Source organism: Dipodomys merriami, unplaced genomic scaffold (assembly GCF_024711535.1).
Source record: "Dipodomys merriami isolate MVZ:Mamm:240054 unplaced genomic scaffold, mDipMer1.0.p SCAF_69, whole genome shotgun sequence".
Classification (NCBI taxonomy): Eukaryota; Metazoa; Chordata; class Mammalia; order Rodentia; family Heteromyidae; genus Dipodomys; species Dipodomys merriami.
The window spans coordinates 3407192-3693522 of NW_027206279.1; the positions used below are offsets into that span (position 1 = coordinate 3407192).

At 47.3% G+C, this 286331-nt stretch overlaps 3 protein-coding genes, 1 long non-coding RNA gene and 1 pseudogene across 4 annotated transcripts; 2 read left to right on the top strand and 3 right to left on the bottom strand.

Moving 5' to 3' along the window:
• Nucleotides 1–33806: 33806 nt before the first annotated feature.
• LOC138816183 (uncharacterized) lies at nucleotides 33807–42027 on the bottom strand. Its single transcript, XR_011368587.1, has 4 exons — nucleotides 41880–42027; nucleotides 41193–41420; nucleotides 35556–35640; nucleotides 33807–35366 (listed from the first exon to the last, which is right to left on the bottom strand). It is a non-coding gene; the product is annotated as an uncharacterized lncRNA (long non-coding RNA).
• Nucleotides 42028–75503: 33476 nt separating this feature from the next.
• Spred1 (sprouty related EVH1 domain containing 1) lies at nucleotides 75504–119052 on the top strand. The gene is made up of 7 exons (XM_070005754.1): nucleotides 75504–75810; nucleotides 104592–104766; nucleotides 107031–107199; nucleotides 109513–109562; nucleotides 112410–112568; nucleotides 114117–114218; nucleotides 116001–119052. Exons 1-7 carry the CDS (start codon nucleotides 75779–75781, stop codon nucleotides 116649–116651), a joined length of 1338 nt encoding a protein of 445 aa, XP_069861855.1. The 5' UTR covers nucleotides 75504–75778; the 3' UTR covers nucleotides 116652–119052.
• Nucleotides 119053–124824: 5772 nt separating this feature from the next.
• Fam98b (family with sequence similarity 98 member B) lies at nucleotides 124825–142193 on the top strand. Its single transcript, XM_070005756.1, has 8 exons — nucleotides 124825–124937; nucleotides 129484–129629; nucleotides 131127–131261; nucleotides 132411–132586; nucleotides 133470–133550; nucleotides 135252–135368; nucleotides 137767–137934; nucleotides 139768–142193. Exons 1-8 carry the CDS (start codon nucleotides 124852–124854, stop codon nucleotides 140098–140100), a joined length of 1242 nt encoding a protein of 413 aa, XP_069861857.1. The 5' UTR covers nucleotides 124825–124851; the 3' UTR covers nucleotides 140101–142193.
• LOC138816184 (protein FAM135A pseudogene) lies at nucleotides 141602–145291 on the bottom strand (annotated as a pseudogene).
• A 2529-nt stretch (nucleotides 145292–147820) lies between these two features.
• Nucleotides 147821–189973, bottom strand: Rasgrp1 (RAS guanyl releasing protein 1). Its single transcript, XM_070005755.1, has 17 exons — nucleotides 189774–189973; nucleotides 186456–186634; nucleotides 169433–169538; nucleotides 167345–167407; nucleotides 165969–166100; nucleotides 164670–164823; nucleotides 162475–162648; nucleotides 161656–161772; nucleotides 161249–161524; nucleotides 160338–160418; nucleotides 158547–158651; nucleotides 158046–158155; nucleotides 157103–157247; nucleotides 156434–156470; nucleotides 155607–155759; nucleotides 151310–151671; nucleotides 147821–150173 (listed from the first exon to the last, which is right to left on the bottom strand). The coding sequence occupies exons 1-17, from the start codon at nucleotides 189806–189808 to the stop codon at nucleotides 150039–150041; spliced, it is 2364 nt and encodes a 787-aa protein (XP_069861856.1). The 5' UTR covers nucleotides 189809–189973; the 3' UTR covers nucleotides 147821–150038.
• Nucleotides 189974–286331: the final 96358 nt, after the last annotated feature.

Sequence of the window (286331 nt, forward strand, 5' to 3'; positions counted from 1 at the left end):
CCCTCAGCTCTTCAGCTCAAGGCAAGTGCTCTGCCTCTTGAGCCACAGCGCCACTTCCAGTTTTCTGAGTCATCGATTGGTGATAAGAATCTCATGGACTTTCCTGCCTGGGCTGGCTTTGAACCGTGATCCTCAGATCTCAGCCTCCTGAGTAGCCAGGATTATAGGCGTGAGCCACTGGCACCCAGGTGGTCTCATTTCTGACTTCTACTTATCTTTACACTCAAATCACCCTATCCTATTCTTGTCTATTTCCCTATGGCTGGCACTATGGTTCGGTTTCCCTAAAGATCCAGGGCTGACAGCTGAGTCCCCAGGTTAGCAGTGTTGAGGTGGTGGGCTTTGGGGGAGGTAATTAGGCCATTTGGGCTTCTCATGAAAGGATTCATGCTGGTCTGCAGAAGTGAAGAGAGAAAATTGCTAGAAAGCAAAGCCACCTCATATGCTTATATTTCAAAATTTCCCCACTAAGAAACTCATATGAAAGATGATTATTTTAAAATGATGAGTACTGGAGGTGTGGCTCAAGTGATACAAGTGTCCTTGCTAGGCAAGGACAGGGGTCTGGGTTCAAATCCAGACTGTCAAAATAAACAACTAGAAATACTGTTGTGGAAAAATAAGAAATACAATAAAGCGAGGATTATAGGCCCATACGGCAACCATTTTGATCTGATAAAATGTCAAAAGCTGATTCTGAAAGGAACTGCACCATTTCTTTTCCAGCCAGGCTAAGAAGACATGGACACCTTTTCAGGCTGTTCAGTCCAATAAAACCTGTTGGCCTGTGAGTTTCTTTCTGATCTTTTCTTTATTCTTACTCCTGGTATTCAAAATACTTTTACTATTTCCTTACAGACACTACAAGGACAACCACATTTGTGAAAAATGTTTTCAACACTGACTAGGCGGAACTCCCTTAGAAGAATAATGTGTGGAGCCACAGCCCCATGGCTCACACCTGTAATCCTAGATACTCGGGAGGCTGAGATCAAGCTTGAAGCCAAAGGCCAGCCAGGGCAGGGAAGTAGTGAGACACTTATCTCCAATTAATAACCAAAAATATGGAAGTGGCCCTGTGGCTCAAGTGGTAGAGTTCTAGCCTTAAGCAAAAAAAAAAAAAAATGCTTAGCAACAGTGCCCAGGCCCTAAGTTCAAGCCTCGGGATACTAAAATTGGGGTTGGACAATCTCTCAACATCTTAGAGCACATTTCTACTGGCTTGCACTAATCAATCTAAAGGCAGCACAGAGGCAGTGGCAAGGACACATCTGAGGAGCAGCTGCCCTGGCAGAAGGCTGGGCTACACTGCACTGGAGCCAGCCCAGCTGCCTGGATGTGGAGACCACATTCCAGCTCTCAGGGTTTTCTGTAGATGCTTCCTCTGCCTACAAAACAGGGAACCACCCAGGCAGCTAAGCAAACAATGCAATGTCTTCTACCACCACCAGACCTGCCTGGGAGGCCCCCTGAAGGTGGAGACCTCCTCCAGAGAGGGACAGAATTGGGGGGGGGGGGGGAGCGGCGCAGAACAAAATGACTTCAGAGCAAGAAACCATTGAAAAGAAATGGGAAATGAGTCCGTGGGAGCCAAACCATGTGGAAAGAAAGGCCGCATCATTTAAACAAAACAACAATAACACATTCTTGAAAATCACTGCAGTCCTATTTTTTTTTTAACAAGCGTTTCTTAAGAACCTATGTAGGTCAGACACTGAAGTCATCTTAAGGTTTCAAATTAAATATCATCTCAGCCTTTCTAGCATACAGGCATACAAATAATGAACCAAGTCTGACAATGCAATAAAGTTAATATAAAAGGCAGCACATGCCTCTATGGTAACAAAAGAGGAAACTAAAAGGATCCAGTAGATCTGGCCATTGAAGGGGAAAATCCCCAGGCTAGGAGGCAATGCACTGTGGAGATAAGGTCATAGATATAAAGCAAAGACATTCTCTCCAGAAGCTTAGGTAAGAGAAGAAAACACATGGATGAGAGGATACAGGATTAAGGAAGGAATCTTCCCAAGAGGGAGAGAACGGATACCAACCCTTTTATTTTACTTTTATTTTTGAGGCAGTTTGTTTGCTTTATCCCCTATATTGGTCTGGCCCACAAACTCGATCCTCTTGCTACTGCCTCCCAAGCAGCTGGCTTCCATCTGTCAGTTTGTAAAACAACAATAATCCTTTTAGGATTTATGGATGTTGTCAATTTATAGATTTTGTTAAAGTTATAGCTATTTCAGAGTTCCCTTTACTTTGCTTCCTTCCTCTGATGTGGTGACCACACTGGAACCTCAGCCCTGTGGAGGCTGAAGCGCTGGAGGCCAGCCTGGTCCACAGAGCCAGGCCCTGTCTCAAAATAAACAAACGGACATGAAAAATCTCAACAATATGATCGCAAAGGGGCAGGTTCCAGGAGAAAAAGACGGCCTGTAAGCCACTGTGTTCAGGGAAACCCAGTCAGTTAGCCATGAGTTAGAGGAAAGACAGAAGCAGGTACCTGGAAGAACACTGAACTTCTTTTTTCTTTCTGAAGTGGTTTAGTTTTCAGCTGGGTGCATGGTTCAAGTATTGAGTACCCGCCTAGCAAACTCAAGTCCCTAAGGTTGAACCCAGGTCCCACCCCAAAAGTCCATTTCAAGTGTTATAGTTTTTACTTACATTTCTTTTCCTTTTTTTTTTTTTGTCAGTTGTGGGGCTTGAACTCTGGGCTTGAGCGCTGTCCCTCAGCTCTTCAGTTCAAGGCTACCACTCTACCACTTGAGCCACTACGCCACTTCCGGTTTTCTGAGGTTGGAGATAAGAGTCTCAAGGACTTTCCTGCCCGAGCTGGCTTTGAAGGGTGATCCTCAGATCTCACCTCCTGAGCAGCTAGGATTACAGGCGTGAGCCACCGGCGCCTCACACTTACATTTCCTTTTAACCTACTTAAAATTTACTTTTTCAAAATTCATTGGTTTATCACTGAAACACACCTGCACAACAAACATGGATAAAAAGGGATAAAAGTATTTCTTAAAGGAAATAGTATTTTCTCCATTAATCATTTGTCTTTTTTATTCTTTCAGTTAGTGAAAACTAATGCTGATTTCTAAAAGTTAAGTATCTGAGTAGGAAAGAGAATAATGAAATAGTCCTTTGCAATCCTTCTACAGAATTCTAGCAGTCAAAGAAAATTACAGGATACAGGGTCTAATCAATTGGAATGGCAAATCAGATTTTGTACATCTTTTATAGATAATATTCAGGTCTTTTTTTTCCCCAAATGTTCGGGTCTTAGAAGGAATGTTCCTTGTTGCTGAATAGACTACCCAGCAGCACTCACACAGAAGTGTTTGTTTGCTTTCACACAAGACCCTCAGCCAAACTGTGCTAGATATTCTGGGTCATAGAAGCTGCACCAGAAACATGGAGCTGGAAACACCAGTCTTTGGTCACACCATCATTCTGTTCCTGCAAGGTACAAGGAAAGTATTTTTCCTTTTAATTGTCTTAATCCTTTCAGAGCACTTAGGTTCATTTTCAATTTTTCACATAATTTAACCAAATTTTCTCTACTCAGTGTCCATTTCCATCATTTAGTAAGAAACTCTAGATGTATGGCCCACACCTGAAACCCTAGCTACTCTGGAGGCAGAAATGGGGAGAATCCAAATTCAAGGCCAACCCAGCAAAAAGCTCATGAAACCCCCCATCTCAACCAATGAAAAGCTGGGTGAGGGGGTATGTGCCTGTCATCCCAGCTGCAGTAGGAACAATGTAAATAGGAGGATCACTATCTGGACCAGCTGAGGAAAAAGACCCTATTTAGAAAATAATAGAAGTTTATAACAAAAGGCTGTGCATCTCAAGAGGGAGAGCACCTACCTAGCAAACTTTGCAGCCTATTACTTAATGGCTCACACCTGTAATCCTAGCTACTCAGGAGGCTGAAATCTGAGAATTGCAGTTCAAAGCTAGCCCAGGCAGAAAAGTCCAAGACTCTTATCTCTAATTAACCACCTAAAAGCCAGTCGTAGCTGTGGCTAAAAGTGGTAGAGCAGTAGCCTTGAGCAAAAAAGCTCAGGAGTCCGGTACCAGTGACTGTGACTCACGCCTGTAATCCTAGCTACTCAGGAGGCTGAGATCTAAGGATCACTGTTCAAAGCCAGCCAGGCAGGAAAGTTCGTGAGACTCTTACCTCCAATTAACCTCCAGAAAAAGGAAGTAGCGCTGTAGCACAAGTGGTAGAGTACTAACCTTGAGCTGAAGGACAGCACCCAGGCCCTGATGTCAAGCCCCATAATTGACAAAAATTGACAAAAATAAATAAAAAGAATCCTGATACTTTCCTTCTCCTACCCCCGATAAAAAGCAAGAGTCATTCAAGACTTGGTTAAATAAACATTTATTTCTAGAGCTTTTAAACTGTCTGTGGCAGGTGTATAGAAGGAAATGTGATCTAAGATTTTTCTCCAAATCACTCTTTAAAAAGCATGTTAACCTTCCCATACCACTTAAGAATTCTAAGAGTTCAATTTACTACTACATGTACATATTTTGATCCAAGCTGTTTCTTTTCCTATTTAGTGTTCAATTGTATTTTTCAGCATTTCTCTTTCTATGTGCAGTTCTTCTCTGAACAAAAGATGATATCTCAGCCCACTTAGCTATTGTTTCTATCCTTGGGTTCCTTTTAGTATACCGGGGTTGGGGTTTTTCCTAGCACATCTTTAGAAATGTGCTCTTCTAAATTTGTGCTACACGTGACTAGTTCAGTGTGCTTCATTTTACTTCCTTCCTTAATAAACTATTTTGTTGGCAGTGTTTATTTTTTGCTCCCATCCCTTATCCTGTTGCAGTTATTTTTAAGGTGACACTGACTCCTTCACACCCAAAATGCAAGGCAGAACATGTCAGCTCTACTTCTCAGAGCATCGCATGAATCTCTGCTTCTTTGAAGATCATTCCCACAGCTGTCATTTTCCCTGATCAACCCGTCATCTTGTTAAAGGTCCTTTCTAACTGGACTCAATCCACAGATTTTCTTGAACATTTACTTAGATGCACAAGTATTATACATGTATTGCTAGAACAAAAGAAATTCCTAGGAATGAAAGAAAAGTCGAAGTCAACTTTACATTAACTCACTTAACAGATACCATCAATACAAAAATCAAAATAAAACCACCATCTTGTCTTTAAGATGGTAGGCTGGATAGTAGTCCTTTAAAGTACATTCACAAGAAGTAAACAATTATGCCACATGAATAATCATGTATTAGTTAATACTTACCTAAGGGTGTCATTGCTAATGATAGATTACAAGATTCTAAATTAAAGCTGCCCCTGACTTAATGAAAATATCAGAGACCAGCTAGGTATACTGGTGACAAACTAAAAAGCGTACCAAAACCACACTGAAATAAACAATGAGACATTAACAACAATCAGTTCAAAATTCTATTTTGAAGTTAAAAAAAAAGTTTGTATAACATATTAACCTAAATTTAACATGGTTTTAAAAGGTAAAGGAATCTGGGACTATGTTCATAATACTCAGATATTTATATTAAGATCAGATATAGTCTGTGATAGAGCTGGTCATCAACACCCTACCCACCAAACCGAAGATATGGTTTTCTACCCTGTTGATTTCGGTCTTGGACATATGATCTGACCTGGCACAGTAGACGTAAGCAGAAGTAAGGTGTGTCTCACTAATTCAAGGAGGACAAAGGCAGAAGATCTAGGATAGCTTTTTCATGTGTTTTTTCTTGCAGGAGTGGGGGCGGGGGGGAGGAGGGGAGAGCCTGGAGCTTGAACTCAGGGCCGGAGACATTGCTGAGCTTTTTTTTGCTCAAGGCTAGCACTCTACCACTTTAGTCACAGTCTTACTTCTGGCTTTTTTTTTTTTGGGGGGGGGGGAGGGTTCATTGGAGAGTCTCACAGACTTCCCTGCCTGGGCTATCTTCAAACCCCAATCCTCAGATCTCAGCCAACCAAGTATTTAGGGTTACAGACAGGTATGAGCCATCAGTACATGGCCTGTCTTTTTCTTCTGCCACTGCAACCAGCTTTGTGTGCACAGAGCTCTCCTATTCACTTGGGTGCCAAAGTGAAGACAACAGTGGCAACACAGAGTTCCTTGACACCCCACCATGACTAGATGGAATGACCCACTGAAATGCATTAGGTTTTGATACAAGAAATCCTAACCTTGCCTATTTTCAATAGGCACAGTTTAAACCATTTCTGTAATATTGACATTCTTCTAAGCTAGTACCTAAATAATTAGAAAAATCTTTCAAGTAAAAGGAAATTAGGCTCATTACAAAATATTCTGCATAGATGTGTTAGCACATGCCTATAATACTTGTGCTTAGCATTTAGGAGACTGAGCTTTGCAGGAGGATTCAGAGTTCAAGGACAACCTGAGCTACATTGCCAGTAAGAGGCCAGCCACGGCTATAAAAGGAGACCTTGTCTTAAATCCCTCCTCACACACACACACAAAAAAGAATACCAACAGCAGATATAAGGGCTTAAATTTATTAAACAAAGTAGATTTGCAACAACCAAGGCTCTCAGAAATATCCAGAATGAACTGTCTTATCAAGTGTTGACTTCCCTTTCAACGGAAGTGTTCAAAGAATAACTAGATGATCAGATATCTATGAAAGAAACTAAAGCCTGAGGAATGAGGGTTAGTGAGGTAACTTCCACTGTCCTTCCTGCTCCTAAGAGTGAAAGTGAAACAGACTCAGCCACACTCATGTCCCATGTCTCGCAGGTCCTCATTTTCAAGGCTCTGAAAAGTGATTCCCATTATAACATACCACAGAGGATGGGAAGAATATATGACCATCTCTTCTCAATAACCACTGCCAAAGCCAATATTGCTCTCCCAGTAGGTTTCAGAAACTTTCCTTTCCCACAGTTGGAAAAGACCCCAAATAATGGTTTTCAAGGACTAGACTGCTTCTATTGATCTACAAGTCCCTACAGAGGGATAGTTTTACACAGACTTCCATCATCTCCACAGCTTTAGAGCAATAATGACTTTGGTTTTATCTCCAGTAGCCTGTCATTTGAAATTAAATACTTCACTTATTTGCTAAAATCTCTTAGGTAATGAAGTTCATATTTCAAAGATTAATAATAATCTTAGAGAACAACTATGTGCCTGCCTGTAAGGAAGCCTATGAAATGTCCCACACAGCCCTTGAAACAACTTCTTGGTCTTCAAAATAAAAATTCTTGTACTGATAGACTATCAACCCACCCCCAACGCATTTCAGAAAGATAAACAATCCCAGCTTCTCTACTTCCTCTAAAAGGCTGATGATAGCAAATAATGTTGCAAGAATGCATGCACTTTTTAGACCATAATCTATGTTACAAAAAGGCATACTAGAAACAATGACAGAAATATTTAATATTTTGCTCAACTGTGAACTCTCATTTATAGTAGCATAATTCCATTGGCTTCCTAGTATTTCATTTGTCTATAGTATTTAAGATACTCTCTAATGACTAACAACAATTTAAAAAACTGCTAAAATAATAAAAGACTAAGCTCTTTATACCCTTTCTGACAGTATTCTACAATCCAAGTGCTTTAAGGAAGCATGAGACAAAGCAAACTCCAGATGTGGTCAGATGGCAAAGGTTATCACAAAGACAATATAGAACAATGGCTGAGAAGCAAAGTCTAGAATCGAACAGAGCTGGTTTGCATCCTTATTCAGCCATGACTGGCTTTGCCTGCTTCATCATGAGTTGGAACAGGTTATTTAATAATCTCAAGATAGAGATATGAGGAGTAGTCTATAGCCATACCATCCTGAATATGCCTAAACTTGTCTCATATCAGAAGCTAAACAGATAATACTTGATTGAGATATAATAGCATATACCTTACTGAGTTTCCCTTTAAATGAAGTAAACCAATACATTGATTATCTCAGTGCCTTATATTAACTGCACTATGGTAAGGTTCTCTAAATTAAAAGGTATGGAGCAACAACCATTCATTCATTGCTCACAGCTTCTGTTGATTGGCACTTTGGGTTTGGCTCATCTAGAAAGTATTTGTCTTTACATGGTAACAGCTAGATACAGTGACTGACAGGTTGGCTGGAGAAGGCCAGTCTTGGATGGTTTCATTCACACTTTTGGAGAATCAGGTGGTATAGCTGAAAAATCCCGAAGGGTGGGAATAACCTTCCATTTTCCAAGTGTACCCCTTCTTTCCACAGGGATCTCACTCTAGAGAAGATTAGCCTGGACTTGTTCACAACAAAGTTTCCAGAGGATAAGCTCAATGCACAAAGCAGTTTTTTGGTTTTTGGTCAGTCATGGGTCTTGAATTCAAGGCCTGGGTGCTGCCCCTGAGCTCTTCTGCTCAAGGCTAGCGCTCTACCACTTTGAACCACAGCCCCACTTCTGGTTTTCTGGTAGTTTATTGGAAGTAAGAGTCTCATGAAATTTCCTGCCCAGTCTGGCTTTGAACCCTGATTTTCATATCTCAGCTTCTTGAGTAGCTAGGACTACAGGTGTGAGGCACATCAATGCCCAGCTCACAAAGTGTTCATTTGAGCATCTATATTCATCATGTTTGCTGATGTCCTATTGAACAAAGCAAGTCACAGAGCCAAGCTGTGATGTATTGGAGGAGTATACTATACAAGGTCTAGATAGCAAGGCTCACAACTTATTAAGAATTACTCCTTTGGATCTGGAAAGGTGGCTTAGTGGTAGAGTACTTGCCTTGCATGCATGAGGCCCTGGGTTCAGTTCCTCAGCACCACATAAGCAGAAAAAGCCAGAAGTGGTACTGTGGCACAAGTGGTAGAGCACTAGCCTTGAGCTGAAATGCTGAGGGACAATGCCCAGGCCCAGAGTTCAGGACCCACGACCAAAAAAAAAAAAAAAAAAGGTTACTCCTTTTATGTCAGGTATCAGTGGTTCATGCCTGTAATCCTAGCTACTCAGGAGCCTGAGACCTGAGTATAGTTCAAAGCCAGCCTGGGCTGAAAAGTCGCTGTGAGACTCTTATCTCCAATTAACCACCCAAAAAACTGGAAGTAGTGCTGTGGTAAAGCACCAGCCTTGAGCAAAAGAGCTCAGAGACAGTACCCAAGCCCGGCATTCAAATCCTACAACTAACAACAACAACGAAAAAGAAAAGAAAAGAATTACTCCTTTTTAACTACTGCAATAACTTTGCAAACTACTTTAACTAAAGAAATGCTATCTTTATGGTTGTTATCACCATCATCATAATCAACTATGTAAGACACCTAAATTTGAATTAAGTTATCTTTGAAGCAACAAACAGTTTCAGATTTCCAGGTTCAGCAACTTGGCAGGCAAGTGCAGGTGTACTTGGGTGAATCCATTGCCTTCCAGACGTTGAACGTGATAGGTATATGTGAATAACACTCTGCTCTCAAGAAACTCACGTTCTAAAGAAGAGGGACAATAACTTCCAACAAAATGATAAATAGCTGGACCTTCTAGGAAGAACTGACAATCTTGGGAATTTTACAATTAACTTTCAGGCCTAATGAGAAAATTTTATCAAACATATCCTGGAAAAACTGGTCTTTATCAGTCAGGATTAAAAGGAATAAGATGAGAAAACAGCACACTGTATGATACATTATGTATATTCAGAAAATCCTGAATATACAAGAGGTTATTTGTTACTCATTTAAGAAGCTGTAGCCAGGCACTAGTGACTCATACCTATAATCCTTGTATTCAGTGTAAGGTCTGCTCCTGGATGGCCAGCAGACTCCACCCTCCTAGCAGCAAAGTCTCCACCCAGTACCTGCATTACCTAGGCAACTGGGACACCTGGAAGAGGTCACATCTGCATCCGCTGAGGTCACATCTGAATTTGATGTGGCCACACCTTTCTCGCCCCCTACCCTATATAGGGCCTAAGCCAGGGCCAGATGCTCTCTTTTGCCAGCAGCGTGGAGTGCCAACCTTGCCTGGTCCCAGCAGGTCTACTGAATAAACCTACCCCTTACCTGAATACCACGTGCATGGTGCAGTTCTTACTCGGCTACCTCTTTTAAAAACCTAACGTTCAGGAGGCTGTCATCTGAGGATTGTGGTTCAAAACAAGCCTGGCCAGGAAAGTTCAAGAGACATTTATCTCCAACTTAATCAACAAAAATCCGGAAGTGGAGCTGCAGTTCAAGTGGCAGAGCACTAGCCTTGAGCAAAGACAAACAGATGAGGGGCAGTACATGGGCCTAGTGCAAGCCCCAGGACCAGAAAAAAAAAGTAAAATAAAAAGCAAAAGTTGCATCCCTTTTACTCTGCCTGTGCCATTAACCCTAATATCAAGTACAGAGTCCCACTTAAGACTAAATTGAGGTACAGCAGGAGGGCTTCCTGCTTTTGTCTCAAGCTGTTTGAAGAGATTAGCTCTTAGAGTGATGTGATTGGTTTCAACATTCCTTAAAACTCCATCTCCACAATTTCTAACTGTATAGGATAACAAGTACAAGATCCTAAAGGTCCTAAAATATAGGGTTGTTTTTGTTTTGTATTAAACTATCCTGGTGAAGTAAATCAACAAATGATCTGACTCGCAAGTAGTCAATCTCAGAAGATGACAAGGACATTCTAAACTATTTTTTGGCATTTAAAGGGATAAACTCTCAAGCTCAGGGTAACGAAGAGGCTATAGTTCTGTGTTATTAGAAAAATAACAGGCTCTGGCACTCAGAGTCATTGGTTACATACAAGTCTGGCTAAATGTAGAGAGTCAATTTCCCCTCCCCAAAAAAAAAACCAAAACAAAACCATAAACCTAATTTACTAATTTTCAGGGGACTATGAAACTAAAGGAAATGATCAGAAGCAGAAGTTGGGTCCAGGAAGCAAATGCAGGAAGCTGGATGGTGTTGTACCACAAAGTATGATGTTTTAACATGGCATACAGTCAGTTCCCCTGGTCAAGCCTTTCTTGACCACAGGCAATTAGTCATTGCTTCTTCTATTTTTACATCTCTCTGCTCTTTCCTCTGCTGCAGAATCTAACCTCTTCACCTCTTTTTGTCTACTTTTCCCTAGATTGAATCCCTATTCCTTGGCACAAAGCCTGGAATATAGGTTGCACTTAATGAATGTGTCTTAATTACAAGTTTGAGTCAGATAGGGTAGCCCTTACCTTTAATATAATCACCCAGGAAATGGAAGCAGGAGGATCATGTTCAAGGCCAGTTTTGATAACATAAAAAGTTCCAAGCCAGGCTAGAACACACATAATACTCTCTTGCTCTCTCTTCTCTGTCTCTCAAATAGACACACACACACACACACACACACACACACACACACACACACACACACACACACACACACACAAAGATATCATCACAAAAGAATAGGAAAAAAAAAAAACCTGACTTGAATGCAAGAGTGAAGAAATCTGTCTTGTTTGAAGGTCTTTTTAGAGTCAAAAGCCTTGCTAACTCTTGTGATAGAAAAAGTACAGATCTGAGCTAGAATGAAACACACCCTACATTTGACTTAAAATTCCTCTCTCAAGCTCTTCAACAGGATGAATGAATAGTCTAATTTCATGATTTTTTTTTCTTTGTCAGTCCTGGGGCTTAAACTTGGGCACTGTCCCTCAGCTCTTCAGCTCAAGTCGAATGCTCTACCACTTTAGCCACAGTACCACTTGTGGTTTTCTAGTGGTTTATTGGAAATAGGAGTCTGGAGGACTTTCCTGCCTGTACTGATCCTCAGATCTCAGCCTCCTTAGTAGTTTGGATTACAAGCGTGAGCCACCAGCATCCAGCTCAATTTCATGATTTTAATGATCAAGGAAGCCTCATGAAATATGGCTTTCCACTGCTGTAACAATTTCTTTATTGCATGCTTCCTAAGGACACAAGTAAATCTTTATATTTAGCATAAAAGACATTTCTATATGTAGCACAAAATAAGACATTTTAGAAAAATTGATGCTCAGCAAACCCTTATGTGTGATAGGTTTTCATATCCACTCCTAAAATGGGAGTTAGTTCTCACTCATACTTTGCTATTGAAGGCCCAGTAACAGGTGCTGGGAATGACTTCCTTTTTCTAAAAATGAGATGTATTGACTCAGCAATTTAGCCAGGGGGAAATCTCTAAGCAATGGCTAGTAATAAGACTTACCAATGTTGGCAAAATCCATTTCCTCTTTAGAAGACAGAGCCAGTGAGCTACTGAAAGTTATCACTCATGAAGTCAAAGACATTTAAGAAAAACTGCTGCTAGGCATCCTGGTTTAGTTAACTTTTGGACCGATTATTGTGGGACATGTCCTGTTGTTCTTTTCTTTTTTTTTTTTCCAGAGGAAAACTTTAATGAGGCATATCTGACTCTTGCTTCTTAAAGGTCAAAGAAAGCCATGGTATCTGTAAGAAAGGAAGAATTCAAAGGAAATTGCCTTGAAATGTCCTCTCAAAGGCCACCTTGTGCATGTGTGTGTGTGTGTGTGTGTGTGTGTGTGTGTGTGTGTGTGTGTGTGTGTGTGTGTGTGTGTGTGTGTGTGTGTGTGTGTGTGTGTGTGTGCGCGCCCGCGCCTGCTCTCACAGCATACTGACTGGGGCTTGAACTCAGGACCTGGGCACAGTCCCTGAGCTTCTGTGCTCAAGGCCAGCGCTCTACCACAAGCCACAGCTCCATTTCCAGCCTCTTAGTGGTTAATTGGGGAGAAGTCTCACAGACTTTCCTGCCCTGTCTGGCTTCAAACCAGGCTTCTCAGCAATCCGCCTGCAGAGGAGCCCAGGTTACAGGTGCAGGCCGCTCCGGGCTCACAGCCTCGTCCTCAGAGGCCCCTGCACTGCCCAGGAGGGCGGAGGCCCATCCACACGGCTACACCGCTGTCCTCCAGCCTCCCTAACCAGTGTGGCACCACTGCGCCAAGACTCAACCTTCGGCTGCCTTCCTCCCTTCCTCCCCCAGCCCCTCTCCTGAGGCCTTCCACAGCGGGGAGGGGGGGGGAGGGGAGAAGGGGGGGGGAGAAGGGGGGGAGGCCTCGCTTCGGCCAGTCTCCCCTGAGGCGCCCGTCCCGAGGCCACCCTGTCTGAGGCACCCGTCTGCTGACCACCCCTTCTGGAGGCCTCACCCAAAGCCTCGCCTGAGGCGCCCGTCCTGAGGCCTCGCTCCAGGTGCCCGTCCGGAGGCCTCACCCCAGGTGCCCGTCCGGAGGCCTCACCCAAGGCACCCTCCAGAGGCCCCGCCTGAGGTGCCTGTCCGGAGGCCCCGCCCGAGGTGCCCGTCCAGAGGGCCGCCCGAGGTGCCCATCTGGAGGCCTCACCCCAGGTGCCTGTCCGGAGGCCCCGCCTGAGGTGCCCGTCCTGAGGCCTCACCCCAGGTGCCCGTCCGGAGGCCCCGCCTGAGGCACCCGTCCGGAGGCTGCCCCATCCCGAGGCCTCGGCTGGGAAACAACCGCTGCCCGGCGTCCACCGACGACGCCCGGTCACCTACGCTGGCCGGCTTGGCCGGGCCCCAGGGCCCCCGTGGGGTGGCTTCACATGGGGCCCTTGAGGGTCCCCTCGGCCTCGGGGAGCAGAGGCCGCCCGCACCCCTCAACAGACCGGCACCGCCTCAAAGTGGTCCCCAGCCGGACCTTGGCACCCACCTTGGCCCGGGGCGACCCCGCGGGTGCGGCCAGCAGGTGTGGCGGGAGAGCCCGCCCCGCCCGCCTTCTGCTTCCGCTTCCGCCCCGTGGGGGAGGCTCCGCCCCGCTAGGAGCGGCCTCGGGTCCTCTCCCCCAGCCCGGGACACGCGCCGCGAGGCCTGGAGCACGCACCCGGGCCGGCCCGAGGCCTGGAACCGGCGCTGGAGCAGGCCCGAGGCCTGGAGCCCACGCCGGGGCAGGCCCGAGGCCTGGAGAACGCGCTGGAGCAGGCCCGAGGTCTGGAGCACGCGCCCGTGGGCAGGCCCGAGGCCTGGAGCCCGTGCCGGGGCAGGCCCAAGGCCTGGGCTGTCTTCTCTGTGGGTGGCGTGGACCATGACGAGGGGTGAGTGTCGGACGACCTTGGGGGGGGGGAAGCAGCGAGGGGTGCGCCGCCCCAGAGCCGCAGCCCTGGGCCGGGGAGGGGTGCGGGGGCCAGGCCGGGGAGGGGTGCGGGGGCCAGGCCGGGGAGGGGGGCGGGGACCAGGCCAGGGAGGGGTCAGGCCTGGGAGGGGTGCGCACCGTGGGGTGTCAGGCCAGGGAGGGGTGCACACCGAGGGGGGGTCAGGCCAGGGAGGGGTGCTCACCGCGGGGGGGGTCAGGCCAGGGAGGGGTGCGCACCGTGGGGGGGGTCAGGCCAGGGAGGGGTGCGCACTGCGGGGGGGGGTCAGGCCAGGGAGGGGTGCTCACCGCGGGGGGGTCAGGCCAGGGAGGGGTGCGCACCGCGGGGGGGGTCAGGCCAGGGAGGGGTGCGCACCGCGGGGGGGGGGTCAGGCCAGGGAGGGGTGCGCACCGCGGGGGGGGGTCAGGCCAGGGAGGGGTGCGCACTGCGGGGAGTTCAGGCCAGGGAGGGGTGCGCACTGCGGGGGGTTCAGGCCAGGGGGGGTGCGCACCGCAGGGGCCACACGCACCCCAGAGCCACAGTCCTGGGCCTGACCAGGGCCTGGCCGTGGAGCAGCCCACAGGGGAGGATTGGCGGTTGGAGGGGTCTCCCAGGGAGAGGTGGGCTCAGTGGAGGGAGTCTTAAGTCAACCATGAACGGAAGTAGCGTTCTTTGTGAGTTAGAAACTAACTCGTGGAGAACACTTAACATCCCTATCCCCATCGTGTCTCTTGTCTTTGCTCCCAGCTATTTCTGTCACCTGGTAGCTAGCTACCTTGGAATCCCGGAAGGATAGGACTGACTGATAACATCTCTGAACACTCATCATGGTCACCAGAGAACTTTCTTATTGTGACCTGACCCTGTGGCTTTAAAATAACAATCAACCAGGCCCTACCTGAGGCCAGCAGACCTCCCTTTGTGACTGTTGCATTGGTGTGTGTTTCCTTTTCCCCTGCCCTGGGGGAAGGCTCCTGTCTGCACTTCAAAGCCAGTCTGAAATGCTTACTTTGCTGCTTCCACCAGCATCCCGGCTGCCAGTACATCTCCATTCTCTTGTCCTTTGCCACTTCTGCTCACCTGATGGCATACTGGGGAGACTGGCCAGCCCTGTCTACAGGAACCCCAGGGGCTGGGCCTCTGCCTAAGAACTCCACTTACCACTTTGTGCTCTCCTCTGTCAAGCAGTCTGGAATGAAAGCTGGAATTCAGGAAACATAGGTGAGTCATGGATGAAGTCTGTTTGGAAGATCCTTACTCCACAAAGTACTGGTTGCTGAGGAGGGGGATGAATCAGTTTCCCCACATGTGCCAGAAATAGATTTCAGGATTTAGGCCTGAATGGCAGACAACCTATTATGTGTTTCCTGTTTCTGCTTACATTATAAGGTTCATCTCTGAAAGACAAAGACATTTCAACTATTTTGCTGACAACTCATTCTGACCCAAACCATCACATTCACTTGAAAGAAGTATGTGCATACAAGGTGACCCAGTTCAGAGCAGTCCCATTTAAAGCTATTAAGTGTGGTTTCTTTCAGTGAGGTCATCATGTTTAATCCCTCTGGCCTGAAACAGCCTATAAAGCAGTCTCCTAATAGCTTCTCTCCGACCATTTCTTAGTGGACAGAAGGGCTCAACTTTTTAAGAAGGTCCTCTGACACTGAGGAGGAGGAGGAGGAGAGTGAAGAGGCCAACAGTGAAATACTAATCCCATGGAGATAAACTCAAGTGATTGCAAAACCACACAGAAAGAGGTTGGAAGCTCTGACCAGAAGGAAGTTGGGAGGATCCCCTACCCACTTCCTCCTCTCACAGTGGATCCTTTGTTGCCTGGAACTGACTATGGCAAAGAGAAAATGACAGAAGAAACCCATTTCAGAGAACATGGTCCTCTGTTCCACCATGAGGGATGACTGGCCATAATTGCCCAGAACAACCGCAACGTTTTATAGAGCATTGACAGTGACTGCTTTCTGGAAATGTCTAAAAAACAAGTGTGTATTTCTTATGAAAACTTAACATTGAAGTTTCTAAATCAGAAACTTTGTACTCAACAATTAAGTCCTCCAGGTAAAGTTAGAGAACCAGTAGCTCATTCACCTTTGTCTCTCCTAGCTTGATTACACAGTCATGGTCAGGAAACCTCCCTGATTCTGATTATGAGAGAAAATGGATATATGTTCTGATAAACTGAGTGAAAAATAAGATAGAGAATAGTATGAACAGCATAATATCATAAAAATACCTGTCTCTACTATGTATCAACAGGAAATTCCTAAATGAAAGGATAATAGTCACCTCTGTGGATCAAGATAATTGATAGAAGAGAGACTGACTTTTTATATTTATAGCCTTTAATACATCTATATGCATAAACCTTCATCTTTTTAAAGTTCCCCGATTGATTCTCATGATTAGCTACAAGTTGAAAACACTGGAGAGAACATTTCTATGGATTCCCTCTTGCAAACTGCTTTCCGTAGCCTGAAAACATCTATATTCAAGATGGTACCATACATGCAGTAATGCCAGCCTTCTAAGAGCAGTCATGGAGTCTTATGTCCCAGGAGCTTCTCAGATGGTTTTGCTAATCCGCCCAGATGTCCCCACACTCAGACTCCACAGCAGCTTGGAAGGATTCAGGAAGAAGATGCAGGGAAATACAATATGGTTTACATGACTAAATCCAATTACCAAATATCAAAACCAAAGATCAACATGTCCCTTCTTTTCCAGGAAGGAAAACCACCTCCAACACTCCAGCAGACAGAACCTTCCCATTCATCTAGAAGCAGGAGAACCCCCAGGCAAAGTTGTTATCTCCACATCTTTATAATCTTCACTTTCTAAGCCCCCTGGCTTCCACTGCTGAATGTTACAGCTGGGAATGGAACCCTCAACTCAGTTCCCGGGCCTCAGGACCGAGAATAATCAGCTCAGGAATTCTACTGCAGTGTCACTCATGCCTGCCTTTCGTGAAGCACCTTCAAAACTGTCCCTTCAAAATGGTTTTTCTGGGCATCCTTTCCCCATCCTTAATGTTCTTTCTTACTTAACTGTAACGGAAAGAATAATTCCAGGAAGTCATACTGTGGGTTAGTCTCTCTTAGAACCCCTTCCCCATATATGTGGAAAAGGAAATGCATGGAATAGTGGGGAAAGAGCAAGTGTGAGAGATACATCAGAATTTGCAAGGCAGAAGCAGCATGTGATTTGAAAAGTGGCTCCGATTCTAGTAGTGTTGGACTTCTTTTGAAAGTGGCTGTGTATGCGCACTCACGCGTATGTGTGCTAGTTGTTAATTTCATAGTTAACTCCCCAGGGCTATTTATGTGTTAAGGGAGCAATTCTTTAAACCAAAATTGAATCTCTAATTATGGAACTGCAGGTACATGGCTGATGGGGAGGATATTTTGGGAAAGGGAGTCTTCCTTGGGTTTCCCAAATATATTAAAGCAGCAAGTGACTAACTCATCTAAACCCTGAGTTTGCCCTCCTGCACAGGCTTTGCCGAGAATTTGCGGAAAAAGTTTGCAGCACCTCTGCAGTAGGTCACTTGGAATTCCACTAATTAGGCTGGTATTGCCAGAGGAGGGCAAGACAGGAAAAGTATGCATTCCCTCACCTCTTCATTCTTACAGGTATTCACTCTTGAATCCCAGAGGAATGCAAGCTTCCCTTCCTCTTTCTCCACAGACAGATATTTTAAGTTTGGAATGCCGAGAACTAACAACCTTCTTTTTGCCCTGTGGACAGGATATTTGTGGCTGGTTTACCTGACCTACAATGGGGAGCTCTGTTTTTCTCTTGGAAATTTTTAAAACTAATGTGGAAACTATAATGACAGTAGTCTCATGAAACAAAGAAATAGCCACACACATTTTACTTATTTATTTATTATATTAGCCCATAAGACAACAAATGCTGTGCCTTCATTTTGAATGATCACTTTAGCTTCACTAGCTAAAGTTCTCAATTTCTAGATCACCTCTAACTGAAAATCTACTTGATCCTGTTCCACTCCCCAATACCAGAGGCCACCTTCAAACATCTGGACCACCACAATTAAAACCACTCCTATAGATATTATAGCTGGGTGCAGTGGCCCACACATGTAATCCTAGCTACTCGAGAGGGTGAAATTTGCGGATCAAAGTACAAAGCCAGCCAGAGCACGAAAGTCCATGAGGCTCTTATCTCCAGTTAACCACCAAAAAAGCCAGAAGTGGATCTGTGGCTCAAGTGGTAAAGCACCAGACTTGAACAAAAAAGCTAAGGGACATTGCCTAGGCACTGTGGTCTGTGTCCTGGCACTGATTGGCTCAGTGACCGGAGCATCGATCTGTTTGCTCTCCGCACTGTGCCCATTCGTTCAGCATTTCTCCTTTTCCACTTCACAGGGACAACTGATTGCTGCATGTAGTGTTTCAAGCCCTACAATGCCACCCAAATGTTTTGTGCCTTCTAAGGCTTCTGGCAGCAAACCCAAGCACCAGAAGAAGATGCTCACCATCCAAGAAAAGTAGAACTTCTGGACATGTTAAAGGAAGCAAAAGCTACGCGGCTGTGTAGGCCATTATGGGATCAACAAACCTTCTGTTTGCTACATAAAGATGAGAAGGGGGCTGGGAAGAGAGTTCAGGCCCCACAACCGGACCCAAAAAAAAAAAGAAAGATGAGAAGAATATTGGGCAACAATGATTTTTAACAAGACTGTAAGAAGTATGGTCACTTCCAGAAAGAAGGCCATTGTGAGGATGGGGTCTGCATTGGCCCTGTGGGCAAATGATGTCAGGAAGAAGAAGATCTTGCTGGATACCAGCATGATCAGGACAAGGTCAAGAAACTTTGATAGTTTTGCGGAAAGCACATACGTTCATGATGGTAATGAAGATGAAGATAAAGACAGTGACACAGAAGCAGGACCAAGTGCTTCTCCCACCAGACCAACCCCATTCGGTGCCAGCAAGGGCTGGTTTGACAAATTTCAAAGACAGTTTAGACTCAAACATTTCCCTGTATAGAGAAGCTGCCTCTACAGATAAAGCCAGAGCCGAGGAATACATGAACAACATCTTCAAATCCGTCATCGAGGAAGGGGGCTATAAGCCTGAACAAGTTTTTAACACGGATGAGACAAAGGCAGCAAGTGAAGAAGAGGATGAGGAATAAAACAAACCACAGTTTGGAGGAGGAGGTTGGCCTAACCCCCCACTGTCTTGCAACCATGGTCAGAATGGCCAAAGAACTTCAGCAAGTTCTTTGGGAGAGAAATGGGAGCCCGGGTGCTTTGTTCATTGCACTTTGTAAATACAATTGAGAGTAGCATGTCCATGTAAGATCCACTCCTGGATGGCGAGCAGACCCCACCCACTACCTGCATTACCTAGGCAACTGGCACACCTGGAAGAGGTCTCAACCGCACCCGATGAGGTCACATCTGGATCTGATGTAGCCACATCTTTCTCCCACCTGGTCCCACCTCCCTTTACCTGGCCACACCTTTCCCCACCCCTACCTTAGATAAGGCCTAGCCCAGGGCCAGTCACCCTCTTTGCCAGCAGCGTGGAATGCCAGCTGGTCTACTGAATAAACCTACCCCTTCCCTGAATACCACGTGCATGGTGTGGTTCTTACTCAGCCACCTCTTCTTTATAAACCTAATTTAAAACTTCACTCAGAGGAAAAAGCAATGCCAGCAATTGCCCATAGCCATGTTTACCACTCAGGACGAAGAGATCAGTTACACCTATACCCTTAGCAGAAATGGAAGTTACAGCCCAGGGCGAAGATACTGCACCATCTGCTGAAGTGCCTGAGGAAGCAGTGCCTTCAGAAGCGCAGTGGGGCTTGGCTTGGCTGTGCCGTACATTCACCTCACCACCCTCATTGCCGTCAGCGCTGCACGGCTATGTAACTCATGACCTTCATCCTTCACCTTGTAGCAAACTGCACTGGTGAGGACCCATATAGAATGTCATGTGTTGTTACAATTAACATAGGTTTAAGGGTGTGAAAAGTGGGGCTGGGAAGGTGGCTCAGTGGTAGAGTGCTTGCCTTGCATGCATGAGGCCCTGGGTTCCATTCCTCAGCACCACATAAGCAGAAAAGGCCAGAAGTGGCGCTGTGGCTCAAGTTGTAGAGCACTCACCTTGAGCTGAAGAGCTGAGGGACAGCGCCCAGGCCCAGAGTTCAGGTCCCACAACCGACAAAAAAAAAAAAAAAGTGTGGAAAGTGTTTAAGAGCATATGAAATGTTTATACGAGTGTGGGAAAGGTTAATAAGAGAGTGGGAAAGGTTCCTAGGAGAGTAGGAGTGGTTTATAAAGCTTTAAATACACGTGTGTGTGTGTGTGTGTGTGTGTGTATGTAAATATATAAGCCTTAAATACACATATATGTATAAAATAAATATAACACTGCTATTTGACAGATTTTCGCTTGTCGCCAGGGTCTCTGAGAACATAGCTCTGGCGATAGGTGAATGATCACTGTATTTGTTTGTTTTATAATTTTACTATTACTTATTTGGTTTTGGTGCAGTAGCAGTAGCAGTTACCTGGGAAGGTAACTGAAGTCCAGGAAACTCAGGCTACACCACTGCCGCCATAGTAATTACCTGGCATGATTCTCCACTTTTCTTACTCTGAGTCAGTCTCAGGCCCCTTCCATGTCTCCTTCCAAGATTTTGACATCTGTTTTTAGAAGCACTTGAGCAGAAAGCCGGGCACCCTGATGTCACCCTGTGCCTTTGAAGGGGCACCCCCACAGAGCAGGAATCAGTCATGTCTGCATCTTGTTGCGGTTTGCAACTGTGGAACTGTGGAGATTCGGACTCATGGAGATAATTCCTTTTAGGTAGCTTTGCTCACTCTTAACTCTTTGGGTACCAATTATAGAAATCTCTGAAGGAGTTAGAATATCGAAGGGGAGTTCGTTTTCCTTATATCCCCAGCCCCCAACAAAGTTAGTATTCACGCACAGTCCTGATAAACTGAGCAATTCTAGTGTCCAACATGCATTGAAAATAATAACTTCAATGACAAGGTATTCCCTGCTCTGAGGATTCATGGGAGAGTCACAGTGAATGCTCATTAAGCACAGAGAGTACCTTGAAGCCTGCTAACCCATTTCCTCTGGTGGAAATCAATAAGCTTTGGACCACTGCCATCACTGTCAAATAGCAGACACTCAGCAGACCAGGCACACCTTAGACTTTACATACTAATCCATTAGAACTGCTTGAGTATGCCTTTTGAATCAGGCTGGATCAATCAGATATAAAAGAAGGTAACTCTTGTCTTCTCTAGCACAAGTTTCCACTGAGTTCCTATTCTGAAAGGCTGATAATAAATCAGGAAAGTATTACATCCACTATGCCAACCATACATTTCTTTTCTTGCAGAAATTCTACATTGCTATTGAAGACACTTAGAAGAAGCAAAGATTTTACCATTAGATAAGATGCTTTACAAATTGCCTCTCACCCCTCCCCAAAAAGTTAACTGGCAAGGAAAAGGAGTTTCAGTTCTATGTTCAGTTGTAATGTGTATAGCATACTGAGCACAAATACTCAGCAAAGAGAATACTCAGGCAAAGAGAATAATAGATACATATATATATATATATATATATATATATATATATTCCTTTAATTCCTCAGCTGAATCCATTGTGCAAGAAAACATTGATTTACATGTTCTTAGTTTTTGTTTTTATATTTCTCATTGTCAGACAACTTTCCTATCCTTTTCATGTCTCATAGTATAATTCCTTTTGTCATTTTTCTGAGGATACTCTTTCCCTAAAAATTTTGACTTAACCGTGTTGCTTATGTTTATTTTTCCTGTGTGTATTTAAGTAAGGAACCTACAAGCTGCTAGAAAGTATTTTAGAAAATTCACATATTTGGAAGGGTTTGATCCCTGGTGGGTCTACTCTATGATGAGGAATCTTTGCCAGTTGCCAAATAACAAAGCCTGTAGATCTTTTACCCTAGGCCATTCACACATTATTCAGGAAATAAGCCTTCCACTCCTGCGTGGAAGCAAGGTTTCTGTGTGTCACACAAGAGAAGGACACTGGTTCTCACCCCTCAGGATTCAAAGTTACTAATCCTCTGATTTTAGTGCTGCTCCTCACACAGCCCCGTATGTCCCACATGTGTCCAAATCTGAAGCTATGTCACTGTCCCCTTTAAAGGATATGCTTTATTGGAACCTTCTGCCAGAAGAGACTGAAGAGCCATGGCTGAACCGAGGTGGGAAGGAATCTAGGGATCCCATGCTTCTTTTATAAGACTCAACTCTAAGCTCCACTCAGCCCCTCCACAGCCACAGACCACCAATTCCTGAGCCTCTCTTAGGCTCACCAGCAAGGATCAGCTTCCTTTTAGCCCCCCTCCTATAGGTGAACTTTCATTCTTAGCATCTCTCCCTCTGACCAATCACAGCTTAAAAGTTTTGCTTTTCTCCTTCACGTCTCTTTTCTCTGTTGGTCAGACATGAACTTTTGTCATTTCTTTACCATCATTCTTATGGAGTTTGTTCATGCTTAATCCTGCTTCTTCCATGCTTCAGGAATTCATTCGAGCAATAGCCTCCCAGCATGTAACTGCATCTATACCTGTGAATAATAAGAGATACAGAATTGTGTAGATGTATGTGCATACACGTACACACACAATACACATGTACGCCCAAAGATATGTGTATGCATAACATGTGAATAAATGTATAACACCTATATGTGTATGCAGATGTATACATACATAAATGTATATGTCCATGTCTATTCTTAGGTCTGTTGAAGCTTATATACAAGTTGAGAACAAAGTACACATTTACATTACTTTAAAATACAATGAAGTTTTCTAAATACAAGACAGACTTAACTTGCTAATATGTGTGATTAAGGTAGTGGGTCCTACCAACAACCACAGTAGGCATCCAGAAGTGAGACTACCTCCTTGGCTTAGAGCCTGATGCTGTTTGCATTAAGGTAATAACACTTCAGAGATTTGGAAAGCCTTTCTTTTTTATTTTTTAGTTGGTCATGGGGCTGGAACTCTGGGCCTGGGTGCTGTTGCTCAGCTCTTCAGCTCAAGGTGAGTGCTCTACTATTTGAGCCACAGTGCCACTTCCGACTTTTTCTGCTTATGTGGTGCTGAGGAATCAAACCCAGGGCCTCATGTATGCAAGGCAAGTGCTCTACCACTGAGCCACCTTCCCAGCAAGCCTTTTTGTAGTGAAAAGAACAGTACAACATAGAGAAGGAATAAAGGAATGGGGAATTAAATCAAACAAATTAAAACCTTAATTGTCATCAGTCCCACCCTTTGATTGAGAGCTATGTTGGGTGAAATAGGGATAATTGTGCTACTCAGTTGATGAGCTGCTGGCTGTGGCTGCAGCTGTCTTTCAGACTTGACCTATGGTTAACACGCTAATGAACAGTCACCACCAAATTTCCATTTGTAGTCTGTGGATTATACCTAATACAACTGTCCTTTCCTCATTAGAGATTTCCCTGACATTATCGGCCTTTTCTGTAAGACTTAGCAGATAAGGAACACATTCTGAAATACTTGCTCTTCTGTATAGAAATCTTCTATACAGAAGATTTCTGGATCTACTGAGTTAAAAGATTTGTTTTTATGTTTGTATGGATAGGTGAAATACTTTAAAAAGGGGTGGTGGACTTCTGAAGAGAAGGTAAACAATCACCTGGGGTGACATCCTAGAATCATTTCTTTCTCTGTGTTCATCCTAGGGCTTGAACTCAGGGCCTGGGCACTGTCCCTAAGCTTTTCAGATCAACGCTAATGCTCTACCGCTTGAGCCACAGCTACACTTCTGGCTTACTGAAGAAAAGAGTCTCATAGACTTTTCTGATCGCGCTGGTTTTGAACTGTGATCCTCAGATCTCAGCTTCCTGAGTAGCTAGGATTATAGGCTTGAGCCACTAGTGCCCAGCTAAGAAATTACCTTTTTTTTTTTTTTCCCAGTCTGTGGTTTTGAACTCAGGGTCTGGGCACTGTCCTTGAGCTTTTTGCTCAAAGCTAGCATTCTACCACTTGAGCCACAGAGTTACTTCCTGCTTTTTCTGTTTATGTGGTACTGAGGAATTGAACCCAGGGCTTCATACATGCCAGGCAAGCACTTTACCACTGAGTCACATTCCCAGTCCCAAAATGACTATTCTCAATAAAAAAAAAAATCTGAATCTAAGATATTTATACTTATAAACAGGTAGAAGCCAGACGCTAGTGGCTCATGCCTATAATCATAGCTACTCAGGAAGTTGAGATCTGGGGATCACGGTTCAAAGCCAGCCTGGGCATAAAAGTCCATAAGATGCTTATCTCCAATAAACTACTTAGAAAAAAAGAGAAATGGTGCTATGGTTCAAGTGGTAGATCGCTAGCCTTGAGCACAGAGGCTCAGGGACAGCGCTCTGGCTCTCAGTTCAAGCCCCAGGACTGGAAAAAATAATAATAAAAACAGGTGAAAATAATGCCACAAGTGCAAACACTACAGTTTTGAAGTCAGAGGAGTTTCAGCAAGTTTTAGATCCTTCTGTCATAAAGTTTACTGATGAAGCCCTCAAACTTAGGGAACCTCTAGTTTTTTACATTAATGTGAAAGTTATGATGGTTTCTGCATCATAAGAATTGGTGTAGCAATTAAAAGAGAAAATTTTTGATGAGATTAAATGGATGAATAAAGCAAGGTCTCCATTCATAATAGCTAATAAGAGCAACAACAAGAACAATAATAATATAATGCCTTATTAGCTAATGACTTTTTTCCAGAAGAGTCTTCATCTAAAAGATGGAGTTGAATTATATCTTAAAGATTGGATAGCTGAAAAGAACATCAGGCTTAGAGGATATATTTCTTCATGCAGGACCTAAGAGTTACTGCTTTGGGTTTCCATCAGTACTCTATTCCAGATGTCTAAAACCTCAAAGTTTTGCCAAGTATCAGGATTAGAAGTTGTCAGATAGCTTTACTGCTTTGCCCAGGAATCCTCTCCAGGATGGCCATATACCAGTACTGTCACATAACTATTCAGCAGCAAAAACCAAGGCCTCCATTCTCCCAGCAGTGAATTCATCACTAGCTTTAATTAAGAATCACATTGCAAAGGTTTCTATAATTGGAGAATTAATTTAATGAGCTATTAACAAATTATGTAATTTCCACTTCCCAGAATTTTACTGCACTGAACTGAGTACTTTCAAGAAATCTCATTACCTGCCGTATCATCCCAAGCCGTCCAGGCTCTCTCCCTTTGATCGTGTTTGACTACAATCCAGGGAACAAAATCTTACGTGAGTTTGAAACCACAAAGAGGCTGACATTATGTCCCATGAAGCAGATGTACTTTCTTGGTTCAAAGTTAACATATGTTGATAGATTTAAATTGGTCTACAAACCAAGTCAATTGCGATCTCTTGATTATTTATATAAATTAAAGGATGGCCAAACTTAATTTCTACCATGTGTGCCCTCTGGCAACAAAGGTTGCTGAAGATTTCAGTTCTCTTTTCAGGAGACTGTGGAAGAAGGGCTGTGGCGTCCGGTCCTAGCTCTGTTTGATGAGGTGCCGTTTATCTTGGAGGCTATAATGATCTAATCCAGACAGCCATGACTCTGAAGTCACTTTCCTCCTCTTCAGCTTCAATACTTCCCCTAGAAAAGATAAACTACAAACAAAAGAAATAGAACTGTGTAGGATTTCACCAGCAGACAGTCCCAAACCAAGGATCCTGACATCGTGTTCAAAATAGACACAGTAGATGTGGTTTGGTGGACCATAAATTATTGGGATAAAATGGCAGCCCTGTCCATTAACCCCTGCAAGCAAAATCTAACAATTAAGTGTCTCTGAAGACAAGAAAGGGAAGTTCATGATTCTTTAAACAGAACATATTTGAAAATAAACATATTCACTGAACACTATAAAATCAATTTTCGCTGTCCCTCAGCTCTTCAGCCCAAGTCTAGCACTCTACCACTTGAGCCACAGCACCACTTGCGTCTTTTTCTGTTATGTGGTGCTGAGGAATTGAACCCAGAGCCACATGCATGCAAGGCAAGCGCTCTACCACTGAGCCACCTTCCCAGCCCAAAATCAATCTTTTCTAGTACCTTTTCGGTAAAGCATTTCCCATATGAGACCAAATAGAGAAAAAAAATAGAATTTTTTGGCAAATTTTTTTTTTAATTTGAACTCAGGGCCTTGTACTTTTTAGGCATGCCCAATACCTCTAAGACACCTCTCCACCAAGGAAAGCCTTTCATTAATCACAGATATTGCTCTATCAGGGCTGGATTTCTGTAGGAGTAAAGCCCTAATATTTGTTGCCTGTGTTTTCCAACTCAGACATATTCTAACTCTACTTAGTCTTTACCTCTCTTCTAAGAGAAAGGGGAGACTATTCATTGTGACTCCATTTCAATAGACAACTCACTTTATACCTTGGCCAAGTGTTAAGTCCCAGGAGATACTGCTTTTGTACATGAGTTTAAGAAATTTTAAAGTAGTCTACAAGTTAGAGTTGAATGATTAAAAATATAACCTCATCCCTTAGTTTTTTGTTCAAGGCTGGTGCTGTACCACTTGAGTCACAGCTCTACTTCTAGCTTTTTGGTGGTTAACTGGAGATAAGAGCCTCATAGACCTTCCTGGCTAGGGTGGCTTAGAACCTTGATCCTCAGATCTCAGCCTCCTGACTAGGATTACAGGCACACCTTGGGAAAAGGAAAAAATGTATTAGCCAATGTATGTGGGCTGGGGGTTCTGTTATTGCATGTTTACTGTATATTCCAGTCAGTTTCACCCTCTCTATCACTTTCTCAAAACAATTCCAATAGGTTTTGTTGCTGTTGTTTTCTTTTTTTCTTTTCTTTTTTTGGTCGGTTATGGGCCTTGAACTCTGGGCCTGGGCACTGTCCCTCAGCTCTTCAGCTCAAGGCTAGCTCTCTACCGCTTGAGCCACAGCGCCACTTCCGGTTTTCTGAGCGGTTTATTGGAGATAAGAGTTTCTCGGCCTTTTCTGCCCAGGCTGACTTTGAATCGCAATCCTCAGATCTCAGTCTCTTTGAGTAGCTAGGATGACCGGCGTGAGCCACCGGCGCCCGGCTTTGTTACTGTGTTTTCATAGTAGCAAACAATCCACTGCGACTGTATCCATCCCCTTTTACTGTATTCATCCCCTGATAGCTGAGTCCTTTGCTGCTCACAGGCTGTCTCTCTCTCCCTGCCCTCCCATTTCCCTATTGACAGGTACAGCATTGATGTCTAGCTGGTATTCTAGATGCCCATACTCCTCCCCCATATGAGAGTCTGAAGATAATTCTGATAAAAAGAGCAATGCTGCTTTGTGAGGGAGCCAGATGTCTCCCCCTCCTTCGTCAAGTCTGCTAGGTTCCACACTGCCTGGCTGGAAGCTTCTCCCCAGGCAAACACATGGACACCGGGCCTGTGATGGAGTTAGGAATCTGTTTTGAAACAAAGCCCATCCACACCAGCCCCCAGGGCTGCCTGGCGGGATTGCCCGCCTTGCTTTCTGTGGGATGTTTTTCCTCGGCAGATTGACTGCCCTTCTGGATATCTAAATATATCACTTACGGTCACAGAGGAAAACATTGAGGCTGCTTTGTGAAGGATTCAGACCGAAACTCAGTGCTTGCCCCAAGTCTCCGGATTTGTGCGGTGGAATGAGACTGGGTGTGTCGTGAGGGTTAGAGTATTCCTTGGTATTTGGAAATTTTCTGTTTCTCCTTGCATGTTTGTTTATGAAGCTGATCGTTCACACATGAGTAGAAGGAACACTGGACATAACACGCGAAGGGAGGTTTCCTGTTTTAGCAGGAAGCGGTGATTTCATACTCTATAATTCCACACAGTCCCACTTCCTGTAAGTAATTGTCACATCCCAAAGACACCTGGTAATTAAAGTCCAAGCTTGGAGCTGACACAGTTGGTCGTTCATTGCCTAAGAATGAACGTACCCCTCTCAAAAACAAAAGAAAAAGGTTAGCATCTCATCAAAGAGTAACTGACAATGGTTTGAGTTGAGGAGAACAGGAATCTGAGCAGACGCACGATTCTTTTTCATGGAGTCATGGTTGTAGAAAGTCCACAGGTGGACTTCAGAGTGAGCCTCTTAACACTTACATGGAAACACACTACAGTTTTCTGCACATGGATGTGTAGAGCGAGGGTTTATAGAGCTAGTTGGAAGGATCAAAGTTCAAGGCCAGTTGGAGTGGAAAAACTCTACCACACACCCTCTCTTCATGAAGGGACGCTGGACACAGTGATGCCAGCAATAAGAAGAGGCCTAAAGTAGGCAGCATGTGACTCAAACAACTGACATCCTGTTGCCAAAATAAAAGCAAAAAGCAGGGCTGGAGGCATGGCTCAAGTGCTAGTGCACCAGCCTCGAAAGCCTGAGACAGTGAGTTCAGGTTTCAAGGATCATTTTGTTTTCTAGCTTGCCATTTGTCTCAAGTGAAGGGGAAAACAAGCCACACTTATTTAAGAGTTTCATTGTATTTTTTCTGATCTATGTTGCTCATTAAAAATACATTTTTGATATTACAATATATTTTTAATTTCCTGGGGGCTCATTCTGGCCTTTTTTTTTTTTTAACTGGTCCTGGGGCTTGAACTCAGGGCCTGGGTGCTATTGCTAAGCTTCTTTGTGCTCAAGGTTAGCACTCTACCACTTAGCTACAGCACCATTCCAGCTTTTTCTGAGTACTTCATTGGTGATAAGAGTTTTATGGGCTTTCCTGCCTGGGCTGGCTTCATATTGTGATCCCCAGATCTCAGCCTCCTGAGTAGCTAGGATTACAGATGTGGGCCACTAGCGTCTGGCTACATTTGGGCCTTTTTATATAATGTGCTTCACCCTGGTTTGCAGACACATTAATAGACACAGCCAAGCCAGGAATATCTGCTTTGTTAAACAGCCAAAATAACTGTTCTTTAAAGAAAAGAAAAGAAGAGGAGGAGGAGGAAGAGGAGGAGGCGGAGGAAGGTGGTAAAAGGCTCCCACAGAGCATGTCTGAGGCAAAGTCCTCTTCCTCAGAAGCCCCATGGTTACCATGGGAAAGGGGAAATGCTGCCGTGTAGGCACGGTATAATTAGAAGCAAACGTGGGCTTCGTTGGACCTGTCGTGATGTTTCTAGGAAGGCTTTCTGCCTTGGCTTTGGAAAGCATCCTTTCCCTGCAATCATGACTGGCTCCTGTCCTCCCTCACCCCCACTTGCACTGGGGTGGAAGAGCACCCAAGGGCCCACAGACATACGAGTGGGCGAAGTCTAGTCCGCAAAGGAGAACACACTTCTAGGCATTGAGGAAGGACTCTTCCGGGCAGTCAGGGTGGACAGGGTTTGTGTGATCACACTTGGGAGACTCATTTCTTTGGCAACCAGCTCTCCAACCCACTCACTAATCCATCCAGCCCTCCCTCCCTTACACCCTCCTTTCCTCCCTCTTCCCTCCCTCCTCTTTTCTTCCTTTGAGGAAAGCATGTGCAAGTTCCCCCACAAACAATGAATCTCTGCTCCTCGGGGGAAATGTTCGAGTCAGAAAAGCTTTTAAAAAGAAAAGAGGAGCCAAAGACTTTGCAGAAGTAGGCCAGCTGCAGGGCCTCCAGAGAGGAGGGTGGGGGCTGATCTCCCAGCAGCCCACGGGCCGGCCCTGGAACCTTCCAGCCATTAGTTAGTTGTCTCTGCTCTTTCCACGCTCCAAAAAGGCCAGCCCACATGGCGGTGACAGCGCCCCTGTCATTTTCAGGAAGTGAGATTTTCAGCATCCATCCTGGCATTTCTGTGAAATTACACAAATCATTCACTGACTCATAGAATTGAAAGAGATGATCTAGTCACTTTTATTTTTAAATGATTTTTTTAATGCAATCAGTCAACTTTTGCTGACCTGTCTAGCTCACCCAGAGCTGGATACGTGAGCCGCAACTGGAATAGCACTTCTTCCATCCTGACTCCGCTCGTGTCCCCCAGAGTACAGAGGCAGAGCTTAAGGAGGTAGACAGAGACTTCCACCACTGTGGTTGTCATCAACATTCTTGTTCTGTGGGATGTCACAGCCCACGGGAAAGGTAGCCCAGGCAGGAAAGTCCATAAGATTCCCATCTCCAGTGAACCACCAAAAAACCAGAAGGAGAGCTCAAGTGGAGGAGCGCTGTCTTTGAGCAAAAAGGTTCAGACAGAGGCCCTGAGTTCAAGTCCCAGGACTCACACACAGAGACACAAACCAGAGACTGCAGTCAGAAGCACCAGCTCAAACTTACATGAGAGGCTGAGATTACAAGCAAAATGGCCAGCCTGGACAGAAAAGTTTGAGAGACTTCCGAACCCATAGCTGAATGTAGTGACCCGAGTCTGTTATCTCAAGGTGAGATTAGGGCTGAGATTAAGAGGATTGTGCTTCCAGGTCCCCCGGGTAGCTACCTTGGAGAGACTCCATCTAGGTCATCTAAAAGAAGCTGGGTGTGGTGGTGTGCACCTGTTATCCCAGCCACTATGGGAAGCCCACACAGGTGGATCACGGTCTCACATGTTGGGGGAATGATCACAGCTGAGAGAGCATTTGGTGGGTAACAGGACAAGGCAGGAAATACTTCTCTACCAGCGCCTGAGGCCCAGCTACTTGCATTGATAATTTTGTATGGTCTGTAATGACGTTACAAATATCCAAATGGCTCTCGGCAGGAAAAAAAAAAAAAAAAGATGCTTACTCCTGCACACTGAGCAGAACGAGAAATCCTATCTCAAAAGTAATCAGTGCAAAAAAGGGCTGAGGTCCTGTCAGCAGTGGAGCCTCTGCCTGCCTAGTAAATATGAGGCCCTGAGTTCAAACCCCAACACTTCCAAAAAAGGTAGACGGGCGGGGGGGGGGGGGCGGGGGGGGCGGGGGAGGGGATAGTCTCTGCTGCTAGGACTTTCCCCTGGAGATCAGTAGGTTGTTCCAACCAGGGGTAGACATGGAGAGGCCTAGGAATTTTGCCTTCGCCCTGCTTTTTTTCAGTGGGTTAACCACTAGCCCGCACTTCCTCTCTAGGAGCGGAGAGGAACGGCCAATCCAAGCTTTCCCACTGATTCACGCTGCTTGCTAAAGCTGCCTCTTGCAACACGCTGTGAGCTGCGGCTGGGTGACTGACTAGGAAACAGATGTGAGGGCTGGCGCAGCGGCCTGGAGTCCGGGGAGGCAGGGAGCCAGGGGAAGAGCTTCAGCTGCCACTGCTACATTTTAGACAGAACTGAAAATCAAGCTCAATTGTTACCATGCAGATCTTGAATCTTTTTTTTTTTTTAATGGCCTGCAACTCCAATACAAACTAAACACTTGGTAATGAACACTCCTGACCTGACGTTTGCCTTGGCCCGGTGATGAAGTTAGATGTTCAGCTTGACAATCACTTCATTAGGTAACAGAGTCTGGTTACCCAGCTGCCCCTGTTCCACCCTCTTCCATGCCCTTTGGAAAAGGAAATACAGAAACTTTAAGCAATTTGATCAGGGTTACACTGATTTTAATAGTGTCCTAATTTGATTATAAGTACAACCAAGTTATTTCAACTAAGCTGTCCAGGCTTCTATATACATTCTTATTTTTCTTTATGTTTTTCTTTTGGTGCTCATATCGGAGCTTAAACTCAGGGCCTGAGCACTGTCCCTTAGCTTTTTCCCTCAAGGTTGGCGTTCTACACCTTGAGCCACTGTTCCACATTTTGGTGGTTAATTGGAGATCAAAGACTCACAGACTTTCCTTCCCCAGGCTGGTTTTGAAGCACCATCTTCAGATTTTACCCTCCTGGGATCACATGCATAACAACCTGCACAGGGATTTTATTTTTTTTAATCATTAAGCAACTGAAAAACTTTTAGAATTACTTTTTTTTTCTTGTGTGACCAGTACTTGATGACTGCTTAGACAGTTAAGGGAGAAGGAGAAAGTGAGGGGCGAATGTAATCAAAGCACATTATATGTATGAAAATAGCCTAATGAAACTTAAAAATTGTTCAAAAGGGGGCTATTAGCTGGTTGCTGGTGGCTTATTTCTGTAATCCAGCTACTCAGGCGGCTGAGAAATGAAGGTTGGCATTTGAAGCTAGTCCAAGCAGAAAAGTCCATGAGACGCTTGTCTTCAACTAACTACCAAAAGCTGGAAGTAGAGCTATGGCTCAAGTGGTAGAGTGAAAAACCTCAAAGACAGGGCTGGGAAGGTGGCTCAGTGGTAGAGCGCTTGCCTTGCATGCCTGAGGCCCTGGGTTCGATTCCTCAGCACCACATATGCAAAAAGAAAAAAGCCGGAAGTGGTGCTGTGGCTCAAGTGGTAGAGCGCTAGCCTTGAGCTGAAGAGCTGAGGGACAGCACCCAGGCCCAGAGTTCAGGCCCCACGACTCTACCCAAAAAAAAAAAACCCTCAAAGACAGTGCCCAGGCCCTTAGTTCAAGCCTAGGATCAACACACACACACACACACACACACACACACGCGCGCGCACACACACACACATACACACACACACACACACACACACACACACGGGAGGGGGAGATGTTTGATGAAATTAAGACAGAAAATATAGTTGGGGTGAATTTGCTCAAAGAATATTATATGCATGGATTGTAAATATCACAATGAGACACCTTTGTGCTGATGCTAATAACAATTTTTTTTAAAGAAGTCAAGTTCAAAGACTTTCAAAAGTGATAACTTTCAGCTGGGCACTGGTGGCTCACACCTATAATCCTAGCTACTCAGGAGGCTGAGATCTGAGGATCGCAGTTCAAAGCCAGCCCGGGCGGGAAACTCCATGAAACACTTATCTCCAATTAACCACCAGAAAACTGGAAGTGGTGCTGTGGCTCAAGTGGTAGAGCTCTTGCCTTGAGCTGAAGAGCTGAGGGACAGCGCCCAGGCCCAGAGTTCAAGCCCCACAACTGACCAAAAAAAAAGTGATAACTTTCAAATGTAGCCCCTAAAATGAAAAAAAACTCAAAGAGGCACCCACAGATGAACTTCCTTGAGTTTAACAGCATATTCTGAGGATCTGCTTCTCACAGGTTTGTGTAGTACCTTGATCCAGAAAATTTACTTTGAAGAAATGGTTTTCATGGGTTTCAAAGGGAAATTTACAACTATTGGAGCAGATGACCCCTAAAATTTCCCTAGGAGCCAAACTGTATGGTCCTAATTAGTACAATGACATCTGCCAGGCATCCGTTCCTAGGTTCTCGGGAGAAAGCTCACGCTCGCAAAGATGCTTTCACAGAACACAGAGGAACACTTAAGAACAGCACAGTAGTTTCCCACCCAAGAATTTTTGGCATTTTATTTCTACATGAACAAAAAAGATGCTTTTGCCTGAGTGTCAAGAGTGTGTCCTCAGGCTAGGATGATGGCTCCGTGGTAGAGTGAGTGCTTCAGCACATTTGGGATCCTAGGTTCCGTCCCAGCACTACAGTGAGCTCCGGAGGGTCAGATGTCCACGCATGCACAGGACAGTCAGCTACAGGAAAGACATCACTCGCTGTGTGTCTGCATGTCTGTATGTCTGCAGAGCCCAGCTCCTGTCTGGCCGTGCCTCTGCAGCCACTCTGGCTCTTCCCCACTCTTTAAATTTTTTTTTTGTCAGTTGTGGGGCCTGAACTCTAGGTCTGGGCGCTGTCCCTCAGCTCTTCAGCTCAAGGCGAGCACTCTACCACTTGAGCCACAGCACCACTTCTGGTTTTCTGGTGGTTAATCAGAGATAAGACTCTCACAGACTTTCTTGCTTGGGCTGGCTTTGAACCATGATCCTCAGATCTCAGCCTCCTGAGTAGCTAGGATGACAGGCGTGAGCCAGTAGCATCCAGCTCCTCCCCGTTCTTAGGGGTGGCTTCCAAGGCCCCAGAATGACCAGTCCACCAACAAGTCTCAATAATTCAGAAAATCAGCCTCTTGATGTAGCCATGCGCCCAATTCTGCTGACTGGTCTGATGCTTTCCAGGAGACCCATCTGCCTTTCAGCCTTCACAGCTTCCTGCTCGTTTCTTTCTCCTCTAAGATCTTTGCACACTGTGCTGGCGTTCTTTTTAATTCCCCTAATTGCAGTGACTCAGTCTGTTTTTCTACTGCCCACATCCTTTCTCCACAAATTTAGTGTAGTGGGAGGAAAACCCAACTGATCTTAGCCTTGCATTTATTTCCAGGACAGCTGTGGAGGGAGGCACATTTCATTTTTCAGGACCTCTGTCTTCTCACATTCAGGTTAAAGGGTTAATTTCTAAGGTGTATAGACTTACCATCAGTAATAGAGAAAATGACTTTATATTGTACACAAGTATGTATTTTAACACATATGAGGAAAATATGATTGTTACAGACAACTGAAAATTAGTATTTGGAATTGTACTTTAGATTTAAAATGAAAAGATAAAGCAGACTTAAGGAATGATGGACAACTGACTAAAAAAGAAATATGGGAAAAGCTTGTGACTATGAACCCTCCTTCCAAGAAAACTACATTTCCCAGCGTCCTTGACATTGAGCTGGAGCTATGTTCTAGTTTCTGGCCAATAAAACCTGCACATAAGTCAGAGGGCCAGTCCTGGGGAAAGCCAGGACTAGTTGAGGTTTTCCATCTCTCCAGTCCTGTAGGATGTCAGAAAGCCTGGTGCTATTACCTGTGGAAAGAGGGTGATACCCTGAGTCATCTGCTGTCCACCAGCCCAACGTGGATGTGTGTCACGAAGTTGGGCATGCCTCTTATGCTAAGCCACAGAGACTTCTGTGTGAATTCTTGGGGTACAGCCTACTTTTCCCAATTCCCATCAGGCAGGAGGAGACAACATCCAGCTAGCTCTGAAATTCTATCTTTCTTTGGTCATTTTCCTCCTCATTCCATTTTCACTGGTACTTTTTTCCTGGCCCTTAACTTCAAAAGAGCCTCTTCTTCTGAACTAACTTGCTTATGTTTCTCTCCCAGCTCCTGTTTTTAGAAGTGGCATTTATTTTAATGATGGCTGTAGTTCTGAATAACAACATCTAAAGAGAACATGACAATTCATGTTTTTGCTGGCGGTGGTGCCTCTCTGCGTAGCTTTGGGTAACATCAGTTCCTCCAAGCATGAAGATGACACTTTCTTCCCAATCTTGTTCTCTAGTGATGTTGCCATTCCTGGTGGGTCTTGAGCCTGTAACTATAGTTTGAGAAGCCACTCCCCCTGCCCTGGGTCGGACCAGCGGCTTCCGTCTGTCTCTTCTCAGAGGCTACAATACAGACAACAGTGTTTGAAGTTGGACTCATCTATCAACCCCATTTGTATCAGAGACTAATTTTTAAGCCCCAAATCCATGCTCAGATCATTTTCTGATCCAACAAGGTAGGGTCTTCTCTATGAAGGGGCTCTGAGCCTATCAAGCACAATTAGCAGCATTACGGGATAAATATCGACTTACCAGCATTGAGAGCAAATTGGCTTCTCAACTCCGGCCCCAGACAGAGACACTGGAAGACTTGACGAAAGGAAAACTGCTGTCAGCACTGTCCATGAGAGAAGAGAATTTGCTCTCAGTACAGGCAGATTCACACTACTTACCTGCAGTGGATCCATAAATGAAGCTCCTACCAATTTCTTTCTTTTTATTTAACCAGTCCTGGAGCTTGAAAGTAGGGCCTGGGCACTGATCCTGAGCTTCCTTTGCTTAAGGCTAGCACTCTACCACTTGAGCCACAGCACCACTTCCAGCCTTTTCTGTGTATGTAGTGCTGAGGAATCGAACCCAGGACTTCATGCATGTGAGGTGAGCACTCTACCACTGAGCTACCTTCCCAGCCACTCCTACCAATTTCTTAAGAACCATGTTTGAAGAGCTAACTGGTAGAAAATGATTTAACTGGAAGACCTCTTCCATGGGCTCCAAAGTTGCTCATTGTAATTATGTTCTAGAGAAAAGTGGTGGCCAATGGAGGAAAGAAAAGAAAAGGTAAACCATGTATGAAGGCAATGAATGAGACCAGTTCCCCAGGGAGGCACATGGGTATCATAGAAGAGATCAAATGACAGTCCCATGCTGGCTTCATCTACCACTCAGTGGGTCATTTCAGTATTCCAGTTGGAGTCCTAGGGCTAGTATTCTACTAGAAACATCATGGGGAGAGCAAAACAATGTAAATGCTCCTGAATATGGTGAAGGAGAGCTTGCAGAAAGGAAAAGATCCTGTGTGGTCAGCTCTAAGGAAGGTAAAGCAGGATGTAATTGGACTTTGCCCACAGATATATAAAGAAGTAATTCTAAGTTAAACAACACAGATCCTTAATGTGGTTAAAGAGTGTGAAAACTACAGATCAGAATCAGGGGGAAAGAACACCTCTTAGCTGATCCTGGAAGGAGGGACTAAATGTAGATAAAGATGTACAGATATGCGAAGGCCCACAGAAACTGAGTCAAAATCATGTTTGAAAGAGAGACACAGCAGAGGGAGAGAGAGGTAAAAGATGAGACTATCAGCTGGTGGCCCACGCCTGTAATCCTAGCTACTCTGGAGGTTGAGATCTGAAGACTGAGTTTCAAAGCCAACTTTGGACAGGAAAGGTCGTGAGACTCTTCTCAAACTAACCACCAAAAAGCTGGAAGTAGAGGTGTGGCGTGAAGAGGTAGAGCACTAATCTTGAACATGAAAGCTCAGGGACAGCAGTCAGGCCCTGAGTTCAAGCCCCAGTACAAACAATAAGTAAATAAAAGGGTGTGTGTGTGTGTGTGTGCCCGCGTGCACACACACGTGCATGTGCTCAGCTGCATGAGATTGTCGGTGTTTTTCTTGGGAGCTTACAGAAAGGAAGCACTAGAAAGAGCCACTAGACCACAGAGGAACAAGTAGAAGAGAGGGTGTACAATGACCGAGAAGTAAAGATAAGTTCTTTCGTGGCCATTTGAGTGTAATTCTGAGTCTTTAGCATTTCATTGTAGTGAGAAGAAGCAGACAGAAGATTTGCCTCGGTCATCAGTGGGCTATTAACACACCCATAGAAGCCAAGAGAGCTGGAAAGATCACCCTCAAGTTGGTGAACATTTACTCCTTAGTGAGGATGGAGCCAGAGGCGCGATCAAGAATGACAGCTGTAACGTTCCATGAGCTGGTAAGAATCTTCGGGGAAGAGGACAGACTGATGGTCCTAGAGCAAGGGAAACGAAGCGGAGTCCCGCTAACTGCAAAGAAAGGTGGCAGTGGGGCCGATTTTATTGTCTATATCAGGGAATCTAGAAAACCTGAGCCACATCCAAGACAGCATCTTTGGAGGTAGAGGACCCCAGCAGGACTTGCTCAGCAGCCATGACATGGAGTTCAAGAGCTTGCACAGAGGCCCAAGTTGGTGAGAATAACATCGGAAGCCTGGTGGGCCCTAGGGCGGGGAGCTGTCCTTCTCTTCCATGTGCCATTTTACCGAACATTATACCAGTCAAGTTGAGATCACCAAGAACTGGACTGGGTCAGGGTGGACTACTGGTATCTATGATAAAGGAGAGAGACCAGAGAGGCACAGAACAACCCCCCAACCACAGAGAGATTCCCAGCCCCAAATAGGAATGGTTTTGGAAGCTGAGAAACTCTGTTCAGGAATGGGGTGGGCAAGGACAAGTGCCAACCACGGTCAACAGAGACGATGGCTGTGGTTTGATCAGGCGTGAGTTCGCGCACCCTTCCGCAAACACTGAGCATTGACTACGCGCCAGACGCCGCGCTGGGCACTGAGGCCCTGGTGAAGAGGGGGGTCTGAGACTCAGGGGATCACCAGGCCACCGTCCCGGGGGCTGTCCCTAGATCTCTGAGCTCTGCCCCTCTTTCCCACGCCGTCCGCCCCGCTGGGCTCTCTGCTCACAGTCATCCAGCTTGGCTGGAAACAAGTCACACTCCGCATCCAGCGCCACCTCCTGCCAGGCTGATGGCTTTTGTAGGACAGAGACTGGACAGCTGCTCATGAGCACATCTCCCAGCCTCCGGGACCGCGAGGTTTCTGGGAGTGAAAGGGACTTCATGGGTCAGGTGTGCTGACTGAAAGAGCAGAAGTGAGGAAGAAGCCATCCCAGCCCTTGGACGCCTTCCTCCCTGCACACGAAGCTGCTGGGCGCCTGGGATGCTCAGCGTTCGGGCTCACCCCTTCCAGCCGCCCGGGCCTTACATGTCGGCGCGCTGCAGGAGCAGAAGCCGAAGGCTTCGGTGCCTGGCTTCCTGACCTCACTGTCCTAGCACTGTTTGACATTAGTAGGCCCAGCAAAACTCTGAGCGTGACGGATGGGTAGTGTTCTGTGACTCGCTCCCGGGAGTTGGTGGCTGGGCCCCTAGCTTCCTAGTGATTGTACAGGCACATAAACCCCTAGAAAGAATCCTTTCCTGCTCGAAACACTCAGAATGTCCTCTTCTTATACAAAAGCCTCCTTGGTTCACCTGTCCGATGCCACAGCATGGCAAAGGCCTCTGTCATGGAATTATGTGTGTGTCTGTGTGCCCGCTTCGACAAGGGAGGTGTTGCTTACAGAACAGACAATAGCAAAATAAAAAAACAGCAGAAAAAAGACATAAGTGTATATGAGAATAGAGCTTACATCCAGAACAATCCCAGCAGCACTTTTGTTTGTGTTTCTCCAGCTAACCCTCAGCCACCAGCACAGAGGGTCAGAGAGTGGAACAGCACAGAACAAAAGGGGACCCGCAGAGGTGAAGCCGGTAGCAGCTCCCAGCACTGAGCTTCACTGGATGAGTGAAATCAGAACTGTGCAGAGACTAAAAGAAAGCAAGAGGTAGAGAACATGCTCACTTAAAATACCCCACAATGCCGTTGAAGAAAACAATCAGTACTCTGTGAAGAGATTTGTGTTCAAGGTTGCCTAGAACCATGTTTGATTGTCCAAAACCTACATGTGCAGTAATGCAAGAACTATTAAGTAAACTATAGTACATTCACACAATAGCCTAACATATTGGCCATATAAAAATATATATCAGGGCGGGGCGCTGGTGGCTCATGCCCGTAATCCTAGCTACTCAGGAGGCTGAGATCTGAAGATGACAGCACAAAGCCAGCCCAGGCAGGAAAGTCTGTGAGACTCTTATCTCCAATAAACCACTCAGAAAACCAGAAGTGGTGCAGTGGCTCAAGTGGTAGAGCGCTAGTCTTGAGCTGAAGAGCTGAGGGACAGCGCCCAGGCCCAGAGTTCAAGCCCTATGACCAACAAAAATAAATTTTATATATATATATAATATATACTTATCAGTCAGCATGCTGTCTCACATCTGTGATCCTACCTATTTCAGAGGCTGAGAATGGGAGGATTGTAATTTGAGGCCAGCCCAGGCAGAAAAGACCACAAGACCGCTTTTGAACCCGTATGGGCAGTGCTGCACACCTGTCATCCCAAGCTATGTGGAAGGCTGAGATGTGGCCAGTCTGAGCAGCCAAGTCCTCCAGACTATGTCCACACAATTCATGGATTTGGATGCAGTGTCTCACTCCTATAATCCCAGCAATGACAGGGATCCTCAAAATAGGCAGATTGTGTCTCAGGTATATGCCCAGATGGGATACAAGACCCTACCCTAGAAATAAACAGTGAAAACCCAGGACTGGAGACATGGCACGGCAGTATCGTGCCAGACTAGCAAATGCGAGGCCCTGAGTTCAAACCCCCATATGGCCCAAAACAAACAACAACAATAAAAACAGTTCTAGAAAGAAGTGTAATGGGAGCATCTCACCACCCAACATTAAGTTTAAAAAGGCATAAAAACAGTTTGACAGAAGTTTTCTAAAGATAGATAAGGATGAATTAGAACTGTGGACTAAAATTTGCTACCATCTTAATTATATTCATCTCTGAATGGTGAGATAACAGATAACTTTTTTTGCTAGCCTTTTGCATATTTTCCAGATTTTATTCAGTGACTAAGAGTTGCTTATATAATCAGCTGCTTAAAAAACAAAAGCAAAATAGTGAATAATGCAAAGCAGATCCACAAGTATAAAAAGAGTTTGACAGCTAGGTGCTGGTGGCTCATGCCTAGAATCTTAGCCTCTCAGGAGCCTGAGCTCTGAGGATCTCAGTTCAAAGCTAAACCAGGCAGGCAGAAAAGTCCATGAGACACTTATCTCCAAATAACTGCCCCTCCACCCCCCCCCAAAAAAAACTGGAGGTAGAGCTGTGGTTAGTGGTCGAGCCTTCAGGGCCTTGATCCTGCTTTCAAGCCCCAGGAGACACACACACACACACACACACACATACACACACACACACACACACACACACACACACACACACACGGTTTGCATTGCTAGGAAACTCAAGCAGCCACAAAGGAAACAAAAAAGACAGAGCAAGCCCACAATATGATGACATCGTTGACATTGGCACTGACTCTGGTTCTTGTTGCTTTGCAGTCAAAGACAATTGAGAAGAAAAAAAGTCATTGTTATTCCAAAAGCCATCACCGGTACTGCTAAGGCACAATAACTGGTTTCTATGGAGAAGATGCTGTTATGTTTAATGCATCTTTTGCCATGCTTGTGTATTTTGGAAAACTCTTGACATGACACATCCAGAACCCACGCTTACAGACAACTCAGCCACCCAGAATTCCTCTAGGATCCACCAGGATCTTTAAGATTCACTCTTTGACACTTATGGACACTGCTAACACAAAGTGCTCATGTGATTTTCGGGGTAGCTTTTTTTTAAATCTTCTAATTCTATTTAAACAATAGCTCATAGGTAAATAATGGTCTTAGTTCCCTAAAACATTCTATTAACCCACAGGTCACATTCTCCAACCATGTTAAAGGAAGTCGATTATACAAATGCATCCTTTCTTAGCTTTTCTTTACAATTTTTTCTTTCCTTTTTTTTTTTTTTTTTGAAATCAGGGCCTTGTGCTTATTCTATAGATATTCTACCACTTGAACCACACCTACATCCCTTTTTGCTATCCTTATTTTTCTAATAGTTTTTCTTTTTGCCTGGACTGTAATCCTCCTATTCAGGCTGGTTGGTTAGATGTAAGTATGTAGCCATATTATCCTCCCTTGCAGAAATATCACTCACTTAAAACCATGGAGCGGAACTGAGCAAGACAGGAATGTTCAGCTGTGCAGAGGGGCCGCAGTATTGGAAGTCAACTTCAGGCACTGAAGCCATCACACCTGGCTTCCCTCGTCTATTCCATGCTCAGCTCTCCTCAACAACGGTTGCCTACTTTCTCCCGTCTTCTAAAACTTCCAACGCCTCCTCCACCATCTTCACGCGCGGCTCTCAACCTCAATTGCTCGCTCCCTGAGAAAATAGAAACAATTAGAAGAGAGCTTCCACAAGTTCCCACCAGCCTCACCCACCGCCCACTGGCATCTGTGTCCAGCCCTGCAGCTTTCTCTCCTGTCACCAGGAATGAGTTCTCTGCCTTCCTAAGTCTAAATTGCACACGTGTTCACTGGCTCCCCCTTCTTCTTCTTTCCTCCTCCTCCTCCTCCTTGTCCTGGTCTTCTTCCTCCTCCTCCTCCTCTTCTTCCTCCTCCTCCTCCTCCTCCTCCTCCTCCTCCTCCTCCTCCTCCTCCTCCTCCTCCTCCTCCTCCTCCTCACTGGAATTTACAGTGCCAGAATTGCTCTTGCACAAACCCAGGATGCACTTCACAGCATCCCTGCTTGTGTGGTGCTGGCCTGCATGGATGTCTGCTCGCAGAACCTCTCTGGGCTGTTGCTGTAGGGCGCGCTGCCTTTCCCCTCATGGATGCCCACCAGGCCCATTCAGGGCTGTGGTCCCGGTGACTCTGCGAGGCCACGGCTGTCACATCTGCCGCCGGCTGGGTCTCAGGCCCGCTTCTTAGCCAGTGGACTTCCCATCATGACCTAGGACTTGTTCTCTCTTGCATTTTGTTCCTCTTGACCCACAGCCGGCAGGAGGATCTGAGGGACTGGGGTGTCCCCAGTGGGAATGGGGACCGGGAAAGGGAATTCTGGGAGTCTAGGCTGGGAAGGAGGCCAGGGTCCAGTTCCCATGGGCACTTGCTGGGCAGGAAGGAAATGCTCCACCTCTGACTCATGCAGCCCAGGGGAGCCCTTGCTGGAGCCCTTCCTTGCTCAGTCTCCCGCGTGGTCCACCGCCTCACAGAGGAAAGCACCACAAGCCAGGCACACGGCTGAGCCGTCTCGGTCCCCAGCACCGGCAAGGGCTAAGTCACTGATACTCCTTCTCTCCACCCAGGACACGGATGATCCATGTGCCTCTGAACCACCTGGCATCCTCCTGTGCACTGTCAAAGGAGGAGAATGGCCAGGACCAGGGCTGGAAATGCACAACATACTCTAACCCCTGCAGGTGGCTACCATGTGCAGCTTGGAAAACAATGGTCCCATTCAGGGTCAGGCATTGCACAGTTGAAAACATTCCTGCCACTTCCTGTGCTTTTGCTCATGCATGTCTGCCTCAGGCTCCTCTCTTTGAAATGTGTGGCATTTTCCTATGGAAACTACTAGAAACAACCTTCCTCAAGAGAACGGTGATGATGATTGCACATAGAGACCCACCTGGAAAGTCTGCCATCTTGGAGGCCTTCCATAAATCTCAAGCCTTGGCAACTTGAGAAATGTCACCATTTCTTTCACTCATGGCCTACGGTGTTGTCGCATTCCCCGAGACATACTGAAGCAGATTACATTACCCCTGCTTTGTAATTTGTGATGGTGTCTCTGGAGTGAAAGCCTGTGGAAGAATCATTCTGCACCCGGCTCAAGTTTGCCTGCATACATCTACTGCTCTTCCCCCCGCCCCTTTCTTTTTGGGTCAGGGGCTGGAACTTGGTATCTGACATTTTTACTCACTGGTTAGCACTCTACCAACTGAGTCAACCCCTCTGTGTGTGTGTGTGTGTGTGTGTGTGTGTGTGTGTGTGTGTGTGTGTGTGCATGTGTGCGTGTGTGTGTGTGTGTGTGTGTGTGTACTTGAACCCAGGACCTGGGTACAGTCCCTGAGCTTTCTTGCTCAAGGTTGGTGATCTACCACTTAATCCACTTCTGACTTTTTGGTGATTTATTGGAGATAAGAGTCTCACAGACGTTCCTGCCCAGTCTGGTATCAAACCTTGATTCTTAGATCTCAGCATCCTGAGTAGCTAGGATGACATGTGTAAGCCATTAAACCCAGCAGAACTTATTCTTAAAGCAATTCAGTCCACCAGAAACATCTCAAAAGCATAAAACAAAAAAAGGGCATGTGCTTAGGAGAGGAAACATAGAGCATCAACGTATAGGAATCCCTCAGTACCAGGAGCAGTTTAACATTGAAAGGCTTGCAGTGGTAGACACACGGACAGCAAGTCTCTGCACATTGTGGCTTTGAAAGCTGCTGCACTGCCAGACAAGATCGAGTGTGTGTTGGTGCCAAAGTAGCACGCTGCTCTTAGGAATGGCCCTTCATGCTCTGTGATAGTAAACAAGCAAACGTCTCTAGACACAAAATAGTTCTGAAACAGAATTTCCTATTCTGCATCATAGTCCTGAGTTTATAAAACATTTCATCTGAAAGGGACCTTGAGATCTTACAGCAACCCTGCATCTCACATGGGAGGGAAGTCAGACTGGCACTAGTTTAAGGCTAGCCGTATTCCCAGGCTGTGGCAAAACTATTGGGTAATTGGGTATAATGTCAGTAGTGCTTCACTGAGAGACACAGAGAGAACGAGAAAGAGAGAGACAATTTCACTTTCATTCTACCAACTAGAAATATATTAATTCATTTAGTCGGTCATGGGGCTTGAAATCAGGACCTGGATGCTATACCTGGACTCTTTTGCTCAAGGCTAGCATTCTACCACTTTGAGTCATCGCGTCACTTCCGGTTTTCTGGTTGGAGATCAGAGTCTCACAGACTTTCCTGCCCAGGCTGGCTTTGAACCACAATCCTCAGATCTCAGCCTCCTGCATAGCTAGGGCTGCAGGTATAAGCCAGCGGTGGCCAGCCAACTGAAAATTCTTTGAACTTAACTAAATTTGGGGGAAGGGGAGATATGCTAAACTCATAATTTCTCATATTAATGCCTCACTGCTTTAGACAGTTTCTGTGAAGGGGAGGTGTGTTTGGAACTATGTGGGGAAAGTGGGGAAACTCTACCTAGAGCCAGGCAAAAAACTTGCTGAACTGGATGCTGCATCACGAGCACGTCTGTCCCCCATTGTAACGGATGCTCTGTGCTCTGAAGCCAGCTTCCTGCTGTCTCCTCCATTTCATTATCGGTCTGACCAGGATATAGCCATTATCTCCAGGGTTGTTACAAAATTAAATGGCTGATCACTGAGTTTACTGTGGCAATCATCCAGCAAGATGCCTGACCTCCTGTCCCCAGGCTCAGTTCTCTTTCTTCTTTCATTTATTATACACAAACACACACATGCAAACATGCATGCATGCGCACGCACACACACAACCTAAAGCTTCCACCCACGTGGGCTCTAGATGACTAGGCCAAAACGGTCTTGTTCATGAATTAGAGTCAATGCAATGCACTTTATAGGGTTGCTGTGAAGGTGAAATGTGATGCTGTCTATGGAAGTTCTCTGTTTCTTCCTGTAGACAGGAACACCACTGTCTCCAGCCACACCCCACTATCCAGCAATAAGCTTTCCAGTCTGCTGGAAATCTCTTCACCTCGCCTCTCCAAGTACCTGCCACTACTTCAATCCTTACCTAGGATCCTCTTCCAGAAAAATTAATCCTTCCCAAATGTATGCTATGTGCTAGAGAGCTGGGTTGCCAGATAATAAAGCCCATTCTCAGGGGAGCATGGTAGCATAAGTCTGTAATCCCGGCGCTCCAGGCAGCTGTGCTAAGTGTGGCAGGAGAACCAGAGTTAGAGACGGGCCTGGGCTACGTCGGGAGAGCTTGTCGCATTTTGTTAAGTACAGGGGTTTAAACTTAGAGCCTGTTGCTGGCTTACCAGCAACTTTGCCGCTTGAACTACTCTACCAGCCCCTTCTGTGTTAGCTATTTTTGACTGGGGGTCTTACTTCATGCTTAGTTTGATCTGGACTGTGATTCTCCTGTCATCCCACTTCACTGGGATGACAAATGTGCACTACCCTGTCCACCCATTAGTCAAGATGGAGTGTCGTGAACATTTTTGGGGCCTGTGGTTGACCCTTGAACTGTGGCCCTGTACTCGATGACTACAGGAAGCCTAAAGTAGGTGGGTCGATATCCAGCTTCATCCCTCGATATGAAGTGAGACCCTATCCTAAAAATAACCAGCAAAAGATAGGGCTACAAATGTGGCTCAGCAAAAGAGCACCTGCTGGCAAATACCAAGCTCAAGAATTGCCAAAATGGAAAGGAGAAGAAGATGATGACACAACTGAATAACGTACTGGAAAACACTAGAAGCAAATCAAATTGAGATTTTTAACATTGTTTAAGCAATGTACAGGAAGAGAAGAGACATAGAGAAAGGACAAACAGAAAACCCATATAGCAAACCAACAAAAACCCTAGAGACAACTCCCGTGTCCCTGGCTGGGTGAGTGGCGGAGGGGTGGACAGACACCCAGCATGGAGGCCTCCCCAGAAGCACGAAGGAACAAACACGTTACGCACAACGTGGACAGGCCTCAAATTATGCTAAATGAGAAAAGGCAAGCTCAGATGGTTACATGCTATTGACTCCATGTCCATAATGGTATTGAAGTGGCAGTAGAGATGGAGAAGAAATGGATGGTTGCCACAGAACATGGCCTTGGACAGCAGGAAAGGGAGGGAGAGAGAGAGAGAGAGAGAGAGAGAGAGAGAGAGAGAGAGAGAGAGAGAGAGAGAGGAGAGAGCTATGAAAAGATAACAAGTGATTCTGAAGCGGGGTTTGCATCTTGTGTCTTCTGTAGATTGACTATGATGATGGCCATACCTATGCATGTGATATAACAGCATACACCTAAATACAAACATACCTATGAGGCTGGGAATCTGAAAAGGACTGTAGACTGGATCCTGGTCAACTTCCTGGTACTGGGCTGTAGTTGGGGAAGCTAAGGGAAAAAATGTAGGAAATCTCTCTGTCTCGTTCTCTTTCTCTCTGTCTTTCCTATTCCTTCTAACTACATATGGATCTACAATCATCTTAAAATATAAAACACACACACACTATTCCCAATGTGCCAGCATTGACTGAGATTGAGATGCTCATTGTAACGGCACCAACTGGAGACACTCTCTCTCCCGCAGTGCCTTCCTTCCTGTGTCTGCACGAGATGGAAGGGAGACCTATTTGGGGGCAGGCCCATGTCCTGCTAATGTTCCAATCTCAGGACATTGGCAGCTGCCTGTTCCACTTCCACCGCTTCCTCCCCTCCCACCCCCCAGTGGACTGGAAGTAAAAGTGTTCTTACTCATGAAGAGCTGCAGTTGGCTTTGTCTGACTTGGTGGTGTTACACGTTTACCTGTGTTTTGTTGTACTTGAAGAAAAGGTCTGTTTTTTGAAATGTATGTCGAGGGCCCAAAGCATGAGAAATTTAAAAAAAACCCACTGAAATGAAAGGAGTGTAAAAGCTTAGGACAAGCGTCTTTATCTCTTAACAATCCATCCGCAGCATTTGCTGCCTTTCCAGCCAGCGCTCTGCAGCATTACTCATCATTAGAGGGGACCTCAAAGTCCTGGGCCTTTGAAAGCCTTTCGGGGTTTAGCTGCAGAAAGCCGGAACCACGCACCGTTAAGAGAGCTCTACACGGCGCCCACATGTCAGCCGCAGGTAGCTTTTAAGAATCAATTTGTGGTTCTGGACACATGCTCTAGACTAGGCTGGGAATGCAGAAGAAAAGCAAGAAGAAAAGGAGTCGGGCAGAATGAAAACAGTCCCTATTGTTAGACCACTGCTCAATTACATGATACTTCTTTTGCAGGCAGCAATACCAGGCTTGGAATACAGGGTCATTTGCTTGTTGCTAGGCAGGCACTCTGCTCTTAAGCCATGCCTCCAGCCCTTTTTGCTTTAGTTATTTTTTTTTTTTCAGATTGGATCTTAGGCTTTGGTATGGACTGGCCTTGGACCATGATCCTCCTAATTATACCTACCTCATACCTAGGTTTACAGAATGAGCCATCATGCCCTGCCTGTTTGTTGAGATGGGGCTCCCACTAACTTTTTGCCTACGTTGGCCTTAAATTATGATCCTCCTGATCTCTGTTTCCCTCATAGCCTGAATGCCAGGCATGAGCCACTATATCCAGCCATATTAGGTCTCCCTCAAGCAAACAAACAAACAAAAAAAGAAGGGATGAACTACAAAATACAATAAAAATTCTCCAATATTTATGCTTAAAAATTCTCTGCAATTAGGACATTTATAACTAACTTTTATAGATATGACTTGTCGACCAAGATGACTTTTGTCCTCTCTGTTTCCCATCTAGTTAGGGTTACAGGTAGGAGCCACTGTCCCTAGAAGGCGTCTTGAGTTCTCAGCCAGAATACTGGGAATCTCAGAAGGTGGAGAAGAGAAGAGTATATAAGAACTTTCTGTACTGTCTGTCCGTGTGCCATAAACCTAAAACTATTCTCAACATAAAATCTGCTCTTTATAAATCATAAAAAAAGACCCCGTGGGGAGCCCAGCGTTGAAGCTGTGTAGAGATCTCTTTATTTTGTGGGTCATGCCCTGACTTCCTCTCCTTTCAAGCATGTCTCTCAAAAGCCCACCCCTCCTGTGCCTCCACTCTGTCCTCTCACAAAAGGTGGCTGGTTCTGTCTCAAAATAAATCTCATGATGGGAGAGAGAGGCCATGAGTAGAAGAGGAGACTATGAGACTGAAATGGCGGGAAATGGAAGAAAGGAGTAACCCAAGGTGGCCTTGAACAACGTGGCACCAGCTGACTCTGAATGATCCAGAAAGGAACCCCTGGATCCAGTCCCTTGGGTAGAGGGCCATCCGTCCTTGTGTCGTCTGGAGTGGAGAAATGGCATGTCCACTGGAAATGAGCAGAGAGAAACGTGTAGCATTGGCATAGAGACTAGCCTTGGAGAGAGGATGAACAAGATGGAGGATGGTTTTGTGGCCTGAGGTGGGGTGGGCAAACAGGGGTGCTGTGCGGGACCCAGAGGCAGGGGTGTGGGCAGGAGCAGCTCCTGAGGATTCCCTGCCTCGGAGCACAGGCGAGGCCTGCTGACAGAGCTGTTCCCATGGCCATGGCCAAGGAGAGCGGAACAATCCATTTGTTCCGGTAGACCATCCTGGCTCTACCTCCTGACTGGGATGGCCAGAGGGAATTCCCTGTAATGTCAGATCACGGCGACACTCGCCATGTCCTGTCCTGTTATTAAAATGCTGCTTCCTTTGTCATTAAAAAGAAAAAAAAAATCCCCGCTTTTTTTTTTTTTTTTTTTTTAAGAAAACTTACTTTCAGAAGGTCAGATGATGCAACTCAGTTTGGGGAGAATCAGTGCTGAGCTTACCATGTTCTAGGTTCCTTACTGGCCAGCTGGGAAAGACCAAACCAGCCAGACACGAAACCCTGAGGCTCCAGCCTCGACCCTCCTCCCGTCTCCTGGCGCTGGGTGACAGCCCCAAGGCCCCTTTTGGCTTTGTGCACCGTCCGTGTCTGGGCGGCCAGGGTGGAAATGCATGCAGAGAAGTCACGCTACAGCACGGGCAGCTTAGGCCACAGGACACCAGCCAACTCCGCAACCTCTCTCTGACTTCAAGACTGATTCACACAGACTTCTCAGAAGGCATTTCATTCCATTTCCCCAATCCGAAAAGCCCTCAGAAGGGCCTACCGTGGTCATTTTCTCTCCTCACTCAGCGTGGAGGAAGCAACATCCGGGGCTTTCCACGGCTTTTCCACAGCTCTGGGGCGTGGCCCGGCTCCACACCAACATTCTCAGTAGACTCCCCCAGCTCCCCTCGGTAGCAGCGTTCCCAGGACTCTATCTCACCCGTTACCAGACTGCCAATAAACCCTCAACCAGCACATCAAGCCATAGGGTGATTGCTGGTGTCTATGCGACTTCCATGAAATGCCAAAAACCGCAGGACAAACTCCAGCCTCGCTGGCTTCTAGGCTCCCTACTGCTCTCAAGAGCCAGGTTATAGCTTCCAGTCTTTCTCGAGTGGCCCTCTTTGAAGGCTGGTGCTCACCTATGCAAAGGCTGGAGCACAGGAAATGCCCACAAGCTGTGGGCACTGCCTCTGGAATCTGTCTAGACTGCTTCCCTTAGAGAGATTGAGAAATCTGCCCAACATCACGCAGCCAGAAACTGGCAAAACTGGGATTCAAATCTGAGTTTGCCTAACTGCACAGCCTGTGTGTGCATTGTAGAACTGTTCCTGGGGCTCAGCGGCTCCATTCATGGTGAAACAAAGCTGCCCAGGGTGTTTGACAGCTGGCCTCCATCCCAACTAAGACATCAGTGCTCAAGAGACTAGTGAGAAAATACACAAAAGCCAGGTGCTGGTGGCTCGCACCTGTAATCCTATTCAGGAGGCTGAGATCGGAGGATCGCAGTTCAATTGCCAGCCTTGGCAGAAACGTTTCACAAGACTCTTGTGTGCAATGAACCATCAAAGCCGGACGTGGAGTACCACCTTGAGCAGAACAAACGGAGAAACAGCACCCAGGCTCTGAGTTCAATCCCCGGGATCAGCACAAAAAACAAACAAATAATTTCATTTAATAATAAAATAGCAACACTCAGGTATTTATTTGGTCCTCTGGAAATTCAGGTCTGAGGTACTGGGGTAGACATACAGATATAGATACTAAAAGTAACAATACAAATACATGGCGCTTTTCCATCTAGGATAAGATAAACCTCATGAGAAGAACCCCAAGTTCAATGGGAAACAGGTCATCTCCCAACCCAGATGTCACCTCGTAACTCACAGGGGTGGCCTAGAAAAAGTCTCCACTTGCCAGTCCCCGAAACCTCTCTCTGCTATTTTTATTCCAAAAAGGCAAAATTCCCGCTCTCGGGCCCCCCCCCGCCTTTTTTTTGCTGATTTTTTTTTCTCCTCTGAGCATTCTTGACATGTTAAGACTTAGTTCAACTCTTTTGAGAGCAGCATAATTGGTAGGAATGTGATGAAGGGCCCTAGTCACTAGATTTGCACAGCCAGGCCGTGCTGGTTCAGTGGCTTTCCTCAAGTCACTGGAAGCACACAAAAAAATGGATTGTCTTTTAGCTTTTCCCTTTCTTCCCTCCTTCCTTCCTTCCTTCCTTCCTTCCTTCCTTCCTTCCTTCCTTCCTTCCTTCCTTCCTTTTTTTTTTGTTTCAGATCAGAACAGCAATAGAGGGAGACCTTTCTCTCTCCTGAGCATGTGTCAGTTCTTCTAACCTAACCCTCTTTTCTAAGGCTTTCAGACTCAGCTGTAAAATGGCCCTGTGGGTTTGCTGAACTCTTCTGATTCAATTTCCAGTGAATTTCCCTGTCTGTGAGCCATCTGCTCATTACCTGATACCCAAGGAAGGTTGTGCGATTCTCTTAACAGTTGTGTTTCTAAAAGGAAATGGAATTAGCTGCTTGTCAACCAAGACAGGATTTTTAGCATTGCTATTTAGGGATCAATTAAAAATCAGTTCGTTTGATGCTTTATAATTATATCTAAAGCTCTTGAGTTGCATAAAAACAGAAGGCATGAGACTTCAGCCTCCATTTTCATGAAATGGGAAGATGGTGTGTGTGTCTGTGTGTGTCTGTCTGTCTGTGTGTGTGTGTGTGTGTGTGTGCTGAAACTAGGGTGAACATAAGGCCTCACTCACTTTTTTCCATAAGACTGGCACTCTACCTTTTAAACCATTGTTCCACTTCTAGTTCAGGCTTTTTGCTGGTTAACTGGAGATTTGAAAAAAAATCTTGGCCAGGTGCTGGTGGCTCATACCTGTAATCCTAGCTACTCAGGAGGCTGAGATCTGAGGATCACGGTTCAAAGCCAGCCCAGGCAGGAAAGTCCATGAAACTCTTATCTCCAATAAACCACCAGAAAACCGGAAGTGGCACTATAGATCAAGTGGTAGAGCACTCACCTTGAGCTGAAGAGCTGAGGGACAGCACTCGGGCCCAGAGTTCAAAACCCACAACCAACAACAACAACAAAAAAAAAAACCTTGGATTTTTCTGCCTGGACTGGCTGATTTTATCCTTCCTGTGTGTTTCAGAGTCTTTAGTAGCTGGTTCCTTTCTGGGAGGCTGCACTTTTTCCTTTCAGCTTTCTGGAAGTTTCAATTACTTTCTAGAAATTATATTTCTAGAGAATGAGCTCCAACCACTCTATTGTGTTCTACCTAGGGAGGAATTTGGCTTGAAGTGTTTCAGGATTTGTTGTCTATATGAACACAATTCAGGAAAAAAAATATTGAAAAGTCTCCTGTATCATCTTTAACCTATGTCTTGATGCTCAACTTGTCATCAACGAGTAATAGGACTTTGCTCAATTCCGTTTGGATTGTATGTCGTGGTCTGAGGTCTAGTCCTCCGCCTCCACCCTACCGGATATGTCCTCATAAGTCTTGTTGACATTAATGAATTGTTTTGTATGCGCAGCACTGAGGAGAAGCGAGATGACTGCGAGGTCAGAGGAGTGAATTCTTTGCTGGAAGCAAGAGCAATAAACTTTGTCCAACAAGTGGACTCTGAAGTAGAAATGCACGTGATGCCTTTTATCCTTATTCTGTAGGGAGACACTGTAAGTTCTCTTAATTAACAGGTTCTTTGGTGTACCGTGTTCAGAAGAGTCTTTGCCTTTGAAGAAGGAATCTACCAGCCTAGCAAACACATGCATCTTGGGCTGGCTGTCAAGCCTTATTTATTAACAAAGTGCTGGGCTGGAGGATGGTTTGTCAGCGTCAGGATTCGTAGGATACATGCCTTGAAGGCGTACCAAGGAACAAACCACCTGCAGGTGAGCGGGACTAAAGCCATGCGGCCAGCTTCTCCGCTCCAGTCAGCACCACAGACAAACCAAACAACTTTGGGTATCTGAGATTAAACACGATATCCTGGTGTTGGGGGTGTGGGGCACCAGGGCCTATCTGCAGGGATGCAAAACACCATGTGGCCAGGTGGACATTGCTTCCAACTTCTCCCCGTCGCTATGGAGGAGAGAGGGCTCTTTCTGGAGCTGAACTTTCATATCCTGTCATCAGGGGTGGGGAGAAAAGAAAAAAGAAGGAAAATATCCTATTTGCCAGCAGACTGACTTTATTCCACACACCCTTTGCAAAACAACATTTTGGGAAGAAATCCAATGACCTATGAAAGCAGCCCTTCACAATCCTTCTAGAAGGAGCACAGACCACCGAGTCCACCAGCATTGCCCCCGTGCGGTGAGCGCGCCGCACAGAGCAAGCTCATTGTTTTGGCAGACTGGCAACATGGGAGCTGGGCCACGAGGCCCCCTTTTTCTCCCTCTGGTGATCCCCCCAACTATCTCCAAGCTTTTCTGGTTCTTTCTCTCACCTGGGATGGTATTCAGCCTCTCAGGGGGCAGAGGCTCCATGATGGATCCTAGGAGGGGGTGACCCTGCCACAGACGCCCTTCTCCCTCCCTGCCCTGCGACGCTCAGAGCCCAGGGCCCATCCTCCAGGAACCTTAGTCGGATGGGGCATTGGTGGCAAGGACCGGTGCTTATTTTCACGGTGATCTAGTGATGAGAGAGGTGGTATTTATTTACAGTAGATGCCAGGACAGGAAAGTAAGCAATTGGCCCAGGGTCACGGAACAAATTAAGGTGTTGAAATCCAAGGTGCGGAGCCTTTCTGCCTGTTCACCTTAGTCAACGGCGCGCATCACCGGCCAGGCACAGGTAGAAAGCATTCTTATCTCATCACTCTCAAAATTACATAATCCCTAACAAAAACAGCCAGAGGGCAGTGGACAGGAAAAAGCGAGGCTCCTTGTCCCGCGCAGCTGCTCCGGGGCCTGCTCACCGAGATCCTATACAATAATCGAGCGCGTGAGTCACACTTGGGCCACATTCAAGATTCATCTTATCCCCTTCACGAAATTGTGGATTGTTTTGACTTGCTCCTCTCGGTCTGTTCCAAGTTGCCTGGCGGTGTGTTACTGAGACAGTCTTGTGGGTCTGAGGCTCTACTCGCAAATGCTGAATTATGGAGTCCATTAAGAGGTTTAGAAGATCTGTTTGGAGAGGCAGGAATCCAATAAAGCTTCTAATTTTTCCACGATGACTGATGGATCTGGAAGACGCTGCAGGGGTGGCTGTATCATGCTAAGTGTTTAGCATGTGCCAGTGTTGTCACCTCACATGAACCCTTGAGTCCAACCTCATCATCCCACATGACCTGGGAGCGCCAGGAGGGAAGGCGGGGGGGATGCTGCCTCCCCTGGGAGATGGAGGGCTGTGACCTTGGGAGTGAAAGAGGTCAAGGGTGTGAGAGTTTGAGCAGGGTGCTGAGGTACACCAAAAAACAAAACAAAGCACACACACACACACACACACACGTACACCAAAAAACAAAACAAAGCACACACACACACACACACACACACACACACACACACACACACACACACACACACACACACACACACACACACACACACATACACACACAGAGCGCCTGTCTGAGTCTTCATTACCTGGGAAGGTGGCTCAGTAGTAGAGTGTTTGTCTAGCATGCATGAAGCCCTGGGTTCGATTCCTCAGTACCACATACACAGAAAAGGCCAGAATTGGTGCTGCAGCTCAAGTGGTAGAGCGCTAGCTTTGAGCAAAGGAAGCTCAGGGACAGTGCCCAGGCCCTGAGTTCAAGCCCCAGGACTGGCAAAAACAAACAAAAAACCCATACCCAGCCTTTTCCATGAGTCAAGCAATCATCAAGCTACGTCGTCACCTGGCCCACACTGCTGCCCAGCGGGAACACTCTGGAAGAGCTGGGGAACTGGACATGTGCCCTTAAGGGAGCTCAGTTACGGAGGAGGCCGAGGCCCCACCCCAGAGTGGAAGTCGCCTGGGAGGCTGAGGCCATCTGAGAACCCCCAGAACTTTCCCAGCCTTGGCTAGCTGCCACCCAGCAGCTGTGTGGATGCGCTGACACACCTCCCCAGCCGCACCCTGTCCCCTCTCATCCCCCCCCCCCCGCCCTGTGCGAGAGGATGGGGAGCTCAAGATGGGAGGGAGGCAAGGAAGAGGCCAGGATTCCTAGAATTGCACTTGATTCCCTAGTCGCCCTTCAGTGAGGTGGTGGAGAATCGAAGGCCATGCTGAGAGAAGAGAGCAGTTCTCTCCCAGCTCCTTCTCTGACGTGTTCTGGTTGGTATCTCGTGGTTTTTCTTTTCTTTTCTTTTTTTTTTTGTGCTGGTACTGGACTTGAACTCAGGGCCTCCCTATTTCCGGTTCCTCTTTCCATTGAGGGCCGGTGCTCTACCCCTCGAGCTGCATCTCCGCTGCTGTGTTTTGCTGGTTAGTTGGAGATAAGAGTCTCTTGGCTTTGTCTGCCTGGGCTGGCTTTGAACCTTGACTTTCAGACCTGAGCCTCCGGAGTAGCTAAGTCCTGTACAGTCCTATACATCATGACAGTCACTACACAGTCTACCTTCTTAGAGACACGCGTGACCGTGGTGCAGTCATTCTGGACCGCAGAGTCAGAGGCCTGGAGTGCAACTCACCCACTGGCTCTAAGGCCTCCTTCCCAGCCAATGGCTTGATGCCTTTGAGGTAGATTAGGCAAAAAGATGTCAGCCTGAACATGCAGGACTCTGCCCCCGCTTTATTTGTGTCATTATGACGCCTTCTCCCGAAGAAAGACATAGTCAGAGAGCTAGCTGCACAGCCAGGAGAAGGGGCCTAGGAGCGCTGTGCATCCGCTCCAGGGAACCCAGGAATTGTGGGAGCAGGGCGCCCGGCCCCGGGCTGCACGATGCCCTGGCTGGCTTCCGCCTACAGCGTTACCCATTTTTTACCCCAAACGGAGCCCTTTATTATGCTCAGAGTCATGGAACCAATATTATAAGACAAGAATAGGAAAGGGAGCTTTTATTCTTGCCAAGAATCGACATGGAGGACAGATTTTCAGATCAGCTTTTGGCCTGCTGGAAGTTAGGAGGTTAGAGATACATAGGGCAAATGAAATGAGGGCAGGGATAGGATAATGAAGAGAGAATTGAGGATTATTCATGTTTTTCTGAGAATGGGTGGTGTTTCTAGTTGTCATGGCAACAGTCGGTTCTCTGGGCACTGGAGGGAGTGTCATTCAGCAAGCGGATGGCATTCTAACGCAGTTACAGGCTGTCACCTGGTCACTGACATTTATCTGAAGTCCAGCCAGGATGGGGCTGGGGGAGGGGCATGGCTCAGAGCAGAAAAGCTCCTGAGATTCTTATCTCCAATTAACCACCCCAAAAGCCAGAAGAGTGTGGCTCAACTGGTGGAGAACCAACCTTGAGTGGGAAAAAAATCAAAGGACAGAGCCCAGGCCCTGAATTCAAGCCTGTCATTGGGTTACAGAACAAAAATCAAAGGACAGAGCCCAGGCCCTGAATTCAAGCCTGTCATTGGGTTACAGAACAAAAATCAAAGGACAGAGCCCAGGCCCTGAATTCAAGCCTGTCATTGGGTTACAGAACAAAAATCAAAGGACAGAGCCCAGGCCCTGAATTCAAGCCTGTCATTGGGTTACAGAACAAAAATCAAAGGACAGAGCCCAGGCCCTGAATTCAAGCCTGTCATTGGGTTACAGAACAAAACCCTGAATTCAAGCCTGTCTAGTGGGTTACAGAACAAAATCCCAGCAATACAGGACACCAAGGAGGAAAGGGCCAGACTAGGGCTGCCCAAAAAGAAAGAAGAAAGAGAGAGACAAAGACAGAGGAAGGAAGGAAAGAAGGCAGGCAGGCAGGCAGGCAGGCAAGATCTATTTCAGGCCTGCAAACTGGCTTGTGCTTTGGCTAGTGTCTTGGAATCTAAGGAACATGGTCTGTTCAGTTGTACCATTGAGTCCTCTATAGGTAGAGGAATGACTGGAAGGATCATTGATTGCATTTTGGAATACACCTGTGAAGCTAACAGTTGATCCTAACATATCGCTCTCTAGCCATTTCACATCTCAGAAGCCTGCCGGGAAAGACTGAAATGGAACAATTAATTAACAATGCAAAAGAACACACTGAAAGGTAGCGACAGGAAGAGCTCCATAATCCTATAAATTATTCCTACTTATTGAGTGCTAAAAGCACAAGTTCTAGACATATATAAATAATATATTCATATAAATAATTGAAAGCACAAGGAAAATTACGTAAGCAGGAATTAGATCTAAATTTAGCCAGGCCTCTGGCTTTCAGAACCCCTATACATTTGGCTCCTTGTGAAGGCCCAGCCCCTTATCTAAGAAAATAAAATCAAGATGAACTAGACATAGCATTTCCTTTCTCGGGTTTTCAATTCCACACTCAAAAAAAAAAAAAAAATTATAGACCATTCATTGTAATCCTGTTCTTCCTCCTATTCTTCACTGTAATGACTTGTTTCCGGGCTTGACTTTTCTTTCTTTTTATTCTGATAGTACAACTCTTTATGTAAATGTAAATGTGGGGGTCAAGAGCCCCATTTCACATCTGTCGTTTGCTGCTAAAGGAATCTTTTATTGTTGGTGGTGGGGCTTGAACTCTAGGTCTAGGTAGGCGCTGTCCCTGAGTCCTTCAGCTTAAGGCTAGCACTCTACTACTTCAGCCACAGCTACTTCTCGTTTTCTTTCTTTTTTTTTATTTGGGGGGGGGTCCGGTCGTGGGGCCTGAACTCTGGGCCTGGGCACTGTCCCTCAGCTCTTCAGCTCAAGTCTAGCGCTCTACCACTTGAGCCACAGCACCACTTCCAGTTTTTTTTTTTTTTTTGCTTATGTGGTGCTGAGGAATCGAACCCAGGGCCTCAGGCATGCAAGGCAAGCGCTCTACCACTGAGCCACCTTCCCAGCCCCTACTTCTGGTTTTCTAGTGGTTAATTGGAGGTAAGAGTCTCACAGTCTTTCCTGCCTGGGCTGGCTTTGAACCACGATCCTCAGATCTCAGCCTCCTGAGTAGCTAGGATTACAGACATGAGCCACCAACGCCCAGCCTGCTGAAGGCATCTTTAAGCTTCAATTTACCCTTCTGTGACTCGGGATCTGGTAGAGCTGGGCTAAGGGATGGCCATCTTGGACCAAAAGAGGATGCTGTGATCCAACCTTGGCTGATCATGAGTTAGCCAATTATCTCTCCCTCCTTGGGAAATTATCTTATTGTCTGTTTCCTTTCAGAGGAAGACTTCCTTTGGTGCCAAAAGCTCTGGTGTAAATGGGCTACTGGACTAAATGGGCTTCATTTTCCACATTGTGTGCAACACAGAAGACCATGGAGTCATGGTCTCTAGCACTGTTCAGTCCTGTCTAAAGGTACAAGTTCCCTGGCTGCCACCTATAACCCCAGTTAATGAGGAAAGGAAAGGTGGGATGGAGTCAGAGCTGGGTGAAGCTTTCTTTCTGTCTTTGAGACTCTGTTTAGACTCAGAGACAATGATTACATCGCAACAATTACCATATTGATCGAGTTTTGAGACGTTATCTCTGGTCTTGTGACCATCGGGCAAAGTACACACAACCAGAACACTGAGGCTCAAAGGTTAGATAAGCAGCCTATGACCACCTAAGAGACACAGATGAGAAGTAACCAGGGCCAGGTGCTGGTGGCTCATGCCTGTAACCCTGAGGCTGTGACCCAAGTGGTAGAGCGCTCGCCTAGAGCTGAAGGGCTGAGGGCCAGGGCCCAGGCCAAGTTCAAGCCCCACAACTGACCAAAAAAAAAAAAAAAGATGTAACCAGGGTTTCAGCTGACTCCAAATTCCATGCTCTCTCTGTATTCTCCCACTGACTCTATACAGAGCTACACCTCAGCCTTTGTTGGTTTTTTAAAATGTAATGTTCCCCCAGACACAGAATTAACTCAAATTCTGCAGTAGAATAAGAACGCTGGTCATAGTCTCCATGGCATCACAAAATGATCTATTAAAATGCTCTCTAATCACCTCCATGGCTTATATGGAATGGGTTTCCTGTCTGAGTGAAGGGTGTGTGCCTTTGACTCGGAAGCCATATTTACTAGATTGGAATTAGTGCCTCCACTGCTCTTCCGTGACGGGGCGGGGGTGGGGTGGTGCATATACTCAAATATAGATGTTCATGTGCCCACAATTTATCACCATTTATTCCTGTGAGTGCCGCCAAGCCACAGAGAGGTTTTATTCCAAAGTTTCTCATAGTATTTCTGCCTCTGAAATTGCATATTAAATATTTAGCATCAGTACAATGCATGTACTTGAAAGATTATCAGTCTATAGAGAAAATGAGTGTGCCTGTGTGTATTTATGTATCTCCTACCAATTAATTAATTAATCAGGCCATACTGGGCCTTGAATCCAGGGCATTATGCTTGCTTGGTAAGTGCTAATCACTTGAACTATACTCAACCCTCACTTACTTATTATGTGAATATACTATATACCATCAAGTTTAATACTTAAATTTCTGGAGAAGTCAGGTACAGTGGCTCAAGGCTATAATCCTAGCTACTTGGGAGGGTAGAAATCAGAGGACTGCAATTTGAGACCAGCTCAGGCAAAAAGAAGCTCACACCTATAAGCCTAGCTACTCAGGAAGCTGAGATCTGAAAATTGTGGTTCTGTGTCAGCCTGGGCAGGAAAGACTGTGAGACTCTTGTCTAATTAACCACCAAAGAAGTTGGAATTGAAGCTATGGTTCAAGTGGAAGAGCGATAACCTTGAGCAAAAAAGCTCAGAGATGTGCCCAGACCCTGAGTTCAAGCTGGGCGTGGTGGCACGCACCTGTCCTCCACAGCCACAGAAGAGGCACGAGTAAGAGGACAGCAGCCAGAGCAGGTCTGGCATAAATGGAGACCCTACCTCTAAAACAGCTACAGAGCTGGGCGCTGGTGGCTCATGCCTATAATCCTAGCTACTCAGGAGACTAAGATCTGAGGATCGGAGTTTGAAGCCAGCCCAGGAAGAAAAGTCTGTAAACTCTTTTTTTTTTTTTTTTTTTTTTTGGGTCCGGTCGTGGGGCCTGAACTCTGGGCCTGGGCACTGTCCCTCAGCTCTTCAGCTCAAGGCTAGTGCTCTACCACTTGAGCCACAGCGCCACTTCCGGCTTTTTTCTTTTTGCTTATGTGGTGCTGAGGAATCGAACCCAGGGCCTTGAGCATGCAAGGCAAGCGCTCTACCACTGAGCCACCTTCCCAGCCCAAGTCTGTAAACTCTTATCTCCAATAAACTACTCAGAAAAAGCCAGAACTGGTTCTGTGGCTCAAGTGGTGGATCACTAGCCTTGAGCACAAAAGGCTCAGGGACAGAGGCCAGGACCTGAGTTCAAGCCCCAGGACCAGAAAAAAAAAGGGGGGGGAGCTAGAAGCATGGCTCAAGTGACAGAGTACCTGCCCAGCAAGCATGACGTTTGTCTGTAGTCCAACACTTTCCTTCAGTAATGCCTCTTCTCTTCCCTTTGAGGTGATGTGATTTAATCCTTACACAATCTAAATTAATTGAATTATAACTATTAAAACTTCATTCTCCTACCTATAATCACTGAGATCTGAGGATCAGAATTTGTCTGCTCAGGATAGGCAGATAAATCAACAGACTCTTACCTCCAACTGATCAGCAAAAGGCAGGAAATGGAAATATCAATTGAGTGGTAGAGCCAAGCCTTGAGCAAAAAAAGCTAAGGGAGAACATGAGGCCCTGAAGTTCAAGCCTCAGGACCAGCACAAAATAAAACAAACTCACACACTTATTCATGTAACCTTTCCCAGGTATCTTTCTCAAGTTAAACCAGCACTACAGAGCAATATTATCATTTGTCACATAAAGTTATAACTATTGAAAACTAGACCGATAGATATGAAACCTAAGTATATGATTATTTTTCCACAAAATGTGCATGTGGACTTAAAAGCATCCATCTACTTTTGCTTTAAGATTTCTCTTGGAACTCAATTCTTTTTTTTTTTTTTGCCAGTCCTGGGGCTCCAACCTGGGGCCTGGGTACTGTCTGTCCCTAAGTTTCTTTTGCTCAAAGCAAGCACTCTACTACTTGAGCCACAGCACCACTTCTGGATTTTTCTGAGTAGTTTATTGGAGATAGGAATCTTGTGGATGTTCCTGCTTGGGCTGGTTTTGAACCGCAATCCTCAGATCTCAGCCTCCTGAGTAGCTAGGATGACAGGCATGAGCCACCGGCACCCAACTAGTCTGTTATCCTAAAAAGAACTTAATCTAGCTCCGGGCAGATGTTAAATCAAAGGGACTTCTAAAAGTGGAGCTAATTCAAACGAGAGTTTGAATCTATACCCATATGTCGTCCCAAGCATGGGTCTCTGGAAATATTGAATGCTTTTATCACATGTGGAATGCAATCTTAGTACAGAGTGACTTTGTAGTATTGAACAGAGTTATCTTGAGGACCAAAACGTGGTTTAAAATCTCATGCAAAAGTAACAGAACCAAGGGTGTTTTTGTTGAAACCTCTTTAAAGGAAAAAAAATCTTTAAAAACAAAAAGAAATGTCTCCTCGTATCAAACCCCCCACCCCAGCGGGCCGTCGTCACTGCATTTCCCTAATCTATGACCTCTTTGTCTTGAGTCCAGGCTCTGATGGCAACTGTCACTGAGTCGCACAGGCCTCTGGGGGCACAGAGCCAAGTTGATGACAACAACGGCTTGTGTGACAGAGAAAGTTAGCTTTCAGGGCCCCGGCAAATGGCTCACCCAAGCTCCTGTCTCTGGGGCAGAAATTTTGGCCGCATTCACAAGATGGAAAATAAATGTACACCTAAGCTAACAAACTAGGAGCCTGGGAAATAGATAGGAATATAGAATTCTATAAGCCAGACGACCCAGGGAGTGATCTAACTGCTCATATCCTCGACTTCTAATAAGCAGGGCATTCCTCAAAAGCACAGTTTCCACCTACTCAACACATTTGTGATCTTGGGTTTTATTTTCCAGGGTTACAATGTGACTTGCTCATTTCTGAATCCCAGACAGCTAGACTACCAGTCATGTATAAATGCTATTTATTTAACTGAAGTAGAATAAAAGTAACTAAGGCACCTAGAGACAGTTACCTGCTAAGAGGTTCTCATTTTCTCCAAAATTATGGACCAAGGGAATAGCAGAGGAGTTTGGAGATCTAAATACTTTTCCCCCTCTGTCCCTTCGTTCTTTCTTTCTTTGTACTGGGGATGGGACCCAGGGACTTGCACGGGCTATGCAGTCATTCTCCATCTTGAGCTACGCCCCAAGCATCTTTCACTACTTCAAATGGAATGGTATTGTTCAGTTTTTAACTAGTTTAGTTTCATGGAAACTGAGCTGGTTGCTTAAAGAAGTCTCATCAAATAACATTGTATTCTATGAACCTAGTGCCTTAACACTAAAAACAAGTATGTAAATAAATGTCAGATGCACTATAACTGCTCTGCAGTGCTTATTTTATGTCTATGACTTGACTTTTTGGGTTGGATCTAAAACATCACCTAAGACATTAAAACCTCTGGAAAGAAATAAACCTCTTGCTTCTGACTGATAGCATTTTTGCATCATTCATACAATGTTCCCAAACCATCCTTATTTCATTGTGTCAATATGAACTTATGGTTGAGCAAAAAGTGGACAAATAATAATATGTCAAGCTGCCTATATTTCTTTAACAAAAGGAATCTAGGTGTTGGTATTATTCTTCCTCCCAGTTCACAGGAGAGGGTTAAGTAATGTGGCCAAGGTTAGCAGTCTAATGAGTAGCAGAACTGACCAGGGCTCTTAGGCCTAAGGCACAAGTCTCTGTTATTCATGCACACAGACAGAACTGGAGACACGTGTCTTAATTCTAACCAGTAATTTGGGAGGTAACTGAGGCTCTCCCAGCTGAAGCAACTTGAACAATTTTAATGGAACACAGAAGCAAGTGTGATGCAAAGTAAAGAAGTATAAAGCAAAAAAAAAAAAAAAAAAGAAGAAGTATAAAGCCCCCTTTAAGAAGGAAATCAGCCAGGTGTCAGTAGCTCACGCCTGTAATCCTAGCTACTCAGGAGACTGAGATCTGAGGATCACAGTTCAAAGCCAGCCCGAGACTGCCATGATACTCTTATCTCCAATAAACCACCAGAAAACCGGAAGTGGCACTGTGGCTCAAGTGGTAGAGGGCTAGCCTTGAGCTGAAGAGCTGAGGCCCAGAGTTCAGGCTCCATGACTGACAAAAAAAATAAAAATAAAAATCAGAAATTGTTTATAAATATCACCTTTTTGGTAATACTGATTTTGAAGTCCATTTGCTAGACTGGTGGTGTGCCTACTACTTGGGCCATATCTCCAGTCTTGCTTTTTGCTAGTTATTTTGGAGATGGAGTCTAGCAAACCTTTCTGCCTAGGCTGGTCTCAAATCTGGATCCTCTATATCTCAGGCTCTTCAGTAATTAGGATTACAGGGGTGAGCCACCCAGCACTCTGGCCCCGTTTTGGGCTTACCTGATGATAGAAAGACACCGGGCCTGTGTTGTGTGGAGGCCACAGCTCTGCTTTGAGCTCAGGCAGCACCTTCCAGCAGTAGCTCATTCAAGAGACTTAGAAAAGGCACTGCACTGGGCCCTGCCTCCTCGTGCACCAGATCCGAGCTGCTTCTATGGCTAAAAGTAGCACTCCTGAGTGCTTGTTTCCAGGAACATCCACCCGGCCTCTGGCTGTGGAGACTGCAGACTGCTTCTCAGAAGCGCACATTTTCACATGCTCTGTCTTCCAGGTCCCATGTGGGCAGAGCCGACTCTGGTCGTCAAGGGAACTCAGGGCAGTGCAGACACGCTGGGCCCAGCATCCTTTCCATAAACCTAATATGAACATGTTCTGCTATCAGAAGAAAGTGTGCATTAAAGTATAATCCCAGGCAATAAAGACACTGAAGCAGGCCTAAAAAAATGAATCAAATAGGTATATTGGAATTATCTACTGGGGGCGGGGGAGGATGTGTCTTTTCTTCTCACCCCTCTGTTAGATTTTCATGAAATGAAGTAAGTGGAGACTGTGAATAATGTGCATCGAATGTAAACAACATACTTTAGCTTCTGCTATGAGGTCAGGAGAAGTTGTTTGAAAGGGTGGGGAGATAAACTGAAATAAAATCCAAGTGAGTATTTTCTTTAAGTCACAGTGATTACACAACAATAGCTAAAGCTCGAGCTAAGTAGCTGGGGTGGGATCTGCGGTGGCTCACATCTGTAATCCTAGTGACACGGGAGGCTGAGATCTGAGGGTCAGAGCTGAAAACCAGCCCAGGCAGAAGGAAGCCCAGGAGACCTTTTATATCCAATTAACTACCAAAAAGCTGGAAGTGGAGCTGTGGCTCAACTGGTAGAGTGCCAGGCTTGAGTGAAAAAGGCAAAGAGCATGAGGCTGTGAGTTCAAACCCCAGTACTGGTGCCAAAAAAGAAGAAAAAAACTGAGGCAAAGAAATTAGTGAGGAGGAGGTGAATAAAGGGATTCGTTAAGAAAGAAATATTAATGACATTAAAACTAGAAGTTAGGGAAGAGCAACATGAAACACTAAGATGTCAGTTTTGCAAGGTATCACATTAATAAGACAGCTAAAAAGATTACTAATATCTTTTCTGTAGAGCATAGAGCAAAGGGAAAGGACCACCATATACTACTGTGATAAAGAAACTGGGGTTTTCCTGTTTTTTTTTCCTGTCTTTCTTTCTTTCTTTCTTTTTTGCTTGCTTGCTTGCTTGCTTGCTTCCGTCGGTCATGGGTCTGAACTCTGGGCCTGGGTGCTGTCCCTCAGCTCTTCAGCTCAAGGCTAGCGCTAGCACTCTACCACTTGAGCCACAGCGTCACTTCCAGTTTTTTCTGCTTATGTTGTGCTGAGGAATCAAACCTCGGGCCTCATGCATACAAGGCAAGCGCTCTACCCCTGAGCCACCTTCCCAGCCCTTTTCCTTTTTCTTTTTCTTTAAAAAAAAAAGCTATGATTTTGGAGGCTTGTTGTGCATTATCTTTGATTATTCAAAATGCTCATTTTCTTTTATCTCATTATATCATTTATATAAGTCTCTCCATCTTTCTGAGAGACATCTTTGCTCTCAAAGACAAATGTACAAGGATCTTTATAGATGCATCATTTCTAACAGAAAAAATAAAACCTAGAAACAATCAATGACTCATGTCTCTCCACTTATAGACCGGCGCAGATAAATAGAACTAGCTAATATACCCACATCACAAAGTGTCATTTAATCACTTTAAAGAATGAACTCTAATATAAAAATTGACTACAGCATGTTAAAAAAATAGTGTCAGAGTATTATGCAAATTTTTCCTTATTATGTGTATATAAATATATAGAAAAGGGTATGAAATTGTGTGTGTGTGTGTGTGTGTGTGTGTATGTGTGTGTGTGTGTGTGCCTGTACTGAGGCTTAGCTCAAGGCTGATGCTCTACTACTTGAGCTATGCCTCTAATCTGGCATTTTGTTAGTTAATTGATGATAGGACTCTTCTTCCTGGACTGGCTTCAAACCTCAATCTTCCAGATCTCAGCATCCTGAGTAGGTATGATTACAAGCGTGAGCCACCAGCACCTAGCTGAATTCCAACTTTTGACAAGAATCATTTAATTTTTTTTTTTTTTTTTTTTTTTTTTTGCTGTCAGTTATGGGGCTGGAACTCAGGGCCAAGGCACTGTCCCTCAGTCTGTTTGTGCTCAAGGTTAGCACTCTACCACTTGAGCCACAGAGCCAATTCTGAGTTTTGAGTAGTTAATTGGAGATAAGAGTCTCAGAGGGACTTTTCCACCTGGGCTGGCTTTGAACCGCAATCTTCAGATTTCAGCTTCCTGAGTAGCTAGGATACAGGCGTGAGCCACTGGTGCCTGGCAAAGTATAGCCCAGGCCGGTCTTGAACTCGAGATCCTGTTTCATCCTCCTCATTGATTACCAGCATGCTTCACCACAGGCGGCCATTTAATTTTTTTAATGAACATTAAAACTACTTTTTATGTGTATATATGCAGGTATATGTGTATATATTATTTTTCGCTCAGGGATTTCTGAATGTATGCAAATATCATGTAAACTGTCAACTTTACTATATCTCCCACTTGATATTATTTTTGACTTTTAGATTTCTTGCTTTGAATTACACATAGTAACCTTCCTTCAAATTTCTGGGAAGCAAAAGGCAATTTCTGCTTTGACATTGTTCAGGGTTCTCCATTAGATGTCTTAGAAAGATAAAAAGATATCTTAGAAGGCAAGGCTCCTGGTTTCTTAATTCAATTTTCAGAACATATGCTAGGAGACAGGGTACTGTGGTACATATCTGTAAGCCCAGAGAGAAGGATTGTGACTCAAGGCCAACCCAGGCAAGTGGAAATCTTTACCTGGGAAGAAAAGAAGCCAAACGGAAAAGAATTGGCTGCAGCACCAGTGGCAGAGGGATTGGAAGGTCCTGAGTTCAAAAGAAAGAGCAGGGGGAGGAAGGGAGAGAAGAGGGAGGATGGGAGGGAGAGGAAGGGAGAGAGGGAGGGAGGAGGGGAGGGGGAGGAAGGGAGAGAGGAGGGAGGATGGGAGGGGGAGGAAGGGAGAGAGGGAGGGAGGATGGGAGGGAGAGGAAGGGAGAGAGGAGGGAGGATGGGAGGGGGAGGAAGGGAGAGAGGAGGGAGGATGGGAGGGAGGAAGGGGGAGAGAGGGAGGGAGGATGAGAGGGAGAGAAAGGGAGGGAGGAGGGAGGATGGGAGGGAGGAAGGGAGAGAGGAGGGAGGATGGGAGGGAGGAAGAAAGTTATCCAACACTTCTACTAAGAACTTTTTTAGAATAAAGACCCAAAAACATATACCCCGAGTAAAATTTTTATGTGTATTCAGAGAGAAAAGAGAGATGGAAGGCCCAGAGCAAAGGGCTGTGCAATGGATAGGCTGAGGGCCTTGGACACTTAGAGAGAACCCAAAAGACCATTGCTGTCGGTTCTGGAGCTGGGAATCAAACCAAAGTGCATCATGTACAAGGCTACTTTCTCAGAGCATTTTGGTACTAGATAAATAACTGCTAGAAAATATCACTGAAAACGTCCATGTGGACTACACCAGCATCTGCCCTCTACTCTGTAATAGCAAACAAACTCCGTCCCCCACCTGTGTTCTCTCCCTACATGCGGTGGCCGGGGGGGGGGGGTGCAGGCAGGGCCTCCGCTCTAAGGGCTTCTTTTTCCATTGCTTCCTTTTCCATTTTTCAGAATTTACTTTATTGACATCATAGAGGTGATGGACAGAGGGGTTACATGTCCATGCGTCGGGTTGCATCCTCAGTGATCTGACCCCATTGTTAGAGAAAAGGGTACAAGAGAAGCCATCACTTGCCCAACTGGCCCTTGGGAAGTTGAAGTTATGTACATAAGCCATCAGCATTTTTCTAGCACATTCTCCTTGATCAGTTTCAAGGATTTTTTTCACTCCCTGGCTCTTGTTTATTTTTCATAATAACTCTGTGCAATGACTTATCGCTCGTTCTTTGTTATACGTGAAGCGAAATCAGCCGTGGACGTGGTGTCCCAGCATTCACCCTGCTGTGGAAGTGACCAAGCTATGTCTTCCTGAGCCCACAGGCTTCCTGAAATCAACAGCTTCCAGTTCATCTCCACTGCTGAATCTGGAATTCAATGTAAAGAAGATCTCAATGAATTAATTCTCCTAATACAGACACCTTCTGCAAACTTATTGATCCTTTAAAACCAAATACTTGTCACTAGTAAAGTCTAGAATGATCCAAGTCCTTATGTCATGTACTGAGTACTTTGGTTTTTTTTTAAAATACTGGAAGTATAAAAACCAAATACATGAAAAAAAGATTTAATTATGTTGCATGTTTGGGGAGCAAGGAGCATTATTCTGGGAACTTTAAAAGGCTAAAATGGGAGGGATCCTAGCATATTTAAGATAATAAAGACAAAAATGTGGCTTATCAACTCCCTAAGATGTAGAGTGTGAACGATAGCTTCAGCTAATAGGAGATAAAGACTTGTAAATAAAATTATGCCAAAATAATATAGAGCTACAGAGAGGTTTCAAAAAGATTTATTCTTAGATGATAGGAATGATAATATTTATTAATAAATATATTCATTTTATAAGATAATATTTATAAATTAACATTTTCATCCCTATCAGCTAAGAATAATTATTCTAAGATCTTACTCTAGGCATGGCAATAGAATGCATTGTCACACCTAGAATGGTTAAAGGAGGACTGAATTGTAGGCGAGAATGAATTCCCCCTAACGTATTCTTGGGTATAATGAAAATATTAAAGCTAAACATTTGATAGACTTGAAGACAATAAAACTCTCTCCTCTCATATACTGTAAGGTGCTCAACCTACAACTAATTTTCTCCTCATTTCTGGCATGCCTTTTCTATTGTGTAAACGTCCAAGTTTATATTAGAAGTTCCAATTTCCATTTTTATTGGTTAAATTTTTGTGTTTTGTGTCCTAAATAATAATATTTGCCTACTTCACATTATTCTGCCATGTATTTTCCATAAAATTCAGTCTTCTGAAAAAAAAAAATAAATAAAATAAAATACTGGAAGTAAAGGTGAGGAACGTAAGAAAAGGCAAGCCCAAGAAATGATCATTGTTGGAAATAAATGAGGTACATTTCTCAGGATTGTCAAGGAAATTGAAAAGTAAAAGGAGAGCTAGAGTTGTTGTGCCTTTCAAGTGCAAGGTCCTGAGTTCAAACCCCAGGACTAGAAAGAAAGAAAGAAGGAAGGAAGGAAGGAGAAGAAAAGAAAAGAAAGGAAGAAAGAAAGTAGCTCTATTTCTAAAATGGAGACTGGCTTGGAGAATGGAAGATTGCAGAGAGCAGTTTGTTCTGAAAAGCTTCATAGAGACAATCAGGAGATGTGTTGAAAATAGGCAAGTTCAGTGAGAAGGGCAAAGAGCCTGTTCAAAAGGACGTGGCATTCCTTGGCAAAGGACCCAGAAGGAAGTCTGTGACATTCAATAGAGGAAGGAAACTTGAAATAAACAAAGATTGGCTCCAACCCAGGAGGCAGTCAGAGTGTGAAGTGTTTTCAGGCCTTTTGATAAGGAGCTTTCCAGCTGAAGGTGGCGTGACATTCTCTGGTGTGAAGGAAAGCCAGTGTCTGCTCAGAGTTTCAAACTTAAGAACACAGACCCCTCTTTCCGGTTTCAGGTTTCACCAGAAGTCAGAGGTCAGCCCAAGGGACATCTTAAGTTTGCAATCTTAAACATGGGATTTTTTTCCTTATTGGTGGGCATCCTAACTTTCTCACACAAATGCATATAATCATAATACTCCAGGATTCCAATACAGACCCGTTTGGAGATGCCAGTAAGATTGCTCCTTGCACCTAAGGTAGATGTTAAGCTGGGCACTGGTGGCTCATGACTGTAATCCTAGCCACTCAAGAGGATAAAATCTGAGGATTGCAGTTCAAAGCTAGCCCAGGCAGAAAAATGTGAGATTCTCATCTCTAGTTAACAACCAAAAGGCTAGAAATGGAGCTGTGGCTCAAATGGAGGCATTCCAGCCTTGAGTGAAAAAGCTTAGGGACAGTATCCAGGCCCTTAGTTCAAACCCCAGTACCATCATACACACACACACACACACACACACACACACACACACACACACACACACACACACACACACACACACACACACACACACACACGATGGATTCTACCATATACATGTATTTACAAGCATCTTCTCTCTAGCCTTATGAGTACTACTTCCATCATTTTCCCCCCTATCTAGACTATTGTAATAGTATGCTTTTGTTTTCTTAGTGATGCAGGAGTTGAACTCAGAGCTTGCTCAGCAGGCACTCTCCCACTTGGAGCCACATCCTGGGCCTGCAACAGCTTTTTCTTTAGTCTCCAATGTCTGATAGTGTAGCTACAGAGACACCAAAACCAAAAGGATAACATGTTTACCCAAAATAAATGATAAAACGAAATCCTCGTATCTCAAACACTGACATTCCTGCTGCAGTGCTCTATACTCTGACAATTCTTCCTCCCCCTCCCTTTCCCTATCTTTTGTTGGTATGGGGTTTGAACTCAGCACCTCACACTTGCACACCTCCAACTAAGAGCCTGCCTTGCCAACAGGTTTCTGGGGTGAGGCTTTGTCACTCTGAGAAGTGAGGAGTTACGATACTAAACAAGAGCACTTGCAGCCTTTTTAAAATAACACAAATCAATGAACTTGTGCTTCCCAAGCTAGGCATCTCCTGTGGGTTCATCAAAGACTTTAATTATGAAATTATCCTCTCTTTTACCTTTGGTGGATGGTGCTGAATAGATAATCAGAGAGCAGAAGAGGGAATCCCAGTGCTGTAGTTCAAGCCAATAATAACATATTTGAGAGTGTAACCATTGTCACATGGCCACATGACAAGATAGCTACCTGAATTATTCATAGCAGCACAAGTACACACTGCAGCATCTGGGAAGTGTTTCCTGTGACAGGAGAGATGTCCAAACGTGTCAGCCACCAGTTGTCTGCAGTTCCTGAGCACTTATGGCCAGCCACATCTGCTAGAAGCACCCGAAGACACCCACCTGCTGTTGCCTTCTGAGAGGAGTCCTGCCATCCAGACTCTAGATTTATCTTCTAACTTACGGAAGAGATCCAGACCCCACTGTGAGAACTGATAGCATAAAGGATGCTTGAGGCTCCTGGAAGGCAGCAGATAACAAACAAAAAATTTAACCTAGTCTTTATCTAAAAGTAGAATGCTCCTGCTCATCACCATCAGAAGGAATAATGACTCTTAAATAGCCAGCTACCTAGTGGCTCTCGCCTGTCATCCTAGCTAATCAGGAGGCTGAGACCTAAGGATCGTGGTTTGAAGCCAGCCCGGGCAGGAAGTCCATGAGATTCTTATCTCCAATTAATCATCAGAAAACCAGAAGTGGCACTCTGGCTCAAGTGGTGGAGTGCTAGCCTTAGTGTTTTAAAAAAGCTTAGGGACAGTACCCAGAACCTGAGTTCAAGCGCTGTGACTGACAAAATCAAAAGGAGAAGGAGGAGGAGGAGGAAGAGGAGGAAGAGGAGGAAGAAGAAGAGGAGGAGAAATATCCCATCTAGACAACTATGTTTGAAATATGATATAAAATACTGAAACACACACAGAGACACACACACACAGAGACACACACACAGAGACACACACACACACAGACACACACACACAGAGACACACACACAGAGGCTTTTGAAGATGCTGCTGCTTTGGGTTTCAGCTCTAGTTACTCTTTACTACTGTGGAACCCCCTAGAATCTAACTTCTCTGGTCTCCACTTCCCATGTTTATCAGTTGGGAATGGGTAATAATAATTACTGGGCAAGAGTGTTAGGAAAGAAGGTAAGCATCTGACTGCATTAAAGTCTTATACTTGGTTAATTATTACTCACTAAAAGGGAAGCAAAGCCATAAAGCAAAAATCCCAGAACTGTGGAATCTTTTGTTGTACTATATTTGTATTGCATGCCCCTCGCCTTAGAAATCTCGTGTGATGCATAGCTCAATCCTTCATGTTTGTTGTAGTGGGACATAATGTTTAAAGAGAGCATGGGAAAGGCACTTGGGAGCCTGCTGGCAAGGAAGGGGTGCTTTATTTAGTATCAGGGGCTTGATAAGCACTCTTCCAATGAAGATTACACTGAGTATAGAGGAAATCACAGACGCGTGGTAATCTTGTGGAAACTTCCTGTGGAAGGCAGTTATAGCCTTAAAAGTAAACGGATTTCACACTCACCGGATACTACCAGACCAACAATTGCAGTCCTTAGGGGGGAAAGGAAAATAGCATACTTATCCTTTATACTTTATATTAGTTTGGAAGAACATGGAAACTGGGGATGGAGAAACAGAGAGATGCCAGAGGCCAGGAAACTATTTAAAAGTATGGTTACCTTTTAGAAATTCCACTGAGAGGCAGGGCTCATTAGCCAAGAAAGTGGTTTTACACACACACACACACACAGAAAATGTATTAAACAAAAAGTACAGTATAGCATGAAGACGTTCGTTTTTTATTTTTTAGGGTCCGGTCATGGGGCCTGAACTCTGGGCCTGGGTGCTGTCCCTCAGCTCTTCAGCTTAAGGCTAGCGCTCTACTACTTGAGCCACAGCGCCACTTCCGGCTTTTTTCTTTTTGCTTATGTGGGGCTGGGGAATTGAACCCAGGGCCTCAGGCATGCAAGGCAAGCGCTCTACCACTGAGTCACCTTCCCAGCCCCAAGATGGTCCTTTAATAACTAATGTCGAGACACAAATTTCATAGCATCTGCTGAGGAATAATGTAAAGGGTAATTTTGAAAATGGAAATGCACACTTGTGTTTTATGTGTTACAAGAACCTTTGTGTGTTGGCCTGGCTGACTCCTGTCTGGCTTTCTAAGTGCACAAGTGTCTGCTGAGAGCTAGTGCAGGACACGATGTATGTGCAATGGGGGACCACACACGGCAGCTCGAGAGCCACAGTGACCCCCAGACTCCAGCAGCACTGCAGCAATGCAGCTGTTGGTTTTGTGCATAGGGAAGATGTTAACATAGTATCTCACCTAAACACTTTATTTAAAAGTACTGCTAAAGAGAACACCAAAAATATGACACCCAGCCTTTGCCCTTCAAGTCCCTTCAAGTTCAACTACGGGAACAAACAAACTCACAAAACATTAACTAGCAATCAAAAAAAAAAAAAAACTATGAAAGAAGTTGAGATCTGATCATACAAAGTATTGAAATGAGCTCCAGGAAATGAAAACAAGGTTTCTCTCTTCTTTTTTTTTTTTGTTGCTGTTTTTGTTTTCCTTTCTTTTTGTTCTGTGTTTATGTGTGTTGGGGAGTGAGTTGTACGAGAGGTGCAGAAATGAAGGGGTAAAGGCTGAAAAATGCAGCCATGGTGCTTACTGGACACTCCTGAAAATGAGCTATACAACTAGTAGTTAGGGACAGGAGGGAAAAACTGGGAGAGAGCAGGTAAAGAGGTGACACTGTCCAAAAATCAAATGTACTGTTTACCTGACTTTATGTAACTGTAACCCCTCTGTACATCACCTTTATCAAAACAAAAAATGAAGTTGAGAAGACAAATTCTGAGTTCCCAAGGAAGAGGATTACCAGAGAATGAGCAGTCTGGAGAGAGAAAGTGGTGCCTGGCAAAGCCCCGGCCAGCTGCCAGAGACTTGGGTGAGGACAGGGTACCTTTTGCTAGCCCTGTGAGCCCTGGAGACTCCTACCCGGGGCTGCAAAAGCACTGTCCTGACAGAGGGGGTACTTATGCCCACCCCCACTGCAGTCCTACTGAGCACGATCATTAGGCCAAAGCATAGGAACCTGCATGTCAAAAAAAAAAAACAAAAAAACTACTCCCAGACATGGAGGCTTGGCATGTTCTGAGTTCCATCCACAGTATGAAATACAAACAGAAAGATGGAAAGACGGAAGGAAGGAAGGAAGGAAGGAAGGAAGGAAGGAAGGAAGGAAGCAAGCAAGCAAGCAAGCAAGCAAGCAAGCAAGCAAGCAAGCAAAGAAGAATTCAAAGTATTGTTGAAGACTTAAAATGATAAAATACTGAAAAATGTGTGGCCATCATCTATCCACAGCCAGTCAGTCTCCCTCTCTTCATGCGCTCAGCCCACCACGTCACACTAGCTTGTTGGAAGAGGATCTCAGCTATCATGTGGGTGATATTGTTAATCTTTCAGTGTGCAGCTCTGAAGATAAAGATTTTTTTTAATGTCACAAACCAATATTTTAAAAAGTTCTTTATTTTCATCACATTTCCGGTGAAGAAGTAAAAATCCCCCAATTGTTTCCAGTTTTAAATACTTGCTCAAACAGGAGTCCCATAACGAACGTCTTCCACACTGCCTCTGTGTGTCACTCGCTTGTACCTTACCTTAGGTCAGGGAAGGCCCCTGCAGTTTGGAGCAGCTGCTGATTTAAAGGTAAACTACAAGATTTCTGCAAGGACCCTGATCCTATGCTATAGAATCATTTCTGATTCAGATCTCTATCCAGGTGAGGGCAATTAAAAACAAAGTTAGTAAGATCATACATGCCGGCTGTGGTGGTTCACACCAGCCATCTCAGGAGGCTGAGGCCTGAGGATGGAGGTTCAAAGCCAGCCTGGGCAGGAAAGTCCGTAAGCCTCTTAGCTCCAATAAATTACTCCATCAAAAGCCAGAAGTGGAGCTGTGGCTCAAGTGGTAGAGTGCTAGCCTTGAGCAAAAGGAGCTCAAGGATGGGACCCAGGCCCTGAGTTCAAGACCCAGGAGGAGAGGGGTGGTGGAGAGCAGAGATCATGTGTAACTGGGTAAGAAGTAAGAAGTACAAGCACACTTCAAATGGGCAAAGAAGTACCCTAAGAAACTACCAGAGAGACTGAGTGGTTTGGTGCTAAGTCTCAGCCAGGGGCTTTGCCATAACTTGTGAAACTTTCACCTGAGCTGTTGGGAAGCCCTGTGTGAGCGAGTGGCCAGGCCATTGCCGGGCACGGGACAGCTTTCCCATCTCCCGCCCTCGCCGTGTCCCTGCTCCTAAAGGCAAGCCTTGCTGCTGCTGGGGGGGGGGGGGGCGGGCAGAAGATGGGGGATGGCTATTTGTCAAGTAAGTTACTAGAGCTCAGGCTCTGGCCACCGTCCCGTGACTGGTGCTCTGCCGCCTGAACCACAGCTCCACTTTTGGCTTTGGGGCGGTCCAGTGAGCACGAGGGTCTCCCAGAGGCTGTCTTTTCCGGCCCGGGTTGGCTGAGAACCTGGATCCCCAGCGCTCGGCCCCCTGCGCTCCTCTCCTCACCCGTGCGGTGGCGGCTCCGAACTGAAGCCGCTCGCCCCGGACACGGGCTCCGCGGTTATCCCCAGTCCGGAAGAGGTGCGTGTGCGCGGGGTCGGGCGGCCCCGAAGCGCGCCGGGGGTCGGGGCGCGGGGCTGGCGCGGCCGGGGCAGCGGCCTGCGAACACCTGCGGGCCCGCGGGCGGCCGGGCCGGGCCGGGCGCGTGTGCGCAGAGCCCGCGGCCGAGTCCCCGGGCCAGGCGGGGCTCCCCGCCGGAGCGCTGGGCGCACACGCTGACCTCGAACCGTGCCAACGTGACAGCCGCGCGCCCCGCCGCCCGCCCGGCGTCCGCGGCGCGCGAGTTATGCAACCGCGCGGGCGGCGGGAGTGATTTCCTGTGCTCCGGCTGCGCCACATTCACGAAACACGCCCACCGGGCTTCAATGGAAGCCGCTCTCCATTAACAAGCAGCGCCGCTTTCCCGGGCGAGCGCCGAGCGGGGCGGCGAGGTGGGGAAAGTAACTGGTCGGCCGGCCCGGCCCACCCCCGCCGCGCGGCCGAGGGCCCGCAGGGGAGCTCCCGGTGCAACGCCGCCCCGCCGCCCCACTGAGCACGGCCGGAGCCGCGCCAGGCCCGGCCCGGCCCAGCCGAGCAGCGCACGCGCGCACACGCAGGACAGACTTTCCTCCGCGGCCTGCAGGTCCGGGCCGCCCGGACCTTCCACGCCGAGCCGCGCGCAGCAACAATGCGACCCCGCGCGGCGCCCGCGGGCCCGCCCCCGCCCCCGCCCCGCCCCCTGGCGGCCAGCCCAGCCGGCTGCGCGCGCACGCACTCACGCGCGAGCGCGCCGCGTATCCCTCCGCCCGGGCCGCCGGCGGCCTGGGAAGCGGAGGAGGAGGAGGGGACTACTTTCCCGAAACTTGCGGTGCAGCCCACGACTTGGCCCGGCCGGGACCCGCCGGGGGAAGGGGCGCCGCCGCTCCGAGCCCGCCCGCCCTCAGCCCTCGCAGCCGCCCCGTGCTGCCCCGTCCGTGCCCGCGCGCCCCCGGCCCAGGCCCGCGTCCCCGAGGCGGCGCGGGGACTACTTCGCGTCCCGCTCCCCGGCGCCCCCGGCTCGGGCGGCGGAAGGAGCGGGCGGCGCGAGCGCTTCCGCCGCCCCCCTCGCGGCTCCCCTCGGCGGCGACAGGCGCTGCCCTCGGAGCTGCGGCTGGGCTCGGCTGGCGGGGCCTGCGGCCGTTCCCGGCGCTGCGCTCCTCTCCGCGGCTCCCGGGACCCCCGGCGCCCCCCTCCCCGGCGCCCGTCCGCCGCCGAGTCCCGCCCGGCCCCGAGCGCGTCCGGAGGAATCCGCGGGGCCTCAGGGCCGAGCGACCGGGGATGGCGGGCTGCGCCCCCCGCCGCCCGCAGCCTGGGCTCGGCGCCCGCCCGGCGGCCCCCGCCGCGCGCAGCCCCGCCGCCCGCCCGCCGCGCCCCTGAGGCCGCGCCGCGCGCCGCCCTCCCCCCCGCCGGCCGTGCCAGCCCGGGACCCCGCGGCCGGGCGCTGCGCTGGGGCACAGGAGTGAGGCTCGCCGGGGTCGCCACGGCCGCGGTGGCCGCCGTCTCCCCCCTGCGGGGGTGGCCGGGGTCCCCGGCGCGGGGGGCGTCGCTACGGGCGAGGCGTCCAACATGGTGAAGCCGCTGGGCCGCTGCCCCTGCGCCCCCCCGGCCGCCGCCTGCCGCCCCCCGGTGCCGCTGCTGCCGCCGCCCCGCCTGCCGTCGCTCCTCCATCGCCAGACCGGATCGCGGTGAGGAAAGATGAGCGAGGAGACGGCGACTTCTGACAACGAGTAAGCGAGCGCCCGCGCCCGCGCCTTCCCCTCCGCGCCGCCGGGCCTGGCGCCCGGCCCCGGGCCGCGGGGCGCCCGGCGGGCTCCGGTGCCTGCTTTTGGGGGGGGGGACGTTTTACTCGGCGGCCGCGGGCCCGCTCCGCCCTTGCGCGTCGCCCCTTCCTGCCGGGGAGGGCATCGCCGCCGGCGGGGCTCCGGGACGGCGGCGAGGCGTCGGGGGGCAGCCGGCCGAGGCTGCCCGGGCCCCGCCCGCGAGCGCACCCTCCGCCCGCCGCACCTGGCGAGCCCCCCGCCCGGCGGCGGGCGCGGGCCGGGGCGCCCCTCCGTCCTCACCCCTGCGCTGGGCGACGCGGGGTCGGGGTTGCGCCTGCGTCCCCTCCCCCTCCAGCGTGGACCTCTGGGTGCGCGGGGGGCACGGCGTTCAGGAAACGCGCGGGTCAAGGCCACCCCGGAGGGCGGGGGGCCGAGCCGCCGTCCGGTCCGCGCGGCGCTCGCGGGGCTCCCGCCCCCCGCGGGCGCACAACTCGGGTTCCCCGCGCCGGCTCCGGAACGGAAACACCCTGTAGGCGGCTCTGGTCGGCTGGAGGTCGCCGAGCGCGTCGGTGACTCGGCCGCAGCTCGGGCGCTGGGGTCGGGGCCCGGCCTGCCCGCGGGCCCCTCCGGACGCGGGAACGGGGGAGTCGCGGCGCGGTGCCGACGGCTGGCGCCCTGGGGTTCGAGTCCGAGCAGCCCGGCGAGGCTGCGGCACGTTCCTCCGGACGGGCCGTCTTCGGGGACGGCCTCCGTCCAGGGAGGCCCGGGCGGGGCGGGCGAGCGGGCGAGGCGGCGCGGGACCGGGCAGCGCCGGTGGCCGCCATGTTCTCGCTTTTTGTGAATCGCCCTCATTTGCATAGTACACTCTTCATTCATAAAAACATAATTAAACATCCATCACCTCGGCCGGCCTGGGAGGATCTTGCGAGCGCGGCCTCCCGGGCCTGTCCGTCGGTCCGTCCATCCGTCCGTCCGCAGGCGGCCTTGGAGCCCGGGGAGCGAGGAGAACTCCCAGTTTGAGATGAAACCCGAACGCACAGCGCACGCACACAAACAACACCCGGTTCTCAGACTGTTGACACAGTTATGTGGGAAATATCAGTGCGGGGAGGTGCTGGGATCACGTGACCGCCTCCATTCATAAAATACCTGGCTGTCCATTCACAGTGCAGCTCGCCGCCTGCCGCCTTCCGCGGAGCCGACCTGCTGGCGGGCGGGCGGGCGGCGCGGGGCGCGGGCGGGCGGCGCGGGGCGGGGGAGGCTGCGGCCGCGGCTCAGCCTCCGGCCTCCCCGGCCCCCCTTGGCCGGCCGACTGCGATCGGAACGCGAAGATCTAGTTCGGGCGTGGGAAGGAGGGCCTGCCGGGCTCAGATCCGAAGCGGTGTCCTTCGCCCTCTGCTCGCTGTTGCTGCTCTGGAAACACGGACGCCGGAAGCAGGTTGTTTTCCGTGCTTGCGGTGAATGGTGAATGAGCTGAAATGCGGGTTCTGGGCGCGGGGATACCGGTGAGGTATCGCGGTTTCAGAACTGAGAGAGCTCCCGTGGCCGGACCGCCGCGGGGCGATCCCCAGGAGCCCTCAATACTCCGGGCTTTGGTAAGAACGATACCCGCAAACGCTTCCATTTTTATAAACCTGTTCCGTTCGAAGCTGATGTGTTTCTCTGGCAAGCAGGTTTCCTTCAGCCGACCTTGCTTGTGCATTAGCCGAGCCACCAAGAGTGAGTTCTTTGGAGAGCAGCTTTTAATCTGATAATTTATGTCTTATCTGTAATATAGGAAAAGGAAGTTTATTGTTTATAGCCATGTACTTTGAGAATGAAATTTATTATTTATAATCATATACAAGAAACAAGTGTTATAAGGCAAAAGCCCAAAGCTCTTGGAATAGTTTATACCAATGATAGGGATTCTATTTGAGTCTTAGACATATTTTCATTTTTATCTTTTTTTTTTAGCCACAGTTCATAAGGATCTGATTTCAGTAGACTTTCTACCATTGCATCGCTTCTTTTTCACTTACAAAAAAATTGCAAATCACTATAATAATCTATTGGGAAAAATGTTAATTTTTTTCTAGGTTGCTTTTGGAAAATCAGTAAGGCCTTTAGAAGCCTCGTTTGAATTTATTTGAATTTAAAGTTCTATGTTAGTCCTAGGTGGTTTTATTTTTTTAATGTTAGAGGATGTGTAAAGCTTTATCTCAAACAATGACAGACCAAATGAGATAAAAGGATTAGAATAGGATGAAATCCTTACTGTTTCCGCTCCTGCTTAAGGCTTGCTTTTCAAATAGCAGCCAAATAAATGCAGTCTATCTAGAAAAATTCTTTGTTTCATATGTACAGGAACTAAGCTACATGTGATTTTTTTATTTTACAGAAATAGTTTCATGCCTCAGAGGTTCTCATTAGATAAATCTACCATATTTATTAAGCGTGTTGGGTTAGCCTTTTAAGTAGGTTTTTTGAACTTTATTTTAAGTAGGTGCACAAAGATGTTTCACTTCCAGTCAGATTATGAGGACAATGTTAAATAGAATTTAAACTATTAAAGGCATATTACATAATGGGGAAATGTCTCTGTGCTTTGTTATTGAATGAATATAGCGGTACGTGTTCTCAGCCAGTTTGACCAAAGCTCTTGGAGAAAGGAAATAGCTGAAATATTAAGCATTTTACTTACTAGCTGACATTATCCAGAAACACTGTGTCAGTACTAGCCTTTCTGATAGCAAATTGGGATTATATTAAGTTTTAGAACTAGGTTAATTAGAGTTAGGTCAATTGTGATAAACTTGATATGGTGTAATCTGGGTTAGAACTATAAGTCAAAAGCAGATTTTTGTCATATCGTTCAGTGCCTCATTGAAAGTGTAACCTATGATGGGTTAGTCCAAGGATGTGTGCGACTATATATTTACATCTGTATACCATGAATGTATGTGTATAAATATTTGGTGAATGTGTTTATATATATTTGTGTGTATGTGTAGAGTTGGAAAGTATACTAGAAATGAATGGAAACTAGAAATCTGTGTAATATTAAATACTGTTTATATAGATGTAGGTGCATAAAAATTGTTTAGAATTCAATCAGTCTATGTAAATATGAGCTAAATGACTGCTCACCTGCTTTAGCTTCATTTCCATCTTCTTTCTGGCTTAAAACTTGACAGTCTTGAATTGTGTTTTTGAAACACTATTCTGGCCTGCCTGAAATGATCTCTCCCCAAACAACTTCCCTGCAAGTGATCATTTTTCCTCAGATCCCTTTCTTGTTTACACTAGACTGTCCATACTCCACCCTGTCCTTCCCTCCCTCCTGTATTGTATTATCTCTTTATTTAGACAGCTTATATTAGGATTTTTAAAGCCATACATTACTTTTCGTTTTCTTCCGGTTTTCTTGCTAAATCTACCCTATTTGACCTTTCACAGTGGTTGGTGATAGATGATTAGTAAATGTGGTTGAATTAATGGATTTATACTGCCTCATTTTTTAGGTTTGGGATGTGTGTGTGTGTGTGTGTGTGTATGTGTATGTGTGTGTGTGTGTGTGTGTGTGAATTTCTAAATGATTTTGGTGTGCATTTGCGAATGTTAGCTGTGCTAAAAAGTAGGTTGAGAAATTAAGGGAAAAGTAAATTACTATGCTTTGAAGAAGGTTTTTTTTTTTAAGGCCAAAATTAGCCTCATTTTTAAAATATTTTTCTTCTGCAAGTTTTAGAAATAACTTATTTCCAGCCTAAAACTGTCATGGGGGGGCGGTGGACACTGTTCAAACAGAAATGTACTCAGTACCTGACTTATGTAACTGTAACCCCACTGTGCATCACCTTGACAATAAAAATAAAACAACAACAACTATGCTAGACACAGATGAAATATTTGGCAGGGTTTGACCTCTGAGCTGTATGTACAGTAGAAGAACCATGTTATCAAGAAGTGTGTGTGTGTGTGTGTGTGTGTGTGTGTGTGTGTGTGTGTGTGTGTGTGTGTGTGTGTGTGTGTGTGTTGACATAGAAAGTTCAGGACTTAGCAGTTTGTATCTCTGGCTGTTTATTATTTTTAAGTTGTTTTGGTCTTCTACAGATTTTCTGTATGTAATGCCAGCTGTGAGGAACTGGGTAGGGATAAAGAAGAAGAGACTGATCAGGAAAGGGTCACAGGAAGAGAATCCATTATTTCCGGCTGTGGCTGGTGACTGAGAAATGCCTGACTGGAAAGGGTGAGGATCATTGGTGACTGGGAAGTCTTACCACATGTAGGGAAGGCTTTGTCAAAAAGTCTACTTTTCTTCTTCAGCCTTCAGGAGGAACTGGAACTACCGATCTAAAAGTATTTTATTTACCCTATGCAAGAGTAGTTTACTTTATATGTAAAACAATCTCTAAAGTGAATAAATAATAATTTGTCTGCATTGCTACTAGATTACAAGAAAATGACATTTTGGTATCTGGTCATACCTGTCTTTTTGATGTAGGTGATATAGCATGCTCATTTGTTTGATTTTTTACTTTGTGCCAAGCACCATGATACATGTTTTACTCAACTATTACATAGTTTCTATATGCATAAGCATTTTCAGTAGAATGGAATTGCAGTACTACAGTGATACATTGTGAGTATTACCATGGCATTAAATATTCTTCCAAAACTACATTATTTTTATTGTATGATAGACCTTAGCTTTTATCAGTATACTATTGTACTTCTATTTTTTAACATTGGATTCTGAGGTTTTGAACATTTGATCCTGCGGTTGCTTTAAAAAAAAATGAAACCTATTTTTCCTTGAGACAAGCTAGTAATGGCGTTTTTTAAAAAGATGAACGTATTTTTATTTGCCTTCCTCAAAAGAAAAATTCAGTATATGGTAGTGTTTGGGCTTTGAAATGCTTGGGCTTTTTTTATTTTTTGGTGCCAGCCCTGGTGCTTGAACTCAGGATCTGAGTGCTATCCCTGAGGGTTTTTGGTTGTTGTTTGTTTGTTTTTTGGTCAGTTTCGGGGCTTGAACTCTGGGCCTGGGCGTTGTCCCTCAGCTCAAGACTAGCACTCTACCACTTGAGTCAAGGCTCTACTGTCAGGTTTTTTTTTTTTTTTTGTAGTTTATTGGAGGTAAGGATGTTAGGAACTTTCCTGCCTGGGCTGGCTTCCTGTAGCAGTCCTCAGATCTCAGCCTCCTGGGTAGCTAGGATTATGGGCATGAGCCACTGATGTTCAGCTGTCCACACGATTTCATGGTCCCCACCCCCTTCTTAATTTTGAATATGAAAAATGAAATCTTGTTCCTGTGTTTAAAAGTGCTGGATGGCAAAATAATTTTGGGGGGTAGGACTTTTAAAAAACATTACAAATAGGATTAAAGTGAGCATTCCCAAACCGTTTGTGTATATTTATTTAATTCTTAGTTATCTTTTATACAGTATGGTATAGTCAAGGAGCATTAAATTTGGGATTTGAGACACATTTTCTTCTTAATTCTGGACAAATCCTGAACAAGTAAAGGCCTTTGTAGGCCTTGGTCTCTTAGCTTGCTTATTATCAGACCACTTGAACTAAGCATCATTATGGGTCCTTATCTCTTCTGAAGTAATACAAGTGGTTGACATTGTGCCAGTCAATACATTTTGTAAAATTTATTTATTTATTTTGTCAGTCATGGGGCTTGAACTCAAGGTGGCCTGGGTACTATCTGAACTTTTATAGCTAGGAGCTAATGCTCTACCACTTTGGGTCACAGCTTTCACCTCCAGTTTTCTTTCTAGTGGTTAATTGGAGACAGTAGTCTCAAGCTGAGATCTGGGTTCAATGTCAGCCTGGGCAGAAAAGTCTTGGTGAGACTCTTACCTCCAGTTAACCAGTCAAAACCCAGAAGTAGAGCTGTGGTTCAAAGTGGTAGAGTGCTAGCCTTGAACAAAAGAGCTCAGGGACAGGGCCCAGTCCGAGTTCAAGTCCTACGATTGACAAAAAAATAGTTTCATAGACTTAACTGTCCAGGCTGGCTTTGCACTGCGACCCTCAGATCTCAGCCTCCTGAGTAGCTGGGATTATAGGAGTTGAGCCACTGGCACCCAACCATTTTGTTAGGGTTTTTTTTTTGGGGGGGGGGTGGTGGTACGGTCATGGGGCCTGAACTCTGGGCCTGGGTGCTGTCCCTCAGCTCTTCAGCTCAAGGCTAGCACTCCACCACTTGAGCCACAGTGCCACTTCCGGCCTTTTCTGCTTATGTCGTGCTGAGGAATCGAACCCAGGGCCTCAGGCATGCAAGGCAAGCACTCTACCACTGAGCCACCTTCCCAGCCCCCATTTTGTTAGTTTTAAATATTGTTATTTTTTACATAATCAAGCAAATGAAAACCTTCCAATAGTGTTTCCTAGGATGATAAAGTTAAAACATGAATTTTGAATAACCAGAATATGTAATCCTATGGGTTTGTTTTTTTTTTAATGTTGGGGTTAGTAGCCCTTTCTCCTTTCTTGGTTGTTTGTTTTGAGATAGGATCCCAAATTCTACGGCAAGCTGGTCTCAAATCCAGGGCATTTATATGATCCTGCCTTAGCTTCCCAGGTAGCTGAGACAGTTGTATATTGCCATGCCTTTCTGCTTGTGGTGTGAGGGTCATTAAAAATGGACAACTTTTGAGTATGGCCTCTATCCATGGATTAGATGTCCATGAGCAAAAGGCCACCATTGGAGTAGTTCTTTAAGGACCATACTAACACTCTGCCAGACTTCATGCTTTACTTAATGAATGACCAAGAAATACCACAAGTAAATCTGAGTCGTTTGTCCAAATCACATTCATCTAACACATTTAATCCCTTTAAGAAGTTTACACAGTTTTATTATCCTTTGATATTTAGATTTAGTTCACTATTAATGACAAGTTTGTCACAGTTGCAGCTCAGCAGTATAGAACTAAAAGCCTTCACAAATCTGTGTGTTTCTGTTTTGGTAATACTTAGAATGAAAATGCAGTGAATTTTTCTTAAAATCTTAACAGGGTTGTCAGTCCAGGTGTTAAATGACTGTAGATAGAGTTTTTGTTGACTTGAGTGGGAAGAAAATGACATTTTATTTGTACTAATGTGTAAAATGTGTTAGTGTTTACGGTAGAAGGCAGTACTCACAAACCCTAGCTGTTTTAGGTATATCTGTGACAGCACCTGTGTTCATTCCTTGGTGCTGTAGCAGCTAGGTCCCACATTGGCATTTGATAACAGAAGTGCCTTGTCTCATCATTCTGGAGGCAAGTGCTGGGAGGACCAACTTGCTGGTAAGGTAACATTCTAAGTACATTCTAAGGTGCTAGGGGTTCGGCTTCAAAATGTATTTTTAAGGGGCACAGTTCATCCCATAATACCAATAGAAAAGTTCAAACCTTTTCTCTTGGCAGAGTTGATGCTCAGTAAAACAGTATTTATAGTTATCATACCTAGAAATTATAGCTATGAAACCCATTAGTAGATAGTATGTGTTAAGAAAGAACCACACTGCTGGGCATGGTGGAGCAGGGCTGGAATCCCAGCACTTGAGAGACAGAGGCAAGAAGGAAGATAATAAGTTCAAGGACAGCCTAGACTGTATAAGGAATTCCAGGACAGCCTGGGCTGCATAGCCGGTCTCAAGAAACAAAACCCACAAACACATACCAAAAGACTTGGACAGATTGCATAACCTGTCTTTGTATTTGATTCTCCATCTGTAAAGCTAGGATAATATGTCCCTGCTTCAGCGGGCTGTTAAGTAAATGTGACCTCCCTCCTTAACAGTTTTTGATTAGCGATAAGGGAATGTTAAAAAGAACTTCTGGTTCTTCAGAAGAACAGGGGTATGCTCATGAAATAATCAGTGCTCATTTTCATGTAGCCTAAGGGTGGGAATACTTTTTTCTTTTAAGGATTATTAACTTGCTAGAAAACATATATTTCAATTTAAACGTTATAAAGCTCATTTGTATTTTAACCCAGATTGGTCTCAGACTTGGTCTGAGAGACCAATTGTTCTCTCTCTCTCTCTCTCTCCCTCTCTCCCTCTCTCCCTCTCTCCCTCTCTCCCTCTCTCCCTCTCCCTCTCCCTCTCTACCTCTCTCCCTCTCTACCTCTCTCCCTCTCCCTCCCTCTCTCTCTCTCTCTCTCCCTCTCTCTCCCTCCCTCTCCCTCCCTCTCTCTCTCTCCCTCTCTCTCCCTCTCTCTCCCTACCTCTCTCTCCCTCTCTCTCCCTCTCTCTCTCTCTCCCTCTCCCTCTCCCTCTCTCTCTCCCTCTCTCTCTCTCTCTCCCTCTCCCTCACCCTCTCTCTCTCTCTCTCTCCCTCTCCCCCTCTCTCTCTCTCCCTCTCTCTCCCTCTCTCTCCCTCCCTCTCTCTCTCTCTCCCCCCCCTCTCTCTCTCCCTCCCTCTCTCTCCCTCTCTTTCCCTCTCTCTCCCTCTCTCTCCCTCTCTTTCCCTCTCTCTCCCTCTCCCGCTCTCTCTCTCTCCCCCCCCTCTCTCTCTCCCATTGTCCCTGAGCTTTTCTGCTCAAGGCTACCAGTCTACCACTTGAACCACAGATCTACTTCCTGCTTCATGGTGGTTAATTGGAGATAAGAGTCTCATGAACTTCACTGACCATGCCCAACTGGCTCATACATTTTAATCCTTATTCCTTCTCAGCATATCTGATTCATAAAACTTGGTGTTGTTTATTTTTAAATAATCTTATCTTGGAGTCATTTTATCTGTTTTTAATGAGACAGTCTTCTGTGAAGTCTTAGTGACCAGCATGTACAAATACAGAGAAGGACATGTTTTTGTGCTCCCAATACTAGGCTACTTCTTGTTGAGCACAGGTTTCTGTGATAGTTTGTATTCCATCACAGATAATACTGTTCACAAGGCTTATATTTATGCTTTTGCATTGAAGTTTTTATTTTGTTTTAAATGGTACTTGGGATTGAACCCAGGGCTCTTCACACATGTAGACAGGGGGTCTACCACTAAAGTGGTAGAGGGCTGGGGCATGTTTTCTATCTTGTGTTTGAGATGGAGTCTTGCTAACTTTAACTTTGTCTAGGCTGGCCCCAGATTCCCAGTCCTCCTGCCTTACCTTCTGAATAGATGGAATGGCAGCGTTGGTGTTGTTTTAAGGGAATATCAATGGCAAGAATACAGAACTCTGTCATAGCAAATGTAAAACTGAAAACCTGTATAAAATGGGATATGGTAGAACTGTGTAGTCATTAGTAGTAATGAAAGCAGATCTCAAGACAAAAATTAGAATGCTTAGAAATTAGAACTACTAGCCAGGTGCTGGTGGCTCACACCTGTAATCCTAGCTACTCAGGAGGCTGAGATCTGAGGATCGTGGTTCAAAGCCAGCCCAGGCAAGAAAGTCTGTGAGACTCTTATCTCCAATAAACCACTAGAAAACTGGAGTGGCGCTGTGGCTCAAGCAGTAGAGAGCTCACCTTGAGCTAAAGAGCACAGGGACAGCGCCCAAGCCCAGAGTTCAAGCCCCACGACTGACAAAAAAAAGAAGAAATTAGAACTACTTCCTGTGTCCATCAGCATTAGAGTGGCATGCAGTTGCATACAAAGTATGTTTGTTTTCTCTGTCTTGGATAGTTCTTTGAGTGTTGGTAAGTGAACAAGTATTCTACAAGAATTCTTGTACTTTAAATATACATCAAGTTTCCAGTGTGTGGCTGGAGGTCATGGCTGTGGCTCTGCAGTTCAGGTTGTTTACTAGAGTTCTGCTTTAGGAGTAGATGTAGGACAGACCATTTCTTGTTTTCTTAGTGTGATGTTAATCAGCTGTAAATTGACATCTCAGTCCAAAGAGGATATATGTGGTTTTGTGCTAGACCCCACCTTGCTACATATATATCTATATATAGATATATATGTATCTTATATATATATATGTATCTATCTATATCTATCTATAAAACCCATGCTGCCTTCAACCCCCCACCTCTGCCCTTCTGCTCGCCTTGCAGCCATGTGTTCATCACAGCCTATGAAATACTCTGCCCAAGGAATGTTGAGTTCCTTCTGCCTAGTGTCAAGTTCCAGGTAGGACCACCACCTACTTTTTTGTAATCCTTAGTTTCCTTGTCTGTAATAGGAAGATAATAGTAGTGCCTATTTTGGAAGGTTATTGTGATTATAGAGTATATTGATTATTAAGGATAATCTTTTTTTTGGGGGGGGGTCCGGTTGTGGGGCCTGACCTCTGGGCCTCGATGCTGTCCCTCAGCTCTTCAGCTCAAGGCTAGCGTTCTACCACTTGAGCCAGTGTCACTTCCGGCTTTTTTTCTTTTTCTTTTTGCTTATGTGGTGCTGAGGAATGGAACCCAGGGCCTCAGGCATGCAAGGCAAGCGCTCTACCACTGAGCCACCTTCCCAGCCCCTATTAAGGATAATCTTACATAAATCATTGAACTGTGTCTATACATACGAAGTACTAAAGGGTTCAATGGTTGATCTTATTAGTGGTAGGAATAGAACTAGTAATTCATTGAAAATGCTGTAGAATTAGCTCTAAGTAAGAGTAATAATACATGCCCTACAACTTTGGGAGACTACTTAGGGTAAATTACTTACCTCATGTGTTTCATAGAATTAAAGAAAATGTGGGTTTTAAATAGGATCTCTATTTTTATAGGTGAAAAATACACATTGGAATTATAAAATAATTTGCCCCAAACATTACAGTAGCATTGTGTCCAGAAGGGCTTTATGAATAGATTAATTTGTTTGTAGAAAATTTTAATAAGAGAAGATATGACAATAAGTGATTTGTGTCCTTATCCAAAATTAACCATTATTTTCCACTTTTGTCCCAAATAATCCTTAGCTATTTTAGGTGGCTGAGATTTGAGGATGGTGATCTGAAGCCAGCCCCAGTAGGAAAGTCCTTGAGACTCTTATCTTCAATTAGCCACTAAAAAGCCGGAAGTAGAGCTGTTGCTCAAGTGGTAGAATGCTATCTTCAACCAAAAAGTCCAGGAATGGTGCCCCCAGGCTCTGAGCTTGAGCCCCAGGATTGGCATGTATGCACACATGCGCGCGCGCACGTGCACACACACACACACACACACAAAATCTTTGGTCATTTTTGTAGGAGTTACACAATTGCTTTACACAATTGAGTTAGGCTGTCAGATCTAGATTATGAAAAATGATGTGATTTCAGCTTGGGGATAATTTAAGGCATTTGATTAAGCAGTGGACCCAAAGTTAATAAGAGTATATAAACCAACAAACTGCATTTTCTCTTATAATCAAAAACATGTGTTTGCAAAGCCAAATGATATAAAATGATTCCGTACTAATGAAGTATCTCACAAGGAAAAGAATTACTTAGACTGTGAACTTGTATCAGGAGTAATGGGCTCACCTCACCGCCAGGGTGCAGCTGGTAGGAGCCAGCCGCGGGTGGGGAGCAGGCGGGAGCCCCCAGGAACTGAAGGCGGAGGCTCTTATGGAGGAAGTCCACATTCACCTCATCACATGCATGCGTGTTTGTGGTAGTGCCTTTTGTTACATACCATGTTCTAGCGTGATGACATGTTCAGACATGGTGTGTGGGAATGCCGCTGGGCAGTGTAGTGGTACAATGACTAAGTTCACCTCTAGATCACCTAGGGGCAGGGCAAGATGGTTTGCAAGTTTGACTGGCACAAAACTCACTTTTAGGTCACTTTGACTTTCTCTGCCTGGGCCTTGTCTGAAATAAAAAGTATCTCCCCCTCATTTCCCCTCAAGCATTGGCAGTAATCTTTGAAGGTTTGGTCTAGTGGCTGAGACAGACAAACTCTGTTGACCTTCATTAAGGAGTAGGGGTAGTATGAGAATACAGCAGGGGGCTTATCACCCAGTGCACTCATCTGAGGGTGGTGGCTAATTCTTTCCCAACACACGGGTCATGGCAGTGGGAGGAGACAGTTAGAGACTCAGATAAGGACTTGCTGGAGGCACAGGTCAGAAGGAGCTCTCAGAAGATTCAAAGTGGAAATTATGCCCTCAAAGAATCAAAGCTATGTTTGTTTGTTTTTTTCATATGGTGGAAACAAGCTTAGACTCTAGTTCCTGTGAGTAATACTAGAAAAGTATATGGACATTAAGGGATCTCTGCAAGAGAACTTGCGAATTTTATCTTGATAGTAGACAAGGCATCTTGGAAAGCTGAGCTGTTTCCAACGAAGTCCAGAAGGTTGGTTGTCAGTGTGGATCTCTTCCAAAGGAGTGCAGGGTGGTGTGTCATGTTACAGCGTCCATCCTTGGGGTTCCTGGCCCATGCCTTCTCACTTCTACACATTTAATATAATATAATGCTTTGTTTATTTTTAAAGTTTACCCTCTGAAGATGCACATTTTTGTTTAGAAATAAAACAAAAAGTATAGCTGTAGAGAAATATGCGAGTTTGAGGTTTGTGGGTAATCAAGAAAAAAATCTTGATTACTCCCCATTGTCCTTTGCTATCAAGGAAAGCACATGTTCGGTTTGTGCTCACTTGTAATTTCTGACACACCTAAACGTCAAATTGATTCCCATTTCAATGAGCTCTTCTAAGGCAGGGCTGATTGATTGTATTAGCACTGGAAGTAGCCATTGAGGTGCCAGGTGCAGTTCTCTCAAACCTATAATCCCAGCCACATGGAGGAAAAGATTGAGAGTGGCAATCAGAGCAAAAGTTAGCAGACTCCCATCCCAACCAGTAAAAACTGGACGTAGTGGCAGGTGCCAGTGTGTAGAAGGTTATTGTCTAAAGTGAACCTGTGTTTAAACACCTAAGATGGATTAGTGTCTAGGTAAAAGTTTACTGTTGTATGGTTACCATTAAGTGTTCATTAGGGCTTGTGTTGCTTTGTTTTATTTTTCATATTTTAAATTTCTTTCTTGGTTGCCTTTAAAAACAGGGTTTGCTGTATAGCCCAGACTGACCTCCAACTCACTTTTTTCTGCCTTTTAGTCTCCCTAGTGCTGAGATTACAGGTGTGCCTTCCATTCTTGCTGGCCCAGATTAATATATATATGTATATATATATATTTTTTTAAATTTTTTTTGTCAGTTGTGGGGGATTGAATACTGGGCCTGGGCCCTGTCCCTCAGCTCTTCAGCTCAAGGCGAGCACTCTACCTCTTGAGCTACAGTTCCACTTCTGGTTTTCTAATGGTTTATTGGAGATCAGAGTCTCATGGACTTTTCTGCCCAGGCTGGTTTTGAATCGTGATCCTCAAATCTCAGCCTCCTGAGTAACTAGGATTACAGATGTGAGCCACCAGTGACCGGCCAGATTAATTTTTTTTTCAGATTAATATTTTTAAGTCATATTATGTTTTCCCCAGACTGGAGGTCATACTATTTCAAAGTTTTTTTGTTTGTTGTTTTTAATTGGTAATGGGGCTTGAACTCAGGGCCTGGGCACTGTCCTTGAGCTCTCCCCCTCCCCCGCCCCCCAAGACTAGCACTCTACCACTTTGAGCCACAGCTCTACTTCTACTTTTCTGGTGGATAATTGGAGATGAGAGTCTCATCAACTTTCCTACCGGAGGTGGCTTCAAATCACGATCCTTGCATCGCAGCCTCCTGAGTAGCTAGGGTGACAGACATGAGCTACCAGCACCTGGGTCATGGTGTTTTGAAGTCTGTTTTTTTTCCTTTACTTTGTCAGACTATTTAAGATTTCCATTTTAGTACTTAAGGAAAATTTACTTTTAGTTTCTTACTAATCTTGAGCAGGTTCCTACTGTTGTAGGTTTTTTTTTTTTTTTTACTACAGGAAACGTGTGTGTGTGTGTGTGTGTGTGTGTGTGTGTGTGTGTGTGTGTGTGTGTGTGTGTGTGTGTGTGTGTGTGTGTGTGTGTGTGTGTGTGTGTTTGCAGGAGTCTGGGAGTATACTTTCTTGTCTCTTTGTGTGTGTGTGCATGTGTACATGTGCCAGTCCCAGGGCTTGGTCTAAAGCCTGAGAGCTGTCCTGAGCTTTTTTGCTTACAGATTGCAATCCAGCGCTTGAGCCATACCTTCACTTTCAGCCTTTGGGTAGTTAATTAGACATAAGAGTCATGGGCTTTCCTGCCTGGGCTGGCTTTGAACTGTGATCCTCAGATCTCACTCAGCCCCCTGAGAAGCTAGGATTACAGGCGTGTGCCAGGAGCCAAGTGACTCTGTTCCTTAAGAATTAAGAGGTTGGAAGTGTGGCTCAGGTGGCAGAATGCTAGCCAGTGAGCAAAAGTGTCATATACTGTTCAAGAATCTCCCAGTTTGAATAAAAAAAGGTAGCATTGTTACATGGATAATTCCATGCACTAAAATTTAAATTTGGGCTGGGCACTGGTGGCTCTCGCCTGTAGTCCTAGCTACTCAGGAGGCTGAGATCTGAGGATCGCAGTTCAAAGCCAGCCTGGGTAGGAAAGTCTGTGAGACTCTTATCTCCAATGAACCACTCAAGAAACGGGAAGTGGTACTGTGGCCAAATGGTAGAGTGCTAGCCTTGAGCTGAAGAGCTGAGGGACAGCGCCCAGGCCCAGAGTTCAAGTCCCACGACCAACCAAAAAAAAAAAGAAAAGAAAAGAAAAAAGAAAGAAAGAAATTTAAATTTGTCAAACAGTGATCGAGATACATAATAGCAGTTCCCATTCCAGTCAGCACTGTGGAGGGCTACACTGTTCTAATACTATTAGACTTTTAAGGCCTTACTAGTTACCAGGGAAGTATCTCACTATTGTGATTTGAATTCATTGATTACTAGTGAAATTGGATAACTTGTATCTTTTTCTGTAGATTCCTTTTCATCTTTTCCTGTTTACTTCTATATCCTTTTAGCACTAATTTAAAAAATTTTATTTTTTTATTAGGATACTGGTCTTTACCAAGTATGTTCCCCCCAGGTTTTCAGTTTGTGTTCTAATGTCCTCATGATTTTATCTACCCAGATATTTTCTACCTTTGTGAAGTTAGAGCTAGATCTATGGCTAGATCATCATTTCTAACATTGTTAGGAGTTTATTTTTTTGCCCCTGTTAGAAATATTTCTCTTAATAATTAGATAATTGTAGCTTAGCAGATTAAAATTGTAATTTCTTGGGGCTGGGAAGGTGGCTCAGTGGTAGAGCGCTTGCCTTGCATGCATGAGGCCCTGGGTTCGATTCCTCAGCACCACATAAGCAAAAAGAAAAAAGCCAGAAGTGGCGCTGTGGCTCAAGTGGTAGAGCGCTAGCCTTGAGTTGAAGAGCTGAGGGACAGCGCCCAGACCCAGAATTCAGGCCCCACGACCGGACCAAAAATAAAAAAAAAATAAAATTGTAATTTCTTTCTAGTAGACTTCCTGTGAATACTGCTGTTCTGTGGAGATTTGAGGGGCCTTCCTGGGGTTACATATTAAATGTTTGTATATATTTCAGCATTGTTTGCACTCATTCTTGTGGCTTTCGGACTATATTCTACCTCAGTTTCACTTCATACAGGAATTCCTTTTTTAAACATCTTGGACTTTGCCTTCAGAAACGTGGATAGAGACATTTGTGGGACTTAGGGATTGGTTGTATAATAAACACATTTGATGCATGTGTTAAGACACGTGTCTTACTACCCACACGTAGAAACCTGCCTGCCTGTTCTTTCCTGCACTGTATTAAGTACTGTCTTGTTTTGATCTCTGTGCAGCCTGCTGCTGCTCCCTCCTTCAGATACGATGTATGTTTACCGTACGCTATGATGGCTACTAGGAAAGACACCCCCCCCCCATTGAAATGTTTATCAGTGGATGTTTTCTTTGGTGCTTATTTGCTGCCTGGCACTCCTTTCGTTTAAAGATGTATTTAAAGAACAAAACAACGTTTAAGCTTACCTAGGGCTTGGTGTGGGAGTTAATATACAAAACAGTGAAGGACAGCAAACTATCTGCTATGGCAGCACTGGCTGTCTGGGAAGGGGAGTAGATTATCCATTCATTCTTTGTTGAAAATGAGTAATAACACCTTCCAGCTGGGCTCATGTCTGGGATTGTAGCTACTCAGAAAGCTGAGTGAGAGCTGAGGAGCATCAACCTAGGCAGGAAAGTCTGTGACACTCTTATCTCCAAATAAGCACCAGAAAAGTTAGAGGTAGAGTTATGGCTCAAGTGGTAGAGTGCCTTGAACACAGAAGCTCAAGAACAGCACCCAGGCCCTGAATTCAAGTCTTAGGACTGGCACAGAAAGCAAAAACAAAAATAAAAACAACCTTTATTTCAGACATTACAATCCATTAAAAACAACTTGTTAAGGAGGAAAGATTTGTCTTTTGCCTTATCCAGAGGTTCCAGTTTGTGATTGGTTGGGCCTGTTGCTTTGGGCCCATAATGGGGAACTCATGGTGGCCAGGAGATGAAGAGGGGAAGGGACTGTGGTCTCCATGCCCCCTTCAAGGGCACATCTGCAGTGACCTAACTGGCCATTAGACCCCACTTCCTGAACGTCCCACTATCTCCCAGTGATGTCATAAGCTTGCCACCATGCCTTGAATTACATAGCCTTTGGAGAATTAAGATCTAAGCACACACCTGTGGACAGCTGCTACTTTTCAGTATCCTGCAGGTCTGCCTGACTTGTTTTCAGCATTATAATCTTAGTGTGGGTATCGTTAACTCCTGCCTTTTTCTGTACACCTTTACCTTTTGTATTATTTGTTCTGTCTGAGTTCTGTTCAGAAGAATAGATCCAGGATTCTGTGTTATTGCTCTGTCTGTGAAGACGCTGCTGCATTCTTGGGCTTCATTATTAGCATAGGATGTGCATTCAGATAGCCTCTCCCCAGCTGCCTTTCTGTCTGCCGCTGCAGAGTCCAAGATCTTGTTTTTCAATGTAATTGTTTTTAGGTACCAACTTGGTTGTGTCCCCTGCACAGAAGTTGTACATTGCTCCTTATTCTTAACTTATTTTTTCTTGTCATGAGCGATCTTCCAGCTTATGCAAGAATATCATATGTGTATTTTCCATCTTCACGATGTGCCATGCGCTTAAAAGGAAGTGTATGTTTACAGTAATTAATGACCATCTGTAGCTTGACTCTATCAAACAAACCAGGACTCTTTGTGAAGGTCAGCCTACTCTTCTTTGGGGAACCATCCCTTCTTCCCTTTCAGGCCTTTTCATTGAGTGACTAAAACTCTTTAGGTTTGTAGATAACTCATGAACCTACAAGTTCTGGGGGTTTCTGAGCCATGAGGAGCCCTTAAACAGGGTCAGTTTTAGAAAGAGGTTGGTTTTGTTTAGCAGGCCATTTTGGTTTGTAGTCTGAGAGCATACTTAAGGCCGGTTGATAGCAGGGGTCACTGTTTGCCACACAGCACATGCAAACTTGTCCACCTGCGGGCAGGCAGGCATGTGTTTGTGCACACATGCAAGAGTCATGGAGAGCCCGAGAACTTCCTTCACAGCTTACACTAGAGAAATCCTGCAGCTTGGAATCCTGAAGTATGAGATAAAATAATTTATTTCTGACTGAATACTTGGAGGTAGACGCTGTTTTTATATTATTTATTACCATTGCATTTGTTTTGATTATGTCAGTGATAAAGTTCAAAGAGCCTGGGCTAGCCGGGCTCTGGTGGCTCACGCCTGTAATCCTGGCTACTCAGGAGGCTGAGATCTGAGGATTATGGTTCAAAGCCAGCCTGGGCAGGAAAGTCCATGAAACTCTTATCTCCAATAAACCACCAGAAAACCAGAAGTGGCGCTGTAGCTCAAGTGGTAGAGCGCTTGCCTTGAGCTGAAGAGCTGAGGGACAGCGTCCAAGCCCAGAGTTCAAGCCCCACGACTGACAAAAAAAAAAAAAAAAAAAAAGAGCATGGCTTTTTTTGGGTTTTTGTTTTGTTTTCATGTGGTGCTGAGGACAGAATCTGGGGCCTCATGCTGTACCCAGTCCTGGAATGAGACCTTCCACCTCAGAGTTTTATTTGAATCCTTACCTGTGACTTAGTATTGGTGTAATTGGGTATGGAAAAATTGAGAGGTTAAGGATATCTTGCTATAAGAAAAATTAGCTACAAAACTAAATCGTACTGTTATTTTAGGCTAACTGGAAGGATGTTACCAGGATGGAGTGTCTTTGTTTGCATTCCCAGAGGAATTGCTATGTTTTTTGGCTCATTAGCCAATGCTAGACTGTCCTGTGCAAGGTTTAATTCAGAGTTCCCATTCTTAAAACGTGCTCTGCACCATCACACATTGGCTGCCAGATCTGGTATTCTGTCAGCTTTTTGTTCTAAACTGTTTCAGAACATTCTACTACAATCCGTTTTATTTTAAAGTTAACTTGCTAATAGATTTTTTTCTGCCTGTCAGCAATACTCTTTAATTTTTTTTATTATTATAAAGGTGATGTATAGAGTGGTTACAGTTACAAAAGTAATGAGTACATTTCACATTTCTTTTTGGACAGTGTCACCCCTTCCCTCACTCTACCGGTTTTTTCCTCTTGTCCCTACTCACAAATTGTATAGTTCATTGTCAGCATATTAAGAACAGGGTGCTTAGCTGGGTGCTGGTTGCTCGCACTTCTCAGCAGGCTGAGATCTGAGGATGATTTGAAGCCAGCCCAGGCAGACAGCTCCTGAGACTTTTATCTCCATTTAACCACCAGAAACCCAGAAGTGGTACTGTGGCTCAAGCCTTGAGTAAAAAAGCTCTGGGATAATACCTAAGTCCTGAATTCAAGCCCTAAGACCTGTGTGCTCACACTTACGCGCGCATGCATACAGGCACACATACAAAAGAGCAGCAGTGCCTTGTCAAAAAATGAAGTAAGTAGACCGGTATGGAGTGGGGTTCTCTACGTGGGAGAGTGAGAAGGCAAGAGCATTGTGCAGGGTCAGCCTGGGTTGCGCAGAGCAATAGCTGTCAAAAAGAAAGAAAAAACAAGCTGGGCTCCGGTGGCTCACATCTGTAATCCTAGCAATCAGGAGGCTGAGATCTGAAGATCACAGGTTCAAAGCCAGCCTGAACAGGAAAGCTTTTGAGAATCTTATCTCCAGTAAACGACTCAGAAAACTGGAAGCGAAGTGGCGCTGTAGCTCAAGTGGTAGAGCGCTTGCCTTGAGCTGAAGAGCTAAGGGACAACGCCCAGGCCCAGAGTTCAAGCCCCACGACCGACAAAAAAAAAAAAAAAACAAAACAAAACTGGAAGCGACACTGTGGCTCAAGTGGCAGAGCGCTAGTCTTGAGTTGAAGAGCTGAGGGACAGTACCCAGGCCCAGAGTTCAGGAAGGAAGGAAGAAAGGAAGGAAGGAGGGAGGGAGGGGAGGAGAGGAGGAAGGAGGGAGGGAGGGAGGGAGGGAGGACCTCCCCCAAAACAAAAATCCAAGGGATAATTTTTCACACACTATTCTTACCTACCTCAGTGTTTGGCTGTTGAAACTTTGTAGTAGTTTTGAAATCCAGAAGTGCGAGTCTTGAAGCTCTCTGTCTTCGCATGTGATCATTCTGTGATTTTATAGCTGTTTCTTTGAATACCAGGAACTTAAAAACAGAAAAGAAAGAAAAACTGTCCCAGTTTTTTCAAACTGTCTCGACTACAGTGGCACTTCTTCGGCTTGTGGCTAGGCCATTTACAGTTCTGCCTTCCACCCTTTGTATCCAGCTTCTACTGAGTCTTGAGAGCAGGCAGAGATGACACAGGGAGGGGATGGGGCCTGGGGTCTCTGTGAAGGAACATGTGCTCTGTGCAGGAATGTATGTGGTCTTCCGAACTCCCCAGTCTGTGCAGTTGGTTTGATCTTCCTGAGTCCTGAAGAACCCTTTCTGCCAGCTTTCCTCCCAGGCCTTTTGTGTTTACATGTCAGCCCCTACTCCAATCACTGCACAACAGCTGCTTTGTTTGCCTTGTAGTGTGTTTGAGAAATATAAGTACCATATATTAGTCCTTATCATTCCTTCTGGACAAGTTAGAACAGACCAGACAAGGTGTTTGAGTGTATTCTGCTTCCATGGACCCAAGAGTAAGACCCTTGCTTGCACACGTGGAGCCCATCTTAAAGACAGAAGACCCAGGAGAGAGTGTGCATTCAGGCAATGGACAAGGTGCCTCTCGTCATTCAGCATTTGCTTGCTCTCTGTAGACCTTTCCTGCTTTCTGAGTTCTGAGGAAGTGGATTCTGGCTACTCAGTCTTCCATGATACTTTGAAGGGAATAGGCCCTTAGAACTGTGCTTCATACTTGTTCTTTGTACCTCTTAATGTAATAAATAAAACATTTTAAACTACTCATGTGGCTTGTATTGTGTTTCTGTTGGACAGTACTAAGGTAGAGCATTCAGTTTTCAATGAAAATGGAACCAGTTTATGTTGAAATTGCAAAGATTAGCTATTCATTTGCCTACACTCTTCTAAACTAGCGTGGCCCTTTCAGAGGATGGTTGTAAACTGTCTTCTTCAGGATGCACAATTGTTAACTGTGTAACTGTTGTGTAGCCGCCTAAAGAATTCAGATGTTGACTCCTGAAGTTATTCTTCCTTGTTGACTCTCTTCAGAGCCACCTGGTGATGGCATTTCTATGAGCACTAAACATCGTCAGGCCTCCTGTGTCTGATTTCCCTGGCTATTTTTGATTCACTGTGTCAAGTGGCTACTGAATGCCTGTGTTGTGGAGGCACTGCTAAGACACCCAAGAGCTGGCCATATCAGAGTACTGACCTGTAGGTGAGTTTTACTTGTAGAAGTAAAGCTTCTTGTGTGGACGCTCTGTAGAGTGGTCTGTTGGGGAGTTAGTCTGCCGGTTCACCAGGTCCCTTCCACTCTCTTTCTTCATACCTTCACTGCTGCCTCAGGTGTTGCATAATCCTCGAGGAACTGACATCCTCCTCCTGTTCTCACTGTCCTGCCAGTGTGGCCAGGGTGTTAGATACACACAAGTATATAACACAAGTTAGGCCAAATACTTGTACTGAAGTGCTGGCTTCTTTAGTGAAAGCCATTCCAAATGTTCATACTGTATTACCTTCTCAGGAGAGCCACCTGCTTCCTCCAGAATGGAGAGGCTCTGTGTGTCCCGTGCAGCTAGACTTTACTTCATCCAATCCGTAAACCCACAGCTGTCGTTCAGTGGTAGTGAAGATAAGACCATGGCTGTAGAATTTTGGTAAAGACACAGAAATAAGGATTAGTGGGCTCCTGTGCCTTCTTTCCAGCTGGTTCATAGGACTTTCCAATGTAATTAAATATCAACACACATGAAGATAGCATATATTTCGCCTAAATCAGAAAAATAGCTGTCTACCTCTTGCCTTAAATCAGAATTACTAATCATCGCTAGCCATAAAGTATCAATTACTGAGTCTTCCACTCATACCTTACGCAGGGAAAACTTTTCTAAATTACCCAGTCTAGTCACAGGACTTCCTAAAGAGTAAAAAAATAAAATTGTATAATGAATTTCAAATATAGGTTATTTGTTTTCACTCTGGAGTCTGTGGGAATCTGGTAAGCTGGGGCTCCTGTGAAAGGGTGACAGTTATGCTTCTTTGTGTCACCATGGGACCTCCTCAAGGACATCCTCGAAACTAAGGTCCAGCACAGAACACCCTGCAGCGCCCTCTCTTGCTGCCCACTTCCTGAGTTCACATCTCCTCTCTTAAGGGCATGTCTGCTTTTTACTTATCCAGCAGACAGTATCCCGCCTTTCTTCAGGCGAAACCTCGTTTGCTCTGTGCTCTAATTTCCACAGTGCTCAGCAGCTTTAAATGCATATTGATGTGAGCTATGGGCTAATCTGTAGAAGAACGTGGAAAGGATTGGGCTTCCAAGCTACATTTGAGCTAGTTGGTGCTACTTTGGATACTTACTATAAAGCAGTAGGCAGGGACAGGAGTATAGTTGGTTCTTTCAAGTTGAAGAGGAGTACGGTGTTAATATCAGGGGAAGGAGACTGGCTGGCTGTGTGCCACTGGAGAGTGTCTTGTGCTGTACAATGGCGTATATACTTAACAGTCACAAAGGCAAGTGCTATTTTGAATACATAGCCCTTAGAGACTCTGTATGTCAGGGAATAGATGTTCGAGCGGATAATGCACACACATTGCACAGAATTTAAAAACATAAAAGAATGTTGAACAGATTTACTTATACTCCTATTCCATTTACTCTCACTGGCAGTCCAGTTGTCAGTTTGATTGTGTAAAAACTGTGTTCGTAGGCAAGCATTTGTGTCTGCTCTCCCCAGCACAGGGGCATTCTGAACAGGCTGTGACCTTGTGAGAAGAATGACTGCATCTTGGAGATCTGTTCATTCAACAGTAGAAGGACTTTTCTTGTTTCTGTCCTGACTCCATTCTGTCTTGCTGTGTAGGTGGTTCATGATTTTAACTAGTGTCCTTATTTAGGCTGCTTTTACTCTGTTATACCACTTAAATAGTACTTCCCTTTAAGCTGTGATCATAGAGGAATTATATCATTTATATTTTCTTTGAATTTTGTGCATAAACTTTGCCAGTGTTTGCTCTGGGTTCTTTATCTCGCTAACCCCCCCCCCCTTTACTGATTTTGGAATTAAGAGAATATCAATTTTTTTCTTTTCTTTTTTGGTTGGTCATGGGGCTTGAACTCTGGGCCTGGGTGCTGTCCCTCAGCTCTTCAGCTCAAGGTGAGTATTCTACCATTTGAGCCACAGTGCCACTTCTGGTTTAGGAGTGGTTTTGGACATAAGAGTCTCATGGCCTTTCCTGCCCGGTCTGGCTTTGAACCATGATCCTCAGATCTCAGCCTCCTAAGTAGCTAGGATTACAGGTGTGAGCCACCGGTGCCTGGAAAGAGACTATTAATTCTTGTTGTTGCTTTGTGAGTGTGTGTGTGTGTGTGTGTGTTAGAATAATGTGCCCTCATTTTCTATTCTTCCCAAAGATGCCCAGGCCCCAGTCTTAGAACTTGTACATATTGGAGGGCTTTGATGTGGAGAAGTAGTCTATACCCAAGTGCAGGAGTATTTCAAGGAGGTTGAGTGAACCTTTCCTGACCATGGAACTGTGGGCCCAGAGACGTGACTCCAGAGGCTCAGAGGAGGCAGGGATCCTGGGTGTGAAGGAAGGAGGAGGCCGTGGTGCCTCTTCAAAGCTCCTCGAAAAGAAAGCAGCATCGACACTGCCGCTTTTCATTACTAGGCCAGTGGAATTCTTCGGAACTCCATTCACCGAGCTTTTGTATCTGAAGCTACTAAGTTAGTATTTGTTTTAGCAATAATAGAAAACCAAGGTGTGCTCAACTCTTACCCTGTTTGCTGCATGTCTGTACTTGGTTTTTCATGGTGTTTTGCTTGTAAAGGTATTTAGTGTGTAGTTGAACTTAGCTCTTGGGTCCCTCTAGATCTTAGGGATTGCCTTCTGTAAGGTTGTTTTTTTTTGTTTTGTTTTGTTTTGTTTTGTTTTGTTTTGGTCGGTCATGGGGCTTGAACTCTGGGCCTGGGCGCTGTCCCTCAGCTCTTCAGCTCAAGGCGAGCGCTCTACCACTTGAGCTACAGCGCCACTTCTGGTTTTCTGGTGGTTTATTGGAGATAGGAGTCTCACAGTCTCTCCTGCCCGGGCTGGCTTTGAACCGCGATCCTCAGATCTCAGCCTCCTGAGTAGCTAGGATTACAGGCGTGAGCCACCAGTGCCCGGCTGTAAGGTTGTTTTTTAAGCTTTCCTATTTGGTCCTGTTGGTTTCTTTTGTATGTGGCTGTCTTGTTGACAGTAAATGTCCTTTGCTTGCCCCTGTGCTACAGCTTGAGCTCTTAGGCCTCTCGCCCTGCTCAGGGCTCACGGCTGTCACTCTACCACTTGAGCCACTCTTCCAGTCTGGCTTTTTTACTGCTTCATTGGAGATAGAGTCTCACTGACTTTATGCTTGGGCTGACTTTGAACTGTAATTCTTCCAGGTCTTAGCCTCCTAAGTAGCAGTATTACAAAGGTGAGTCACGGGCACCAGGCTGACAGAGGGGTTACGATTACATGAGCAAGGTAATGAGTACATTTCTTATCAAGCATTGTTGCCTCCTCCTTGGATGCTCTCTTATAAGCTGGTTTTCTGACCTAGATTCAGAGAGCTTCACTATGAAACTAGTGTCACTGCCGATAGGGGTCACGAGGAAGAAACAGTCCTGGCGCTGGAAAGCCAGGCTCCATACCCAGCTTTTGACAGGCTGATGATACTGTCCGTTCAAATGACATTTGGAAAAGGATGGTTTGCAAACACCTCATTTATCCTTTAAGTTTAGTAGTCATTGTAGTCATTGTCATCCCCCTCCCCTCCCCTCCTGCTCCTCCTCCTGCTCTTGCTCCTCCTCCTCCTCCTCCTCATAATTCTCCTCTTCTTCCTTCTCTCCCTCCTCCTCCTTCTCCTTCCCCTTCTCCTCCTCCTCCTCCCCCTCCCTGTCTCTTCTCCCTCCTCCCCCTCCACCTCCCCTCCTCCTCCTCTTCCTCTTCCTTTTGGGAGACCATAGATGCTCATTCATCCTTTAGCTCTGGTCTTCCTCCTCCTCTTGTGAGACCATGCAGATGCTGTGTCTTGGTTGGATTTGAGTGAGTGCTGTCACCATGTGAGCAGTTTGTGGGAGACTTAGCTGACAACTTGATTCTTAGTGTTTGTTAATAATTTCTAAGTTCTGGGATGGTGGTTGTCTCCTGAGTTTACTACACAAATGATTTAGCTTCTAAGTCATAACATTTATTGGGCACCTAACTGAGTCAGTCACAATGCTAACCGCTTTACATGCGTATGCACATGTACTTCTCATGAACTGTGATGCATAGGTATTTTGCCCGTTTTGTAGGCCAGCAAAATGAGGTGGGGGAGTTTAATCATAACTCTTAATTAGAGGGATTACCTTAGGAATCTTGGAGATGTAGCTTGTAATACGCAGAATATTGTGTATTGGTTTGCATTGATGACTGTGTGGAAAATATTTATACCAGTGTCTGAAGTTACTAATAGCAAAGCAATTTAGACTTTTATCTGTGTGTGTGTGCGTGCATGTGTGTGCCTGTGCCTGTGTGTGTCTGTACACATACTGGGGCTTGAAGTTGGCTTTATGCCATTTATTAGCTTTTTACCTCCTCAAGACCTGGTGCTCTACCACTTGAGCCACTCTCCACTTTTAGCTCCTTGCTGGTTAATTGCAGGTAAGAATCTCAGATTGATCTCTGCTTGCTGTTTCTAACCTTGATCCTCAGATCTCAGTCTCTCTCAGCTATGATTACAGACATGGGCTGCTATTATAGGCATGAACCACTGGCTCTGGCTAGACTTATGTCTTTGTAATCAGACTCAGTCCTTCATTTCCTTACCAGTCAGATAAAGAAATGCCTACTTTGCTAGGGCCAATCCAGCAAAGTGTTTTTCCTGAGAAAAGCATTGCCTATTTCCTCATCTATTGAAGTAGAATACTGATGTTAAGGCTGTGTTTCTTCCTCTCTTCTGCTGATGCTCCATCACCTTTGAAACCTGATACCCTAAGTACAATATTAGTGGGTCATGCTTCCTCCATGGGGTGTATTCTGTTAAAACTTACATCAAGTAAGAATACTAAGCCAAGCGTGCCAGCTCATACTTGCAATCCCAGCACTCAGGAAGCTGAAACAGGAGGACCCCAACTTCCAGGTCAACCTGGGCTGCATAGCGAGACTGTCTCAAAACAAAAGTGAACATTAGTCATCTTCTATATTCCCATTAGGTGTTACTTACACTTTTGGTCTCTACTTTCCATTTTGTTTATATATGTGGCATATTAATGCCTGAAAGTTGAGTGACTAGATAATAAGTTGTCATATGGTTACCTTCTGTATTAGCATTTGGATAGTCATTGTTTGCTTCAAATATCTTGTGGCTAGGAAAGATATTTTGCCATTGTGAACAACTCTCAGTGGAAAGAAATAGTATAAATTCTTGCAGTACGGAACCCACCTTACAGGATTTAAGGATCTTTTATGTGTGAGGGGAGGTGTTTTGTCTCTTGTAGCTAGAACTAGAGAGCAGATAGTGTTACCTTTGTCACCTGTTTTGTAGATGGCTTTCCTAGCCTGGAGGTTTTCTTTTTTTGTTTTTGTTTTTGTTCTTTTGGATCCCGTCATGGGGCCTGAACTCTGGGCCTGGGCCCTGTCCCTCAGCTCTTCAGCTCAAGGCTAGCACTCTACCATTTGACCCACAGCGCCACTTCCGGCTTTTTTCTTTTTGCTTATGTGGTGCTGAGGAATCAAACCCAGGGCCTCATGCATGCAAGGCAAGCGCTCTACCACTGAGCCACTTTCCCAGCCCCTAGCTTAGAGGTTTTCTGTTATGTTTTCTATTAGTTTTCTGTCACTGGTGGGATAAATCACTACCAACCTAGTACTTTAAAATGATAGAAATTTGTATTATGATAGTTTTGCGTAAAATCAAAGTGTTGGCTAGATATATTACAGAAAGGAGAAAAAGATGAAGGAAATAATTTATTAAGAAATATTAACAATTTAGTCAGGGTGTTGTAGATGACTAGTAATGAATTGGAAATATACCCAGATCTAGGAAACCCATCTGAGGAAGAGTCAACCAATGAAAGTCAGCTTGTCTGTTTCCTGTAAGTTGGTGGTTCAGGGAAATAGATCATTGATGACATTAAATTGTGATTGAAGGTGTGCTCCATCCTCACCAAACATAGTACATACATAGCCTTAAAACTCACGTTTGAGATTAAGAATTTTTAGTCGTGAGAACAGTTTGCTCTGTAATCATGTGTAGATAGTTCCTATTATTAGATTTGTCAAGGTAACATTTGCTTTGTAGTTCAGTATAATAACAGTATCCTACAAAGTAATCATAAAATTATATTATTAAGAGAGCAAAAATCGGGCTGGGAAGTTGGCTCAGTGGTAGAGCGCTTGCCTTGCATGCATGAGGCCCTGGGTTCGATTCCTCAGCACCACATAAGCAAAAAGAAAAAAAAAAAAAGAGAGCAAAAATCTGTGAAGTAAGCAGGTTTGCTTGTGAGGTGAAGGCCTACGTTTCTAGTCCATGCATGGTGTCTGTGAAGGAAGCAGGCTTGCTTGTGTGGCTAAGGCCCACGTTCTAGGCCATGCATGGTGTCCTGCTGCTGTGCCACCACATGGTGGAGGACAAGGTGGCCTTTTGGGTTCTCTTACAAGGTCACTAACCCAACCGTGTGATTTTTCTTATGAAGCCATAAGAAAAGCCATATTTCCTAAAGACTCTTACTTGGACAGTTAGGATTTCAGTAACTTTTGACACAAACACTTGGACTGTAACAATAGATGTATGTATTATAGAATTTTTTTTAAAGGAATGGAACTGTGGCTCAAAGTGATAGAGCACTAGACTTGAGCAAAAGAGCTTAGGGATAGTGCCCCAGCCTTGAGTTCTAGCCCCGTGACCAAAAACAAGTTGTTTTTTTTTAAAATTTAAGATCAATTCCTGTTATTGCATGTAAAGTATACCTCAGTAAATTACACATACAAAAATTTTAAACCACTAGGAAGGCTCTCAGACAAGCATGGTACAAGAACCAAGTGAAAAGATGTTAAACAAGCTAAAACACATCAGGAGGCCCCGAACTGTTAGGTAGGGCCTCAGGTGATACTCGTACCCTGAGGAGTTTAAGTTATATTCAGCACAGTTTCCTAAGAGGGCAGCACAGTGTACTACTCTTAGGGCCTTATTACAGATTGTTTAAAGTGCTTAGGTGTCAGACATGTAGAACATTTAAAACATTAAACACATAGCTTAGGTTCTATGTTAAGAATCATTGTCAATACTGGGAAGTGATTTGCAAACAAAGTGAGAAATGGGCTTTTGAAAATATTTTTATTATAATAAAGGTGATATGGGGGGGGTTACAGTTACCTAAGTCAGATAAAAAGTACATTTCTTTTTGGACAGTGTCACCCCTTCTCTCACTGTCTCCCAGTTTTTCCCTCTTGTCCCCACCCACAAGTTGTATAGTTCATTTTCAACATAGTGTCTAGTGAGTACCACTTTTGAATTTGAATACTGTCTAAGACTGGGTGCTGGTGGCTCATACCTAATCCTAGCTACTCAGAAGATGGAGATGTGAGGATTGCAGTTCAAACCCAGCCCAGCTAGAAAAGTGTGAGATTCCTATCTTCAGTTAACTACCCAGAAAAAGGCTGAAGTGGAGCTGTGTCTCAAGTATTAGAGCTCTTCCCTTGAGCACAAAAGCTTAGCGGCAGTGCCACAGGACCTGAGTTCAAGTCTCAGGTCCGGCACCAAAAGAAGTCTGCCAAAAGAAGGTATGAAAAGATCCTGCAAGTCCATTAGTGATTGATAAACATTTGTTTTCATATATTTTATGTGAATAATTTAGGCTTCCAGTTGCTACAAGAAATAAAAAATGTGGACTATGAGCTTAAGTGCGTTTCGTTTATAATGTACCCCATAGCTTTGTAAATTTAGAGACAATTACATGCTGAAATACATCTGTGATTTGTCTGGTTGTGATGCTGCAGCAGATGGACATATAGACAAGTTCGATGGGGACCTACATCGTTTTGGTGCTGCTCCCCTAGGTCCTTATTCAGCTCGGATGTGTGTTGCCTGTGGAGGTGATGAGCTGAAGCTAGGTTCTGACACCTTCTGTTACTAGGTCATCTTGAGCGGCTAACAGAGTCAGGCCTGGGTGAGGACTGCTGTGGAGGGAGGGCATGGAGGCACCCGTCTCCACGGCCTTTGTTTTCTCAAGGGGGACTGGCCACACGTCTGGTTTGTGTCTGTGGAAGAGCTGACTCGAGTCTCTGCATCTTTCCAGCAATAGTTACGCACGTGTGCGAGCCGTGGTGATGACCCGGGATGACTCAAGCGGCGGGTGGCTGCCACTCGGAGGGAGCGGGCTGAGCAGCGTCACTGTCTTCAGAGCCCCCCGTCCCGAGGAGAACGGCTGCGCCGGCCTCTTCATCCGGGGAGAGCGACTCAGGGACAAAATGGTAATGAACTACTAAGTGCTGAAAGTTGAAAGTTATGTTGACTGAGTTATCGCTGAGAATTACTTTTGCCGATGACTCTAGTTACCTTTTGGCAGCTGTTAAAGACAGTTTTTCTGGATCTGATGTTAATGTACACTTGTGCTGAGTGCTGCTTTTCAGTTTAGGGTAAATGAAGAAATGTGTATGACCAGTTGCACCCTGCTTCCCTTTCTCCCAATTTTCCTAAAGGACCAGAGGTTGTCAGACTAGTCTGTGATCAGATTTAGTCCGTCTGTCTCTGTCTCTGTCTCCATCTCCCTCTCTCCCTCTCTTTCTCTGTCTCTCTCTCTCTTCCCCTTCCCTCCCCTCCGATCTCAACTTCATGAGTAGCTATGATTAAAAGCACCAGTCACTAGTGCCCAGCAGTTTCTTTGATTTTTATAAAACTATTCAAATGATCTCTTTCATCTTAGCCGAGTTTGAGTAATCTGTGATTTCAAATTGTTGCTTCATTTCTTTGAAATTTTTAACTTTATGAACATAAAGTTCTTAACCTTTGTTAAGTGAAGGAAGTTTCTCATTTGTTGCATTCCGTTGTGTGAGCATGGGTTGGTTATCTCAGCATTTCCTGCTTGTGCCATGGGTTATTATACCAGCCAGGCAGAAGCATCTGTGATGAGACCCTTATCTCCATTTAACCAGAAAAAAGCCCAAAGTGGAGGAGTTTCTTGATGGCAAAGTGCCAGCCTTGAGTGGAAAAGGCTAGGGGGAGAGCTTAAGGCTCTGAGTAGCCTGTGCGGGTGCACACACATGCATGCGTCCCCCCCCCCCCCCACGCAAACGCTCACGCACATACACACGCACATACACACACACTCACTCATATTCAGAAAGATACCAGTAAAAATTTTTTCAGTTTATTTTTAGTTACCAACCATACTACTTTTTAGCACCATTTGCAAATGTTTAATTATTAACTACATGTAAAGGGAACTATAATAAGACACCTATTAGGTTAAAATTGTATATTTAATTTTATTCCCTCAAATTATTAGTAAAACAACAGAACAATAATGTACTTACACGACTTGTTTGGTCTGTTTTAAAGGCTTTGGGCAAACATTATGGTAATTTTATGATGAGAATTTTGCTCTGTAATTCTCAAGATAATTACAACATATTTTAAGATTTAGTTGTTTAATGATCATAGTTTTCTTGCTTTTTTTTCTCCCTCTAAATTATTACTCCAAAATTAGTTTTAGATAAAGGAAAAATGCTGGAGTTGAAGCTTTTTTTTTTGGTCGGTTGTGGGTCTTGAACTCTGGGCCTGGGTGCTGTCCCAGTTCTTCAACTCCAGGCGAGTGCTCTACCACTTGAGCCACAGAGCCACTTCTGGTTTTCTGGTAGTTAGATCTGGCTTTGAATCTTGATCCTCATATTTCAGCCTCCTGAGTAGCTAGGATTTACAGGTGTGCATGAGCCACCAGTGCCTGGACATGGTGGTTTTTTTTTTTTTTTTAAATCAAATGAAAGTCTTCACAATAAACGTTTGAGTCTTGAGTGTCTGAATTTATCATCCAAGCTCCTCCTCTTCTGCCTGTGCAGAGAATCTCTCCATACATAATGGCTGCCTACCTCCTAACGGGTGACGATGTGGCACCAGCCACTGGCATTGCCATCGCTTGTGGTGTTCATTGATGGTTTACCTTTAGCTTGATTATAAGTGTGTATGTGTGGTATACATGTGTATAATGCACACGTGCACACGCATGCCAGTCCTAGGGCTTGAACTCAGGGCCTGAACACTGTCTTTTATAGCTTTTTGTAGTTGTTCAAGGCCAGTGGTCTGCCACTTGAGCCACAGCTCTATTTTGGCTCTTTGGTGGTTAATTGGAGATAAGAGTCTCACAGACTTTACTGTCTAGGATGGCTTCAAACCATGATCCTCAAATCTCAGCCTCCTTAGTAGCTAGGATTACAAGTGTGGAAGGTTTTGGGGAAGCAGGGAGTGAAGAAATAAAATGTTTATTACCAGATTCCCCTCCCCCCTCTATTTTTCTTAGAAATATTGTGTGCAGTAGAAGTGTGCATTTTTGAAATGACAATGTGATAAACATTATGTTCACAACTTGCATGTGACCACATCTTAAATCATTTTAATGTGTGGCATTGTGAAGTAGATTAAGACTTTTGTATTAATAAATTTATTTTTTAAATACTCATTACTATTTTTATTAGATGATTTTGATTTATGTATATTAACTTCAGCATTTGACTTTTGGCAGGTGGTTTTGGAATGTATGCTTAAAAAAGACCTCATTTATAATAAGGTCACTCCCACATTTCACCACTGGAAGATCGATGACAAGAAGTTCGGCCTCACCTTTCAAAGTCCTGCTGATGCTAGGGCTTTTGATAGAGGCATTCGGAGAGCTATAGAGGATATTTCTCAAGGTAGGAGTTTTCAAAAATACTTTTTGAAGGGCTAGGAATGTGGTTTAGTGGTAGAGTGTTTGCCTAGCCTGCACAAAGCCCTGGGTTCAATTCCTCAGTACCACATAAACAGAAAAGGCTGGAAGCGGCACTTTGCCTGAAGTGGTAGAGTACCAGCCTTGAGCAAAAGAGGCTTAGGGACAACGTCCAGGCCCCAAGTTCAAGCCCCAGGACTGCCATGAATAAATAAATAAATAAATAATGTTTGAATAGTCTTACATATATAGATACATTAATATATATGTATATTAATTAAAAGCTACCTTTCTTAAATGTTGACGCACAGCAATTTTAAAAAGTCAGCTTTTGTGTTAGTGGCCAGACTTTGAAAGCTCACAGTGAGTAAAGCTAAAGTTGTGAGCTCTTAGCCCACTTTGTAATTCTCAAATCACTGTCAGTCTACACCGCTTGCATGTGTCATCATGAAGCATCTGCCAGGAACCTGCAACTGAGTATCTCAGAGTCTGAAGCAGAGGGAACATGAAGGTAGAGTTGTCGAGTCCCAGTGAGGTGTGCTGTTACATCAGTCACGCCGCCGCCTCCTCCTCCTCTTCCTCCTCCAGGATTAGACAGAAACTTAGAATGTGCAAATTGCGTGGACACTACCTATTTACTGACAAAACTACTTGTTCACCTGTTCCTTTATAAATATGACTAATCCTAAGGCATCTAGAGTCTAGATGGAGGAAGTTTATTTTCAGATAAGACTGGCCTAATGCTTATTTAGGCAAAAAGAAATAACCAATTTTTTTTGGGGGGGAGGTGGGGGTGTCCGGTCGTGGGCCTGAACTCTGAGCCTGGGTGCTGTCCCTCAGCTCTTCAGCTCAAGGCTAGCACTCTACCACTTGAGCCACAGCACCACTTTCAGCTTTTTTCTTTTTGCTTATATGGTGCTGAGGAATCAAACTCAGGGCCTCATGCATGCAAGGCAAGCGCTCTACCACTGAACCACCTTCCCAGCCCAGAAATCACTATTTCTATAAAGGGAGAAACAGTTGAGCTTTGATTTCTTTCTAATGAAGAAAGTATGTTTATATAAGTAGCACTAGCTATATATATAAAGTAACCGCGAGTCAAGGTTTGTTAGCCAGGCAAGGTGGTGCTTATCTGTAATCCCAGTATTTGGGAGATTAAGGCAGATAGATTGTGAATTTGAGGTCCACCCAGGCTCCATATGAGACCCTGTGAAGAAAGAAGGGAAGGAGGAAGGCAGCAAAGTTGAGTGAGATGCATTATGCTTTATTTTTCCAGATCGCATTTTATAGGAAAATTAAGAAATGAACACCTTGTAAAATAAATCATAGTTAAAAATGTGGAAATGCTTAGTACAAATGTTTTGATAGTACATGAAACTGCTGAATAATTTCTTTTAGCTACTTTGTTTTTTTGTATTTGTTTTTGTTCGTTGTGGGGCTTTTAGCTACTTTGTAAGCGCAGCACTTGGTAAACAAGCGGTCTTTGGTTTTTAACTTGGGAGATTTTTCACAAAATGTCACAAGGAGGAACAGTCTCTTTAGATGAGGCTCCTGTGGGGGTGTCTGGCCGGAGGCTGTGGAGGTGGAGGGACTGCCCTGCCCCGCCCCACACCAGGCATCCACACCTTCCAAAAGCTCCAAGGAAGTCCAGAAGCGGTAGAGAATTGTAGTATGCTCAAACGATTAACTTGAATTTGAAAAAAAAATTGATAGACAAATGGACATGAATCCTAGGGGTTATGTGTATGTGTACATACTATAATACCGGGGGGCCTTGTACTCTTGCTTGACTTTTTCACTTAAGACTGGTACCACTGGGCTGGGAAGGTGGCTCAGTGGTAGAGCACTTGCCTTGCATGCATGAGGCCCTGGGTTCCATTCCTCAGCACCACATAAGCTGAAAAAGCAAAGTGGCGCTGTGGCTCAAGTGGTAGAATGTTAGCCTTGAGCTGAAGAGCTGAGGGACAGTACCCAGGCCCAAAGTTCAGGCCTCACACCGACAAAAAAAAACCAAAAACTGGTACCACTTATCACAGCTACACTTTAGCCTTTTTGCTGGTTAACTGGAGATAAAGTCTCTTGAATTGTCTACTTTGAACCTTGATCCTCAGATCTCATCCTGTTGAGTAAAATTATAGATGTAAGCTACTAGCGCCTGGCTTGAATCCTAAGATTCTTGAGCAGTGGTTCTGGTATAGTAATCTTGGCTGATGCCCTGTGCCTCACTTTCACAAGATGGTGAGGAATATTAAAATCTAAGGCCTAAAATTTGTGTGCTTAACTTTGATCTGTTTCCTAGGGTGCCCACCATCGAAAAACGAAACTGAAGGGACAGAAGATGACTTACAAGTAAGTAGTGTGGCTTGAAAGGAATTTCTAAACAGGAGGAATCTCGGGAAGTCATTAGGCTTCATAAATAAACAACTTGTAAACTGAGGAATTAGATTACAGGCTGTGTAGCTGCACTCTGCAGGGCAGGCCGAGGGGACGCGGCAGTGCCATTCCAGCAGCCCTCACTCCTCCCTCACTCCACGTGTGCTGCGGTAAAGGAGCGGCACATCTGGAACACAGCTCCAGCTACCTCTGGGGGCACTTGATGGTGCAGGCACCACACTTCCAAGGCAGAATGAAGTTAACCCCAGGAACACCCTTCCCCAGGGGGAATACAAGGGAAAGTCACAGAAGAGGAAGGCAGCATGCTGATAAGCATGTGGACACCTTTGCATTTAGTTCACTGGTGACCCACAGGCTGTATAAATCAAGGTAAACTAGTAGTTTTAGTTACCACATGATCAAAGGTTTTTAAAATGCTTCTTGTCCATGCTATGTCTATCTGAAAATGACAGGTTGATGCCCTGCTGAGAAAATGCAAATTAGTATATATTTGTCTACAACGCAGTTGTTACCATTTGTATTTTTTTTAATAAAACCATATGGAGGGGGCTGGGAAGGTGGCTCAGTGGTAGAGCGCTTCCCTTGCATGCCTGAGGCCCTGGGTTCAATTCCTCAGCACCACATAAGAAAAAAGCCGGGAGTGGCGCTGTGGTTCAAGTGGTAGAGGGCTAGCCTTGAGCTGAAGAGCTGAGGGACAGCGCCCAGGCACAGAGTTCAGGTCCATGACCGGACCCCCCCCCCAAAAAAAAAGACAAAAAAACATATGGAAACATTCACTGCCTGTTGACCTAGTGAATTTGTAGTGGTATATATCAGAGACAGAGATATTTGAAAATATTTATGTGTGGATTTGATGTATATTTATGTGTGTATATATTATTGGATTAAAGATAAGGAACTTCATAAACTAGCTAAGAGCAGGATAACAGGGATAGTTTTTAAACATACCCCTGTTAGGCAACCATTGAAAAATGCATTTTTTACAAATGTGCTTGTCATATACTGAGCAGTACTTGTAAAACAAAAATGGTTTGGTGGTTTCCTCATAATCTGTTTCCCCCTACACACAAACATGTAAATATGTAGCTATATTTTCTATATCCTTAAATACATCTCTGCACTTTTTTTTTTTTTTTTTGGTCGGTCATGGGGCCTGCATGCTGGGCCTGGGCGCTGTCTCTCAGCTCTTCAGCTCAAGGCATAGTGCTCTACCACTAGAACCACAGTGCCACTTCTGGGTTTTTCTGCTTATGTGGTGCTGAGGAATCGAACCCAGGGCCTCATGCATCAAGGCAAGCACTCTACCACTGAGCCATCTTCCCAGCCCAGTAGAAGGATCTTGAGTTCAAGGTCCTGAGCTACATACAACCTGGGGTGCATTAGCTAGACTCCGTCTCCAAAGAACAAAACAGGAAGGAAGAAAAATCTAAGCAAACCCAGTACAGTGATGTAACCCAGTGTTTGATTGTGGTGACTTGGGTTATTCTAGTTATAGTACGTAAATTCAGCAGTAACACTTTATTTTAAGAATCAAGCCGGGTGTCAGTAGCTCATGCATGTAATCCTAGCTACTCAAGAGGCTGAGATCTGAGGATCGAGGTTCAAAACCAGCCCGGGCAGGAAAGTCCATGAGACTCTTATCTCCAATAAACCACTAGAAAACTGGAAGTGATGCTGTGGCTCAAGCAGTAGAGTGCTCGCCTTGAGCTGAAGAGCTGAGGGACAGCGCTCAGGCCCAGAGTTCAAGCACCATGACCCACCAAAAAAAAAAAAAAAAGAATAGTGCTAAAAGCCATCTTAGTAAAATGCATGAGAACTTTTGAAAACATTTACTTTGTTGCTAACCATTTTAAGCATCTAAAAGCAGTGTTTTTCGGGGAGCCGTCACTGGGGTTTGAATGAGGGCTCACATACCCTCGGCAGGTGCTACATTACTTGAGCCATGCCCTATCTCTTTCCATCTTAGTTATCTCTTAGGGTCTTGTTTTGTTGTTGTCATCAGGCTGGCCTTGTACTGAGATCTTCCTTTCTCCAAGTCCTTATTGCTAGGATTACAGGTACATATCAACACTCCTGAAATTATTTGTTGAGATAGATAGCTATGTGGCATGATGGCCTTCCATTTCTTCCTAAGTTATTTTCAACATGGAAGTCAATTCTGCTTATAAAGTTGGTTTTTGTCTTCCCTGCTGTTTTCTGTTGGCATGGTTGCCTAGTCATGTACACTTGAGCTTAGGGATTGTTATTTATGGTGTCACTGGTGGTGATGTATACTTGCCAAACATTCAGGTAGGGGTGTGTGTGTGTGCGTGTGCGTGTGTGTGTGTGTGTGTGTGTGTGTGTGCGCGTGTGCGCGCCAAACATTCAGGTAGGGGTGTGTGTGTGTGTGTGTGTGTGTGTGTGTGTGTGTGCGTGTGTACATGAAGTCAGGGCCAGGACACTGTCTCCCAGCCTTTTGCTCTTTTTTGGGGGGTCCGGTTGTGGGGCCTGAACTCTGGGCCTGGGCACTGTCCCTCAGCTCTTCAGCTCAAGGCTAGCACTCTACCACTTGAGCCACAGCGCCACTTCCGGCTTTTTTCTTTTTGCTTATATGGTGCTGAGGAATCGAACCCAGGGCCTCAGGTATGCAAGGCAAGCGCTCTACCACTGAGCCACCTTCCTAGCCCAACTTCCAGTTTTTTTGAACTAAGAGTCTCACAGACTTTGCTGCCTAGGTTATAGACATTGATGCCCCCTTAAGTAGCTTATTCTGTTGGACTTTTTGTCTGATAAGTAATTAAAGTTGATGGTTGTTTCCATTAGGCAACTGAAGAAGACACTTGTAGTTCTCTGGTGAAAGATCACCTTTTTCCACAAGAGACGGTTGTCACCAGTGACCCCTACAGAAGCTCCAGTGTGAGACCGTCTCCCCTTGAAGACCTGAGCGCCAGGAGGGCGTACTTGCAAAGCCAAGGCAGTCAGGTGAGAAGAAGGTGTTTCCACCAGTGGCCACATGTGGGACTGCATACATTAGAGGAAGGCATTGCACCCTCTCCCCTTTGCCAAATCAAATAAACGGCCACAGACGGCAAGGAAGCTGGAAGAAAATGATTGTCAGGGGATCGAATCCAGAGTGTGGCAGCAAAGGAGGACCATGAACGCCTGTGTGGCCACACCGTGTAGACCTTAAATTTGACTTGAAATTTTATGGTGGCAAAGCCATAAATGGGAAATGCACTTGGCAACATTTTCATCATTTAAGGGTATATCAGGGAAAGCTAGACTTTTTTTTTTTTTTTTTTTTAAGAAAAACACATGTCATTACCAAATTGAATCATTTAGGTACAGATGCTAAAACCTTCATGCCACACAAAGAATATAGGTTAAATATTCCACATTTTAGTTATCTGGCCAAAGTAGTAGATGTCATTATGGTTTGTTTTTTGTTTTTTGTATTTTCCGTTGTGGGCTTGAACTCTGGGCCTGGATGCTGTCTCTTAGCTCATCAAATCAAGGCTAGCATTCTACCTTTTGAGTACCACTTCCAGTTTTCTAGTGGTTTTATTGGAGATAAGAGTCTCGAGGCCTTTCCTGCCCGGCTGGATTTGAACCATGATCCTCAAATCTCAGCCTCCTGAGTAGCTAGGATGATAAGCATGGGCCACCAGTACCTGCTTCCTTAGAGTTTTTTAAAAGGTGTAATTCACATATCCATACACACGTATATTGTGTAGCCCCATCTGTGTTAGCTCTGTGATCCTCTGGTCTCAAATCCTGAAGGCCACCACACAGCTCCAGGATCACCTTCTAGAACTGACTTGGGGATCTTGCAGTTGTCCTCACTATTGCATTCCAGAGCATTTTCATCACTCCCTGTATACTGCAAGTATCAGTGGCCTCACACCCGCCGTGGCTACTGAGCCACCCGGTCCAGGCTCGCTCCTCTTTGTGGTTGAAGAATATTCTGTTAGCCCTGTATGGAAGGTTTTTCTTCCTGATTACTACATTTCATTTATAAAATCATAGGTACTTGGATTGCTTCTACTGTCTTGGCTGCATAATACTTGGTAAATCTTAAGTGTTTAAGATCTATCTAAATTATTTCTTTCCCCGAAAAATAAAATGAGGGAGGAAATGACTCCATGCTTTTTTCTTTTTTTGGGTCCAGTCGTGGGGCTTGAACTCTGGGCCTGGGCATGTCCCTCAGTTCTTCAGCTCAAAATAAGCACTCTACCACTTGAGCCACTGCACCACTTTTGGTTTTCTGGTGGTTAGTTGGAGATGAGAGTCTCACAGACTTTCCTGCCCTGGCCGGCTTTGAACCGTGATCCTCAGATCTCAGCCTCCTGAGTAGCTAAGATTACAGGCTTGAGCCACCAGCACCCTGTTCTAGGCTTTTTATAAAAACCATTTTTGAAAAACCTTCACAATCAGTAGATAGGTACTGAAGTTTTGGAATGTGCACCTCGTATGATTAAAAGTAAGAAATTCAGTATATGTCACTTAATGTAGACATTGTTTATATTTTAGATAACATTTGGCCAACCAGGACTAGATATTCAGAGCAGAAGTATGGAATATGTACAACGGCAAATATCTAAGGAATGTGGAAGCCTTAAGTCCCAGAACAGGGTAAGTAATACTGATTTGTCTTCTGATACGGAATGTAGCTCATCAACACAAAGGTGAAGATTTCCAAACATGTAATTGTCCATATAGTTGAACAATACTAGTACATCTCTCTCTCTCTCTCTCTCTCTCTCTCTCTCTCTCTCTCTCTCTCTCTCTCTCTCTCTCTCTCTCTCTCTCTCTCTCTCTTTATATATATATATTTGCTGAATATGATACTTTTAAACCATGTTACTTAAAACTCCATCTAACTTCTTTTGTGGGCTTTGTTTTGTTTTTTGGCCAGTCCTGGGCTTGAACTCTGGGCCTGGGTGCTGTTTTTACTCCTGAGCTCCTTTTACTCTAGGCTAGCGTTCTGCCCCTTGAGCCATAGCACCACTTACAGCTTTTTCTGTTTTCTGTGCTTAGAGATAAGCATCTCACAGACTTTCCTGCTCAGGCCAGCTTTGACCTGCACTCCTCCAATCTCAGCCTCCTGAGTAGCTGTGATTACTGTGTGAGCCAGGATTACAGGTGTGAGGTACTGGTGCCTGGCTCCATTTAACTTCTTTTTGAAGTCTGTATTTATCACTAGATATAATTGAAGGGAATGTCTATTGTTATTCATTCCTGGACTACATCCATTTGCCCCTGCCCCAGACCTGGCCTTTAAGCCCCATTCCAGTGCAACATTCATGTATTAAGGCGCCAATTATAGTGGCATTCTTCTTCTTGGCACCAAACTGTGTATTTGTCCTAATTCTCTCGAGAAACAGAACCTATAAGTTGCATAGAAAAGAGTTCTTCTATTTTAATGTTTTTGTTGTTTGTTTGCTGGTCGTGGGGCTTGAACTCAAGGCCTGGGTGGTGCTGTCCCTGAGCTCTTCAGCTCAAGGGAAGCACTCTATCACTTTGAGACACAGCACCACTACCAGTTTTCTAATGGTTAAATGGAGATAAGAGTTTCACTGAATTTACTGCCATGGCTGGCTTTGAACCATCATCCTCAGCTCCTAGCCTCCTGAATAGCTAGGATTACAGGTGTGAGCCACCAGCACCTAGCTTATTTTAATTCTTAGGAGCAGAATTTATGGACCAAAAAGTATAGTAGACTAAAAATAAATCTGATGATCCTCCAAAAGTATTTAGGTTGGAGGAATCCTTGAAGTCCATAAATGTGCTAATGAAGTAAAAAAAGACTGGTGACAGAATTAAGGATCTTTAGGTAGAATTACTTTGGACTATCCAGGTGTGCAAAATGTGTAATCACTCTGGTGAGAGGGAAGCAGGGTGTTGGTGTTAGGAGGTATGACTACAGAAACAAGGGGCCCGTTTGTGCAAGGAAGGAAACAGGACCCAACACGTGCAGTCCTTTCCCGAGACGGGACAAGGCAGGGGAAAGGGGTGCTCCCTGCACACGGCTTCCAGAAGAAAGCAGCTCTCTTCCACCTGGACCTGAGCCATGTGAAGCAAAAGTGTTCTTCTCAGGAGTTGGCCGTGCCATAGCAGAGTGTAAATCCAGAATCTGCAGGGTAAGCCTTGAGCCTGGGCCTCCAGACTCATGCCCGCGGGCAGAGCTCTGTCTTGTTCTGGGGAGATCACTTGGATCAGGTCCACCATGGAAGGTTCTGTGCTTCTCATAGCCCCTGAGCTAACATGTTAGTCTCACCCCCAAATACAAAGTCATCCCGAAGACTCTGAAAAAATAACCTGAGCAGTGTCCCTCTGCCAGATTGACACATAGAACTCACCGTCATAATTGTACTGTGTGGATGTTTACTGGAGTTCCATCACTTTGCTTTTTAGGTTCCTTTGAAATCAATCAGACATGTCAGCTTTCAAGATGAGGATGAGATTGTGAGAATAAACCCTCGAGATATCTTAATCCGCCGGTATGCGGACTACAGGCACCCTGACATGTGGAAAAGTGACCTGGAGAGAGACGATGCTGAGGCCAATGTGCAGTTTTCTAAGCCAGACAGTAAAAAAACAGACTATCTCTACTCTTGTGGGGATGAGACTAAGTTAAATTCACTCAAAGACTCTGTGGTATTTAAGACACAGCCTTCCTCATTAAAATTTAAGAAGTCAAAGCGAAGGAAAGAGGATGGTGAGCGTTCTCGCTGCATCTACTGCCAGGAAAGGTTTAATCATGAAGAGAACGGCAGGGGGGGGTGCCAGGATGCTCCGGATCCCGTAAAGAGATGCATCTATCAAGTTAGTTGCATGCTCTGTGCAGAGAGCATGCTATACCACTGTATGTCAGACTCGGAGGGAGATTTTTCTGACCCCTGCTCGTGTGACATGAGCGATGACAAGTTCTGCTTGCGATGGTTAGCCCTGGTAGCGCTGTCTTTCCTTGTCCCGTGTATGTGCTGCTATGTCCCTTTGAGAATGTGCCATCGCTGTGGTGAGGCGTGTGGCTGCTGTGGTGGGAAGCACAAGGCTGCTGGATGAAGCGAGCCTGGGCCCGGCTGAGCTTAAAATCTTTGTTTCCAGGAATTAGCTTACTTGGATTTGGGAAGCTTTCGGCAAGCACCATGCACACTTGCCTGGCGTCCGTGGGCCGCTCGCAGGGAAGCGGAACTCGTCAGTTCTCGGTATTTTACAGACACTGGCCGTGCCTAACTTTCCCCTTGGGCGCATGGCTTGTTTTGTTACAGGTACAGAGTATTTGCTGAAGGAAAACATTTCTGGTTATTGGCTACTAAAAAGTCAGCATAAAATATGATCCGACTAAAAGGGATTGCTTTTTGGCATTTTTGTGTATTTATGCATTAGGTGACAGAACTTGTAAAGGTTCGAATTCATTAGGACACAAACTAAACAGTGCTAGAGACAGTTGATTTCATCTAAGAAAAGTTAACACTTGGAAATTACAAGAAGTTAAACAAGTGCAACTAAATCATTCGTTGTTTTTTGAGAGCAGTTTTATGTATAAAATAACAAATGTTTATATTTAACTAAATGTAAGGTACGAATTATTACATATTAAACTTTTCTTGCCCTTCCTAGTTCTGGAGTAGATACATATCTACTGTCACATTCCATATATTTTGAATATTTAACTCATTTAGTTAATAACATTTTTATTCCATATAAAGGATTGGATATTTTCATCATTTCTCTTTGGCTACAATTTATATTGAGTTATATCTGTACATTCTGGTAATCGAAAATCCTTAAAAATATTCTCATCGCCTTGAGTGACCAACTTTTTTTTAAAGCACAGATGTAATTGTCTAATGTTCTGATGGGACGTAACACTTATTTTTATATAAAGAGACTGAATAAACAGGAAAAGGTGAGGGTTTTTTTTTTTTTTTAGATGTTTGGGTTTTTTTGTGGTTTTCAACCAGCAAGTTGTTTTCTCAGTTTCCTCCTTCAGGAGATGCTGTGTTAGACAAGGTAGAGCGTGGACCAGCAGTGGTCGCCTGTGGGACCGATTTCTCTCTGTGGCCTCCAGCGGCTGCTCTGCCAGGCCTGCGCCACTGCTCCACTCAACTCAGTCCTCACAGCCTACCGTAAGAAGTTTGCTCAGTGATATAAATGGCATTTTCTTTTTATTTAAACTGGCCAAAAGCAAATTTAATTTGTGGTAAGATGTGTGCTAAACTATCCCAAGAAAGTATTTAATCCAACGTTGTGAATGGAATCGCCGATACATACAAATTTTATTTCTTTGGCAGAACATTTGTGTTACTGGACATTTAATTTGCAAGTAGATAGAATACGTAGTCCAACAAACCATTTCAAATACCCTGAGGTCAAATTGCCTGTGTGTTGTGTTTTTTTTCCTAATACCCTGAGGTCAAATTGCCTGTTGTGTTGTGTTTTTTTTTCCTTCTTCAAACTGTTACATTAAAACTCTACCCAAGTCCCAAGTAAGGGATTCTTTCAGAATATCGCCTTAGAGCGATCAAGTTGAGAGGTGTGCCTTTTTTTTAATGGCTTAAAGTTTCAGAGGTGATAGAAATGAAAATCACACTACCAATTGGAAGCTCATTTTCTATGCAGCTTTTTAAATGTCATTTAGATACCATTCAGTGTCCATACCACACTTAAGCTTGTGTTTGCTTCCTCCTTTTGCCCTGATCAAGAACAATGTATATAACACTATCTGTCTGTAAAATACTTTTTTTTAAGAAAGCGTTTATATTTATATGACAGCTTGAACTGACAACATTGTGTATATAGATCATCTTGGAGTATTATTTCACATTGAAAAGAAGAAAAATATATTGATAACTATAGATGTTATGAAGAAGAGGTTATTTCTAGTTTTGTACTAAAAATCAATTGGATGAACTAAATCCCAAACAGGACACATTGTAGCAGCAGTTTTATGTCTTATTTTTACTGTTTATATATTTGAACGCTGCTACACCCAGTGATCTTCATTCCTGAAGTTTTCAACTAAAAGTTGGTGTCCTAGAATAGACTGTAAACTTTCAAAATTCCTCTTCATTGGTGAGACGGAAATACCGGTTTTCCTTGTGAATGAATATCCATAGTTGTAAGTGGAAGTTTATGATTCAGATTGGAACAAGTTGTGAATAACTAAGAGAAAAGCTTGCTGGCCATGTGGGGAAATCCTGCGGGAGGAGCTGTGTAGACACTTTGAGGAGAACAAAGCTAATCGTTTCTTCTATCAAGCACTAATCAATATAGTGCACTCCTGGTTCTGTACTGTACTTTATATAAAACATATATGCTTTAATATTTTAATGTTTGTGCATTAATATTTTCAATTTGTTTAACCACTGTGCTGCTAAGATTTCTGCTGTCCCATTCCCATTTTTTTTCCTTTACAATTTAAAATGACTTTCTTCATTAAAAACTACGGTGATAAAAATTGTTTTTATTTCACCTTGGATCTTGATCTTTAACATACCCGATTTTCACATCAGCCTAGAAAACTAACTGATGATATAATGTATGAATCTGCCCATGGAACTTTTCTCTTGAGTAAATGAGAAATCCTAAGGGAAAACAATGGAAAGCTGAGCTCTCTGCGTCTTGGATGTGTGTATACTAGATTCAGGAGCATTTTCTCCTTTGTACAGATTTGGTACTGCCATTTGGCGTTTCCTCAAGACTTTTGTGTCTGAATCTTTTGTAAGCAAAGGGATCAAAAAAATAAAACAGTGAAAGTACAAGTGAAAATTGAAAATGAAGTCATCTGACTGGCACGACCAAGAAGAGTGCCACAGGGGTGTCACTGAGAATTGATCTTTCCGGGAGGTTTTCCCCTGCTCCTGCTGTCCAGGGGCATTGTTTGACTTGGGGAGGAAACGCACATGGGGCCCCAGCACCCCCTACTGGTCAGCTTGGGGAGCAGGGCCGGGAGGTGGCCTGGCATGGGTGGGGTGGGGGTGGGGGTGTTCCCCCACCGGGCCCAGAGTTCTGGGAGGGTGAGGTCCCTCCTCCCAGGAAGGCTTAAAGCAAGTGGAAAAAGATGCTTTCCTCTTTGGCGTCTTGTTGGTGGCTGAAAGATTTTAAGCACTTTTTTCTTACACATCCTGTTCTAGAACATTTATTGATACTTGGAACTGGCAATCAAACCTAATGAGTATATTGAGGCATTTTTTATAGAGCAAAAGCCATTACCAAAATGGTATATACTTACTTTCCTTCCCATTGCCAGTCAGGGAGATTTAAAATAAAAAAAAAAAAACAACACACAGACACTCGTGTCTTTTATCACGAAAACTTTTAAGAGTTGTGTATGTTTCTGAGATGGTGGGGTGGGACCTGGGATTTAAAGGGTAAAACTTGAAACTACCTATTTTCATTGGTTGTTCAGCAGTGCCTAAAATGAGCTTTTACAGTAATGCAAATGCACTTTGACCTCGTGTGTTCAGTGCCATCTTGGGTAAGTCCTGTATTCTCTTCTTCCTCCCTGATGAGTGTATCCAATCTCCAGAGTGCAGGACAGCACACACTCCTCTGGACAGATAAAGAACTTTAAGGATGTGTTTCTCATGCTGAAATTTAAGTTTTCTGATTACACTTTGAAAAATGTGTGTTTAAGATTAGTTTTTCATTGTTGCAAAGGTACGTCCTGCACATGATGCAACAGTTACTACATAAAAATTTGTGAACACTTTAGTTATCTGAAAAGAACAGATTCTTACTTCTCTACTCTTCTAAGTATAAGGGGAAAGCACTAGAAATTTGCATTATTGCTGTACTTTAAGTCTGTCAATCACCTTAAGGTGTTTTATGGTGAACCATTTTTAAGAGCTGTCTTCCTTTTTTTTAAGAGACACTATGGGAAGTGATTTATATAAACCAAAAGGAACAGCAAGTGCTTTAACATAGTTTGCCTAGCAGCCAAGTGGTTATAAAAACTCGCATATGCTTTGGTACACTGAAAATATTAGCCATGTTCCTGGGAGCTTACATTGCATAAGTTGTGAGTTTGGAGGTTTTTCAAGAACTTGGAAAGCCTTTGTATTACAGATGTGCACGTGGAAACATGTGTGGTGGCATCCGCTTTCTGTTCCCTCCACTCGAAAGTGCCTCGTTTGTACATTACTCTGTGAAAAGCCTGATGCTTGCTTTCTAATGAGCAGTGAGAAATTGTTTAACTCATGTCATGTATCCTATAGTTAACCAGCTTGATAGTACTGAGTATATAATGTAAATACGCATATAGAAATTTGTAACTGTTTTTGTTACACCATATCCATGTAATTGGACATATCAGATGGTATCATAAGAATTTGTTTTAATGATTTTACTGCCCTGGAATTACCTGATTAAACCTATCATGAAACATAAAAGGACTTTTTCTTCCTTTTTTAGAATACGTCAAGGTATTGCATGAAGATGATTACTGGGGGAGGGCATGGCAATGGGAATGGATGCCTTTAAACAAAAATCCCTGTGGAACCCGGGTGCCGGTGGCTCATGCCTGTAACCCTAGCTACTGAGGAGGCTGAGATCGGAGGACCACGGTTCAAAGCCAGCCTGGGCAGGAAAGTCCGTGAGACTCTTATCTCCAATAAACCACCAGAAAACCAGACTCAGTAGCGCGCTCGCCTTGAGCTGAAGAGCACAGGGACAGCATCCAGGCCCAGAGTTCAAGCCCCACGACCAGCCAAAAAAAAAAAATCCCTGTCTGCTGCTTCCTTGTTGGATCCAGATTTTTTTTCTTTTTAGCTTGTTACTTAGTGACATGCTTATTGGTTTGTAAATGTGGGTACGTCTAGATTCATTAGCTCTCTTAGACGTGTGGCAAATGTTCCACCCAAGACTGCTGCTGCTGTCGCTGCATGTGTGTGATAAAATCGCTGGTATTTACAAACGTGAAAAATGATAAAACAGATCAAAAGTCATAGTGTACATCTCAATATCCAGATAATGGATTACTACATTACACTTGCATTAATTTGGGAAATCAAATACTTAACGTTACCATGAATTAAGAAATTACTGAGTTAAGAGATATAGTCACTTATTTGCAGGTTTTCAGAGAGTTGCTTTCTGTTATATCAAGTTGATACCTAGAGGTGAGCTCTGCTTGGCCATTACTATAGTGCTGCTCTGCCCAGAATGTTCTTGAAGAAACCTCAGTTGCTCTACCTAGTGTGAAAGGTGGAGTCGTTTCCTCTTCACTGCTCCAAGATGGGCAGGTGTAGAGAGATCCCTGAAGTGGCAGTTCAGGACAATGTATAATAAATATGAGGTTGCCTTTTTTTTTTTTTTTTTTTTGTCAGTCATCAGACTTCCACTCAGGGCCTGGGCACTTGTCCCTCTTCATTTTGGTTGTGCATTTTATTCTTGATCACAGACCTGTGGCCGTCAGCAAATTAGGTTGAACTGACAGTTTTCCTGAGCTTGGCTTCTACCCGTGCTTATCTCAGTAAAAGGAAAGAGATCATTGAAAATGTGGCTCACGCTTGTAGTCCTAGCTACTCAGGCTGAGATCTGAGGCTCGTGGTTCAAAGCCAGCCTAGGCAAGAAAGCCTGTGAAACTTTTTCTCCAATTAACCACCAAAAGCCAGATGTGGGGCTGTGGCACAAAGTGATAGAGTGCTATCCTGCAGCAAAAAGTCAGGGACAGCCCCCAAGCTCCAAGTTCAAGGCCCAGAACAGGCACCAAAAAAAAAAAAAAAAAAAAAAAGTGTCCACTCCAGAGCTGCCCTGACCAGGGACAGGATGCTATTTCCACGTTTATCCCTCAGCTTCCCAGTGCACTGGTCATTTGACTAGTACCAGTAATTAGAAGTTGGCTGGATGCCTGCTGGGTTCGTGAGCTGTGTAGAGTAGATGTGTGTGCGGTGTGCGGGGCGTGCATAGGCAGTGGCTGGTGGGACTGAGCCTGTGCTCACGTCAGGAGGCAGTGGACGTGTGAGCAGGGCCTTGTGGGAGTTTCCTCCCCACCCTTTGCCCTTTGCCCTTGGCAGTGGGAACAGTCCTGGGAAAGAGGGGGAGCAGAAGAGAGGTCAGCCTCCCCTGACCCTCGACTGAGCCCTCCCTGCTGCCACCACCACAGACACACCTGAGGATTCAGCATCACCCGTTCCAGGCAGTTCCGTGCGTCCATCCTGTGCTGACCCCCCAAAGAGTTCTTGAACAAATGACTGAAGTAGAGGGAGAAAGCTTCCCCGGGAGGGAGAAGAGTTGGGGCGTCTCTGCCACGCCGATGGCCATGCAGAAGTCCGAGAGGCTGACCTCGGGACAGGTGCTCCCGAGTCCTGTGTGAGAGCCCGAGCAAGTCACCTGTGCAGAACCGAGGGCAGCACCACCACTCCGCTTAGTGGTTGAGATGAGGCCTTGCTACCTTTTTTCCCCTCTACCAGCAATCATCCTGCCCTCTACCCCCAGAAAAGTTGGAGTTACACGTGTCAGCCACTGGATCTGGCCACGATTTTTTAAAGCTATGTCTACTGTGGTGGTAAAGTCATCTAGGTTTATGTTTTTGCAATTTTATTGAAAGATTTTTATGCCTTTCTGATATTCTCAGACTTGGCTTTTAATGACTTGGACATTCTCATCCTATCATGTATATTTCGTTGGATTTTTGGTGGTTAATTGGAAATAAGAGTCTCACAGACTTCTGCCCAGCCTGGCTTAACTGTGATCCTCAGCTCCCAGCCCTGAGTAGCTGGCACCCCATGTATATTTCATGTATGTGTTTGGAAGACCTTCATCATCCACACTCCTTAGGCATTTATATCTATTGTATGTGGGGTTTTTTTTCTCCTGATACTTCATTGTTAATTGTTTTCCTGATGGCTTGATAGGCCATAGATCTTGGCATTGTGGAAATACTCAAAGTTCTCACCTACAGTGTGGGATAGGATTGCAGGCGTGAGCCACTGGTGCCTGGCGCCTTGTGGCTTGTGCACACCAAGCTATTAAGGACTGTTTTCCGTAGGGTTGGCCTTACTCCTGTCCTATTTCACTGACACACTCGATTATCCTACGCTGAGAAGACAGACTCTCCGTCATGCCCACACTGATGAAAACCAAATGATCCGTAGCACCAGTTTGTCTCTTATTTCCATACCTAAGCCTTGTCTAGGAAGAAAAGAAAACGTTTCCAACATAGTTTGAAGAGTCTTAGGTTTTTCCAGTTGGAGGATTGAATCCATTTGGTACTTGGGGTTGAAATGGGCCATGTGGGAGAGGAATTCCTTGAAATCACCTGTGTTCTGCTTTATGTAACTCACCACGTCCCCCAATTTAAAAAAAAAAAAAAATCTTCCCATTCAAGTGCAGGGCGCATGCGCTGGTCGGGCGGCCGCGGGTCCATCCGCATCCCCAGCGGCAGCGCCGCCGGCCACCGCCAGAGGGCGCGCGCGCGGCGCCGGCCCTCCGCTTCCCGGGGCCCAGCCAGGCACCGCCGTCCCTCGCTGGGCTCCACCTCGCGGCCCAGGGTTTTCCAGACCTGAGAACCTCCGCTTTCTAGGGAGGCCCCCATCCCTCATTGCCTAGGTGGCTTTTCGGACAGCCTCTTCTCTGCCCGGTGGCCTCCAACCACAGTCCTCCTGGCTCCACCTCCTGCGGAGCTGGGACTACAGGCGCACACCACGGTGCCTGGTCTGAGGTCTTCCTTCCCCCGGCAGTGGTTTTGTGTTTAGGTCGGTCGTGGGGCCTGAACTCTGGGCCTGGGCGCCGCCCCTCAGCTCTTCAGCTCAAGGCGAGCGCTCTACCACGGAGCCACCTTCCCAGCCCTGGTTGGTCACCTGTTTTGTAAGATGTTTTTGTATTTGGAATCGACACAAAACAACACTGAACGGCACTGCCGACGGCTCAGGGGAAAGCTGGCCGCGCCAGGTGACGGACAGCAGGGCGGAGGGGACGACAGCAGCGAAGCCACGCCGGCCGGCGCCGCTGGCTCCCGCCCGTCATCCCCGCGCCCCGGGAGGCGGAGACCCGCGCATGGCGGTTCAAAGCCAGCCCGGGCAGGAAGGCCGTGAGACCGCGAGCTCCAAAGAGCCACCAGGAAACCGGAAGTGGAGCAGAGACGCGAGCGGGGGAGATGGGGGAGTCAGCGTGACCCCGCCCCGGCCCGGAACCTTGGTGCTCCGGGTCCTCGGTGCGGGGGCGGAGTCAGCGTGACCCCGCCCCGGAACCTCGGCGCGGTGGTGACGCTAGTTTCCGGCGGGCTCTTTGTAGCGACGAACAGCCCCGGCCGCGCACCATGAGAGGCCCGGAGCCGGAGCCGGGTCCCGAGGCGGCGGCGGCGGGCATGGAGGGGGACGTGCTGGACACGCTGGAGGCCCTGGGGTGAGCGCGGGGCCCTTCCTTCGCCCGCCCGCCCGGGGGGCTCCGGGCCTCGGCCTCAGGCCCGACCGCTTCTCTCGCCCGCGCTGAGCGGGAGCGGCCCGGGAGGAGCGGCCCGGGAGGCGCCGGTCCGGGAGGAGCGGGCCCGGGAGGAGCGGGTCCGGGAGGAGCGGCCCGGGAGGAGCGGGTCCGGGAGGAGCGGCCCGGGAGGAGCGGGTCCGGGAGGAGCGGCCCGGGAGGAGCGGGTCCGGGAGGAGCGGCCCGGGTCAATGAAATGGGAAAGAACTTGTTCATAGTCTGTACAAATTTCTGAACTTTTCTTTTCTCAGATGCCTGTGTAGATAGTAAATTCTGCTTCTTGTTGTGCTGAATGCATTCAGGCTGGCAGTGAAGGGGTTTTAGGGTGTTACCTGAAGTTGAAATAGAGGGGAACAAATCCTGGGAAAGCAATCCAGAGCCGCTGTGGCTGGTAGCGAGCGGGCTGGGGCTCAGCCTCCTGTGATGATGACTTTGTGTCTCCCCGTTCCAGAGTCGGGTTTTGTGGGGCGCTGAGCTCAGCCAGTAGGTCTGCCTGTCGTCACCGTCACAGATGGTACTGGTGAAAGTGGTTCTTGACAGGTGTGTGCCACAGACTGAGTCAGCTTCTTCGGAGGGGCAGTGCAGGCATGAAAATTTTCAAAACCTTGGCGGTCTCGGTCGAGAGCCATTGTTTTGGAAAGTTTATTTTAAGTGTTTGTGGAGCACCGCTGTTTGTATGGGACAGTGTTCTGAGGAGGCAGCGATGCGTCCTCATGGTCCCTGCCCTGTGGCATTCAGTGCTTCAAGGGAAAAAGAAAAGGGTTAGAACAGGGAGGGGTAGGGATTCTTGACAACACTGAGTTCATAGAAGCTAACGACAGGGGACTGGGTGAGAAAGGAAGACCACAAGTTAGAGTAGGAAGGAGTAGGTATTAGAACAGGAAGGAAGAAGATGTGCAAGGGACAGCCTGGTGGAGACTGGAGCCTGTGTCTTCAGTTTTATTCTTTATGTCCAACAGCAGTTGGACACACTGAGTCAGTGCTGAATGGGAAAAAGTTGACGGTGGCTGGGGGAGAGGGGAGTGTTGGGAGCTAGTAAACAGAACGCAGAGAATCAGTGGTAGGGGTGCCCTGATGTGTTGGAGTAGTCCTGACTGAGTGGCCAGGAAACTCAGCGGGACACACGGTAGGTCGTGGTCAGGGAGTGGCATACTTGACTTGACCAGTGGCTTGGGAAGTGGAGTCGATCTGTGATGCCAGGTACAGCAGGGCTGCTAACAAGAGCTCAGGTTTAGACAGGTTTTCCATCTGGACTTCAAAAACACTCAAGTGGCAGGTGCATTGATGGGAATACCTAAGAGATTCGTAGCTGAACCCCAGATCTGACAGGCCCAGACGGGATACACTTGGCTTAGATGCTGAATCAGAGGAAGAAGATGAAAGTCTGGCCCTGTGACTTAAAGAAAAAACAGCCAAAGCTAGAGGCAGTGGATAGCCTTCCTGAGAAGAGAAGGATGGTATAGGAGAGTCGTTGACAGATGGACAGAGTGGGTGAGGGTGAGGAGAGCAATAGGCTGGTGAATGGTGGGGGAAAAGGTGTGCTGCGTATCTCCTGCCTGCTGAACATAGAAAACAAGTCAGCCCAGTTGTGTGAGGAAGCTTGCGTATAACCTCCTGGACTAAAGAAGTTAAAGTAGTGTCAACAGCAACTACATTTCCAGTAAGAGGCCAGGGGAGCACTTCCTAATTCAGTTAGAGTGTATAACACTCGGGAGCCAGGAGCTGGACTATCTTCAGTAGCAGCGTAATTTCATAGGAAATCAAAGCAGGCGTGAAGTGAAGGCAATGGGCCCTGAATAGTCGTTAAAGGGAGCACAGAGAGACTCTGAGTGTTAACTGCTTGTCAAGAAGCCTGTGGAGGGAGGATGGGAAGGGAGGGACATATTGACAATTGTTTTGGTGACAGCAAAGTCCTCTGGTGCTATGTGCCATGCCGTTCCGTGCCAGAGGCCTGGCCAGCACCTGGGCAGTGTGTGGGCTGTGGGAATGGAGAGCTTTGGATCTGGTTCCAGCCCTGCTGAGTGGCAGTCCATTTTAACAAGGCCCTCAGGGAGATTCATGTTTAAGGAGCACCATGCAACCCGGGGACCAGTGGCTCACACCTGTAATCCTAGCTACCCAGTAGGCTGAGATCTGAGGATCGCGGTTCAAAGCCAGCCTGGGCAGGAAAGTCTGTGAGACTCCTCAATAAACCACCAGAAAACCGGAAGTGAAACTGTGGCTCAAGTGATAGAGCAGTAGCTTTGAGCTGAAGAGCTGAGGGACAGCGCCCAGGCCCAGAATTCAAGACCCACAACTGACAAAAAAAAAAAAAAGCGCTGCACAGGTCAGATGTAGTGCCTCATGCGCTTGGTAAATTATTATTAGCAGAATATTTGCCCGTACACATGTCTGTGTGTGCAGTGTTTAGATGGTGCTGTCCAGTAGGGGTTAAGATCACCGCGTGGGACAGGCCAGACCTAGCCAATGGTTTGGCCAAGATTGTGGCAGTCCTAGGCCAGTTATTTCTCTCTACTTTTTGTTTCCTAACATTAGCATCCAGTAGATGCTAATGACTGGGTATTTTTGCTTTTTATTTTATTTTTTTTTGGTGTTGGTCATGGGGCCTGAACTCTGGGCCTGGACACTGTCCTTCAGCTCAAGGCTAGTACTCTACCACTGGAGCCACAGTCCCACTTCTGGCTTTTTTCTGCTTATGTGGTACTGAAGAATCAAACCCAGGGCCTCATGCATGCAAGGCAAGCACTCTACCACTGAGCCATCCTCCCAGCCCTATTTTTGCATTTTTAAGGAGTGCTTAGCACTGGTCTGCTGTGGGCAATTAGTTTATGTTGGTCACTGTTATGACTAAAAACTTGTGGTTATTGTTTTATTGCAGAAAAGAAAGCAGATACAGGGAAATGAGACATTTGCTATTCAATCCCAGTGAGAGGCGTAGGAGAGCCTGGCAGGAGGGAAGCTGCCCTGAGTGCCTTCTGTGCTTGGGTCATTTGGGCAGGGTTGCTGCTCAGTCTCAGCACTGGTATTGACCTAGGTTTAAGCACCGGGGGTGTCTGGAGTACTGGAAAGGTTCTGTGGACTGTTGGGGTCATGGGTTTACATCTCAGTTACTTGCCTTCCCCTTCTACAGAATTAGGATCATACCAAGCTTTGGGTGATTGTTAAATGAATTGCAGATGTATTTTCCTGCTACTGAAGGAGAGGGAATTTGTAAAACTCCTCACGAGGTACTGCTAGAGAATTCATAGAAAAGAAATGCACATGGCCTTTACTATGTGCCATAGTATGTAAGAAAAGTATCCATTAAGTCTATCCAGCCAGCCAGCCTACCTCCTGAAAAACTTTACCAAAGAGCAAAACACCTCAGATATGTGAATACTAATGAATCATAACCACATACTGATCCTAGTATATGCAGATGTGTGGATGTATAATCTTGTATGTGTTTAAGCAAGAAATAGTGTGTACTAGGCTTTTATCATAGTGAAGAAAAATATGTGGTTATTAATGTTGTATGTAATTATGGAAAAGTAGTTTCAAACATCCAAGTATCATTACCTATAGGGCAGAGACAGACTACAAGTAGTAAGGTATGATTCAGACCACAAACTAAGTCTGTGTGAATGAACTTTATTTTGTAAATTAGACTTTTTTTTTTGGTAAATTAGACTTTTTTTTTTTGTCAGTCTCAGGGCTTGAACTCTGGGCCTGGGTGCAGTCCCTTAGCTCTTCAGCTTAATGCTAGCATTCTACCACTTGAGCCACAGCACTACTTCCGTTTTCTGGTGGTTTATTGGAGATAAGAGGTAACAATAGAGGAAAAAAGGGGCTGGAAGGTGGCTCAGTGGTAGAGTGTTTGCCTTGCATGCATGAGGCCCTGGGTTTGATTCCTCAGCACCACATAAGCAGAAAAAGCCAGAAGTGGCACTGTGGCTCAAGTGGTAGAGTGCTAGCCTTGAGCTGAGGAGCTAGGGACAAAGCCCAGCCCAGAGTTCAGACCCTACGACCAAAAAAAAGAGAGAGAAAAAGTCTAAAAAATCTGAACTTGATCCACAGCTGTTGATCTCAGCTGAGGAATTTGACCCTCAGGGACAAGTTGTTTAATTGATCCAGAAATTATCTGTTTTCAGCCATTTTGTTGTTGGTGCTGGACTTGACTTCTGAAGCTGGGTAATTTACATATGTGTTTTTATGTAATAGGATTGTGCAGATGACATTAGAATTTTCATTTTAAAAGAAAATAGTCATATCTTTTTCTAAAATGAAGTTGAAAGTCATAGTAAGAATTCTTGATTTGTTTCTCTTTAACAAACTGTAAAGGGCTGTGGGCATGGCACAATTACAGGTTTCTTGGAGAAATGTCTGCTTACAGAACTATCTAGAAATCGAGGGCGGTGTTGACAGACTCCAGGAAGAGGGCACTAGAGGGATTTACTTTGCTGCTCTACAGAGCCTGTCATTTCCTTTCTAGGTACAAGGGACCGCTGCTGGAAGAGCAAGCCCTTAGCAAGGCGGCTGAGGGCGGCCTCTCCTCACCCGAGTTTTCAGAGCTCTGTGTATGGCTAGGATCTCAGATCAAATCCTTGTGCAACTTGGAAGAAAGCATCACGTCAGCCGGTATTGTTGTTGTTTTTATCTTCCTTCTGACTTTTATAGTTTATAGTTCCATCAGTAACAGGACCACTGCACAGAGAAAAAACGCATAAGCTGAAGAAGAATGTCGCTGAGAGATGTTAAGAATTTTCCTTCCATTTTATACAAAGCCAGCATGGATCCCTAGGTTTGCCATAAAATTCTAAGCAATTACAGTGTATCTGCTGCCTTAATCTTAGTTTTATTCTTGAAAAAGATAGAGTGAATTGGTTATTTTACATTTGATGTAACCTCCCCCCCACACACACACCTCCTCCATGCTGGGGATCAGACTCCCAGCTTGCACCTGCTAGCATGCTAGACACCCACTGTAACCTTGAGCTCCGCATCCAGTCCTGAATGTGACTCATTTTGAGTTTTTTTCCATACCTGTGGTCCTTAATTTAAACTATATTCCCAAGCCTTTAACTCAGGACCTGTGTTCTTATAGGAATACTTTTATAAAGCTTCTTACCAGCTCTTAATACTTGGTTAATTCATCACCTACCATCTTTGTAGCAAGTCTGTAGATCTTTGATAGAATTTTAGATACTATGGTGAAAACTTAAAACTGTTTGGTACCTGCTAGGAACCAAAATAGCTTTTCCTTCCAAAACTGTTCTTTTAGATTTTTTTTTTTCCTTGTGGAATATAACAGTTCACTTGAAGTATAATGTCTGGGTCCAGATATGATACAAGTGTCTACATAACTACATTATGAGGCTGGGAACATGGCTTAGTGGTAGAGTGCTTGCCTAGCATGCATGAAGCCCTGGGTTCAATTCCTCAGCACCACCTAAGCAGAAAAGGCCAGAAGTGGCACTGTGGCTCAAGTGCTGTCCTTGCTATCCTTGAGCAAAAGAAGCCCAGGGACAATGCCCAGTCCCTGATTTCAAGCCTCAGGCCTGGCCAGAAAACAAAATAAAACAAAAAATAGCTTACAGTATGAATTAAATTTTGAGGCGTAATTAGATCATTATACTTATTGTCTGAATATATAAAATACAGTGGAAATGGATCATTTACTCTGAAGCCAATTAATAATTGAAGCCTAGTAATAATTTTAATAACAGTTGTTAGTTGTTAATAAAGTACTTGCAAGCACCTGTGGCTCACTCCTGCAATCCTAGCAACTCAGGAGGCTGAGACCTGGAGAACCAGAGTCCTGAGCCACTGAGAATGAGAGTAAGCCCTGAGTTCTCTCCCTAGTACTAGCACCAAAAAGAAAGAAAGAAAATTACAATCTCATGGTGGTGTATGATCTTAAGCTGACGTTTGTGGTCTTGTAAGGTGTTGGCTTTCTATATGTGGAAATTACTTGGCTGTGTCTGCCTGAGCTTCGCAGTCGTACAGCTCAGGGTGAAATGCGAAAGTGGAAACTTGGAATTGAAGAAAACTTGAAATCAGCCATTGCTAGACTTTACAGAATTGGATTATATGGAAAGTGGTCACTAACTGATGTGTGCGCTTTCCTTTCTAAAGGGAGAGATGACCCAGAGAGCTTCCAGCTTGAGATTAGTGGTTTCTTAAAAGAAATGGCCTGTCCGTACACTGTCCTTGTATCTGGAGACATCAAAGACCGCTTAAAGAAGAAGGATGACTGTTTGAAACTTCTGTGTGAGTTTTCTTCCCTGCCTCCTATAAATGTACGGCTTTTCCTGAAATTTATACAGCTCATCACTGAAACATTAGCCATTTTGTGTATATAAATGCTTTATATTTTGAGTTAAGAATGTCAAGCTGTCTTAGAAATGTTTATATAGGATTTGTTTAGATTCTACCAGTGAACCCTCTAACACTTGTATGGAGGATGATGCCCTATGATTATGTCATATTTTGATAATTTTTCCTTCACCCAGTTCATCTCTTAGCATGTATGACCGTGTGGATAAAGTTGGTGACCTCCAAAGTCCTGCCTGACTTTCAAGTTCTCTGAGAAATGGGCTGCTAAGCATATTATTAGATCTTGTTTGTAGTCATAGGCTTTGAATGGTGGTTTTCTCAAAAACATATTCTGATCACCTGCTCTTCTACCAGAAAAACTGCTTTAGGCACTGGGAGTTTTTAAAAGGTAAAATTCTTGCTTTCAGGGCTCCTAAGTTTTTCAGTGTGTAGCTGAGCCGATATTCACACAGTCACAGCAAAATTTTTTGTTTTTTAAGTTCTACAAACTGGTCACTTAATTTTTTTTGGGGGGGGGGAGTGGGTTGTTGGGCTTGAACTTAGGACCTGGACTCTCACTGAGGTCTTTTGCTCAAGGCGAGAACTCTACCAGAGTGCCAGTTCCTGTTTTCTGGTGGTTATTTGGAGATAAGAGTCTCACAGACTTTCCTGCCTGGGCTGGCATTGAACTAGGATCCTCACATCTCAGCCTCCTGTGTAGCTAGGATGACAGGCGTGGGCCACTGGTGCTCAGTCTTAATTTTATTGTTTTATTTCGGCTTCCGTCATTCATCTTTTTTAGACTAATCTTTAGACTGACCTGTGCAGGTAGAGGACAGTGGTGCTGGTCTGCTGCTCAGTGGCTTGGCCCTCTGGGGCCAGGGCCGGCCGCTAGCTTCCCCAGTGTGAGAAGGCCAGCCATCCCCAGGGGCAGTGACAGAGCCTGCGCTCGGTCCCAGACAGTCTTTCCTCATTTCATGTTAAGTTTACTGTGTTCTGCAGCAATTGCTATTGTTGACACTTACTTTAAGTAAATTGTTTCAGCAAAATGCTTTTAATTTGTCATACGTGTATTAACAATATTCATTTTTAACATTTTTATAGTATTTTTAAGTACAGAGCTTCAAGCCTTGCAGATATTACAGAACAAGAAACCCAAGACTTCCCAGCTGGATCGGAGCAGCGATGTCCACAAGGAGGTTGAGGCCCTGTGCGATGTCCTGGGCGTGCCCTGGTCTGCCACCGACCTTCCGCATCTCCTGAGCCAGGTGGAGTTGAAGGTATTGCATTTGTTCTGCTTTTGTTTTCCTCACAATTCCCCATAATAAGACATCAATGTGGGGGCTGGGAAGGTGGCTCAGTGGTAGAGCCCTTGCCTTGCGTGCCTGAGGCCCTGGGTTCGATTCCTCAGCACCACATAAGCAAAAAGAAAAAAGCCAGAAGTGGTGCTGTGGCTCAGGTGTTAGAGCACTAGTCTTGAGCTGAAGAGCTGAGGGACAGTGCCCAGGCCCAGAATTCAGGCCCCACGACAGGACCCCCCCCCCCCCCCAAAAAAAAAGACATCAGTGTTGAAGTAAAAGTGAACAATTTCCCTTTGGATGTATCATGCACACAGCATTGTAAGACAGGTTTGTCCTTCTGGGAGTCCACACGGGCAGAGCGGTTGCCTGGCTTGTGCGAGGCCCTGGGCTCGTCCCCCGCACCACACCCAGAGCAGAAGCTCATCTTCACTGGAGCTGCATTCTGGACTGCAAGGGATCTAATTGTCTGTAGCTAACATTCAGGAATCAGATCAGAATGAGCACGTGTCGTTGGGCTTCACCAGGGCAGAAATCACTCTGCAGTGTTATGATTGCTCTGGTAACCAGAGTTGCAGTACAGCATGCAGAATGAAGTAGTTTGCCTGCAGAGTCGACGGCAAGCTAACCTTTATCAGCAGATACTGCAGTATGCCTCCTGTGGCAGGAAGCAGACACAGGTGTTGAGTGACTGTGTGTTGTTCAGGGAATGAGTATGAGAACCACCTCGAATCTGTCTGTGAAGGTCTACTTTACTTTCACGGGTTACTTATTGCCTAGCATTTCAAACAACACATGGAACAAGGGCAAGATTGCTCTTTAATTCAGTATGTACACTTGTACAACTTTTTATATTTACTTTTAGGTGAAGGAGGTTCTTTCTAAAGTGCAGAAAAATCATGTGGGGAAACCTCTTCTGAAAGCTGACTTAAGTCCAGAACAAGCGGTGAGTCTCCCTGCCTCGTAGGGCATTTGATGGAGCATGCGACTGTCCTTGCCTGCTGCTACTGTAGTGAAATGCCAGAGGCAGGCTGACTGTATGGGACAGGCGTAGGCAGCATGGTGCTGATGGTGTGTGGCCGCGTGCAGCTGTGATCGTGAGGATGGCCATGCAGTGGGAGGCGCGCGAGGGCGGGAGGTGGAAAGGGGATTCCCACCTCACCCGCAGAGTCCTGCCGCTAGCACGATCACCTCCCTGCCTCCCGCACCTCCACAGCACTGCGGAGCAGGGCAGATCAGGGCAGAGCTCTGCATCCCTGACTCCCGCCCCCACCGGGTCCCACAGTGCGGGCCTAGAGTGACAGACTAGCTTGTCTTCCAAATTATTTTTTTAAATGTCTTTATTGAGATTAAGTGATTACATAAATTTCACAGTACTGTGGGATAGTGATTCTTAGCTAAGTCACAAACACATGTTAACCTTCATAAGGTGAATTGTCATTATCACGGTCCATAAAGCTTGTGAACTCTACAAACCTTGACACTACAGCTATTTCTTCCAAATCAGGTGATAGGTATGTTTCTTTCCTTTTGCTCAGTGTCAGCTGCTCCCTCTTTCCCTCTCATTCCCTCCCCCCCATCGCTGCTCTGAGTTGCTTTAGTTCACTTTCACCGATGTTCAGGGCAGCTGATGGTCCCTCTGTTGTGTTTTCACCTGTTTCCCTCTGATTTCCTTCTGATTCTGTGCCCTCCTCGCTTCCCGCTGATGTGCACATGTATATACCACATGTGGGGTCAAGAACTAAAATCTAAAAACAATACGACCAGTTAAGAGGTCCTTTGTTTCTTGAATCCTGTTTACTTTGTCATATCTTGTTGCATTTTGAATTAAGTATCTGCCTATCAGGGAGACCATGTGCCATTTGTCTTTCTGGTCTTGGCTTATTTTGCTCAACATGATTGATACTAGTTCCATTCATTTCCCTGCGAATGCTATTATTTTGTTTTAATGGCTGTGTAATATTCCATTGTATATGGGTACCACAGTTTATGGATCCATTCATCTGTAGTGGGGCATCTGGTTGTTTCCATATCTTGGCTACTGTGAACAGTGCAGCAATGAACATGAGGTGCATGTGTCCTTGTATCCTGGTTCCTGTTGCTCAGGGTAGATGTCTAGGAGTGGTTTGGCTGGATCCTATAGAAGGTCTATGTTTAGCTTTCTGAGGAGCCTCCAGACTGCTTTCCAAAGTGGTTGTATTAGTGTATATTCCCACCAGCAGTGCAGTAGGGGTCCTCTTTCTCTGCATCCCCGCCAGCACTTGTTATTGTTTGAGTTTAGGGTATAGGCCATTCTGAATGGTCACCAAATTAATAAATGGATAGGTGTCCAGTGTGTCTTCAGAGCTACTTTGGAAAGGCCAACATGTTGAGAAGTTACTGGCATTTTCTCTCCTTCCTGGTGCAGGCTACTTAGCCAGTTGTTAGTAGACTTAAGCTAATGATTGAAGGTAAGACGGACTTGTTTAATACCTTCTGAATATCATACTCCATCCGGAAGTCTACTATGTCAGTTACCTCACAGTGTCGGGTGAGAGGATGGCTCTTGAGTGCGGTGCCTCTTCAGTCAATAGGAAGGACTTACTGCAATTTTCAAGTTCTGTGCACAGTGAGTCTAAAGTGTATGGTTTTTGTCCCACTTCTTTAGGAAAAGCTGGAGAGAATTAATGATGCCCTTTCCTGTGAGTACGAATGCCGGCGGCGGATGCTAGTGAAGCGATTGGACGTGACAGTGCAGTCGTTCGGGTGGTCGGAGCGGGCCAAGGTGAGACTGCTTCCTGCACTGTCCTGTTGTGCCTGGGACTGCTGCCCGTGCTGCCCCCTGACCATGCTGCCCCTGACCATGCTGCCCCCTGACCATGCTGCCCCCTGCCCTGGCTGCCCCCTGCCCTGGCTGCCCCCTGACCATGCTGCCCCCTGACCATGCTGTCCCCTGACCATGCTGCCCCTGACCATGCTGCCCCTGCCCATGCTGCCCCTGCCCATGCTGTCCCCTGACCATGCTGCCCCCTGACCATGCTGCCCCCTGACCATGCTGCCCCCTGCCCTGGCTGCCCCCTGCCCATGCTGTCCCCTGACCATGCTGCCCCCTGACCATGCTGTCCCCTGACCGTGCTGCCCCTGACCATGCTGCCCCTGACCATGCTGCCCCTGACCATGCTGCCCCTGCCCATGCTGCCCCCTGACCATGCTGCCCCCTGACCATGCTGCCCCTGACCATGCTGTCCCCTAACCGTGCTGCCCCTGACCATGCTGCCCCCTGACCATGCTGCCCCTGCCCTGGCTGCCCCCTGCCCATGCTGCCCCCTGCCCATGCTGCCCCCTGACCATGCTGCCCCCTGCCCGTGCTGCCCCTGACCATGCTGTCCCCTGACCATGCTGCCCCCTGACCATGCTGCCCCCTGACCGTGCTGCCCCCTGACCGTGCTGCCCCCTGACCGTGCTGTCCCCTGACCATGCTGCCCCTGCCCATGCTGTCCCCTGACCATGCTGTCCCCTGACCATGCTGCCCCCTGCCCGTGCTGCCCCCTGCCCGTGCTGCCCCCTGACCATGCTGCCCCCTGACCATGCTGCCCCCTGACCGTGCTGCCCCTGACCGTGCTGTCCCCTGCCCGTGCTGCCCCCTGCCCTGGCTGCCCCCTGACTGTGCCCTGTTTGCAAAAAGCCCTCTATCCTCGTGTGTGTGTGTGTGTGTGTGTGTGTGTGTGTGTGTGTGTGTGTCCGTCCGTCCTCGTGTGTGTGTCTGTCTGTGTGTGTCTGTGTGTATGTGTGTGTGTGTCTGTGCGTGCGTGTGTGTGTGTGTCTGTGTGCGTGTGTGTCTGTGTGCGTGCGTGTGTGTGTCTGTGTGCGTGCATGTGTTGTCTGTGTGTGCGTGTGCGTGTGTGTGCGTGTGTGTCTGAGTGTGTCTGTGTGTGCGTGTGCGTGCATGTGTGTGTGTGTCTGTGTGTGTGTGTGGCATTCCTCCACAGTTTTGTTTAGGCCAGAATACCCTTATAGGAAGGGGCTGCCTATGAGCCAGTGGGTAGAGTGAAAGCACACCACAGGAGCAGCACCGGTGTACAGACCTCTGGAAGGTTCTCCGTGTTGTTGTTTTGGTAGTTTTCGGGATCCAACCTAGGACCATGCACTTGCTGGGCAAGCCTTCTACCACGTGAGCTATGTCCTCCTGCCCTTTTGTTTTTTATTTTTTTATTTTTTAGATAGGATCTCGCTAACTTTGCCTGGCCGGGCTTTGAACTAGAGATCCTTCTGTATCTGCCTCCCCTGTAGCTGAAATCACACGTATGTATCACCACACCTGGCTCTGAACAGATTTTCTTGAAGTTCTTTTTTCCCCTAGTCCTGGGGAGTTGCACTCAGGGCCTCATGCTTGCTGGGCAACTCCTGTACCTCGGGAGCCCTGACCGATATTTCCTGAGTGAGAGCTGTGTGGGATTATTCAGGAGGAAGGGGGTGGTGAAGCGAGGGCTTTCCAGCTCTGAAGATCTGAGGATCAGGAGAGCTTCTACATCCTCCCTGCCCCCTGCACCGCGGCCTGGCAGTGCCTGGCGCCAGCCCCTCCCGTCTGTTAAGGAGCGCCATCCTGGGCCTCCTAAGTAAAAATCACCAGAAAGGGATACTTTAACACCTAAGTCCTCAGCACCCTGGAGCGACCACTACGCAGGAAGCAGTTCTACACTGCTGACCAATGCCCAGATGAACCTGCCAGTCTCCCAGTCACCAGAATATGTTTTGTTGCTGGATTAACTTTAGACCATTCCAGCAGGGTTGCAGTGAGGGGGACACTCTCCCCAGGGTCCACCTAGAAACTCTGTGCTGTTCACCATTCATTCTAGTCAGGCTTTCCCTTTCCCGGTATTGATGGATGCTTTTAAAAGACCTGCACTTGTTTTTGGTAAAACTTTTTAGCTGTGTTTACATTTTGTTAATATGAACAGAATCTTTTGTGTTTTTTTTCCCTGTCTTACTGGTGGTCATTATCATTATCTTTGGGTCTGTTTTTTCCTTCTACATACAAATTGTCCTTGGATATTTGGCTGCTTTTACTCTCTTCCGTCTCTTTGCTTGTGTATTACATGGTGTTTTCTTCTTCCTGAAGATTAGAATTGCTATTGCTCTTTAAATTCACTTAGTTCATTTTCACTCTCACCTTGGTTGTGTAGGTGAAGACAGATAACATAGCGAGGATTTACCAGCCTAAGCGGTATGCCTTGTCACCCAAGACGACGGTGACCGTGGCGCACCTGCTTGCTGCTCGGGAGGACCTGTCCAAGATCATCCGGACCAGCAGCGGCCGCAGCCGGGAGAAGACGGCATGTCCCATTAACAAGGTCCGTGCTCCTCTTGCCTCTAAAGCAAGGGGGTGTGTGTGTGTACGTGCGTGTACGTGTGTACACTGGAGCTTCTGTGTTTATAACTGAAACCACAGTTGTATCTGAGCCATGGAGGGACTCAGGACCGTCTTTATCAGTAGCTTCTCGGAGTGGTTGGCTATTCTACAGTGAGGTCATAGGATTGAAAGGAATGGTTGCAGAGTGGCTGCTCTGAGTAGCTCCAGCCTGGGTTCCCATGTCCAAGCTGTGGTTTCTGATGCTGATTTCTGGACCATGTCCCTAGCAGTAGCAGTAATGAGTGTAGAAGGCCAGTAGCAAAAAAGCCAAAAGTCAAGGAAACAGCTCATTTGAAATATTTTTTTCTCACTCTGTCTACCTCATCTCCTGCTCTGGAATGGTTAGGCTTTTCTATTTGTTTTTGTTTTGTTTAATATATTTTTAAGGAAATTATCCTTACATAGTTCTACAAAGGGTTTCAGTTCAGCATACCAGGTTATGACAGAGTGCCTTGATTCGTGATCGCTTTTGTGTTGCTGAGGTGGGCAGCCCTGCTTCCCGTGCTTGTTTGATCTCGCTCTGGGAGTGGTCTCTCTTCCCTAGAGTTATCTGGTGTCTTGCACTGGATTAGAACCTAAATATCATCTTGCAGGGTCAGGTTCTGGCTCCCAGTTTGTGTTATTCATCTGATTCTTTGAGGTATCTAGGTCAGTCCTCAGAGCCTCTCAGTCCCTGTCTAACTGAGGAGATCAGCTACACAGGCCTGGGAACATCAGCTCTTCCCTACTCTACCCGTTACCATGTTCTGGAGATGAATTCTTTCTCTCTTTTGGGTTGTGGGACTGGGGATTGAACTCAGGCCTTCACATCTGCCAGACAGGCCCTCTATCACATAAGCCACGCCCCTGGTCCTGTTGAGTATCCCTTATCTGAAATGTTTAGGACCATAAGTATTTCGGATTTTGGATTGTTTCTTGATGTATTCACAAATGAAGTATCTTGGGAATGGGACCATATTTAAGCACGCTATTTGTTTCATGTCCACTTTGTGTACATAGCACATGTCATACCACGATTCCAGTGTGCTGTGCTTTAACTGCACTGACACCGAGGCCAGCTGTGGAATTTCCCATTTGGGAAGCCATGCCACAAGGGAAGTTTTGGATTTGGGGGCATTTTCCATCTTGGATTTTAGGATTCAGGGTGTTATAGTATTATAGTGACCATGATTTTACCTAGTCTGAGCCTAAGATGAGATATCAGTCAGTATATGTGCTGCCGAAGTGAGCACATGATGATATACACAGAAGGAAGGAATAGTTGTGTGGGAATCCTTCCATGCCTTGGCTGGCTGCCTGGGGTTCTGGTGAGTTCTGCCACCTTTGTGTCTGAAGCATCCATGTCCACATAGGGGGAGCAGCCTTTTTGGGTGATCGGCGTCATGGCCTGGGCGCGGACTGTCCAGGGCCGTCCTCCTTGTGTGGTGGATGGATGTGGTTCGTTAGTGAGCACCGACAATGTCCTCTCGAAAAGAATTTCTTAGCGCGATGGATATACTACTTTTGTTACAGAACTTGGTGAACTTAAACAAATGAGAGAAAATTAACAAGTCCTTCAGTTTCAGACAGCCTACCAGATGGCTTAAAAGTAACATCACACTCTGAGGACTCTGTCATTTATTTCCAGGCTTCGTTCACGTCGTGTCTGGTGCTTTAATGTTAAATATCTGGCTTCTGTTTCTTTATGGGAACAATAGCTTCAGTGTCAGTTGGATTATGTAAATTTTAACTTTCAAGCTGTTGGAAAACTGAAAGAAAGCGTTTCTTCCCACAGGTGCTGATGGGGAGGGTGCCTGACAGGGGCGGACGGCCCAATGAGATCGAACCTCCACCCCCTGAAATGCCCCCTTGGCAAAAGAGACAAGAAGGCGGCGGAAGGGGTGGCTGGGGGGGTGGGGGTGGGGGAGGTGGCGGAAGAGGGGGTGGGGGTGGGAGGGGTGGCTGGGGAGGGGGAGGTGGGCGGGGTGGGGGAGGAGGGTGGGGAGGGGGTGGGGGGGGAAGAGGAGGCTTCCAGGGCAGAGGAGAGTATGGCGGAAGAGGGGGCTATGGGGGAAGAGGCTATGGGGACCCATACGGAGGTGGTGGGGGAGGGTATAGGAGATACTGAGAGTCAGTAGCCTCTGAGCTGGGCTCCTTAGGCTGGTGTTCAGGTCGCAGGCTGGAACGTCATCCTGAAGCAGACCTCACTCAGACCTCCCGCCATTTGAGCCAGCAGTGCTTTGCTCTGCACTCTGTACTGGGGCATGGGGCATGCAGTGTCTTTTTTTTTTTTTTTTAACTATTCCTCCAGACACACATTTGTTCATTTATTTACACCCAAATCAATGAACACAATGCTGAAAATAAACATGCATCAGTTAGATAATACATACCTACAAAAACCTTCTGTCCTTTACAATTCATGAATGCAAACAGACTTTCCATTCACCCTTAGTGTATCATAAGAAAAACAGGGAAGGTAAGTAGTGAATTTAATGTTATTCAGCACCTTTTAGTAAAGTCCAAATTTAATATCTTTGTATATCAAAAAAATGTGCATCTATATCACCAAACATGTAAAAGTATTACATAAATTTCAACATTTAATTATTGTGTACATACAAGAAAGTCTATGAAAAAGCTAAAGAAATGGAGTCAAAAGGCTCAGGCAATATTACCAAATTTAGCAAAATTCCAGCCCAATCAAGGCAGAGGGAATTCAAAAATGTTTATGTGCTGCTAACATGAACACAGAGATTCCAGTAATAAAAGTCAATATGAGAGATGAGGCTTAAACCAACAACAGAAAATATATTTTAATAGGCATGATATATGCAATGCTTTTGTAACAAACAGTCACAACATCGTCATGTAGGAGCTACCTGGTTTGATCACAGGATAAAGGGATGTTTTAGGAGTGAAGAAGTTGATATCAAAACTATATTTGAGTAGCCATAATTTTATTTTCAGTTAAAACACAGTAAATGTTAAAAGAAAAATTTATAGTTAGCTAAATAATACCCCAAAACTAGAAAATTAAAAATCTCATGCTATTCTAGCAATAACAGCCTCTAGTAGATGTAGTTTGATGTAAGAATTGTGAACGCCAATAATAAGCAGACATCCATATGGGCTTAAAGTCCACTGACATATGTAGTGAGCAAAATGTATGAAAAAGGGCTGGGAAGGTGGCTCAGTGGTAAAGCGCTTACCTTGCATGCCTGAGGCCCTGGGTTCGATTCCTCAGCACCATATAAGCAAGAAGAAAAAAAGCTGGAAGTGGCTCTGTGGCTCAAGTGGTAGAGCGCTAGCCTTGAGCTGAAGAGCTGAGGGATAGGGCCCAGGCCCAGAGTTCAGGCCCCATGACCTGACCCAAAAAAAAAAAAAAAAAAAAGTATGAAAAAGTCATAGAAAAGTAAAAAGATAAAATTGAAAAACTACTGCACAGCCACATTATCTAGAATACTTAAAGTTGATGTTTAGAAAGCTCTGCTCATGGATGATATAAATTATCTTCCTAAAAAAATGTGTAAGTCTTAGAACTTACTAACATCTACATTTAACTATAATACATCATTTAAATCACTGTTGGATGAGGTAATTGTCAAACCTCTAATAATGCTTTTATCTTACTGGAAATATTTGAGGGCAGCAACCAGAAAGAATTTCTCTAAAAATATCTCAAATCAAGAACGGCTCTATGAGCAGCTCTTCCAATGGGTGAATTCGCTGTATTGGGCAATGCATTGATGGCCTTGTATCGAACCAAATCACAGCCATTGCTTTGTAGAACTGGGTGAAACAAGTTGTGGATCATTTCTGAATGGATTTGTCCTGACTGCTTGTCCTTTAAACCTGTTTTACACATTTCCGTGCGGACAGAAATGATAAGGAGTGGAAGGATCCGGTAGGGATTCAACCAGCACGACATTTTTGAAACACTGAAGTCCTTTTACCGAGCTATAAATAAAAACGTTTGAGGAGGGTCAGAGTAATCTCAACATGGCATTTGCAAAAGAGAACCTGATTTATTCCATTTTTGCATAAACCAGAGACCTGTGTTAACTAGAGTACTGCTGTTGTAGAGTGTACCAAGGTGAGGTCCAGAGAGAAAAATACGAAGTTTGCTGAGGTATTGTTTAAACCTTGGCCTTGTAAGCACTGAATGAATTATTAAATTGCCCAATGAATGTCCAATAAAGCTTATTTTTGAGACTGTTAGACTATATTTGAATATATTGTATTATTTCATCCAAAAGGCGATCAGTCATGCTCTCAAAATCAGCAAAAGAACCATTTTGATTTCTTTCAGACATAAGAAAAATCAATTCTTCCTCTAGGCAGTCCAACTTCAATGTAAGTTTTTACCAGTCAAAGATCTGCACTGTGACCATCTAAACCATGCTCACAGACAGTGAGTTGCACTCCAGCTTTAGAGCCTTTGTCTTCTCCCATGCTGAAGTAAGGTACTGAAGATGCCAGCAGAGGGACATCACTGTACATGAATCCAGGGAGTTTAAATTGCTTCAATTCTTTTGCCTGAAGGAAGCCTTGTCTTTGAGGTTTTGGTGAATTTTCATATCAAGAAATTGAGGGTGTAAAGTTGTAAGGAATGCTGTGTGGCTGCTTTGTGATATGGCATCAGATTTACTTTTAGAAGAATACTTAAGACTACAAGGAGACTGGTGTTGCAGATGGAAGACACCCAGAAGTACAAGCCGTAGGCATATGCGTCCCATCCCTTGGATAATCACTGTCCTCCTGCTTCAGCATCTCTGCCTGCAGAGCAAGCACTTCCTGTCCCATCCAAAGTTGGATGTGTTTCTTCATAATACCTATTGTGAACCAGTTCTTGATCCTGTTCTTCCTCCTCGTCCTCTTTGCTCTGTTCCTGCTGAAGGTTACTATTTCCTTTTTTACACATTTCCTTCCAAGAACTATCAGAACTACAGAAGCTAACAAGACGTGCATCAGAAATACCTGGACTGCTCTGAGAGCCAAAATAATTTTCTACAAGCCCTTGCTTTACTAACATCAGCACTGGCCGAAAAGAGTCACTCACACTCACGTGAGTTTTACTTTCAACAGCTGGGGTCCTGAAGAAATTTGAGATCTAAAGATCGTTACTTTTTCTTTCCACGGTTCTACCATCACGAACTTCTCCACTAGTAGAAACGGAACCTGAAACAACACAAGCAGTCAGTGCCCAATGAAATCAGCTTTGAATTTAATGCAACTGCTGTTCCTTAGGGGTTACTATGCCCTATCAGGACTCTGGGAGTCTATAAATAGTGTCCAAGTTAGGTTTGGAGTTGCAGCTACCTTTCACACCACTGGATCTATCTTTATCTGAAAAAGCAAGTTGGAAAGGGTCTTTAGTGCTTGCATTTGAGCAATGTATTGTTCAAGTTTCACTGCCCAAATGCCTTGAAAATACAACACATTGCTGTTGAAAATAATACTTGACTTTTTAGTATTCACCATATTTTGGTAGACTTAGTACAGTTTACTAGACTTAGTACAGTTTGCTATCTACTAGATGGCATTCAGGTACAATAGATTCCTTAGAATTCTCATTGAGTGACAGTTCATCACCAGAAGGTAGAGAGTTTATAGGTTATCAATGATGACTATCTCACGTAAAGCACTTGTACTCTCAGTGCAGTGATTTCCTAATGAAAATGTTACATTATAATCAGGTTTCACCAAATGCTGAGGAAATAATCTTTCACTGAAAGGACCTTGTGCAGTTGCAAAGACCATCTTGGAGTTTGGATGGGTTGCAAGAAGAACTTGGCTCACTTTAAACACCTGAGTCTATGTGGCATTCATATCTGGTAACCTAATTGTATCTCCCACTTCCTACAATGTGATATTCTTCTGTAGAAGCAGCAGGTGGGTTATTTAATTTAGCTAATGATTCTCCAACAGAAGGGTACTTTGCTTCCTGCAGCTTCCTTTTCAACTGTTGCTTCTGTATATTTGGATTTACCATCAGATTCTAAGAACTTAGAATAGTAAATTATCCACAAATAGTTCCATCTGTCCGGCATCCTCTTTTTAGTTATTTCTCCCCATGGAAAGGATCTTTGTCACTGGACTTCAAGAGTTCTAACTTCTGAAGGTGGGGCTGTTTGATGACCATGGCATTCATCTGATGTGCTTCTGGATGCCAGGTTTTGTTCCATGGGTGTGGTTTCACTGTCATCTGGCAGATGGCAAGTTTACCTTCAATCGCTGAATCTAAGTGGTTTTGATAGTGGTGCACATCTGTAGGCGGCTCCATGAAGTTCTTGGAATGCAATCGCAGTTTCCCTAGGATGTTCAAAGCAAAAGAAAGCCACAGAAAATCGTGACCCCTCAAGGTCTGGTGTTCTTGTGCTAGTGATATTCTTAGTTCATGTAGTGTTAAAACGTCTAGAAATTGTCCCCATAAGGCCATCAGAAGTGAGCACAGTTGTGCAAGATTCATATTTCTAAGTTCTACAAATTAATCAGGATTTTCTGTTTTCTTCACATATTTGAGTAAGTTGAGCTTCTACATCCATTTCCTGTACTATACAGGTATCTTTCTGGGTTCTTGACGGTTTTCTGAGAAGGCGCTCATATAGGACCTGCATGCTGGCCTCTGCCAGTTCTAGTTTCTGACAAGCGGGAATCTGCTGTTATCGTAATGAAGTAGCAGTGCAATCCCTTGACAGCCAGTAGCAAACTAGCACAAAGTGTCTGAGAATGAGGAGCATGGTGTAGGAGAGTGCGGTGTCTTGTGTAGTTAATGCCAAACCACACTTTCCAGACTGGAATCCCAGTCTTTGGTTTGTTCTAGTGCATTTCTGTTTAGCCAGGTAGTCTTCACAGGGTGAAGGAAGCTTACTAGTGGTTGGTGTAGCGCAACCAGTGATGTGTGAACTGTAACAGATATCACAGAAAAAGTGGATATAATCAAGCATGGCCTTCACATGGTGATCAAGCCCTCAATAGAGGCTAAACTGCAGCTTCAAAGTCCAGTTACTTATTGTAAAGCACTCAGATCATCTGCCAAATAATCTCCATCTGTGAAGTGTAGATCCAAGGTAGAAAATTAATTTTCTAAAGGGTTTTTTCAGTCTTTGATCCAACAACATTTTGACCTTGAAGATCATTACATCATTTAAAACCATCTTGCCGGGCGCTGGTGGCTCACACCTGTCATCCTAGCTACTCAGGAGGCTGAGATTTGAGGATCGCAGTTCAAAGCCAGCCTGGGCAGGAAAGTCCGTGAGTCTCAATTCCAATTCACCAGAAAAACACTGTGGTTCAAGTGCTAGCCTTGAGCTGAAGAGCTGAGGGACAGCACCCAGGCCCAGAGTTCAAGCCTGATGACCGACAAAAAAACAACCCTTCTCCACCCCCCCCCAAAAAAAAAATCCACCTCTTCGTTTTTGTATAGAATTTGAAATGTTTTAATCATGAACTGAAGTGGGAAAGGCTAGAGACACACCTGTTACGTGTAACAGACTGGCTTCTGCTCTGTGGGGAAATCTTGGTGGCATTCTCATTGTTGCATGAGTCTGGTATAAAAACTCTGGAATATTCCACATTGTAGAACTTGTTTAGCTCCACAAAAAATTCCAGCATGGCTTGAACTTCACTCATTTTCAATTTATACTCAGAAGACAGATCTGGTAATAGCACCTCTGCTGATCAAAACTTCATTTTAACGTAATTTATACTTAATCTTGTTCTTTCAATTACTGATTCCTGTTAGGAATACATTGTCCTCCGGACAAAGAGTAAATACAATGAAGAATTTACTGTTCATGAGTTGTTTTGAGATTCCAAAACAAAATACACAATCCAGAAAGCATCGCCATTACAGCCCCTCCCCCAGCACAGTCCATGGCCTCCGCTGTGGCTCTGCCAATCATGCAGTGTCTTTAAAAAACAACAAAACCCACAAAAATTATTTTTAAAAATGTAAATATTTATTACCATCGAACTTGGAAAACAGAAAAGTATTTTGTCATGAATGAGTTTGGACTGTGGAATCGCGTCAAGGAGGTAGCTGTAACAGAGTCGGTTGCCTTTTTGTGCTCCTCTGATAGAAGAATGGTTTTAGGACACGGGGAAAGGGATGTTACCATTAGTAGTATTTCTATAAGAGAGTCCCCTCAGTGCCACCGGGCCGTCTTTTTGCTCCGATTTATTCTTCAAGTGGATTTGAAACCTGTGTGATCTTTGTGCGACAAGCTACATGAAAAGAGATTCGAGTTAGGTCACAGGAGCACAGCGCACACCCCAGTCTGGTGGGTGTCAGAAGCAGCGCTGGTGTGAGCCTCGTCCCACAGCACTGCGGCTGCTGGTGATTGGCTCACAGAACACTGGGAAACACTGGTTCTTGGTGGCCCTGTGTGGGTGGTGATTGGAGGAAATGAGGCTCAGGGATCCAAGGTTGTGAGTTACAGCAGGAGGCTCCTGGGCACTTTGGATTGAGATGACTAGCTCTCAAGGTTCATTTGTCCTCCGTTGTCAGATGAATTCCCGCTTGCCAGTGCTTCAGGGCGCTGGTAGGGAATTGTTTTGGAACGGCAGTTGTGGGAGGCTTAAGAGTGAATGTCGTGGTGCTCATGTCCTGGACACAGACCGTTTTCAGTCCACTCCAGGCTCTCCGTGGGGGCTGCTGGTCAGCTTCCTTCGGTCTGGCCACTCGGCCAGATGGCCGGGGCGGTGCTTGGTGTCTGGGGTTGACATTCACAGTAAGCGCTGTGGCAAAATCTGAACTGTTACAACTGACATGGCATGCATGCTCCAGTCTTGGGCAGTAGTTTTCAGGCCAGGTCCTCAGATAGAAAAAGAATGCTTTTGATTATTAGTAAACTGTGGGGGGGGGGTGCGGGGGGTATTTAATGAAGACAATTTCATAAAGTTGAAGAAAATACTTTTTTTGGTCGTGGGGCTTGAACTCTGGGCCTGGGCGCTGTCCCTCAGCTCTTCAGCTCAAGGTGAGCGCTCTACCACTTGAGCCACAGCGCCACTTCCAGTTTCTTGGTGGTTTATTGGAGATAAGAGTCTCATGGACTTTATTGCTGGGGCTACCTTTGAACTGCGATCCTCAGATCTCAGCCTCCTGAGTAGCTAGGATTTACAGCCGTGAGCCCCTGGTGCCCGGCAAGAAAATGCTTTTAAGAGAACAGCTTTATCAGTAGTTATGAATTGCAAAAAAAATTATAAATTAGAACGTCTATATTGAGTAATTGAGTAAAATATTTCAGAACCAGCAAACCACTTTCTTTACATTTGTACATGTGTGCATGTGTGTGTAGGAGTGCTCATCCTGAGGCTTGAACTCTGGGCCTGGGTACTGTCCCTGAGATTCTTTGCTCAAGACTGGCACTCTACCACTTGAGCCACAGCTCTACTTCTGACTTTTTTTGTAGTAAATTGGAGATAAAGAGTTTCATGGGCTTTCTTGCCTGGCTGGCTTTGTAGTGTGATTCTCAAACCTCAGCCTCCTGAGTAGCTAGGAATATAAGTGTGAGGGCTTACTTGGTTTTTTTGTTTTTTTTTTTCTCTAACATCAGTTGCCAACAAGGGTTTATGACTACTTTTAAGGTTTTTTTCCTTTGATATCTGGTTTAAAAAAAATACCCCAGGCTGGTGTCAAGCCCATGATTCTCCCATCTTTGTCTAAGTTCTGTGGCTGCAGAGAGTACTGTTATTTCTGGCTTATCTAGACTAAGTATTTGGGGATCATAGTATTTGGGGATCACTGTAGGTTGCTATGAATAAGGTGGTGGTCAGATATTTTCTACTGTTACTTCTCCATGGTAAAAAAGAACCTAGAAAGTTTGGAATTGAGTAGCAGTCACTTTGCTTTGTCACCAAAACTCAGTTTAATGGAACAGGAATATAGAGTCGGGGTAGCAGTAGGTGTGGAGCTGAAGCTTGTACATAATTGTAAAGTAGAAGAAACACGAGACAGTTAGATGGCAGGGGTCTTACTGTCCTTTATCATATAAATATTACATAAAGAAAACTTACATTTAAGTATTTAAAAAAACTTTTACAATCTATACATTGGCTTTTTCCTTGTACTTCTTTATCTTACACACTTTCAACAAACTCGCCAATGGCCAGGAAGAGGGTCGTCCACAGAGACCCTGAGTGCCCGTGGTGCTGAGAAACGCCATCTGCCCCGGCTCAGGTACGGGGGACCGGATTCACAGCCTAGGCTCAGTAAGACAAAACCATGTTTCAGATTCTTTTTTTTTTCTCTGTCAGTTGCGGGCTTGAACTCTGGGCCTGGGCTCTGTTCCTCAGCTCTTCAGCTCAAGGCCATTGCTTTACCACTTTGAGCCACAGTACCACTTCTGGTTTTCTGGTGGTTCACTGGAGATAAAGAGTCTCATGGGCTTTCCTGCCTGGGCTGGCTTTGAACTGTGACTCTCAGATTACAGGTGTGAGCCACTGGCGCCCAGCTGGTATCACTAGCTCCTGAAGCTGCAGCCGACACAGTTCACTTACTCACTTTTCTGCAGCCCAGGCACGTTTTTTGTTTCAGTGCCATGAGAACAGATTATTTATGTGAAAACTAACCTGTGGCCCATATTCTGGGTGAAGAGAAGGAATTGTGTTCCATGGCTGTTTAAAAGCCCTGAGCCAGGCCCTTTCCATTCGAGAAGTAGTGAATGCAGGTCTTCACGCGTTCCATGGAAAACAAGGAACGAGAGCTGCTCTGAGGGCATCATGCAGTGCGGTGGACCCCAGCAGCGCTGCCTGGATGGAGACTTCTGAGTTCAGGTTTGGGAAAAGGATGAGTCTGCATGTAAAGTGACTTTGAAAACTCTAGTTTAGCCACAAGCCAGTTCTCTGTCACGAGAGCGCTACACAGATGTGCATGCAAATGAAGAAGCTGCCTGTGCAACCTGAGTCCTCCAAGCAGGGACACCGGGTGCTGGTGGCGTCAGGTCTGGGACGTGGTTGAGATTCAATTCTTAGCAGTCCTTGTGTGAGTCAGTGCACCATCAGAGCTTGCAAGCTGGAGGCAAAGTCTCACTCCCCCCAGACAATAAGAAAATTTCTAGAGAGAACTACGAGGAGGCCAACAACAGTTTGTGAATAGCTGCTCAGGCAACCAAATGAACCTATTTATCATTCACCTTCCCAACAGAAGATTCATAGGAGGGTATTTGTGATTTTACACAGCATGCCTGTTACCATATATACATGTGATACACATATGTACATGCTGTCAGCTACGTACAACACTGATCCAATTAGCTTATTTCTAATAGTGAAGACAGTTTTCGCACAATCCAGTTCAAAGAAAACTTTAAAATAACTTAAAAAAAAAAGAGACTATGAAGGGTTAACCATTCTTCACAGACTGTTTCTTTAATAAAGCCATACATCCCTAATTCTTAGTGCAGAATGCATGGGACAGCATGTTTATGCTGTGTATTTTAGCCAGCTAGCCATCATGTATAACACGTGGTAGCTGTTTCTGGCAGTGAGTGTGTTATTCTGGAAGGACTTTAAGGCCACAAGTGTGAGTGGCTGTGCAGTTGGGTCATGTCATGGTGAGCAGGCTGAGTTCTAGAAACTCCCTTCTGGGTGAATGTGCTCGGGTCAGAGGCTGGGGAGGGGGGTGGGGGGAGGAACGAGGCTGATTGGTTAGATCTGAGGTAGTGAGGTCAGAACCAGATTCACAAAGAATGCTGGCCTGTAGAAGTCATTCTGGGTGTGGGTGATGTTTTTTGGGTGGAACAAAGTAAAGCCCCTTTTTCAGAAGAAAGCAGACTTTCCCCGAGGTTGCCGGTCTAAGGGAGAAGCCGGCCACCTGAGCTGTTCCCTTCCCAGAAAACTGTCATCACACTTTAGCACACTTGGTGTTCATTCTAGAAAAGAGTTGCATTATGAACGCCACAGGCTTCACATTCCCGCCTTCCTCCGCTCGGTGCGGTACGAAGCCTCCCGTTCACGAGCAAACAGTCATGGCTGCTGCTTTTGTAGACGTCATCACCTTGGGTCTGCTAATGAGTCCAGGGTCCAGGATGGGGGGTGCTCATCCCTGCTTTTGTTTGTGGGCTAAGAGCAGTCTCCGTGCTCCATTTGGGCCAAGACATGATTATTCTTTTCCAGCCGGAGGGATTCTATTTTCTTCTGTGCGTATTTCAGTTGGATCTTCAGGGCCTCGTTGTCAGCCTTCAGGGTATTTATTTCCTACAGGGGAGAATGAAGCTGGTTAATGCAGCAGCAGGAGCAGCGGCTGGGCTGGAGCAGGAGGGCTTCCTCCTGCCCACCGGCTGGAAAGCACAGCATGCCACACAGCAGTGTCGTGGGTGCAAGTGTCTGCCACTCAGAGCACAGCCGTGGCATGCTGTGTAGCCATTCTTAACCGGGCTGAGCCATGACAGCAGGGCTGGAAAATCCTATACCATGAAATGCAATACTGTTTCCCCGCAAACTAATGGTTCTCTTTGGATAAAAGTAAGAATTTGGCCCCACCCCCTAAACTGGGATTAGTTATCTAATTGGCCGGAATTTAATTAGAGCCCTCAGCTGATTTCTAGGCTTCTGATGTTGCATTATAGCACCCTGGGCAGTGTCTGGTAACCGAGTCCACACGCATCTCAGTGGATTCTCTATGGCTAGCTGCGGGCCTCACAGGTGGCCCACAGCCCTCGCTGTCTGCTGCCTCGCTCCCTGGACTAGGTGGCAGGTCTACATTTCGTAGGAGGAGAAAACACTGCCATCTAGTTTCAGACCAGAGGGCGGAGTCTTCATTTGACCCATCCCGTGCTGAGTCAGAGGGATACAGACGCTAAAATAACATGCAATCTTCAGTAAGACAACACTTCCATTTTGCATGCTGTTTTAAACACTGGCTTCATCTGGCTAGCTGGTTGTGGATAGGACTGTTGAATTATGGACAAGGCATAGGATTTCACCTAATAGGAGAACAGAACATTGCTCCTCTGATGTGGATCTAGCAAAAGGAGCAGGGAGGCTGTGAGAGGGTGGCGGGGGGGGGGGGGGGGGGAAGGGGTTCTGCACTGTCTACAGCAGCTCCCAGCACGGGCCTGTGCAGTGCCGAGGTTTGGAGCCGCAGTGTGGAATCCTAGCCCTCTATTTTACAGAGTACCACATAGTATTTAGCCCAGTTTATTATTGGTCTATGAGGACTTCATTGAACACCGTATTATGTCCACATATGTAGGTACAGTTAGGTTTACAAATGGGCTTACGTTACTTATAATCAGCAACACGGCCTCTTTTCTGCCTTTCTTCCCCCTTTAACCCACTAGTGATCATTCTGGGTTGGATCTGCCCGGCCTCGCGGGAGGGAGGGGAGGTACCTGCTCCAGCTCTTGGTATGTTGGGAGCGGGAGGCGGCGGAGCTCCTCCTTTGACTTTAGGAAGGACTCCTTATTCTCCCACTTGACGAAGGCCCGCTTTCTGACCAGGACCGGGCTGGGGCAGGGGGATGGGGGGCTGGGGGGCACGTAGAGAGTGTCCTGGGCCACCTTCCGCGGGGAGGAGAGCACCAGCTGCCCAGGAGAGCAGGGCAGGGCCTCCGTCTGGATGGCTTTGTGAGCCACGGCCCGCTTCAGGCGGACGGAGATCTTCTGGGAGGACACGCCCATCAGCATGATGGTTCGGTCCTTGCTGTCCTCCCCGGGCTCCCCGCCGTGGACCGCCAGCGCGCCTTCCTCGGGACCTGTGGAGACACGCAGGCGTGAGCCCACTCAGCACCCCGCGTGGCCGGGGGCAAGGGGCCCCCTGCCTGCCTCCCGCTGCAGGGGTTCACCGGGCAAGAAGGGCAGGAGTGGAGAACGTGTACAGGAACGCTCTGGCAGTACTTCCCGTGGCTTCAGGAGTGCCCAAGAGGGCAGCAGGAACTCTGGGCCCCACCCCCTGTGAGGTGGAGGTGGATGGAGATGTGGAGGTAGAGGTGGAGGTGGATGGAGATGTGGAGGTGGAGGTGGATGGAGATGTGGAGGTGGAGGTGGGACAGACCAGCCCAGAACTGTGAAGCAGAGGAGCCATGTCTTGGCCAAGAGTAGGCGTGGCTGCCAAGGGAACTGGAGATCACCCAGGACTGAGTCTCAGCTCCACAATTACCAGGTCCCACGCAGCTACCGCAAATAGATTAGGGTTCTCTTTCATTAAAACAGTGATGAAAAATACTTTCCAGAGCTCTGGAATTAAATCATTATGTAGGGGCTGGGAAGGTGGTTCAGTGGTAGAGTGCTTGCCTTGCATTCATGAGGCCCTGGGTTCGATTCCTCAGCACCACATAAGCAAAAGAAAAAAAAAGCCAGGAGTGGTGCTGTGGCTCAAGTGGTAGAGCACTGGCCTTGAGCTGAAGAGCTGAGGGACAGCGCCCAGGCCCAGAGTTCAGGCCCCACGACTGGACCAAAAAAAAAAAAAAAATCATTATGTAGGAGAAAGGGCCTATTAAAAAGAATATGTGTGTGCCAGGCACCGGTGGCTCACGCCTGTCATCCTAGCTACTCAGGAGGCTGAGATCTGAGGATCATGGTTCAAAGCCAGCCCAGGAAGGAAAAGTCTGTGAGACTCGAATCTCCAGTTAACCACCAGAAAACCAGAAGTGGTGCTTTGGCTCAAGTGGTAGGACACTAGCCCTGAGCTGAAGAGCTGAGGGACAGCGCCCTGGCCCAGAGTTCAAGCCCCACAACCGACCAAAAACACACACACACAAAAACCCCAAAATAAACCATATAAATAAGTAAAAAGTATACATGTGTTTGCTTTAAAATGTATTTTTTTCTGTGATGAAATTTTTTAGGTAAGATGTTGAGTAATCAAGACAAAGGGGAAAAAGTTCTTGATTATAACTTAAATTTTTAAATTTATATTCTGACAGGCATTAAGATCCTAGAATTGTTCCCAAGAGCTACATCAAACTATTATTTAATATTGACTTAAATAAAGCTTAAATTTGCAGTGACACCATGAAGTATTAGAGCCCCCTACTATAAGAACATAATCTGTCACAGGCTAAATGACAGTCTTGACAAGGGCCAGGCAATTTTCTTCATCCATGTATAACTAGCATTACTTTTCCATGAGACTCTTTTTTTTTTGGGGGGGGGGGCCCAGTCATGGGGCCTGAACTCTGGGCCTGGGCACTGTCCCTCAGCTCTTCAGCTCAAGGCTAGCGCTCTACCACTTGAGTCACAGCGCCACTTCCAGCTTTTTTCTTTTTGCTTATATGGTGCTGAGGAATCAAGCCCAGGGCCTCAGGCATGCAAGGCAAGCACTCTACCACTGAGCCACCTTCCCAGCTAACTAGCATTACTTTTCCATGTTTACGGGCTCGGTGTGCTCTTCCCATGCGTGCATCAATCTGCACTGACCATGTCCCTGCCCTGCCCCTCCCTCTACTCTCACCCCTAGTAATCAACCACTAAAACCGGATGGTCATCTTTCTGTGTATGGTGTATCTCACTAAACGTAGTTTCTTCCAGTTCATTTGCTACAAACAACAGGATTCTGTTTTCTATATGGATGAATGATACTCTGTGGACTGTAATAAACCACACTGTGTGCTACATTATACTGTGCACGGGTGTGTGTATAGTGAAAGGATCCGTCCGTCTATGGATTGGCTGGCTCCATGTTAGCTGTGGCCAAGAGGACCAAGATAAACGGGCAGACGGCATCTCTGCCTTGCTGGCTTCCTTCGGAGATACCCCTGCAGTGGGACAGCCTGCTTTGTGAGAAGCCACGCTCGCTCCCCACGCTCACTTCCCATGTGTCTTGTCTTGCAAATCTTGTTTTGGAAGTGCCTGGCTCCAGCTTTATTCTCTTGAGGCTGCTTTGGCTACTTGGGGTCTTCTGTGCTCGGTATGAATTTTAGAATTGCCATTTCTGCTGACATTTGATGGGATTGTAGTGAATGTCCAGTTGCTCCTGGTGGAGTGAACACAGCACCGATGTCCTTCCGGGCCATGAGTGGGGAGGTCTTACGTTCTAGTACCTTCCATTTGTCCCCCGGCTTTTGAGTGGGGAGGTCTTGAGTTGTCATTTCCGTTCCTAAGCCTGTGCGTGGACTGCTTCCGTAGCTCCTTTCTCAGAAGTGTTACTGGTGCACAGGGCGCCCCGCGCACACTGTAGAGGGTCCGTCGGACAGAGCCACCCCCTCTAGTGCGATGCCACTCGGCTGCATGTGGTGTGGCCGCCCTCCCGTGGGAGGGTGCCGGTCCCCTGGGTGCTGTGTCGGCCAGGCGCCCTGGTGCAGGAGGGCTGTGGCACTGCGGAAAACCGAAGCAGGTGTCCTTAGTGCAGACAGTGGACACCTGTGGGTGCCTCCTGTGGGCAGGCGCCTGTGGACAGGCGGTGGCCTCTGGCGGCCACACCCCGGACCCCGTGGACGCAAGCACACGGGTGTAGCGGCAGGGGGGCTGCGCCGGCCTCTGTCGCTGCAGTGGGCGTGCCCACACAGGGAGGAGCCCCAGGGCACCGTGGACCCTGGGCCTGGAGACAGGGCTGCCGCCGGGCTTCTCTCTCCTTGGACTGGGCTGCGTGGACTGCGTGAAGCTCACCGTAGGGTGTCGTGTGCACAGCAGCAGGTGCCAGCCCAGGCTCTGCACCTCCTTCCACTGCAGAGCCCGTGGGAGCCGGCACTGGGCCGGCCAGCTGTGTCCCGGGTCCTGACCCCAGTGGCAAGGGTGGGGCCGTCACCCCCTGCAGGGCAGAGCCAGCCTCGGCCCAGGCAGCCACCTGCTGAGCCAGGGCCATGGGCTCCCGGGTCACCACTGCCTGGTGTTGGTTTCAGCAGCACTGGGGGTGACGGGGCTGCGCCTGCTAGATAAGCGCTCCTGCTCTTGGGATGTGCCCCCCTGCTCTTGATATATTAGTTATCTCCCAGATGAGGTCTGCTTGTGTGGGACTGCACACCTCCAGGTCTCAGCCTCCCAGGTGGCCGACATGCCAGGCGGGCAGAGGTGGCTGCTTCCATTCTGTGATCTTGAAGCCTCCTGTTTTCCTTAGCAGTTATGCTCAAATCACAACTTAGAACACAAGCACTGGTTGAGGTCAAATTCCTATGTGTTGGGGAAGCAAAAGGAGGAAGAGCAACGGGAAAGGAGCCCTAAGCTCCAGGAAGAGTCCCAGAGCACTGCACGGTGCTGCGAGCCAGGGCGGAGGCAGCCTGGGAGCGCAGGGCAGGGCCTCGCGGGGAGTCTGCCGCAGCCCGCAGATTCACTGCTCTCGGTTTTCCTGGGAAGATGTGTGATCGCCTAATGTGATGCGTAACCTTAAAATGGGGGTGTGGTGCGCACACTGTCTTCCAGTGGCATTTGCTAATTTATGTTAAAACACGGAACGTCCACTCGTCAGTTCATTCGTGTATTCTTTCTTGGGGGAAAATCTGCTCTTCAGCCCCCCAAGGTCTGAGAGACAGACCTGCACTGGAATCCAGCTGTGAGTGGCGCCAGCCCTGGCCTGGCCGTGAGGTCAGGGTAAGGCCGAGCAGCCGCGCCCCAAACGCAGCCCTCCCCGCATGCTCTGAGATGAGCGCCCCGCGCCCCAAGCACAGCCCTCCCCGCACGCTCTGAGATGAGCGCCCCGCGCCCCAAGCGCAGCCCTCCACGCACGCTCTGAGATGAGCGCCCCACGCCTGCTCACCGTACAGCAGGTGTTTGGCTCCCAGCGGGTAAAGGCCGGACACGGACCCTGCCCAGGCGCTGCCCTCTGTGGGAGCTGCCGGGTTCTTGGCTCGTTTCTTGCACTCGAACACCACCAGGTCCTTGCACTGCTTGTGGCAGTTCATCCCGCAGTCTATAGACGAGACACATTCTGGATCATTCTGGTGTCACCAGATCCTGCACGCAGTGCTCCTCGGTCTGTCTGTCTGCCCTATCTTTTTTAATTTTTGCTTGGGGCTGGAACTGTTGGCCTGAGCACTGTCTCTGAGCTGTTTTTGTTCAAGGTTAGGGCTTAACCACTTTGAGCCACCACTCTGCTTCTGGGTTTCTGGTCGTCAATCAGAGGTAAGAGCCTCACGGTCATCCTGTCTGCACTGGCTTCAAACTGCGATCCTCAGATCTCAGCCTCCTGAGTAGCTAGGCTTATAGGCATGAGCCACCAGCACCCGGCTGTCCTTTGAACAGCCTGACTGGACCCAGCCCTGATCTCAGGATTATTGGGAGCAGCAGCATCTTATCTCAGAGGAAAGAGATGGCTTCCTGTCCTGTTCATTCTGGAGAACTCTCTAGAGGCTCCCAACTTCTGGGCCTGACTCTTTCTTCCTCCTGACTCTTCTTCCGCACGCCTGACCTGTTCTCGTCACAAGGAAGGGCTCACAGGTCCTGAGTCCCCACAGACACAGGAGGCTCTGTCTCCCCACTGGGGCCTGTCTTGCCTTGACTGCCTCCTGCCTACCAGTCCCCTCTGCGGGGCAGGGGGGGGGGGGAATCCCAGGGTAAGGAAGGCCCCACGGGGCCAAGTCTTACCTTTACATCGGTACCCCTGCTTGATCACACCCCAGAGCTGTGGAAGAGGAAACAGCAACACACAACACCGTCACTCAGCTGGGCGAGGTCTCCAGCTCACAGCCTTCCTGACCCTCAGGCTGCTCTGGCTGCAGGGAAGGACCCGCCTGCTCTCTCCCTGTGCCCCTCTGCCTTACACTGAGAATAGGGGCATTTGTGTTGACCATTCGGGTCCTGCAGTGGCTGTGGTGGCCATGGCCCGAGATGAAAGAGTCCGCCAGTTCCCCCCCCACACACACACACATACATACTGAAAACCCAGGGAAAGGGGGCTGTTGTGTTTCTTTTTGCCTAATACTTGAAGCATGCTTAAAAAGCGTACTCCAAATCCAGCCTCCTGTGCCTCCCACGCAAGGCCTTCGTGTACCAGGGAGGACAAGACGGGATTAGATGGGGCAGGGTCACCCTGGGGCTGGCAGGGTCACCCTGGGGCTGGCAGGGTCACCTTGGGGCTGGCAGGGTCACCCTGGGGCTGGCAGGGTCACCGGGGCTGGCAGGGTTGGCCTGGGCGCTAAGCTGGGTGGAGCAGGGGTGGTGAGGTCCAAGCCTTGCGCTCTCACGTCAGCACCCCCCCTTCCCTACCCCCCCACGTCAGCGCCCCCTCCCCCCCATGCCTCTGGAACCACGTACAAATCCCGCACAGTTGTCACAGAAGGTGGGCTTCAGGTAGGTGGTCTCCTGGAAGTTGTGAGGGAAGCCCAGGCCCAGCTTGGAGTAGATGGAGCTGGCCCTCATGAAGTAGGCTGTGATCTCCGCGCGGCTGATGAGGCCTTCCCTGGGGGGGGGGGGGGGTGAGCCCGGTGAGTGCGCGGGCCGAGGAGGGCGGGCCGAGATCACCTCCTGCCTGCTTTGGCTGCTGGGCTCCCTGGCTAATCCCACCACTACGAACCCCCGGCCCAGCCTTCATCCCACACACCAGAGCCCCCAGCCCAGCCTTCACCCCACACCCCACACACCTGAGCCCACGGCTCAGCCTTCACCCCACACACCTGAGCCCCCAGCCCAGCCTTCACCACACACCCCACACACCTGAGCCCCCAGCCCAGCCTTCACCACATACCACACACACCTGAGCCCCCGGCCCAGCCTTCACCCCACACCTGAGCCCACGGCCCAGCCTTCACCACACACCACACACACCTGAGCCCCCGGCCCAGCCTTCACCCCACACCCCACACACCTGAGCCCCCGGCTCCGCCTTCACCCCACACCTGAGCCCACGGCCCCGCCTTCACCCCACACACCACACACCTGAGCCCCCGGCCCAGCCTTCACCCCACACACCTGAGCCCCCGGCCCCACCTTCCTGGAGACCAAGCTGCAGCTGCGGAGCCACAGGCAGCATGTGACTTGACAGACCCAGACCAAGCCTGGAGCTGAGCTGGGGCATAGCCCCCTGCGAAGGCTCACGAAAGGCTGCGGGGCTCCACAGATGCTCACCCCAAAGCCATCCTCGCCCCTCCTCGCCCCTGCCCACCATCCCCGTCCTGAGCCTGCCCTCGCCCCTGCCCACCATCCCCGCCCTCACCCCTCCTCGCCCCTGCCCACCATCCCCGCCCTCGCTCCTCCTCACCGGTCGCCGTCCATCACGCAGAAGGAGAAGGGGAAGCTCGCAGCTATCTTCTCAAACTCCTCCTGGGAGATGTAGCCGTCCTGGTCGTGGTCGTAGTTCTTGAAGACAGACTGCAGAGGAGAGGCCCCAGTGAGCACAGTCGGGAGCACGGAGAGGATGGAGGGGGCGGAGGGGTATGGAGGGGGGTGGAGGGGCTGCCCGAGGGCAGGGGCACAGACTCGCACCGGGCCCTGGTGCTGCCCGCCTGCCCCGCAGCCCACCCGCACCCTTCTCGCTGACCCTCTGCAGCTCCTCCCGGGCTCACAGCAGCCCCTAGAAGTGCTCCGCTCCCCGGCCGGCCCACGGCGGAGAAGCTGGGGCGCGGCGTGGGGGTCGCTCCTCTGCAGCCTGTCTCCCTGCGGCAGGGCTGTGTGACCGGGGTGTTCTCGGGGTGTCTGAGGAGGGGCCCTGGGCACCCCCCCCCCGCTGAGCCAGGCTCATGCGCCTTGGAGCGGCACTCACGTCCACCATCCTCTGCACGTGCTTGCTGATGGTCTTGGGGTCGGGCTTGGGGGAGACACCGGAGGCCCAGTCCACTACTACCGGTGGCTTCGAAGGCGTCAGAGGCTACAGGCAACAGAGCAGTCCCGTGGCCAGGACGCACTTGCTCTCCCACACACACACCCCCGGCCGTGGGCTTTCAGCTCCTCCACTCAGCCACAGTAGAACCCAGGGCCGCCCACCTCTACTGACCTCCAGCTACAATGAGCGACAGGAGGAAGTACAGGGAAACACTCCAAGACACTGGACAGACAAAGATCTCCCAGATGGGAGCCCTGTGTTAGCCCAGGAAGCAAAAGCAGAAACTGACCAATGGAATTACATCAAACAAGAGACTAAAACGGTGAGCCACTGGCTCACGCCTGTAATCCCAGCTACTCAGGAGGCTGAGATCTGAGGATCAAAGTTCAAAGCCTGCCTGAGCAGGAAAGCCCATGAAACTCTTATCTTCAATAAACGACCAGAAAACCCGAAGTGGCGCTGTGGCTCAAGTGGTAGAGCGCTTGCCTTGATCTGAAGAGCTGAGGGCCAGCGCCCAGGCCCAGAGTTCAAGCCCCATGACCGACAAAAAAACAAAAACCAAAAAACAACAACAACAAACCAAGACTACTACTCTGAACTGGGAGAAAATTCTGTGAGCTGTTCATGTGATGATTACTGTCCAGAATAAAGACCAGGTTTGACGGAACACAGGAGGTGAGGAAGACTGAAACTGGAGACTATTCTGGGCAAAAGTTGTCAAGAAAGACCCACTTCTTAACAATCTGGTGTAAACACCTATAATCCTAGCTACCTGTAGGTAGGATCAAGGTTCAAGGCAAAGCCTATACAAAAGAGTGACACCCTGTCTTAAAAATAACAGAGATTGGGGATGTGCTTTAAGTGGTACAGTGCCTTTCTAGCAAGCTCAGGTCCCTGAGTTCAAACCAAAGCACAGCCAAATAAACTGAATAATGAAGTGGATAAATGAGCTTAGCAGATTTATCTCCAAAGGTTATAAACAACCAGGAAGGATATAAGAATATGCTCAATTATTAGCCACCAGGAAAATGCAGATCAGAATACAACTATTAACCAGAATTAAAAACTCGAGACTGGGCCTGGTGGCTCTCACCTGTGATCCCATGTACTGGGAAGCAGAGATCAGCACTGAGGTTCAAGGCTATCCTAGACAAAGAGCAAGACCCATCTCAACAAACGAACCAGCCATGGTGGTTCAAACTTGCAATTCTGGCTTACGGGAGGTGGAGGTAGAGGGTCCAAAACTAGCCTGGGCAAAAAGGTGACATCCTACCGAGAAGTGACTAAAGTATAAAAGGGATGGGGCGGGGACTTCAGCTGTAGAATAAAACGGATCATTTCTATTTCCTTTTTGTTTTCTAGTCCCTTTCTGCTACAGAGGTGGGTGATAATGAGTTAAAATAAAACCTAAGACAGAAAAATCCCAAGCTTGTGTGGGCTGAGATGAAATCCATTTCCAAATCCTTGAAACTTAAACTAAAATCCAAAAGCAGGCGAAGTTAACCTTTCCATCGAAATGCCACTAACACCTTGGAAATGAAAGCCGCCAGTGATCTGCAGCAACGGTGTTCACAGTGACGCGGAAGCCGGTTCCGTAGAAGCGGGTCCCCCGATCCCCTGCAGACAGGGCCCTGAGCCTCCTCGTTCGTCTTTGTGTCTCGTGTGGGACTGGACCCCGTGGAAATAAAATGCTCCACGTTAAGGTGAACAGAGGAGCTGAGAGGAACCTACCGGCGCTCTGTGGTTCTTGGGCTCGCGGGCATAGGAGAGCTCATAGATCTCGTCTTCTGTGTAGTAGAGGTCCAGGGACAGCTGCAGAGAGGGACAGAGCAGGCTCCCTTATCCCCCGGTGCCTGGGAGTGTAGTCTTAAAAAATCACCAAGTTGCGGGGCTGGGAATGTGGCTAGCATGCACAAATCCCTGGGTTCGATTCCTTGGCACCTCACAAACAAAAAGCCGGAAGTGGCACTGTGGCTCACGCCTATAATCCTAACTACTCAGGAGGCTGAGATTGGGGGAGCACGGTTCCAAGCCAGCCCAGGAAGGAATGGCCGTGAGACTCCTATCTCCAAGAAACTACTCAGAAAAACCTGGAGTGCAGTTGTGGCTCAAGTGGTAGAGCACTAGCCTTGAGTAAAAAGCTCAGGGACAGCAGCCAGGCCCTGAGTTCAAGCCCCAGGATGGGGAGGGGAGTGGGGGAAGTGGAACTCAGGTCCCCACTGAAGTTACTGGTGAACTGTGGAGCCGCAGGTCTGGGAAGAAGCTCCCGGTCACTCACACCCAAAGTGCAAACCTCGCATTCCACACACCATGAACACTCCAGGAGAGGGAGCTCAGCCAGGGGCGGCAGCATCCAAAGGATGTTCAGTGCTTTTCCTCACTACTCTGCCAGCCCCCAGCCCCCCGTTCTTGGTTATCCTGGGGCTTGAACTCAGGGCCTGGGTGCTCTCCCTGACCGGTTCTGTCCCTTTTGTGGAGGGGCTGTGTCAGCATGTGAGCCGGCCCGGGGTGTGAACGCAGGAGGGCTACTGCGCCAGATGCGGGAAGCCCCCAGAGTCCCTGCTGTGTGAGTCCAGGCTGTGCTCCCCCTGGTGCGGTCCCTCTGGCCGGCACAGGGGGACGGAGGTGGGGGGGTGGCTCACCGTGAGCAGGTGCACCAGATCCTTGTTGGCCTCGAGCGGCGGGGCGGCCTCCTGCAGCTGCACCAGCTCGTTGATGTGGCTGTACAGGGCCAGCAGCTTGGGCACGTTCACCTTGCCGTCCTCCAGGTAATCGGGCATGGCTTCGTGCAGGGAGACGAGGTCCTTCAGGTGCACCCCCAGGATGGGGATCTTGAAGTGGGAGCACTCGCCGTAGGCGCGCCGGTAGTTGTCGTAGTTTCTGCAGGAGGACAGCAGCTCCGTCATCTCACCCAGGACCTGCGGGGCAGAGGCATAGGGCGGTGGCCGACGCCTCCCCAGCCCGGGGTTCCCGGCTCCCCTGGGTCCTGTGGGCAGGAGGTGGCAGCAGGGAAGGCTCCCAGGGGCCGAGAGGCGCAGGTGGCACTGACCTTATTGATTTCGTGGGGGACGTGCGAGCTGGTCTCCTTGAGCCTGGAGATGGAGCTGTGGCAGAGCCCGCCAATCACGGCCATGAGCGTGTTGAAGTTCTGCAGCTGGTGGAGCTTCTGGGATGGGAGAAAGCGGCGTCACCGCCCTGCTCCGGGGCCCAGGCACCTTGTCTGTGCTGCGCCTATGGCCAGGGACGGCGCTCCGCTGCTCCCCGGCTGAGTCCCAGGCCCGGGACCGCCCAGAAGAGCCAGTGCGCTGTGGCCGGGTGTGGACCCCCATCTCCAGCAGCGGCTCCCGAGACGGCCCCGGTGTTGAACACAGACCGCTCTGGAGGTGAGGTCTCCACCTGGGGCGGCCTCCCAGGCCTGTCCCCCCGTGGGCGGCGGAGCGCACGGCCCACGCACCAGACTCGGGGGAACACTTGTTTGTACCATCCAGAACTGGGAAATCGCGTCCCTGAGCGCTACTTCTCACTTCCTCTGTCCCACGTTCCCCGGGGTGTCTTTATTCTGGAGACGGGGACTCGGTCTTGCTCCCTGGTGCAAAGCGGCCACAGGCTCGGCCCATCACCCAGCCCGGCCGCCCCGGGCCTCTCACTCAGCCGCACTGGTGGGGAATCGCCCCCCCTCAGGTGTGTGGAGGGTGGGAGCAATCTAAGCAGGCCTAAGCAGGATCTGCACCCGACACGGCCCCCATGTGTCCTCCTGCCTCATCCCGGTGGAAGGGATGTAGGGGGGCAGGTCCTCCACCCCGCGGCCCTACAGGCGGGCGGATGGGCGGATGGGCGGATGGGCGGGCGTCTCCACACCGCCACTCACCTGAGCCACCTGGATGAACTTGACGAAGACCTGGGCACGGAGCTGCGGGGTGGGGCGGCTCAGCACCATGAGCTGCACCCACTGGGAGACGCCATTGCACAGGGCGACGGAGCGCTCCATGGTGGGGTTCTCCTTCACACAGCTATTTACAAGGTAATTTTGATAATCAGAGAACTGGGAGGGGGGGAAAGAGACAACCGTGAGGACCGAGCCAACGTTGGAGAAGACAGTTCCCCTAAAAGAAGTTCTTCACAGCCCCAGTTGTTAGCTTCAACATCAACTCTGCCCCACCCAGGACATGGAGTTGTGAGGAGCCAACACTGCACAGACGCACGCGACAGCGTTCACACGCACGCACGCACGCGCACCGTGCTGAGGGGATTAGGACCTCGTGCGGATGGGCAAGGATCTGGTGTCCTCTCCTCACCAGCCAGGGACAGGAGGGCAGGAACCCGGGCTAGCTGCGCGTGGGGACGGGCCTCCTAGCTGGACAGGGGCGGTGACTACACTGACCACAAAGCCACAGGGGAGAAAGGCCAGGAATGGTCCAGAACGTCTGGTGTAAGTGATGGCCACAGCGTATCTATTACTGGAAACACAAAGCTCACCAGTCCTGAGAGGAACAAGTTACCAGGTCTCACTCCAAGGAATATCAGAAGGAGACGGTAATGTTGAAATCACTTAAATAAAGCATTATCACCAGATGCTGGTGGGTCACGCCTGTAACCCTAGTTAGGAGGCTAGGATCTGAGGATTGCGGCTCAAAGCCAACCCCGGCCAGGAAAGTCTGTGACTCTTATCGCCAATAAACTACCAAAAGATAAAACAATAAAGGTGGCAAGTAAAGCTGTGGCTCCAGTGGGAGAGCACTAGCATGGAGCACAGAGCTCAGGGACAGACCAGACTGAGTTCAAGCCTGAGCAAAATTAAACAACAACTACAAAATCGTCCTTATCTTCTCCCCTTCTCCCCTGAATTGCAGCAGCAAACATCCAGTGCCTTTCAGTGCCCAGCAGAGAGAGACTTCCCTGATCCTTCATGGTGGGAGAAAATTGCCTTTGTTTGGGAAACCTACTTCGAACCATGTAAGAAAAGCAAACAAATGGAACCCCTGGACCCGTTCTGCAAAAGGGACCTGGACACAGGTGCCCGCGTCCAGCGTCCTTCCCACTAGCAAGCCGGGCACTCCGGCCCCCGCGGGGCTGCCCACAAGCTGTCCCGCGCCTCCCACCCTCTCCCCCTTGCCGCCTGGAGCTCGAGCCCTGCCTGGGCTCTGGGAGCACGCGCGCCCCTGGCTGCCGACTCCCCAAGGAGCCTCCCCATGGCAGCCTTCTGTGGAGGAAGGCCTTGCCGCAGCCCGGGGGTGGGGTGAGCGGGTGTCTGCTTCCAGACTGGTTTCCAAGTAGAAGCTGGAGCGGGTAGGATGGGGGGGGGGGGTCCCTAGCTGGATGATGGCCAAACGGTGGTACGAAAACAGGAGCCTGTGCTCAGTGCGGCTGGCCTGCAGGTGTCCACAACACAGGGAGGGGGTAGGGGGGGCTGAGGTCCTCGCAGGGGTCAGCACGTGGGCTCTTGGGACTGCGCTGCGCGGGCGGGCAGGCGGGCCGGGGTGGGGAGGCGGGGTGCGTCACGTGTTCGCCTCTCCCCTACAGGACCAGCGCGGCCTTGCAGAGCCCAGCGAGGGCAGGCAGCCGGGGCGGGCGCTCTCCCGCACCCTGGCGCTAAACCCCTTCGGCTCTGCGGGGCGGCCCAGGACGCCAGCGGCGGGTTTACCTCTGGGACAGGGGCTGCCAGGCCACGGCAGCCCCCCTTCAGGGCTCTGGCAGGCCAAGCGGCCTCTACTTTATGTAGTGATGTCCCAGAGCGGTTCCAGACTCCCCCAAGAATGGGTTCGAACTCCCAGGGCACAAAGCCCAGCTTCTTCTTTGGTTGGAAAAGATTAACAAGAACTTTCTGGAAATCTAACGATGACAGGATGAGGAGTGCATGTGTGTGGGGCACACGGGCCCCCCCAGTACCCTAACCTGACGCCTTCTGTGCGTGAGGGGTGGGAGGGGCTGGCCTGGAGACCCAGGAGGGGTAACCAAAGGCGCCCACTCTCCGGGCGGCCCAGCACCGCGAGGCTCGGGGCACCCAGGCTGCTGGACGCCCGCATCCGCCCGTCTCCCAGTGGGCCGCCCGCCGTGGCTACGTACGGAGATCCTCCGGAAGGACTTGAACTCCAGGTAGGTGAGGTGCTCGGACAGCTCCTCCGGCTCCAGGTGGTCGAAGAGCAGGGACACCTTGCGCTTCTTGCTGGCATTGGACTTTATCCTCTGAGTGAGCTTCCTCGACCAGTCCCGCGCATTGCTGTGCGGGCGGGGGGGGGGGGGGGGGGGGGGGGAGAAAGGACAGCGGGAAGTCACACCCACTGCGCACACAGGTCACACAGAGCCGCACCAGCAGGGTCACCTTCCCCCAGTCTCCAGGGACTGAAAGCCCCCGGGAAGCCCGGCTGACCTCCGGTGCCCCGCCCCGCCCCCCCCATGTCTCCACACAGTCAACCCACATGGCTTCCCAATGCTGGACAAGCGGGGGGGGGGGGGGGGCAGGTGCACAGCTCTTTCCCACAGTGTGTGTGGCCATTCAGTTAGAGGGTTCTAGGATCCACAGGGACTGGAAGCTGTCACACTCGCCAGCCTCCCTGGTCACCGAGTGTATTACAGACTTCGGAAGGTCCTGCGGAAGGGACCCCGTGCTCACTGCTCCCCACGCCTCTAGCCAGCTGGCGTGGACACTGTCCTGAGACAGGGCGGCCGGCGGCCAGGGACGCAGGCTGGGCGTGTGCCCCCGGCCCTCTGCGCGATGCCGCCGCCCTCAGCACAGGTGCAGGAGCGCACAGCCCGGCCCACCGCCAGCTCCAGAGGGACTTTGACATCTGCTCTGGACAGGCTCAATCAGCCGGGCAAACCCGGTCGGCCGGGGCAGGACACCGTGGGGCGGGTCTCCAGATCCCCAGTTGAGCTCAGACCCAGGTCTCAGCTCTGGAATCCCCTACAGGCAGGAGCTGAATTCCTGCAAAATGAGCAACTACGCGGTAGAAACCGGGGCTCCCGGCCCCCCTCACACTGGGAAAGGCCGACACTGCTGCGCCCCTTCCTGGCGCTGCCACCCGCCCGCGTCTCAAGCTCCGCCTGGTACAGCTTTAGCACGTCTCCCCCATGCCAGCTCAGGTGTGTTTAGAATCCAGGCACTGGCTTCTCGCAGTGGTGGACACGGGGTCCCCGCTTTCTTTCTGACCTGCCCCAGCCTTCTCGCCGCTGTGGCCAGCGGTCAGGGCCTGCTCAGCAGGTAACAGGCGGGCAGTGCCGCTGCCAGGGGCCGGGGCCGGGCAGGGCCAGCGCGGGCAGCAGGCCGCGCGGGCTGGGTGCTGCCAGGGGCCGGGGCCGGGCAGGGCCAGCGCGGGCAGCGGGCCGCGCGGGCTGGGTGAGGACACGCGGAGGCCTGGCACTCACATCTGAGTGGTGTCGATGAGGCGGCAGTGCGACTCCTCGCCGGCGGCTTTCACCAGCTCCTGAAACTTCTCCATCGTGTCTGTCAGGCTGGCGTCCATTTTAAACATGATCCAGAACTCGGTGGTCCAGTACCTAGGAGGAAAGGGGGTGAAGAGCGACAGTCTGAACCTGACGCACACGGGGGGTGGAGGGGACACTGAAGCTGCAAAGAGGATGCCCAGAAAACCAGAGGCCGGCTTGCCCACTGGTGAGGGAGCGGGGTGGGGGGTGGGGCTGTGAGGGAAGGAAAAACACTCTGGTAGGACAAGGTACAGGGAAATGAACAGGGAGGAGATTCAGGCGCCATCTTGTATCTGCATTAACCACGAAGGACAAACCACAACCCCTGTGGGGACCACGCACCTGCAGATCACCCATCGCGGTGAGCAGAACACGCATGTGAAAAGTATTTATAGGAGTATAGATGACTACAGATTTAGGAGAAAATGACAGGCTATGGAAACTTATGTGTATTTTGATCTCAACTACATTTTTAAAAATCGGTGTAGGGCTGGGAAGGTGGCTCAGAGGTAGAGCGCTTGCCTTGCATGCCTGAGGCCCTGGGTTCGATTCCTCAGCACCACATAACCAAAAAGAAAAAAAGCCGGAAGTGGTGCTGTGGCTCAAGTGGTAGAGCGCTAGCCTTGAGCTGAAGAGCTGAGGGACAGCGCCCAGGCCCAGAGTTCAGGCCTCATGACCGGACCCCCCAAAAAAAAAATCAATGTAAGCCGGGCGCCAGTGGCTCACGCCTGTCATCCTAACTACTCAAGAGGCTGAGATCTGGAGACTCTTTCTTATCTCCAATAAACCACCAGAAAACCAGAAGTGGCGCTGTGGCTCAAGTGGTGGAGTGCTAGCCTTGAGCTGAAGAGCTGAGGGACAGCACCCAGGCCCAGAGTTCAGGCCCCACAACTGACAAAAAAAAAAAAAAAAAATCAGTGTAGAGAAAAACAAAGGAAACGTATCCAAAGTAAGTAGTTGGATCTTAGTGACTAATATGAATTGTATTGTTCTCTGGCTTTTCAAAATGTCATTATGTTTATAAGCTGGGATAAAAACACCAAAAAGATCATTATTTCTACATTCCTATGTCACTGGGCACCAAAATGCTGTAAAACTGAAAACAGTAACAACAGCGACAAAATTCCAGAAGAAACGTATGAGCTGTGTTGGGAAATGTCCAGAATTAAGATTTGTCCTTTTCCACTCCTCCAGAAAAACGTTCAAGAGGGGAAAGTCAGGGGAAAGCAGGAAGAGGTGCAGCAGCCCGCCCCTCCCTCTTTCCCTCCCTCCTTCCCCCCTCCCCTCTGCCGGAGATGCTTCTGGCAGACAAGTACCTTACGAAGTAGCATATCTTCAGGCAGAGCCCCGGGGAATCCTTTGCCAGGGCCTCTTTGTAGGTGGAACTGTGGTTAAGGTGAAATGGAAGAAGCCAAAGAGCCTCCAGCCTTGCACCCAGAGAAAGGAACCTCTGCCAGGTCTCCAGAGACCCTCCTTCGTGTTTACTGTTTACTCATCTATACACCAGCAATTTCTGTAGCAAACTCCATGAAGAAATGGTCATTAAGAACACTAATGTTCTACCCACTCGGGCCTCTGGCAGCTTCTCGGGAGGACTTGAGATCTGAGGATGGTGGTTCGCATCCAGCCCAGTCAGCCAAGTCTGAGAGACTCTTCTCTCCCATTAACCACCAAAAAAGCTAGAAATGGAGGCGTGGCTCAAGAGGTAGCACCAGACTTGAGCAAAATAAAGCAAAAGAAGAATACTCACACCTTGAGTTCAAGTCCCTGTGCTGACAGATAGACAGACTGACAGACAGACAGACAGACACACACACACACACACACACACACACACACACACACACACACACGAGGCGAGGGGCAGGTCACACAAAGCCATGAGAGTAACCCCGTAGGGCTGGGCAGCATTACAGGCCCTCAGCTTTCTGAATAGAGCAGAAAACTCTTGCGTCTCTTTGCAGGCGCGTGGGAAGGGTTTCGTTTACAAGCCAGAGAAGTGACACCAGTCCCCTGGTGACCGTGGGGGGCCTGGCCATCTTTCTTCTGATGACAGACCGGCACAGGCCAGAGGTCTGGCCCCGCAAGGCCTCCCCCACTTCCCCGCCAAGCCTCCACATGGCGGCTACACTAGGGTTCCGGGCCTTTCTGTGGGTCACGAGGCCCTGTGCACCGCAGCGGCCTCAGTGAACTGGAGGGGGGTGGTCTTGCTCCCGTGGGGTTTTCACTCAAGGCTGGTGCTCTACCCTCGAGCCACAGATCCGCTTCCTGCTTTTTGGTGGTTACTTGGAGCTAACAGGCTGGCTCTGAACTGCGATCCTCAGAGCTCAGCCTCCTGAGTAACTAGGATGACAGGTGTGACTGGCACCTGACTAAAACCTAGAGTTGTTTTTGAAAGGGAGGAGGGCAGGCAGGTGTCCAGAGCCCCGCAGTGGGGTCCTCCAAGGGGAGGGGCTGGCCAGGGTGAGGGAGTGCGGGGATTGCTGTGCGCAGTGTTGTGGAGAAGCTGGAGAGCGCCGGGGGTGGGCGGGGAGGCGGGCTGGGCTGTGGAGGGGCTTCTCCTCATCCCTGCTGGCCGGCCGGCCGGCCAGGGAGCCACACTAAGTCTGTGGCTGGCAGAGGCGTGAAGCCATGGCCTGTGCATGCTGAGTGCAGGTAATAAAGGACCAGGATGCGCTGACTGGCGGGTGGAGGCCCAGGGAAGGGAGGCTGGGGACGTGAGGTGTGAGCCAGGTGGTGGTCACTGCTGAAGAGATCCCGGGGCTGAGAGGTGTGCTCTGGGGTGGCCGGCAGGACGGGGAGCCCCGCCTGGGACGTGCGTGTCCTGGGCGGCTGGGTCATTAACGCCACAGGGACCTGAAACCACGGCTCAGCCAGGCAGGGTCACGCATACGCGCAGAAGGAGGGGGCTGATTCTGAAGCAGCTGAGGATGGAGGTGGGAGGGGTCTAGACCAGCCAGCAAGGCCAGAGCCCCCTGGGGTCAGTGTGGGCAGGGATAGGGGAGACCACTGTGATGCGGGGTGAGCGTGCAGGTCAGGGGGCAGTGAGCGTGAGGCGGGGTGCGGGGACTGGCAAAGAAAAAAAAAGCAAGAACCCCATGTCAATGAGCGTGCTGCGTCTAGTGATGGATGCTGCGAGTCCAGCTAGGTGGCAGATGGAGGTAGGAGGATCACAGTCCAAAGCCAGCCCTGGGCCGGAAAAGAATGAATAGATAATGAGAGCAAAAGCGGGGCTGGGGGGTTGGGGAGGGGAGGGGAGGGGAGGGGAGGGGAGGGGAGTGGAGGCTCCAGCCCTGGAGCGCCTGGCCTGCTCAGTGAGAGTGATATGCGGGGTTCCAGCCCAGCTCAGCCAGATAATCAAACCCGAGCGCTCCACCCGGCGAGGCCGCGGCACAGGAGGATATAGGCCCATGACCTTCCGCAGCAGCTCGGTGGAGGACAGCAGGACCGGGTGCATGGCCAGCAGCGCGGGCACCAGCTGCTGGCCGGGGCGCAGGTTCCCGTCGGCATCTGCAATGGAAGCGGTGGCTGGGCGCAGGCGGACGTCCGGCCCCAGCTGCATGCTCCACGCGCTGTCCCATGCCCAGTGCCTCCCCCAGTGTCCATTTTGGGGGGTTCGTTGGCCACCGGCCAACGCAGCTGCGGGGGGGCGGCCTGGCCAGAGAGCCTTGGCTAAGGCCCTGGGCCTCCATGGTCAGCCTCTGGAAGTCCGCAGAAAGTGGTCCCTCGGTCCTCCCCAAAGTCGCCACACACCCCTGCCATCGGCTCTGTGCCAGCACTGGGGCGGCAGCGCCCACCCCCCCCCCCACACACAGTCTGTGACAGCTCCTGAAGAGAGCCGGGAGAGCCCGCAGGGGCTGAGGACCGTCTCCCCTTGGCTCTGATCCCCACCCCACCCTCCCCCCTGCACCCCGGGGACCCCACACCCCCACCGTCTGTGACCTCAGACCCTCTGCAACACGGCGGCCGCCCCGGCAGTCTCTGGTTCAAGTCCCCTCTCTCGACTCTGAGAGTCACTGCCCCAAACCTGTGGGGTGCAGCCGTGCCCGATTCCAGGATGAGAGGGGGCCAGACATGCACAACACAAGCTCAGGGCCGGGAGACGCGTGACCTGCCACACCAGGGCTTAGTGTGTGTGGGGGGGGGGGGATGCTCACCTCGCATGCATGAAGCCCTGGGTTCGATTCCTCAGCACCACATACAAAGAAAAAGCTGCAATTGGCGCTGTGGCTCAGGTGGTAGAGCGCTAGCCTTGAGCCAAAGCAGCTGAGGGACAGCGCCCAGGCCCTGCGCCGGCGGGCGATGCCAGCGGGCGATGCAAGTGGGCGGCGGTGCCCACCAAGGGGCTCACGCCCAGGGTGCCCCTCCTCCCCCAGCCTCGCCTCCAGACTGCACCACGGGCCTCCACGAATCTGCTGACCACAAACCCACCTCCCACCCACCAGACAGCTCCACTCCACGGCCAGGTCCCGGATCTGCCCGCTCCTCACCCACACACGACCGATCTGCCAGCCTCCCCCCTCCATCCCGCAGCCCACAGACAGCCACGCCGGGCCCGCGGCCTGCGCTGACTGCCACAGTTCCGTGGACTCCACTGTCCTCGATTGTAAAACCAACCCCTGCCACGGCCAGCAACGCGCCCGGGGTCCCGCTTCTAACACGCCATCTCCATGAGCTCCCAGCTCACCCACCACAGAGCTACCTCCCCACACACCCCTCCACACATAGCTACTCCCCACACACACCTCCACATAGCTACCTCCCCACACACCCCTCTACATAGCTACCTCCCCTCCACCCTTCCACATAGCTACCTCCCCCACACCCCTCCATAGCTACCTCCCCCACACCCCTCCATAGCTACCTCCCCCCACACCCCTCCACAGAGCTACCTCCCCCCACACCCCTCCACACATAGCTACTCCCCACACACCCCTCCACACATAGCTACTCCCCACACACACCTCCACATAGCTACCTCCCCACACACCCCTCTACATAGCTACCTCCCCTCCACCCTTCCACATAGCTACCTCCCCCACACCCCTCCATAGCTACCTCCCCCACACCCCTCCATAGCTACCTCCCCCACACCCCTCCACAGAGCTACCTCCCCCCCATGCCCCTCCACATAGCTACCTCCCCACACACCCCTCCACATAGCTACCTCCCCCACACCCCTCCATAGCTACCTCCCCCCACACCCCTCCACAGAGCTACCTCCCCCCCACACCCCTCCATGTAGCTACCTCCCCCCACACCCCTCCATAGCTACCTTCCCCCCACAGACACCTCCACAGAGCTACCTCCCCCCCACACCCCTCCACAGCTCACAGCCAGCTCGCTCAGGAAAGCCAGTGAGACTCTTTCTCTCCAATTAACCACCAAAAAGCTGGGAGTGGCACGGTGGCTGGGTGGTAGAAGGCTAGCTTTGGACAAATAGCTCAGGGATCATGCCCAGGCCCTGAGTTCAAGGATTCACGTTGCTGAAGAAATGAGAGCACAGCAGGGTTAAGGAGTCTGCTCCGGGTGAAGCAGAGACAGCCAGCCTGGCCGGGCAGGGTCCTGGGACTCCCTGACCCCACACTGCTGCAGAAACAAGCACTGGGACCGAGGGCTCCATACCCGCCTCCTAAACAGGCGGAGGGTGGCAGGCAGCTCCAAGCCCTGCCCCGTCCGCTGGTGTGTGTGGTTTCTGCAATGCCTGCAGTCCTTACTTGCTGTTCCCCATCTTCCAGAGGGCGCCAGGCCTGAGCCTCCTGTCCTGTCCCGCCCTGCCTGTCCCGCCCCCCTGCGCTGACACGTTCTCTGTGGGAGCGAGGCTGAGAAGGAAGAGCTGGGATGAGGGGAGAGGAAGACTCCATCTCCACACCTGGCACAAGTCAGCCCCTTCCTCTCCTCGTCCCCTTCTGCCGTCAGCCCTCCCCCACGTGGCCCGGCATCTGCAAGGCCCGCCCTGCCCTCACCCCTGGGGAACACTAATGGACAGCGGGTCGGTGAGTGGAGAGCGGCCTTCTAAGCGGCCGGATTGTGTGTGTGTGTGTGTGTGTGTGTGTGTGTGTGTGTGTGTGTGTGTGTGGTGTGTGTGTGGTGTGTGTGTGTGTGTGTGTGTGATGTGTGTGTATGGTGTGTGGGGGGGGGGGCTTGAACTCTGGGCTTGGGTGCTGACCCTGAGCACTTTTCTCAGAGCTGGCGATCTACCACTCGAGCCACGACTCCCCTTCTGGCTTATTGCTGGCTCACTGGAGAGAAGCATCTCTCTCTTCTGAGGTCTGCCGTCCTCAGATCTCAGCCTCCCGAGTAGCTGCCATGACAGGCTCGGGCTGCCTGCACTTGGCTGGATTCTGATATGTTGACAGAACTGCTGCTGTGGATTTAACTGTTTCTACGGGTAATTCCACTCGGTTGTCATCTTCCGGCTTTCCAGTGGCAGGGTGCCGCACGCAAAGTCCTAAGTAAGACGTGGGATGTGCGAAGGGGATGCGTAATCATGCAGGCAGGATGTCACTGCCGTCTGTGTCTCCAGACACGGAGGAACAGGCTTTGGTATTTAACAGATTGAGACACCGTGGGGCACAGCATGCCACCGCCCCATGCGGGGAAGGGCACGGGCCACTTGGAGGCACCGAAGCCGTGGACCTGCGGCTCACAGCACACGGGCACACAGCGTGGCTGCTGCACGTTCCTGCTGGACGATCCAGCAGGCCAGTCCTCCATGATCAGGATGGCCGGAGCCATGCTCTGCCCAATCACAGGATCTAGAACCGTGACTAGAAGAGCATCTCAGGGGCGGGGAAGGTGGCTCGGGTAGAGAGCCTGTCTAGCATGCATGGAGCTCTGGGTTCGATTCCTCAGCACCACATTCACAGAAAAAGCTGGAAGAGGTGCTGTGGCTCAGGTGGTAGAGCGCTAGTCTTGAGCAAAAGAAGCTCAGGGACAGTGCCCAGGCCCTGAGTTCAAGCCCCAGGACTGGCAAAAAAAAGAAAAGAAAAGGGGTTACACACACACCCCAGGGTGAGACAAGGTAGTGTCAGGTGAGGGGGAGAAGGCGGGGCCGGTGGGGCGGGGCCAGAGGGGCGGGGTCGTCATGGGCGAGGCATCTGGGGCGGGGCCAGAGGGGGCGGGGCGAGGCCTCCGGGGCGGGGCCGGCGGCCAGCTCGCCCATCTTGGCAAGGTGATCTGGCCGCTTCTTTCTCCGCGATCACGGGGATCTTGGGAGAGGAACTGGCCCAGGGTTGAATTCGAGATCTGCTCCTGGCCACTGAGGCGTGGGATGACGTTGCGTGGAGATACGACCCCACGGAGGAGAACTCGAGAACCTGGCAGGCCAGCCGGGGGAGACACCCGCACGAGCTCCCCAGCCCCCTCTGGCTTCCGTGGCGATCTCTGGGTGCGGGAAGGGGAGATGGGGCACGGTGGGACGTGTGGGTGTCCTGCCGCCAGGGGCCAGAAGGTGGCGATGGGAACAGCCAGAGTCCGAAACCCGGGGGACAGGGGTGGAGCTGCGCGCGGCGGGAGCGCGCGGCGGGAGCGCGCGGCGGGAGCGCGCGGCGGGAGCGCGCCAGCGCCAGCTCCCCTGCGCACTTCGCTCCTGGGTTTCCTGGGCGAGCAACGCCGTCTGTGCGCCCCGCCGCGCAGGGCCGGCCGCGGTGAGCACTGACTCTGAGCCAGGCAGCCATCGTTCCTGTCACTTCTGACCTTTTCAGTTCTGCCGACGACCCGGTGCTGGAGTTGGGGGCGGGCGACGAGGGAGGACAGGCCTGGACTCTGTCCCAGGGTCTTTTGCTCAAGGCGCTCTACCACTTGAGCCACAGCTCTCCTTTGTGCTTTTTGCTGGCTAACTGGAGATGAGCCTCAGAGGCTTTCCTGCCTGGCTGGCTTTGAACCTCAGTGCTTAGATCTCAGCCTCCGGAGCAGCTGTCAACATGTCCTCCCGGCACCTGTCAGACTCCCTGGGAGCAGCCCTGCGATCTGGCTGTGTAGTCTGAGTTTGGTTTGACTAGAAGCTAGCTCGCACCCACAGGAAGGTCCTGGGAAGAGGGAGGAGCCGAGGGCAGAGAGACCTGAACCAAAGGACAAGCCAACCGGTATGGGAATGTGGGACATATGGAAATGTAAGCCTGGCTCTGAGCTCATTCCTGCGGCTCCTGCTGCTCCCCTCTAACCTATGAAATTCCAGGCTCTGAGGCCCAAACAGGAAACTCAGAAGCAACTTGGGGAACTTCCCACATGCTCATATGGAGAAACACCAGGCCTGTCGGAACGGCTGATGAGCCAGCGCCCCAGCCTGCTTCAGACGGGCGGCTGGGCACTGCCCGGCCTGCAGGCTTGGTAGCAGCCTCGTCCAGAGCCGGGATGCACCCGATGTGTGCTCAGCTGTAGTGGCGACACGCAGAGTACAGTCCCCCCCCCCCCAGTGGACTCCCGCACCCGGAGACAGGGTTCTGCACAAAGAGCATGGCTGTCCTACCTGACCCAAACCACCGGGAAATCCTCTCCAAGCCCATACACCCGGCTAAATGTACTGGCATGCTTAGGAAACCATGTCACTTCATGGTAACCACAGCCCAACGAGGGGATGTCCGCGGTGGCCAGTGCCTACGAACTGCACCTGGGCTCCCTCCCTTGGGCTGGCATGAGCTGTATTCTCCCAAGCTCTCTCCCGGGCTAAGTGCGCACACCACGGAGCTCAGTGTGAAGCGCTCAGGTGGGGGGACAGCTGGGATGGCTTTGTTGCTCAAGCTTGGCGCTCTACCGCGTGAGCCACAGCTCCACACGTGGCTTCTTTGGTGGTTAACTAGAGAAAAGAGCCTCATGGACTTTCCTGCCTGGGCTGACTTGGAACTGTCACCCTCAGATCTCAGCCTCCTGAGATTACAGGTGGGTGCCCAGCTTTGAGATCTTGAAAGACTTTCAACGAAGGTCCTTAATAAGGGCAAGCGGGGGTGTCATGGAGAGAGGCGGAGACACAGAGAGGAATGTTCACAAGGGATTATCAGGGCTGAGCACCTGAAAGATGGCTGTTTCTCAGGCCCCCAAAGGTAAGGACGCGTGCTGGAGGGCCGTGATTGCGACCTTCATCACCGCTGAGCGGACACACCCCACCCCGTCTCAAATCCATAGGCAGCCCGCAGCACGCGTGGGCGCTGGGAAGGGCCCTTGGGACGCCACGTGCCACACCGCACGGGCTCCCCGCCCGTCCCGGCGCCTCGTGAGGGGGCAGGGCTGGCGCCATCGTACAGAGGAGAAAGGACAAGGCTGGAATGCAGTCTGTCCTGCGGCGTCTGTCCTGACTGGCAAGGCCAGGTAGTGAATATTTTCCTCTCACCTCTGGAGCAGTCACAGCCCACAGAGAACACAGCAGCACACGGCAGACAGAAATTTCCAGGCCTGGATTTCTCACCCTGACTCCAGAGTTCTTTGCTCAGAACACGGGGCGCCTTAGCTCCTGGAGGTCAGGAGGACTGTGGTCTGAGGACAGCCTGGGCAAAAAGTTAGTCAGACCCTGTCTCAACCGACAAACCAGGTGTCCCAGGATACACTGGTGGTCTCAGCCACCCAGGCGGCAGGAACGGGAGGATCGTGGTCCAAGAACAGCCTTGGCAAAAATCACACAGAGCCTGTCTGAAAAAGAGCTGCTGCAGAAAGGGCCTGCCTGGGGCTCTGGCGGTGCAGCCGGTGCCCAGCCAGGGCGCGAACCTGAGTCGCAGCCTGGTGTCTGCCCAATTCCCCAAATAAAACTCCACTGTGGGAAGTACCGGAGGGGTTGTGGGGAGCACGGGAGAGCTGCAGGAGGAAAAGCAGCACACCCACAGGAGACGTGTGCAGTGAGGGGCGGGGCCTGGGGCGGGCAGAGGAAGGCCAGGCCCAGGCAGAGACACCTTGGAGGGCTGGGGGCGGGGCTGGGCGGGGGCCCAGGGAGGCTGGGGCTTAGCAAGGCCTTGGCTCAGGGAGGAAATGGTTTGTTTCTAGGTTGGTGGTGAAAGTCTATTTGTAAAAGGGTGTAAAATCCACTTTGGCTGAGTTAGAAAGCTCTTAAGGCAGGGAACGCCGTGTGCAAAGGGAGACCTGGGTCAAACTTTGTGCATGAGACCGAGCCACCTCTCTCTAATTCCCCCCCTCCGCTCCCTCTCGTCCTGGGGTTTGAACTCAGGGCTCGGCACTTGCTGAATGGGCGCTCAACGGCAGAGCCGTGCCTCCAGCCCTCCTGTTTCAGTTTACTTTTGAGATAAGGTGGTCTGGCTTTTTGCCCGGGCGGGCTTGGATTGTGATCTTCCTGTTTCTGTCCTGTCCCAGCAGGACAGAGGAGAGCTGCACTACACGCCCAGAAGGGAGGGACCACAATCTGAGGCCAGGCCAGAGAACCGCCTGGCAACGTAAGAGCCGCAGGGCTCACTCCAGTGGTAGAGTAAGAAACCCTGAGCTCACATTCACACACACACACACACACACACCCTACCTACCAGAGAAAAGAAAAAAAGATAGACTCACAGACTTTCCTGCCTACACTGGCCTCAAACTGCGATCCTCAGATCTCAGCCTCCTGAGCAGCCAGGATTACAGGTACCTGGCTTAGGACAGACTATTTATTTTTATTTTATTTTATTTTTGGGTCTGGTTATGGGGCCTGAACTCTGGGCCTGGGCGCTGTCCCTCAGTTCTTCAGCTCAAGGCTAGCGCTCTACCACTTGAGCCACAGCGCCACTTCTGGCTTTTTTCTTTTTGCTTATGTGGTGCTGAGGAATCGAACCCAGGGCCTCATGCATGCAAGGCAAGCGCTCTACCACTGAGCCACCTTCCCAGCCCCAGGACAGACTTTTTAACCAACAGTGCTGGGAAAAGAGGACATCCTTATACAGAAGACGTAGCTTTGCACCCTGTGCAAAGACCAGATGCAACCAGCACTTCAGTGTGAGAGCTTGTGCTCTGGAAACAGTAAAGGCAGCACCAGTACAGACCACGCTTCCGGGACAGACTCCAAGAGCCCAGGAATCAGCAGCAAAACATTAATGGAATGACTAAAAGGCTTCAACAACCAGCAGTGGAGAGACCAAGCACGGGCTGGGAGAAACGAACAGCCAGAGATGCCCCCGCACGGCCACTACCCACACCAGAGAAAGAGCCAAACAACAACAACAACAGTAATCAGATGGTAAAATGGTCAAACAACCTGAATAAACTCTTCTCAAAACATAGAAACAATCAACAAACATGCATAATATTCAGTATCATTAAGTCATCAAGAAAATGCACCTAGCCGGGCGCTGGTGGCTCACGCCTGTAATCCTAGCTACTCTGGAGGCTGAGATCTGAGGATCTCGGTTCAAAGCCAGCCCGGGCAGGAGAGACCATGAGACTCCTATCTCCAATAAACCACCAGAAAACCGGAAGTGGCGCTGTAGCTCAAGTGGTAGAGTGCTCACCTTGAGCTGAAGAGCTGAGGGACAGCGCCCAGGCCCAGAGTTCAAGCCCCATGACTGACAAAAAAAAAAAAAAAAAGAAAATGCACCTCAGATAGAATGACCAGTACACACACACACACACACACACACACACACACACACACACACACACACACACACACACACACACACACCCTGACAAATGCACTCGAGGATGTGGAGAAAAAGGAATTCTTACAATTGAAAAGGAATAATGTAAGCTGGGCGCCGGTGGCTCACGCCTTGTAATCCTAGCTACCCAGGAGGCTGAGATCTGAGGATCGCGGTTTAAAGCCAGCCAGAGCAGGAAAGTCCATGAGATTCTTATCTCCAATAAACCGCTAGAAAACCGGAAGTGGCGCTGTAGCTCAAGTGGTAGAGCGCTAGCCTTGAGCTGAAGAGCACAGGGACAGCACCCAGGACCGACCCCCCCCAAAAAAAAAAAAAGAAAGAAAAAAAAAAAGAAAAGGAATATGTAAGTTGTTATTAGGCAAAATGAAACCCAAGATAAGGACTCAAATGGTTTTTTCTTTCTTGCGATTGTTTCTAACATACTTATAAGATGATTTCTTTGTTGCTTTGTATGTCCCTCCCCGACGGTATAACCCCTGCTTTCACTGTATTTGATGTCGGTATAATTTGTGGAAGGGAAGGGAAAAAACCAATTGTTTAAATAGGGATACAGGTGGACCCATTGCAACAATGAGATGTACAAGTCGTTAAGTCGAAAAACGAACTGTACCCCTCTGTACAGTATTTTCACAATAAAAAAAATTCTCTTAAAAAAAAAAAAGGAATTCTTACACTTCTTACACAGTGCTGGGGGGGTGGGGGGGGAGGATGTAAATTAGCACAGATGTTGTATTAAGAACAACGCAGGATGCAGGTCAACCTCCATCTCCTGTCTCATCCAGCTACCTGGGTGCTGGGTTCAAGTCCAGCAGAAGTTCAGTTAACACAACAGCAGGCCCCCTGCAATTCACAGCAGTGTTGGGGCAGTGTCCACAACCGCTGAGCTGTGGGGTCCCCCAGGGCCCTCGTCAGATGAATGGATGAGGAGAATGTGGTAGAGACATAAAATGGTGTCATTTAGCAACAACAACAACGTGGTTTCTGACCGCTCCCGGTTCTCTGCTTTACAAGATCAAGTCCTGCACGGTGCTGCAGATGGTGAAGGGAGCAGACACGGCTCCTCCCGCAGATGTTCTCTTTCTGGCGAAAGTCTCTTCCTTCTCTCACCTCTCAGAGGACGTCACCGCCACTGCCGTCGTTTCTGAGTCTCTGTTCCTCCCTCCTTCAGCACAACACTGTCTCTGCTTCCCTCTCTCCACTTGCGATCCTTGCTTTTTTCTGTCCTTTCAATTCAGCCTCCATGCTAGGGGATCATCCCACTAGAAGATTCTAGCAAGAACCACAGCCTCTCCCCAGGGCCTTTGACCAGGCTCTGGAATAAAAATTAAGCGGAGGACACAGCCTCCCCCCTGCGGCCTGGCGCCTTCCCTGCTGAAGCGCTGCTCCAACCTCAGTGAACGTCTCCCCCGTGGCTTGTGGGTGCTGCTTGGGATTCCCTTAGAAAGTTAATAAAAACAAGCCAAGATGGGCGCTGGTGGCTCACTCCTGTCATCCTAGCTACTCAAGAGGCTCAGATCTGAGGATGGAGATTTGAGGGCAGCCTAGGCAGGAAAAGTCCATGAGACTCTTATCTCCAAGAAACTACCCAAAAACTAGAAGAGGAGCTGTGGCTCAAGTTGCAGAGCATCAGCCTTGAGTGAAAAAAGCTCAGGAATAGGGCTGGGAAGGTGGCTCAGTGGTAGAGTACTTGCCTGGCATGCATGAGGCCCTGGGTTCCATTCCTCAGCACCACATACACAGAAAAAGCCGGAAGTGGCGCTGTGGCTCAAGTGGTACAGTGCTATCCTTGAGCAAAAAGAAGCTCAGAGACAGTGACCCAGAGCTGAGTTCAAGCCCCAGGACTGGTACCGAAAAAAACAACAAACAATACAGACAGAAGATTTTGCTTCTGAAAGTAAAATTCCAACTCACTTTGCTCACACAGAACAGAGAGCGACGCTCCCGCGAGGGAGCCCCAGCCAGTAGAGGCCCTTGGTCTCCTTCGGTTATGACATCTAAAATCAGCCATGGGGTGAGGCAGTCAGCCGCGGGCACTGGAAGCAGCCCGGCCTGCTTGCTGTCTCCCTTGCCTTTACTCCTAATGAGCTTTGCTCTAGCTCTTCAGCGTCCTCACTTTGATGTCCTGTATTTAATGGGGATTATGCTAGAATCTTAAGCTAGAACAGGGGTCTTGTATTCACATACCTCACCCGAAGCTGATGTTGTTCACAGATCAGCATTGTTTAAGACATGAATTACAGAAGGCAGAGTCACTCGGAATCTAGCATCAAACTGTGCGTCTGATTACAGTGCAAAACTAACTGTCCACAGACTAAAGAGCCACCCTCCACCCAGGAGGTAAGTGTTTCTGGGGGGCCCTGGACTGGATTAAGTCTAATTTCCCTCTTTTGTCTAGCCTGTGCTTTCTCTATCTAAAAAAGTTATTTATTTATGAGAACTGAATTATAGATCAATGTTTGTAAATGCACCTATATTATTAACATTGTGTTATTCACAGTGTAGCAGTTATTCAAAAGTTAGCTACTTCTGAGGTAAGTTCTGAATCTTTTAAAAAGTTTAGGGAAGTGGTTGCTTTCTTTTTATTTTTATTTTTTTTTTCGGTCGTGGGGCTTGAACTCTGGGCCTGGGCGCTGTCCCTCAGCTCTTCAGCTCAAGGCTAGCGCTCTACCACTTGAGCCACAGCACCACTTCCGGTTTTCTGGTGGTTTTTTGGAGATAAGAGTTTCACAGACTTTCCTGCTCAGGCTGGCTTTGAACCACCATCCTCAGATCTCAGCCTTCTGAGTAGCTAGGATTACAGGCGTGAGCCACCAGCGCCAGGCAAAGTGGTTGTGTTTATCTTATGTACATCTTGCCACAGTGAAAAACAGAAGTAACATAAGAACCAATAGACTGAGCTTGTGTTAATCATTTGCAAGTCATGGATTTAACTTCAGTGGGGTTTCTGCGTCGTCACAGTGAGGATATGGCTCTTCAATGGTCAAACAACACCGTAAGTGTAGGAATTCTGAAGGACTTTCTCCAAGTGCACACTCCACATGAACGACACACACCCCATTCTGGACATGTCGACTCCCACAGCTCCCTCAGCAGGACCAGCGGGAGTAACGGAAGCTCCGAGAGCGACGTGGCCCCACACCGGGGTCTTCAGCCCAAGCCAGGCTGCTGCCAGCTCATCTCAGACCCAACGCTGCTGCTTCTCCCACAGCACAGTAGCTGTGCACCTCACAGCTGGTGGGGCAGGAAGACAGGGAGATCTGCACGGGACACTCGCCAAGTCTTTGGAATATGGATTTTTAAGTTTAGAATTAACACAAAAGGAAGGAACAAGGGACCCACTTAAAGTACACAAAATAAAACTAGAAAGGCTGGGCTGTACCTCAGTGGCAAAGCATTTGCCTTAGCAAGTGCAACATCATGGGTTCGATCCCCAGTACCAAAAAAGAAAAGACACCCCTTCCAAGAAAAATACAATAGCTGGTCATCAGCGGCTCACACCTGTAATCCTAGCTATGCAGGAGGCTGAAATCGGAGGATGGCGATTCAAAGGCAGCCCAGGCAGAAAAAACCATGAAACTCTTATCTCCAATGAACCACCAGAAAACCAGAAGTGAAGCTGTGTCTCAAAGTGTTAGAGCACTAGCCTTGAGCAAAAGAGCTCTGGGACAATGCCCAGGCCCTGAGTTCAAGCTCCATGACTGACCAAAACAAATACCAAACAAAAACTAGAGCAAATGACATTCAAGACTTAATAGCTTTTACACACACACACACACACACACACACACACACACACACACACACACACACACACACACACACGGGTAGCTCACACCTGTAATCATAGCTATTCAGGAGGCTGAGATATGGGGATCATGATTCAAAGCCAGCCTAAGTAGACAAATCTAAGAGATTCTCATTTCCAATTAACCAGCAAAAAGCCAGAAATGGAGGTGTGGATCAAGTGGTAGAGAGCCAAACAACTAGGCAAGAGCACAAGGCCCTGAGTTCAAGCCTACTATTGCCATACTCCCTCCACCTGCGCAAATGTTTTTTTTTTTTTTTTTGCAAACTTCTAATAAAAAGCATTAAGCAGCAAGCAAAAACTAGGAAAGGGATATGGGCAGTTCAGATGACTACAAGTATGGCTAGCACACAGCTTATGACTACATTAATGAGCTTGGCTGGATACATCATCAGTGCTTATTTCTGAGTGGTGAAAAATGAAAGCAAGTATTTGAGCAGGTGAAACCAGAAACAAACACAGACTCTACAGAACACACAAGGAAACACAAGTCCACCAAATTGAGGACTGGTTAGGAAGAAACAATTCTGGAGAATGTTTAGAGGTAAATTTAGAAAACAAAAACAGCCAGGCATGGCGGTTCAGGCCTATCATGCTGGCTTCTTGGGAGGCTGCGATCAGGAGAATCAAGATTCGTGGCCGATCCAGGCAAACACTTTTACAAGACTCCATCTCAACAGGAATAGGCAGTGGTGTACACCTGCCACCCTCATTACAGCGGGGAGCGCACAGAGGACTGTGGTCGAGGCCAGCCGGAATAAAAAGTGAGGCCCTTGCTGAAAAAGGCCTAGAGGTGTGGCTCTCGGGTTAGAGTGCCCACTGAGCATGCGCAAGGTCCTGAGTCAAACACCAGGACTGCTAAGAAAAAAAGGGGGGGCCTAACACAGTGGTCCCTTCAGCTCTAGAGGGAAGATCTCAGCTTTGCTTTCTGCTCCATCATTACCTCTGAAAGAGAACGTCTCAGCCTTCCTGGATAATCCAGTGTCTCTGTGGAACACAACCAGGCTGTGCAGGTGAACACAGAAAACACTGGCGGCCTCTTCCTTTCTCCTGACAGGTTGACACCAAACCAGCTCCCTCCCCACCTATAAATACTTGGCTTTGCTTCTCCCTCAGTTCCTGGTGCTGCTCACCTTTAGGAGCTACCAAACTAAGCTGCTAGCATGGCCTGGTGAGCAGGGTTCGGGGAAGTGATCTGCAGGGTTTCTCTCGCATTTATGCGCCAGGCCATGCAGATCTAAACTACAGCCCCCCTCCCCCTCCCGAGGCATGGGATGACTAAACCATAGAAATGTATTAGTGAGTTCTGCGTTCTTACATGTGTACTTTTAAAAATAGAAACTGTGATTTAATATTGTAAGCATATATAGCTTACTTTTTGGCGATACTGAGGTTTGAACTTAAGGCTTTGTGCTTACTAAGCACTTGAGCCAAACCTCCATCCCTTTTTGTTCTGGTTCTTTTAAAGATAGGGTCTTAACTTTTTTGCCCAGGCTGGCCAGGACAGCAATCCCCTATTTATGCTTCTCACTTAGCTGGGATGAGCACGGGATGTAGTCTGCACAAACTTTCCATGTTATCTAGCCCCAAACCACCATCCTCCTCATTTCAACTTCCCAAGCACTTAGCATTATAGGATGCGGGATTAGCCCCTGTTGTAAATGAACTTCCAGGATGGCAGTGATTAACAATCGGTTTGTAAAATTGTGGAAGAGCTAGCAATTTCTCTGGAGCCAGTGGAAGCCAGTCTGCCCTCCCGCTGCTAGGAGATAGTGTAAGCACCCCCTTTCTGTAACCCTGAGGGAAAAAAGAAAGGATGACAGAACTCTCCTCATTCCATTCTGTCTTCAGCACATGGTAAACTCTTTTCTCCCTCTGATCTTACCCAGGGGACTGACTACATCGTTTTGAGATCCCAGTGACTATGAAAATGGAGGCCTCTGGTCCAACAGCGTGGCTAAGGTTTCAATTCAGGGGGGCATCAAGCCACGCGTGGCACTGTGCCTGTGAGCTGCCTCTGCCCGCCCTCTACCTTGTCCTGTGGGCCATGCCAGAGCAGCAGAACTAGCGCTGCAGGCAGGTGGCAGGAGGTGAGGCTGGGGCAGAGCTTGCCCTTGAGATGCCCTTGGGCCCAGCCTCTGCTGCCGCGTCAATTACAGGGAAGACCAAGGGAGGCTTCACAGTGTCTCCTCCGATGTTCTCCAGGGATCCACAGACTGCCTCGGGAAGCTCAGCGGGCAGAGGGGGCGCTGGGACGGTTATCTGGGCACAAGAACCCCACTGGGGCCAAAATGAGAAGCCCCAGTGATGGGCGAGGGTGTGATGCCCTGAAAGGAGGGGTGATGCACAGGTGTGTGAGGGCGGGGCTCTGCACAGGTGCGTGAGGGCGGGGCTCTGCACAGGTGTGTGAGGGCGGGGCTCTGCACAGGTGTGTGAGGGTGGGGCTCTGCACAGGTGTGTGAGGGCGGGGCTCTGCACAGGTGTGTGACCGCTCCTCCTCACCCGGCAGCCCCGAGGGCGGGCACAGCGACGTGGGAAAGCAGGCACCGCTGCGCCTGTCACTCAGGCTGTGTGTCACAGGGTGACAGATGTGTAACCTTATGGCACGCTGGGCTTGCCAGAGCCTGCCAGAGCACCCTCACTTTGTGTGAGCAGGCTCCCAACTGTAAGAGCTGAAACCTGTGTTGGGGGGGGCGCAGGGGTGGAGGGAGGGAGGGAAGGCCAAGGCAGTCATCTTAGTCAATGTGCAGATGGGAACATGGGATGGGTGGGTGCAGTTGGGAGAGATGGACGGGGCACTAATCAGGACGCACTGAACTCCTAAGTGGATATGTTGAGGTGAAACCCCTGCTCTACCACTTAAATAAAAGATGTATACAACAACAATAGTGCAAATACAGCCGTCACTGCGCGGCTAATGACTGTCACCTAGAAATGCAGCCCAGTCTGCAGATAATCTTGTTCCCCCAGCCAATCATCTAGCTCTCCCCTCTGCGTGATGGTGAGGAGCTCTGTTGATTTGTGTAGCAATCGTGACCATTTGGGCCTCAGGGCATCTGAATTGTGGTTAATGAAGTTTTGAAACCAATTTCACACTTTCTTTTCCTTTTTCTTTTTGTCAGTCATGGGGCTTGAACTCTGGGCCTGGGCACTGTTCCTCAGCTCTTCAGCTCAAGGCGAGCACTCTACCACTTGAGCCACAGTGCCAATTCCAGTTTTTTTCTGGTGGCTTATTAAAGATAAGAGTTGCACAGCTTTTCCTTCCCAGGCTGGCTTTGAACTGCGATCCTCAGATCTCAGCCTCCTGAGTAGCTAGGGTGACAGGCATGAGCCACCGGCACCCAGCTCACACTTTCTTTCTTTGTGTGCTGGTCCTGGGACTCAAACTCAAGGCTTGGGTGTTGTCCCTCAGCTTTCTGGTGTTCTACCACTTGAGCCACTTCTGGCTTTTCAGTCACTTACTGGAGCTAAGAATCTCACAGACTTTCCTTCCTAATCTGGTATGGAGCCAGCCTTCTGAGAGATATGCAGAGTCTCAAGGACTTCCCTGCCCACACTGGCCTCAAACTATGATCCTCAGATCTCAGCCTGAGTAGCTAGGATTACAGATGCCGGCCACCGGTGCCAGGCCCGGCGTGTTTTAAGGTCTGGTGAAGGTGAGTACGTGACCGGCGTGAGCACGCGGCAGTGTGACCAAGCCAGAGTGTGGGACAATGACTCCCAATCAGCTTCCCCTGCTCTCCTCGTTCCAGCCTTGAGTTGTGTTACAATGGTTTTGAAATAGAAACCCATTTGGGCTGGGGCTTGGGTGCCACATTTGTACCTAGCCACCGTCTTCCTTTCAGGGCGGATTTAGGAGCAGAATGGCTTTATTTCTATTTATTTACATTTTTAATGCTTTGGGTTGAACTCAGGGCTCTGCACGTACAGGCAGGTATTGTGTCTTTGAGCTACTCCCAGCTCTCTCTTTCCCAAGTGAAGAAGCCGGCCACAGTTTGAAGCTGTTTCTCAGAGTGGGGTTCTGGGCTGCGCAGCAGGTGGCTGGGAACTTGTCAGATATGCAAACTCCCGGGCCCGCCCTGCCCCAACCTCCCAGGCAGACAGGGAGGGAGGGTGGGGCTCTGCCTCAGCCGGACTGAAAAACAACCGCCCGGTGATTCTGCCAGCGTCCTTCCTTGCCCAGGGCTCTAAAGCAATGTTGAAATGGCTGAAAGGCTGCACGGAGCGCTCTGGGTCTTTCCCAATGCTGAAACGAGGTCGGGGAAAGCACTAAACCCAGCCAGCCGGCCAGCAATCCTGGACCCGGGAATTACTACATCTCCTGCTCCCTGCCATCTGGCCAGGCCTCGCCTCTGCCCTGCGGGAAGGGAGCCCAGGACGACCAGCACTTTCGATCGGAGTCCTGCAAACGCATGCACCTCCACGCAGGAAATGGAGAAATGCAAAACAATCCAACCCAGGGGTAAGGGATGCTGGAAATCTCTGCATTCAAAGAAGTCACTGCAACCCATCGGTGTGCACTCCTCAGTCTGAGAGCAGAGCAATCACTACTTCCCAAGCAGCAACGAGAGAAAGACAGGGTCCGACAGACAGCTTCCCCCAGGACACAAACGCGGCCTCCCCGGCCCGGTGGCTCTCCATCCGCTCCGGACCCAACCCCTCTCATCACCGCACCACGCACCACAGAGACCAGCTGCCTGCACGATCCCAACCGTTTCTCTCCCAGGCCTGTCCCCCAACACATGCGCCTGCAGCACAGAGGTTCTCCATCCCCAGAACCCCCAGATCGCAGGCACAGAGCGCCCTCCGCGCGAGATAGACCTGCCCCGTGCTTGCCAGCTTCTCTTACGTTCAGCCTCTGAGCCCGACCCGCGAGGCCCCCGCAGTCACGTGCCCCAGGCCCTGCACAAGGCCTGCCAATGTGTCAAAGTCTCAAAAGCGATTTCTAAAGCGCCCCCCCCCAGCCAATCCAGGTTGCTTCTCTAGAAAGCACCCTTAAAAGAAAATAGAAGAAGGCAGTGACGGCGACGTTGCCCACGGCGGGCTTACCGAAGGCCTGGATGCAGATGTCCAGGAGCTCCTCCAGGCTGGCTCCGCGGGCCAGCTGTCCCAGGGGCACCATCATCCCCAGCTGAGTGACTGGGGCCAGGCTGGTGTGGCAGGGCAGGGAGGCTGGCTTAGCCTCTAGTCTTGCTCTGGGGGCAGCTCGGGCGCCATGGGGCTGTTTCCTGGGGAGGAGAGGAGGAGGTGAGGGAGGAAGAGCAGGGAGCAGGTCACAGCACCGCAGATGCCAGGCTCTGAGGCTGGAGAGGAAAGGGGCGGAGGAGAGCCAAGGAGTCCCAGGAGCTGGGCTGAATGGAGGCGCAGCCCTCCCTCCTGGCAAGGGCACTGATCAAACTGGTTGGCTGTGAAACTCCAGGTAAGAGGTCCCCCGGGGAAAGGGGGAAGGATGCGGGCCCTCCCACTTGTGGAAGGCCAGCGGCAGGTGGCAGATGGTCCCTCAGCCGTCCGCCCCGCAGCTCGTGGCCAGTCATTTTTACTACTCCAGCGGCTAAACCACTGGCACGTGCCTCAACAGCTACTGCAGCTGGCCCCAATTCATCCCAAGCGGCAGAGCAGTGCAGAAGGTCGGCAGTCTCTGAAGCGCCTTCAGGGAACTCGGGGGAGAACCAGGCCAGGGGAGGCTGAGGGGGCGGTGGTTAGATTTTAAATTAGTCCTGTGCCTTTCTTACACATCTATATTGGGATTAAGAAACCACATACTATTATCAACCACACAATGACCCCTAAGACATATTGTATCCCCAAGCACTATTCCATCAAGTCCTTACTTGGATTCTTTTTGGTTTGAATTCTGGGCCTGGGCGTTGTCCCTGAGCTCTTCAGCTCAAGGCTAGTGCTCTACCCCTTGGGCCACAGCTCCACTACAAGCTGTGTTCTCCAGAGGTATGTTCTAGAACTAAATGGAAAAGGACAAGTTTGGAATGGACCTGTCATCTGTGTGTGTGCTGTGTGCGCTTGTGTGCATACACATATACACACATGCTCACCAGTACTGATGCTTGAGCCTAAGTACTGTGCCTCAGCCTTTTCAGCTCAAGGCTACTACTCTACCACTCCATTTCCTTTTTTTTTTCTTCTTTTGCTGGTTAATTGGAGATAAGAGTCTCATGGACTTTCCTGCCCAGGCTGGCCTCAAACCTCCATCCACAGATCCCAGCCTCTTGTGGAGCTAGGATTGCAGGTGTGAGCTTACTGGTGCCCATTCTGTCAGCCTTATCTTTGATCATGACATCATGGGCACAAGTCATTTCACCAAAATGACTTTGAAGGTTTTAAAAATATTTTCCTCTTCACTGGAAAAAAGATACAGATACACATCTGTAATCTTTCTGAAGTTTTAAAAACAGTGATCATTGTTGCTCCTGACACCTTTTGTGGAGTATGGCCAGTTAATTCTCTTCTCCCTACCGTGGCTTTGGTGAGTCCACCGCTTACTATGATTCACCTTAGATTCGCAACTGTTCACAATACATTAAAGCAGAAGCGGCTGTGGCTGTGGGAGTGAGGCCCGCGGGGGGGGGGGGGGGGGGGGCATGGGGGAGACGGGAGGCAAGCCCAGCACATCTCCTTGGAGGTTGGCTGTCCTTGCATGAAGGCGGTCTGGAAGCTCCTTAGTACAAAAATAAAAATAAAGACTCGACTTGGAGAGTAAGACCGGGAGAAGGGAGGGGAAGGCAGCCCAGCGATTGGGTCCGTGTCCTTGCAGGGGGACAGGCAGGCTCTGCGGGGCCTTTCCCTGGCAGGGGGTTGCCTCAGCCACACAGGGCTGCCCCCGTGCTCCAAGTGTGGGGGCCCTGGGTAGGGAGAGGAGCCTGCTACAAGACTGAGCACTCGGCGTGGCCCTACTCCGAGTGGCAGCACCGAGCGCCCAGGGTGTGCTGCACACCCGCTGCTGGGCCTGCTCTGCCTGCTCACTGGTACGGGGTCTCAGGAGCCCAAGGCCCGGTGATCCTGAGAGACCAAGCACCGGCCACGACGGATGTCCATCCCGGGCTGAGTCCCATCAGCAGCTGGGACAGAACCCCCAGAGGCCGCCCGGCCCGGCAGCCTGGCTGGTTGGTGCCTGCTGGCTGCGGACGTGTCTCTGAGCCTCTGGACCAGAAGGCTGTGTTCTCCACCTCGGGAGGACTAGGAGGAGCAGCCGCCGCCTGGCTTTTGTGCTGTGGGTGGCCATCTCCTTTGCCTGGGACCCCGAACCTTCTGCGCCCATCAGAAGGGGCCAGGAAGGCTCGGCGGGTGGACTGACTGCACAGCGGTCGTCAGCTCTGCCCTCGCCTGCCCTGCAGGTGCCAGGAGCTGCGCGGCCCGCCGGCACGGAGGGTCTTCGCAAAGCACTGGTCTGCGGGGACGGGGCGCCGGCGGCCGGGGCGGGCGGGCGGGCGGCCTCCGCGCCTCCCGGCCTCCCCGCCTCCGGGCCTCCCCGCTCCGGGCCTCCCCGCTCCGGGCCTCCCCGCCCCTGGCCGCGCTCCCCAGCCTCCCTGCAGGTCGGGACCAGGCTGAACCCAAGACCCACCGAAGGAGACGGGCCGGGCTCCCTCTGCCCGCGCCTCCCCGGGCGGGTGGCGCCCGCGCTGCGGGACCCTCGGCCCCTGCTCCTCCCAGGGAGGGGGATGGGATCGATTCAAAAAGAAAGAAAGATCGAGAAGGAAGTATTTAGGAGAGGAAAAGGCAGGGAAGGGAGAACGCGGCGCCGCCGGGCGGCCAGGCCCGGGACCCCCGCGCCCCGCCCGGCCCCGCCGCGCGCCCCGCGTCTCCGAGCCTCACGGCGGCCGCGGGGCGCGGCGAGGGCCGAAGGCCGGGCCCCGGCGCGGGGCGCGGCGGGGAAGGGGCGCGGGGCGCGGGCCCGCCTCGCAGAGCCGCCCGGGCGCGGCCAGGCCCCCCCCGGGGACCCAGCGAGCGGGCCGAGCGCACCGCCCAGGCCCGGCAGAGCCCGGGGCCCGCCCAGCCTCGTCCCCAGACCCCGCGCCTCCGCGGAGCGAAGCGGGCAGGGAGGACGAGGGTGCGGGTCCCACCCGCCTCCCGTCCCCGAACCCCGGAGCGGGCGGCCAGCGCGGGGCCGGGAGAGGCCGCCAGGGGGCGCTGCGGCGGGAGTCGGGGACCCCGGCGCGGGGCGCGGGGCGCGGGCGGAGGGCGCCGCGGGGCCGGGGCCGGGATGTCCGAAGCCGCCGGGCGCCCTCGGCCCTCGCCCCGCCGTCCTCCGCCCGCCTCGCCCACCGTCCGGCCGCGCCAGCCCCCGCGTCCCCTTCCCGGACTTGGGGACCCCGATCCCGCGCCTCCCTCGCCCCCCGCGCCCCGCGCACTCACCGCGGAGCCTCTCGCGCCTTGCCCAGGGTGCCCATGGCCGCGCCGCCCGAGCCGCCTCACCGAGCGCCGCCGCGCATCGCCCGGCCCTGCCCGCCCGCCCGCCTCTCCCGGCCTCTCCGCCCGGCGCCCCGACGGCGGACGCGGCGCCCGGCAGAGCCGATCGGGCGCCCGGCAGAGCCGATCGGGCGCCCGGCGAGCGGACGCGGCGCCCGGCGAACCAGGCGCAAAGTTTGTGCGCGCCCCCGGCCTCGTGCGCGCCGACACCTGCCGCGCCCGCGCGGGCCGAGGGAGGAAGCGGGGCTCGGCCCCGCCCCGCCGCGCCGCCCCGCCGCCCCCCGCTCCCGCCCCTCCCGCCGCACCCCTCCCGGTCCCGCTCCCCCGGGAGCCGGCCTGCCCAGCCCCCGCGCCCGTGCCCCGCGAACGCGTCACCCGCGCCTCGAGGGCCCGGGCTGGAACCCAGCACGCGGGATCGGAGCCGAGCCGGCCGCGGGCCTCGGACGCTCCCGGCGGCAGCGAGCCAGCCGGGCCCACCGGAGGGTGTCCGGGCCCCCGCGGGCGGGCGCGGGAGGCGGGGCGGGGCGGGGCGGGGCGGGGGGCCGGAGGGGAGCCGAGGCTGATGGTCCAGGGCTGATTGCGGGGGGAGGAGGAGGAGGACGGCGGGGGTGATGTGGAGGACAGTGGGGGTGATGGGGAGGACGGCCGGGGGTGATGGGGAGGGTGGCCAGGGGTGATGGGGGGGACAGCCGGGGGTGATGGGGAGGACAGTGGAGTGGGGGTGATGGGGAGGACGGCTGGGGGTAATGGGGAGGGTGGCCGGGGGTGATGGGGGGGACGGCCGGGGGTGATGGGGAGGACAGTGGGGGTGATGGGGAGGGCGGCCGGGGGTGATGGGGAGGGTGGCCGGGGGTGATGGGGAGACAGTGGGGGTGATGGGGAGGACGGCCGGGGGTGATGGGGAGGATGGCCGGGGGTGATGTGGGGGACGGCCGGGGGTGATGGGGAGGACGACCGGGGGTGATGGGGAGGACGGCCGGGGGTGATGGGGAGGGTGGCCGGGGGTGATGGGGAGGACAGTGGGGGTGATGGGGGGGACGGCCGGGGGTGATGGGGAGGGTGGCCGGGGGTGATGGGGAGGACGGCCGGGGGTGATGGGGAGGGTGGCCGGGGGTGATGGGGAGGACGGCCGGGGGTGATGGGGAGGGTGGCCGGGGGTGATGGGGAGGACAGTGGGGGTGATGGGGAGGACGGCCGGGGGTGATGGGGAGGATGGCCGGGGGTGATGGGGAGGGTGGCCGGGGGTGATGGGGGGGCAGCCGGAGTGATGGGGGGATGTGCTTCCGGCTTCCTGTGCTTGCCTGATGGAACTTGCCACCGCCGCTGCCCCCAAGGGCAGGGGTCACTGCCCTTGCATCCACGCCTGTCCCCACAGACGCGCACACCTTGTCTGGAGCTCTGCCTGGCTCCCTGCCATCCCTGCTGTACTGTCCTGATCGCACACCCCTGTCACAGGCTTGCCGCACTTGAGCCAGTGTCCTGGGCTGCCAGAGCGCCAGGCCTGCGGCCACCTGTCACGACTGCAGACCTATTACCCTGTATTCATCCTACAAGTGAGTTGAAGTGGCTTACAGGCCTCCATAACCTATGAAAATAAGCCAAGAGCATAAAGGCTCAGTGATGGCACCCAGGCCCCAAGTTCAAGCCCCAGGACCAGAGAAAAACACACACACAAAAACAACTCAGTGCCTAAGGTTGGAGATTTAGCTCGGTGGAAGAGCACTTGGCTCACAGGTGCAAGGCCCTGAGTTGTGTCCTCTTCTCTGCAAAACAAACAAAACAGTGCCTAGAGTACTACAGTGAAGTTTCTGGAAACTTCATTGAGTTCAAATAGGTTGAACAAAGACTTGTTGCAAATGCTGGGGTAGCAGAATGGCTCAAATAGTTAAAAGTGTGAGCTCTGCCGTTCCTGAATCTGAGGCTCAGTCCCAATTATGTGACGCTAAGCAAGGCAATGACTGTTCTTAACGCAGTGGCAGAAATGGGTGCACACGGGTGCCTACCTCGAAGGAGTTTGGTAAAGTCGCGCTTACAGTAAGTACCAAGGATGTGTTGGTGTGGAAAGTGCTTCCTCCGCACCAGGCGGTGGGGCACCTGGGCAAACATATCCAGAGCCTGGCAGGTGCCCTGTGGTCCCGTGCGCTCACCTGGCCTGGTTGGTGAGGAGCAGCTGCCCGCAGGCCCTGGCCTCGGGTAGGAACAAGGCTCCCGAGCCTGCCCATTTCACAGCCTTTGTGGAGACACAGGGGCCCCTGTGGGCCGTTCAGATCCCTCTCCACACAGGCTGAGAGTCGATGAACCACCACACCGCCCTCCACTTGCCTGTCTGGGCGCTGGAGACAAGCGGGGCTGGACCAAGGGAGCCAACTTAATTACAGCCAACACTGGGCCTCCGAGCGTGCGCACACACTGCCATCGCCACCAGACCAGCGGTCACAGAACAGAGCCACTCGGCTCACATAACCACTGCTTTTCAAACTCCTCTCCCGTACGTAGCTCCTAACCCTGCTCACCTGCTTCACCATTTAACCCCTCCAAAGGGGCATAGGTAAAAGCTGGAAGAAAAACCCAGTTCTTGGAAAGATTCAGCCAAAGGATGTGGTTTTTTTTTTTTTTTTTTTTTTTTTTGTGGGTGGAGGATGAAGAGCTGTTCGGTTTAATATGCATTTAGACATGGCGTGTGATGAGCATAGGCCTGGAGTGACAGCTCTTGAAGACTGAGACAGACTCACATGGGAAGACAGGGGGGGGGTAGGGAGAGGGAGGCATTGCCGATGAAAGTGGGGTCACCGGCAGGTGCTCCTTCATTCTGTGCAAGAAATTGTGTTCTCTTTAAAGCGGGTTTTTTTTCTTTTGTGCATATTTAAGGAAACCTAATACTCCATACACCAGTGGCAAGCATTTCTACACTTGATTTTCACAGTGATGTTCTAATGACCCCCACAAATCCAGACTGCTAGCGCCTCTGTCGAGTTTGGAACTGACCGTAGCCTATCTTTTTGGAGGTGGGGATTTCTTAGTACCCATCCTGAAGAGATGCCAAATTTACTGCGAAAGCCAACAGTGCCCATGTGCTGTTTTGTGCCGTTTCTGTTTCCTCCTGTACCTGGCGATGTACACAGAAAATACTTGATTCTGGGCGCGGGAGGCGGGGGAGATGCACACGGCAAGCACACTGGCTCTGGAGGACTTAGCTGTCAGGCTTAGGCTTGTCGGGGCATGGCAGGCTGGGAGGGTGTCATCCGGGTGACTTGCAGGCGCTCTGCCAGCCACAGCGCGCTCCCCAAGGAGAGCCACTCCTGCCCATCTGAATTTGGCCCAGCCAGGTGTGAGGCCGCTGTGCTCGGAGCTGCGTTGAGATTGTTAGCTTGTGTTTGGGGTGTGGGGTGGGGTGTGTGTGGAGAACTCACTTAGATTGATGATGTATGTGAGAACTAAACAAGTTATATATATTCGATGTTGAAGGTGCTTTAAAAAAATCCTCTGATAATGAGAGTTGCTGTGATTCTTGCCCTGTGGGGGTGCAAGAAAGTAGACGGACAGAGGCTGGCCGTAGCTACGTCACAGCCTGAGACCCTACTCCCCGAAGACCTGTCTCAACTTAGCAGGAGTGTCAGAAGCACACATGTTGATATTTGCCCTCCTCTTCCTCCACAGAATTAAAAAATATAGCCACTCAGGAGGTGAGCTTGAGGATTGTAGTTCAAACTAGATAGGGGCAGACAAATCCAAGAGACTCTCATCACCATGAACCAGCTAAAAGCCAGAAGTGGAAGTGTGGCTCAAGCGGTAGAGCACCAGCCTTGTGAGAACAAGCCAAGCAAAAGGAGTGTGAGACCCTGGATTCACGCTGTCACACTGGCACTGCACACACTGGGTGCCCCCCAAACACACGCAAACACGAAAAGTATAGTTTACGAGCACATAAAGATGGCATCAGAGGACTGTCATCGGATAGTATACATTCTTATGTGTTCAGTATGCTCATTCATTTTTGTTGGACTTTGAAGAGACTGAATGGAAAGACTTCTGTGGATCCTAAGCAGGGCTGTCCTGCCTACGCCATTCCCCTGGGGTTTAGGTTGTGCCCTCCTGAAGGACTGAGATCCTTCCTTATTTCCGGAGAGTTCCTGGCTTTGGTCTGGGCGAGCCCTGGTGAGTGGACCTTCCCCTGGCCCTGCAGGACATGCCGTGGGGCGGAAGAGGACCACGTGGAGATTGTAGGAAGTGGGCTGGGAAGGAAAGGCTTGCCTGGCTCTTTTAGGTTTTGCTTTGTTTTGTGTTTTGCTAGTTGGGGCTTGGATTCGGGGCTTGAGTCTATTACTTGAATCATGTCTCCATTTCCACTTTTTGCTGAGTCACGGGAGACGGAGTCTCCTAGCTGCTTCTGCCCAGAGCTGACTTGGAACCACATGCAGCCCTCCCGGCCTCAGCCTCCTGAGTATCGGGAAGTACAGGTGTGAGCCCTCAGCATCCGGCTTTGGACTGGTTTTTAGTTCCTGTGTTTCTTCTCTGGGTTACGTGTGTCCTGCTATGGAGTGCTTCCTATGAATCAACCACGGTGCCAAAAATCTTGACCATGATTTGTCAGTGGCATCGTCCCCTTTGTAAGTGAGACCATTAAGGCTTAAAGGGGTCAAGCCTCTCACACAGGAATCTAAAATTAGAGCAGCTGGGGTTCAAGCTCATCACCATTGTGCTGCTTCCCCAGATCGTGTTAGATTTGGTACCCAAAACATTTGAGCTTGTGGGTGATTGCTCAGTAGGAAGGGCTGCGTGGGGTTCAGAGGCCAAGGAACCGGGCCTAACCAGAGGCTTGATGGCCAGTTGCTTAGCTGACATATCAGCCACAAGTTACTAAGCCACCATCGGGATTTGGGCCTAGTTACAAGCTGTATTCCTTAGCCTGGCTCAAGCTATATGCTTCCCTAAAAAATGGCAAGGTTATAGCCGGGCACAGGTGGCTCACGCCTGTCATCCTAGCTACTACTCAGGAGGCTGAGATCCGAGGATGGTGGTTCAAAGCCAGCCCGGGCAGAAAAGTCCATGAGACTCTTATCTCCAATAAACCACTTGAAAACCGGAAGTGGCGCTGTGGCTCAAGTGGTAGAGCGCTTGCCTTGAGCTGAAGAGCGCAGGGACAGTGCCCAAGCCCAGAGTTCAAGCCCCACGAATGACAAAAAAAAAAAAAAAAAAAAAGACAAGGTTAGGGAGAGCTATATGAACTCAAGACTTCTTTTGGCCCTGTCCCAAGTTTTTACTTTCAAATTACTTGAAAAGCGAAAGTAGAAGTCAATGTGCTGGTAACATGCCATTGGGGCCATTCTAGCTTACTATCAGTTTTCACAATACAGGCACATGTGTACTCTGTGTGAGTGTGTGTATACACGCAAGCGAGCACGTGAGCATGCTTCCTTTATAGACTGGGTCAGAAAACAGTTCCTTCCTATAAATTTTTGTGTGTATATGTGTGCCAGTACTGGGTCTTGAACTCCGGGTCTTCCATTTTAACTTGACTTTTTTGCTTAAGGCTAGGGCTCTACCACTTGAGCCACAGCTCCACTTCCAGCTTTTTGCTGGTTAATTGGAGATAAGTATCCCACAGAACTTTTTGCCCAGGCTGACTTCAAATTTTGATTCTTAGATTTCAACGTCCTGAATAGCTAGGATTACAGATGTGAGCCACTGATGCCTAGCTTAATTTTTATTTTTCCTGAGGAAATTATTAGATCTAGTGATTGAAGCATTACCAAGAAGTATTATTTATTAAGGTATGTTTGCAGCAGAGTATTTAGCCGAGGTGGTTTAGAGTGCCAGCCCAGCAAATGTAAAGCCTTGAGTTCTAACTCTGGTATGGGCAAATAATTCCTTCATGAGAGTCCTGAAATTACATTAAAAAACCACATACAGAATAAAACAAAAATCTGCCTAGGCCAGTCTGCACTGTGATCCTCCCATTTATACTTCTGACCTAGCTGGGTCAGCAGATACTGCCAACACACTCAGCCTTTTACTGGTTGAGAGTGAGGTCTCAAAAATTTTTTTCTCCCGGGCTGTTGTCAAACCTCAACCCTCTTGATCTTTACCTCCCAGGCAGCTAGGATTCCTGGCATGAGACGTCTCCCCTGGCTTGCATGCTGTAACTTTGATAAGCGTGTGGATATCTGAACACTAGGACAGGTTACTGAGAGACAGGCATGGCTTTGGAATCAGACTCTTGGGCTCCCTGTTCTTGGCAGTTGTAGCTCTCTCTGAACACTATGCCATTATTGTCTCATGATACCAGTTGGACTGGAGCTAAGGAAAATTGAGGTTTCAAGATCGACCAAAACAAAAGTCCTTTTAGTAGGCCATGTTCTGAATTTCTTCCCTTAAGTGAACCAAAGTCATTTGTGTTTGCAGACGAGATGCCCCTGCCTGAAACTGTACCACCCGAAATCCAGGCAGGACGCGCTCTGATTGGCCAGCAGGTCCGCACTGAAAGTGCTGCCACTCACTGCTCGGTAAAAAGTCTATCTGGAAGGGGAAGAACGAAACTGGCCCTCACTGACTTATCTGTAGTGGTTCTCATGCAGTACTTCATGAGGGCACGATTGTATCCCATGTATGTATCCAGAAGAAATACTATTTCAACAGGAATAGAGCTCAGGGGAAAGATGACCATCTTACGAGTCTGTCTGTCTGTCTATCTGAAAGCCTTTCAGATCTAGTAGTTTCTTTTTTTGGGGGGGGGGGTCCGGTCGTGGGGCCTGAACTCTGGGCCTGGGCGCTGTTCCTCAGCTCTTCAGCTCAAGGCTAGCGCTCTCCCACTTGAGCCACAGTGCCACTTCCAGCTTTTTTCTTTTTGCTTATGTGGTGCTGGGGAATTGAACCCAGGGCCTCAGGCATGCAAGGCAAGCGCTGTACCACTGAGCTACCTTCCCAGCCCCACAGATCTAGTAGTTTCTTAGGGAGGTGAAACTCAGATATTCGTTGGTGCTGGCTGCGTGGGTGGAACACAAAAAGTGACTCCATATTGTGTGACAGCACGGAGGCTACAAAGACCCCCAAAACATCTCAGGTGAACCAGTTTGCTGGGTATTGGAGGAGATTTGGGGTTGAGACCTCTGGAATTAAGCCAGACTGAACCTGACAAACTTGGAACCAGTGAGTCGGAACTCTGGGGGACTTTCAGGGTCCAGGGTTGGGGAACCCCAAGCCTTTCCTAATTTCCTCCGGAGACTTCTACTGAAGTGAGCTGACAGCTTCCTCTTCCGGCTCTGAGGACAGACTTCTTGTCTCTACTCACAAGTCTTCGTGCAGACACTCACCACTAACCAATTCAGAACTGTACCATGTCTTCAAAGTGGAGCTTGGCTTTCTGACCAGGAGAGAGTTTAGTTGTACCTAATGAGACTGTGTCACCCATGGTGAAGTATTCTTCTCTGCCTTTAGTCATCTCCGTCTGGAGAAGTCTCATTCACCTTCCTAATTGATCCACAATTACAATTGGAGTTTTCACACCTTCCCTGGGTGCTGAATTGTTTCGCTTCATAAAAAGTGTCAGATAGCCACAAAGTTTCATAAAAATGACTTACGGAAATTTCCCCATCCTAGAAGCCATCTCCATGGTGGTCACGCCCGGTGCTCTGCCTGGTTTTACTGAGGGCTTGAACTCGGAGCCTCACGTTCTTGCTTGGCTTTTTTTTTTTGTCAGTCGTGGGGCTTGAACTCTGGGCCTGGGTGCTGTCCCTCAGCTCTTCAGCTCAAGGCGAGCACTCTACCACTTGAGCCACAGCACCACTTCTGTTTTTCTGGTGGTTTATTGGAGATAAGAGTCTCACAGATTTTCCTGCCCAGCCTGGCTTTGAACAGTGATCCTCAGATCTCAGCCTCTTGTGTAGCGAGGATTACAGGTGTGAGCCATCGGTACCTGGCCTTTTTTTTTTTTTTTGCCAGTCCTGTGGCTTGAACTTGGGGTCTGGGCACTGTCCTTGTGCTTCATTTACCTAAGACTAGCACTCTATCACTTGAGTCACAGTGCTACTTCTGGCTTTTTCTGTTTATGTGGTGCTGAGGATTCAAACCCAGGGCTTCATGTGTGCTAGGCAAGCACTCTACCCCTGAGCCACATTCCTAGCCTTCTTGCTTGGCTTTTAGCTTCAGGCCAATACTCTACTGGCCTTGAACCACACCATTTCTAGTTAACTAGTGATAAAAGTCTCATGGATATGTCTGTCCTGGCTGGCTTTGAACCAGTTAGCTCAGATCTCAGCTGCCTGAGTAGCTGGGATTATAGGCATGAGGTACTGTTACCCAGCAAATTCAAAATTCTTAAGTGAAAAAAATTAGAGCTATGTCTTACTCTATTTCAGCCATGTTGTCCAACTCCCAGCTCACGTCTGGTGTGTGGTAGCCCCCGCCTCCCTTGGGGTCTCCCCTGGAGCCTTTCCTTTAGCCTTCCCAGCCTGGTGCCCCAGAAAATCCCTTCCTACTCTTCTGAGATGGTTCAGCAGATCCTAGTTCCCTGTGAGGAAGCGTTTATAACTTCACAAGTTTATTTTTAAACTGTCACTTTGAGAGCACATAGAATCTGGGATGTGGTCTCGTTTTGAGGCCGCATCTAGGAGCAAAGGAATGAGAAAGGATTTTAATTTTAGCCATCAAGTTGTGGCATCCCTACTCTTAGAGAACACTTTTGTTTAAAAAAAGAAAGGATGAAATTGTATAAGTTCAGAGCACACTAAACTACTCCATCATGGCTTTGGAGGAACCCTGGTCTACGTTCTTCATAGTTTTCTTATTTTCACCCTGAGGTGGGCCAGAAAACCTCAGCTTTTCTCCCCAAAGCAAGCCAGAGGTGTCCCCTGAGGCTGAAAGAGTCACTCTTATTCCTGGGGACACAAGAGCGCAGAATCTACATGGACCTCACCTGTCCATCTTCCTCCCCCACCCATTTGTGCTGTAGGATACCCGCTTTGTGCAAGAGGAGGGGAAATCTGAGTGGGCCTCCTTTTCCTGCCTGGTTAAAGTCCTCCACAAAGAATCCTTCCCGGTGGAAATGAATCTTTGTCTTTCTCTGAGTGCAAGGGTGAGCAAAGCAGATGCCAGTGGCTTCGTAGGAGTGACTCAGAAGTGCTGTTGTGTTGTCACCTCACTTTGCAACGGGAGGTCAGTGCCCCAGGACCCAGCGCCCAGACAGCTGTTTTTCCCAGGGGGAAGCAGGAAGGAGTGTTAAAAAAAAAACCAAAAAACCACCACCCAAAAGTCATTTGATAAGAAAAGGGCTTACTTTGTTGGTACAGTGGATTGCAATCAGTCAACTAAGGTTTGATAAAGGCCCCTGGAAAGTATAGAGTCATTAATGCCCCGTCATTGTTCAACCTCGGGGTGACCTTCTCCATCAGCACAGGAGACAGTGATCTCTGAAACAACCTGGTCTCCCTAAGACTCAAGGAAAATTCTTCCTATGGGGAAAGCCACTGATGAGAAACACAACAATCCAACTCCTCAAGCTACGGACAGAGCCCTGGACACGTGGCAGGCATAGGGAAAGAATGGAGGTCTGGAGACCTCCTTCACTTCATGGAGGCTGGTGGCGGGAGCATCTGTCCTCAGGAAGCCTGCCTCCCCTTGTTCAAAGTTTGTCTCTCCTTGTAACTGTCTGTCTGGCACGATGGCACACTGCTTCTCCAGGAATCTTACCTCCAGTGAGTGTGACTTTCTGGAAATTGCTTTGGGCCTAAGAAACTGGAGATCACACAAGACAGATTTTATTTTACTTTGTTTATTTATGTCACCGTGTATTTTTGATGTGGTCTACACTATTTTCCAAAGAATATTTCTATGTGCAACATTAATACGTATACAAAAGGCTGATGGTCAAGGAAGTTTGCAGCGTTAATATGAGTTACATTGGTTTCTCTTTGGTAGGGTTGTTCAGAACTTTTCATGGATGCCCTTAATGAATCTCAGGAGTTTCTGAGATTTTTTTTTTTTCTCAGAGTCCATGACACAACAGTGACTTAACCAACACACTTGAAGTGACATTGATTATTTGAGGTGTCCTTATACAGTAGGCATCTGAAATACCCCACAGGGACACACCAAGGGTAGCCAAAGGACACACGATTCTAATCCCGAGTTTTTATTAGCAATGGCAGCAGCAAGCAATAGCAAGTTGCTATCATCTTTTTTTTTTTTTTTTTTTTTTGTCTGTTGTGGGGCCTGAACTTTGGGCCTGAGCGCTTTCCCTGCCCTTTTTAGCTCAAGGTGAGTGCTCTACCGATCGAACCACAGCACCACTTCTGGTTTTCTAGCAGTTTATTTGAGATAAGAGTCTCATAGAGTTTCCTGCCCCAGCTGACTTTGAACCGTGATCCTCAGATCTCAGCCTCCTGAGTAACTAGGATGACAGGCGTGAGCCACCGTTGCCCGGTGCTGCTATCATCTTTAAAGTTAGCTAATTATGGCCATAGTTGGTTTGTGGGGCAAGCGCTAGGGGTATCCAATGAGAACTGTGAACTCACACAAATGTCAGTCTGTGGTTCCTATGAAGATGGCAACACGTCTCATAACAGAAATCCCTTCTATCATTTGTTTGGATGCTGTATTGGCGAGAAGACCTCTTTCTCTCTCTCTCTCCATTCACCTACTCTTCATCAAATCAACACAGTTGAATGCTTCTTTTGGGACAAGACACTAGTTGCTTCTAGAAGAGTTATGCCAAGACTCATACAATCCTCTTGGAAGATGCACATCCTTTAGAGACTGCTTGTGGTGACTGTATGTGAGATTATCCTGCCGACGCCCGGGGCACCGTGGCTTGTGGACGTGAGCCTGGCCGGACAGGCCACTGCAGCTGCTCCTCATGGTCATGAACGAGCCACCTCTCAGTTGGATGAAGCACGTGGCAGCCGCAGCTTTGCTGTGGGCGATTTCCCCCCATCACTCCTGCAGACCTAACTTTCTTTTCCCAAACTTGGGTTTTATAATTACTTTCCCAGAGATGAAGGGAGAGCCTGCACGTTCTCACCCTGGGCTCACGCTGCTCGGCCTGTCTGCCGGTGGTGGAGAGCTGCGCTGGGAAATGCTGTGTTCCCATGAGTGTTTCAGCCAGGCAACTGTGGAGACTTGTCTTGAAAGGGGTAGGCCAGGGCCAACAGACCACACTGGGGGTCAAGAGCCCTGTGGACCCCACCGGGGCACAAGTGGTAAACAGTCACGCTAAACAATCACACAATTCATGGCTGCTCCTGCCCCCCCAGACACTGTGGTATGCACTTGACATACATTAACTCCCTTACAGTTCCAAAATAGCACTGCGGGGGCGCGCAGTTATTAGCCTGGATTCACATGTGAGGAGAGCAGCAAGTTTGTGCTGCCTACTTCACAGCTTGGGCTCACAGCTGGTAAGTGGGGGCCTGGTAGAGGCACCCTGGGCAGTTTGCCCTGTGTGACCCTCCCTCCTGCGGCTGAGTGGATCCTGGATGGACACCTGACTCCACACGGCCAGTTCATTGGCTAATGGGATCCTCAAGCATTTTGAGCAGGAGTGGCAGAGATTCTGGTCCCTAGAAAGAGGGCAGGAATGCGGCTGCCGATGTGGATTGGGGCAAGCTGATGAGGAAGTAGAGGGGGGAGGTGTGGTGAGGGGCTGGTGGCAAGAAAGCCCCTGTGATCCCATGAAACAGATAAACAGATGGTGTCTGCGGCGTAACAGGCCTAGGTTGGAATATGGTCCTTGGATAAAGAACCCACTGCTCTAGAACCCAGATTCATTGTTACACAACCAACGCTCACAGACAACAGCTGCTAAGCATGGCTGTTTCCTTTCCTAAGATCCCATCATTTGCCTCTCTGTGTGTGTATGTGTGTGTGTGTTGGTACTGGGGCTTGAACTCAGGGCCTTGTACTCTCACTTGGCTTTTTTGCTCAAGGCTGATAGATACTCTTGAGCCACACCTCCATTTCCAGCTTGTTGTTGGATAATTGGAGAGAGTCTTATTTCCTCTGGGTGCCTCCCATGCCATTCATCCCTGGGGGGTAATTTGTGGTCAGTCTGCAGTTAGGACATCTCCCTCAAGGCAGAGAAACCTGGGCCAATGCCAACCAAAAGGAGGCTTCTCAATAGTGGAACCACATGTGCTCCTAGCCTGACCTTTGTGTAACAAACTTCCTCTGAAGGCTTCATGCATGTGATTGTATCTCACACAGATACTTAAAACCATGGGATGGCAATCATGTAAGATGCACAGTTCCTTTCCCAACATCTGTCAAGTCATGATCTTCAAAGCCCACACACTCCAAATCCTAGAAAATGGAATCTTTAACCACATGTTTCCTTAACACTATGCCTTTTTTTTCTCCTTGTGTGGCCACTTTACATACGTGTGTGTGTGTGTGTGTGTGTGTGTCTTTGTTCAATTCTATCCTTGGTTGGAGAAGCCAAGAATCTGAGATCTTCACCTCCTTAACCACACTCCTATTACCCTTAGATCATCTTCAGTCTCTCCATAACCATCTCTTACACCCCTACCTTCTCCCTTCCACATCTCTAACAGCTCCCTTTTCACTTTCATGTCCTTCCCCAACACCCCTCAATTCCACACTTGACAGGAAACACGTGAGACTTTCCTTTGGAAGTCGGACTCACTTCACTGAATGCCATCTTGAGCTGCCTCATCTTGCGCTCTTTTTGGAGACAGGCGGAATGCCCAGTTTCTATTGCTAGACTCCACTGTTAGGGCCGGTAGGTAAAATCAAGTTATCACAGAGGAGAGGGAAGAGAGGGAAGAGGACAAAAGGGCAGGGAGGGGAGGGCAGGAACGGCTGTTTCAGTGGTTCAAGGAAGTTCTGGATAAGTTGCTGGAGTCCAGATGCCTGGAAAAGTAAGTGAGACCACCCTCAGCCCATCCTCAGCTGGGTGCTGCCTCCGGGAAGTCAGTAGTTCAGCTGATTCATAGCTCAGCTTGTGGCACTGACACCCTTTCTTATAAGAAAGGTTTGCTGAGGACAGAGGAAGGAGTCTTAGCTTAGGAAGGCTTCCCGGAAACTCTGAACATTGGAACAGAAAAACTTGCTGTGTGTCTTAGCTACGCCTCCTCCATGTTAAACATAGGATGGTGGCTCGTTTCCTCCCTCCCAGCAACCTGCAGCCTCTGTATTGATCTCCTTGGCGTTGGAGCCACTGCATAGGCTTTGAGGGCTGGCTTCCTGTCCTGGCTTCTCCCCTCTGAGGTCTGTGTTTCACAGTGACAGCCCCAAATCTAGGCCTGGCCATCGGCTTTCCCTTTGTCAGACCTCCCCCACGGTGCAGACTTTGAGGCCAACCACACACCTTTGTCAAGTTACATTTGCACAGAGTTAATCTTGTAGCTCATAGAGCAAAAGCTATATATAGCAAACCCTAGAGTTTTCTGGGCTCTGGTTGTTCCCTGAAATGTTCAGGGCCCAAGGCTGACATCCCAAGCAACACTGGAGTGTCCTGGATGGCTTCTCAGTACCCCTCTTACCTCAGCAGGGGTGCCCTAGGGGATATCTTGCTTTGTGGGGGCCTGAGGAAGGGAAGAAATGCCCTCTGAGTACCAGGGTCTTTCTAGGAGCACACTCGGAGAACTGCTCTCTTGTCAGTGCAGCACTGACAAGTTCAGCTCACAATTCCCAGTGTTACAGGGAAGAAAGTCCACCACACACAGACAGTCTCATATAAAAAGATGGATTTATTTGGGGAAGTGAAAAGCTGGCCGGCCAGGGATGCAGCACAGATTCAGGAGCTGACACTGCGACCTTGAGCCGTCCTCAAGCTGGGGTTTTAAAGGCAAAAACCACAGAACCCTGTGGTTGAGGCTGGCCACACACAGATGGCGATAGCATTGCCAGACACACAGAAAGATTACCTAATTGGTGGGCACACTGCGGGGGGGTCTCCTCATGAGTCTGGGGGGGGTCGTCTTTCTCTAAGTCTCCCCAAATAGAGGAAGTCCTTTTTGGGAACAAGCTGGTCTGTTACATTTTATAATGCAAATGGTCAAGCAAGTCAAATAATCTTATTATAGCAAGTAGAGGAACTTTCCAGTTTTAACATTTTAGTATTGTTTTAACATGCAGATCATCAGCATTTTAATTTTAGCTCAGGGGAGGGGGGAAAAAGCTCCTAGTACATTAGAGATGGAGTCAGTTTCTTCTCTTCCAGCTCCCTTTAACACTGGGTATTTGGGTGGGACTGGCCTCAGTTTTACTCTTTTCCTCTCCTGGCCTAGGAGTGCCATCACAGTCTCCTGACTCTGGAGTCCCACCCGGCCAATAATAATAATAATAATAATAATAATAATAATAATAATAATAATAGCAATGAGAGGTGTCTCAGTAGAAGGGAAGGTAGGAAAATTAGTTGTGCGCATGCGCCAGTGTCACTGCTGTGGGTCCCTGGCTGTGTGGACTCCAGGGACTCCTAGGGTGGAACAAGCCCCTCTGGTCACTGCCACCTTGTGTGTGTGATGAAGCCATAGGCCCTGGGGAACCACAGCCAGCTTCGGAAACAGAAAGCATGAGAAGGCATCATGAAAACTGCACAGAGGCAGAGCAGAGGCTGATATGGCGCATGCGCAGACGCATCCTACACGCTCACCTAGCGCGTCTTCGGCCACAGCGAGAAGTAAATCTGGCGCATGCGCACACACATCAGGAAGGCTAACGTGGCGTGGACGCGGATGAGCCTTGCGGGCTCCCGTCGCACGTGCATGCGCAGGCGCATCACCGTGGGTTAGTCTGGCGCATGCGCAGATGCAGCCCACGGACGGACGACTCCGGCCTTGAAGGGGTGGTAACCTGCGCACGCCTGAAGGGCGCTTCCTCAAGGAGCCTCCAACCTTCTAGAAACAGTGACAGGGCTCCTCACTGCCTGCGAGGCGTGGCGCCCGCGGTTAGAAGTCAGTCTGTCCCAGACAGCTGGGGTTAAACCCGCCTTCCCTCCCGCCTCACTCCCTCAAGCGGAGACCAAGCAGGCCTCAGACTGACAAGCGGGCCTCAGAGTGAGAAGCGGGCCTCAGGCGGGGAAGCGGGCCTCAGACTGACAAGCGAGCCTCAGACTGACAAGCGGGCCTCAGACTGAGAAGCGGGCCTCAGACTGACAAGCGGGCCAAAGGCGGAGAAGCGGGCCTCAGAGTGAGAAGCGGGCCTCAGGCGGGGAAGCGGGCCTCAGAGTGAGAAGCGGGCCTCAGGCGGAGAAGCAGGCCTCAGACCAGGGCTCAGAGTCGCCTCAGGTGAGAAGCTTTCCTGGTCCCACAGCCCCGGGGTATCACATATCTTCCCCCTCCTCCTCCCGCCCTACTCTTCTGTGCCGAGGTTAGGCCTCAGCAGTCTTCAGGTGTGACCACCTGACTGTGAAGCCTGAACAAAATAGAGCAATTTTAGGTCCGGATTCCATTTTGTCTGGGAGATGTGTCAGCAACTCCCCTTGATCCCCCTTGGGCCCAAATTCCAGGAACAACCCCCTTTTACGGTAAATTCTACTAACTACAGCTAATCAGCAGATAGCAGGAAAACCCAAAGTTCCAGAAGTTCCTGCAAGTTAAAGACCACTGGGTCGTGGCTCAGACCATCTGCTTTAGCCAATCATTTCAAAGAGCAACAACTCCATGAACCAGCCAATCCCCAGTACCTGGTCAGTTCCTGTCCCTGGTGACACTAATTATCTTTCAGAATTATTTTATGATTTTTCCCACGGTGTGATATGATTTGTTAAGTGTTGCAATGACGCATAGAAGTCCCTAAAAACCCTATAAAAACCCTGCTAGAGGAAGGGTTGGGCTCTCAACTGACCCGCTGTGTCGGTGATGGTGGTGAGTCCAGGCTCGAGCTTGTGTGCTTACATGGGAATCGGCTCCTTGGTGGTCTTTGGGGATCCTTATCTGGGCACAAGAGCTGTGGGCCACATTCCATTTCCCTCAGGAGACTCTTGCACAGGCATCTGGTTTCTGTCTTGCCTTTGGCTTCACTTGCCTACTCCTGGTTACCTTCACTGCATACCACTTTGCAGGTGAGTTGCGTGTTACAGACAGCTCACCCTCTGGGCACCCACGTGTGTGTGATGATATTGGAGCTTGAACTCAGAACCTGGGCTCCAACCCTTAGTATTTTTGCTCAAGGCTACTGCTCTGCCACTTGATCCACGTCTCCCCTTCTGGCTTTTCCGAGGCCAATTGGAGATAAGACTCTTACAGACTTTTCTGCCCAGGATGGCTTTGATAACCATGATCCTCAGATATCAGTCTCCTGAGTAGCCAGGATTACAGGTGTGAGCTGCTGTCTCTGTTGACTTTGGCTTGTTAAGAACTTACCAGGGGGGAGCTGGGAAGGTGGCTCAGTAGTAGAGTGCTTGCTTTGCATGTCTGAGGCCCTGGGTTCGATCCCTCAGCACCACAGAAGCAGAAAAAGCTAGAAGTAGTGCGGTGGCTCAAGTGGTACAGCACTAGCCTTGAGCTGAGAGTTCAGGGATAGTGCCCAGGCTCAGAATTCAGGTCCACAACCAACAACAACAAAACAAACAAGCAAACAAACAAACAAACAAAAACCTTCCAGGGGCCTGAGGGAATCTTTGTGCTGATGCAACATTCTGTCCCCATCCTACTAGAGCTACTGGATATTTACCATTTACCGGTATGGTGGGGGTGGGGGCGGCCAGTCATCATTGTTCCTCACTGGCTTAGCACTTAAATGACAATACCAGGGCGTATATGTGAGGGAATGGCTCTGGGAATCAAAGAGCCAGGTGTGGTCTCACCACTGCCACAGTTGCCTCTGTCTCATCTTGTTTGAAGAGACACTTCCAACTCCTACAGTGGGATTCTTTGAGCTGACTGTTCCAGCTTTCTAGAATTTTCTGTTGCTTCTTTCCTTTTGTTTGATCGTTTTTCTCTCTGACCTTCCCTCCTCTCTCTTTCCTAACCCCCTTACACTTCTTTTTCCTCTATCTTTTTTTCTCTCTCTGCTCCTTTATCTGCCCAGCTTTCCACAGAGCCTGCCATCTTAACTCACAGGTAAGAGCTTCTGGAACATATTGCCCCCAAATATGACTGCTATACAAAGATCTCAGGAATAAGGGAAAGATAGTCTTTTCTTTGATTGATGAACCCTTGATTTTTCTAGAATGATTTAAAAAAACTGGGTTCATTTTTTTTATGCCAGGGCATGAAGATGTTGGCATAAGGCTAAAGCTGAGCTACAGACTCTATACAGTGTGGGGGCAGGGGTCTGTGGAAATGAACGAAAGGAAGTCAATTCTGTTGCTGGCTCTTCTGTCCTCCTGGCCCCTCTCCTTATAGTCTTACAGTTTACCTGGATTGTATGCTTATTGTATTCTACCCAACACAACAGACAGTAGTAGTTTATAATGAACAAAGATAATTTCTTATGCTCTTAGTTGATTACAGTATAGTGACCAAGATGGTATTTATTGTATGTATGTATGTATGTTGATTGTGGAGCTTGAACTCTGGGCCTGACTGCTGTCCCTGCGCTCTTCAGCTCAAGGCTAGCACTCTACCACTTGAGCTACAGTACCACTTCCGGTTTTCTGGTGGTTTATTGGAGATAAGAGTTTCACGGACTTTCCTGTCCTGGCTGGCTTTGAACCGTGATCCTCAGATCTCAGTCTCCTGAGTAGCTAGGATTACAGGCATGAGCCCTGCAAGACCGTATTTAATAGTGAGATTTTTTTTTAATACTTTTACACAAGTGTGGACCTCTTATATACTTGAGAAGATGTATGTACTCTTCCTTTGGGAAGAGTCAGTGCTGTTCAAATTTATGCCTATTCAAACTTTCTCAGATACAAAGATGATAAAGATTGTGTTTTGGAAAAATGAAATTGGAGACAGGATTTGACAAATAGAGCACTGAATTATATCTCTATCCCCAGTGTGTAAATGGGTTCCATTCCCAGCACTGTGCACATGTGCACACACATACACATGCATGCACACTCATGTATGCACGCACACACAATTCTTAGAGCTCTTCCAGTAAAGAAACCTGTATAGATCTACTTAGCACAATATTTGCCAAATGTATTTGGTTATACCCATTACGATCATTAAAAACTGGTGTTTTTGAAGCATCACACACTCTCCTCTTTTAACACTGCAAGTTCTTGTCTCTTAATAATGACTACTTCTAGCATGTAGTCTTGTAATCCAGAAGTTTTTCTTTCTTTATTCCTACCTCATTCTTTCTCCTAGTATTGGGGTAAATATTGAGAATCCAACTGGGAAAAGAGCTCAATATCAGGCCCGTGAGTCCTGATCACTTGACATCAGCTGCTGGACATTGCTCTGGGTCTAATCCCATCTCATCTCCAGCTCCAAGGCTGCTCTGGCTCCAGTGGGGCCAAGGGAGAGGAGGAACACATGGCTGATTGAAACCCATATGATTCCACAGTGTGATCGGGGCTGCTATTCTTAGACTCCTTCACACCCAATCGCTTTCCTGGTACTGCTGAGAAGCTTCAGAAAGTTCAGGCTAAAGTTAGTAAGCTGAATCTGTGTCTCTGGAAGTCCACCCACTCTTCATCTTTGGAAGCTGTTCTTTGGGGCTGACACTGGTAATTCAAGGGGTTATCTGCTATTTTTACATCTTTGTCACCTCTTGTTACAGAAGCCAGACATGGTTTCCCAGCCTCCCAGACTATCCTAATGTATTAGGCAGGAAAGCATGGTGCAGAACCCTATCAGTAACGTCAGTTGCATACCCCTTGAGTTGCAGACCACCTGCAACCAGGTTTGAATTCATTGCTTCTCTCATTCCACATTTGCCTGGAGAAAGCAAGCAGCTGCTTCTCCATCCTGAATACCTTCACCTGCTCTGCTCTCCTGCTCTTCCTTTTTTTTTTTGGTCGGTCATGGGGCTTGAACTCTGGGCCTGCACGCTGTTCCTCAGCTCTTCAGCTCAAGGCGAGCACTCTACCACTTGAGCCACAGCACCACTTCCAGTTTTCTGGTGGTTCATTGGAGATAAGAGTCTCACAGACTTTCCTGCCCAGGGTGGCTTTGAACTGCAATCTTACAGTCTCAGCCTCCTGAGGAGCTAGGATTACAGGTGTGAGCCACCAGCTCTTGGCTGCTCTCCTACTTTTCATGGACCTCACCAAGGGTTCTGGAACCAGAGGGTTCATGGAGAAAGCAGCCTGTCCTGAGTTCCCTTCTCCCTGGCCTCAGAATTAAGGGGCTGTGGTCATAAGACAAACTTCCCTCTCCAAGAACTGGGAGAAAACCTGCTGTTCTTCGCTGGACTTCAAACTTGATCATTTTCCTTCCCTTATGCTGATCTGGCATGGTTATTATTGCATTTCTTAGTGGGTCCCTATTAATGTTTTTACAAAACTAGAACTGAAAGGCAGCCTGGAGGGAGCAGTACTAGGACTTCAGGACCTGGGGACTGTCCCTTAACTTTTTTGTCCCTTTACTACTTGAGACATATCTCCACTTTTAGCTTTTTGATGGTTAATTGTAGATAAGAGCCCCAAAGACTTTCTTGCTGGGCTGGCTTTGAACCTCGATCCTCAGATCTTAGCCTCCTGAGTAGCTAGGATTATAAATGTGAGTCTCCGGTGCCAGGCTGGGAGCAGGACTTCAGCTTTTCTTTGTAAGTGATAACAAAGATTGCTATTCCCGTTTTGCTTAGTGATACTGGAGAGTTGGTGTAACCGAAATGACAGAGTCTCCTGGAAACATCCACTGTGTTCTCTGCAGATAGGACTAAAGGATTGAAGGGTTGGAAAAAAGTGGCATAAGTTGTCCAAGGTCACAGAGCTGCTGCAGGATAGGAGAGGAGAGATGAAAGCTGAACCCAGGGAACTCCTGTCCATGACATATGGAAGTGTTGCTTGGAAAGGCAGCCCACGCTGTTCTGAGCTGCATGCTTACTCACGGGCTCACGGGGGGCAGGGCTTGCTGGAGGCAATTGAGTCTTTTCCCTGTCTTCGTGGGGTACCTCTGGTAGCCCTTCCACTAAGACACCCTTCCTGTTTACAAATAATTTTGAGTAACTTCTTCCACAGGCACACCTGGCAAATCTTTGTGGAGTTTTATGACCCTGAGGCAGGAAATCTCAGCCTTTAGTTTTCTTTCTGACTATTCTCATCTGAAAATCTGTCTGCTGAAACACAAACCCATGTTATTTTCTGTTGAGCTTCCCACGGGTAGGAAACAGATCCAGAGAAGTTGCTGCCTGAAGCCGGAATGTACAGATGGTGCTAGTCTTAGAACTAGTGGAGTCAAAGTCTTGGATTAACAGCCTCTTCATATTTATTTTTCCTGTTGTATGAATGACACAGCTAAGAAGTGGCAAGAACTTTGCTTTTAGGGTAGTTTGCGCTCCTCCCCCCTTTTCTAATGGCTTGCTGCTCATGGATCTACATCATGTGAGGTGGAAGAACTTGCTGAATTGCAGGTCTACCCAGCCTCCACCTGTAGCCCAGGCTTGCGTGCATCATTTAAGAGATAGCATCTTGTGAGAGTTGAACCTTGAGGGGACATCCTGTTGTGAAAACACAAGTGTGAAGGTCATGTGAGTGATGCTGGCTGCACCCTCTGACCACCCGGGGACTTGAGGGTGCACCAAAGCGGCCGTACTGCTCAGACCCAGGGCCAGTCTATCAGGAGTGAGTCTGGGTATAGTGGGGTTTGAAAAGTTCCATAGGTGCTTCTACTCACTCTGTGTTAGGAGAAATTTTATTTTCCATAACAAATTGATTTTGGGGTAATTAGATGATAGACCAGGTAATGTGCAGATGTAAAGATATGTATAGAAAGGGATAAAACAGCAAAAGTGTCACAACCCCCTGCTGTTACATGTAGAAGCTGTTGTTCTGTTTTTCTTTTCTTTTTCTTCTTTTTTTTTTTTTTGTTGGTCGTGGGGCTTGAACTCTGGGCCTGAGCACTGTCCCTCAGCTCTTTAGCTCAAGGTGAGCGCTCTACCACTTGAGCTGTGGCACCACTTCGGGTTTTCTGGTAGTTTATTGGAGATAAAAGTTTCACGGACTTCCCTGCCCGGGCTGGCTTTGAACCGCAATCCTCAGATCTCAGCCTTCTGAGCTAGGATTACAGATGTGAGCCACCAGTGCCCGGTTGTTCTGTTTTTCTTCTTCTTTCTTTTATTGGAGCTAGGGTTGAATGTTGGATCCTGTGCATGCTGCATGTGCTCTGTCACTGAGCTATGCTATATCCCAAGTTCTAGTTACACCCCTAATGTGTATGTGCTTCCCCAACTTTCATATGCATGGGACAACAACATATGTATACGGGTGAGCATTTATTTAGTGTCAGTACTGAGTTTTGAACTCAGGCCTGAGCATTGTTCCTGAGCTTTTTGGCTCAAAGCTGGCACTCTGCCACTTCAGCTCCACTTATGGCTTCTTGGTACATAATAGGAGATAAGAGACTTTCTTGTCCATGCTGGCTTTGTATCTAGATCCTCAAATCTTAGCCTCCTGAATAGCTAGGATTACAGGCGTGAGCCACTGGTACCCATCTTCAGATGAATATTTTAAATTTCAAAACTAAAAACATGTTTTATAACACATCTGCAAGTTGCCTTAGTTTTCACTTAGATATGTTTTTATATATGGGACATAGATTTTCTATCTGAAATGCTTATATGTTGATTTGCTTATTTGTTAATTTTTGTGTCTCTCTGCTGCAGGGAGACTATCTACTTCATGAATCTTCATCTCTCTCCACTCTCAGTAAAAACATTGTAAATATATACTGCGTGTGTGAAACCAAATCTGCTAATAGACTAATTGCTGAGTGATTGAATTAGAGGTATGCTATAAGCAGGGAACTAGGGCGGGCATGGAAGCCTGTGCTTGGTTGAGTAGAGAGCAGGCGACTTCAAGGCAGGCTATGCCAAAGATGGACAATGACTTCCGTTTCTACAGGACTCCACTGAAGGAAGTAAATGCTTGTTTGTTTTTGAGCAGCTACTGGGCCTTGAACATAAGGCCTGGGTGCTGTCTCTGAGCTTTTTTTTTTGCTCAAATCTAGCACTCTACCACTTGAGCCTCACCTGCACTTCCCACTTTTTTGCTGGTTAATTGGAGGTAAGAGTCTCAGAGACTTTCCTGCCTGGACTGACTTTGAACTTCAATCCTCAGATCTCAGCCTTGTGAGTAGCTAGGATTACAGTCATGAGCCATGGGTGTCTGGCATTTAAAGGAATGTAGTCTAGACAAAAATAGGAATGTAGTCTAGACAAGAGTTTGGAGAGAGGTGGTTGCTTTGCATATTTCAGGTTGAGTCTAAGGAAGGCATGGAGGGCCAGGGAGGGATTTGAATGCTGTAGAGAGAGATATGGAGTATTTTACTCAAACCAAGGGGGAGTCTGGTGGGTTAATTACATGTCGAAGAGGTCAAAAGTAGAAGGTATTTGTTGGAGAGGAAAGACTGGGGTCAAGAGGAGATGGGAAGAGGAATGAGGAAAGACACTGAGCAGGGGCCAGGGGGCCCCAGCATGTCACCATCAAGATCAAGAGCTGGGGGACAGGGGCCTGTGGACCAAATCCAGCCCACTGTCTGATTTGTGAAATAAAGTTGATTTGGAAATTGTACTTTTACTCTTTTATGTATTGTCCACGGCTGCCTTGGTAGAGTTGAATACTTGTGATAGGACTGATAGGGCCTGTAAAGCCTAAGCCATCTCCTGCCTAGAAGAAGTTTTATCAGAAAAAGTTTGCTCATCTCCAGTCAAGATGAGTGATACCTGTTCTTACAGGTCAGAGACAGTAAAGTGTGTCCTTGTCTTCTAGGACTCAGGGGCTTCACTTTTCCCATCAGCCAGTTCAGTTAGGACCCGTAGAGTCCTGGCTCTCAGCAGTCATGGAAGGAAGCCCTGGAGGCTGCCCAGGAGAGAGACTGATGTTCCTGACCAAGGGCACATGGCCAGGCCTTCCCTGCAGCCTTTCAGGATGTGCCCCATCATCAAATCTGCTTGGGGCCCTGTCTGGCTGTCCTGGTGGGGCTTCTTCTAAAGACATTTCACTTTTTATAAATTTTCCTTAGTGTAAAAAAGAGAACGGCAGTGCCATGATTCCCTTTCAGAATAGTGAGACCACCTTGCCACTTACTTCTGCATGGAGACCTTTCTAGAATGTCCTCACAGTCCCAGCAGATAGCCTTTTAACTGCATCCCTGTTGCTAAGATAGACGTGTTTTGATGGACATTTCTAAGATCTCTATCGAAATCTTTGTTTTTGAGTCTTAAGGATGTGTCCCTTAGTTGTACGTTTTAAATTGGGTCTGTGTTTGCGTCATACAGATGGATTGGCATTTGCCCCAAGTTAAAAATTCATCAAAAGATCATTCCCCATCTGCACTGTGACACAGACTTTCCATTTTGGCAAATGGTCCTCCTCCAAGGTGCTGCTGGGCAAGCGGGAGTTTCCTGACTGACTTTCTGGTTTGTTTTTTTCCCTTGACCTACCCACTGAAAAAATCATTGCTTGCCTATAAATAGTTCTTTTTTCTTTCGAGAGTTTGTTTGTAGGTTGTTTGCTGGGATGTCATCAGCCAAACTGCAACGTCAGGCTGCTCAGGGGAAATCTCATTTCCTTTTGAAAATTGTAATTCTGAAAACAGCACCTATTTTATCTCCATTATCAATAGGAGCTGAAGTACCTGTCACTCCATGCTGAGTGATATACCAGCAGGGTAGATAAAAATGATTCCACCCCGTGAGCTGAAAATAAGTTACACGATGTGATTGACCCTCCCCATGTGGCATGCGCAGAACTCACTTTCAGGATCTCAGTACCATCATTGCAAGAGGCCTGGGGGACTGCCAGCCCTGAACAGCCAGCCATATGGATTAAGGATGTCTTCCGGAAGCAGGAGTTCCAGATAAGTCCCAAAGGAAAATGACAAGAGGCAGATGCTTCAATTCATAGGCAATGGCTTTGAAATGAGCGGCTTTCTACAGAGGCAGTACTCAGGGGTGTGTTCCAGGCAGAGCCTCAGGCAGTGGTTCTCTGCAGGGGCTGGTGCACCCCCACGGCAGCTAGGAACCATTTGGCAATGTGTGTAGACACTCCTGGTTGTCACAACTGGAACGGGGGGCTGCTGTTGACATCTGATGGGTGGAAGCCAAGGTTGCTACAAAAAATTCTTCAATGCATAGAACAGCTTCCCCTATGAAAGATGCAGAGTGCCCCAGCCCCACATGTCTGCAGTGCAGAAGTCACTAAACTGTCTCTAAGCATTTAAGTCTGTGGTGAAGGTTAATGATCCCCGTGCAGTGCTAGAGTGCCCAGGGATGTTTCAGGAGGGTTAGAAAGTAACCTAATTACTGCAGGAATTTTTTTTTGTGCATGCGTATGTGCATGTGTGTGTGTGTAGTAAATAGACCTGAGGCACACAGGTTTAGATGGTCTCACTTGGGGGCTCCTCAGGAGTCTGTAGGGTGACACAGAGAAAGCCTGTAAGAAGGTCTCTGGGAGACATTCAAGATTCTCTCAGTAGCATAGCAAGCAACTCCCTGCTTTCCTCTCTCTCTCTCTCTCTCTCTCTCTCTCTCTCTCTCTCTCTCTCTCTCTCTCTCTCCCTCTCCCTCCCTCTCTCTCTCTCCCTCTCTCTCCCTCTCCCTCTCCCCCTCCCCCCCCCTCTCTCTCTCTCTTTTAGTGCTAGTCCTGTGGCTTGAACTCAGGGTCTGGGTGCTGTCCTTGAGCTTTTTTTTTTTTTTTGGTTGGGGGGCTTGAACTCCACCTAGGCACTGTCCCTGAACTCTTTTTGCCCAAGGCTTAGCCCTGAGCTTTTTTGCTCAAGGCTAGTACTCTACCACTTGAGTCACAGCTCCAGTGCTACCTTTTTGGTGGTTTATTGGAGAGATAAGTGTTTCATAGACTTTCCTGCCTGGGTTGTCTTTGAACCATGATCATCAGATCTCAACTTTCTAAGTACCTAGGATTATAAGTGTGAGCCACTTCCTAGCTTTATCTGTCGATCTTTTGAAGCCTTGCTTATATGTTAAAGAAAATCTAAAAAAAAAAAATCTCTGGAGTCAAGTGTCACGGCAAGAGGGTGGACTTAGAAAAATCGTTGGCCCTTCTACATCAGAACTTGGACTGGAGAATAATTTAGGACTATAGGACTATTTCACTTTGTTTGGAAGAATTTGAGATACAGGAGACCAATAAACACACAATATTGACAAGCTTATAAAATAGGATTCTGTTATACTTAAATACATTAAGGCCCACACTTAGGATATATACCAGCGTGTATGTGAGCAGACACAAATCTACAGCAGGATACTCTGCAGTTTTTAGGACTACAGGGACAAGAGGTAGGAGGCCACCAAAAAAGGCAAAAAAGAAAGCAATGCAAAAAAAGAAAAGATTGCAGTATTCTCTCCCCATCAAGTGGCATGATTCAGTTTCTAATTTTTCTGAAATTCATCTTGTATGTGCTTTAGTGTGTGTGGATACACGTGCCTACACACATTAAGTGGCTGAAAAGAGAGATTAAGAAACGGTTTCCAGAAATATGTCAATGCTGTCTTGCATTTATATAGCAGTTGTACCCAAAGAAAAGGCTTTGTGCTTTGATAAAGAGCAGTTATTTTATCCTCTCCACTTTCTGGGTGTTGTGACCTTTAAATGTTAAACCCCATGGGGCGCTCTGTCTGGTTCTTGACAGACATCTGGAGAGAGATGCCTGGACCAGCCCTTCCTTTCCCTTTCCCTGTGAGAAGTTGTTAGAAGCTGGCTTTTGCTTCTGGGTTCTGCCTGCTGCAGGGCGCTTGGTTTCACTAAGCTCCATGGAATTTGCCTTCTCTTACATACACAGTTTACCATCTTGGATGAAAGAGACCCTTACGTCTGTGTCTAGCTGCAGGTTCTGGAGCCTTGATAAAAGACAAGGGAGAGGAACCGTTGCTCTGGGAAAACCCTGGGGAACAGCTTCAGGACAGCAAGACCATGCAGAGAGAATTTGTTGTAATATGCTAATAGTGTGGAAATTGTTTGGGCTGATAGGAAAGTCAAGTCTTTGGAACATGAGACTCCAGATTGAAGTTCTAGTTTTATTTAGTGTCTCCAAACTTGAGAACTGAATCCTCTCCGAGTCTTTTTTCCCCCCCTGATCATGCAAGAACAAAAATGCCAGCTATAAAAGCATCTAACGTGCTTGACTCCTGGGAGGAGGTGAAACAGCAGGTAATAGGGACGGACTGTGGTGAAGGCCTGGGGAGATTGGCCTGTGCTCTGTCCATTTCTCCTGGGTAACCTCTCATTTTTCATTACAACTGTTGAGTCACTGTTAGATTAAAATTTGGTCCTCTTGGGCTGGGAAGGTGGCTCAGTGGTAGAGCGCTTGCCTTGCATGCCTGAGGCCCTGGGTTTGATTCCTCAGCACCACATAAGCAAAAAGAAAAAAGCTGGAAGTGGCGCTGTGGCTCAAAGTGGTAGAGCTCTAGCCTTGAGCTGAAGAGCTGAGGGACTGCGTCCAGGCCCAGAGTTCAGACCCCACAACCGGACCCCCCCCCAAAAAAAAAAAATTGGTCCTCTTCAGCTTTCTGGAAGCTTCCATCTGCAATGAGGAAGAACTGGCAACAACTTCCCTAGTAGCTAATATGTTAACTACTACTTAACAGAGCCACTGTGGTACACTGAGACTAGATCAGTGTTTGCTTCAGCTCACAGAGTATAGAGCATGGGAGGTAACAAGGAGAGGGGAACAGGGGTGATGAAGGGGAGCCACATTGAGACTGTCCTGAGACAGCTTGTGCAGCTCAGCAAAGGGATGGGCGAGAGCGAGAGAAGGTCTCCCACTGATGACTTCTGTCTGGATGAGCATGGTGACTCATGCCTGTAGTCCTAGCTACTCAAGGAGGCTGAGATCTGAGGACTGAGTTTGAAGTCAGCTGAGGCAGGAAAGTCCATGAGACTCTTATCTTCAATTCACCAGCAATAAGCTGAAAGTAGAGGTGTGGCTCAAGTGGTAGACCACCAACCTTGAGTGAAAAAGGGAAGGGAGAGCATAAGACTCTGAGTTCAAGTCCTGTAATGGCACGTACACTAAGAACACTTCCAGATTCCATCTGTATCAAGCCTGGAAATAGAGGTTGGAAGGTCAGGGCTGTGACATTGCACTGCCAGGCAGATGTCATTCACATCTCTGGGAGTGAAATGCAAATACAAGTTACCCCTAGCAAGTTGAGCAAATCCAGTGCCCAGAGAGTGCCAGAGCATGCTCAGCATACCTACAAATCGTTTTCCCTACTCTCCTTGGCCCTGACCCCACTGCAGCCATTTCTTCTCAAGTGAGGAGAGCTTTGATCAGCAGAGGGCTTTCTCTGTGAGGTAAATTGTACTTTGAAATTCACTGGTGATTCATGGGAATGCTGGTCAGAGCAGGACCAAAGCTTCCCGGTGCATCTACTGTCTCTGTCGCGATCAGTGAATTAGGATGAATATTCCAGGCTGGACAGGGTTGGGACTCTATAATCATCCCATTCTGCCACCAAAAGTTTGGCCAAAGCTGGGCGCCAGTGGCTCACGCCTATAATCCTAGCTACTTAGCAGGCTGAAATCTGAGGATTGTGGTCCAAAGCCAGCCCAGGGAAGGAAAAGTCTGTAAGTCTCTAATCAACTACCAGAAAACAGGAAGTGGTGCTGTGGCTCAAGTGGTAGAGCGCTCGCCTTGAGCTGAATAGCTGAGGGACAGCGCCCAGGCCCAGAGTTCAGGCCCCACAATTGACCAAAAAAAAAAAAGTTTGGCTAATAAAGTGAATCCATGTGGTATTTTCTGCACATTAACTTGTTAGCTAGAAAGAATCATGAAGTGTTGCTTAAGAATAGGAAGTGCCATGGACTGATAGCATTGTCACTAACTGTTTGTGGGTGCATGGACATGTCTGTTTCTGTTAGGAAACAAATTGATCCGTAATGTTCATGGTCTGTATCTGTGTGGCAGAACTGTGGGGACACATACTTGGCTATGAAGATGGAGTCTGGGAAATCTGCAAGGGGATCAAAGATTCCCTGATGGGAGAGACTTAGAGTCAGGGAGAATGTCATGTCGAATGGTGTCTTGTAAACTGGGTGCAGGCCAACTTGTGGTGTAGGGAACAGAAGCCTATGGACTTGGTGTCTCAGGACTGTCACAAGGAAGTCTTTCCAGTAGAAGTTTCTCTACTGATCTGTCAAGAGAATTAACATCTGCTAAGCATCCACAAAGACCTTAGAAAACTGTAGACACCTGAAAGGCACAGTTACAACTATTTCTTCCAGATTCCAGATTATGGCTTAGTTAGGCTCTTGGGTAAATGAATTTTGAAGCCAGAGACCAAACAGGTTCAGAAGAATATTTGTGTGTGTGCACACACATGCGGGTATGCTGTGGTGATACGGCAGATCTTACAACTGGTGGTGAGATTTGGGATTTCTGTCCTCTGGTATGACTTGAGTTAGCAGAGTAAACAAGAGTTTAAATCTAGAGGCCCACTGTGAAACCACAACCACCTGCAACCTTGAGCTTCGCAGCAGAGATGGCTTTGCAATCACTTTCCTTGGAAACAGAGCCGTTATATCTAGAGGAGCACCAAGCCAGCAGTGGCCCACACCTCAGTGGCCTTAGTGATAAGAAGTCAGCGTCTGTAAGGGCTGCGGTAGCTCTGAGGCCTAAACACACCATTCTGACTCCAAAGACACCTGTAAGCATTGGGGTTTGTTGGCCTGTAGACTTTTTTCTGCTGTGTTTCTTGTCTGGACCCAGGACCAGGAGAGGAGACACAGCTATCCAGTCATCCAGCTACTTTATGCTCGAAGGCAACTGCGTATTCTTCCCGTGGCTGTTACCATTCCTCTTCCTTACCCTTCACGTCCTCACTCCTGCAATGCAGCAGACACGCCTCGTCTGCAGACTTCCTTTTCCTGCCCTGATTCAAGGCACACAGCGGTCCCTCTTCTTGAGCATCCAGCCACCTGCCCACCCACCCACCTATCTATCTACTTTCCTGCTTAGGTTGGTGACCCTCAGATCTCAACCTCCTGAGTAGCTGGGATTTCAGGTGTGAGCCACTAGCACCCAGCTGCAAAAAACAGCACTGTGTGTGCGTGTGTGCATGTGCTGGTCCTAGGGCCTTGTGCTATCCCTGAACTTTTTTGCTCAAAACTATCGCTCTCCCACTTGAGCCACAGTTCTACTTCTGGCATTTTGGTGGTATATTGGAGATAAGAGTCTCACAGATTTCACTGCTCCAGCGATCCTCAGATCTCAGCCTCCTGAGTAGGTAGGATTTCAGGCGTGAGCCACCAGCACTGGCCATGCAGACTGTTTTGAAAGCAGCAGGTGCTTAGGGTGGCAGTTGGAGCAAGCTGCTTTTCTTATGCTCCTGAGAAATCACACCTTGCAGCTGGCTGCTGCTTTATCTGCATACAGCTCCACCAACTTGTCTTGGTGGCCCAGTTGTGGGTATGAGCTGAATAATGTAACTTAGTAACCTAGTAGCCATTTTGTGAGATACTAAGCAGAGAACTGTAGATAAAGAGCAATTGTACACATTATGACAAAGTAATTGTGAGCTTCCAGCAAAATGTCCAAGTTAGACACAATTTTTAATATTTTATCCCCTATTTTGCACATTTCCACTAGTTGAGTACTGCCATGCAAGTACCCCTACTTCATAGATGGTCATGACAGAGAATACTTAGGTGCCTTGTGACCCCCTCCTTTGTGACACTGGATGAGGACACTGTCTTTTGTTACTCACCCGGTGTCATTGTTTATAAATGGCAATGCCACATATCACATCTACAAATTGACACCTCTAAATGAAACCTGCTGGATATTCTTTGAACAGTTTCAAAATTTACAAGTAAAATTGTATCTATCTATGGCACATGTATTGTTTTCTACATATTTACATAATAGAACGACTAGATCTACTTAACAGACTATGTAATTATCATTTTTCTGGAGAGAACAGTTTACATCTAATCCCTGAGCATTTTTCAAGGATGTAATAACTTCTAACTAGATAGATAGTACCCATGTTGTCTTTTGGTTTATTCCTGCTGATTGAAAATTTCTATCCTTTTAACATATTCCACTAATAATTTCCAGCTCGTAGTTATATTCTACTTTTGATTTGTTTTTGTTTTTTTTTTTGTCGGTCGTGGGGCTTGAACTCTGGGCCTGGGTACTTTTGATTTGTATGACCAGTTTATTTTAGCTTGATAAATTTAGCTTTCATAAGTTTGTTTTTCTGTGTCGAGTGTATTGCATTTAACATAATATCCTCTGAGTTAAGCATGCTGTTGCAGATGACAGAGTTTCTTCTTTTTTGTGTGTGAATAGTATTCCATTGAGTAAATTTGCCATGTTTTCTCTATCAATCCACTTAGGGATTACCTTGGTTAATTTTTATACTTTGACTCTTGTGCAGCAATAGTGCAGCAGTAAGAAGTAACACCTATGTCTCTGATGTTTTGAATTTCCTTTCCCTTAGCTATATACCCAGCAGCAAGATTGTTGCATCATATATTAGTTTTGTTTGTACTTTTTTTTTTGGTTGGTCGTGGGTCTTGAATTCTGGGCCTTGGTGCTGTACCTGAGCTCTTCAGCTCAAGGCTAGCACTCTACCACTTGAGCCACAGTGCCATAGCACCATGTCCGGTTTTCTAGTGGTTAATTGGAGATAAGAATCTTAGGGATGTTAGTGCCTGGGCTGGCTTTAAACTGTGACCCTCAGCTCTCAGCCTCCTGAATAGCTAGGATTATAGGTGTGAGCTACTGGCGCCCAGCTTTATTTGTACATTTTTGAGGAACCTCTATACAGTTTTCCATAGTGGTTGTGCTAATCTGCATTTCCACCGACAGCGAAGGTTCTCTTTTCCGTCCATCCTTGCCAACACTTTTTCTCTTTGGTAATTGCCATTAAAACAGGTGATGAGCAGCTGGGCACTGGTGGCTCATGCCTGTCATCCTAGCTACTCGGGAGGCTGAGATCTGAGGATCACGGTTCAAAGCCAGCCTGGGCAAGAATGTCCGTGAGTCTCTTAAATAAACTACCAGAAAAAAGAAAGTGGCACTGTGGCTCAAGTGGTAGAGCACTAGCCTCGAGCTGATAAGCTCAGGGACAGTGCCCAGGCCCAGAGTTCAAGCCCCATGACTGAAAATAAAATAAAAACACTACCACCACCAAAAAAAACAGGTGCTGAGCTCCCCTAAATATTCTTAATTATATCTGTCATCAGTTTCCATAATGATGTTGCCTAGCAGCCAACTACAAAACCTCAGTGACATTTGTTAATGATTTTGGGGTTAGGATACCCCTCCTTTGTTTACTATGGGATAGTCTTGGACCCAAACTGTTTATCATGTTGCCGGCGTAAATTCTCCTCACTCGTGAACCACAGTGGTTCCACAGAAACTAACAAATGTGCAGTAGATCTTGAAAAGTTTGGTTGCATTATTTTGTCCTCAGTTCCTAAGCACCTTGGCAAGTGGCCACGGTTCCCTCTGGGAAAGCTAAGGGGAAAATTGACAATGCTATTATTATTATTATTACTACTACTAGTCTGTGTAGCAGGGTCCTCGGGACCTGGCCACTTAATTTAAGTGGGTCTTGATCTGTGAACCGGCTGGAGTTTGGGACTTGGTTGGTCCTTAGATTTCTGTTGATGTAAGCTGGCATTCAGTTTATCTGGTGTTTATTGGTTTCCTCTAGAATCCCACTTTGTATTTTAGCCTCTAGTGTCTTTTGGGACCTGAGTCCAGGAGAAGATGAGAAGTTTTCACAAGGCAAAAATCCCTCAGGGGAAGAGGCTCTTATAGGCTCTTGAGACAAGAGGCAGCTGAGTTGTCCAGCTTCAATAGGTCTCATCCAGAAGCCCCATCCCAATACTTAGCCACCCCCCCTCCGCCCCCACGCCTCCCTTTAACTTAGGAGACCAAGGAGACAAATAAATCAGTTTGCAGTGCAATTTAGCCTCCAACAGGATCAGGTTTTGTGTGTGGCCTGGCAAGTGGTCCACAGGTTTTAGGAGATAGAAGTTTCTATGACGATCTTGATGTATTTTCAGCTCCTTCTGAAGACCTGGAACTGGAAGTTCAAAACTCTGAGCTCATCATTTTTCCTCCAAATCCTCAGATACATTATAAACAACCAACAAATGGCTTCCAAGATTAATTTTGTACTCATTAGGGTTCAATCAGAGAATTGGAAACTGTATTTTGTGATGAAGAATTTCTCTTAGGAGGTTTTTTTTTTTTTGTCGATCATGGGGCTTGAACTCTGGGCCTGGGCGCTGTCCCTCAGCTCTTCAGCTCAAGGCAAGCACTCTGCCACTTGAGCTACAGCGCCACTTCCGGTTTTCTGGTGGTTTATTGGAGATAGGAGTCTCACGGTCTCTCCTGCCCGGGCTGGCTTTGAACCGCGATCCTCAGATCTCAGCCTCCTGAGTAGCTAGGATTACAGGCGTGAGCCACCAGCGCCCGGCTTTCTCTTAGGAGTTTGTGATTGTGGGAGTTTTGGACTAGTTTATGTGGATTTGTCAGTTGTGTACATGTGTACTCATACTTCTCTACTTGCTTACATTGCATACATGTTTTGTATAGACATAGAACATTATTGTGCATGTACACACATATCAAATATATAGAAAATCAGTAGTTTCTGATAAAAGAGAAAACTCAGATAAGTTAAAATTCTATCACTCCAATTCTGGGAAAAGCCAATTAAGAGAGTCTGTATTCTCTGAAATAAGTAGCTGAGCCTACAAGAAAAAAAGAGAAATGCCTAGACCCAGACATGAAGAGGGAACTGAAAGGCAGATGGTGCCTGTGATCTGGAGCAGGGGCTGGGGTGGTGGGTGCCTGCACCCGAGGGCGTGGGTTTGTAAAGGCCGTGGTGTGTGAAATAAGGAGCTAAGGAGCTAGGACTTGTGTGATGTGGGAGTGGTAGAGATTTGCAAAAGCCGAAGTGTTCAGGGCTGAAGCTATGCCCTCAATGACGGGGGAAAGGGAATGAAAGAAAAAGAAAAAGAGGAGGGAAGAAAAAGACAAAAAATTTTAAATAGTGGCCACAGATACAAAAAGTAAAAATCTCTGGTAAATAAAGAAAATGGAAAACATAATCTTATGCCCTGTATGGACTTTACATCAAACTGTTAAAAATCATCTGTGGGGTCCAGGAATCTAAAACACAGAATAAGACCTGAGTGATAATATATGCCTACTAAGCTTTGCTTATTAATTTAACTATGAACTGGATCCAAGGAGTGCATCTATATTTCAAGTTTCCTTTAAACACATTCTTTAGTGTCTTTCAGTGAAAATGAAATTAGGCATTGGGAAGAGGAATATCATTGATATCCAAGGAAAATAGAATATCTACTCTCTCAGATTGTATGAACATTCCATTAAACAAGTGTCAGCATTTTGAAATCCTCTGCTCCTAGGGTCTGTGCGATTTGAATTAGATTTACTCATTTCCCTCTTCTGGGCCTTCCCGGGGTCTCCCTGAGGAAGGGAAGGACTCACTATCTGCAGGGGTGGGGCTGGGGAGGGAGAGAGTAGCTGCCAATGCACAGGAAATACTGAGTTTTGAATAGATGACTTGGTGTCTCTGGTTGTTTCTGCTGTCTGCAATAGTAGCTAAAATCAGGCCTCCCAATAGCAAAGGCTCATGAAAGTTTTATTGAGTATGTGATAATATTTCAAGAATTTAGGAAGGGTGCAAAAGACAAATATAATTGCCCACAAGGAACTTAGGAAGCAACTTGTAGCCAGGCACTGTGGCACACACCTGGAGTAACCAGCTACTCAGGATGCTGAGATAGGAAGGTCACGTGACCCTAGGAATTGGAGACAAACCTGGGAAATGTAGTAAGACCCTATCAAAATACAACAAACAACAAAAAGAAGCAGCTTGCAAATGGGCCAGTCATAGTTGGTCTGTGTTGAGCCAGCTGCGTGCGTCAGGCTGCGCTAGCACAGCTTTCCTTTCTGGGTAGAAAATGACTTGCCTGTTGCGTAAGTGTCCTAGATAAAGCACTAGATAAAGGCTGTGAGCAGTGGGAACAGTCACACTGCTTTTCTCCTCTAGGAAGAGGAGCTGCCAGATCCCAGGCGATTAGGAGTGGTGCCCCAAATCTCAGGGGCCCAGACCCCCCACCTGCAGTGTACGGTGGGAGGGAGAGCCAGAGCTCAGTGTCCAAGAAGCTGGGAAGAGCAGAGTGAAAGTAATTCACGAGGCAAACAAGCCAAAAGATATAAAACTGAACTCAGCCAGAGGCCAACCAGACAGAAGCTAGTTAAAGTCCCAATCCTGAACCTTCTGGGAGAGTCCACCTGCCCCTGCCTCAGCAGCCCCCATCTGCCCCTGGATTCCTGGTGCTCACCCCCTGGGGACTCCTGCATTCTGCAACACTGCAGGCTTAGCATACGGTGGTATGGTGCGCCCTTTGCCCAGAAGTCAAAACCCCCTAGGTCCCCTGTGTCCCCCGCTTACCCCTTCTCTCTCCCTCTGTCCCTTCTCTCCCCACTCCCCATCCCTTATCTCCACCTCCTCCCCCTTTCTCCCCTCTTCCTCCCTCTCCCTCCCTCTTCCTCCTTTCCCTCCCTCCTTGTCTTTCTCCCCTCTCCTCTTCTCCCCTTCCCCACCTCTGCTCCTCTCCCCTGTCACCCTGTGACAAGGAGACACTGTGGCTGACCTCTGCATTTCTTTGAAAGGTGACTAGAAATGTTGGTGGGAATAAATGACCTTAGTAGAAGTGGAAGCCAGAAAAGTTAGTGAAGTTGTATCTTAAAGAACAAGCAAGGAATTACATGCCTATAATCTCTGCTGTTTAGGAGGCAGCCCCAGGCAAAGTATGAGACTTCATACCTGAAAAATAAACTAAAGCACACTAGGCACCAGTGACTTATGCATATAAGTCTTTCTACTTGGGAGTCTAAAAATGGGAGGATTGTAGATTGAGGATGGCCCAGGCAGAAAAGTCTGTGGCTCTAGATGCGCGGTGTGTGTGTGTGTCTGTGTGTGTGTCTGTGTGTGTGTCTGTCTCTCCAGGTAGGAAGCAAGGCCGTGTGCTAAAAGATAGTGAAAAACCAGGCTGGAGGTGTGGCCCAGTGGTACTGCATCAGTCTAGCTAGTATGAGGTCCTGAGTTAGAATCAGACCTCAAAAAAATAAAGCAAAAAGCACTATGGGACATGGCTCAAATGGTAGAGCACTGGCTTAGCAAACACAAAGGCCCAAAGTTCAAACTCTAGTACCTCAAAGCTTTAGAAACTTTTAGAGACAGAACAAGAAGATTGTGGTTCGAGGGCAGAATAGGTTATGAGACCCCTTCTCAGGTCACGCCTAGGTGATGTGGCCTGTGTATGCCACCCGAAGCTCTGTGGAAGACTGAGATTGCAATGGAAGAGTGTGGTTCCAGGCCAGCCGGGGCAGAGAAGACCTGGAGACCTCAGTCTCCTGAGAGGGAGACTGGATCGTGCAGACCTTGTAGAGACAGTGCCTGCCCCACAGTTACTGCTCAGTGGACCTCATGTGTCTAGCTGATAGTGGTATCTATCTCCATTGTTCAGCCTTGGGAGAGGAGTAGGAGAAGAGGGCTATTCTCATGCTGTTCTCCTACTCTCCTTTCTAGCTGCATCTTGCCATGAGCCAAATACCCTTCACATTTAGAATGTGAAATGACAGATGCATAGTTCTAGTAATTGACTCTTGAATAGGCCTTGAATTTACAATAAGCAAAATCACCATTACAGTTTGTTTTCTTTTGAATTACTTAGGAGCTCATGAGTTTTCTTTTGAATTATTTAGGAGCTCATGAGCTAATCAAGGTATTAGCTCCTCAACCAAAAATCTCTTTCCAAAGGTTTTCTCAGTTGTGAACCTGTGAAATCCAATTCACTTTGTACTTAAGACTTGTGATTGGAGATGTTTACAGCCTGGTGAGAATTTGCCAGTCTGATTTGATCCTGATTCTCCTTGAAAAGCCAGGTTGGAAAAGAGAATGATTCAGAAGTGGCAATGTCCCCCTGAGGAGAATCTTCTTGTTGGAGCATGGCCCTTGGGCTGCTGGGTGGCCAGGGCTGGGCTCAGGCTGGATTGTCCAGATTGGCCATCGAGGAACTGGACTGTCAGGGTTTGCATTCCATGATTCAGACTTTAAAATTAATTTTTACTGCCTTTTATTTTCCCAATAGATAACACACTTACATCTGAAATGCATAGAATACAAAAATATAGATAGTGAAATATCCTTTCCTATCCCTGTTCTTCAAGTTCCCAGTTTCCCTCCTGAGAGGCAACCAGTGTGATGAGAGAATGAGAATAGAGATGGGAAGGGAGGAAAGCTAATCAGGATAGGGATGGGAAGGGAGGAAAGCCAATCAGGATAGGAATGGGGGAAGGAGGAAAGCCAATCAGGATAGGGATGGGAAGGGAGGAAAGCCAATCAGGATAGGAATGGGGGAAGGAGGAAAGCCAATCAGGATAGGGATGGGAAGGGAGGAAAGCCAATCAGGATAGGGATGGGGAAGGAGGAAAGAAAGCCATTTAGAAGGCTGTCATTGAGAATGCTGGTCCTGGTATTACCTGGACTCAAACATGCTGGGGCACTGGGAGACAGTGTAAAATACACTGTGTGTGTGTGTGTGTGTGTGTGTGTGTGTGTGTGTGTGTGTGTGTGTGTGTGTGTGTGTGTGTGTGTGTGTGTGTGTGTGTGTGTGTGTGTGTGTGTGTGTGTGTGTGTGTGTGTGTGTGTGTGTGTGTGTGTGTGTGTGTGTGTGTGTGATGGAGGAGCCATTAGTAGCTTATTACTAATAACGCTACCTGGTGCTAGAAACCTGTGCACCCTGTCCTGTCCCTTGGCTTTGTTGCCTGGTCTCTCTTGGTACTTGTTCTGTGTCACTGCACAGCTTCCTCTTCCTCATTCTTTTTTTGTAACTGTACAGTTTTTCACACCCAGTGACACTCCACTACATTTAACTCTTTGACACTGTCTCTCCCTTCCAGTGGATTGTTTGTCCAAATATGTACACCAAATAAGTACACAACTTTCACACCATAACACTGGAATGAACTTGGAATAAACAGGCAGCCCAGGGGGGGCGCGTTCTGGGGTGTGGATGTGGGTTGGCATGGTTGGGTATATGTCAGGTGGGTGGGGCCGGAAGAGTACTCTGTATCACTGTTTGCCATGTCTGAATTCAGATCCTCTTCTCTAGCTGGGGCCAGAAGTTTTTATACCCATGAGTCCCTCAGAGGATTGATGGAGGAGTTCAGGGAGGACTGAGACAAATGCCTTGTCCAGGACTGCTGGAAATGGGACAAGTTGCTAAATTCAAATGTGAAAGAGGAGAAAGGGGCCTAGGGTATTTTTAAACCTTTCACAGATAGGAACAAGCCCAAATTTAACAGTGGCTGGCCTTTTAATGTGGCTTTCTTTCTCACCTACCTTCCCTTCAAAGAGATGATTTCTTCTTACTGCTGAAGTATATGGCTCAGATAACAGCTCAGCCCAACAAACAGAGCAAGTTAATGCTCCTAAGAGCTACACCCAGGTAGCAAAGGAAACTGGGTTGATCTAAACCACACCCCCTCCCCCTCCCGGTGACAGATAACCAGAACCCAGACTGGCTTCTTCCAGGAACAAGCAGGCAGGGAAGAAAGAATGAACTTGGGGCCATCCACACCTGCTCACCCACCTCTCCGATTCTTCCCTTAGTTCTCAAATGTGAATGAAATGTTTTCTTTCTCTCAAACACCTCTTGGGGGAATGCAGGCCTCTCTCCCACCTCCTCACAAACTAGCTCTCCAAAAAGGGTTTGCCAAATGTATTTGTGCCATGGTTTAAGAGACACTATAGAATGTTTTGATAATGTACATAGGGAGTAAGTTTGAATTTCTTACCTCATCTGGAGAAATGCTTGCTCTGTGCCAACTGCATGGAGGGTAATGGGCATACCAGGCCTCAGTGATTCAGGAACGGAGGTAATATGGGCTCTAGAGGTATGTTCTGGATGCTAAAATCATGTTGTACGATTGGCTGCCATTTTGGTTGTTGTTGTGGTTGGTTGTGGGCCTTGAACTCAGGAGCTGCCTTGGCACCATCCTGAGATTTTTTTTTGTTTTGTTTTGTTTTGGGGTCCGGTTGTGGGGCCTGAACTCTGGGCTTGGGCGCTGTCCCTCAGCTCTTCAGCTCAAGGCTAGCGCTCTACCACTTGAGCCACAGTGCCACTTCCGGCTTTTTTTCTTTTTGCTTATGTGGTGCTGAGGAATCGAACCCAAGGCCTCAGGCATGCAAGGCAAGCGCTCTACCACTGAGCCACCTTCCCAGCCCCTGAGATTTTCTTTTTTGAGGCTAGCACTCTACCACATTGAGCTACCATGACTTTCGGTGTTCTGGTGGCTAATTGGAGATGAGTGTGTCAGATTTACTTGTCGGGGCTGGCTGTAAACCATGACCCTCAGATCTCAGCCTCCTGAGTAACTAGGATGACAGGCGTGAGCCATGGGTGCCCAGCTTGGCTACCTGTTTATACCTGCAAAAATACAGTTTAAAATAGGAATAAAAATACTGCTGGACATCCACTAGTCACACATACCTATCAGGAGGAAGGTGAAAGACTTTGGCTTGTGCTCATGAGGTCTACCCCAGCAACCCGTCCGTCATTTGCTGCGTTAGCTCTAGTCTCTAAGCCAAGAGGGGTAGGTGAAGTGTGGGGCTCCTAAGAAGTGTGGAGCACCTAAGGCCCTGAGTTCAAACCCCAGTATGGGCACAACAAAAACAAAACCAAAGGTTGGAGTGAGTTGGTACGGAAGCTGTAAGCCGCACAAGGCAACATTACATGATGTAGAAGAACCCAGCCGATGAATCGCCAGACAACCTGTAGACCTTCCCCTGTGGCCCGTCTGCCCTTGTCTGGAAGCCTATCTTTCTGTAGCTGTCAAAACCCCAAAATTAAAATCATTGGCTCAGTGATTAGCCTCTGGGTTTGGGGGTCAGGAAGTTAGCTGGGGAGGGGTGGAGTTTTGCTGAGGCTGTCTGAGCAAACTGTTTGATCTTTGCAGGTTTGAAATGATACTTGCTATTCTGTTAGTGGCCTTTGTTAGGGTAGAGGCCACAGCAGGGGACGTTTCATCTGCCTTTTGAGAATGTGAGACTGGGTACGTGTTTGACACTCAAAAGGGACAGCACCAAAAGCCACCCGCATAGCTGAGCAGAGGAGGCTGCCACCTTCTTGTGTAGGCTCTGGAAGATCTTGCATGCCTGTTTCATGTGGTCCAAAGTCCTAAACCATGCAAAGAGCAAGAGGCACATGAGCTTTGTGTGGACAGACCCCAGAGAGATGGCACTGAATGCCACAGTTGTCCAACATAACTCTATCCAGCCACTCTAACTTTGTGTTTAGGAGAAATGTTATTTTCAGAGCATCCCACACAAAAAGCAAGAGGTTGAGCTGCACTGCTAGCATGCTCCCCAGGTGTAACCACATTCTTATTCCCCTACAGTAACTGTGGGTCTTTACTGCTTCACTTGTTTTAGGCAACTCCTATGGAGATGTCTCAGAGGGATGAAGGCAACCCTAAAACACAAATAATGCTCAAACAGGGTTCTCTGGAAGATGGTTTTGTTTACAAATGAACAAACAAAGTGACAGAGATGGGAGTAGGAATCCATAAGTAACACATGGGCAGGTCTGAGTTGCTGGCCCTGGAGGTGAGGAAAACAGGATTCTCAAGAGAGAATTCAGCCAGGTACCAGTGTAATCCAGGTACCAGCCTGTAATCCTAGCTACTCAGGAGGCTGAGATCTGAGGATTTTGGTTCAAAGCCAGCCCAGGCAGGAAAGTCTGTGAGACTCTTCTCTCCAATTAAGCACTAGAAAACTAGAAGTGGTGCTGGCTGTGGCTCAAATGGGAGAGTACTTGTCTTGAGCTGAAGAGCTCAGGGACAGTTCCCAGGCCCAGAGTTCAAGCCCCACAACAAAAGAAATTCTCAGGAAGCAGAGAAAGGCATTTCCTTAAGCTGTGATAGGGACTTCTAGGGCTGCAGAGGGAAAACAAAATCCTAGAAAGTAGAGACTTGACAACATAGCTGGGCCCTATCTGTTTTGTTTGTTTTTTGGCAGTACTAGAGTTTGAACTAAGGCCTTTACACTTGCCCACAGCTGCTGTAGCACTCCAGCCATACATCCAGCCCTTTTGTTGATTTTATGTTCTTGCTGGCCTGGAAACCCTCCTCTTATTATATACTTCATGTGTAGGTAGGGTCCAGGTGTGTACACCACATCCAGTTTTTACTGTTAACATGGGGTCTGTGAGCTTTTTGTGGGCTGTTCAACTGTGATCCTCCTGACTTCTGTTCTTGGGTATCTGGGATTGCAGGCATAGATCACCAAGTCTAGCCCTAGGAAATGATGCCTGTGGATTTGTGCTGTTGTTGGGGTGAGGGGCAAGAGAATGACATGGGGAGCCACAGGTTATTTCTTGCTCTGGCAAGAAGTTGGGGTACAGTTTCTCAGTGGTCTGGGGACAGGGAGAATAAGTTCCCCCAGACTCTGAGCTTTGTTAAGGGAAAGGAAGTACAAAGGACTTGCCTGTATTTCAGAGGTAAATTCACACTAAGCATTCTGTTGTGTAAAAATAACCAAGAAAAATATGTGTTCAAGAAACTGAGTGTGAAAAGCTTAATAACAGAAAAGGAGATTAAGATGGAAAATATTGCCATGTTTATTTTTGTATCAAAGAGTCATCTTTTTTTGAGGGGGGGTGGGTAGCAGGAAGTCTTAACCTCATTTTACAGAGTAGAAAACTTAGTAAGAGACCTTAGATGCATTGCCTGAGATTAGCACATTGAAAGTCAGTGGCCTGTCGGCAGTAAGTGATGGAGTCCTCATTCCCTGATGCTTTCTGCGCTCCAGTAAAACAGTTGAAACAGGGACTCTTCACTGCTTCCTGTCTTTGTCTTTGTTGCTCTTTTCTTTCCTGACTTTCTGATTTAAAGTCTTATTAGATAGAGATGTGACCATCATAAAACGAATCATAATGTAGCCTCTGACATTTGCTGTTGAAGATAAAAACAAAGTTGCGGGGGCTGGGAAGTTGGCTCAGTGGTAGAGCCCTAGCCTTGCATGCTTGAGGCCATAGGTTCGATTCCTCAGCACCACATAAGCAAAAAGAAAAAAGCCGGAAGTGGCGCTGTGGCTCAAGTGGTAGAGCGCTAGCCTTGAGCTGAAGAGCTGAGGGACAGCGCCCAGGCCCAGAGTTCAGGCCCCACGACTGGACCCCCCAAAAAACAAAAACAAAAAACAAAGCTGGGGAGCCAGAGGCCAGTGGCTTATGCCTGTAATCCCGGCTACTCAGGGGGCTGAGATCTAAGGATTCCCCTGGCAGAAAAGTTCTTGAGATTCTTATCTCTAGTTAGCCACTGGGGTGGAAAAAAACCAGAGGTGGGGCTGAAGCTTCTTTCTATTTCTCATGGCCTTGTCCCATATTAGCAGAACATTTTCAAGATTAGGCAGATCCATCAATTCTTTAAGCATTTAAAACTGCTCTATGACATGTAGGAATGAGAAATTTTTAAAGAAAAATATATATTTTAGTTTCATGCTAGTTCTAATATCTGTATGCCATTCTTAGCTTATATCTCAAGGAAGAAGTTTTACTGATCTATTGTTAAAATTGGTAGGTATGAAATTATATCTCAAAAGTTTTCCTTTGCATGTAATAATTTCAAAAATTTGTTGGCATCCTACCAGATCTGAAAAGATTATCTTATGTTTCTTTCTTATTGATGCTGGTGATAGGTAGAAATATTTTTCTTTGCCATTTTTTTCTTGTTATTGTTAATCGGATTTAACTTAATTGAGCATAAAGGAGGGGTGAACCCCAGAGTTCCATCTTTTGGGCTCAATTAACTTGTGGCTGGTAGATCCCGAGTGCTGGAGTCCTGGGCTTGTGGTTGGTGACTGAAGGATGAAGGCTGTGAGGCTGAGCCCTAGACTTGCAGTGAGAAAATGGAACTGGACCGCAGGACACATGTGGTTGCTGCTGCTGCAGAGCTGCCTGTTTGCTGGTAGGCAGGAGTCCCCTGACCTTGTGGAGTCACAGAACTATCCTGTATCCAGTGAACTGAGAGGAGGGCCCAGGGGGAATGGAGTTTGTCTTTACTATCCTCACTGTCGCTCTTGGGAGAAGCCACCTAAAGTGGTGGAAACAGTATTCATCATAGACAAAACCAGGGTGCGTTGTCTTCAATTGAAAACAAAACAAAACAATCTAAATTCTAGAACATTCTGCAGACACTCTCTGAGTCACACACTGACATCTACAGGCCTTGGTGTTGTTGGTTTCATGTCCTACATGGGATCTGTTCACAGAACTTTTTTTTTTTTTTTGGGCGGGGGTCCGGTCGTGGGGCCTGAGCGCTGTCCCTCAGCTCTTCAGCTCAAGGCTAGTGCTCTACCACTTGAGCCACAGCGCCACTTCCGGCTTTTTTCTTTTTGCTTACGTGGTGCTGAGGAATCGAACCCAGGGCCTCAGGCATGCAAGGCAAGCGCTCTACCACTGAGCCACCTTCCCAGCCCCTGTTCACAGAACTTTTATTATTTACTTAAAAAAATGGTAGTTTTATTTATATACCAGCAGTTCTTGGTGCTGACTGCACATTAGAAGTACCTAAGCAGCCTTTGTAAATGTTATGCCCAGACAACTGTATGTGTGCGTGCACGCGCATGCATGTGCATGTGCTTACATGAATGTGTGCATGTGTGTGCTGGTCCTGGGGCTTGAACTCAGGGCCTGGGCACAGTTAACTGAGTAGCTTTGCTCAAGGCTACTGTTCTACCACTTCAACCACAGCTCCACTTCTGGCTTTTTGGTGGTTAATTGGAGATGAGTCATATGGACTTGCCTGCCCAGGCTGGCTTTGAACTCTTAATTTTCAGATCTCAGCTTTGTAGTATCTAGGATTACAGGTGTGACTACCAGTGCTGTTTCTAACATCCTTTTTGTTTTTTCTTTTCTTTTCTTTTTGGTCATGGGGATTGAACTCTGGGCCTAGGCCCTGTTCCTGAGCTCTTCAGCTTAAGGTTAGCACTCTACTACTTGAGCCACAGTACCACTTCTAGTTTTCTGGTGGTTCATTGAAAATAAGAGTCTCACAGACTTAACTTGTCTAGGGTAGCTTTGAACTGTGATTCTCAGATCTCAGCCTTCTGAGTAGCTAGGATTATAGGCATGAGCCAACTGGCACCTGGCTTCTAACATTCTTTTGCATTCACTTTTAGAACACATGCCGCTTCTTGCTCCTTGTAGGAAGCTTCCTCTGCAGATGGACAGACAGCATAGAGAACTTGCACCACACAGCCTGGGCTCTCAAATATATTGGTTCATGAGCTACAGGCTTATTCCTCAAGGATTGTATAATAAGGACTGTTCCTGAATCTTCATATAGAAAGGGAGATTGTTTTGTTTTGTTTTTCCTTAGATTTCCCAGTTGTGGGGAAAGTTCTAGAATTCTAGATGAATGCCTATGGCTTCATAGTTTGCCACAATACATATGCACACCCATGAACACCTCAAATGTTCAGAGTTGTTCATGGAGTCCCTACAGAAACAGAACTAAAAACGCTTTCTCCATTGACACTCCAGCTGAAGAGCAATTTTATAGCATAATTATAATGTGTTGCATAATTTGGGAGAAGCTTTTGTTCTCCTTGTGATTATCTTCTTCACCTCCCCCTTTCCACAGTGACTGAATTAAGAATATCCAACCCTTCAGGCTGTTTTTCCTTCAGAGAATAGAAGTGACGCTTTTAAATGAAGGGCTTAAGAAGTGATGGTAGGAATAAAATTTTTGTGCGTGACTCATCTCTTTATTGTGGTAAAAGGTAATTATTTTTTTAAACAGTTCTGAAGAACTTTCTACGGAGGATTTCACAGGGTTGGGAGAAGCCAGGGGGAGAGAATTGCAGGTATGAGAAACCCCATGAAGAGGGTAGATAACTGAATTTTCAGGCTCTTGGGTAAGTTACAAAACCCCAAGTGTTAAGTTTTAGAACTCTATTATCTAAGAATAGAATACTGTTGGGTGTTGGGAAAATGATTTGAAACCAAATATTGCATTGCTTATTTTTTTGTGGACCTTTTTGTGCGAAAAAGTGTGATTTTAATAATCAAGATAAAGGATGTTAGAGTGGTAAAACTTCCAAATCCCTCAGAAATACTGCTTATCTTTCCAAAACTGAAAGTGCCCAGTTTCACTATGGCTACAATCAGCAGTCCTTTATTTATTTATTTTTATTTTTATTTTTATTTTTTTGTCGGTCATGGGGCTTGAACTCTGGGCTTGGGCGCTATCCCTCAGCTCTTCAGCTCAAGGTGAGACCTCTACCACTTGAGCTACAGCACCACTTCTGGTTTTCTGGTGGTTTATTGGAGATAGGAGTCTCACGGTCTTTCCTTCCCTGGCTGGCTTTGAACCATCATCCTCAGATCTCAGCCTCCTGAGTAGCTAGGATTACAGGCATGAGCCACCAGAGCCCGGCTTCAGCGGTCCTTTAAAATGACACAAAAACTCAGGAGGCAGCAGCAGGAGATTTAGACTTCAAGTTCAATCTGCTACCAGATGCTAGGAGCTTACACCTGTAATTCTCACTACTCAGGAGGCAAAGATCTGATGATCATGATTCAAAGCCAGCTTGGGAAGGAAAGTTTATAAACCTCTTATCTGTAGTTAACCATGATTCAAGGCCAGCCTGGGAAGGAAAGTTCATGAGATTCTTATCTCCAGTTAGCCATCAAAAATGTAGAAGTGGAGCTGTGGCTCAATTGGTAGTCAGCTTTGAGCAAAAAATGTTTAGGGACAGTGTCCAAGCCCTGAGTTCAGCCAAGTACTAACACAAAAAAACAAAAAAACATGCTGCCAGTGATGATGTCTTGCCATGAGTAACAGGCATAGGAACACATCTTACACTGATTAAGTACTGGATTTTGAAGGATTTTTTCCAGCTATATGTGATCATCATTGTAGTGGTTTAAGATGATGTCTTAAAGACACTGGAAATGCCAGGCAATCACTGCCCCTTACAAAGCATCATGGTAATATATTAGTAAAATATGAGTCAGAACAAAATTCAGATCAGTAAACAATAGTTTGTGCTGCACTCGTTCCTTCTGGTCCCTATCTAATGGTAGCTGCTCACCTTTCTAACAAATATGACTGGTGTTTTTGTGTTGGTTTCTTTTTTTTAGACAGACCTGTGTTCTTGCCATGTAAGGTGATGATTTAGATTATTCACACTTTTACCTCTCCACACCCCATGCTTTTTCCAATTTTTGATAATATCATTGTTTTTTTTTTTGCTTTTTGTTCTGTAAGTTCAGCACTATAGTTTTCTCTTTCACTTGTAGGAAACTACAGACCTCTTAAAGGATTGACTATTTGTGTTTGTGTGCACACACACGTCAGTACTTAGACTTGACCTCAGGGCCTTGTGTTCTTGCTTGGCTTTTTTGCTTAAGGGTAGTACTCCACCACTTGAACCACAGCTCTACTAATGGTTTTTGGTTGGTAAATTGGAGATAAGAGTCTCACAGATTTTTCTGCCAACGTTGGCTTCAAACCACAATACTCAGATTTCAGCCTCCTGAGTAGCTAGGATTACAGGTATGAGCCACTGGTGCCTGGCATCTGTATTCTTTAGTTTACATTAAATTAAATTAAATTAAATTTATTTATTTTTTGTTGGTCGTGGAACTTGAACTCTGGGCTTGGGCGCTGTCCCTCAGCAATTCAGCTCAAGGCAAGCACTCTACCACCTGAGCTACAGCACCACTTCCAGTTTTCTAGTGGTTTATTGGAGATAGGAGTCTCACGGACTTGGACTTTCCTGCCTGGGCTGGCTTTCAACAGCGATCCTCAGATCTCAGCCTCCTGAATAGCTAGGATTACAGGCGTGAGCCACCGGCACCCGGCTTTAATTTTATTTATTTTTTTATCGTCAAGATGATGTACAGAGGGGTTTCAGTTAAGTAAGATAATAAGTACATTTTTTTGTCAAACTTGTTACCCCTTCCCTCATTTTTCTCCTACTTTTCCTCCTTTCAATGCGCCCCCCCCCGCCCCACGTTGTACAGATCATTCCCAACATATTGTCTTATGTATATTGCTGTTGCATTAGTTCCCTCCTTGTTCTTTGTCTCACCATTCTGTTATTCCCCTTCTCTGCATCTGTATTCTTTATAGCACAATCTGTGCAGGTCCCAACTTTCTCTCAGAGCTGATCTCTTCATTTTCCTGAAGAAGCTTTTGCAGACAGAATTCTACACCAAAGCATGCCCAGTACATTCTGTTGATTAAAATAACTAACAAGATGCTTTCTCATCCCCAAAGTACTGTTGACCATTTGAAGCTTCAACCCTAAGTCACAGGTCAGGAGAGAATGAGCTGCTTTCCCACCCAGGAGTGCACTTGGGCTCTGCGGGAGGCTGGTGTTAACTAGCAGATGCCTTGTGTGTCTCCAGGGCCCTGTGGGACTAAACACCTTTCTTGGCAGTTACCCAAATAGCTCAGCATCAGCCTCTCAAGGAGTCAATAGAAGCCAGAAGTTTTGCATACTTTTTTTTTTTGTGGATTTTATTCTTGTGTTGTGTGGCACCAAGTCTGCTAGATTCTTCATTTCTGGCATACAATTGTTTTCATTCCCGGAGGAGGAGCAGGTATGGAGCATGGATGGGAGGGGGTGTTCTTGGGGGCCGAGGGAAGTGCCTGGTAGGTTAGGAGGCAGCTAGAGACTAGAAGCTGAGGAGTTTTCTGGGGTACAGAGGACCCCAACATACTCAGGCTGGTGAACCTGGATTTCTGATCTTGTGGTCTCTCTGCTTGTTAGCCATTTGTGATGAAGTTTGTCAATCCTAAAATATTTTTTAAGATGACAAAGGATCCAGTCCAACTCAGTATAATTCTGAGTTTGTGAGTGGCAGCAATCTATTTGATGATCAGAAAGCATCCCATTTCCTGGTAATGACAGATCATACATTCTACTTAGAAGCTCAGCAAGGAAGTTAGTTCCTTTCCATTTGCCTTTTAATCTTCTGTTTTCAAGCAGTCACGTGAGGAGGGCCCATGTCTGTACCCGAGACATAGCCTTGCTCCAGCTCACTTGTACAATACCATCTCAGTTGAAATGGTTGTGGCAGGTTTTAGAACTCATACTTTGTGGTAATTTGCTCCCCTTCCTTCTCCACCATGAGTGAAAGCAATTCCAAGACACAGAATTAAATTCCAGGCAAATAAACTTTGGTTCAGTGTAGTATTTCAGAGTGCCCTGGGGGCAGGGAAGGGGTGAGACCACAGCTAGAAGCTACTTGAAAGAGATGTGCTTGTCTCCAGCCCAGAGGGCCTTTCCCCTAGGTCCCCCTTGCTGGCATAAAAGCACTTCTGACATGTGTCAAGAAAGTGTACCTTGGGGTTGGCGTGGTACAATCCCTTCGGGAGTGAGGAGCCAGCCCTGCCTTGGATAGGGGAAAGGAGACAGTCTTAATGCATCTCCGAGACACATTCATGTTCACTGACTTTTACTTGTCTGCTTTAATGTTTGTCTGAAATCCAGACATGACAAAGTCTGAGTTCCACGTAATGGAGGCTTTTGCCTTGAACCCAGTAGGAGTCCATTTCCCTCACTGCTGGCTGTTCCTTCCTCTGTCCTCCCTGCTTGAGAGGTGTCAGCAGGGAGGCTGTCACGGATCAATGCCTCTGACCGCCCCCTCCCTGCTCCTGCAGTGATTGTTCAAGGTGCCTCCAGTGTAATTTGTGGAGTGGAGTGGGGGGGGGGGGTCTGCACTCTGTAAAGCCAATTTTCATTTTTAATCCTGTTGGGTCCAGCTCGTTAATCAGCTAGGGCTCCTTTTCACACTTGCCTTGGGACACAAAGGGAGCCCAGTTATGGGCTGTTAATTAGCTATTAAGGGACTTGGACACTTCCAAGGGGTCATTATTCACACAGTTTGAGACTAATACTTATTTAATTAGAATTATGCCTTTCCTGTCATAAATCCCTCGTTAAAATAAATATAGCCCAAAATGTCCATTTGAGCTTTAAAAGAAACTAGTGGTTAATTCATATTTGGCTTTTTATGAGTCAAATGCTTGAACAAATGATGTAGTCTCGCCAAGCCAGGCTCAACTGAGGCAAGGTAGTTAGGAGGTGCATGTGACTGTGGGTGTATGAGAATGTGTGTGTGTGTGTGTGTGTGTGTGTGTGTGTGTGTGTGTGTGTATGTGTGTGTGTGAGAGAGAGAGAGAGAGAGAAAGAGGGAGGGAGAGAGAGAGAATGTTCATGAGATTAAGAAACACGTCTGTGCTTGTCCAATACTCTTTCCCCTCCCTCCCTCCCCTCCCTTCCTTCCCTCCGCCTTCCTTCCATTTGTTTGTTCATCCTTTCTCACTTTTTCTCTGCCTGCTTTCTTCCTTCCTTCCTCCATTCTTTGCCTCTCCCATCTTACATTAGTTAAACAGGCAATCTCATTGTTAATGTTTCCACACAGCTTCCCCTCCTGGGATTCTCTCTGCCCCCTTTTCCCTTCCTAAAACCCTTTCATCAAGTTTCATTGTTGCAAATTATCTATTTCAACAGTATTCACCCTCTTTCATCTTCCCTGTTAGCCCAACCCCCTTACTTGTGGTTGTTTTCCCAAGGCTCTATCAAATCTTAACTCTAATCCTATTGGCTAGAACTGGTTTCTATGCTCATTCCAGAACCAATTGCCGCCAAGAGGAGTGGGATTATTCTCAGCCTAGACTGTCCCATCCTTGCCATTGGGGTAGGATCAGCTTCTTGAGAGAGATGGTAAGGAAGAACTACCCCACCCCCATCCCAAGTATGTATCCATGGCTATAGTGGTAAGAGAACAGTAGCAGTATAGACAGTCAAGAATGGCATTGTATTGTGTTAATCCATTTATTTTCCTAAATGAAAAAATAAGAATTGCTTTTCGCTGAAGCGTCAGCTGTGGAGAAGAGAAGTGGTTACCAGTGGACCACATTATGGAGGTGAACCTTGGTAGAACCCATGTTCTCCCTTCAGGGAACCCCCTCCAGGCTCATTTCCCTCCTGGAAGCCAGGGTGACTGTAATTCTTGGGTCAGGATTTAAAGTCAGGTATGTGTGCAGGAAGCCAAGCTAAGGTAAGAAGCCCTGGTGTGGAAACTTAGGGACACACAGACAGGGGGCATTTGTCCAGGATGGGAGAAGAAAGGGCCAGGAGCCCAGCAGCCTTGCAGGGCACAAGGCGATCACTCCTAACAGTTGTGGATTTAGCTAGGACCACCTGACACAGGTGGTGATGGAGAGCCAGCTGGCCGAGTCTTTCCCGTATTTCTTTCTCTGCACCATAGAGAGAAGTTACAGCTTTGAAGGGGCATCCTGAGAGGGCAGCCTGGGCGTGGGTGTGAGTCTGTGCTGCTTGCTCATTGAAGAACAGCAGGCCCACCTACTTGTTTTTGCCGGATGGTACATTAGGCCATGAGCTGAGGGCCTCCCCACCTCCTCCATGCCTCCTGCTCTTCTGAGTCACCAGTGGGAATGTCCTAAAGCTTGGGCTAGGCTCTGGGCCCATCACCCAGCCCACGGGCCTCAAGATTGCTCTTCTCCCACCAATTCCCACCTCCTACAGTCAGAGCCAAGAGTCCTCCCCCACTGCTCCCCTCTCCCCCCAATTGCCATTGCTGGTGTAGCCTTTATACTCTGCCAGAATATTTGAAATTAAAGCAAGAGAGTCTCAGAGCAGGGATGGTTCCAGGGGGGTTGTTGTCATATTTATTACCATAGCCAATGTGTGCATGTATTTGAGACTTTATAAGAAGTAAACATTTTTTTTTGGTTGGTCATGGAGCCTGAACTCTGGGCCCGGACGCTGTCCCTCAGCTGTAAGAAGTAAATTTAAGAGGCAATATGTTCTTCAAAACATTTTCTTTTAAAAACGTCCTCTGACTTTGGCTGTAGCCCACACAATCTAGAAAAGTAACTTTGAAAAAGTTCACTTGGAAAGAGTAGGGCTTTCATGGTGCATGTAGAGATAGCTAAGGTAGTACTTGAAATACTTGAGCCAAGATTCATTTTGGTTAGCACCAGAGGTTGACTGAATTGTAGGAATAGAGAAGGAAATCAAGGTGTAGGTATCAATATGCAACAAGCCAGCTACCTTCTCATGGTCTTTCCAACCCTTTGAAACCTTTATTTTATTAATATCCCAATTCATAAACAAGAAAACGGAGACTTATGGCATTCTAGGGTGTCTGTATATACATGTGCATGTGCGTGCTGACTCTCATTTCCCATGGGTACAATCACATTATATTTAAGTTCTTGTACAAAGGGGTTTCAATTCCACATGCCAATTTATGAGTATAATGTGTCTTGATCAATGTCACCCCTTTCATCATTTTCCCTCATCTCTCCCAACCCCACCCAGCCCTCCAAGTTATCTGGTTCCATTTTCACATATGTACGTTGAATATTATGTCTTTGTCTACCCCTCCTGTCTTCATTTGTTTACCCTTCCTTGACCTCACCCTCTTCCTCCTCCCAACCGTACATGTTTAGCTTCTTGGTGTTCATTTATAAGTTAGCTGTTCAAAGGAGTTATACCATTGGAATCCTCCACCTGCACAGACTGTATTTTAGTTAATATTTGTGTGTAGATGCATACAGTCATCCCTTACTATATTGTGGTTTTCTTATGGCAACTTCACTGTTTAAAAAAAATTAAAATTCCACAATTCTAATTTTGTATCATAGAGTTTTTGCTATATTGCAGGATTTTGTGGTATATGGGTATGGAGCATATGAAGTATTTAAAACAGTGTGGGAAAGAAGCTGGGTGCCGGTGGCTCATGCCTGTAATCCTAACTACTCAGGAGGCTGAGATCTGAGGACTGTGGTTCAAAACATCCCAGGCAGGAAAGTCCATGAGACTCTTATCTCCAAGTAACCACCAAAAAACCAGAAGTGGCTCTGTGTCTCAAGTGGTAGAGTACTTGCCTTGAGCTGAAAGAGCTGAGGAACAGCACCCAGGCCCAGATTTCAAGCCCCACAACTGACAAAAAAAAAAAAAGTGTGGGAAAGGCTAATAGAGAGTGGGAAAGGTTTATAGGAGAGTGGGAAGGGTTTTAAAGTCTTAAAATAGAGGGGCTGGGAAGGTGGCTCAGTGGTAGAGCGCTTGCCTTGCATGCCTGAGGCCCTGGGTTCGATTCTTAAGCACCACATAAGCAAAAAGAAAAAAGCCGGAAGTGGCGCTGTGGCTCAAGTGGTAGAGCGCTAGCCTTGAGCTGAAGAGCTGAGGGACAGCGCCCAGGCCCAGAGTTCAGGCCCCACGACTGGACCCCCCCCCCCCAAAAAAAAAGTCTTAAAATAGATAAATAATAAATATAATGCTGCCACTTTGTGGATTTTCACCCATGCCGGCGGTCTCTGGAACGTAACTCCCGCAATAGGTGAGGGTTCACCATATGACTCTCATATATGTTTACATATCCATAATTTAGATCTAGCTTCCACATATAGGAGAGGACCTTTCTTCATTCTTTACCACTTGAGCCACAGCGCCACTTCCCGTTTTCTGGTGGTTTATCGGAGATAAGAGTCTCACGGACTTTCCTGCCTGGGCTGGCTTTGAACTGTGATTCTCAGATCTCAGTCTCTTGAGTAGCTAGGATGACAGAGGTGAGCCACTGGCGCCCGGCCTTTTCTTTATTCTTGAGTCAGAAAATGAATCACAACTCACAGCAAGTGTGGGCCCTTCCCCAGTTCTGCCCATCATTAAGTACAAGACACTGGATGTCAGCCAGTTCCTCTCTCTGGGTGAATGGGCCAGGGAAAAGTCACTAAAGTTCTGACAAGTTAAAGATGTGTTAGCTCTTTTTCTTGCCCACTGGGTACTCAATTAGTGTTGTTCTGCAGAGCCACCTGTAGATACTGTGGGTGGGAACCATCCTCAGTGTCTTTCTGAGCTGGGTGAGGCACCCGCTGCCCTTTTCTACCAGCCCTTGCAAGTGTGTTTTCTCATGGGACAACCTAGGGCTGCAGTGGGGTGGGAGGCTCAGGACTCTCTCCCTGAAGTCAGCTTACTTCCTCTACTTTTTCTTCTGAGGACAGTTGCTTTGAGTAAAGCCTGGACAGTCATCAGGGCAGGTGGCTGGGGTCTGGCCGATGTCCATTCGGGTTTGTTTTTGTGGCTGCACTGTTCATATGTGCTGGGGTGAAGACCTCCTCCCATGGATATCCAGCAGGGACCTCAGAAATGAGACACTGGAGAGACTTTTTCCTGTAGAAAGTGCTTAAAAATTAAAAACCCATCCCAAGTCTCAAATATTTGGGCTTAGTGTTCATGGCAGTGGTTGGTTTTTAGGTGAACCCTAGTTTTGTCTCAATTGAAAGTTGCTATGTCATAAGAAGATGCCTTCTTCCATCTAGTGGGAGAATCTCCTTTAACAGGACCCATAGCAAACAGCTCTGAACCTTGTTTTGCTCAGTCTCTGTAGTAAGTAAATCAGCTCTGATTCAAGGTGCCCTGTGACCTGCTGCTGTAAGATGTTCCTTTTTTTTAAAGACAGCTGGAAATGGCTCCTAGTAATTTCCACCCACGACTTCTAATTCTGGAAGAACATACAGAAAAATCTATTTCCTCTTGAAATGTCAGCCTTTCCAATATGGTACAACCTTTTTCTTGTACCCTCCCCTCTTCTCCCTTCTTTGCCATGTAAGTCTGTCTCCTAGGTTTGCATTGTCTGTGAAATCCCTCAGTCTTAAATGGCTTCCAGACACTTGTTCTGGAGGTGCAGTGGGTGTTGAGTGTCTCTCTTACAGAGAATTGTCCAAGATGAATAAATACTGCAGACAGGCCTGCCTGGCATGGCAGCCTGTGGGAGTGTCATCTCCCTCAGGCTGTGCATAATTAGGTGTCATGGCTGATAAATCACAAAACATGATAGTAAATGAAAAAAAATAACAAACCTTACACATCACATGGTCCTATTTGTAGGATGGCCATTTAAAGCTGTGGTCAGGGGTTGACCTATATAGCTCCAATGTCTTAAAGACATTAATTTTTTTTTTTTTTTTTGTCAGTCGTGGGGCTTGAACTCTAGGCCTGGGCGCTGTCCCTCAGCTCTTCAGCTCCGGTCTAGCGCTCTACCACTTGAGCCACAGTGCCACTTCCAGTTTTCTGATTGTTTATTGGAGATAAGAGTTTCACGGAGTTTCCTGCCCAGGGTGGCTTTGAACCATGATCCTCAGATCTCAGCCTCATGAGTAGCTAGGATTACAGGTGTGAGCTACTGGTGCCTGGCATTAAAACATTTTTTAATGTGAAAAATTACCATGTATTTGGAGTACTATGTGATATTCTGATACAAGTGTCCCTTATATAAAATTCAAATCAGAGTAAACATATCTAATCTTCAAACATTTATTATTCCTTTATATTAAAAAGAATTCAAAATCCTATTCCTGTCCTTTGTTAAAACTATTACCATTAACTAGAAGGGGTAGGGGAACGTTTTTTTCTGCCAAGGGCCATTTGGATATTCATAATATAATTGCTGGGCTATAGAAAATTATTAATACAGGCAGAGGGCTTTAAGGAGCTGATAAGAAACGTGCAAAAAGCATATGGTCTGTCCTGTTGTGTTCTAGGTGATTTTTGTGGAGACTTGTAATTACTGATTCCAACTGAAAGCTCATTATTGGTCTGCTTAGGTATTCTGTTTCTTCAAGATCTACCTGGCCAGGAATTTGTTAATTTTTCTAGGTTATCAATTGCGTTAAGAGTGTAGTTGTTAATAATAACCTCCAAATGAGCCTGTTTCTGTGGTGTGAATTATTATGTCTTACTTTTCTTCTCTGTTTGTGTCTGCCTTTTTTTTCTTGGTTTCATCATTTCTGGTCAAGGTTATCATTCTTTTTTCAAGGACTAGTTTTTTGTATTGTTGATATTTTATAGTACTCTACTAGTTTCTATTACTTGATATTTTATGGTAATCTGTTAGTTTCCATTTCATTTACTTCTGCACTAATTTATGTCTTTCTTTGTACAAACTTGGGATCTGGCTTGTTCATGTTTTTCTAGTTTCTTGTAAGCAATACGAAGTCTTTCTTTTGATGGAGATGATGATTGCTATAAATTTCCCTTTCGTATGGTTTTGCTATATCCATAGGTTTTGGTATATTGTGTTATAATTTTCATTTGTTTTCAGATCAGTTTATTTCTTGAGCAATTGGTTATTTAGGAGCAAGTCATTCATATTTACATGTATTTATATAGTTAAGTCTTCATTATCAATTCTAGTTTTATTGCTTTGTGGTCAGGAAAGATATTTACAATATGATTTCTTTCTTTTTGTTTTTGTTTTGGTCAGTCATGGGGCATATACTCTGGGCCTGGGCGCTGTCCCTCAGCTCTTCAGCTCAAGGCTGGCACTCTACCCCTTAAGCTACAGCACCACTTCTGGCTTTTTTTTGCTTCTGTGGTGCTGAGGAATCGAACCCAGAGCCTCATGCATGCAAGGCAAGCGCTCTAACATTGAGCCACCTTCCCAGCTCCTAATATAATTTCCTTTAAGAATCCATTGAGACTTGCTTTGTGACCTATCATAGGATCTGTCCTGGGGGAAGTGCCATGTGCTGTTGACTCTTGTTTGGCTTCCTTAACACCTGTGAACATTGTTTGGAAAGGGAATAGCTGTCAATGGTGCATCACTGGGGTGAACCACTGCCCACTGCTTCAGCAGCCATCTTGTTCTGCCCCTCACCACCAGATCCTCAATGCCTGCAATATTAACTGTGACTCCTGGTGCCATCTGGTGGCCAATACATATATTACAGGAGCAATTACTTTTAACTAGATACTGAACTGAGCCTTCAGTTCCTTTCCTGGTAACCAAGTGGAAGTATAGGGAAGTGGAAGAACACATTGGAAAATGAAAACTCCAGTAGGAAGGGCAAAAGAGTGAGAATGTCCGGTGGTCCTATCAGTTCTTGTCCCAGACCAGTCATTTCCTTCCCCAATTTGGCTGGTGTTAGAGTGACTTGCATGTCCAATTGTTAGGAGAAAAATGAGTTAAAATGACATACCATGTAAAATGTAAAACTTTTCCAGTAGTTTGTAAGTATGCTGATTAACTGGTTTACCCAACTCTGGCTTACTCATCTCCACTACCAGAGAAGAGTGCATACAACTTGGTGGCCACTTTTAATTCCTTTAGTTCATTACTTCTGCAGGACCAGGTCTAAGAGGACATCATCAAAGCTGAAAACATTCAAGGAGAAAGGCTGTGTTAATGTGGCCTCAAAGCTGGAGATTTCTGAGAGGTACCTGGATCAGCACTGGATGCTGACTGCTGAGCCAGATGAAAGCTAATGACCTCAGGGCAGATACTGGGCTACAAAGAGCAAAGCTTAATTGCAGGTAATGAGGGGAGACAGGTAATGGAAGAGAGCAGGAGAAGGTAATGGAAAAAGTGCATTAGGGAGGTTTCTGCCCTGTTGCCCATCACCCAGAGACTCCAGGCTGTTCTGTGTATGAGGCCCCTGCTCTCCAGAACCCATTGTCTCCCCGGGATTCCCCGTTAGGAAACCATAGCTCCTTGTGGTGGGTGCTGGGATGAGCAGCCTAAGGGAAAAATCATTTCCCAGAGCATAGAAATGACACACAGGAAGAATACAGCTTTTTTTTTTTTTTTTTTTTTTTTGTCATGGGGCCTGAACTCTGGTCCCTCAGCTCTTCAGCTCAAGGCTAGTGCTCTACCACTTGAGCCACAGGGCCACTTCTGGCTTTTTCTGCTTATGTGGTGCTGAGGAATTGAATTTAGGGTGTCATGCATGCAAGGCAAGCACTCTACCACTGAGCCACCTTCCCAGCCCTGAACGCAGCTTTGGATGTACAGACCTTTGACTGAGAAATGTGCTTTGTTTAGGAGGAACTAATGAACTAAAGGAAATAGAGATGAGTTTGTAGGTAAACTGGGCACATCTTGCAAATAGCATTTCTTTTTTTTTTTTCTTTTCTTTCTTTTTTTTGGGGGGGGTCAGTCATGGGGCTTGAACTCTGGATCTGTGTGCTGTCCCTCAGCTCTTCAGCTCAAGGCAAGTGTTCTACTACTTGAGCCACAGCACCACTTCTGGTTTTCTGGTGGTTTATTGGAGATAAGAGTCTCACAGACTTTCCTGCCTGGGCTGGCTTTGAACTGCAATTCTCAGATCTCAGCCTCTTGAGTAGCTAGGATTACAGGCGTGAGCCACCAGCACCCAGATAAATAGCATTTCTTGAAATAATGGAAACTGTGTGATAAGACTGGGGAGGACCATCTTGAATTTTTAATTATTAATAATGAACATTCATCAGGCACCACCTAGTTGATGCCAAACACGGGGCTGAGTGCTTCTGTGTAGTTTACCTTCTGTTCTCAGGACTACTCTGTGGGCTAGGTGTTGCTATGATCTGCATTTTACAGAGGATGAATGGGCTCATCAGGGTTCAAGAATTTGCCCAAGGTCTTGCACTAGGAGGGGTGGGAACTGCTCTCCCACCCCTGGCCTGCTGTCTGCAGAACGCCAGCTTTTACAGCCGGTTTGTGTGGCTGGTGCTCGGTCCTTCCTTGTACCATGAGTACTAGCTCCTAGCATCACTCATGTCCAGTGATTGGTGTCTTCTCACAGTGTGTCTTCTTGTGTGCTCCATCTCCCTTACTTCTTGCTTGCGTAGTGTAGTGGAGCTGTAATTGATCATTATTAAAATATTTGTTGAGTTGGGTGCTAAACGCAGCCTTGTATTAAGGATGGCGCTCTGTCTCTAGCAGTGATGTATTTATGTAACTAGATTTTATAGGGCTGGTTTTTCCTTCTCTGGGCTGCCACTTTTCCCATCCCCTCCCCCTCCCCTCAACCATTTTTTCTTGGTTCTATCCAACATCAAAATACTGAGCTCACCGGGCACCCATGGCTCATCTGTCATTCTAGCTACTCAGGAGGATGAGATCCGAGGATCATAGTTCAAAGACTTTCCTGAACAGGAAAGTCCTTGAGACTTTGATCTCTAACCACCAAAAAAACCAGAAATGGAGGTGTAGCTCACACAGTAAAGCACTAGCCTTGAGTGGAAAAGCTCAGGGATGGCACCCAGGTTCTAAATGTAAACCCCAGTGCACATGTGTGTGTGCATGCAAACACTGAGCCTAAAGGAGCAGCTAGAGTCTCCCCCAAGTGAAGGTTCTGGGGTTACCTGGTGTCACCGAGGAACATCCTCTCCGAATGCAGGGTGCCATCTGCCTCCATCGTGGCTACTTTGTGCACGCACAGCCCTCCCGTTGAGGATCTCTGCAGTTAAGAGGCATCCGGATTTTCTTCTCAAGCCTTTGGATGGGATATTCTAAGTGGGTAAGCAGTCTTAATGTCTTCATGGAGAGAGCTTTCTTGGTAGGATTCACATGAGCCACAACAAGGCAGGAGCCAGAATAAGCTCAGCTAAGGTTGGGGGCCTTCTACAAGCAGGAGAATTGCTGGGGCAGGGGGCACTGCAGGCTGTCTTTCCCCAAGGAGGTCAGTAGCCATCAGTCACTGGAGGGAGTGTACTCTACAGGAAGCATGGCTTCAGAGGGAAGGGTGTGAGCTGGAAATGCATGAGCACACAGGCTTGGGGAGTGGGACAGAAGCGGCAAGCGTGGTGGTCGCGATGAGCACGTTGGGCGCTTTGGAGCTCCACAGGCCCAGTGGTGGGGAAAGCTGAGTCCAGTGAGCGCCTAGGACAGAAACTTCTGCACCCAGCCAGCTGGGGCGTATTTTAGTCACATAAACAGGAGGAGGGAAGATGTGCCAAGAGAAAACTAGGAAGCATGGTTCCGCAGAGTAGTAACTGCAGGCCAAAAGGCTTTTCCTCCTCAGAGCTGGAGCCTGGATTCAAGCTTGTTCTGAGCAGAGCACCAGGGCTTCTGCTCAGCACTCACATCTATCTGTTAGGCTGTGAAAGCTTCCCACACGCATTGTGTGGTTTTGTTCTTCTTTTTGTGTACATGAAGCTTTATACTATACATTAAAGCAATTCATTTGATCGGGAGGAGAAGACTGGACATTGATGCTCCTTTTTCCTGTTTCTGCATTTGCTGGGTCAGATGCTGCTGCTGTCACTCCTGCGCGCCACCTTCAGGGAGTTCCCGCTTACTGAGGCCTAACTACCTACCAGACTCACTTTGCAAACCAGTTAAAAATGTGCGAAAGGGTCAGTCTGGTTAAAGTACTGTACACACATGTGTGCAATACCACGGTGGAATCTTTTTGCACAATGAAGAGACTCTTAGAAATCATGAATGACAGGAATGTAAAATGGGTCCTGTTCTCCAAGAGACATGTCAGTAAGAACAGGCAGGCTGCATGTCCTGCCATTCCTGGATGGTGCACATTGTAACCACTGTCAATCAGTGGCCTTTCTCCTGATTTTAACATGTCCTACAGCTGTAACTTTACTTTCTTGGTTTTTTTTTGTATTCTTTTTTCTAGCAGTTCACTGAAAGAATGGGGTTACAGTTGTATAAGGAAGGTAATGAGGACATTTCTTTTCGAACAGTGTTACCCCTCCCTCATTTTCTCCTGCTTTCCCTCCCCGCTGACCATGACTCACTTCATCTCTCTATTAACAGGCTGAGTTAGGCTCTCCAGCCCAGTCTAACCTCAAGTGGTTTCAAGAATCTTATGGAGAGGGAAGCTCCCCAGGGGCAGCTCAAGCCTTCACACGGGCTCCTGGTTGAAAAACTTTCAGTTGATGTTTTTTCCCTAAACCACCCCCATTGTATCTGAGTTAAATCCTCTTTGGAAACAGGTTCCATATAAATGAATATTTCCAAATAAAATAGAAACAAAAATCAAAATCAGATTGACACCACTTTGCCAACCTAGAATACTAAATTTTTTTTTTTCCCTAAGGGAAGTCCCATGAGCCAAAACAAACCAGTTAACAAGCCACCTGAAATTGAACAGCCCAATCCATGTTGGAACCATCATTTTCATTTGTCCAGCACAAATCTACTTACTGCTGGGCTGGCTGTGGTTAGAACCCAAGTGCTTCGTGGCATAAGGGAAGATGGTAGCGAAGTCATAAAAAGGACTCGATAACTTCGTGGCAGGGCTCATACGCGCTTGGCTGACTAGCTGTGGAGTGATCTTGCTTTCCAGTTGTCTATGAGCTACAGTTTCAAAGGAGCTGTGAGAAATCCCTTCCTTCCTTTTTTGTGTTAGTACTAGGGCCCGAACTCAGGCTTGGGTGTCCCTGAGTTTTGTTTTGCTTAAAGCTGGCACTCTACAACGTGAACCACAGTTCCACTTCAGTTTTTAGGTGGTTAATTGGAGATTAGAGTCTCATGGACTTTGCTGCCTGGGCTGGCTTTGAACCAGGATCCTTAGATCTCAGCCTCTAAAGTAGCTGGGATATAAGTGTGAGTCATATGGGGCATAAAGATTTATATTATTGGGGCTGGAAATGTGGCTTGCCTACCATGCAGGAAGCCCTGGGTTCGATTCCTTAGTACCACATAAACAGAAAAAGCTGGAAGTGGTTGCTGTAGCTCAAGTAGTAGAGTGCTAGCCTTGAGAAAAAGAAGCTCAGGTTCAAGTGCCCAGACCCTGAGTTCAAATTCCAAGACTGCAAAAACAATTATATTACTAAAAATCTGCCTCTTCTTAACTTAGAGTGGGTATATATCTAAATTTTTGTGTTTATCTGGTTTGCTGGATATGGGAAGGGGCATATTTATAGCATGAGTTAAAAGAAGTGACATGGTTTTAAAAGAATGATTTACCTTATATTTTAGAGTAAATGCTTGCAATGGATGTCTTATTTTATATTGTTCTACATTGACTGTGTTGCACAATAAGTGCATGTGGTGTTTATTGTTTCATAGAGCCATTGGTGGGATGGGTCAAAGCTCGTTGTTAGCTAACTATCAGTCAGATGTCTTTTTTTTTTTCAGTCATGAGCTCTTCAGCTCAAGGTGAATGCTCTACCACTTGAATCACAGTTCCACTTCTAGTTTTCTGGTGGTTAATTGGAGATAGGTTTCATGGACTTTACTGCCTAGGCTGGCTTTGAACTGTAATCCTCAGATCTCAGCCATGAGATCTGGCATGAGCCACCGGCACCCGGCAGTCAGATGGCTTTTTAGTGCAAATGATGATCAGTGGGTACTCGTGTAGGTGCTTGATTAATATCTGACCGCTTAGCAGAAATCCCAGAGGAGAAAGGCCACATGAAAAGTGTGTACTGTAAATTGTTAAGTGGTGGATATGTTAAATATGTTCATTCATAGGAAAATAACAATTTTTGGTCATGACAATTTTTGTTTTGTCTCATGTCCTTCCTTACCAGAATGAGGAGATAGAGATGGAGAGAGGAGGAGAGAGGGAGGAGAGAAGAGAAAGAAGGGAGAGGAGAAAAAGAAGAGAGAGGAGGAAAAAAGATGAGAGAAAGAGAGACAGAGAGAGGAAGGAGGAGATATTCAGACAGCTAAAGGAGACCATGGAGGACACTTTTCCAAAGCTGGGCTTATGAGGCTTCTCTGTAGTGGTTTACACAGGAGGTGGTTTACACAGGGCTTGGTCTGTAGCCAAAGGATGCACATCTAGTCCTAATGGCTCAGTCATGAGATGCTTTCCAGTTCCTCAAATCTTGACAGTAGTGCTCTTCATCGTTCCCTGTGGCTGTTGTCATCACTGATTTGTTTACCACCTTGCAGATGGTGACAGATGGACAGGCCAGAGGAGGAGCTGCCATGAGCCCTTATGCTGACCCCCAGATTCACAGTAAAGGTAAGACAACCTGCATTACGTGGTTATTGTGCTGGGTAAGGGTTAGGTGAGGTTAAATAGGGAGTTGCAGATGAGATCTGGAGTCAATGCTGGGCTTCAATCCCTGGTCAACTATCTGGGGAGACAGTCTCAGGTTCATAGTCCCTCAATGGTGGTTAAAGAATCATGGTCAAAGGATTCTTTTTCTTTTCACATCATAACTTACTATATAGCTCAGATTGGCCTTGAACTTGCTGTGCTTCAGCCCCAGCCTCTTGAGTGTTGGGATTATGCATGCACTACCACATCCTGTATCCTGAAGGATTCTTGAAAATGCACTGGTGACCACATATCTTGTAGTCTCTGTTGTTGAGAAGTATAGTTTCTGTATTGGACACAACCTACTTGTTAGTGACAACACATTCTTGCTTCATAAACAATCAGTCACCATCTTCTCTAGTGGATTTGGCAGCTGCATAACCTTCCATTCAATCTACTTTCCATGACCCCGAACTGAAGCCGCTTCTCTTGTAAGCAGCGCAGGACAGGCATCATGGTCACTTGGCTGTGTCTGCTGTCCTATGTCAGTGGGTACAGTAGTAGAGCCAGACTCAGTCTGTTGAGACTGAGAGCGTGGTGACCTTGCCATTCCCTGGGCGCCAGCCTGGAGGGGCAGCGCTCTAGCACAGGGACTGGGTCCTTCATGTCTGGGCTTTACAAATCTCTGCCAAGGATTCCTTAGAAGCCACGCCTGGGAACAGATATGGCAGCAACTCTGTGATAGGTAGTAACATTCTGAGCAGGAGAGGACTCAAAGCCTTTACTCAGGGTTAGTGTTTCTTTGGGGATGGTCCTGCTCAGCAGGTTAGGAAGAGGGGAGTGGAGGATGGGGCAGGGCCATTTATAGTCAGTCACCAGGTCAGTTTGGTTTGATGGTTTGATTCCCTTTGAGAGAATATTTTCTGAGATTTGGAAACATTGTGATTGACTACTGTGTATCACATATAATCCCATGCAAATAACAATTTACTCAATTTATCACACAATATGTGATAGAAAAGGAAATTGACCACTCTGAATGCATTTATTTTTATATTATTATTATTATTATTATTTTGGTTGGTCATGGGGCTTGAACTCTGGGCCTGGGCGCTGTCCCTGTACTCTTCAGCTCAAGGCAAGCGCTCTACTGCTTGAGCCATAGCACCACTTCCAGTTTTCTAGTGGTTTATTGGAGATAAAGTCTCATGGACTTTCCTGCTTGGGCTGGTTTTGAACCATGATCCTCAGATCTCAGCCTCCTGTGTAGCTGAGATTACAGGCGTGAGCCACGGTGCCTGGCTACTATTTTTATATTCTTATAATGATATGTATGTATATGTATATATATATATATATTCTTTTAGTATTCTCCTGGAAGTTTTCTCATACCCTTTCCCCCCCTTGCATTTCTGTTTCAACACCTTTTTTTTGTACCCAGGTTTATAACACACTGGGGGCTTGGTACTAGGCACAAGCCAGTGTCCTGGAGATGTATTGAAGGTCAGGATCACCCTTTTATATTAACTTTACTGAAACTGCCATTGGCTTGCCGTGTACTTTAGTGACTGAGAAGTTGCTCTTGGTTGCTCACCTGTTTCCTCTGGCTGCTGATGTTCTTATGCAGAGTACAAGATGACCATGAGGGGGTGCTGTGAGCCAGCTTTTCTCCCATTCTGCAGTGAAAGTGGTTTTCAGAGAACTTAGCTGTATCCATCCTTAGGGAAACCTCTCATTCCTTTTCTGTTGGGGCTAGTAAGAAAACCCAGTTTGCAAGCCAAGTGTAATCCACAGGCCTAAGAGCAGTGCAAAGTGATGATAACACAGAGAACATTCTAAAAAAAATGTTTATATTGGGGCTGGGAAGGTGGCTCAGTGGTAGAGTGCATGCCTTGCATGCATGAGGCCCTGGGTCCGATTCCTCAGTACCACATAAGCAGAAAAAGCTGGAAGGGGCGCTGTGGCTCAAATGGTAGAGCGCTAGCCTTGAGCTGAAGAGCTGAGGGGCAGCGCCCAGGCCCAGAGTTCAGACCCCACAACTGACAAAAAAAAAAAAAAAAAAAAAGAAAAAAAAGAAAAAAAAAAGAAAAAAAAAGAAAAAAAAGTTTATATCATTGCTCTTGATTTCATTATTTAAATGTCAGGCAAAGTTGCTCCCTATAAAATCAACCAAAGGAATACATCTGTTGCTGAGGATGTCAGCTTTTGCCCAGGCCTTTTGTAACTCCTAGGCATATCTGAGATACTGCAGATGATTGTGTATTTACAGAATGCTCTGACATTTGTACGTCCATAGCTGGATGGAGTGGATTTTCTTTCCTCATTTACATGTAAAAACCATGGCCAGGAGCCTGTACATTTCCCTAACTGTTTTTTGAAATGGAGTGCTGTTCTGTAGGCTGGGGCCTGGCACAGTTCCTCCCCGTGTCCCAGTCGGCTCTATTGTTTGAGTAAGTGTATAACATCTTGGGTCACAGCGACTCCTGTGTCCAGGCTAGTCACATGTGAAGAGAGGACCTGGGGCAGCCACCTATCAGGAGGACAGGGCTTGAAAGTAGGCCTAGCATGGTCTCATTGTGTGGAACCTTGTCAGCATGTGACGAAGGTGCGTGTGTGCGTGTGCGTGCATGCGTGCGTGCGTGCGTGCGTGTGTGTGTGTGTGTGTGTGTGTGTGTGTGGTCAGTGTCACTCAGGTCTCCTGATGTCACTGTCCATGGCGAGCTTTGCTCTGCATAGATGGCTCCCGTCCTGAGAAGGAGGCTGGTGAGCCATGGCTCCTGGACAGCTTATGCTTTGGTTTCTTCTCCTACCCCTGTTTCCCAGTCACTCACCCTCCTCACCCCCATTAAGGACAGTAATCAGGAAGACACAGAAAGATGGAAGCAGGAAAAGATGAAGACTCGGTGGGTGAGTCTCTGCTGGGGGTGCCCACCAGCTGCAGAGTTTTAGGAGGACGTGCACAGAACACGTTTTCATGATTTCTGGCATGCTTTTTATTCCATCTCTGTGGGAGTCCCTGTGGTATACATGTATACTGGAAATGTAGAGTGGTTACTGGGGAAGGAAAGCGTCATAGGGAGAGGGAAAGAATGTTTTATTTAAAGAAGGAATATTTGTGTGGGAGATGGAGGAGTGAATTCCTTCCTGAACTCCATTTCTGTTGTCTCTCATCCCCGAGGACCAGAGTTGTATATTTCAGATTTTGGGTTAGGGTTCTGAGTGTGAGTCTAGAAGTGTGTGGTGAATAGACTTGGTGACAGACATTTAAAAATAGCCATTTATTCTGTGCGTCTTTTTTTTTTTTTTTTGGATCTGGTCGTGGGGCCTGAACTCTGGGCCTGGGCGCTGTCCCTCAGCTCTTCAGCTCAAGGCGAGTGCTCTACCACTTGAGCCACAGCGCCACTTCTGGCTTTTTTCTTTTTGCTTATGTGGTGCTGAGGAATCAAACCCAGGGCCTCAGGCATGCAAGGCAAGCGCTCTACCACTAAGCCACCTTCCCAGCCCCATATTTTGTGCGTCTTTATTGAGCGCAGACTATGATGTATGGGGCCAGTGACTCAGGGTAAGGTGATCATGTCATGTGCCTGGAGAGGGATGGGACCTCCTAGAGTGTTCATCTTGGTGTTTCCTGGCCTTCTGTAAGTTGAACACCTATGCCCTGTGGCTGATACTTGGTGGGTGACCACCAAGGGCAGAGGGCCTCACAGCAGGCTGAGGGCCCTCGGTTGTTGTGGGGATATATTACCATTTATTAACAGGCTGTGGGTGCTAAATAACTTAACCCAGGTTTTTGAAATTTCTTTTTTTTTTTTGTCGGTTGTGGGGCTTGAACTCTGGGCTTGGGCGCTGTCCCTGTGCTCTTCAACTCAAGGCGAGTGCTGTACCTCTTGAGTGTACTTCTGGGTTTTGATGTTTAATTGGACAAAAGTCTCATGGCCTGCTCTGATTTTGAACCTGGATTCTCAAATCGCAGCCTCCTGAGTAGCTAGGATTACAGGTGTGAGCCACGTGTGCTGGTTTCATCCTGGGATCTCTTTCCTGCCCTCCCTTCATCCCTCCCTCCCTTTCTTTCTTTTTCTTCCTCTTTCTTCCTTCCTTTTCCTCCCCTCCCTCCCTTCCTCCTTCCCTTCCTCCTTCCCTTCTTCCCTCCCTTCCTCCCTCCCTTCCTCCTTCTCTTTTTCCCTCCCTTCCCCTCCCCTCCCCTCCCCTCCCATTTCCTTCCCCTCCCTTCTCCTTCCCTCCTCCCTCCCTCCCTCCTCCTCCCTTCTCTCTCCTTCCTTCCTTCTTTTTTCCTTCTTTCCTTCTTTCCTTCATTGTGGGGTTTAAGCTCAGGGCCTGGGTGGCAGTCCCTGAGCTTGTTTTGTTCAAGGCTGGCACTTGAGCCACAGCTCTACTTCCAGCTTTTTGGCAGTTTGTTGGAAACAAGTCTTGCTAACTTTCCTACCCAGGCTGGCTTCAAACCGAGATCCTCAGCATTTAGTTCCCCTAGTGGCTAGGATTACAGGTGTAAGCTACTGGCACCCAGCTCATCACGGGAATTTTATAGAGGGGAAAAAGAGCCCTTTAGATTTATTTTGGTAATGAGTCCAGCAGCTGTGAGGTCTTCAGCCTCTGAAGTTACTCTGACATAGTTTTAAAAGCAGATTTCTATCCTAGGGTAAAATCAAAGTGTTTTGATTGAGCAGGATTCCTCATTAAATATACACATCTAAATCTGCCCTGCACACGTTGCTATTCAGGGAACTGCCCAGACATCCTGCCCCTGCTGGTTAACAGGCCCCACTTAGGGCCTTCTCTCTGCCTATGGCTCTCTCTTTCCTTGCTTTCTGACTCACTCTTTCTCCCTCTCCAGACTCATCTCTCCCCTTCTTTCAACAGAAAGTCTGTCTTCTCTGGGGTGGCTTCGTGCCAGAAATAATGGAACTGGTAGAAAAAAATTTTGTGTTTAGAAGTGACGCCAGTGGCAAAGGAAGCCTGTTTTTTGCCCTCCTCCCCTCGACCCCTGTTCTTTAGCTGTGCACTCAGGCTGTGGGTGGGGTAGCAGATCTAAGAGACTCTCGCTGGCTTTTCTGCCGAGTGCATGCTTGGAAACAGCATACAGACTTTCTGGGGGTCTTGGAGAATGGGGAGGCACCAAGCAAACACATTCCCCTCTCTGGAACCAGAGAAGGGTCCCTAAATTTCATAAAACTCCCCCACTGAGCCACCAGCAAACAGGGGCCCAATGCAGTAAATACCTCCATACATTATGGGTCGATCTGGCCCTGTTAACACTGCCCTGTGGGTTTGGGTTAGCCCATTAGCGCATTTCCAGGACTCTTGAAATGCTTGTGGGAAACCTGGAATTTGCTTAGAGATTGGTGGTTGAGTTCATTGGCCAGCATCAAGGGTCCATGCCTTCTGCAGGTGACAAAAACATTTGTGTAAACATGGGTCACAGGAAGTCTTGGCAACTCTGGAGCCCTAAGTTCCCCATAGGGCACAAATACGCCATCTGTCAAAGTTCCAAGGAAGGCAGAGAAGGTCCAGGGGTATGTTTGTCCCTCTCACTTATCTCTGGCCCACTTCAAAAAACACATTTTAAATTTTGGTTGGTGTAGCCTCCAGGACTTAGAAGAGTAGCTGCCGTTTTCTTAGCTCTCTTCGATGTTTAAGGCCCCATTGGAATTCTCAAAGTGTCATGACACAAAACAGTAGTTGGATAGCTGATGCTCTGCATAGAGACTCCACAGGCCTTTCCAAGTAGGTGCTAGGCTGCAGTCCCAACAAGGGAAATCTCAAACATAGGTTCCGTGCTCTTCTGCGGGGTAGATCAGAAGATGAGTTAGCCACAATGCGGGCTCACATGTGTGCACAGCTAGGAGCATCCCGTACAATGAGCCATACTGCTTCATTTCCATGAGGCATGAGGGCATGAAATGACTTTGGAGACGCCATGTCTGGTTCGGGTAATGTGTACTTTCTGAATGAGGTAGTGGTCGAGGGTGATGGGAAAGACAGAAACAATACACAGGAAGTTCATTCTCATCACATTCTGTCTGTGAATTGTCTATATCGGGGTGTCTGGAGGGCGCTTAGAAGAGGGGAATGAGCCAGGTGTGGTAGTGCATGTCTGAATTCACAGCTACTTAGGAGCTGGGCAGGAAGATGGCAAGTTTTTGAGTTTTTTTCCTAGGCAAAGTTAGATGAGACCTTATCTAACAGACAAAAGGACTGAGAGGTGCGGCTTACCTGGCATGTGTGAGACTGTGTGTTCAACCCCCAGTGTTAAAAGAAAAAAATCCAGGAGGAGGTAACAATACTGGATAGGAAATGTACTCATTACCTTGCTCTTGTAACTGTAACCCCTCTGTGCAGTATTTTTAAAATAAGAATATATAAAAATCAAAATGTACAATCATTTTGAGAGGAGACGTTGAGTTTTGACCTGGTGGAGTCCTGGGGAGACCTTGACTTCAGAAAGGTCAGTGGGTGATCTTTGGCCAGTCACCTGTTCCTTGGGATACTTAATTTTCTTTCTTTCTTTCTTTCTTTCTTTTTTTCATTCTTTCTTTCTTTCTTTCTTTCTTTCTTTCTTTCTTCTTCTTCTCCTTCTCCTTCTTCTTCTTCTCCTTCTTCTTCTCCTTCTCCTTCTTCTTCTTCTTCTTCCTTCTTCTTCTTCCTTCTCCTTCTCCTTCTCCTTCTTCTTCTTCCTTCTCCTTCTCCTTCTTCTTCTCCTTCCTTCTTCTTTCTTCTTCTTCTTCTTCTTCTTCTTCTTCTTCTTCTTCTTCTTCTTCTTCTTCTTCCTTCTTCTTCCTTCTCCTTCTTCCTTCTCCTTCTCCTTCTTCCTCCTTCTCCTTCTTCTTCTCCTTCCTTCTTCTTTCTTCTTCTTCTTCTTCTTCTTCTTCTTCTTCTTCTTCTTCTTCTTCTTCTTCTTCTTCTTCTTCTTCTTCTTCTTCTTCTTCTTCTTCCTCCTCCTCCTCCTCCTCCTCCTCCTCCTCCTCCTCCTCCTCCTCCTCCTCCTCCTCCTCCTCCTCCTCCTCCTCCCCCCCCTCCTCCTCCTCCTCCTCCCCCTCCTCCTCCTCCTCCTTTTTTTTTTTTTTTGGTCTGGTTGTGGGCCTGAACTCTGGGCCTGGGCGCTGTCCCTCAGCTCTTCAGCTCAAGGCGAGTGCTCTACCACTTGAGCTACAGAGCCACTTCCGGCTTTTTTTTTCTGCTTATGTGGTGCTGAGGAATCGAACCCAGGGCCTCATGCATGCAAGGCAAGTGCTCTACCATTGAGCCATCTTCCCAGCCCCACTTAACTTTCTTTCCTGGTGTTGGTTCATAGTGGATGCTTGCAGAAATTATTCTAGGTTTGAGTGGTGCCATGAATTAGCTGTTATAGAGCCTTCTCAGAGAGTTCCTGAGTGTTACTTAAGAGAACCTTCTGGGAATGAATCCTGATCCGGGCTGGTTCCACTATTGGGTTCCTTGCCACATGTCTGATGCCTGTGATGGTTTGAATCTTCTTTTAATGAAGGTGTCGATGATACGAACCAGAGGTGTGGTGGGACAACTTCCTTGCTGGGGTTCTAGATACTGTGTGAAGCCACTCAGTACCTTTGCATTGATTTCCTCAAATGTAGAGAAGGATTGGCATCCTGTGAATGTGCTCATGGCTGCGGTAGTCAGCAAGTGTGGCATGATACCCTGTATCCAGATGCCGATTTGTTCATTAACATCTTCTACTCCTCTTTCATTCCTAAGACTGAATATAGGGAGTCTTAAATTCCTGTTTCCTGCTTGGAGAGCAAGAAATATTTTCTTCATTTCTCCATCTTTTAACCCTGTTTTACTAAAATAAATCCTTGCTAAAATTAAAAAATAAAAAGCGAAGATATAACATGGTTTCTTTTGTTTAAGCTTTCAAAATATTAACTATACACAAAAAACCAAAAAATTACTTGCAAATATTTGTGTACCTTCCACTCAGGCTTAAATGATGGTAACATTTTGGTTAGCTGGGTACAGTATTCTTGGTTGATAGTTGTTTGTCTTTAGGGCATGGCATACATCATTCCAGGCTCTTCTTGCTTTGTCTCTGCTGAGAAATCTGAGGTGATTCTAATTGGTTTCCCTTTATAGGTGATTGATCTTTTCTCCTTGAGAGCTTTAAGGATTTTTTCCTTGGTCTGAATTGATCTGATGGTAACATTTTTTTATACAGTATTTGATCCACATCTTATTTTTTTAAGGCCTAAAACATTATAAACTCATTTTCTTCCTCCCCAGAAAGGATTACTATCTTCAAATTAGTATTTGTGCTTTTATGCATGGGTTTTTATCCTTAGGCATATATTTACAATATGGAGAACCTAAGAAGCATACTGTGGATATCTTTATTTTTTCAAATTTATATTTTCCAGATTCATCTATATTACCACCCATGGAATTATTCATTTAAACAATGGCTTAGTATTCTATGACTCTTAACAGAGTTTACTGATCCCTCTTGACGGTATTGAAATAATTTTCAACATCTTGTGATTATAAATATCATCACAACAGCCAACTATGTAGATGTCTGCTTGTAAACATGTTTGAAAGTTTCTCAGAATAATCCAGAAATAAAATTTCTTGGGCTAGCACATGTTTATTTTCAGCTTTTCTAGGGTAATGCGACATTCTCTCAGTTACATGCAGATATTTATGATCTTGCCAGTGCCTTGTGACATCTTGTTGTCCTGCCTCCTTCCCAGCAAGTATGTTGTGAAGCTTTTACTTTTTTTCCCATCTGATGTTTCCATTTGCTTTTCTTCTCTGTCAGTTTCTTGTTCAGGTCCTTTGTCCATCTTGTAGTGCCAATTAGGCTTTCCAACATCCAGTGTTTTTTCTTTTCTTTTTTTTTTTTTTTTGTGGGTCGTGGGGCTTGAACTCTGGGCCTGGGCGCTGTCCCTCAGCTCTTCAGCTCAAGGCGAGCGCTCTACCACTTGAGCTACAGCGCCACTTCTGGTTTTTTTCTGGTGGTTTATTGGAGATAGGAGTCTCACGGTCTCTCCTGCCCGGGCTGGCTTTGAACTGTGATCCTCAGATCTCAGCCTCCTGAGTAGCTAGGATTACAGGCATGAGCCACCAGCGCCCAGCTATCCAGTGTTTTTTCTTACCAGTTATTCATGGCAAAGGATGAGTTCTAATGAGGCAGATACATGACACTAACATGTGGGTGCTTTACCAGCCCAGTAACATGCCACTTGTTTTCTTGTATTTGTGACTGGAACAGCAAACAGAAAGCCAGGACAAGTCCCAGGCTGTGAGAATGTTTTTCTGGTGATACAGCTGTGGAGGAATGTAGGTCATGGGCCACAGAGCTCTGTTTGTTCTAAGGCCGGGCTGTCCTTCCAGATGGAGGCTAAAGGGGATTACCCTATGGAGCACTGAGCCTGGTAAATGGCTGTGCTCCTTGGCTCACCCACACCCCAGGCCTCAAGTATTTTGGGGAAAAATTCTAGGGAAAGTGATAGCATTTTTTTTTTTTTGTCATAGAGCTGGAATGGTAGCATGAAGAAGCAGATTCTTTTGAGAGATCCATTTTCTTAGAAATAGATGATGTGAAAGAGAGCATCTTGATTTCAAGTAAACATACAGACAACAGGATTTTAAAAAATACACCTTAATATCCACCTGCGTATAAAATCTTTGGATTAGTAATAGCACAGAACAAGCCGGGTGCTGGTGCCTCACACCTGTAACTGAGGAGGCTGAGATCTGAGGATAGTGGTTTGAAGGTAAGCCAGGTAAAAACGTCCAGGAGATTCATCTCTGATAAACTACTCAGAAAAAGTCAGAAGGGCTACTTTGGCTCAAGTGGTAGAGTGCTAGCCATATGCAACAAAGAAGCTCAGAGACTGTGCCCAGGCCCTGAGTTCATGCTCCAAAACCTGTAAATAAATAAATAAACTAATAAAATAAGTAGTACAGAAGAGTAATTTTCTGCATAAGAAACTAATAATAATATTCATGAGAGGCAATGACATTTAGCATACCAAATTTCTGTGGAGCTGCAGTGGAAGATCTGGAAGAAGGAATAGTTTATTGTGAAACCACTTCACCTGTAACACAGTCCTCTGGGATTACCTTCAGGAACAGTATTTCAGGGACTTTTCAGTAATGTTCAGAGAAGATACCAGAAGAGAGGGCAGAACAATCGATTTCCAGGAGCCAAGTCTGATAGGGACTGAACAGATTATTTTCACATAAAGCAGACACCTAGAATGCAGGTGCCTTTACCATATTCAGACTGCTCATAACCACTTCCACTGGGGAGCCATTTAAAAGAAGGAAATATAGGGAAAGGAAACTAGTGATGCACAGGTTGCCTTGCAAATAAATATAACCAAGATTTGGTATCAGGAGCCACTGGACTCTCTGTGTCAGAGTCGTACCTCCAGAATGCATCATCCAGTCTTAATGGCCACATAAGGACTGACAGCTGCCCCTCTCTGAACATAGGATGACCGTACAAATGCTGCTGAGCCTGGGGCAGACCTGACTTGTGCATTTCCATGGGAATATTAGTTAATGGAACCTTTTAACCCTGAAAACAAAAGTCCTCTTTGTACTTCTTATTATGTGGTAATCCTAGCTTGAACTTTACAAATCACCCTTGTAAATATTCTAAGAACTTTGTGTGTACTTATTTGACTCCTGCTAAACTATAAATTCATTGAGGGTAAAAATAAAAAATATATACATTAATATATATGTATGCATGTGTGTATATATAGCCTTATATATTTATATATCCTAATATATCTTTCTATATGTCTTCATTTATATAGACCCTAATATATTCTAATATATATCCTATATGTCCTAATAAACATACATATTTTCAAAAGTGTATTATGTACCCAATTTTGATATGTGTACTTGGTAATTGTTCACTATTTCAAGAATGAGTGGCTTAAAAGAATCCTTTTTTGAGTGTGTGTGTGTATTTGTATGTTTGTGTGCACACGTGCATTGGTACTGGGCTTGAACTCAGGTCCTGGTGCTATCCATAAGCTTTTTTGCTTAAAGCTGGTACTCTACCACTTGAGTCACATCTCCATTTCTGGCTTTTTGCTGGTTTATTGGAGAGAGGAGTCTCACGGACTGTCTTGTCTGGGCCGACTTTGAACTGAGATCCTCAGTTTTCCTAAGTAGCTATGATTTTAGGCATGAGCCACAGGGCCTAGCAATTTTTGAGTCTTTGAGCTATGACTATTTTTTGAGAGGTGACATTCTGTGAGCTCCTAAGGGAAGTAGTTAGGCCTGGGTTATGACAGAGACCCAAAGAGGAGTGTTGAGCTATAGGAGCAAACACTTCCAAGGTTGATGTGTTAAAAAACTAAAGGGAAAAGCTCTGTATAAATAATCATTTTGGGCCTATCTTCATGAGGCCATGAAAAAACAATTCCACAGAAACTTTAAATTCAGTAGTCCTTTCAATTCTTAGACCCCTGGACTATCCCCTCTGCAGTGTAAACTTGCTAAGCAGGGAGCTTTCTTTCCTGGGTGCTTGCATTTCTTCAGATAGATGCATGCATCTGTTTAGACACCTTGTAGTCCCATCTGTTATTGTATGTCTGAGAAAAATTGGCTCAGGCAGCTGAGCAGCTGGGCAAGCCCACAGAACTTTTGGTCTCCTGCCTAAGATCATACTGAAGAAGCTAGCCAGGTAAAAGAAGAACTCTCTCTAGAGTTCCCCTTCCTCAAATGTCATCTTAAAATCTAATTTGAATCATCCTCCAGCAGCATCCTGCTTTCCACCCCTCAATGCTTTCCAGGCCCTATATGGAATTGGACTTTGCCAGTTGGCAAAGCTGTGTCATGATCTGTGGGACCTGATTTGTTACAAGTGTGGGCTTAGGGCCTCACTTAGTGGTGGAGGGTAATGTAGATCAATGTCTAGACAGCTTGCAAAGAATGGAATGGCTTTGGTTCCCGCATGACTGCCTTGCTGTGCAGGGAGCCTCTGGAGAGTGCAGGGTTGTGGAAGGGGAGGGAATTGTCCATGGGTAGGAAGAGGAGGGATTGTGCACCCATGTGGCCTGTCCTGAATTACAGTGATTTACTATGTGGTTCTTGAGGCAAAGGCAACCCCTTTCTTTGTCATCCCAGTATAGAAGCAGATAGGGACAGATGCTTTAGGCATAGCATTTGGTATTTATGAAGGGTCCTGACATGTGGCATAAACAAAGGCAGATTGTCTTGGCTATCTGTCCTTCCATGTGGATAACCCTACTGGGTTAAAGCACCAGCTTTGAGGACACACAGCCGGCTTAGGAGGGAGGCTGGTCCCTTGGGTAGATTGGGAGGCTGGCCTTTCCTCCCCACTTAGACCTGTCTTTATGAATGACCTTAGGGGGTGCAAAAGGGCTCCAGATGAAATTCACAGATGAGCCTGCATTTGGAACAGTTTAGAACAGAAAAGCAAAGGAACAACCTAAAGGAATTAGGAAAATGAGAAAGGCAGGAGCAAGAAGCACATTTTCATGGAAAGATGCAAGCAGATATGTCCCAGGCAGAATAACTCACCAACCAGATATCCACTGTGGAGGAAAATTTTGAGGTGTATTAGAAATACAAAGCCTGTCTGTAAAGTGATGGATGTAGAGAGGCAGTGGGTGAGCAGGGAAGGAGTGGGCATGGGGTGATGGGAGGGTCTCTCTGGACACTTACTCAGAGGTGTGAAATGACTTCATTATGGGGCCTGCTACACTTTCTCCCCATTTCAGTGCCCTGTCTCCTGTCCCTTGGGTTGGCGGGGGCAGTACTGGCTGGTGTAGACTAACCAGGTAATGTTCCAACCACCAGACATCTGCTTGGGGTGAGTCTGACATACCTCATTATTATCAATTATTATTTATTAATTTTGGTGTGTGCTGGTGCTGGAGCTTGAATTCAGAGCTTTATGCTCTTGCTTGGCTTTTTAATTTTTTAATTATTATTAAGGTATACAGAGGGGCTACCATTTCTTAATTCAGCTAATGACTGTATTTCTTTTCTTGCTTTTTTTTTTGGACAGTATCACCCCTTCTTTTACTTTCCTTCAGTTTCTTCTTCCCATCCCTTACTGGCTTTTTGTTTGTTTAAGGCTGGCACTCTATTACTTGAGTCACAAGTCCACTTCTGGCTTTTTAAGGTGATTAATTGGTGGTAGTAGTGTCTCAAATTTGCCTGCCTGGGCTAGGTTTGACCCTTTATCTTCAGATCTCAGCATCCTGAGTAGCTAGCATTACAAGTGTAAGGCACCTGGCTGTCTTATCGATTTTTTAAAAAAAATTAGTCACTTGTATAGAAGGACAAGAAAAAGAGTGTGAAAAAGAATGTCTGCCCCAAAGTGCATTCTATGTATGTTGTGTGCAATAATAACACAATGGGGGTCATTTTATCTTGGCTGTTTTGATCTGACAAATTTGTTAAAATAATCCTTCTTTTTACCCTCCCTTGTAAAGCTTTAACAATTCCATGATGATAGTCCTGATGATGACCAGAGACTCTGACATTTTCCAAAACAATATTTTTCTAACGCTGGAAATGTCTCTGTTTTGGAAAGTGTTGAGACCCTGTTGAATAGAATTGTGCATGGAGAAGTCTTTCAGCTTGAGGGATTCTGAAGAAAACCAGAGCCCTCCCACTCGAGCACAGTCAGAGGCTCCTGGCACTGGCTGGATTTCCCTGAAAGTTTATTGTCTTGTTTTGAGGAGCTCTGGTGTTTGAGAAGCAGGGCTAGAAATGAACGTCTTACAGCTGCTGACCAAAAGCACTTGAGAAAGGTGAGAAGATGCCTGAGAACCACTTTGACCCTCTAAGGGGGTTATTCAGTAGAATTAGTCCCAAATCTAAGGTGAAATGGTATATTTAAATCTGTAAAACTGAAGAGCAGGTTCTCATTTAGACAAGGCAGCACACCATTTAGTAAGTTTTTTTTTTTTTTTTTTTTTTTTTTTTTTGTTGGTCATGGGGCTTGAACTCGACCTGGGCGCTGTCCCTCAGCTCTTCAGCTCAAGGCTAGCGCTCTACCACTTGAGCTACAGCACCACTTCCGGTTTTCTGGTGGTTTATTAGAGATAAGAGTTTCGCAGACTTTCCTGCCCAGGCTTGCTTTGAACCGTAATCCTCAGGTCTCAGCCTCCTGAGTAGCTAGGATTACAGGTGTGAGTCACTGACGCCCGGCTATTTTGTTTTTTATTTGGACCTCCCTTCCATCCTCCTTTAGTCACAGTGAGTCTCAGCGGGGGAGCAGATTAGAATCACTAGAGCAGCTTGCTCACAGGACTGGGTCTGGACTCACCTAGGATGAGGTTGTTGGGGTGTTCTGGGATATGGTAGTTAAGAAATGAGAGACAAACTGGGACAACAGTGGCTCACGCCTGTAATCCTAGCTACTTAGGAGGCTGAGATCTGAAAATCAAGGTTTGAAGCTAGTCAGAGCAGGAGAGTCAGTGAGACTCTTTTCTCCAGTTAACCACCAAAAAAGCTAGAAGTGGAGCCTGTTTCAGCATTGTAAGATCCTCTCCTGTGGCCATTGGCCGAGAGACAATTATAGTGAACTTTGACAATGTATGTAGAACCCTTCCACATCAATAATAAAAGTAAAACAAAATAGGGAAAACAGGAATAGGCTGCTCTCCAAAGAGAATATGTAAATTGCCAGTCAGTATATGAGACAACATTCAACTTTATTTAGGAGATGCAAACCAAAACCTCAGCACAGACCCATTCCACTTGGACCAGGATGTCATGATTGAAAAGACACATAGACAAGAAGAGATCTCACTGACAGTATAAAGAGACAGAAAGAAACGCACATGCATTGCTGGTGGTGCACTGCTGTGAGAAGCTGGCAGTTCCTCCAGAAGCTAGAGTTCCTGTGTGACCCAGAAATTCCTTTCCTGGGTGTATACAGAAGAGAATTAAAACATAGTTCTCATAAAACTTGTACATGAATGCTCATATTATTATTACTTACAACAGCTTCATAGTAGAACAACTCAAATGTTCACCTACTGATGGGTAAACAAAGTGTGGTATAGTTAGCCAGTGGAATAATATTTGTCCTCTGAAAGGAAGGTAATAAGAGAGAAGCTTTAAAACATGATGTTGAGTACAAGAAGCCAGGCACAAATAGAATAGAATCCTATTGCATGATTCTGTTTAAATGAAATACCCCAAATAGTTAAGTCTATAGAGACAGAAAGTGGATGAGTGGTTTTAGGGAGGGAGTGGAGAGAGGAAGGCCAGAGAATGACTGCTGATAGATAAGGAATTGCTTTTGGCGGTGAAGACAGTAGTTGAGAATTAGTGGTAATAGTTGCACAATTTTGCGATAACACTAAAATCTACTGGAGTGTATATTTGGGAAGACTGAATTTCATGGTGCATGAATTACATCTCAGAACAAACGGGAGATTTTGAATATCTGTACTTTAAGGATTTCCAAACCCGAGTCAAGGTGAACATGAAAGATAGAGTAAAGCAATAGCTAGAGTTCTCCAGAGAAGTATTAGCAGAGACCTCCAGGAAAGAAGTGGAGGTTGAAGCACATTGGTAGACCTTCCCTTTCTCATCCTGACTGAGGATACCTGTCCAAATATCAGAGAGGCAGGGCTGGAACTGGGCAGACTCCAACTTGATGTCTCTGATGGCTGTTTCCATAATAACCTGTGATGCCTCTAGTTCTCATCCCAACTAGAAATAAATCTACTTCCTCCTGCTTTTCACCAGTATCAATCATTGGTGGTATCTCTTCGTGCTTCATGTAGTCAGTGCACTAGCTGCAGCTCATAATGACAATGTCTCAGGTCCAGTGAAAAAATAGAAGAGGTGGCATGTGCAAAATTTAGTCATGTTGCTTCCATGCTATGTGGGAAGTTTTAATTTCATTGCATTTTATTTAATCAATACATGTTCCAATATGCAAATAACATTTCTTAAACTGTATTACCACGGTGAAGTACTTGAAGAATCAGCATAAAGAAGTCAAGATATTAGGACATAAAACATGAATCAGATATGGTCCATGATCTCTATAAGATTTGAATGAGCTGTGGAGTTGCCCTATAGGTAGTACAGAGGCAGCATGTCACACAACAATAACCATTTTTACTTAATGTCACTTATCTGAAGCTAAGGGAATAGAGGGGCAGGGTCCTTTCAGTTAGACTTCAGTGATGAGGGGAACTTTTAGAGGAATAGCTGTTTGGAGTGTATTTGATTTAATAGCCAGGGAAAACAGGAAAGGGAATGTTTGGGCAGGAGACTCATCAGGCAGAGAAGTATGGAGACCAGGATGCCCCAGCATGCCCTGGGAAGGGCCCTCTGAGCAGCTCCCCAGGGAAGATCTGCTTTGAAGTAGGAGATGGAAGATTAAAAAGGGACAGAAGAGGAAGGGATCCCTTAATTTTGAGAGGGAGGAACAGGGAAAGGTGAGTCTTGATGTTCTTTTGTAGATTGAGCTCTTACACTTAGAGATTCATCCCTTGAGTGTGTTCTACTCTCTCCCTGTGTGGAGGGAAAATGAATCCAGACTTCCAGAGTCAACAGCATTTTGCCAGGGAAGTCTCCCTTTCATCTGTGGGGGTAGAGGAAACCTCAAATAGAACAGTACAAGCAGAGCACTGTGTAAGGCTTGTGGTGATATATGTTGAAAGCTTTCCTTGGAAAAGTCTTGGGCTGCAGAGGGATTGGAGCTTAGTGTTTATTCTATGATGCAACTGTGCTCACACAGGATGCTCTTGCTTACCAGCTCTATCCATCGTGATACCATGCACACATGCTGGCATGGACATAGAGAATGGGCTTTCAGCAACCAATGCCATGCATTGGCTGCCAGTCAAACTCACAGCCCAGCTCATATACAAGCAGCTTCACAAATCTCAGACAGACCAGCTTTGTACCTACCGTCTCACCTTGAGAGAGAAATATGCACTTTATGGTCATTCTTGGCTGCAATTCTTGGGAGTTGAGGGCCTTTTTCATTGGAGACAGACAACATGTGGCTGTGGACATTAGAGGAACTCTAGCTTTCCAGCTTAATGCACGAAGGATGCCAGGGCCTGCTGGGGAACGGAGTCTGACCTCTTCAAGTGCACAACTCTGGGAATACTCCTTTCAAGTCAGAGGTGATGGTCAAAGAAACTCACTTCTCCCCTAACATAGGAAAGATTTTAATTTACAAAAATTGCTCTTGGAAAACTCGTGCCTGACGCAAAGGATGAGGAAATGAGCTGTTTTCTCCTTGTGTCTGTCTCTGCTGGTTTTGCAGGTGGCAGTGATGGGCAGAGACCACTTGAGTTACTTTCTCCACCAGGAAACGTCTCTGTGGGCCATGGAGACTCTTGGATGGGGTCTCTGGACAGAGCATCTGGATTTCCATCAGAGCAAAGCTCTGGGCTCTAGTGGCCCAATATCCTCTCCCTTCCCTTCAATGCCATAAGTATTTCTTTCTCCACACCTGTACCTGTAACTTTCCACTAATGAATGGCTTCCTTCAGCCACATTGCCTCTTTTTCATGTTCTAAATCTCATGCCATTGCCTCTGTGAAACAGTTACAGGTTATTTTAACTCACGTGAGTTCAATTCCTGATTCCTGCTGCTTCCCCTTTACTTCCTTTCTCAATGTTGTCATGTTTGCATGTATTACTGACCAGATAGCAAGCTTCGATAGATTGACTGGACGAGGGCTGAGAGTAAAACAGGAAAGGTGTGGCTTTGTAAGAGCGTAGAATCGGCAGTTTGCACATTTGTTTTGCTTGTAGGAATATATATGTCAAGAAGATTTTACTTTTAGGAGAAAATCGTCTAATGGCCACTAGAAGAGGGTGGCTTTAAGGACCGCATTCTGGCTTTGGAAGCAAGTAATTTTCCTTCCCAGACAGTTCCCTAGGAATCCTAGAGTGGAGTGCTGGAGGCAGGTTTGGGCTGAGGTCAGGTGTCAGAGCGATTGTCTGGTGTGGGGATAGAGAAGGACATATGATAGGACCATCTGCAAAGGGCTGGACCAGGGCCACAGTAGAGGCTGCTTTTTATGCTTTTCTTTATTTAGAAGTCTAGAATCCTGTGAATTTTCATAGCCAGTCTGAGAAGTTTTTTTCTCTTTGAGTCAAACCAGTGTCAAGACAAGGAAAAGCATCTTAGGATAAAGGAACTTACAATAGAGTCAACTCATAGACTAAGCACCATAAATTTATCACTGCACAAGCGGGGCGCTGGTGGCTCATGCCTGTAATCCTAGCTACTCAGGAGGCTGAGATTGGAGGATCACGGTTCAAAGCTAGCCTGGACAGGAAAGTCTGTGAGACTCTTATTTCCAATAAACCACCAGAAAACTGGAAGTGGCGCTGTGGCTCAAGTGGTAGAGTGCTAGCCTTGAGCTGAAGAACTGAGGGACAGCGCCCAGGCCCAGAGTTCAGGCCCCTCAGCTGACAAAAGAACAAACAAAAGAAACAAATATTATGCCTGTCTCCCTCCTCCACCACCTGCCATCTGGGATGTCCTTGTGGCCATTATGAAAGGGCAGAGACTTGAAGAGACCCATCCAATCAAGTTTGCCATATCCTCCTTGCTATGTTCTGGGAATGGCTTGTGTGTGTCTCACACAGGCTTTCAGGCAGCCATGGAGAGTTGATACCTCACAGGAGGTCAACTGAGAGCATGGCATTGTGGGATCCAGCTCCTCCCGGGCTTCCTGCTTTGAGATCTGTCCCTTTTACACATGCCTCTGTATGCCATCCACCATGAGCTTCTGCTCATAGCCCAGGCAATGCTGTGCCTTTCCCTCGACATCTCTTCAGCCCTTCTGTCTCAATCCCTTAGAAGGAAAGTTTTCTTTCTCTTCCTTTTGTTGGCCACTAGAAGAAATGTGAAGGACTCAGGGCCCTAGAAAAATACCAGAGGACCCTTGGCTGGTGTGAAAAAGTTTTCCTACACATTGCTTCTCTTGAAGAGGCCTCACTTCCCTACTCCAGGCCAGTAAGTGGAGGACAGCATGGCAAAGCCCTGGCTGTGTTGTTCCTCTCACGGGCCCACCCCCAGGCTAGGGATGCCTTCCCCAGATGAAAGCCGGAGGTTCTCTTTGTGTTGGAGTCAATGCAGATTGGAACCACAAAGTCACTGGGAGGAAAGATGCTGTCCTTTATGAACACCTTACATGGAAAGCACATGGCTGGAAATCCACAGTCCTGTTGTGTGTTCCCTAACCCTAAACTGCTCAGGCTAAAGCCCCCAGAAACCAACAGAGAGCTGAGAACGATCTGTGCCCTGTGAGGTTGTAGGGCTGAGTGAGCTGGGGCTTTTGTGGAACCCACTCCATCTGCTCATCTTGCAGTTACTATATGAAGCCATCAAACAAGTTGGAGCCTCTCAATTCCTTGGCTGGCTGATTTAATTTTGTTTTTTAAAAACATCATCTCAATTTCCCCCTAACACATGTCTGGATGTTTTCTTCTTCTGATGGATGACATTTGCCAAGCCACATGCACAGTGATAAACAGGGACTATTTCAGTCTCTGCTGGCCAGGGTTTTCCTGGATCACTCCTTGCACATCTCTTGCTGAGACAACTCTGCAGAAGTTCTTCTGCCCAACCACTGGTTCTTTTACTTTCCGTTTATGTATTCACTCAAAATAGTTATTATGCCAAGCATGGTGATGCATGGGAGGCACAAACAGGATCATGGTGGTCTCCGGCTGACCCAGCCAGAAGTGAGGCTCTATTTAAAAGGTAAAGATGAGATATGGAGTGAAGCCTGGTGTTCAGTCTCCGGTACTGTCAGAACATAAAAATACCCCAAGCTAAGCAGAGCTACTGAGCATGTGTTCTGGGCGTTCTCTTATGATCCTCTGTGCACAAGAATACAGTGAAGAATAAAAGTGATATTGCCCTGCCATGGTAGAACTATTTCAAGGTGTAGAAATAGGGACAAGAATAGACAGACAGCCCTAAGACAGAGTGGCATGAGGGCTAGAACCGTCACAGGCTTGGGTGGATCCCATGTACATACGTGTCTCAGAGCTCACCTGTTGCTCTGCAGGCTGTGACAGATTATAAGGGGGATTCCATTCCAGGTGGGGTGGTGATAGCTTGCTGGCCCAGAGCATGAGGTCAGGTTCAAGTGCAGACAGTAAGAAGCTGTTGGCTTTAGGTGATGTTGGGAGAGAGCAGCTACTATTGCTACGTCACCATGCTGCTGTGTTTCCTTGCTTGTCAGGGCAGGGTGTGTACAGCTAGCATACCTTGTCTGTATCTCAGGGTAACTCGTGTTCAGGATTTGCACAGCAAATCCAAAATTTAGTTGTGGGCAAAGCAGGAATGTTGGCCATCCTACTAGTAAGCCAGAAGAAATTAGAGAGCAGGATGTTCTAGTGTCTACTATGAAACCTCAGTCTATTTGAGGGGCTATGTTTGGGGAGAGAAGGAGAGGAAACTTGAATTATGAAATAATACTTTGATTCTCCATATCCCAAGCTCCAATTTGGATAGAAATCTGCCTGTCCCAGTTTGTATTGTAGTAAGGGTGGCTGCGTGGTGAGGCAGGCTAGATCAGGGACATTAACATGGAAGCCCTGAGTCAGGAGCTCAAAATAGCACCATATTAATATGTAATTGGAAGTCTTCTCACCATTGGGCTGTAGCAGCTGGCTGTGTCATAACCTTGCATTAGGAATTTGCTTGGAGCTTTGGATATAAGCACATCCTGGTCAGATATCTTAAGGAAAATACCTGATAAAACTCATTCTTCAACTAACAAGGGACCTTGCCAAAGGTCCTACTGGAGGTGAGCTTTTCTGCCCTAAATAAATACCTCCTAAAAGAAAGCACTTGAAAGGTTCTCAAACATATATCATCTATGTCAAAGGAGTCTTAGTCTCTGGGAAAGTCAAACTAAGTTCAAGAACATAACCGTCAATGATTACCATGCTGGTGGCTGAAATGAAGAAGCCTTAATAGAGATGAGGACTTCTAGACTCCTTCACTGACATGAACCTTACAAATACATCTTCCACAAAGGAGTTGGCATTTCTCATTGCCCACAATGGCAGCCTATTAGAGTGGGTTTGGCTTTTTGCTTTCATAAATAAACCCCTATAAAACTCAGTGACAGTTACAGCATTTATTGTATTGACAAAAGACACAAATATGAAGCTACTTAAGAGACTCTGCCTTGATAAAAATGGATTTCCTCTAGCCCCTGGACAACATTTTAGAAAACTATTGAATGATTCCAGTGACAGGGAGAAGCAGATGTGAAGAAATGAGTTTGGGGGAGGGTGAGTTTGTTTAGTGCTAAACAGTCAATAATTTATTCTTTCATCAAAATGCCACCACATCTTTATTTTTCTGCATGACTCCTTTTTGAGAGGCTGAGCAAGGCACTTGAACAGGAATGCAAACATGATTTTATCCTAGCCATAATGGTGCTGAAGCTAAGTTCAAAAGCATCTGTGTAGCAGAAAGGAAAATAGATGGAAATCTAGAAGCCTGAAAGAATTCCTACATAAAGTCTTTTGAGACTTCCTAAGTTGTGATGGAGAGTTCTGATGTTTGTGACGGTTGAAGTCCCCCCTACCAGTACAGTAGACAGTCTGTTGGGGACTTGCTAACTGATGCCATGTGAAAGGTGTCTGTTCTCTCATCATAGTTTGTAGTGGGGAGATGCATCCCCTCTTTTATATCTCACAACTGGAGACTCAAGCCTTCTTCCTTTAGTGAAGAAGAAAATTAGCAACAGCATTGGCAACCAAGTGGACTTCCTGATCATAGGAACAGAAATTACAGAGAGGACAACTTGGAAAAGTATTTCCTGAAAGAAAGGACAAGACCACAGAACACTTTCACCAAACCCCACAGATTTAATCCTTATAAGAATTTAGTCAGGACATATGCTTTTATATTTATAGAAAGTAGGAGCGAAAGCCAAGGGCTTGGGCTAATAAGTTATTTAGCAGTGATTTTAAAGAGGAGCTAGAAAAGCATGCTTGTGGTCTAAAGTTGTAATACTGGAAGAGTTCATAGCATTCATGTACTTCTTTGTTGTTGTTGTTGTTGTTAGGATTTTGAGAATACTTGGTGGTGATAATGATTGTTGGATCCACAGAGTCCGGTAGGACTGGGTAGTGATTTAGGGTGATTGATATACATCAGTACCACTTGAAAATGGGTTGCTAGTTAGAAGTGAGACAGACTTTACTACTGCCTTCACCAGGCCAGTGACTCAACTCTTCTCCACACTATCCCCTGCCCTTCTGCCTGGCCATGCTTTTCCATAGCACTGGAAGAATGAATGGTCAAGCCCTCTGGGTTCCGTTGAGGATCCAAGGGGGTGATACCTGTGGCCTGAATGCTGCTATTCAGTTAGTCTCCTGAGATTCTTCAGAAGGTGGGGACTGGAATTTGGTGTTGCAAGAAGATGGTCTGATTCTTACCTTGCCATGTATCTCCTTGAGTTATGGCTGTCTTGAATACTGGAGGCAGCACAGTAGTGCATTTGCAGTAGCCAGTCATCAGGAAAACTGCTGTGCCATTGACGTGGTGAAGTGTCTCCCTGGTGATAAGTCGGGATCTTTCCTCTCGGGTTCCAGTCTGATTCTAGAAGCATAGACTTTCCTGCAAAGGATTGAGAATCTGAAAGCTTTTTTTCCAGACCTAATATTCTAATGGAATTAGACTATCTAGAATCCTATTTGGAAATACAGAAACCTTTCAATGAATCTTACCAGACATTGGCATAGAAAATCTAGAGCAAAATAGATCAGTCATCTCTAAGCAGAATTGATTCTGAAGTTGTTGCTTTGACTTTTCCAAGATGTGTCTTGTTGTCCTTTGCTAGGAGCTAGCCAGGGTGTTGTCCTTTGCTAGGAGCTAGTCAGGGTGACAGCTGCAGGCAGTTAGGGGAGAGGAGATGATGAAGATTTTAACAATGCAATGGACACTGTCAGGTTTTGATGACTCCTTTGTAAGAGAAAAAGCATGGAGGTATGGGAACTAAGTGGTAGGCTCTTCTTGGTCCTTGAACAGAATGGTCTTCATGTTTCCTGGAAAACAAATTAGGAGATGTACTCAACTGCTGTCTGGTTGGAGTGAGACTTTTAGCTGCTATGAGCCCCTGACTTTTTAGATAGAGGCTTTACTCATAGGTTAGAGGGAGATACAATCATTCTCAGCATTACTAGCCATCATACACTTCCAGTTCTAGACTTGACCTTGGCTAGATAGCCCATTATGGAATACAGCATAGTTCAAATACGGTGTGAACTGAGCAAGTTATGCTACCTCTCAAATACCAATGCTTTATCTTTAAAACAGGCTTCATAATACTGTGACCCAGAGCTGCTATAAGGCTTGTAAGTAGTAGACAGTGATATTCAGTGAACACCTAATGGCTGACATTCAGTGTGTACAGCAGTCACTCATCCTGTTTTCCAGCTTAGAAACCAGCGTCAGTGGCTGTCTTGATAGGTTATGTTCTAGTTAATGACACAGCGCTCATCTTTCTGTTCCTGTAGTGAAAGTCAAGGCCACAAGAACAAAATCCAAAAGCATTCTTCTGAGACTGAGCACAGCATGTTTTGGGTATATGACAGTCTCAGGAGCCTCTCTGTTTTTTTTTTTTTTTTTTTTTTTGTCGGTCATGGGGCTTGAACTCTGGGCCTGGGCGCTGTCCCTCAGCTCTTCAGCTCAAGGCGAGCGCTCTACCACTTGAGCTACAGCGCCACTTCCGGTTTTCTGGTGGTTTATTGGAGATAGGAGTCTCATGGTTTCTCCTGCCCGGGCTGGCTTTGAACCGCGATCCTCAGATCTCAGCCTCCTGAGTAGCTAGGATTACAGGCGTGAGCCACCAGCGCCCGGCGAGCCTCTCTGTTTTAAGCATGGCCCTGTGGAGGAGACTGCCTGCTGTGGCCGTCCTGAGGCCCTGCACACTGGGCCATGTTCACATGCTGCCAGTGCAGTCTCTGATTCCTTCCACACCCTGCCCTCAGATTCTGCCATTCTGCCAGTGTAGTCTCTGATTCCTTCCACACCCTGCCCTCAGGGCTAGTGTGCCCTTTTTTTTTTTCCACTCACATTATATTTGGCAATTTTATCACCAGAGCTTGAGTAATTGGACATAACCTTTGGCTAAAACTAGGTATTATTTCCAAGGAGTTTCCCTCCGTGAGCTGCTTGATGTTGAGCTGGGTACGAGTAGGTGGTTTTGACAGCTGCAGGGAGAGGTGCCTGCAGAGGCCAGGGGAGGAGGGATAAGTGATGAGTGCATCATAAATCTTGAGTCTGCTCAGAGCGGGAAGGGGAGGACTGCACAGATTCCAAGGTGAGGACTGGAGACAAGGAGCCAAGTAAATACAGAGGAGAGCCAACAGTTGCAAAGACATCTCTTGTGGTCCTGCAAGTTGGCTGTGTTTTCCAAGTTGTGTTGCTGCTTCCCATCAGTCAGCTTTGGGATTTATGGTTTCATGAAGTCTGAGAAAGAAAATGCACACAGGGTGGGACTCCTCCACACAGTGCGGGGAAAATGCTCCGCTCCGTGGCCCTGGAGGTGGTGACCGCTGTGCAGGTACCTGTTCTTACTTGATATGCCCAGGCCAGTGCAGTGGCACATGCATAATTGGCCCCGATCTTCCCTGTGCCACTTGTAGGACCCAGCCAGCCCTGGGTACCATCAGGACAGCAGCCAGGTGTGGCACCCAGCACACCAGCAGTGGAAAAGTGAGAGACGAGGAACCCGCCTTGGGGAGGTGCTGGGAGGCCTTTGAACGGGGGGTCACCGGGGTTTCTCAGGATGCTCTGTTATCTTCTCAGACTTCACTTGTAAAACACAAGTTCAAACGTGATCGTTACAGAATTTGGAGACTGTGACTGTCAAACTTTGTGCTTTCCTCCTGCATGGCACCCTTCTCAGCTCTGGTCTGTGAGACTACAAAGCCCAATCTCCAGACGCCAGCCCAGGTGACTACCTCCCAGGTCTAAGGACAACGCTGCCAGGAAGCTCCTCTGTCTCCACCTCAGTAGTAGAGGGCACCAGACTTAAAGTAGCACTCGCCAAGCCTGTGAAAGCAGAGGTAAACAGGAATAATTTATGTGACTCTCTATTGAGCAGTTGAACCAGGCTGGTCTAAATTAGTAAACTAATCCTTATGTATTGCTGAACCCCCAGCAATACTGTTTTTCCAACAAAGAGCATCACTCCAGCCATGCAGGGAAGAGTCTGCACTGTGATGAGATGTGAGGCATGTGACACCCACGGAGGTAATCAGTGCTTTCATCCCTCAGCCCTATTCATGACTGAACTACGCAGACAGCAGTGGTGCTGCACACGATTAACAGTCGACATCTCCCTCCCGTCTCTGGTTCTTGCAGAAACTTGCAAGCACCATGTTTACTGAAAGTCAGCAATGAAATGTGCCTAGAAGAGGCAGCAACTATTGTGAGGTGGCGGGGACTCGAAGATGGATCTCTTGATCGTCCCAGCTGCGTGGCATTTAAGATGGCCTATTTGAAGGTTACTAGGCATGATTGGGAGGCAAATGTGAAGGGAGAGAACGGTAGGGCAAACCCACAGTGGCTGGAAAAGCATGCTTTGTCTTCTGGATACCATTCCCTTTCCTTTCCAAACAGTGTTGCCATGTCCTTACCTGACCTTACTTCTTGGCCATGTTTCGTTCATGGGGAGGTGTGTTTCTCTGGATTGTTTTTCCCTTCTCTTTTTCCAAACATTTTGAGGGTGTCTTGTTCCGCTGTAGAAGCTGTGGGCTGAAACTCCTGGAGCTTTGGTGCTGGTGTCTCTTGACACAGGATGAACAGAGAGAATGAAGGTGGAAGGTAGAGAAGCCGGGTACAGGAGGGACTGCAGGGCAGTAACCATCTCTCCTTATCTCAGTTTTTCCTCATGACCAGAGCTTGCGCCAGCCTTCTACCTGCAGCCTTCCCCTCCAAGGCCCATTCAGCCATGCCATTATTTACCTGTGCTCCCTTGAAATAAATGTGTCTCTTGAAATGCAGAAATGTCTTTTCAAGTCAGAGGCTATCACAGTTTCTGATTGTACCAAAAGGTCAACAGCCAGCAAAAGATTGCACATCCTTTGTGGTAGTTTTTTGAGTCATGGTCTTGCTATGGAGTTTAGGCTGGCCTCACTCACAGTTCACCACTCTCAGCCTCCAGAGTGCTGGAATTATAGGTGTGAGTCGCCATACACCTGGCTAAGATTTCACATCTCAGCCATCTTATCTGAACATGACTTTAAAGTGACATGAGGTAGGATTCCTTCCTTCTTGGAAATGTGTGTCTTGAGCTAGTAAGATACTTGCATCTGCAAAATAGTTGATAAACATACTCCTCCAGTTTGTACAGCCAGGAAAAGAAGATGTGCTATGTAAGGTCACTTAGACTCATCTTCTTTACTTCCAGCTTCATAGCAAACAAGGGAGCTCTTTATTTTGTGTGTGTGTGTGTGTGTGTGTGTGTGTGTGTGTGTACACACACATGTGTTTGCAATGCCAGTACTGGCTCTCGAACTCAGGGCCTGGGTGCTAACCCTTAGCTTTTTTTGCTCAAGGCTAGTGCTCTACCACTTGAGTTACAGCTCCACTTCTGTTTTTATTTATTTATTTACTTATTTATCTTTTTGATGGTTAATTGGAGATAAGAATGTCACAAGCTTTCCTTCCTGGACTGGTTTTGATCTGTGATCCTTAGATCTCAGTCTCCTGAATAATTAGGATTACACACATAAGCCACCGATGCCTGGTAACTGTCTCTACTTTTGCAGGCAGTTATTTTTAGATTCTTGATGAGTCACAAATGTCTGTTTTGCTTTTTTCTCCCATTTTGTATGCACCTTTATGTAGTCTGGAGACTGCTTGCTTCCTTGCTGCTCTTTGGCTTGGTTTTCGCTTCTGTAGGGGCAGTCATGGCTAAGCACCATGCCACTCTCCCAGGGTTCTTCCTTTTTAGTCCCTTCGGATCAATTCACTTTCTATCAGGTTACTTCAGCAGATCTGAGTTTCCAGGAAGTGGATGTTGAAAAAATTCACACTTTGGGAAGCCTAAGAGAAACAGAAAGGGCAACTATGGCTTAAAACTATTTTTATAACCCTCTACCTTCGTTTGCATAGTGGACCATGGATTTCCAAGAATGTGCGGGAGGAGGAAAGGGAGGCCAAATTTAATGGACCAATTGTAGGTAATAGACTTGCAAAGTGAAGCAATATGATCTTATGGGCTTTAACAAAACACACAAGGGCTGCAGCTATAAATAGCTTTGGGGGCATGTGGAATCCATTAAGTAAGAGGAGTGTTGGGTACCTTGGAAGGTAGTGGCAAGAACAGGCATGCTCCAAGATGTGCCCTTTCACGCAAAGACTCCCAGATGTCAGGAGTTTCCACAGGCTCCGTCTCTGCGTCTGCTGCTGCAGAGAACCGTGGCCACACCTTGCCCTTTGTCAGCCTGGCGGGGAGCCACCGCAGCTTGGAGAACAAATGGCTAGTGTGCTAATAGATCTAGCAGAGGGATTTGGACTTGGGATTTGTGAATGTGCTATCCTAATTTTTGTTCTTGGCTTTTTCTCACAGCTGCTTAATGTCATGCTGAAATATGTAGCTGTGTATCAAAGAGCAATTAAATATAAGGAATAGAATGTCTCATGCTGGGTGCCAAAAAGCAGCAGTTCTGCCATTATCCCAGCTCCAAAGAATGTGGCATTTTACTCAGATAAGTTCTTCTTTTGATGCTCACTAGATTCCTACCTCTTTGGTGTTGGAAACCTACCTGGACTTCTCAGCTCACTTTACCTTGGAATTCATTTGTTCTCCAGCTGTGGGGTTGTAGAATGGGAACAGGGTTGTATAGAATAGACCAGAACTCACTTGTTGGCCGTGACTCTTGTTATGTGATCATTAGTTCTGGGTACCATAACCATTGTGACAGGGCTTGCTGAATGATTGCTGATTGCTGTATTGATTTGTAGTCTTACTTAATTCTTGCCAAGGCTGTACAGGAGGTCTTGCTATCTTTACCTTTTGAAGATGTGGAAATAGAAGTCCAGGAGAAAACTGTTCTGAAGATCACAAAGCCTTTCTGTATCTGGGGGCTCTGTCTCATGGTGACTCCATAGACCCTCATGTAACCTAGAGCCATCACATGACACCCATGTGTGATGGAGACAACTTGCCATTGATGATGATGGCGTGTCCTTCTCTCTTTTAGGATACTTCTGTTAGCCTGGCATTGGGTTCATCCTGTGAGGTTAAGGCAGCATGGTCCATTCACCACATTCTTTCCTCCAGGAAATTAAGTCCATGGAATAAGCAAACACACTTCCAAACTATTTGTGTACTTTCTTTAAAGATTCTTGGGAGTGTAACATCTTCTGCTTAGTTCTCCAAAAGTATCATGAAACAGGCCAGAGTGCAAGGTAGCGCTTGCTTCCCTGAGTCACCCATCTGAAGGAATTTTGGAGTGTAGTTTTTGAGCCAGCCCCGTCATTTAGCTCTAAGATGGCTAAAGAGTTACAACATAAGAACTTGGACAGGGACAGGGGAAGTTTAAGGAGAGGGGTAATTGGCCCTCATGGTTTTTGTAGTGTTGTTCTGCACATGGAAATGAGAGGGTGCTGAGGGATGGCACTGGGAGTGGGTATCATGCACCACAGTGATCGTCCTGCCTATATGTCAAAAAACCCAGGGCCTAGGTCTGACCCCAGACCAATGAAGCCAGAGACCCTATGGGAATTGGTATTTCAAACAAATTCTTCATGTGTCTCTGAGGTTAGAAACAACTAGCCTAGGAGAGTTAGCCAAACCAGGCCCAGAAACTAGCTGTTTTTTCTGACAGACTCTAGAAGAAATGATAAAAGATTGTAGCTAATCTTCAAAGTATAGAAAGGTGGACAGTTTATAAGATCTCAAGAATGTACACTTTGTGTATTGTTTTGGTAGAGATAATGACCATTAAGGTGTATTAATTAGAAGCGAATGTCCTGTTAGAACCATTGTAAAAAGTTGGGAGCAAACATCTCTTTATCCATGGGCATTTGTGTCATCTTTACCTTAGTACAGTAAATATTTGAGATAATAAACTGCTAAAGGGAAAAAGAGGCCGATTTGGCACAGCATTTCAGAGGTTGCCGTCCTTGATAAGCTGGTGACAAGGTGGGAACACCTGGTGGAGCAAACCATGTACCTGGTGGTTGGGAAGGCAAAGAGAGAAAGAGGGAGGAGCCTGAGTTCCACAGCCCCCTCTCGCACACTCCCCCTGAAGACCTAAAGACCTCACACAAGCTCCACCTTGGAAAGTCATACGTCTTTGTAATAGCACTGCATCCAGGACCAAATCTTAACATGTAGGCCTTTTGGGTGACTCTTAGGCCTAGACTATAGAAAGGGTTGCTGTAAGAGTGTGGACAATAGAAGAAGCAGTTCTAGAAGCATGGACTCTCTATCCCTCCCCCACACACATACACACATCTCTAGAACATATCCCCTCATCAGGCTTTCTTCTCTGATGTTGAACATAAGATTTCATCTTTATCTTAGCCTTCTTCATCCTGCTGCCACTCTTCCTGCACCTGTTCCACTGAGAAGAATTATTCACATTTTCAGTGTTTCATTTGTAAGTTATGTGTATATATTTGTTATATCTATAATAAATCACACCATGGTCGTTTTCTCTGAAAACCAGAGGAGGGTTGTGATTGAGCAGAGAAGAGAAGAAGCACAGGAACCAAGTAGAGTGGTTTGACTCCCTCATCTCTTCATCAGTTCTGACTTTTGGCTGGTGTTTGAGTCTCTGAGATGCAGTTTCCTTGTTTCTAAAATGACAACCATCTTATATCCCTTCAAAGGTTATGGAGAGGCCAGATAAGTAAATGAATGCTAAATGTACCCGGCAGTGTTGGGAAAATGGTTGTATTGCTTTACAGTTTCTTCTTTTGTTGTGTCTGCCGGCACTGGGGCTTGAACTCAAGATTCTTGCATGACTGTTTTGCTCAGAGCTGGTGCTTTGCCCATTGAGCCACAGCTCCATTTTAAAAACTATTTAATAGGAGTCTCAGGGATTTTTCTGCCAAGGCTGGCTTAGAATCATGATCCTCAGATCTCAGCCTCCTGCATAGCTAAGGCTACAGGTCGGAGCCACTGGTGCCTAGCTTACATTTGCTTTTGTCACTTATCACTGCAACTTTCATCTCCTCATTTAGGATTCCATGATATCAGGGAGCTGATGTTTTCTTCAGTGCCCTGCCACAGGTTGGCAGCAACCTGGTGAATTAATAGTCATTTGTCGCTTGTTCATACAGTATCCATTAGCAGTATCTTAATTTTGTCAACAGCCACTCTGCTTTTCCTCACAGGATTAATCAGTCTTCAGCGTTTGGATGTGGGACCAGGTTTGATGGTTTATCCTGTAATCCAAGCTACTCAGGAGGTAGAGATCAGAAAAATGAGGTTTGGGTCAGCTCAAAAGTAAGACTCCATCTTAATAAGGTGGGTATCACGGGTTCGGGCTTGTGATGCCAGGCATGTGGGAGGCAGAGACAGGAGGACCACAGTCCCAGGGCTGCCTCAGGAAATGTAAGAAATTACCTGAGAAACAAAGCACAGAGGACTGGGGTCATGGCTCCAGTGGTAGAGCATTGGCTTTGAGCAAAAAAGTGAAGGGGCAGCACTCAAGTCCTGAGTTGAAGTACCAGTACTGGTGTGCATATGTGCACAAACACACACAGAAATTCTTGGTCCCTTTCTGCCTTCTAGGGCTACATCATTGCATGTCAAAAATTGAGACTAATTATCCATCATTGATCTATTCTCAGTTCCAGCTTTTGGAAGGTAGAGGACACACACACACAAATGTGAAAAACACCTTTGTGTTTGAACAAAAGTCTTTCCCTTGCTTCTCCACTCCTGGTGAGGGAACTGTTTTTTGGGTTACTTTGTGGCCTATTTCAAACAGCGGCTTTGTCAAAGGCCAAGGACATTTTTTCGGCAGAAACTCTGAGCTTGTTGCCACATAAACAGAAGCAGTTCACTTCAACTTCCCCATGCTTTTTGAGCTCACCATGCAGTGCCAAGAGGAAGGCAGAGGCCAAGAAGGCAGCCCAGGGGACCCAGCAGGGAGCTGGCTCAGGGAGAGTCTGGGAGCAAGTGTTAACCATGAACGAATGTCTGGGGAACTGTCGGCTGTACATTTTGCCCCTGGACCCAGAGGCTGGATGATGTGAGGGTGAAGAGAATCTCCCTGGACTTCTGTGGTTCTGTGAGGAGCCCTCACCTCTGCCTACTCAGTGAAATCACCTGAAAGATGCCCATGACTGAGTCCCTCCCAGGCCTCTTCCATAGGAGTCTCTCGGAAGGAAGCCCAAGCAAAGGCAGGTTTCCCCTCCTTCCCTCCCTCCCTCCCTCCCTCCCTCCCTCCCTCGTTCCCTCCCTCCCTCGTTCCCTCCCTCGTTCCCCCTCTCTCTTTTCTGGTAGTACTAGGGTTTGAACTTAGGGCCTTGTCCTTTCTAGGCAGGTGCTCTTCTGCTTAAGCTGCACTCCCAGCCCTGTTTGCTTTAGTTATTTTTCAGATGCAGCCTCACTCTTGTCTGGGGCTGTAGTCTTCCCACCCATGCCACCTGTATAAGTGGGAAGACAGATGCACACTGCCATGCTTGGCTTGTTGGTTGAAATGAAGTTTTACTAACTTTTTGCCCTGGCTCGCCTTGAGCTGTGATTCTTCTGATCACATCTTCCTGGGTGGATGGGATTCAAGACAGGAGCCACTAAAATTTATCAGACCTCAATTCTGAGACTACAGTTGCAACAGAATGGGGGAAAACAAGTCCTGAAATTAATTTTAAGGGCACCTTCCCATTTTAAGTAAAAATTTAAAAGGAAGAAAACATGTCCCAAATCTTAGAGATGAAGATGCTATAGGGTTCAACAAGTGTTCTCTGATTGAAAATCTTAAGTGATTTTGCCATGTTTGTCATCCAGCTTTGCCAGTGCCTGCTTGTGTGTGCTCACACCTGTGTATGGTGCTGTCCTCCATCTGCACACACTGTGACAGTCTTAGGAAGTTCTGTTCTTCATTCTGAATGGTGGTTCACTTGTTTTTGGTGGTATAAAAGCTTTGTGTTCATGAGATAACAGTGAAAGTCAGTGATGATTTCTGTTAGGTTTTTAAAAAGAGGTAGCTGAGTAAGAACAGCACCAGCACATGGTATTCATGTAAGGGGTAGGTTTATTCAGTAGACCTGCTGTGACCAGGCAAGGTTGGCACTCCACGCGGCTGGGAAAGGCCTAGGAAAGAGAGAGAGCTGGGAAAGAGAGAGAAAAGAGCTAGAAAAGAGCAGAGAGCAGAGAGAGCTAGAAAAGAGCAGAGAGAGCTGGGAGAGTTAGAAAAGAACAGCGAGAGAGCCCAGAGAGAGAGCAGAGAGAAAGCAGAGAGAGAAGTAGCCGAGTAAGAACAGCAGAACTCACATGGTATTCAGGTAAGGGGTAGGTTTATTCAGTAGACCTGCTGGGACCAGGCAAGGTTGGTACTCCACGCGGCTGGGAAAGGCCTAGAAAAGAGAGAGAGCTGGGAAAGAGAGAGAGGAAAGAAAGAGAAAAGAGCTAGAAAAGAGCAGAGAGAGCTAGAAAAGAGCAGTGAGAGAGCGTCTGGGCCTGTGCTAGGCCTTATGTAGGGTATGGGCGAGAAAGGTGTGGCCACATCAAATTCAGATGTGACCTCAGCGGATGCAGATGTGACCTCTTCCAGGTGTCCCAGTTGCCTAGGTAACGCAGGTACTGGGTGGAGACTTTGCTGCGAGGAGGGTGGAGTCTGCTGGCCATCCAGGAGCAGACCTTACATTTTCAATGTTCTGATTATCATAATGAGGAATCAAGGGCTCAAACTAGTAACTAAACCTTCAGACATATCTGAGTTTATTAAAATTATAGTCTCTCCAGCTGGGGTCACACCTGTAATTCTAGCTACTGAGGAGGTGGACATCTAAGGATTGTGGTTTGAAGCTAGTTATCTGGGCAGGCTACCTCCACCAAGCCAGAAGTGGTAGAGCACAAACCTTGAGCAGAAAAGCTCAGGGACAGCACCTAGGCTAACTTCAAGCCCTAGGAGTGGCACACACTCAAAGAATTAGTCCTGGATTTACTGGTCTTATCAGTTCCCCACTTTATTGATGAAGAGTCTGAGATTCAAAGTATTTGTGAATTGCTCATAAAAAATTTATGATGCTGGGCGCCGGTGGCTCACGCCTGTAATCCTAGCTACTCAGGAGGCTGAGAGCTGAGGATCACGGTTCAAAGCCAGCCTGGGCAAGAAAGTCCGTGAAACTCTTATCTCCAATAAACCACCAGAAAACTGGAAGTGGTGCTGTAGCTCAAGTGGTAGAGCATTGGCCTTGAGCAGAAGAGCTGAGGGACAGCACTCAGGCTCTGAGTTCAAGCCCTACGACCAACAAAAAAAAAAAATTATGATGTTTAGGTTTTATAGTGTGTTCTCAACATATTATTTCTATAAAGAAAAACTTCATTATTTGTATACTTACTGGACATTTAACATTTATTAGGCAAGATGTTAACGATAAATAAGAACAGATATAACTCCTACAGCTTGCAGTACAGTGTAATGGCTAGAAGCATGAATGCAGATACAGTATGCCAAGTCATTAATGTACTTGTCCTCAGTAAGCAAATGAGCCTTTTACCATCTTATTTATTAAATATCATTATTGTTCCTTAAAGCAATGATTTTGCCTGGTCTATAAAACTTTTGATATTGCTCTTGAACCATGAAAGAAATTTAAATGTCTTAAAAAAGGCAGAACAAGTATGCAAGGGTGTCTATTTGTCATAAAATGCTTAACCAGTATTTAAATAAGTATACAGAGACTAAGTGAGCACTGGCTTTCTCTGTTCATCATCCTCTAATGCAAATCTGGTCTTCAGTGTTAACTGCAGTTAGTAGGTTTGTGTGTGCTCTTCCGTTTTCCCTAAGCTTGGCTGCATAGACGTGGGGTCACCTTTGCCGCACAGTGTCTCTTACATGACTGGTTCTTACAGAGTAAACTCCCTTTGTCTCCATCACAGTTGTTGTGACATCACTCCACACCCAATGGCTACTTAGTCTGCATGAGGCAGGCCTGCTTATTCTACCTGAATGCAAGACCTTCTCAAAAATGAGTTGCACTCAAAGATTTTTTTTTTTTTTGTCGTGGGGCTTGAACTCTAGGCCTGGGTGCTGTCCCTGAGCTCTTCAACTCAGGGCTGAAGATGATGCAAAAACAAACAAAAAACAAAGCAAAAACCCACAAAAATACAAGAAAACGAAACTCAGGGACAGTGTCCTGGTCCAGGGTTCAAGTCCCAATTCTGGCATGAACACATATGCTCACACACCTCCCCCTACCACCAGGAGCTCAAAGGCTGGGAGTTCTGATTCTACCACAGCTCATTCAGCTCTCAAGTGTGTTTATTATGGAAGTTGGACATAGTAGCTGACACTGTTTTGACTGCACTGCTAGTATGCATACGCATCTTGATGGAAATCCCATTTTCTCCTCTTGATCTACCATCCAGTGTTGTGGGGCTGACTTCTTTGGCTTCATCAATGGGCTAGCTAACTTTGTTGTTCAGTGGGAGGCATCAGTAGGAAATAGGAAGTTTGGGAGAGGCCAGAGCTCTAAGTCTCCTTCTTGTCAGAACTTTGTGTAGTGGCTTGATTCTTATGCTACAGCTATAGCTTCTGCTAGATACCTTTCCCCTATATCTTCAGCTCTCCCTCATCTCTCCCCAGTACCTTCAAGTCTCAGGGTGGTACTAGTAGTCTACTCTTACTGCCACAGGTGCTGTATCATTTATTGGTTGAATACAAGCTTGCCTAGACTCTTCCAAATGTGCTTTCATTAAATTGTAGAATTATGCCTTTGGAGAGGCATCTGTTTGCTGCTGGGAATCTTATTGATGTAGTAAATGAAACTAGATTTTGTTCCAGAAAGTGGATCTTCAAAAGGAGTCTCTGATTGCATTGCTCACATATTTGACAAGGGCAGGATAATCTCCTTGCAGGGTGACATGGATGACAGGGTGTGTGGTGGAATATCAGTTACTCCAATTAGCAACAGCTGCCACAAGAGACAGAGTGCAGATGACAGGAAAGCATTGTGAGGTCATGTCACGGGCTTTAGTTATTTTTTCAGGTGACTTAGATTACACAGAATATGTTATGGGCGGGCTGTGCATGAAATCCTAGAAAGCATAGATGGAGAAAATGGCAAATTTACCAGTCTTGAATGACTCACTTAGGGCATAGGTGAAAACTCAAATAGATTTTTCAGAAGTTTTTAAAGAATCTTTTATCTTTGTGTAGGACAATATACCTTTCATCTCCTATAGCTACAGGGAAAATATGATTGAAGATGAAACACATGTACTATCCATTTACCTCCCCAGGATCTCATAGGTCTCTAAGGGCATACATACAGCCTGATAAATAAGATGGTGCCTGTGCTACGGTATTACCATTGCCTGACTCACCATTGACACTAGAGGAAATTCATCACTTCAAGAGGCCAGTTGCTACATCAATAAATGTGCACCAACAGTATCACGAGATAAAGGCAGAAGTGAAGAGAGCACTTCCAAATCTTCCACTGCTTAAGGAAAATGTG

What these genes read in the sequence shown, in the direction of transcription:
- Spred1 (XM_070005754.1), top strand. Translation starts at nt 75,779, where the DNA reads ATGAGCGAGGAGACGGCGACTTCTGACAACGA. An exon ending in TATAGAGGATATTTCTCAAG is followed by an intron (nt 107,200 to 109,512) that starts GTAGGAGTTTTC and finishes TCTGTTTCCTAG; the next exon opens with GGTGCCCACCATCGAAAAAC. An exon ending in TGCAAAGCCAAGGCAGTCAG is followed by an intron (nt 112,569 to 114,116) that starts GTGAGAAGAAGG and finishes TTTATATTTTAG; the next exon opens with ATAACATTTGGCCAACCAGG.
- Fam98b (XM_070005756.1), top strand. Translation starts at nt 124,852, where the DNA reads ATGAGAGGCCCGGAGCCGGAGCCGGGTCCCGAGGCGGCGGCGGCGGGC. An exon ending in TGACTGTTTGAAACTTCTGT is followed by an intron (nt 131,262 to 132,410) that starts GTGAGTTTTCTT and finishes ACATTTTTATAG; the next exon opens with TATTTTTAAGTACAGAGCTT. An exon ending in GGTGGTCGGAGCGGGCCAAG is followed by an intron (nt 135,369 to 137,766) that starts GTGAGACTGCTT and finishes TTGGTTGTGTAG; the next exon opens with GTGAAGACAGATAACATAGC.
- Rasgrp1 (XM_070005755.1), bottom strand. Translation starts at nt 189,808, where the DNA reads ATGGGCACCCTGGGCAAGGCGCGAGAGGCTCCGCG. An exon ending in AGTTCATCCAGGTGGCTCAG is followed by an intron (nt 161,773 to 162,474) that starts GTGAGTGGCGGT and finishes CTCCCATCCCAG; the next exon opens with AAGCTCCACCAGCTGCAGAA. An exon ending in ACGTGCAGAGGATGGTGGAC is followed by an intron (nt 158,156 to 158,546) that starts GTGAGTGCCGCT and finishes TCTCCTCTGCAG; the next exon opens with TCTGTCTTCAAGAACTACGA.